Source organism: Phaseolus vulgaris, chromosome 5 (assembly GCF_000499845.2).
Source record: "Phaseolus vulgaris cultivar G19833 chromosome 5, P. vulgaris v2.0, whole genome shotgun sequence".
Lineage (NCBI taxonomy): Eukaryota > Viridiplantae > Streptophyta > Magnoliopsida > Fabales > Fabaceae > Phaseolus > Phaseolus vulgaris.
In genome coordinates this window covers 39,016,863-39,239,352 of record NC_023755.2, presented here as the reverse complement: position 1 = coordinate 39,239,352, position 222,490 = coordinate 39,016,863, and the positions used below count along the sequence as shown (strand labels likewise).

The 222,490-nt window shown below is 33.6% G+C and overlaps 18 protein-coding genes, 3 long non-coding RNA genes and 5 pseudogenes across 29 annotated transcripts; 18 read left to right on the top strand and 8 right to left on the bottom strand.

The window, feature by feature from the left end:
• Positions 1-1,922: 1,922 nt before the first annotated feature.
• LOC137835903 (probable trehalose-phosphate phosphatase 1) lies at positions 1,923-4,132 on the bottom strand. 4 transcript variants are annotated; one of them, XR_011085169.1, is made up of 6 exons: positions 4,043-4,128; positions 3,859-3,948; positions 3,607-3,792; positions 2,805-2,897; positions 2,656-2,694; positions 1,923-2,130 (listed from the first exon to the last, which is right to left on the bottom strand). XR_011085169.1 is itself a non-coding variant. In XM_068644645.1 (5 exons), exons 2-5 carry the CDS (start codon positions 3,808-3,810, stop codon positions 2,056-2,058), a joined length of 411 nt encoding a protein of 136 aa, XP_068500746.1. In that variant the 5' UTR covers positions 3,811-3,948; positions 4,043-4,132; the 3' UTR covers positions 1,923-2,055. The 4 variants fall into 4 exon arrangements, 2 of the variants coding, with proteins under 2 accessions (XP_068500746.1, XP_068500744.1); XR_011085168.1 differs by lacking the exon at positions 4,043-4,128 and having other exon boundaries at positions 3,859-3,990; XM_068644645.1 differs by having other exon boundaries at positions 3,607-3,948; positions 4,043-4,132.
• A 3,005-nt stretch (positions 4,133-7,137) lies between these two features.
• LOC137835900 (LRR receptor-like serine/threonine-protein kinase IOS1) lies at positions 7,138-12,852 on the top strand. The gene is made up of 14 exons (XM_068644639.1): positions 7,138-7,208; positions 7,813-7,974; positions 8,272-8,809; positions 8,892-9,358; positions 9,440-9,578; positions 9,667-9,738; positions 9,926-9,997; positions 10,083-10,163; positions 10,925-11,091; positions 11,193-11,440; positions 11,524-11,650; positions 11,800-11,868; positions 11,939-12,128; positions 12,240-12,852. The coding sequence occupies exons 2-14, from the start codon at positions 7,905-7,907 to the stop codon at positions 12,640-12,642; spliced, it is 2,643 nt and encodes an 880-aa protein (XP_068500740.1). The 5' UTR covers positions 7,138-7,208; positions 7,813-7,904; the 3' UTR covers positions 12,643-12,852.
• Positions 12,853-23,157: 10,305 nt separating this feature from the next.
• Positions 23,158-29,277, top strand: LOC137835902 (LRR receptor-like serine/threonine-protein kinase IOS1). Its single transcript, XM_068644642.1, has 14 exons — positions 23,158-23,241; positions 23,837-23,991; positions 24,297-24,813; positions 24,896-25,368; positions 25,461-25,599; positions 25,688-25,759; positions 26,495-26,566; positions 26,651-26,731; positions 27,228-27,391; positions 27,492-27,739; positions 27,824-27,950; positions 28,100-28,168; positions 28,239-28,428; positions 28,540-29,277. Exons 2-14 carry the CDS (start codon positions 23,928-23,930, stop codon positions 28,940-28,942), a joined length of 2,619 nt encoding a protein of 872 aa, XP_068500743.1. The 5' UTR covers positions 23,158-23,241; positions 23,837-23,927; the 3' UTR covers positions 28,943-29,277.
• Positions 29,278-37,111: 7,834 nt separating this feature from the next.
• LOC137835901 (LRR receptor-like serine/threonine-protein kinase IOS1) lies at positions 37,112-42,723 on the top strand. Its single transcript, XM_068644641.1, has 14 exons — positions 37,112-37,217; positions 37,797-37,952; positions 38,296-38,830; positions 38,917-39,395; positions 39,487-39,625; positions 39,713-39,784; positions 39,981-40,052; positions 40,133-40,213; positions 40,728-40,882; positions 40,984-41,231; positions 41,312-41,438; positions 41,589-41,657; positions 41,728-41,917; positions 42,030-42,723. Exons 2-14 carry the CDS (start codon positions 37,889-37,891, stop codon positions 42,430-42,432), a joined length of 2,634 nt encoding a protein of 877 aa, XP_068500742.1. The 5' UTR covers positions 37,112-37,217; positions 37,797-37,888; the 3' UTR covers positions 42,433-42,723.
• Positions 42,724-48,721: 5,998 nt separating this feature from the next.
• LOC137835897 (putative leucine-rich repeat receptor-like protein kinase At2g19210) lies at positions 48,722-57,658 on the top strand (annotated as a pseudogene).
• A 9,524-nt stretch (positions 57,659-67,182) lies between these two features.
• On the top strand, positions 67,183-73,134 carry LOC137834541 (LRR receptor-like serine/threonine-protein kinase IOS1). Its single transcript, XM_068642565.1, has 14 exons — positions 67,183-67,249; positions 68,774-68,883; positions 68,977-69,505; positions 69,571-70,031; positions 70,174-70,312; positions 70,400-70,471; positions 70,655-70,726; positions 70,800-70,880; positions 71,103-71,260; positions 71,365-71,612; positions 71,698-71,824; positions 72,007-72,075; positions 72,164-72,353; positions 72,463-73,134. Exons 2-14 carry the CDS (start codon positions 68,790-68,792, stop codon positions 72,863-72,865), a joined length of 2,643 nt encoding a protein of 880 aa, XP_068498666.1. The 5' UTR covers positions 67,183-67,249; positions 68,774-68,789; the 3' UTR covers positions 72,866-73,134.
• Positions 73,135-79,287: 6,153 nt separating this feature from the next.
• Positions 79,288-81,014, top strand: LOC137834432 (putative leucine-rich repeat receptor-like protein kinase At2g19210). The gene is made up of 4 exons (XM_068642487.1): positions 79,288-79,351; positions 79,642-80,170; positions 80,253-80,734; positions 80,827-81,014. Exons 1-4 carry the CDS (start codon positions 79,288-79,290, stop codon positions 81,012-81,014), a joined length of 1,263 nt encoding a protein of 420 aa, XP_068498588.1.
• Positions 81,015-81,050: 36 nt separating this feature from the next.
• On the top strand, positions 81,051-81,655 carry LOC137835899 (uncharacterized). Its single transcript, XR_011085167.1, has 3 exons — positions 81,051-81,123; positions 81,299-81,370; positions 81,564-81,655. It is a non-coding gene; the product is annotated as an uncharacterized lncRNA (long non-coding RNA).
• A 2,674-nt stretch (positions 81,656-84,329) lies between these two features.
• LOC137835894 (LRR receptor-like serine/threonine-protein kinase IOS1) lies at positions 84,330-88,597 on the top strand (annotated as a pseudogene).
• A 5,704-nt stretch (positions 88,598-94,301) lies between these two features.
• LOC137835895 (putative leucine-rich repeat receptor-like protein kinase At2g19210) lies at positions 94,302-98,824 on the top strand (annotated as a pseudogene).
• A 4,244-nt stretch (positions 98,825-103,068) lies between these two features.
• On the top strand, positions 103,069-109,378 carry LOC137835893 (LRR receptor-like serine/threonine-protein kinase IOS1). 4 transcript variants are annotated; one of them, XM_068644636.1, is made up of 15 exons: positions 103,069-103,392; positions 103,571-104,145; positions 104,652-104,786; positions 105,400-105,916; positions 105,999-106,480; positions 106,561-106,699; positions 106,779-106,850; positions 107,031-107,102; positions 107,176-107,256; positions 107,421-107,575; positions 107,682-107,929; positions 108,015-108,141; positions 108,323-108,391; positions 108,480-108,669; positions 108,807-109,378. In XM_068644636.1, the coding sequence occupies exons 3-15, from the start codon at positions 104,723-104,725 to the stop codon at positions 109,216-109,218; spliced, it is 2,628 nt and encodes an 875-aa protein (XP_068500737.1). In that variant the 5' UTR covers positions 103,069-103,392; positions 103,571-104,145; positions 104,652-104,722; the 3' UTR covers positions 109,219-109,378. The 4 variants fall into 4 exon arrangements, with proteins under 4 accessions (XP_068500737.1, XP_068500736.1, XP_068500735.1 ...); XM_068644635.1 differs by having other exon boundaries at positions 103,077-103,392; positions 103,571-104,193; XM_068644634.1 differs by having other exon boundaries at positions 103,077-103,392; positions 103,562-104,193.
• On the top strand, positions 109,149-111,676 carry LOC137835898 (LRR receptor-like serine/threonine-protein kinase IOS1). Its single transcript, XM_068644638.1, has 4 exons — positions 109,149-109,214; positions 109,907-110,180; positions 110,287-110,827; positions 110,910-111,676. Exons 2-4 carry the CDS (start codon positions 110,111-110,113, stop codon positions 111,397-111,399), a joined length of 1,101 nt encoding a protein of 366 aa, XP_068500739.1. The 5' UTR covers positions 109,149-109,214; positions 109,907-110,110; the 3' UTR covers positions 111,400-111,676.
• A 7,797-nt stretch (positions 111,677-119,473) lies between these two features.
• LOC137835890 (LRR receptor-like serine/threonine-protein kinase IOS1) lies at positions 119,474-121,033 on the top strand. Its single transcript, XM_068644633.1, has 3 exons — positions 119,474-119,607; positions 119,714-120,248; positions 120,331-121,033. The coding sequence occupies exons 1-3, from the start codon at positions 119,538-119,540 to the stop codon at positions 120,818-120,820; spliced, it is 1,095 nt and encodes a 364-aa protein (XP_068500734.1). The 5' UTR covers positions 119,474-119,537; the 3' UTR covers positions 120,821-121,033.
• Positions 121,034-123,397: 2,364 nt separating this feature from the next.
• LOC137835891 (uncharacterized) lies at positions 123,398-125,297 on the bottom strand. Of its 3 annotated transcripts, XR_011085165.1 has the most exons (4): positions 124,511-125,297; positions 124,337-124,401; positions 124,100-124,171; positions 123,398-124,020 (listed from the first exon to the last, which is right to left on the bottom strand). It is a non-coding gene; the product is annotated as an uncharacterized lncRNA (long non-coding RNA). The 3 variants fall into 3 exon arrangements; XR_011085164.1 differs by having other exon boundaries at positions 124,100-124,401; XR_011085163.1 differs by having other exon boundaries at positions 123,398-124,401.
• A 4,286-nt stretch (positions 125,298-129,583) lies between these two features.
• Positions 129,584-134,037, bottom strand: LOC137835889 (LRR receptor-like serine/threonine-protein kinase IOS1). Its single transcript, XM_068644632.1, has 13 exons — positions 133,909-134,037; positions 133,271-133,802; positions 132,716-133,188; positions 132,497-132,635; positions 132,248-132,319; positions 132,057-132,128; positions 131,909-131,977; positions 131,452-131,618; positions 131,106-131,353; positions 130,891-131,017; positions 130,645-130,713; positions 130,384-130,573; positions 129,584-130,290 (listed from the first exon to the last, which is right to left on the bottom strand). The coding sequence occupies exons 1-13, from the start codon at positions 133,976-133,978 to the stop codon at positions 129,876-129,878; spliced, it is 2,643 nt and encodes an 880-aa protein (XP_068500733.1). The 5' UTR covers positions 133,979-134,037; the 3' UTR covers positions 129,584-129,875.
• Positions 134,038-137,727: 3,690 nt separating this feature from the next.
• Positions 137,728-149,126, bottom strand: LOC137834431 (LRR receptor-like serine/threonine-protein kinase IOS1; annotated as a pseudogene).
• A 752-nt stretch (positions 149,127-149,878) lies between these two features.
• On the bottom strand, positions 149,879-155,260 carry LOC137835885 (LRR receptor-like serine/threonine-protein kinase IOS1). Its single transcript, XM_068644628.1, has 13 exons — positions 154,983-155,260; positions 154,344-154,875; positions 153,787-154,268; positions 153,524-153,662; positions 153,367-153,438; positions 153,010-153,081; positions 152,817-152,897; positions 152,447-152,613; positions 152,116-152,363; positions 151,903-152,029; positions 151,692-151,760; positions 151,412-151,601; positions 149,879-150,548 (listed from the first exon to the last, which is right to left on the bottom strand). The coding sequence occupies exons 1-13, from the start codon at positions 155,062-155,064 to the stop codon at positions 150,146-150,148; spliced, it is 2,664 nt and encodes an 887-aa protein (XP_068500729.1). The 5' UTR covers positions 155,065-155,260; the 3' UTR covers positions 149,879-150,145.
• Positions 155,261-161,073: 5,813 nt separating this feature from the next.
• Positions 161,074-166,792, bottom strand: LOC137835887 (LRR receptor-like serine/threonine-protein kinase IOS1). Its single transcript, XM_068644630.1, has 14 exons — positions 166,618-166,792; positions 165,899-166,033; positions 164,539-165,079; positions 163,985-164,460; positions 163,754-163,892; positions 163,594-163,665; positions 163,359-163,430; positions 163,204-163,284; positions 162,851-163,005; positions 162,498-162,745; positions 162,284-162,410; positions 162,033-162,101; positions 161,771-161,960; positions 161,074-161,685 (listed from the first exon to the last, which is right to left on the bottom strand). Exons 2-14 carry the CDS (start codon positions 165,960-165,962, stop codon positions 161,274-161,276), a joined length of 2,646 nt encoding a protein of 881 aa, XP_068500731.1. The 5' UTR covers positions 165,963-166,033; positions 166,618-166,792; the 3' UTR covers positions 161,074-161,273.
• Positions 166,793-173,801: 7,009 nt separating this feature from the next.
• On the top strand, positions 173,802-178,191 carry LOC137835892 (uncharacterized). Its single transcript, XR_011085166.1, has 2 exons — positions 173,802-174,016; positions 178,049-178,191. It is a non-coding gene; the product is annotated as an uncharacterized lncRNA (long non-coding RNA).
• Positions 178,192-178,489: 298 nt separating this feature from the next.
• LOC137835888 (LRR receptor-like serine/threonine-protein kinase IOS1) lies at positions 178,490-184,326 on the bottom strand. Its single transcript, XM_068644631.1, has 14 exons — positions 184,147-184,326; positions 183,001-183,156; positions 181,961-182,492; positions 181,396-181,877; positions 181,179-181,317; positions 181,019-181,090; positions 180,805-180,876; positions 180,652-180,732; positions 180,297-180,451; positions 179,943-180,190; positions 179,731-179,857; positions 179,481-179,549; positions 179,203-179,392; positions 178,490-179,071 (listed from the first exon to the last, which is right to left on the bottom strand). The coding sequence occupies exons 2-14, from the start codon at positions 183,062-183,064 to the stop codon at positions 178,660-178,662; spliced, it is 2,643 nt and encodes an 880-aa protein (XP_068500732.1). The 5' UTR covers positions 183,065-183,156; positions 184,147-184,326; the 3' UTR covers positions 178,490-178,659.
• Positions 184,327-188,479: 4,153 nt separating this feature from the next.
• LOC137835886 (LRR receptor-like serine/threonine-protein kinase IOS1) lies at positions 188,480-192,959 on the top strand. The gene is made up of 13 exons (XM_068644629.1): positions 188,480-188,571; positions 188,677-189,217; positions 189,300-189,775; positions 189,856-189,994; positions 190,149-190,220; positions 190,377-190,448; positions 190,529-190,597; positions 190,906-191,072; positions 191,159-191,406; positions 191,494-191,620; positions 191,788-191,856; positions 191,928-192,117; positions 192,246-192,959. Exons 1-13 carry the CDS (start codon positions 188,502-188,504, stop codon positions 192,652-192,654), a joined length of 2,649 nt encoding a protein of 882 aa, XP_068500730.1. The 5' UTR covers positions 188,480-188,501; the 3' UTR covers positions 192,655-192,959.
• A 3,899-nt stretch (positions 192,960-196,858) lies between these two features.
• On the top strand, positions 196,859-201,415 carry LOC137835884 (putative leucine-rich repeat receptor-like protein kinase At2g19210). Its single transcript, XM_068644627.1, has 13 exons — positions 196,859-196,993; positions 197,098-197,632; positions 197,715-198,193; positions 198,274-198,412; positions 198,577-198,648; positions 198,790-198,861; positions 198,941-199,009; positions 199,311-199,477; positions 199,583-199,830; positions 199,914-200,040; positions 200,220-200,288; positions 200,360-200,549; positions 200,677-201,415. The coding sequence occupies exons 1-13, from the start codon at positions 196,924-196,926 to the stop codon at positions 201,089-201,091; spliced, it is 2,652 nt and encodes an 883-aa protein (XP_068500728.1). The 5' UTR covers positions 196,859-196,923; the 3' UTR covers positions 201,092-201,415.
• A 4,512-nt stretch (positions 201,416-205,927) lies between these two features.
• Positions 205,928-207,205, top strand: LOC137834430 (probable LRR receptor-like serine/threonine-protein kinase At5g59680; annotated as a pseudogene).
• Positions 207,206-209,773: 2,568 nt separating this feature from the next.
• Positions 209,774-214,167, top strand: LOC137834540 (LRR receptor-like serine/threonine-protein kinase IOS1). Its single transcript, XM_068642564.1, has 13 exons — positions 209,774-209,889; positions 209,995-210,529; positions 210,612-211,090; positions 211,171-211,309; positions 211,471-211,542; positions 211,629-211,700; positions 211,777-211,845; positions 212,128-212,294; positions 212,400-212,647; positions 212,735-212,861; positions 213,041-213,109; positions 213,181-213,370; positions 213,464-214,167. Exons 1-13 carry the CDS (start codon positions 209,820-209,822, stop codon positions 213,870-213,872), a joined length of 2,646 nt encoding a protein of 881 aa, XP_068498665.1. The 5' UTR covers positions 209,774-209,819; the 3' UTR covers positions 213,873-214,167.
• Positions 214,168-217,745: 3,578 nt separating this feature from the next.
• On the top strand, positions 217,746-220,393 carry LOC137834429 (LRR receptor-like serine/threonine-protein kinase IOS1). The gene is made up of 9 exons (XM_068642486.1): positions 217,746-217,870; positions 218,026-218,097; positions 218,177-218,245; positions 218,615-218,805; positions 218,889-219,136; positions 219,220-219,346; positions 219,521-219,589; positions 219,661-219,850; positions 219,979-220,393. Exons 1-9 carry the CDS (start codon positions 217,746-217,748, stop codon positions 220,391-220,393), a joined length of 1,506 nt encoding a protein of 501 aa, XP_068498587.1.
• A 725-nt stretch (positions 220,394-221,118) lies between these two features.
• Positions 221,119-221,746, bottom strand: LOC137834428 (protein NUCLEAR FUSION DEFECTIVE 4-like). The gene is made up of 2 exons (XM_068642485.1): positions 221,404-221,746; positions 221,119-221,354 (listed from the first exon to the last, which is right to left on the bottom strand). Exons 1-2 carry the CDS (start codon positions 221,744-221,746, stop codon positions 221,119-221,121), a joined length of 579 nt encoding a protein of 192 aa, XP_068498586.1.
• Between the last annotated feature and the right edge of the window lie 744 nt (positions 221,747-222,490).

Genomic DNA, 222,490 nt, shown 5'->3' with positions numbered 1-222,490 from the left:
GTCAGTATTGTAAGAATAGTACTCTGATTAAATTGGTAGAAAAAGTAATAAATGAACAAACAAGAATCTGTGTAAGAAAAGGAAACGAAGCCTGAAATTGTGGATATATATGTGTAAAGGGAAATAAATTAGAAGGATAAAGTTAAGTTGGTTTGGTTCTGAGCCAAATTTCTTATTCATTCATGCCTTGGTACTATATATGTGTTTTCATGAAGGTAACTCAGAACTTATCCATCATAATATGCAGTTCAGTATTGTTTGGTTTTCAAACAAGTTTATCCTAAAAAATGCAGATTACAGAGACTGCAATTCTGAGATGTCATTGCCAAGTAGGACCAATGACTTAATACAAGATGTGGACAACTATAAATAAATATCAAATTTGCATTCACACTAAGCTGATCATAATTATATATATATAATTTATTTTAGAGAAAGTTTTAGATGAAATTGTATGCATATTTTATAAAAAATGTTCAATTAAGTTTAGAATTTTACTTCACTAATTCTTGGGAAAATAATGACATTAAAATTATAATTAATAATTTTTTATAGAAATTACAAACATATTTTAAAAAAATAAAATAATTTTCTGAGTTAAATGTATATCTCATAGGTATTTCACATTAAATTATTAAAATGAAATTTTAATTTTAATAAGAGAATACAATCAAAATATTTATGATATTTACACAATGAAATATTCTAAATAAGTAAAGGGAACTCACTAAAAAAAAAATATTTTTAACGGGGGTTATATTTGGCGTTACCGGCGGTTTTAACCCCCGTTAAGTGCGTTACCCGCGGTTTGTTTTTCCCCTGGAAGATCCAGCGTCGCTAACTGATTACTGACGTTACCGGCGGTTTGAAAACCTCCGCTATTCCCGACGGTTTAAAAAACCCCCACTATTCCCGACGGTTTTGGAAACCCCCGCTATTCCCGACGGTTTTGGAAACCCCCGCTATTTCCGACGGTTTGGAAACCTCCGCTATTTCCGACGGTTTTGAAAATCCCCGCTATTTTCGGCGGTTTTCAAACCTCCATTACTTCTAGGAGGTGCATATATAAAAAAGTAGGTGACAAATAATAAAAATGTTAAACGATTATTTTCTCATACCCTATGTTCTTCTACCATTTAAGAGTAATACATTACTACTCTTCAACTTTTTTTTATTTACTTTCCAAGGTTTCATAATATTATATAGGTATAATTTTTTCATAATAAAAATATAGATACTAATTATTAATGTTGGAAATGTGTGTACAAGGCTAAAATACATAACAATATTCTATTATAATTTATTATTACTTTATATAATGTTTACTAATTTTGCATTGTAAAATAAAAACGAATAAAATATGGAAATTCAAGAGAAATAAGAGGTTTTGCACTTTACCCAGTAAATTTTATCTCATCCTTCATTTATATTTTATCTTTTTCTACCCAAAGTAAATTTTATCTCATCCTTCATTTATATTTTATCTTTTTCTACCCAAAGTTGTGGGGTCTGAATGTTAAGAACTTGGAAATGTCATTCCATTAGACATTGGCCTTAATTACAGACAAATACACTATTCTTACATCCTGGATTGATATTAACTAAATTTGAACATTGAGTTCCTGTGAGTTGGCATTTATTAGCAAACCTTTGAATATTTTTAATCCTCATAATTTATGTTGGTTCTAAACTCTATTAATAATATTCCAGCCATATTTGTTAATTTTTTTTCCAAACTATTTTTTAACTAGTATTTTTGTATTGTCAATGCAATGTAGTTTTTTTTCTACTGCATCCACAAAATTGAAAAAACCATGTATCAAAAGGTAGTTGGGTTGCGAATGACTCCAATGGAGAGCAAAGTGCAACATTCAAACAAAACAAGGCCCATGAATAACTAAAACCGATGAAAACTTGGAAAATGAATAAAAAAAAAGTATCACTTCTTCTTAGTCATAAAAATAATAAAAAACTAATAATATTTTTCAAATATACATATGATATAGCAGGTATTGTGATACAGGTACATTTACATATTGATTTGGTGGCTGAGAATTAAAATGATGCAGGAGCAAAGTTGGTCTGAACCGCAGAAAGAGGTCTAGCATGGAAAACCTTGACATGTATCCACTGGACAAGAAAACATAAAGGTTAGATATAGTGGCATTTTAATTAAATAACATTTTAGTGGCTGAGGTGGAATTTGGCAGCATTTGACAATTTCCAAATTGATGACCTTATAAAGCAAAGACATTTGAATCAACTCAAACTATCGAGTGAAGTCAGATCACCAGTTTCTCTCCTTTATATGTTGCCCAGCTTATGTTTAACTAAAAATACAACTCAAATAAAATTCCAATCAACATAAAAGCATTAACACTTCCACCCCACACCTCCTACCCAATCTCAATATAACTCCAAAATTCTCCATTAAAAATGATGCCCGTATCTTTTTATTAGGCCAAAAGTGAACTTGGCAAACTAAAAAATAAACTGATAATGTTTAGAAGATTGGTTTAGAAAGGATGGATCGAAAAAGATAATCTTATTTGGTTGTACCTAAAGCTTGAGTTTGGGTCTAAGCAGTCAATCAAATTTGCTAATGCATTATTTTATTGGTAATTAACTTAATATGACATGCCTAGAAACACATACTTGTTTCCACTCCACCAATCGTTGAAGGAAATCCATCACCTGCATGAAACAAATATATGAATAAATATATAAACAATCACATCTTTTGTGTATATGATACCATGGTGCAAAAATAGATCAAATAAGGAAATTAATCATATTATACTTGCCTTGTTAGGTTCTTGTAAAGAGTAGGATGCAGTAGTGTACTTTGGGAATTTCGAGACAAGAATTCCAAAACCTTGTCCTCTGTCTCTTAGTTTCTGATTATCAAAAGAAATTAACAACCACTAGTTAGTTAACATAGTTCAGATTATCCCAAAAATATACAAACCAATGTAATATATTAAATAACAAATGAAAGTAAATAGATTAAGATCATTGGATGCCATGAATGCATCTTCATCGGTTTTATCATCTCCAATGCTGTCATTTATAATGCTGTCATTTGTGTCAGATGAGATAATTTAGAATATGGGTTGAGGGAAAATGACTATGAACCCATAAGAATTATGAACAAGAAAAATAGAATCCAAAAGAAAAAGCAAGGAATAAACAAGAACGCTTATGAATGAGAAACTATATAAATCAACTACGATCATCTGGCCTATCCCCAGTTCACCATCATTCTTTATTCTCAGCTAGTTACTTTCAACTCCTCATGCACCTCTTTTTACCTACTTTGCTTTCCAAAAGAGATTTACATAACTACACTCCTCATTAAAACTCTGAAACTTGATCGGAATAATGGAAGAGAAGATTGTCGTGGGTGAGGGGCTTCCTGGAAACTACACAAAACAAGTGGACCAGGGCCTCAGCTTGGTGGTCGACGTGGTGGCGAACCACTTCACAACCATTTGATCTAAGAGTTAGCAAAATAAGTGATCTAGGGCGTGAGAAATGGGAAAATTGAAAATCAATTTTGAAAAACCAATTAGGTCATAAAGAAAACGAATAACAAATAGGACTCACGCTAAAACGTTGAATCTCACAGGCGTAGTCGCTGTCGAACACACTCAACTCCTTACTCTGAAAATCCTTTAAAAAAATCGATTCACCCTTCGCAGAAGCTTCATTTCTTCGAATGATCCGCTCCCACCGCAACTCTTCCCTGGCCGCGTACTCTCTCGTTCTCCGATCCCTCTCCGGCGCTGGCTTCTTCTTCGGCATCAACATTAAAATGAGAATCAAAATCAAAATCGAAAGGATTAGAAAATGATTTACCTCTGAAATTATTTGTAGTCTCGTGCCAGCAACAAAGAGTAATTTCTCTCTGAAACGAAATACTCCTCTCACACTAGAGTTTGTTCACAGCTGAAGAGAAAATAAACTTTTCAAAGTGTAGATTCTTAAAAACAAAATAAATAAAATATTTAGCGCGGTTTAATAAAAAACCCCTGATACTTACCAGAGGTTTGGGAAACCTCCATAAGCTGAGTGATTTACCGGAGGTTATTATAACCTCTACCAATAAACCTCTCCTAAAATCAATTATTTTTGTAGGGTCCTATATTGTGTTCATAATGAGATATAAAAAGAAATACAAAATAAAATATTTTGATCAGAATCAAACTTGCAGAAAGTCTTCTAATACGTACAGATATACACTTATAATTAATTTAAGATTTAGTAGCGAATTTTTTTATTATAAATTACAACTATATTTTAAAAAATAATTTTATTCAAGTCGGTAAAGTCATTATGAACTATAAATATCTTTCTATGAGGATTTATTAATAGGATATATTTTATGTTTACTTTATATTATACTCTAATAGAATTAATAGAGTTCAGTAAAAAAAAAAGTCAAAACTCTTTAAGCTCTGACATAGAAGTTGCGTTTGGTCCTTAATTATTACTTTAATTTGAGGGTATTTAGTCATGATTAATTGAATTACGATTTATTAGTTTGTTCACATGCTTATTTCTAGATTATTATCTAATATATATTAATTATTATTTTCTTATGAAAGAATATTTATAGATTTGTATAAGGTAAATACAATAATTTCTGATTGGACATATGAATAGAAATAACTTTAAATGATCAATTTTCAACCGTTTATTGCGCGTCCACTTCAAATCACGGTCTTAAATTTCCATTAGTGTATGAGACAAATGAAAGAAAAAAAATATGTTAAAATTGATATTTTCTGAAAAAAAAAATATAAATCAAGTAAATAAAATTCTTTAAATTATATATAAATTTATAATATGGTTATAATAGTAAAGAAATCCTTTTCATATAATATAATATATTACATATCAACGATCAAATATGTCAATTGTAGACTGCAATTGAGAGACTGCCATAATCAAACAAATTAAAGTAAATTTCTTTCTCCACCTCCTTATTTTCTTCACTTTCATAAATTTTTCAATTCCAAAATTGTTCTTAGACAAAAGTTACAAGGTTATTTTTTTTTTATTTTAAAATTATATAATATTATAGACCTTTTCAACGATTATATTCTAAATTTTAGAATTCAAAAAAGAAAAAAATACAATAATATACTTTTGTTTTTCAAATTTTAGAGTTTAAAAGATATTTTCAAACTAAAAAAATATATTTCAAATTTTAAAATTTAAAATATACACTACAAAAATTAATTAAATAATAATTAAATTTAGAGACTAAAAATAATTAGTCACTATATTAATTAAATTAAATACTAATTTTGAGACAAAAAATTATCGATATCTAATATTGTTTCTATTATTAATAAAATATTATTAATTAATTTTTAAATTGGTATTAAATTCCATATGAAATGTAAAATGTCTGTTTTATCTTTTTTAATTTTTTTAATATCCTAATTCTCTCCTAACCTTACACCACACATTCCCTTATTCTTTCTATTTTTAAAGGAGGCCTTTTTCGTCATTTTTCTTCTATTTAATGCATTTGTAATATAGAAATAATTTAGAAAGTTTGTAAAATTTGAATTAATTAGTTTGTGACCAGCTATATACGTGTACATCGTTAAATTTACGGCATATCTACGCGTAAACGTGTAGAAGATTTATATTACTGCACATTTAATTAGCGAGTATTAATGTTCATTCTTCAAGCATTTACATTTTATAATTTGAAGCAATATTCTTAATATAATATACTTTTAATATAAACCTTACCAAATTATGTGTATCGTGAAAATAAAAAAATAAAACAAATACTATGATTAATTATCATTATTATGAGTTTCTAAGTAAAACTATGATTAATAATTATCATTATTATTGTACTGTCTAGGTCGAAAGATCAACCGAAAGGTTGTACGAAAGTCTCAACCAAAGGTTAAATATAAAAAGTAAATAAGTAAAATTAAATTAGTGATTATAGCAAAGCCCATAAAATGAACCCAAATATACAGGTGTGTGTTTTCAAAATGTTAGGTGCAAAAAGAAAATGTTAGAGATCCCACATCGACTAGAGATTAGAGCCTTTCATTGTATATAAGTGGGTGCAAACCTCAATTCTATGAGCCAGTTTTATGGGGTTGAGTTAGGCTTAAAGTCCAATTCGTAATATGGTATCAGAGCCATTTCGAGCCTATCCTAGCGAGTATTTGTTGGCCTTATCAGGCCACCAACTCGAGAAGAAGACCAGGAATAAAATTCCCTACATGATTCTGGATCCAGATGCTTTGCGAGAGAAGAATGAAAAAGAATGGGGATATGAAATATTCAAATTTGTTAGCATCTTCTTTCTTATAAAAATCACAATCAATTTATTTTAATGTTTCAGTAACCAATTAACAACTATGTAAAGTGCAAGGTTTTTGTTGGTAATACATATCAATTGAAGCACTATGTGTGGTAAGATATAATACAAGGTAGCTGTATAAGTAAAACTGTTTTTATGTATATTACGGAATTTGGGTTTTTTCTTTTACAAGAGTTTAGTTTTTTTTATGAGCAAAGAATAAATAGAATAAAAAGAGATACTGTCCCAATCCTAATACAAAACTCTAAAATCAAGTTTCCTAGTACCTGTCAACTGTAAATCCGACTACAAGAGTTTAGTTCCTAACTTTGTGAAAGTAGTAAGATTAACGTAGATAGTACTTTTTCTGGAATATTTTATCAGATTTTTGTGGTGTTTGGAATGTTGGCAAATTTAATTTACTTTTTCTTATAAAAAAAAATCCTCCATGAAACAACATCATCTTCTTCTAGAAACAACAAGTAATATATTAGAATCTCTTTCTCAATTTTCTCATTTGTGAGTTACAGTATTTTTTTTCCAATAATAATTATAAGTGGTGGTAAGATGTGTGGTTGTGGAAGTTGGAAGGAAAGAAAGAAAGAAAGGTTAGTTTTTGTTTTGTATTTGAGAGTAAGTCAATGGTCATTGGCTTAGGGTTCTACCACTGCAACTATTCCACATTGGCTTCTACCACTGCAACTATTCCACATTGTCTTCTACTGTAAAGGACAAACCTTGCCATGTCAAAAAGTTTTCATCATAACAACATTATAAACTACTATCCATCTCCATTCATCCACCAAAAACCTACCTTGAAGAGATATCACAGTAGCAGCAGAGAAACATCTTCCCAAGCAATTACACGGTGTCTTTCTATTATGCCTTATTTTCATTCACTAACTTCAGATATATATATATATGTTTCTGCAGTGGTAGCTAGGGTATTGTTTTCTTTTTCTTAAATGCATGCATGCATGTTGTTCGTCTTCTCCCTTTTATGTTTCTTTTCTGATATCTTTTTATATGCTATAGTCATAATCTTCAGATTCCTGTTATTAAATGAAAGTACGTGTGAGTTTGACCAAGGTAGCGTGATTTATCACCTAAGCTTCACATATCCAATCTTAACTACTTCTGTCAGTAACATATGAGACCAAAAAAGTTACAAGTTGAGAGTAAGATTCACTACTTCTTCTGGTTTACAGTGATCAGTATGTTAATATATTTGAATATATATACTAATTTTTATACATGGTAATTAACCAATTAAAAAGATTATTCCTCAGTGATGCTGCTATTTTTTGTATGCTTATTTTTCTCTTTTTTTTGTAGCATATAGCAATCATTGCAGTTTTTGTGATAATATTCAGTCTTTTATGCTAACTGTTTTTTTTAAAATTAATTACAGATTTTATTTGAATTTAGGTTGATTGATGGGTGAATTAAGTAGTATTATTTGTATGATGCAGATTGCAGAATTAAACACGGAAAGAGAAATTAAAGCTAAAAAGTGTTTGTAATTACCTCAAAAGCTCAAACGTTGACTAGGTTGTCTAAGTCAATGTGGATCCCTTTCTACGTTGCTCTTTTAGCTGTTCTACTTTTTCATGCTCATGCTCATGCTCAACCAGGTTCGTTACACCAAAACACCAACCATTTATCATTATTTTCTGTGCTAAAATAATAGAAAAGAAGACAGACAAAAAGAGAAAAAGAATAAAAATAAAATTTGTTTAATTAAAAAAAATAAAAAATAATAAATTTTGTAAATCTCCATATTTACCAGTCGGATTAGTCCAAAGTATCATGAGGTGCACATTACTTAAGTAAACTCATGTTGGTTTAGTGACCTTTTATCCCTTCAAGCAAAGAAAGACTTCACTCACTTTCTCTTTGTAGCAAGTAATATATGCAATTTTATGTTTTAGGATTCATCAGCTTAGATTGCGGAGCTGAAGCAGGTGTCAACTACACTGAGCAATCACTAAGCATAAATTACGTTTCCGATGAAAATTTCATAAATACTGGTGTGAGAGGCAAAATATCATCTGAGATCAGCAGGCAGACTCAACAACAACTGAGGAGTCTGAGAAGCTTCCCGGAAGGAAAAAAGAACTGCTACAAAATAAACATTACAAGAGGCTCTAAGTATCTCATCCGCACCACTTTTCTGTATGGAAATTATGATGGCCGAAATATGCTACCACATTTTGATCTTCTTCTGGGAACTAATAATTGGGATACAATTGATATAAACAATGAATCCATTGCCCAATACAAGGAGATCATACATGTACCTTCACTGGATTATGTACAAATCTGTCTGGTTGACACAGGCCATGGCACACCATTCATAACAACCATAGAATTCAGGACTTTGAAAAATAATACATACGTCACTCCATATGGATCACTGAAACTTCACACTTACCCGCGTTACGATTTCGGTTCAGACATAAGATACAGGTGAAATCATAGTTATGGATCAAATTTGTTGCCTTATAAGATTGATTGATTCATTATTGGATTTATTCTGATTTTCTCACAGGTACCCGACTGATGTTTATGATCGTTTGTGGGACATCCTTGAACCCTTAGAAGATTGGACAAACCTAAGTGGTTCAATTTCTGATGATTCTTTAAATAAGGGCGATTACCAACTCGGAGCTACTATCATGAGGACCGCAATTACACCAAGAAATGCTAGTCATCCGTTGGTAATAAGGTGGGAGCCAGAAGATGAAACTGATGAATTCTATGTTTACATGCACTTCACAGAGATTCAAGAGTTAACAACCAATCAGACAAGACAATTCAACATCATGAGGAACGGTGAATTATGGATTCCAAATTTTTCTCCGCGATACCTGGCTGTCGACTCTTTAAATGTCAGTGGAAAAGAAATTAAATATTCCCTCGTGAGGACCGGAAATTCAACCCTGCCTCCCATCATCAGTGCCCTTGAAATTTACAGAGTAATAGACTTACAGAAACCTCAAACAGTCCAAGGAGATGGTATTTTTCATTTTTTAAATCCATTTATTTGGTTTTCACTATTGTACATGACCTTAACCCATCTTTTGCATTGAAAAAAAGTTGATGCCATTACAAGCATCAAGTTAGTTTATGGAGTGAAAAGAGATTGGCAAGGTGATCCATGCGCCCCTGCAGACTACTTGTGGGATGGATTGAACTGTACTTATGGCGACGATGAGGTCCCAAGAATCACAACTTTGTAAGTCTTTCTGCCCAAATTTCTATTATTGCTTTATAAAACTGAGATGATATTGTATATAAATATAACTATTGATTGAGCAAAACAGGAATTTATCTTCAAGTGGATTGTCAGGAAAGATAGACCCTTCAATCTCAAAGCTCACCATGTTGGAGAAGCTGTGAGTTTTTTGTTTTTTCTTTTATTTCACCCCATCCAGAAATACATGAGACCAGAAAAATCTCTTGTTTTAATTCTTTTTGTTCTTTCGTATGTACTTATTATGTATGAAGAATCGACATATCTTTTGCCACATGAGTCAAGATTTAAACATACTTAAAAAGCTAAATTGTTTGTGAAATTTGTAGGGATTTATCGAATAATAGCTTAAACGATGAGATTCCTGATTTTCTGTCTCAATTACAACACTTGAAGATCTTGTAAGTTACTTGCTCAATTACTTGAAACTATGTTATCCACTGCACCAGAAAAGAAAAAAGGAGTATTTATTCGTATTTTTGGCAGAAACTTAGAGAAGAATAACCTCTTCGGTTCAATTCCCTCGGCACTTGTTGAAAAATCTAAGGAAGGTTCTCTCACCCTAAGGTATATGAATCTTACTCAAACTACTGAAATTCATAACATGGTTGCTTAAAGTAACCACCATACACTACAAAAAAAAATCATGAAATAGAAACCAATTTTTAAAGACTAAAATAATTAGTTACAATATAAACTAAAATAGAGACCATTTTAGAAACTAACAAAAAAATTGGTTTCTAAATTAGTTTCTATTATTTTCTATTATTGTTAAATAGTTTCTAAATTGGTATCTAATTAGCAATTAAGATTTTAGATACCAATTATTTAGTTTCTAAATTTAGTCTCTAAAACCTTGGTTACTAATTAGATACCAATTTAGAAACTATTTAACAATAATAGAAAATAATAGAAACTAATTTAGAAACCAAATTTGTTTTTAGTTTCTAAAATGGTCTCTAATTTAGTTACTATTGCAACTAATTATTTTGGTCTCTAAAACTTGGTTTTTATTTCATGATTTTCTTGTAGTAATACGTGTTTGAAAGAGACATTATTCATTTGTATTTAACTTAATAAACTCAATAATCTTTTGGAAGTCTCAAATGAAATAAATTTTTAAACGCGCTCATTGATCAAACCAAACTTTTATATGAATCAGACCTTTAAAAAAAACTTGGTGAAGTCATAGATTAAAATTAGATATTATATTTTTAAGGGTGATCAAACTCAGATTTATCAGAGCCAGTCTTGACATGATTAATTTTCACTCTACTTGCAAGGTTGCTTAAACTTTTGAACATAAATCTTCCGTGATTTCCTTGCAGTTTGGGTCAAAATCCACATATATGTGAACATGGTGAATGCATAGACCACAGAAAGCACAGAAATAGCATTGTTATACCCTTGGTAGCATCAATCTGTGGGGGTTTGATCCTTCTGGTGACCGTGACAGCTATATTGTGGATCCTTAGGAGGAGGAGAAAATCAAAAGGTGATGCTACAATGATGAAATCATTCATAATTTTTTTATAATTTGCCAAACAAATTCAATCTTAACTGACAGTTTACAAACTATTGTACAATATCTAACAGCTTCGATGGTAGAAAAGGATCAAAGTGAGATATCCGAGCAGCACACAAAACAAGAGGGTTCATTACAGCAGTCTAAAAAACAAATATGTTCACACTCCGACATCTGTAAAATTACCAACAATTTCAATACAATTGTTGGTAAAGGAGGATTTGGAACAGTTTATCTGGGCTATATTTATGACATTCCAGTTGCTGTCAAAATTCTTTCCCCTTCATCATTCCGTGGTTATGAACAATTTCAAGCAGAGGTAAGTTTTAATGGCTTTGCACTTGGTTTTTGAGCTGACTAATTAGTATATATGGCTAAACATGGTAGTGGTTTGATTTTCAGGTTACACTTCTACTGAGAGTTCATCATAAAAATCTGACTTCCCTTATTGGTTATTGTGACGAAGGAAGCAATAAGAGTCTCATATATGAGTACATGGCCAATGGAAACTTACTGGAACATCTCTCTGGTTAGTTCCCAAATAAAATTAAGTTCTTGTTAAAAGTTTGTGCAAATCAATTTCCTAGTTAGTTTTGTATTCCAAAGTTCTGGATATGGAAATTTTCATATTGCTCAACTGTACAAATCGTATGAAAGTTACCGAGCTTGTTCTTGCAGGTAAACACAGTAAATCAAAATTCTTGAGCTGGGAAGACAGACTACGTATAGCAGTGGACGCAGCCTTGGGTAAGAAAGCAAACTTCAGATTATGCGTTTTGACAGTTTTGTTAATGTATTTTCCATAAATCTAATATAGGATTGGAGTATCTGCAAAATGGTTGCAAGCCACCTATAATACACCGAGACGTAAAATCTTCGAACATCTTGTTGAATGAACACTTCCAAGCGAAGTTATCTGATTTTGGTCTATCCAAAATTATCCCAGATGATGGGGGATCACATTTGTCAACTGTTGTTGCTGGAACTCCTGGTTACCTGGACCCTGAGTAAGAACTTGAATTACTGTCCATCCATTAATTTCTGAGATTTTGAGATATCACCACATACACTGGCAGAAAATATATTGAGTTTCATGATATGTCTTGCATTCATTGCAGCTATTACACAAACAATAGATTAACAGAGAAAAGTGATGTTTATAGCTTTGGAGTGGTTCTTCTGGAAATAATCACAGGCCAGCAAGTAATAGCAAGGAACGAAGAAAGGTGTCACATAATTGAATGGGTTAGATCCCTGGTTGCAATAGGGGATATCAAGGCCATTGTTGACTCAAGGTTAGAAGGAGATTTTGACATTAACTCAGCCTGGAAAGCCGTGGAAATAGCAATGGCTTGTGTTTCTCTACGTCCCAACCAAAGACCAATTATGAGTGTGATAGTGTTTGAACTAAAGGAGACCTTAGCAACTGAATTAGCTCGAACAAAACCTAACAGTAGTGCAGAGTCAATTGAACCGGTCAATCTGGATTTCAGCGCCCAACTCATACCTCTCGCTAGGTAAAATAACTTGATAAAGTGTGTTCGATGATGAAAAAAAAGAGTGAATGAAATGAATAAGCAACGCACACAACAACTTTTACTCTCTTCCTACCTTTGTGCAGAGATATTTGTATAAATGCCTCATTCACTCACTTGTTTGAATCTATGTTGTTGAGGGCCACATGGATGATTTGAGAAAAACCAGTGTTATTATTATATTTCTTTTTCCTTAAATGCTTTGATATTGTGAAGAATACTTTTTTTTTTATCAGTAAAGAATGAAATTAAATTAAGAGGGATACAAAAGGGGTATCCCAACCCTTTTACATAAACCAAATCACATTAAGAATCTCCAAGAATAAAGAGATGAACAAACACCCCAGAAGCAATAGATAGATAATGTTTGCTGCATAAGCTAGACATCCTATTCCAGCTAGCACCGTGCTCGTATAAGAACTGCACTGCAGCTACAAAACAATCAAAATACACCAAAATATTGGTTATCTCCACCACCTCATTGACATTCCTTCTTCCCAGCTTGCAGTGGCACGATTGTAGCACTTGTCACAGAATTAATCACTTCAATGCAGCAACTTCCATTCGTTCCTTTTTGGACTTTGGCTTCCCCCTGTTTGCTCCTTTTAAGCTCACTTTTTTCAGAAACCAACTTCCTACTTGCCAGGGTCCATCTCGCACTTAGATTGGTTGGGGTTTACAACTTCGACTTACATCCCCCAACATGTCTAAATCCCCACCACAACCTCTACTGCTACCACCCACATGTGAGACCACTAGTTGATCAGCAAACACACTTAGGGATTTCCACAACAACCAAAACACCACATAAAAATACAGTTTTTGTTTCCTGCAAAAAGAACCCTGAACCAGCATACACCCTACCTCTATTGGTCTGTTATAAGACACATCAAAACAGAATCCTCCATCATGTCCTTAACATTCCTTTTGACTCCCTTGCATACAAGCACATATGACCTTTTCATCTTGCACCAGCTGCAAGCCGTGACAGACCCACCAACCCTTCCAACCAACTATAAATTCAGTATAGGCCGTAGTCTTAAAACTCTTGGCATTTGGGAGTCCTAATTATAACTTCTAATGCAAAGCATTGGATTAAGAATCCAGTCTACGAAAGAATAAGTAAAGGAATGCACCTTGTGCTTCATCCAAAGCCAGGATTTGAGTTGAGCCTTCTGAAACAGCTCCTCCGCAACTACTAGCCCTTTTTTGAATACAATCAAGTTCCTTTGGTTCCAGATACACCTAATAACATATGCCCAAACACCTTTCCATACTAGGTTTTGCTTCCATAAAAACTCATAAAGTGCAGATTTAAATCATTCTGTTGAACAGAAGAGATACCTATCCATTTGAAGCACAAAGACCATACCCATTGTGCGTATTTACACTCCAAGAAGATATGTTGACAAGACTCCTCCTTAAGCTGACACATTGCACATAACGTAGATTCCATCATCACCCCTCTCCTACTCAAACTCACCCTTGTTGGGATTCTATCCAGCAGCACTCTCCAAGCTGTCACGATCACATTTGGGAATGCCTTAGTCTTCCAAAGAAAATTAAACACATCGGATTGGGTTCCACGAGACTGCTTGGCAAGGCACTCATAAGAAGAATTCACAGAAAAAAAGGCTTGGTTCTTCTTTCCCCCACACCTGCACATCCACATCATTCCTTCTCATTTGTGCCCCTGATAGCAGTGTAAAGAGGTCTGCTTCCAGTGATGATTCCCACTCAAATCTGGCACGCCTCCATGTCAGCCTCCATCTCCAATCCGAATTAATACACACGCCAACTTCACCCACTGTTTGCCCCTAGTTTAAGGATAGGGAGAACAGTCTAGGAAACAAGGATTTGAGATCAGAGCTCCCAACCCACACCTCCTCCCAGAACTTTACTTTGTCTCCACACCCTAGTTTCCAGCTTAGTTCTTCTTGAAACCATCCTTTTCCTCCTCCCTCCTTGCACACTTTATAGAGATCTTTCCACCACCAAGATTGGAGTTTGGCTAGTGAATGGACGCTTCCAGGCTCCAACCCATACTTTGAGTCCAATAACTCCTTCCACCTTCCCTCCTCTTGAGAGATACAGCGTTTAACTTTCGTATTTCTCTTAAACCCAATCCTCCATCCTCTTTAGGTTTGCACACATCTTCCCAACTAACCCAACAAATTGGCTTGCTTTCTTTCCCCCAACCCCACAAGAATCTCCTTTGGATAGAGGTAATCCTCTTACAGACTGAGTCAGGGGCTTTGAAAAGGGAGAGATAATACAGAGGTATAGCAGATATGACAGAGTTGATAAGACAAATTCTCTCTGCCATGGATAAAAATCTCTCTTTCTACACACTGAGCTTCACTTTTAACTTGTTAACGACCGGATCCCAGAACTGCTTCTTCCTGGGGTTACCTCCTACTTCAAGGCCCAGATATTTAAACAATACTCCCATTTGTTTGCAGTTCAACGTCTTTGTATAACATGCTACATCACTACTTTGAACATTGATGCCTGCAAGCTTTGACTTATGGAAGTTGATCTTCAACCCTGAGGCTAATTCAAACCCCCTTAGAATGGCCTTCAAGGTTACCACGTTGTTGAAGGAGTCTTCACATAGAAAAATAGTGTCATCCGCAAACTGGAGGATGCACACCTCAATCTCCTTCCTTCCAAACTTGAGGCCCGTCAGTAAAGTGGTTTTGTTAGCACTTCTAACTATCCCAGCAAGGCCTTCAGCTACAACTAGGAAAAGGAAGGGTGCAAGTGGGTCTCCTTGCCTTAACCCTCTAGTCGGCTTGAATTCCTCCGTAGGGCTCCCATTGACTAACACAGACACAGTGGCGGATTCCAGACATCCTTTAATCCATGCGATCCAGAGGTTGTGAAACCCCATCCTGGATAGCATATCATATAAGAACGCCCATCTAACCGAGTCATATGCTTTTTCGAAGTCCACTTTTAAGCACAACCCTCTTCTCCCACTTCTCATTAAATCCTCAACAACTTCATTGGCCATAAGAACACTGTCTAAGATCCCTCTTCCTTTCACAAAGGCTGATTGTCATTCATCTATCAAAGAGGGCAACACCTTCTTCATTCTACTAGCTAAAACCTTCGAAATAATCTTGTACATAGCTCCAACTAATGAGATGGGTCTATATTGCTCGAGCTTGGACGGGTCCCTAACTTTAGGAACCAAAGCTATGAAAGAGGCGTTACAGCCCTTAGGGATACATCCCGTCTCATGAAACAGGGACAACGCTGCCACAAAATCTTCTTTTAGCAACTCCCAATTCTTTTTGATGAAGTTGAAGTTATAACCATCTGGGCCCGAACTTTTTGTACCTTCACACTGCCACACTGCATCCCTAATCTCTTTCTCAGAGAAAGATGATAGGAGACCCTCGTTATCAGTCGGAGATAGCGACTTGAATTCAACTTCATCCAGTCTTACCCCTAAATCTTTCGTTGCTTTGAATCTAGCTTTGAAAAGCTTCTTTGCTTAGTGCTTGGCTCCTCACACCAATGGTCCCCACCTAGATGCCCTTCACTTCGTTTATATATATTGTATAAAATTGGTATGATTGTATAACGTGGTTGTTTACAAATATGATATGATCATGAAGGATTAATGTCTCAGTGCATTAAAGAAGAGAAAAATTCACAACATCCACGATCAAGTTGATTAAGCCTGGATCATAGTACCTCATTCAGTAACAACAAATATTTCAAATAGAGAAGAAATGGAAACCATAGGGAGAGAGAGGAACAGAGGAGAAAATAGAAGAATCACACCACACAATAATCCCTCTTAGAGCACATAGTCCTTTAAAAATCCATTCTCTCTGTTACCTCTCATGCTTTTCTGTTGTCTCTTGTTGATTGCGTGGCATGTGATCTTTTTGGGGCAACTACTTTTCCCAGTTACCTCTAGCTTTGCATTTTTTATGCTCTCATTTTTCTTACACGTTACAAGGAACCTTGTCCTCAAGTTGAATTATGGAAAAAACTCTTGTATCTCATTTTCTTTTATCAGCAAAGAATAAATTAGAATGAAAGAAGTATTTAAGAGATACTCCAATCCATATGCACAAAAGAGGAGAGGCTAAATGACTCTGACCCAAAAAAGTTGCTGCCATGTCCAAACATACACTGTATTACATTCCAAAAAGCTTTTCAAAAGCATCTACTGCCAAACTGGTTCTTGATACTAGCTTGTACATAAGCGCTTTACTATGTATCCAAAAAAGTACTTACATGAAGGTCAGCTACTGCAGAATTCAAGTCCAAAAGGTAACCGACTGCAGAATACAGTTCCACAAAGAAGTCCAGGAATGGTTAACAAAGGTTCAGCGTCAAGGAAGTCTCTTCCACCTCCAAGACCCACGATGTATGGTTCCTAGACTTACGTAAACCTGTTATACGTGCACTTTTCCTGCAACATCAAAACCAACCACCCTTTAGTATTTTGAAAAACAAAGCAGTGAAGATACAGTTCTAAGGTTTTATTCAAAATATCTGTTTGGCCATTCAATTGTGGATGGTAAGAAGAACTCATAGCAAGTGTAGTACCCTGAGCTTTGAAAAGATGCTTCCGAAATGAGCTAATAAAGATTCGATCCATATCAGAGACAATAGAACAAGGTACACCATATAATGTTGTTGACAAAAACTTCAGAAACTATTTACTGGTATATTCGAAACATCCAAAGAATCCCATTGAATTAGAACTTGCGGAACAGGCTGAGAATGTGAATGCAAGTATATTTTAAAACCGATTTCAGTAGTAGTAAGTGGCAAGACACGTAGAATACAAGTATATTTTAAAAAATTAATTTTATTCAAGTTGATAAAGTCATTATGAACTATAAATCTCTTTCTATGAGGATTTAATAATAGGATATATTTTATGTTTACTTTATATTATACTCTATTAGAATTCTCCTATACAACTCCAAAACAAATTAATAGAGTTCGGTAAAAAAAATGTCAAAACTCTTTAAGCTAGAGGACATAGAAGTTGTGATTTGTCCTTAATTTATTACCTTAAAATTGAGTGTATTTAGTCATGATTAATTGAATTATACGATTTATTAGTTTGTTCACATGCTTATTCCTAGATTATTATCTAATATATATTAATTATTATTTTCTTATGAAAGAATATTTATGGATTTGTACAAGGTACATGCATATAATATCTGATTTATTTAACTTACATACTCATAATTTGCTATTTTCTAGTTGGTTTTGCTAAGAATGAAACCTTTTAAATAAGCCATATCTTTATGTTCTGATTTGGTAATAAACTTATCTATTATTATAATAAATAAATAAATAGAAATAGTAAATAAGAATATGTATAAAAATCAGAATACATTGGTGAGACGTCCAGTGTCTAATTAATTGTAGACATATGTATAGAAAGAAATAACTTTAAATGATCAATTAACAGTTTGTTGTGCGTCCACTTCAAATCACAGTATTAAATTTCCATGAGTGAGTATGAGACAAATGAAAGAAAAAAAATCTGCTTAAATTGATATTTCTTTTGAAAAAAAAACATATATAAATCATGTAAATAAAATTCTTTTAATTATATATAAATTTATAATATGGTTATAATAGTAAAGAATTCCTTTTCATATCACCTTTTTCATATAATATAATATATTACATATCAACGATCAAACACACTACAAGAAAATCATGAAATAGAAATCAATTTTTAGAGTCCAAAATAATTAGTTACAATAGGAACTAAAATAGAGACCGTTTTAGAAACTAACAAAAAAATTGGTTTCTAAATTAGTTTCTATTATTTTCGATTATTGTTAAATAGTTTCTAAATTGGTATCTAATTAGCAACTAAGGTTTTAGATACCAATTATTTAGTTTCTAAATTTAGTCTCTAAAACCTTAGTTGCTAATTAGATACCAATTTAGAAACTATTTAACAATAATAGAAAATAATAGAAGTTAATTTAGAAACTAAATTTCTTTTTAGTTTCTAAAATGGTCTCTAATTTAGTTACTATTGCAACTAATTATTTTGGTTTCTAAAAATTGGTTTCTATTTCATGATTTTCTTGTAGTGACATGTCAATTTAAAGAATGCCATAATCAAACAAATTAAAGTAAATTTCTTTCTTCACCTCCTATTTTCTTCAATCATCTTCATACCATTTTTCAATTCCAAAATAATCTTTAAATAAAAGGTAGAAATTATTTTTTTCTCATTTTCAAATTATATAATCTGTAGATCTTTCGAATTTCTAGAATTTGAAATACAAAATTATATTCTAAAATTAAAATATCTTATGAATTTTAGAATTTGAAATGCAGAAGATACATTAATACAGTTCGGAAGGTATTTTCAAATTAAAAAAATATATTTCAACTTTTAAAATTTGGAATATAATTTTGTATTTCAAATTCTAGAATTTGAAATTTCAAAATCCAAAAAAGGAAAGATATTAATGAAAAAATGAAGAAAAGAATAAAGTTGTTATTTAGCGTTTTTTATGGGGGTACATGAAGAAATTGTCCAAATTAAAATGTTAACCCATCCCATTTAATCAGTGATGAGATTATATGCAGTGAAAGAAAAAAAAAAAGAGCTCATTCTCCCTGCACTTCCATGGTTCTCCCTCCACCTGCATATAAAATGTCAAATGTCTGTTTTGTTCTTTTTAATTTTTTTTAATATCCTATTTCTCTCATGACCTCACACCACACATTTCCTTATTCTTTCTATTTTTAAAGGAGGCCCCTTTTCGTCATTTTCCTTCTATTTAATGAATTTGTAATATAGAAATAATTTATAAAGTTTGTAAAATTTGAATTAATTAGTTTATTGTGATCAGTTATATACGTGTACGTCGTTAAATATAGGGCATATATTTACGCGCGTTAACCTGCAGAAGACTTATATTACTGCACATTTAATTAGCGAGTATTAATGTTCATTCTTCAAGCATTTACATTTAATAATTTGAAGCAATATTCTTAATATAATATACTTTTAATATACACCTTAGCGTACCAAATTATGTGTATCGTGAAAATAAAAAATAAAACAAATACTATCATTAATTATCATTATTATGATACATAAATTAGTGTGAAATTGGAACTATAAAATGAGGGAATTTTCAGACTCCATTTTTTTAAATAGAATCGATCAACAAAGATTAATGAAATATTCAAATTTGTCAGCAACTTCTTTCTTATAAAAATAACAATTAATATATTTTATTGTTTCAGTAACCAATTAACAAAATCCTTTAAAACAATTCTTCAGCATTCATTGCCAAATTATTGTAAGTCAGGGGTCTATCGGGTCTATCTGGCTTTGCAGCTGATGTAATTGCTGTAAATGGTTAGAATTAGCATTTTTGTATAGAAGAAATGTTTAAAAAAATTAATTCTATAGAGATGAGAGTCTCTTTGCTACTTGTATATATATGACTTCTTGGGATACCTGAAATATCCCTTTTATTTATTTATTATATTTTTTGCCAATAAAGAAAAAAATCCTTTCAAAACGATTGTAACTTACCCTTCTATTTTTATTTGTTTCTAATTCTAAGATCTAGGCTAATCCTCTTTTTGTAAAATTTAAGCACAACCATCTTATCTTATATTTTAATATGCTTAGGCACTGTATTTTTTGTTATCTTACTCCTATTCTTTTTGTTTTACATAAGGCGAATGTTGTTGTCTCACTAAAAAAAATCATTAAATAAAAACTAATTTTAGAGATAAAAAATAATTAATTGTTATAGGGACTAAATTAGATACTATTTTAAAGACAAAAAAATTTATTAGTCTCTAAATTTATTTCTATTATTGATAAATAGTTTTTAAATTAGTATCTAGTTAGTTACTAATTTTTTGCTACTAAATTTAGAATCTAAATAATAAGTAATTAAAATCTTGGTAACTAATTAGATACTAAATTAAAAACTATTTATCAATTAGAAACTAATTTAGAAATTAATAATTTTTTTAATTTTTAAAATAATATTAATTTAGTCACTATAATAACTAATTATTTTTTGTCTCTAAAATTAATTTTTATTTAATATTTTTCTTTTGTAGTGTCTTTTTAGTAAAATCTGAATCTATTGGTCCTGGCATGGTCATACTATATCAAAAAAAATCTTGGAGTATAGAGGAGCTGGCAGGAAGAGATTTTTTTTTATCAGCAAATAATAAAATGAAATTAAGAGAGACACTTCAGGATTGTTTCAACCCTTATACAGAAAATGACCACTATACAAACATTCTAGTTATTGTGGCCAAGTGCACAGAGGAGGTCTAAACAGTAGTTAAACCCCTTTTTTTTTCACCATGGAAGTGGCGAAATTACACAGTTTTGTACCAGAGTGTGATCTCTACTACTGCCACGTAAAGACATTGGCCTGTTATACCCATGACAGCATTGCTACACGTTCCTTCCACTACCCAGTGACTAACATGCTTTTCATTATGGCTCTCTGAATTAGATCCCACTGCCCCATTCCAACAAGAATCACACCCATGCCACACCTTATTGACCCCGCAGGTGAAACAGAAGCGTATATAACCATCCCGTGAAAACACTAACCCCTATTCCACTATGACCTATTTCCTTAGCAGCAAAAACAATAAGGCTGCAGTTGTGTCCTAGCTTTTCGTGGCACCAAACATGCTTCACGAACCTTCAGTTATCCAGACCAGCCACGGGGGTATCCAGTCCTCCTGTAATGCCTCACTGTACCCAAAACCTGAAAAAGAAACCCAATAAAACTGCTCCACCAGGGCCTCGGAACCAACTGATCAGACCACCTAATCCCCAACTATGAAGTTCTGGACATTGCCAATCTCGCTCATATCGCCCAAAAGCAAGATTTCGTTGTCCAACAGCTACTACATCCAACCGCCATTCCTCCTACCTCCATTGCCTACAGACCGGAGTCCTATTAGGCCAACTGACAGACCAGTATGTTCCACCTCCAACCGTACTCCCCCCTTAGCACCCGAGAGGGCTCCCAGCATCCCTTCCTTTCAATCCACGCTTCGTATGCACTGGTTAGGATTTAGGATCCAATCAGACAGGGCAAAAGTAAAGAGTTTTATCTTATGCTTCAACCACAGCCAGGAGACTAGTTGCGCTGAGTGAAAAATTTCTTCTGCATCTGGAACTCCCTGCTTAAAAATGATATTATTTCTTTGATCCAATATACACCTAACTATTGCCACCCACATGCTTTTCCAGAGTTGATTCTGCTTAGAGGTGAATTGCATGAGGTGAAAAGTCTCAAAGTGACACTTCAGCTCATTATGTTGTGCCAGCACTACACCTATCCATTTATAACAGAGAGACCAAACTCGCTGAGTATGTGCGCACTCGCAGAACAAGTCTTGGGTTGACTCGTCCGTGGCTTGGCAGAACACGCATAATGGCGAGCTAATAATAACACCTCTCCGAATGAGATTGTTTTTTGTGGGGAGTCTATCTAACAGGATCCTCCACGCAGTTGTTTGGGCTCTTGGCGTTGCTATTGTTTGCCATAACATTTTAAAGATACCTACCCTAGTGCCAGAATCTTGGTTAGACAACCATGCATAGGCAGACTTCACTGAAAAAGCCCCTGAAGAGGGAATGAAGAGATGCAGAGATTGCAGAATCTGCAGCAAATGTTATGTAAATGGATTACTTGGAAACCGTAGAGTAGACAATTGGATGTAAGGAAGAGGGAATGAAGATGGTTTTGTATTTGGAAAGGGTTCTTACTGTGACCATGCCAACGGTCACAGGAGACAATTGACTAGTCAGGTATAGGTGTGGAAACTAGCCATAGAAACAACTATCTAAAATGCAGGCTTTTTGTTTGGTAATGCATATCAATTCAAGCACTATGTGGTAAGATAGAATACAAGGTAGGTAGGATCATCAATGACTGTATGGGTAAAGCTGTTTTTATGTGTATTATGAAATTTGGACTTTTGTTTTTTACAGAGTTTAGTTCCTAACTATGTGAAAGTAGGATTAATGTAGGTAGTGTTTTTTGTGTGTGAATATTTTGTAGGGTTTTTTTTGGTGTTTGGGGTGTTGGCAAATTGAAAAAGTGTGAAATATCCCCATTTAATTTATCTTTTCTTATAAAAAAAATCCTCCATTAAACAACTTCATCTTCTAGAAACAACAAGTAATATATTAGAATCTCTTTCTCAATTTTCTCATTTGTGAGTTGCAGTATTTTTTTTTCCAATAATAATTATAAGTGGTAAGATGTGTGGTTGTGGAAGTTGGAAGGAAAGAAAGAAAGAAAGGTTAGTTTTTGTTTTGTATTTGAAAGTAAGTCAAGGTCATTGGCTTAGGGTTCTACCACTGCAACTATTCCACATTGGCTTCTACCACTGCAATTATTCCACATTGGCTTGTACTGTAAGGACAAACCTTGGCATGTCAAATACTTTTCATCATATATAACCATATTATAAACTACTTTCCATCTCCATTATTCATCCACCAAAAACCTACCTTGGAGAGATATCACAGTAGCAGCAGAGAAACACCTTCCCAAGCAATTACACGGTGTCTTTCTATTTGTGCCTTATGTTGATTCATAACTTCCGATATATACATATATATATATATATATATATGTTTCTGCAGTGGTAACTAGGATATTGTTTTCTTTTTCTTAAATGCATGCATTTGTTGGTCTCCTCTCTTTTATGTTTCTTTTCTAATATATTTTTATATGGTATACTCATAATCTTCAAATTACTGTTATTAAACTGAAAGTACGTGTGAGTTTGACAAAGGTAACATGATTTATCACCTAAGTTTCACATATGCAATAGTAACATGAGACCAAAAAATTACAAGTAGAGAATAAGATTCACTACTTCTTCTGGTTTACAGTGATCAGTATGTTAATATAGTTGGATATATATACTAATTTTTATACATGGTCATTAACCAATTAAAAAGATTATTCCTCAGTGATGCTGCTATTTTTTGTATGCATATTTTTCTCTTTTTTGTAGCATATAGCAATCTTGCAGTTTTTGTGATAATATTCAGTCTTTTATGCTAACTGTTTTTAAAAAAATTAAATTACAGATTTTATTTGAATTTAGGTTGATTGATGGGTGAATTAAGTAGTATTATTTGTATGATGCAGATTGCAGAATTAAACACGTATAGAGAAATTAAAGCTAAAAAGTGTTTGTAATTCCTCAAAAGCTCACAGGTTGACTAGGTCGTCTAAGTCAATGTGGATCCCTTTCTACGTTGCTCTTTTAGCTGTTCTACTTTTTCATGCTCATGCTCAACCAGGTTCGTTACACCAAAACACCAACCATTTATCATTATTTTCTGTGCTAAAATAATAGAAAAGAAGACAGACAAAAAGAGAAAAAGAATAAAAATAAAATTTGTTTAATTAAAAAAAATAAAAAAAAATAAATTTTGTAAATCTCCATATTTACTAGTCGGACTAGTCCAAAGTATCATGAGGTGCACATTACTTAAGTAAACTCATGTTGGTTTAGTGACCTTTTATCCCTTCAAGCAAAGAAAGACTTCACTCACTTTCTCTTTGTAGCAACTTTAACAGTAATATATTCAATTTTATGTTTTAGGATTCATCAGCATAGATTGCGGAGGTGTGAACTATACCGACACATCAACACACATAAATTATGTTTCGGATGCAAATATCATAAATAGTGGTGTGAGAGAGACAATATCATCTGAGATCAGCACTATACAACTACTGAGGAGGCTGAGAAGCTTCCCGGAAGGAAAAAGGAACTGCTACAAAATAAACGTCACAAGAGGCTCTAAGTATCTCATCCGCACTACTTTTCTGTATGGAAATTATGATGGCCGAAATATGCTACCACATTTTGATCTTCTTCTGGGAGCTAACAAGTGGGCTACAGTTAATATAAACAATGCATCCAATCCCCAATTAGAGGAGATCATACACGTACCTTCACTGGATTATGTACAAATCTGTCTGGTTGACACAGGCCATGGCACACCATTTATAACAACCATAGAATTCAGGACTTTGAAAAATCATACATACGTCACTCAATATGGATCACTGAAACTTTACCTGCGTAACGATTTTGGTTCAGACATAATCTACAGGTGAAATCATACTTATGGATCAAATCTGTTGCCTTATAAGATTGATTGATTGATTATTGGATTTATTCTGATTTTCTCACAGGTATCCGACTGATGTTTATGATCGTTTGTGGTACATCCTTGAACCCTTCGAAGATTGGACAAACCTAAGTGGTTCAATTTCTGATGATTCTTTAGATAAGGGCGATTACCAACTCCGAGCTACTATCATGAGGACCGCAGTTACACCAACAAATGCTAGTGATCCGTTGTCTATAAGCTGGGGGCAAAATCATGAAACTGATGAATTCTATGTTTACATGCACTTCACAGAGATTCAAGTGTTAACCACCAATCAGACAAGACAATTCAACATCATGAGGAACGGTGAACTATGGATTCCAAATTTTTCTCCGCGATACCTGGCTGTTGACACTTTATATACCTCTTCAGCCATCAGTGAGAAAGAAATTGAATTCGTGAGGACCGGAAATTCAACCCTGCCTCCCATCATCAGTGCCCTTGAAGTTTACACAGTAATCGACTTACAGAAACCAGAAACATTCCAAGGAGATGGTATCTTATATTTATTAAATCCATTTACTGGGTTTTCACTATTGTACACGAACTTAACTACCTTCTTTTCCTCTTTTGCATTTGAAAAAAAGTTGATGCCATTACAAGCATCAAGTCCGTTTATGGAGTGAAAAGAGATTGGCAAGGTGATCCATGCGCCCCTGCAGCCTACTTGTGGGATGGTTTGAACTGTACTTATGGCGACGATGAGGTCCCAAGAATCACAACTTTGTAAGTTTTGTAGCCCAAATTTCTATTATTGCTTTATAAAACTGAGATGATATCGGACATAACTATAACTATTGATTGAGCAAAACAGGAATTTATCTTCGAGTGGATTGTCAGGAAAGATAGACCCTTCAATCTCAAAGCTCACCATGTTGGAGAAGCTGTGAGTTTTTTTGTTTTTTCTTTTATTTCATCCCATCCAGAAATACATGAGACCAGACAAATCTCTTGTTTTAATTCTTTTTGTTCTTTCGTATGTTTTTTTTTATCAGCAAATAGCAATGAAATTAAAAGGAATCACTTCAGGGGTGATCCAACCCTTATACAGTAAAATGATGTTCACAAATTACCTTTCTAACTACAAATCAGCCAACAAAACCTCCTACAGTCAAACCCATCTCTATCAAAATAACAAAGAATAACAAAGATCAATCCTCATATCAAAACTAAATTGAATGCATACAAACCAAAGGTTCAAGACACCAATCAGAGAATGAGAAATTAGCTGACGGTACCTTTGAAGGGATCCAGGACCAAACCTTAATTTGTGCCAAAGAGAACACCTCAATGTGGTCAACCACTCTACCTTTAAATAAACAGTTGTTCCTATGCCTCCAAATTTCACTAATCAATGCTATCCACACATTACCCATAATAAGATTAACTGAAGTGGGTGCATCCAAAATCTTGAAATGTTCAAAATGAGACCTAGGATCCATAAAATCGACAGATCTTACTCCTAACCAATCATAACAAAGATTCCAAATTAACCAAGCAACTCTGCATTCGCAAAACAAATGAGTGAAATTTGTTCTTTCGTATGTACTTAATATCTTTCGCCACATGAGTCAAGATTTAAACATACTTAAAAAGGCTAAATTGTTTGTTAAATTTGTAGGGATTTATCGAATAATAGCTTAAACGATGAGGTTCCCGATTTTCTGTCTCAATTACAACACTTGAAGATCTTGTAAGTCACTTGCTCAATTACTTGAAACTATGTTATCCACTGCACCAGAAAAGACTAAAGGATTATTTCTTCGTTTTTTGGCAGAAACTTGGAGAAGAATAACCTCTCCGGTTCAATTCCCTCGGCACTTGTTGAAAAATCTAAGGAAGGTTCTCTCACCCTAAGGTATATGAATCTTACTCAAACTACTCAAATTCATAACAAGGTTGCTTAAAGTAACGACGATACGTGTTTGAAAGAGAGATTATTCATTTGTATTTAACTTAATCTTTTGGAAGTCTTAAATGAAATAAACTTTTCTAGGAGATATTTATCATCAGTAAAAGGTGTTTGCATTTAGGTTATTCAATTGTTGTAAGGTGCATAGAGGATATCAGCATCAGGTAGGTCTTTTGTATAAGGATTGATGTATCCTTGAAATATCTCTTATTTATTCATTCATTTTTTGTTGATAAAATAAAATAAAATAAACTTTTAAATGTACTTATTGACCAAACCAAACTTTTTTATGAAAACAAGTCATAGATTAAAATTAGATATTATGTTTTTAAGGGTGATCAAACTCAGATTTATCAGAGCCAGTGTTGACATGATTAATTTTCACTCTACTTGCAAGGTTGCTTAAACTTTTGAACATAAATCTTCTGTGATTTCCATGCAGTTTGGGTCAAAATCCACATATCTGTGAACATGGTCAATGCATCGAGCACAGAAAGCACAGAAATAACATTGTTATACCCTTGGTAGCATCAATCTGCGGGGGTTTGATCCTTCTGGGGACCGTGACAGCTATATTGTGGATCCTTAGGAGGAGAAAATCAAAAGGTGAAGCTACAATGATGAAATCATTCATAATTTTTTTATAATTTGCCAAACAAATTCAATCTTAACTGACATTTCCAAACTATTGTACAATATCTAACAGCTTCCATGGTAGAAAAGGATCAAAGTGAGATATCCGAGCAGCACACAAAACAAGAGGATTCATTAAAGCAGTCTAAAAAACAAATATGTTCACACTCCGACATCTGTAAAATTACCAACAATTTCAATACAATTGTTGGTAGGGGAGGATTTGGAACAGTTTATCTGGGCTATATTTATGACACTCCAGTTGCTGTCAAAATTCTTTCCCCTTCATCATTCCGTGGTTATGAACAATTTCAAGCAGAGGTAAGTTTTAATCGCTTTGCACTTGGTTTTTGAGCTGAGTAATGAGTATATATGGCTAAACATGGTAGTGGTTTGATTTTTCAGGTTACACTTCTACTGAGAGTTCATCATAAAAATCTGACTTCCCTTATCGGTTATTGTGATGAAGGAAGCAATAAGAGTCTCATATATGAGTACATGGCCAATGGAAACTTACTGGAACATCTCTCTGGTTAGTTCCCAAATAAAATGAAGGTCTTGTTAAAAGTTTGTGCAAATCAATTTCCTAGTTAGTTTTGTATTCCAAAATTCTGGATATGGAAATTTTCATATTGCTCAACTGTACAAATTGTATGAAAGTTACTGAGTTTGTTCTTGCAGGTACACACAGTAAATCAAAATTCTTGAGCTGGGAAGACAGACTGCGTATAGCAGTGGACGCAGCCTTGGGTAAGAAAGCAAACTTCAGATTATGCGTTTTGACAGTTTTGTTAATGTATTTTCCATAAATCTAATATAGGATTGGAGTATCTGCAAAATGGTTGCAAGCCACCTATAATACACCGAGACGTAAAATCTTCAAACATCTTGTTGAATGAACACTTCCAAGCGAAGTTATCTGATTTTGGTCTATCCAAAATTATCCCAGATGATGGGGCATCACATTTGTCAACGGTTGTCGCTGGAACTCCTGGTTACCTGGACCCTGAGTAAGAACTTGAATTACTGTCCATCCATTAATTTCTGAGATTTTGAGATATCACCACATACACTGGCAGAAAATATATTGAGTTTCATGATATGTCTTGCATTCATTGCAGCTATTACACAAACAATAGATTAACAGAAAAAAGTGATGTTTATAGCTTTGGAGTGGTTCTTCTGGAAATAATCACAGGCCAGCAAGTAATAGCAAGGAACGAAGAAAGGAGTAACATAATTGAATGGGTTAGATCCCTGGTTGCAATAGGGGATATCAAGGCCATTGTTGACTCAAGGTTAGAAGGAGATTTTGACATTAACTCAGCCTGGAAAGCCGTGGAAATAGCAATGGCTTGTGTTTCTCTACGTCCCAACCAAAGACCAATTATGAGTGTGGTAGTGTTTGAACTAAAGGAGACCTTAGCAACTGAATTAGCTCGAACAAAACCTAACAGTAGTGCAGAGTCAATTGAACCGGTCAATCTGGATTTCAGCGCCCAACTCATACCTCTCGCTAGGTAAAATAACTTGATAAAGTGTTTTAGATGATGGAAAAAAAGAGTGAATGAAATGAATAAGCAACGCACACAAGAGCTTTTACTCTCTTCCTACCTTTGCACAGAGATATTTGTATAATGCTTCATTCACTCACTTGTTTGAATCTATGTTGTTGGATTTGAGAAAAACCAGTGTTATTATTATTTTTCTTTTTCTTTAAATGCTGTGATAATGTGAAGAATACACTATATATGGTATAGAATTTGTATGGTTGTATAACGTGGTTGTTTACAAATATGATATGATCATAAAGGATCAATGTCTCAGTGCATTAAAGAAGAGAAAATTTCATAGCAACATCCACGATCAAGTTGATTAAGCTTGCATCATAGTACCTCATTCAGTAACAACAAATATTTCAAATATAGTCCTTTAAAAATCCATTCTCTCTCTTATCTCTCGTGCTTTTCTGTTGTCCCTTTCCTTGTTGATCGCGTGTCATGTGATGTTTTGGGGCATCTACTTTTCCCGTTACCTCTATCTTAGCATTTCTTATGCTCCCATTTTTCTTACACGTTACAATATTTCCTCTCATACAAAGAACCTTGTCCTAAGGTTGAATTATGGAAGAAACTATTGTATCTCCTTTTTTATTAGCAAAGAATAAATGAGTTAAATGAAGCCTTTGAGAATACACAAAAGTGGAGATGCTAGATGAGTCTGACCGATAAAAAGTTGTTGCCATGTCTAAACATACACTATATTACATTCCAAAAATGCTTTTCATGATATCAGCTTGTACATAAGCGCAGTACTATGTATCCAAAAAGCGCTTACTTGAAGGTCAGCTACTGCAGAATTCAACTCCAAAAGGTCACCCAATTTCTTACTCATTCATGCCTTGCTACTATGTTTGGTTTTCAAACAAGTTTATCCTAAAAAATGCAGATTACAGTGATTGCAATTCTGAGATGTCATTGCCGACCAATGACTTATTACAAAGATGTGGACAACTATAAATAAATATCAAATTTGCATTCAAACTAAGCTGATCATAATTATATATATAATTTATTTTAGAGAAAGTTTTAGATGAAATTGTATGCATATTTTATATATATATATTATTTTTATTTTATTTTTTTTTTCAATTAAATTTAGAATTTTACTTCACTAATTCTTGAGAAAATAATGACATTAAAATATCTCCGGCGACTGCTATGGCGGCAGTGGGTGGCGGCTGATGGTGAAGAGTGGGTTAAAATTTTTTTGAATCTTAATCCTTGTTAAAAATAAAGAAACTAAATATGAGATTAATATCGTTTGTATAAAATACACATATAGTATTTATTAATAGGTAAAAATAACAACAGAATCAATAATGTAATAATAGAATAATAAACTATGGAGTAAGCCCTGTTACATTCAAAATTAATAATTTTTTTATAGAGATTACAAACATATTTTAAAAAAATAAAATTTATTTTTTTGAGTTAAATGAAATCTATTGTAAATAATTAAAGTCATCTTAAGTAATTTAACAAAATGTATATCTTATAGGTATTTCACATTAAATTATTAAAATGAAATCTTAATTCTCACTAGAGAATACAATCAAAATATTTATGATATTTACACTATTGAATATTCTAATAAGTAAAGGGAATTCCTATATTGTGTTCATAATGTGATATAATCAGAAATACAAAGTAAAATATTTGGATCAGGATCAAATTCACAGAAAGTCTTCTAAAACGACAGATATACACTTATAACTAATTTAAGATTTAGTAGGGAATTTTCTTTTAGTATAAATTACAAGTAATGAAATTAAACAATTCTTACACAAACCTGACAAGACTTATGAATTCAACAATTCCAACTATGTGACCCACCATATAGCTTAGAATCTTGAACCCTCAAACCCCATAACCCTTGCTTTATCCAAACAAACTGAAACAACACCATAAACAAGGTTGATTACATATGAGAGGTGAAGGACCACAAATACCATAAAACTATTATTGGCTCCTACCTCTATCAATCTTGGTGGTGGAGAGACCTCGCTAAAGTGTGCAAGGTTGGTGGAGGAAGAGGGTGGTTTCAGGGAGAGCTAGGTTGGAAAGTAGGTTGTGGTGATAAAGCAAAGTTCTGGGAGGATGTATGGATTGGTAGTGTCGATCTTAAGTTCTTGTTCCCGCGCTTATACTCTTTATCTTTAAACCAAGGTAAAGTAGTGGGGGAGATGGGTGTATGGGATGATACGGTGTGGAGGTGGGACTTGATGAGGTGGAGGCGCGACAGATTTGTATGGGAATCTTCTCTGGAGAGGGACCTTATTCTGATTCTATCAAGGGTCATTATGAGAAAGAATGTCCAGGATAACCAGGTTTGGGGAAAGGAGATACCGGGGCTGTTTTCGGTGAGCTCAGCGTAGTGTCTATCTAAGCATGGTAGAGGGAACAATGACGAAGTGTTTAAGCTCCTGTGGAAGGTGAAGGCTTTTCCAAATGTTTTGGTAACAGCCTGGAGGGTGTTTAAGGGGAGAATCCCCACTAGAGTGAGCTTGAGTCGGAGAGGGATGATGTTGAACTCGACAGTGTGTCCCTTGTGTCTGCTACAGGAAGAGACCTGTCAACATCTTTTCATGGATTGTAAATATGCTCAACAGGTATGGTCCCAATGCCTCCAGTGGGTAGGCATTTCTTTTGTTGAGCATCATGATCTTAAGCGACATTTCCTAAGTTCCCACTTGTTTCAAGTTAGTAACAAGCAGAATAAGATTTGGAAAGGGGTCTGGGTAAATGTTATTAGAAGTATATGGGACCAGAGGAATCTGATTACCTTTCAGCAAGGGGTAGTAGATGCAAAGGAGGTTTTCCAGAGGGCCCAACTTAAGTCTTGGTTGTGGCTGAAGCATAAAGCCCGTTAGTTTTCTTACTCTTTTACAGATTGGGTTTTTAACCCAATTATCTGTATTAAAAGCTGCTAATGTTTCCTGGTTTTGTGTCTTCTGAAGAAGCTGGTATTTCTGGTTGGTATCATGTGAAGGTTGTGGTTCGGATGGAACCTGTGATGGTGAAGGAGTGAATCCCTTAGGGGTTAGCTGTTGTTACCTGTATTGGGGTTGGTCTTCAATAATTTTTTGCAGGAACATGAAGCATCTACATAAAGGAGTCATAACACGGGAACAACTGTTTTGTTGTGGCAGGGTGGTCTTCTGCAGTTCTGGAGTCACGGGGCGTGCTTAGATCAAGGTTGGATGCTTTGGAGGGGAGCTGAGGTTGGGTTTGAGCCATGCTTTTCAAGGGTAGAGTTAGCTTGGTTGAGGAATGTGAAGTCGTGGTAATGAATAACCAAAGTGTTAAGCCGGGTTACGTGTAAGGTGGACTGGTGGCTGGTTGGACTGCTATTATACGTATGTGTAGGGGAGGGTCGGTGAAGGATCGAAGGTTTCAAGTGGAGAGGTGTGATTCAAAGGGTGCCGGTTGGGGAACAGCTTGGAAATTGGTGAAGAGTGCTAGTTTTTTTTGTAGGTGTTGCTGTGGAGTCTGCTAAGTGCTGCTCTTGGGAGTGCAGTTGGGTTTTGGGTGCTGTTTTTATTGTTACTGCCATTTTGGTTCTCTCGTAAGTGCTGGTTTGGGTTTGGCATTCCCTTTTGTAGGCTTAGGCTTTTTGGGTTATACTTTCGTTTGTGGAAGTGTAACTTTGTGGATGTAGTATACGGGTTGGGATACCCCTTAGTATTCCCTTAATTTTATTCATTTATTGTTGATAAAAAAATAAAATTGGCTCCTACCTCTCACAGAAGACTCTCTTCCATCATAAGGCCTTACCGTCCAACAAGATAATCACAAGACTTGTGATTAGGGATAACTCCCTTACCCTAAAAAAAACCTTTGACAACTTTAATCTCATTTCTGCTAACCTGTTGTAACTAAACCACACATACACTCTTTTCTACTTGACCCGTTATAAACCGCTTAAACACCATAATGTGATCCCAAATCAACACTTAGCATTCAACAAAATCACCAGAGGACTTCACCTTACTATTATTACAACAATAGATCATTGGTCATAATACTTACACCCATTCCATCCCAAGACCCCAAATAAGGACCTGCACCATATTCAATATCTTACCTTTAGCAAAACATACACCACACTAGCAACTTGAGTAGTTATGCTTCTAGACCCCTGTTCAGCCCCTGTTGCATCCTCATAAACCTCCCCCACCCTTGTTATACTGAACCTTGTAATCTTCATAACATAGGCTATATATACGTACTGCATGCAAAACAATTGGTGACACATACTTCCATCAAACTCACACCCTCCAACAATTTACTCATATGAACTTGTTGTGGGCTAGATAATTATACAACATGTTTTGCTCACCTCCTCATCTCGTCACCATCCACCAACCAATTCTTTCTACATAGTCCCGCCCCTTCCACTCTACAACAACTGCTTACCTACACTAGTACTAAGGTAGGACATTACTGCCCCCATCTTAAATACATCAGCAACACCACACCAAGTTTTAACCTGCGGAGTCCCTGTCTTTCTACCGTCCAGATTTTAACAGCAACTTTTAATGCATATGACAGGATTCAAATGCCAATCATAGTAAGCATAATTGAAGGAGCGTACCTGTGTTTCATCTATAACCATGATCTCAATTGAGCCGAAAGGAAAATTTCTTTTGAGTCCGCAACCCTTTTCTTAAAGATAGAATTTCTTTGCTCCCAAATACACCTTACAATTGTCGCCCATATAGCTTTCCACACCTGATTCTGCTTGAAACTCATAAAACTTATGTGAAAACTCTCGAAGTGGCGCTTCATGTCCTTATGTTGGACAAAGGTACATTCTAAAAATAAGTGTTGAACAGACTCTTATGAAGCTTGAAAAAGCACACACACTATAAGAAAATCATGAAATATAAACCAATTTTAGAGACAAAAAATAATTAGTTGCTATAGTGACTAAATTAGAGATCATTTTAGAAACTAAAAAAAAATTGGTTTCTAAATTAGTTTATATTATTGTTAAATAGTTTCTAAATTGGTATTTAATTAGCTATCAAGGTTTTAACTACCAATTATTTATATTCTAAATTTGGTAGCAAAAACCTTGGTAGCTAAGCAGATGCCAATTTAGAAACCATTTAACAATAATAGAAACTAATTTAGAAACCAAAATTTTTTTTAGTCTCTAAAATGGTCTCTAATTTAGTCACTATAACAACTAATTATTTTTTGTTTCTAAAATTGGTTTCTATTTCATGATTTTATTGTAGTGACAGTTCAAAGAACTCACTTCCACTCCTCTTCTAATAAGATTAGTTCTTGTTGGCAATCTATCCCAAAGAATCCTCCAGGAGGTAGTCAACACATTAGTAGTGCTTTACTCTGTCACCTCCTCCAGCTTAACCTCCAATGCCACATAGACTCTTCCCACCCACCTACCTCTGCCACTGTCAACCCCTGATCCAATGACAAAAAGTATAGCCTAGGGTACATGTTGACAAGGTTATCGGTACCAGCCCAAGCATCCTCTCAAAATCTTGCTTTATCCCCAGAACAAACTTTCCATCGAATTGCTTTTTGGAACCAACCCTCTTCTTCTCCATCTCCACAAACACTACAAAGATCTCTCCACCATCGTGATTGAAATTTCATGGAGGTTTGACTCCAATCTAATTCCAACCCGTATTTGGAAAGAAAAATGTCTGTCCACCTGCCTTGTTCATTGCTCACCATCCGCCACCTCCATTTTTCCAACAAAGCACTATTAAAAGCTCTGGTATCTCTAATCCTCAACCCTCATTCCTCCATGGGTTTGCATACATTTTCCCAACTAACCCATGATATTGGTGTGTGATCTCTTCCCCATGCCCATAAAAACTTCCTCTGGATATTAATAATTCTATTACACATTGACACCAGAGCTTTATAGAAAGAGAAGTAAAATAAAGGTAAGGCAGAAAACACATACTTGATAAGAGAAATTCTTCCCGCAAAGGACAAAAAATGCCCCTTCCAAGTACTTAGTCTAGCACTTATCTTATTCAAGATTGGCTCCTAGAATTGCTTCTTCCTTGTGTTACCTCATACTTCTTAACCCAAATAAATGAAAGGTATCCTCATTAGTGTACAATTTAGCGTTTTTGCAAAGCATTCAAGGGTATTCCTCTTGACATTTATTCCTGCCAGATTAGATTTGTAGAAGTTGATCTTTATCCCAGAAACAATCTCAAAACACCTTAGAATAACTTTAATAGCAATAACATTCGAAAAGGTATCTTCACACATGATGAGGGTGTCGTCCGCGAATTTTAACAAACAAGATTCAACCTTAGTCTTTCCCACCTTCAAACCTTTAAGCATATTCTCCTTTTAGCCCTTGCCTAACTAGCCCAGCCAAGCCTTAAGCTACTATGAGGAAGAGGAACGAGGCTAAGGGAACGCCTTGCCTTAACCCTTTAAATGGTTTAAATTCTGCTGTAGGGCTGACACCGATGCAGACTCCAAGTAGCCTCTAACCCAGTTAATCCATTTACAATGGAAGCCCAACATGTGTAGCATGTCATATAAGAAATTCCACTTTACCGAGTAGTACGCCTTTTCATAATCCACTTTTAGACTTAACCCACTCCTCTCGTGCCTCCTTATCTCCTCAACAACTTCATTAGCAACAAGGACACTTTCTAGCAATCCTCTATCCTTCAAGAAAGCTGAATCGCTATCGTCAATAACCATTGGGAGCACTTTCTTGATCTGACAAGATAACACCTTGGTAATAATTTTATATATAGTGCCCACCAAGGAAATGGGTAGGGTTTGCCATTAACCATTTTTGCACACACAGTTTCTTACCTTTGTTTTTATTCTCTGCACCTTCAATAGAGGAAATTTTCGGACTCCATTTTTTTTAATAGAATAGAATCAACAAAGATTAATGAAATATTCAAATTTGTCAGCAACTTCTTTCTTATAAAAATAACAATCAATTTATTTTAATGTTTAATTAACAAAATCCTTTCAAAACGATTGTAATACTTACCCTTTAATTTTGATTTGTTTCTAATTCGTAACCTTGACATATAAATCCAGGCTAATCCTCTTTCAGTAAAATTTAAGCACAACCATCTTATCTTATTTTTGAATATGCTTAGGCTCTATATTTTTGGTTATCTTCACTTTATGTTACTGGTACTCTTTTTGTTTTGCAGGATGAATGTTGCTGTCCAATTCTCTTTTTGGTAGAATCTTTGTTGGTACTGGTACTGGCATTATCAGAGAAAATCTTGGAGTATGGAGGAGCTGGCAGGCGGAGATGCAGAGATAGTAGAGTCTACAGCAGATGCAAAATATAGGGGTAGGGAAAAGTTATGCAAATGATTGCTTGGAAACCGTGGAGTACACATAGGATGCAAGGAAGAGGGAATGAAGATGGCTTTGTAGATTTGGAAAGGGTTCTTACCTGTAACTATGGCAACGGTCACAGGAGGCAATTCACTAGTCAGGTATAGATGTAGAAACTAGTTATAGAAACAACTATCTAAAATGCAGGGTTTTTGTTCGGTAATACATATCAATTGAAGCACTATGTGGTAAGGTAGAATGTAAGTAAGATCATCAATGGCTGTATGAGTAAAGTTGTTTTTATGTGTATTATGGAATCTGGGTTTTTTTTTTTTAGTTTAGTTCCCAGTTCTGTGAAAGTATTAGGATTAATGTAGGTAGTGTTTTTTCTGGAATATTTTGTAGGATTTTTGTGGTGTTTGGAGTGTTGGCAAATTGAAAGGGGTGCTCTGTATAACAGTTGAGATATTCCTAAAATACCTTCATTTAATTTATTTTTTTTATAAAAAAAAAATCCTCCATGAAGCAACATCATCTTCTAGAAACAACAAGTAAAAATCTCTTTCTCAATTTTCTCATTTGTCAGTAGTATGTTTTTTTCCAATAATAATTATAAGTGGTAAGATGTGTGGTTGTGGAGGTTGGAAGGAAAGAAAGAAAGAAAGGTTAGTTTTTGTTTTGTATTTGAGAGGAAGTCAATGGTCATTGGCTTAGGGTTCTACCACTGCAACTATTCCACATTGGCTTCTACCACTGCAACTATTCCACATTGTCTTGTACTGTAAAGGACAAACCTTGCCATGTCAAATACTTTTCATCATAACCATATTAAACTACTTTCCATCTCCATTATTCATCCACCAAAAACCTACCTTGGAGAGATATCACAGTAGCAGCAGAGAAACACCTTCCCAAGCAATTACACGGTGTCTTTCTATTTGTACCTTATGTTGATTCATAACTTCCGATATATATATATATATATATATATATATATATATATGTTTCTGCAGTGGTAGGATATTGCTTTCTTTTTCTTAAATGCATGCATGTTGTTCGTCTCCTCTCTTTTATGTTTCTTTTCTAATATATTTTTATATGGTATACTCATAATCTTCAAATTACTGTTATTAAATTGAAAGTACGTGTGAGTTTGACAAAGGTAACATGATTTATCACCTAAGCTTCACATATGCAATCTTAACTACTTCTGTCAATAAGATTCACTACTTCTTCTGGTTTATCAGTATGTTAATATAGTTGGATATATATACTAATTTTTATACATGGTCATTAACCAATTAAAAAGATTATTCCTCAGTGATGCTGCTATTTTTTGTATGCATATTTTTTCTCTTTTTTTTAGCATATAGCAATCATTGTAGTTTTTGTGATAATATTCAGCCTTTTATGCTAGCTGTTTTTAAAAAAATTAAAATACAGATTTTATTTGAAGTCAGGTTTGATTGATGGGTGAATTAAGTAGTATTATTTGTATGATGCAGATTGCAGAGTTAAACACGGAAACAGAAATTAAAGCTAAAAAGTGTTTGTAATTACCTCAAAAGCTCACACGTTGACTAGCTCCTCTGAGTCAATGTGGATCAGTTTCTACGTTGCTATTTTAGCTGTTCTACTTCTTCAAGCTCATGCTCAACCAGGTTCGTTACACCAAACACCAACCATTTCTTTTCTCAAACAACTTCATTATATCATTATTTACTGGTTGCACTAGTCGAAAGTATCTTCCTAGCCTTACTTAGTTTCTCTCTTGCCACCTGCATCACTAGTTGTTTCCTGTAAGAAGTACAATTATAACAATTTAAGAACACAAATGCAAATAGTGACTTACTCATATCTCACATGTTTTTGAACTAAACTTGCAGCAGTATGATCTGGATAAAAAAAAATATCTTTTCTAGGAATATTCTATCTTTAATAATGTGTAATTTTATTCAAAATTTGTAACAACTTTAAAGTAATATATACAATTTTATGTTTTAGGATTCATCAGCATAGATTGCGGAGCTGAAGCAGATGTCAACTATAATGACCTACGAGGCATAAATTACGTTTCGGATGCAAATTTCATAAATACTGGTGTGAGATTGACAATAACACCTGAGATCAGAGGACAGAATCAACAACAACGAGAACTGTGGATGCTGAGAAGCTTCCCAGAAGGAAAAAGGAACTGCTTCAAAATAAGCGCCGAAAGAGGCTCTAAGTATCTCATCCGCACTCTTTTTCTGTATGGAAATTATGATGACCAAAATTTTTTACCACAGTTTGGTCTTCTTCTGGGAACTAACAAGTGGGCTACAGTTGATATAAAAGATGAATCCAGTCCCCAATTCGAGGAGATCATACATGTACCTTCACTGGATTATGTACAAATCTGTCTGGTTGACACAGGCGATGGCACACCATTTATAACAACCATAGAATTCAGGACTTTGAAAAATCATACATACGTCACTCAATATGGATCACTGAAACTAATTAAGCGTTACGATTTGGGTTCAGACATAGCCTACAGGTGAAATCATACTTATGGATCAAATCTGTTGCCTTATAAGATTAATTGATTCATTCATTATTGGATTTATTCTGATTTTCTCACAGGTACCCGAATGATGACTATGATCGTTTCTGGTATCCCTGGGACTTCAAGGAAGATTGGACAAACCTAAGTGCTTCGATTCCAGACGATTCTTTCAATCAGGGCGATTACCATCTGAGAGCTATTATCATGAGCACCGCAGTTAGACCGCCAAATGATAGTGCTCCGTTGCTAATAAGGTGGAATCCAGAGCATGAAACTGATGAATTATATTTTTACATGCACTTCACAGAGATTCAAGAGTTAACCACCAATCAGACAAGACAATTCAACATCATGAGGAACGGTGAATTATGGATTCCAAATTTTTCTCCACGATACCTGGTCGTCGACACTTTAAATACCTCTTCAGCAGTCAGTGGAAAAGAAATTAAATATTCCCTCGTGAGGACCGGAAATTCAACCCTGCCTCCCATCATCAGTGCCCTTGAAATTTACAGAGTAATAGACTTACAGAAACCTCAAACACTCCAAGGAGATGGTATTTTTCATTTTTTAAATCCAATTATTTGGTTTTCACTATTGTACATGACCTTAACTACCTTCAACCCATCTTTTGCATTGAAAAAAAGTTGATGCGATTACAAGCATCAAGTCAGTTTATGGAGTGAAAAGAGATTGGCAAGGTGATCCATGCGCCCCTACAGACTACTTGTGGGATGGTCTCAACTGTACTTATGGCGACGATGAGTTCCCAAGAATCACAACTCTGTAAGTTTTGTTGGCCAAATTTCTATTATTGCTTCATAAACTGAGATAATATTGTATATAAATATAACTATTCATTGAGCAAGACAGGAATTTATCTTCAAGTGGATTGTCAGGAAAGATAGACCCTTCAATCTCAAAGCTCACCATGTTGGAGAAGCTGTGAGTTTTTTTGTTTTTTTTTTATTTCATCCCATCCAGAAATACATGAGACCAGAAAAATTTCCTGTTTTAATTCTTTTTGTTCTTTCGCATGTACTTATTATGTGCGAAGAATCGACATATCGACATATCTTTTGTCACATGAGTCAAGATTTAAACATACTTAAAAAGGCTAAATTGTTTGTTAAATTTGTAGGGATTTATCGAATAATAGCTTAAACGATGAGATTCCTGATTTTCTGTCTCAATTACAACACTTGAGGATCTTGTAAGTTCTCAATTACTTAAAACTATGTTATCCACTGTACCAGAAAAGACTAAAAGATTATTTATTCGTATTTTTGGCAGAAACTTGGAGAAGAATAACCTCTTCGGTTCAATTCCCTCGGCACTTGTTGAAAAATCTAAGGAAGGTTCTCTCACCCTAAGGTATATGAATCTTACTTAAACTACTCAAATTCATAACATGTTGCTTAAAGTAACCACGATACGTGTTTGAAAGAGAGATTATTCGTTTGTATTTAATTTAATAAACTCAATAATCTTTTGGAAGTCCTAAATGAAATAAACTTTTCTAAAAGATATTTATGATGAGTAAAAAGTGTTTGCATTTAGGTTATTCAATTGTTGTAAGGAGGATAGAGGGTATCAACTAAGGATTGAGGTATTCTGAAATTTTTCTTGTTTATTCATTCGTTTTTTTCTGATAAAAAAAATGAAATAAACTTTTAAATGTGCTCATTGATCAAACCAAACTTTTATATGAATCTAATCCGACCTTTAAAAAAACACTTGGTGAAGTCATAGATTAAAATTAGATATTATGTTTTTAAGGGTGACCAAACTCAGATTTATCAGAGCCAGTCTTGACATGATTAATTTTCCCTCTACTTACAAGGTTGCTTAAACTTTTGAACATAAATCTTCTGTGATTTCCATGCAGTTTGGGTCAAAATCCATTTATCTGTGAACATGGCAAATGCATAGAGCACAGAGATAACATTGTTATACCCTTGGTAGCATCAATCTGCGGGGTTTTGATCCTTCTGGTGGCCGTGGCAGCTATATTGTGGATCCTTAGGAGGAGAAAATCAAAAGGTGATGCTACAATGATAAAATCATTCATAACTTTTTCAAAATTTGCCAAACAAATTCAATCTTAACTGTCAGTTTCCAAACTATTGTACAATATCAAACAGCTTCGATGGTAGAAAAGGATCAAAGTGAGATATCCGAGCAGCACACAAAACAAGAGGGTTCATTACAGCAGTCTAAAAAACAAATATGTTCACACTCCGACATCTGTAAAATTACCAACAATTTCAATACAATTGTTGGTAGGGGAGGATTTGGAACAGTTTATCTGGGCTATATTTATGACACTCCAGTTGCTGTCAAAATTCTTTCCCCTTCATCATTCCGTGGTTATGAACAATTTCAAGCAGAGGTAAGTTTTAATCGCTTTGCACTTTTTTGAGCTGATTAATAAGTGTATATGGCTAAACATGGTAGTGGTTTGATTTTCAGGTTACACTTCTACTGAGAGTTCATCATAAAAATCTGACTTCCCTTATTGGTTATTGTGATGAAGGAAACAATAAGAGTCTCATATATGAGTACATGGCCAATGGAAACTTACTGGAACATCTCTCTGGTCAGTTCCCAAATAAAATGAAGTTCTTGTTAAAAGTTTGTGCAAATCAATTTCCTAGTTAGTTTTGTATTCCAAAATGCTGGATATGGAAATTTTCATATTGCTCAACTGTACAAATTGTATGAAAGTTACTGAGTTTGTTCTTTGCAGGTACACACAGTAAATCAAAATTCTTGAGCTGGGAAGACAGACTGCGTATAGCATTGGACGCAGCCTTGGGTAAGAAAGCAAACTTCAGATTATGCATTTTGACAGTTTTGTTAATGTATTTTCCATAAATCTAATATAGGATTGGAGTATCTGCAAAATGGTTGCAAGCCACCTATAATACACCGAGACGTAAAATCTTCAAACATCTTGTTGAATGAACACTTCCAAGCGAAATTATCTGATTTTGGTCTATCCAAAATTATCCCAGATGATGGGGGATCACATTTGTCAACTGTTGTCGCTGGAACTCCTGGTTACCTGGACCCTGAGTAAGAACTTGAATTACTGTTCATCCATTAATTTCTGAGATTTTGAGATATCACCATACACTGGCAGAAAATATATTGAGTTTCATGATATGTCTTGCATTTTTCATTGCAGCTATTACACAAACAATAGATTAACAGAGAAAAGTGATGTTTATAGCTTTGGAGTGGTTCTTCTGGAAATAATCACAGGCCAGCAAGTAATAGCAAGGAACGAAGAAAGGAGTCACATAATTGAATGGGTTAGATCCCTGGTTGCAATAGGGGATATCAAGGCCATTGTTGACTCAAGGTTAGAAGGAGATTTTGACATTAACTCAGCCTGGAAAGCCGTGGAAATAGCAATGGCTTGTGTTTCTCTACGTCCCAACCAAAGACCAATTATGAGTGTGATAGTGTTTGAACTAAAGGAGACCTTAGCAACCGAAGCAGCTCGAACAAAACCTAACAGTAGTGCAGAGTCAGTTGAACAGGTCAATCTGAATTTCAGCACCGAACTCATACCTCTCGCTAGGTAAAATAACTTGATAAAGTGTGTTCGATGATGGAAAAAAAGAGTGAATGAAATGAATAAGCTACGCACACAAGAACTTTTACTCTCTTCCTACCTTTATGCAGAGATATTTGTATAAATGTCTCATTCACTCACTTGTTTGAATCTATGCTTTTGAGGGCCACATGATGGATTTGAGAAAAACCAGTGTTATTATTATTTTTCTTTTTCCTTAAATGCTTTGATAATGTGAAGAATACACTATATATTGTATAACGTGGTTGTTTACAAATATGATATGATCATAAAGGATTAATGTCTCAGTGCATTAAAGAAGAGAAAATTTCATAGCAACATCCACGATCAAGTTGATTAAGCTTATATCATAGTACCTCGTTCAGTAACAACAAATATTTCAAATAGAAAAGAAATGGAAACCATAGAGAGAGAGGAAAAGATGAGAAAGTAGAAGAATCATACCACACAATAATCCCTCTTAGAGCACATAGTCCTTGAAAAGTCCATTCTCTCTCTTACCTCTCACGCTTTTCTTTTCTGTTGCCCCTTTCCTTGTTGATCGCGTTTCATGTGATCTTTTGGGGCAACTACTTTTCCGTTACATCTAGCCTCACCAACATCAAATTTAAGATCTCACAATGTCTTTTATCAGCTTGATGTTTCATGTACTCTTGAGCCTTATACAAATTCAATGTTGAAGTATATGCAACTGAAAACAAGACTTAAAATTCACTTCTTATTGAACTCTAACTCTCTAGATGTTCCTTAAGGCAACAAAATGTTGTCTATAAGGCTTCACCAACATCAAACTTAAGATCTCATTGTAGTAAGTGGCAAGACACATGGAACAGTGGATGAATTCTGTCAGTGGTAGGAAGCTTCAACTTAGAAGCAACCACTCCAATTCTAGCTAACACTTCAAAGGGACCAAAATAACGGATACTGAGCTCTGGATGCTCCTTAAGGCAACAAAATGTTGTCTGTAAGGCTCTAATTTTACTAGGAACAAATCGCCAACATCAAACTCAAGATCTCAATGTCTTTTATCTGCTTGATGTTTCATGTACAAATTCAACTTTATTTGTTGAAGTATATGCAACCGAAAACAAGGATATTTTACCATCCAAATAGGGATTGATATTGGAGGGAGCTTAATACTCAACTTGGTTTCATAGACTATAATAATAATGAATTAAAACAAGACATGATATCGGAGATGAGCATTTGAAACAACAATAATGGAGAATTGTTGAGAAAATCAAAACTAATTCTTTCTTTTTAGTGTAGATACAAGATGGACACTTGTGGAAAGATATAAGATAAAAGATAAATGAAAATAGATAATGACACCGAGAATTTTTATTTTTAACGTGGTAAAACCTTCTCAACTTGAGAAATAAAACCCACGAAACCTAATATAGAAAATGACTCCACTATTAAAGTATGATTACAATATTTGTAATATTTGTTTTTCTCACTCTGTGAGGATAATACTTAATCTCATTCAAGAAGGATGGAATACAAAGAGTCTCTCTAACATCTTATTAGGATTTCTAATCTCAGACTATGGCGAATATCTATTCTCTCAATCATTCTTTATGTTGCTCTTCTCCATTTGCTTGTCTTTTTCTTCTTCAAAAGTTCCTTTTATATATTCTTTATATACGCTTCTTCATATAGAGATAATAAATAATTAATGCTTATCATATTTTTAAAATACCTTGAAGATATTATCTCCAACTTTTAAGGTTAGACTTCATATTCTTCAAAAGAGATATAATTCGAAGACTTTGAAATAGTCACAAACTCTACTAAGGTGACTACTGTGGTTGGAGTAAATGAAAGTCTTTAAAAAAAACTAAAATTAGTTAATTATATTCAAATTAAATTTTTGAAAAGTGATATGATTTTTTTAACAAAATTAGCTTATCAATTAATAAACTTTAGTTTAAGAACAAAATAATTTTATTTTATCCTCTACAATATTTACAAAAAAAAAATATATATATATATATAGAAGTAGTATGATTTTCCACCTCGGCTTCTGCTGAAATGTCCAATCACGTGGTTCTGCTTCTACTGAACGGCAGAGACCCTGGATGGAATGAGAGTGTTAAATGGTTTTGGTGCATTATAAGGTTAGGTCAAAGCATGCTACCATTGACTGGAGTCAGTGGTGGAACATTCCATTTAGTCACACACCCAATTTTTCCTCTTTCTGACCTAGTCACTCCATACTGCTCAACATCTTCTAAATGTTGGAGCAGCAGAAATTCAGATCATATCACTGCACTACTACCTTCTTCTTTCTTCTTCATTTCCTGCTTATGATTTACACATGCAGAATCCTCATTAACTAATTGCTGTAACATAAAAGTGTACCTATATAGGTAAAGTAGACTTAAATAGTAACTGAGATTTGTTGTATAATTGCTCACGTATCGGTTGTCTCTTTGTTTCTTTTTCAATTGCTAGTGTTCACTGATCTGAAAAAGATACTCTAACAATCCAATAAGTACTCTGTATAAAGAGTGTACATTTGTAAACTGATGAAAACAATTGATAATGTTCAATCATAGACCCTTGTTGTGATGGACAGTTGTTCACTGATATGTGACGTGATTCCTGATTTACGGAGATATATATTAGTAAATGAGTATGTTGGTATATTTAAAAATATATTTAATATCTTTCAGTTAATCAGTATGTGACTGATTTCTCGATAATATCATCCCATAATTCAGAACATCAATATGACTCTTAAAGAATTTTCGTAAACTTTAACAATGGGCTTCCCGGTCATATTTATGATCGTTTCTGGTTCCCTGGGACAGCAATAATTGATTCCAGATGATTCTTTAAATCAGGGCGATTACCAACCGGGAGCTATTACCATGAGCACCGCAGTTACACCAGCAAATGGTAGTGCTCCGTTGTAATAAGCTGGGAGCCAGAAGATGAAACAGAGGAATTATATGTTTACATGCACTTAACGGAGATTGTCAGTGGAAAAGAAATTAAATAAATTCCATCATCAGTGCCCTTGAAATTTACAGAGTAATAGACTTACAGAACCTGAAACACTCCAAGGAGATGGTATTTTTCATTTTTTAAATCCATTTATTTGGTTTTCACTATTGTAGATGAACTTAATAACTAACTTCTTCCCCTCTTTTGCATTCGAAAAAAAGTTGATAAGATTACAAATATCAAGTCAGTTAAGCATAACTCCGCACCATATCAACGGCGGATATCAGAACCATAGTTTAGAGAAAGTTTTAGATGAAATTGTATGCATATTTTATACTTTTTTTTCAATTAAATTTAGAATTTTACTTCACTAATTCATAATGAGATATAATAAGAAATACAAAGTATAATATTTTGATGAGAACCAAACTTACATAAAGTTTTGTAACAAGTAGAGATATACACTTATAATATTTAGTAGGGAAGTTTATTTTAGTATAAAATACGAGTAATAAATTTTTTTTTACTGTTAGGCTAAAACCAAAATGTTTGACCGAAAAGTCAAATCGAAAGATCGAGTCGAAAAGTTAAATGTAGAAAATATATATTAATAAATAAAGTCATAATGATAAGTTATTGCAGGGAAGTCCATAATGATAAGCTTTAAATTAATAGATGTGTATTTAAAAAGATATTAGGTACAAAAAGAAAAGTCTAAATAGATTTTGGACCCAGTAAGAAAACACTATAAATAGGACATCAATTTAAGAGGTATGTATAGTCGAACTGATTCTGACTCTAGCATCGAAGCGTCTTGCAAGTGTACACACTTCCAACCGTGAGAGGAGATCGAGAGGAGAAGCCGAAAAGATCCAGTTGATCCAGCTCAACTTAGGAAGCTTGCCAACCTTAGGTCCAACTTGAAGTCGGAGTTATCCGAGAGTCCAACTCAAAAAGTTAAGAAGATCCGAGAAGTTAACGCATTTTGCTTAAAAGAGAAATATTTTCTAGACTCTTTGTAAAAACACTTCTAATTATATATATAAATTTATAATATGGTTATTATAGTAAAGAAATCCTTTTTATATTACATTTTTCACATAATATATTACATATGGACGAGGAAATTAAACATGTCAATTTTTTTTGTCTAAAAAATAGACCGAAAGAGTGCCTTAGTCAAACAAATTAAAATGTTAATCCATCCCATTCAATCAGTGATGGGCTTATATGGACAGGAAAATTGTCTTTTTCTCCACTTTTTGACAATGAACTTTCGTATTAATTTATTAAGTCAATTTTTTAGGATTTTTCTAGGGAGCAGGGCACCATTCAGTAGTTTTATTAATGAGTGAATATTAATGTGTATTCTTCAAGCATTTCCACTTAATAATTTGAAGAAATATTCTTAATATAATATTGACTTGTCCATGGTCCACGAGGGAGTAAAATTCCCAGTTATTTTATTTGTATTTGAGACATACTAGAAAATGGTCATAGTCAAATAGTTTTCATGATAACCATATTAAATACTCTCCAACTCCATTATTCATCCACCAAAAACATACCTTGCAGGGATATCACAGTAGCTGCAGAGAAACACCTTCCCAAGCAATTACACGGTGTCTTTCTATTATGCCTTATTTTCATTCACAACTTCTTTTTCTTAAATGCATACATGTTGTTCGTCTCCTCTCTTTTATGCATACATGTCTTAAATGCAGTAGTCATAATCTTCAAATTACTTACTAAACTCAAAAGTACGTGTGATTTTGACCAAGCTAACTTAATTTATCACCTAAGCTTCACATATATTAACTACTTCTGTCAGTAACTTGAGACAAAAAAAAAGTTACATGTTGAGAATAAATATTAAAAAAATTTATGAGTTGGAGTAGCCATGCTAGTCTTCATTACTTTATTTATTTTCTTTATTTAATATATTGTTTATTACTCATTAAAAAAAAAACATGAGAATAAGATTCACTAATCTACTTCTTCTAGTTTACACTTACTATGTTATTTGGACATATTTTTATTTATTTGTTGTTCTTCACAAAAAAATATTACTTAGATATATATTTTTAACGAGTAGCATAGTAAGTGTAAACTTAGATATATATTACTAATTTTTAAACATGGTCATTTACCAATTAGAAAGATTATAACTTTTATAAGTAGTTGTTGCAACTAAACATTTACCACGATGGTAGTTCATAAAATTTTGAATACAGGTTAAATTATTTTATTAGATAAAATAATAAATATTATAAAAATAAATTTAAGCTACTTAGAGTCTTAAGAGTTGATTATTTATCGTTTAAAAAAGAGAGTAATTAATTAAACTTGTATTTGCTTTAAGATGTGATATATTAGGGTTGAGATATTCTAAAATACTCCATATTATTATTTTATTTTTTTACTGATAAAAAAATTAAACTTGGTTAGATAGCGTGAGCCTGTTGAGTGTATTAACTTAATTAAATTTTAACCATCTTATAATTTAGGTGTTTTTAACTGAGTCTATATTAAAAAAATTATTCTTAGAATAAATTTTATTTTTACAAATGCAGATACTTAAAAAAATAAAAAAATTGTTAATAAAAACTCAACAAAAATATATTTAAATTTATAAAGTATTTAAAACTTAATTAAACAATCATTAAAAAAATACCTTGAGTTGGGTCCCAACTTAGTTATTTTTGAATTTCAACCAATTGAAAGTACTCTTTGTTTGAGTTAGATTTGTTAAATGAATGCAGATACTTAGATTTGAGTTATATTAAAAAATGTTCTTAAAATAATTTTTATTTTTACAAATGCAGATACTTAAAAAAAATTGTTAATAAAAACTGAACAAAAATATATTTGAATTTATAAAATATTTAAAACTTAATTAAAAAACATTAAAAAAACCCAGGTTGAGTTGGGTCCCAACTTAGTTATTTTGAACTTCAACCCAATTAAAATACTCTTTGTTTGAGTTAGATTTGTTAATGAAAAATGTTATTTTCAAAATTGTAAATTAAAATATAATTTTTAAATTTTTTATTTTAATAAAAAATTATTTCTCACTACCATTTATAATGTGGTGTATTGTTGTGAATATATCACCAATACTTTTTTATAAGGTTTAGAGACATCCTTAAGTGTCTACATAATGATTAATTTATTTTTTTCTGATAAAAAAAAAATACGTGGTTCATTACAATCTCTTTAGTTACCATGCTTCTTTCCTGCACTTTGGTATGCAAGAGAAGTTCAAATTGTTCATAACTTGTATATATTTTAAATGGTAGTATGAAAATTTATTTTGAAATATGCAATTGAGAATTAAACATTCATTTCTGTAAAAAAAATATAAAAAAATAAAACGCCTTCTTTGTGAGCTAACCCCAATTCTTTGTCAGGTAAAAGTTTAAAAATATGGTGCTCGTATATCTGTCATCCTACAGAGTGTTGGTGACTTTCTTCATTGCTTTTCTATGTGCTTTACTTATTCAAGCTCAGAACCAAACAGGTTTGATGAAGGAAAACATGAACTTCATTATATCATAATTTTAGCTGAAGTCTCAATTCCCATTGTTGATAAGCATATTTTTATGTTTTAGATTTCATCAGCATAGACTGCAGAGCTAGTGCCGATGAGAAATATACTGAAGAGTCCACAGGCATAGATTACATTTCAGATGCAAATTTCATAACTGGTGGTGTGTGTAAGTCAATAGCATCTGATCTCAAAGGAATGTCTCCTCGACCAATGTGGACTGTGAGAAGCTTCCCTGAAGGAAGAAGAAACTGCTACAAAATAAACATCACAAGAAACTCTACGTATCTTATCCGGACTCTTTATTTGTCTGGAAATTATGATGGGCTGAATAAGACACCACAATTTGATCTTCTTCTGGGAGCTCACTTCTGGAATACAGTGACGACTATATACAGTGCATCCAAGGTCCAATACAATGAGATCATACATGTACCTCACAAGATTATGTACAAATCTGTCTGGTTGACACAGGCCATGGAACACCATTTATATCAGCCATAGAATTGAGAACTTTGACAGATAATCTTTATGTCATTCAATCTGGATCGTTGGAAACTCACTGGCGGTGGGATTTAGGTTCAAACTTCGGGTACAGGTAAACTCTACTTTTGGATTAAACTTTTTCTCTCAGGTACAAGGACTAATTTTGTTTTCTGATCGTTACTGGGAAGATAGCGACATCAATGATTCGACACAATTAAGTCTTTCGATTTCTGATAAGCTTATATTACCCGAGTCCGAATACCATCCGCGAGCTATTGTGATGAGCACTGCAGTTACACCTGTAAATGCTAGTGCTCCGTTGGTAATATTAAGCTGGAAGCCAGAACATGAAACTGATAAATTCTATGTTTACATGCACTTCATGGAGATTCAAGTGTTAACCACCAATCAGACAAGACAATTCAACGTCATGATGAACGGTCAATCATGGTATGCAAATTGTTCTCCGCAGTACATGGGTGTCAACACTATAGGTGGCCCGTGTTAGTCTTAAAACAAAACAAATATTTGATTGATGAACTGAGATGATATATTAAAGCTGGAAAGCTATGTATTTGTACAAGAATGAACAAAGTTGTACGAGAAACCAATCAGCTCCATTTCTTTTTGCTTCAGAAACTTCACACCAAAATTCCAAGTTCCTTTGATGTATCTGATAACTCTTCTTGCAGCTATCATATGTGTTTCGTTTGGACAATGCATGAACCTTGAAAGAATACTCACAACATTTAGAATGTCAGGTCTGGTTGCTGTTAAGTAGATCAGACAACCTATCAAACTTCTAAACTCAGATTCATTAACCTTGTCAGAACCATCATCTTTGATTAGCTTCTCCTTTTGATTCATGGGAGTGTTCACAGTTTTGCAATTTTCCATAAGAAATTTCTTGAGTATCTCCTTTGCATATTTTCTTTGACTTAAGAAAACTTCATCTTGATTCTGTTTGATCTCAATGCCAAGAAAGTATGACATAAGACCAAGATCTGTCATTTCGAAGACCTTTTTCATTTCCAGTTTGAACCAGTTGATTTCTTCAACATTGCTTCCTGTAACTAACATGTCATCCACATAAAGAGAAATGACCAAAATATTTGTACCTTGATGTTTGACATACAATGTGAGTTCAGATTGGCTTTTATGAAAGCCAAGGTGCACCAGATGATCATCAACCTTGTTGTACCAGGCTCGTGGAGCCTGCTTTAATCCATATAAAGCCTTTTTCAGAAAGTATACTTTATTTTCATTGCCCTCATTCACAAAGCCTTCAGGTTGTTCAACAAAAATTTCTTCTTGTAAATCTCCATTTAAGAATGCAGATTTAACATCCAAATGGTATACTTTCCAGCTCCTTTGAGCAGCAAGAGCAAGCAACAATCTTATAGTGTCAAGCCGGGCAACAGGTGCAAATGTCTCTGAATAATCAACACCACAAACTTGTGCATATCCTTTCACAACAAGTCTTGCTTTGAATTTGTTGATAGAACCATCAGGACTTAGCTTGGTTCTGAAAACCCATCTTACTCCAATTATTTTTCTGTTTGGAGGTCGATCAACCAACTCCCAGGTTTTATTTTTCTCAATCATAGAAAGCTCCTCCTGCATTGCAGCCATCCAGTGTTGACTGATTTTTGCATCATGAAATCCTGCAGGCTCACAAACAGCTACATTGCACCTTTGATAGATATCAGACAACAGTTTGAACTGCATCATCAACTGCAGCATCATCTTCAGATTCTTCAGTCATGCTCCCAAGGGTTGAACTGTTTGGAGCATTTGGACTTTGATTCACCTTAGTTGAACTTTCCCAATCCCATTGCTCATTTTCAACAAAATGAACATCTTTGCTTACAATCACACGACCAGTTTGTGGCTGAAAAATTTTGTAAGCTTTGGATACAGTGCTATATCCAACAAAGATGCCTGCTTCTGCTTTTTTATCAAGCTTATCACACTTGACCTGTGGAATATATGTGAAGCAAAGACAACCAAATATTTTAAGAAATTTCAAAGAAGGTTTGTAGCCATACCAAGCTTCATATGGTGTCAGATCTTTCAAGGCTTTTGTAGAAATTCGATTTTGTAGGAATACAACAGTGTTTGCTGCCTCCCCCCAAAATTCTTTTAGAAGATTCTTTTCATGGAGCATACACCTTGTCATCTCCATAATGAATATGTTCTTCCTTTCTCTAACACCATTCTGTTGAGGAGTATATGGTGTTGTTAATTGATGTTGAATTCCAGCTTCTTCACAAAATTTGTTGAAAGCATCAGAGGTGTATTCCTTGCCATTGTCAGACCTTATAATCTGAATTGAGCATCCACTTTCATTTTCAACTATGGTTTTGAATTTCCAGAATATATTGGGAACCTCTGACTTTTGTTTCAACATGAAAATCCAGCACATTCTTGTTAGATCATCAATAAAAATAATGTAGTAGAGGTTACCATTTAATGAAGGTGTTCTCTGAGGACCACACAAATCAGTGTGCACCAACTGCAGCTTTTTTGAGGCTCTCCAAGCTTGTTTAGGGAAAGGTTGCCTGTGTTGCTTCCCAAAATTGCAGGCATGACAAGGAGGAATATTATCATCAATGTCTGCAAGTCCTTCAACCAGCTTCTTTGATTGCATCTGAAACAATCCTTGATGATGAAAGTGCCCAAGTCTTTTGTGCCAAATCTCAGTGGCACTAGCTCTGGACTTGAAGGCCATTTGTTCTTTCTCCATTGGATTTAAAGCAAAGCTTTTTCCTTTCATTTTGACATTGAACAAGTCTTTGCCACTAGCATCTCTAATCAAGCACTGTTTATTCTCAAACAACACTTTATAGCCTTTATCAAGTAGCTGGCCAACACTTAAGAGATTTTGATCAATTTTAGGTACAAATAAAACATCTGAAACAAATTTTGTACCTTCATAGCTTGCTATAGCTACTGTGCCTTTTCCCTTGACTTCCAAGAGTTCACCATTTCCAATTCCCACTCTCTTAACTTTAGTGTTTTTTAATTCTTCGAAAAGCTCCTTGTCATATGTCATATGATTTGTGCACCCACTGTCAATCAACCAGCTTGATTCTGTACTTGAGAAACAAGTGACCACGAACAATTGATCTTCTTCTTGACCAGCAACCTGTGCATCTACTTCTTGCACTTGACCTTTGACTTTGCAGATCACAGCTTCATGTCCAAGTTGATTGCATTTGGAGCATTTGGCATCGAGTCTTCTCCAACACTTGTATGGTGGATGACCTTTCTTCTCACAGTGGCGGCAAGGTGGGTAGGATTTTTTGGAACCTCCTTCCTTTTTGAAGTTTTTCTTCTTTTTGTACCTGTTGTTGTCTTAATGCTTGACAGGTAAAGCTCCTTCAATCACCCCTTCTTGCCTCATAGACCTTCTTTGCTCTTGTGCTTGTAAAGCATTCAAGAGTTCTGTAAGAGAGATTTTTGACAGGTCTTTGGTGTTCTCCAGAGTAGTAATGGTGGCTTCAAACTTCTCGGGAACAGTGACCAGCAGCTTTTCAACAATCCTAGAGTCAATAAACACATAACCAAGTACTCCTTCACTGACTCGGACTCCTTCATCTTTTGCAACTCGAAATCCCGAATTATATTCAGGACTTTCATTCCACGAATCCTCTCATCTCCTGCAAATTCACCCTTGAGGTAATCCCAAATTTCCTTTGCTGTTTTGAGGGACATTATTCGTGTGAAGATCATTTGAGATACAACTGCAAATAGGCAAGCTTTTGCCTTTGATTTTCTGGTTTTTTTTCTCCTTCTGTGCTTTGATTTGTGCAACAGTAGGATTTGCTGGAAGTGGAGGAACTTCGTAATCCTCTTCTACTGCTTCCCAAAGATCCAAAGCCTCCAGATAAGTCTCCATACGAATTGTCCACATTTGATAATTTTCTCCATCGAAGACTGGTGGTGCAACAGCTGAAAAACTTGATTCTCCTTCCATTTTGACCTCACAGATCCCTTAAGAAGAGTGCTCTAATACCAATTTGTTAGTCTTAAAACAAAACAAATATTTGATTGATCAACTGAGATGATATATTAAAGCTGGAAAGCTATGTATTTGTACAAGAATGAACAAAGTTGTACGAGAATGAACAAAGTTGTTCTAAAAAACATGAAATAAATCTGGTAACAAACCAACCAGTGGTTAAAACAGAATAATTAAATCCCTAAAAATATAGAGACTTATTCAATAACAGAAAAAGCTAACTGATGTTAAACACATTATTCTAACAGCCCGTCAACCATCATCATCAGCGGGAAAGAAATTAAAATTTCCCTGGAGAGGACCGAAAATTCAAACCTACCTCCCATCATCAATGCCATTGAAATTTACAGATTAATAGAATTCCAGCAATCAGATACGTACCAAGGAGATGGTACCTGATTAATAAAATTTATCATATATCTCAAATCCATTTCTCTAACTAGTTCACACACAACTGCAAGTGCTCTAAACTATTTTTTTTCTTTTTTAAATTTGCATTTGAAAAAAAGTTGATGCGATTACAAGCATGAAGTCAGTTTATGGAGTGAAAAGAGATTGGGAAGGTGATCCATGCGCCCCTGCAGCCTACTTGTGGGATGGTCTCAATTGTTCTTATCACGGAATTGAGTCTCCAAGAATCACAACTCTGTAAGTCTTGCTGCCCAAATTTCAATTATTGCTTTATAAAACTCAGATGATATTGTATATAAATATCACTATTGATTGAGCAAAACAGGAATTTATCTTCAAGTGGATTGTCAGGAAACGTAGACCCTACAATCTCAAATCTCAGCATGTTGGAGAAGTTGTGAGTTTTTTGTTTTTCTTTTATTTCACCCACTCCAAAAATAGACGACACCAGATAAAACTCTTGTGTTAAATTTTTTTATAATTATACCATGCAATTATCTGTAAGATATTCTTTTGACTTTCGACACATGTGTCAAGATTTAAACATACTTAGTATAGCCAAGCTATTTGTTTTCCAGGGATTTATCTAACAATAACTTAAATGGTGAAGTTCCTGATTTTCTGATTCATTTGCAACACTTGAAGATCTTGTAAGTTACTTCATTTACTGGAACACTATATATGTTATCCTCTGTATCAGATAATAGAAAACGATATTTTTTTTTAGAAACTTGGAGAAGAATGACCTCTCCGGTTCAATTCCCTATGCACTTGTTGAGAAATCTAAGGAAGGTTCTCTCACCCTAAGGTATGAATCTAACAAAAAAGTTTCAAATTCATAATATGGTTATTTATGCGGATGGTGATTAATTAATTAATTATACTTAAGGCAGTGTTAGAGATTCATTTATATATGATGAGCAAATTTCTCAGCACAAGCAAAAGAAATTGAAGCATGTATTTAAATTATGGATTATTTGTAAGATTTACTGAGACTTGAAACATATTTTTTCTGTGATTTCCATGCTAGTGTGGGTCAAAATCCATATCTATGTGAATCTGGTCAATGCAACGAGACGAAAAAGAAAAACACTGTTACACCCATAGTAGCATCAATTAGTGGGGTTTTAATTCTTCTAATAGCCGTTGCAATACTGTGGATCTTCTTTAAAAGGAAAAAATCAAAAGGTAATGCTGAAGTAATTACGGCAAGTTCGTATTTTCTATTAACATTTTACCATAAAGTTATTTTTAAGCTATTCATTTTCAAAATATTTTTGAAAAATTTACAGATTCGGTGACAGTAAATCATCAGAATAAGATTTCACAGCAATCCACAGAAAAGGATGATTCGCTCCTGCAATGCAAAAGTCAAATGTATTCATACAATGATGTCCTTCAAATCACTAACAATTTCAATAGAATTATTGGTAAAGGAGGATTTGGAACAGTTTACCTGGGCTTTATCGATGACACTCCAGTTGCAGTGAAAATGCTTTCCCCATTAGCAGTTCATGGTTATCAGCAATTTCAGGCAGAGGTAAGTTATTAATAAATTTACTCTAGGTTTCTCAGCTTGGTACCAAATCTATATGGTTTAACATGGTTGTGATTTTGATTTCCAGGTTAAAGTTCTAATCAGAGTTCATCACAAAAATTTGACATCCCTTATTGGTTACTGTAACGGAGGAACCAACAAGGGTCTCATATATGAGAGTACATGGCTAAGGGGAACTTACGAGAACATCTCTCAGGTTGGTTTCAAATAAAATTATTTTCTTGTTAAAAATGTCTGAAATCAATTTCCAAGTTTGATTTCATTTCTGAAACTCTTTATATGGAATTTGTAATGTTGGAGAACTGTATCAGTCGTATGACTAACTTGTATTGAACAAAAACAAACATATATAGAAAGTTACAGAACTTGTTCCTGTAGGTAAATACAATGAATCACCATTCTTGAGCTGGAAGGAAAGACTTCGTGTAGCAGTGGATGCAGCCCAAGGTTAGAAAGTAAAATTAAAATTATGAATTTTTGCTAACTCCCTTTTACAGTTTTTTTTATCACGATGGAGTTATTTTTTTTTATTTTTACCAAAATGGAGTCTGTTTAAAAAAAATTATAAATTTAGGCAAGTCGTGTCAATTCGGCACGACTTCATATACAGAAGTCGTCCCAATTAGGCACGATTTCTGCCATGTCATATTCTGCCGTGTCATACTGAAGTCGTGCCAACTTGGCACGACTTCTGCCCTGTCATATTGAAGTCGTACCAACTTGGCACGACTTCTGCCACGTCATAATTTTTTTTATTTTTTGTAATGTTATTGTTTATATATTGGGTAGTAAGTTATGTAATGTTAAAAATTAATTTGATACATAATTTTCTAAGAGTGTTAGTTTTAAGGAACAAAAAATTGGATAATTGTGTATGGATCATGTTTGAATTGAATGAATAAATAAATAATTTACTTCTAGTTCAACTTTATAGTTTTATTTTATATCTTATAATGAATCTTACTAATTTTTTTAGTTCTAATTAATCTCTTCTCATCATTACATGTTATGTAAAATCATTACTTCTCAAGCTATTTATTTTGCAAATTCACAACAATAATTTTCTATTTATTTTCCAAATACAATCAAATAATCAAGTTATTGTATTACATTACCGTCAAACATGATCCATACACAATTATCCAATTTTTTGTTCCTTAAAACTAACACTCTTAGAAAATTATGTATCAAATTAATTTTTAACATTACATAACTTACTAAAAAAATTATGACGTGGCAGAAGTCGTGCCAAGTTGGCACGACTTCAGTATTACAGGGTAGAAGTCGTGCCAAGTTGGCACGACTTTAGTGTGACATGGCAGAAGTCGTGCCTAATTGGGACGACTTCTGCATATGAAGTCGTGCCGAATTGGCACGACTTGTCTAAATTTGTAATTTTTTTTAAACGGATCCCATTTTGGTAAAAAAATAAAAATAATTCCATGATAGTAAAAAAAAAACCCCTTTTACATACTTAACACTTTTGCCGAAATTGTAAATCTAATATCAGGGTTGGAATATCTGCAAAATGGTTGCAAGCCTCCTATATTCCACAGAGATGTAAAATCTTCAAACATCTTGTTGGATGAACACTTCCAAGCAAAATTATCTGATTTCGGTCTATCCAAAGTTGTCCCAGATGATGGGAGATCTCATGTGTCAACTATTGTTGCTGGTAATTTTGGTTATCTGGACCCTCAGTAAGTACTTTAATTATTGCCCTTTCCTTCATTTTTCTAGGAAAATATAGTGAGAATTTCCACGTGAATATTTGAGTTATCATCACAAAATCCGCAGAGAGTAAATAATTTGGGTTTCATGACTTCTCCTGCAGCTACCACTCTTCCAATCGATTGACACAGAAAAGTGATGTTTGTAGTTTTGGAGTTGTTCTTTTGGAAATAATCACAAATCAATCGGTAACAGGAAGGAATGAAGAAAATGGTCACATAAGTGAACGAGTTAGTTCCATGATACCAACGGGGGATATCAGGGCCATAGTTGACTCAAGGTTAGAAGGAAATTTTGACATTAACTCCGCATGGAAAGCCCTAGAAATAGCAATGACTTGTGTTTCTCCAAATCCCAATGAAAGGCCAATGATGAGTGTGGTGGTGATTGAACTACAGGAGACTTTAGCGACTGAATTAGCTAGAACAGAGCATAATAATGGTGCTGATCCTTGGTATTCAGTTGCAGCGTGGAGTGAATCCGAATTAATGCCCTTGGCTAGGTAAAAGCTTACTCGTGATGAGAATAATAGAACAACCTTGTAACAAGGGAAAGTGATGATTGTACAAGAATAAGGTTATTAGGTGCTTTACTTTTATCAGTTTTCTTTTCTGAGTCTGTGTTGTTGGATTGGTGATAGCAGTAATAAAAGTTAAAATATTATTATGGATTTGTAAACTAGAGTTGCCAACAATAATCACTCTAGCTAATTTGTTCAGTACAAAATCTGCATTTATCAAGATTAGCACACAACTTTTATTTTCTAAGAACATTCAAAACAACACACAAATGTTCCTCATGTAATTCCAAACTAGTGCTATAGATCAAAATGTCATCAAAATACACCACAACAAATTTGCCCAAAAATTCTCTCAAAACATGGTTCATTAATCTCATAAAAGTGCTTGGGGCATTTGTTAGCCCAAATGGCATCACACGCCACTCATACAATCCATATTTTGTTTTGAAGGCAGTTTTTCATTCATCCCCCTCCCTAATCCTAATTTGATGGTAACCACTTCTTAAGTCAATTTTTGAGAATATACAAACACCGTATAGTTCATCCAATAAATCATCTAACCTGGGAATAGGGTGTTTATACTTGATGGTAATGTTATTTAGTGCTCTATAATCTGTGCACATCCTCCAAGAACCATCCTTTTTAGGCACCAAAATAACTGGAACAGCACAGGGGCTCATGTTGTACCCATCCTTTGTTCATCAATTCTTCCACTTGAGTTTGGATCTCCTTTATCTCTTGAGGTTTGCTTCTATAAGTTGGCCTATTAGGCAAAGATGCTCCTAGAAGAAGGTCAATGTGATGTTCAATTGTCAGAAGTAATAATTGTCCCTAAGGACAGATATCGATCCCACAAGGAACAGTAAATTATCAAGTACAATATTCGCTAAATATAACAACATAACAATAAAATGAGTTTAGAAGTGATTGTGTTGGCACTGATCAATAAGAAAACAAACAAAGAATTAGTTGCTTCAATTGGAAAAATAGGGATTAAGTTTCATCTCTCCCACTCTCATGTATTTTTATTAGCATGTTAATATTTAGTTCTTTGATTGAAATTGATGCCCGATCTCTCGCATATAAAATCCTTAAGAATGTTTCCTAAATATCGATCCCTCGCATATTTATAAAAACAACTTAGAATCACACTCAGACGTTAAATAACAATTAACATTTCAAGTCTATTCCTAACACTCAAATATGTTAAGTATTGTTGTTTAGGCCCAAACCCTAAAAATACCTCCCGGTTAGATTTAAGATTCTCAATTTGTCACGAAAAATTAAAAATAAAACAACAATACCAATAATCAATCAAGAACTGAATATTAATATATAAGATATCACCTCTATACATAAGAGTTTGAGCAGATTACTCCCAATCCCAAAGGGTAGAATTAGCCACACATACTTCTAACACCTTCCATTCTCCCAATTGGGTTACAATTCACTCTATGGTGTTTTCCTCTCAATCTGGCACACTAGGGTTGAGCCTCTAGCCCTCTATTTATCCTAGTTTTCTAGGGTTAGGTTGCTTCCTGTGTCGCGCTAATGGGCTAAATGATAAAACATAAAAAATGCCCAATCTTTTTTTGCCTCTTTTTCCATTCTGGGACCTTCCGACTTTATCTTTTTAGCTCAAATTATTCTCCTTTATTTCAAATCTTCAATCTTCCCTAATTAACACCAAATTTGGGAATAAAATATTCTTATTCAAATAAAGCTCATAAAAATGTAAAAAGGTATAAATTCATAAATTAGTGATTATTTTATATATAAATTAGCAATAAATCCTCATAAGTTCCTATATTTTAATATGAAATATTACTGAAATTAGACACTTATCAGGAGTCCTCTAGGAACATCACTTGGAAACACATCATTGAACTCCTGCAACAGAGAATCAACACTAGGAAGAAAATTAATTTGATTAGAATGGTCAGCAACCAAAGTGTTGTTTTTGCAATAAAGTAAGTAAAGGGGTTTGCTAGAAAGTAGCAACTTCTTCACTTCCTTCACTTTCAGTAATCCACTCATTTTTCTCTCATGTGTTTCTGTTTCTCTCTTTTTAAGTGTTTCACTCTTGCTCTATTTAGGTGTTTCACTCGTCTCTCTTTTCTCTTGGAATCTCTTTTCTCTCAATTTGATTTGATCGTCACACACCTCTCTAGGAGATAAGTGTTTGAGAATTATCTTCTTATTATTCTGCATGAAAGAGATTTTATTGGTGAAACCATCATGAATAGCCTTGGTGTCAAACTGTCACGACCTCCCTAACAAAATGTGAGTTGCATCCATTGGAACCACATCACACAAGACATTGTCATTATATTGTCCTATGGATAGGTGCACCTCCACTTGCTTACTCACTGTCATCTCTCCATCTTCACTAAGCCATTGAAGCTTGTATGGCCTTGGGTGCGGTTTTGTCTCCAAATTCAATTTGGTAACTAGTCTTGAGCTAGCTACATTGGTGCAACTTCCTCCATCAACTATGAGTGAACATATTTTCCCTTGAATGGAACATCTAGTATGAAAAATATTTTCCCTTTGGGTTTGATCCAAAGCTTGCATTTTGCTTCCCATAAGCCTTCGAATCATCAACAAATCACCCTCCAATGCATCCAACTCCACCTCTACATCTTCCTTATCTTCTTCACTTGAAGGTTCACTGCCTATTTTTCCATTTGATAACATGTACATAGTTTTTTTTGTTGGACATTCTGCAACATAGTGTCCCCTTCCTAAGCATTTGAAACATTTTACATCACTTGTCTTCCTTTTAGGTGGTGAGTTATTATATGTATTAGATGACTTCCCACTTGAAGATATGGCTGAACTTGAGGAAACTCCTTTATCCTTCATCACCTTATCCTTCTAGTTGGAATTATTATTATTGTTAGAACTCTTCCTTATGATTCCTTTCCTCCTGAGTTGTTGTTCTACTTGGTTAGCCTTGTGTAACAAGTCCTCAATGTCAACATACTCTTGCAGCTCCACAACATCCCTAATATCGTAGTTTAGTCCATTCAAAAACCTAGCCATGATTTCTTCGTTTTCTTCATTCATTCCAGCTCTAATCATGGTTACCTCCATCTCTTTAAAATACTCTTCCACACTTTTATTTCCTTGAGTCATTCTTTGGAGCTTGAGTTGCAAATCCCAATTGTAGCTTGCTGGAATATATCTCTTCCTCATAATCCTTTTCATTTCTATCCAAAATTCTACCATGGGTTCTTCATATCTAGTTTTTTCCCTTTGGTATTTATTCCACCAAATTAAAGCATAATCTGAAAATTCAGTTGCTGCCAACTTCATCTTTTGCTCCTCATTATACTCATTGCAAGCAAACACAAGCTCTACTTTAATTTCCCACTCCAAGTAAGCATCAGGATCACTCTTCCCTTTGAATAATATTTAATTTTATCCCATCAAATCTCAGTTGTCTTTGTTCTCCCTCATTTTCTCTTCTCCTCCTCCTATCTCCCCCTCTTTTTTCTGAATTTACTTGTTGTGCTTGCTCCATTTGATCCAACCTCTCATGGAGTCCATCACTTTGTTGTTTCATTATCCTTTCAAAGTGTTGTGTTAAGGCTTGCATCTGTATTTGAGAAAGTCCACTATCTGACGATTCCCCTGCCATGCTTAAGTAAACAAATTACAAATAACAATAAGTTTGGGCCTCACACCACTTTCTCACGTGTTTACACTCAACACTCATGTTTCACACAATAATGTTTTTTTTTTCTAATGATCACACTGCCTTTTACCACTCTTTCTCTACTTAAGGTTCTTACAAGAATCAAGCAATCAATAATCCAGAATCACTTTCAAAGGTAGTAATCAAAATCAATTAAAAAAAATAGTAAAGAACAAAATAGTGAAGAACAATTTCACTATCAACAAACAATCAAGACAATTAAAAACAGCAAGCAAAATAATATATAGGGAAAATAAAATATGTAGACAGGACACTTTTAAAACTTTTAACAAACAACAAGTATGCACTGTATAAGTGTTATGTTTTTTTTTTCCTCTTGTTCTTTTTTTTTTCTATTTCTATTTTCCTCTTCTTCTTCTTATTTTTTCTTTTCTTTTTTCGTTTCTTCTTATTTTTTTTTAAAAAAAAAAGATGAACAGTACCGCTGTGAATAGTACCGTCATGAACAGTACAACGTGAACAATACAACGTGAATAGTACAACGTGAACAGTACCGTCGTGAACAGTAATAAGGAAAAAAAAACAGGATGCACAATTATATTATGACTCAAACCTTTGCTCTGAATACCAACTGATGTGAATCCAAATAGAAATGACAGTAAAATTGGGAATTTAGGGTTACGGAACGGAATAAATTCAAAACAGTAACAATAGAAACCTGGATAAAGGAAGGCGCCACAAACAAAGTTTGATAAGCTTAAGGATGATCGCCACAAGAATTGGTGGATTCTTGATAAGATCGCAAGATGCAGGGAAAAACCCTAGCAGAGAAACACTCTCTCTAAAATTGTCAAAATATTTGTTCCTCTCATTCTGAGCTTCAACCGTGTGTAAATACAAATTCATCTATAGGTCTTTTCTTGTTTATAAGAAAATAAGACGAAATTACAATATATTCCAAGAAGGATCATTTGCCCTAGTGGTTAAGTTGATAATTTCCATCTGGGCCTTTTTAAGCCTTCCTCTTGTCATGGGTCCGCCTAAGTCTGGAATGGCTTGGTCAAGTTCCTGCTCACTACGCCCTTTGGTTTGAATGTCCTCATCATAGTGAGAGAAAGAGAAGAAAACCCCTATTCTTAGGAGAAGAATTTGCTCAAATTAGCCCTTCTTATGCAATCCAGATCAAGAGTGAAGATTGAATGAGCAGTCATGAGTGGCTAAGTGCTTTCTAACTTGGGATTGAATGTAAATTACTTTGATCAAATGTATTCTTGGTGATATATATATATATATATATATTGTTGAACCAAGTGGTGTTCAAGCTTTGAACAATCCAAACCCTTTGAAGGATGTTGAAGCCTTGGCTGTGCTTGCTGTTGCTGTGCTGCTTTAGTTAGGATCTGGGGTAGATTGTGTATGTAATCCACCTCTTGATTGAATCCAAAGCATAGGCATTCTCAATCTTTTTGAAAGAAAAATGTTTTTCAAACTAAGTTAAAAACAACTGATTGTTTTGTCGAAACAACCGATTGTTTATACTTAGATGTTTTTAGAAAAGATTGAAAACTGTTTTTCAAATGGTTGAGTTGTTAAAACCAAAACAACCGATTGATTCGAAGAAACAACTGATTGTTTGTTTTGGTACCATAACATAAAAACTGTTTTATCTTTAACTGAGCTTTAAATGATTTAACTGCTTACGCTCCAGTCTTTAAATGCTTTGACCAATCTTTAAATGCAATTAAAGAGTTTGTTAAGATTTGATAACAAACAACATCTTTGAATAAATTCAGAAAAACAGATTTGAGTAAAAAAAAAGAATTTTGAATAGAGTTTTTCAAAGAGCTGAGATTGCTTAGAGTTTGTGATTGATCAAAGTGTGTGGAATAGGATTATGCTTGTATTGATTTCAGATTATCTTCTGTAACAAGTGTAATCCTTATACTCTGTTGAACAAGTTTCGTTTGTGTGTTTGCTGAGATTTGCTGTGTGTTCTTGAGGGGATCAAGATCAACAATCTTAGTGTTGGTGTGTTGGCCAAGAGAAGTGTGTGTCTTGAGGGGATCAAGGTCACTTGCTTGGTTGTGGTGTAAGTGATCAAGGTGTGGTTGCTTAGTGGATTTCCTCAGTGGTTTCTGAGAAGACTGGATGTAGCTCTGGGTTTAGAGTGAACCAGTATAAACATCTGTGTGCAATCTCTCTATCCTTAATCTCTTTAAATTCAGTTTTGATATTTGTTTGCTGGTATAAACAACCGATTGTTTCTGCCAAACAACCGATTGTTTCTGCGAAACAACCGATTGTTTTTCTGGTACTGCTGTTTTTGCTTGCTGTTTTGGCAAATTGGATTCCTTATCAATTGTTTCTTGAGAGAATTTCATTCTTGACTTAAAAGTTTGCGAAAACCCTCTTTAAACAATTCACCCCCCCCCTCTAGTTTAAAGCCATCCATTCTAACATATATAATATTCTCTTTTCTACTTGTTCTTGGTATTTTCGTTTCATGTTTATTGCTTGATTCTATCTGATCAATTGAGTCTTAATTTGGATTCTTAAATTTAACTGGAAAGTACCTTTAAGGATCTGAAATAGACGAAAATACTTGATAACTTGTAATGCTAGGAATAGATTTTAGGTTATTAATAGCATCATAATTCTGTTCATAAAGCTGGATGATTTGTTAGATATCTGAGGAATCAGTATTGAAGAAATTATCTTATGAATTTCACCTGTGAGGAATCAAGGTGAATGACTTTAAATTAAGCATCAAGAATAAGTAGTTTTGAGTATTATGTATTGTATTATTCCAAAATACAGATGACTAAAATAGACTTAATTCAATCCCAAGTATCTTTCTCTGTATTTGATAAGTTAGTTTTGTTTTTGGTTGAATCAAAGCCTAAACCTTTGAGTTACTTCTTGTGAAATCTTTAATTTGGTTATGAACAAGTTTTTAACATTATTTTCTATACTTATTGAGTTTTATAACATAACATCTTAATTAGAATTGTTCCTTATGGGTTCGACATTCGAACTTTAAAGAGTACTATATTACAGTTGATTCGGTACACTTGCAAAAAAAAATCAATAGAAATACAAAGAACCTCTTTAACATCTCACTAAGATTTCTAATCTCAGACTAAGGTGGATATATCTATTCTCTCACTCACTCTCTATGTTGCTCTTTTCCATTTGTTTGTCTTTTTCTTCTTCACAAGTTTCCTTTATATAGGTTTCTTCATAAAGAGATAATGAATAATTAATGCTTATCATATTTTCAAGATACATTGAAAATACTATCTTAAAGCTGAACTTCATATTTTTTAAGAAAAATGTAATTTCAAGACTTTAGAATGATCAGAGTCTCCTGTGACTACAGTAGTTGGAGTACATGGAAGTCTTTTAAAAAAAACTGAAATTAGTTAATTATATTCAAATTAATTTTTTGAGAAGTGATATGATTCTTTTTAACAAAATTAGCTTATCAATTAATAAATTTTAGTTTAAGAACAAAATAATTTTATTTTATCCTTTACATTATTTTAAAAAAAAAATATAGAAACTAGTATCATTTTCCACCTCGACTTCTGCTGGATGGAATTAGAGTGTTAAATGATTTTGGTGCATTATAAGGTTAGGTCAATGCATTCTACCATTGACTGGAGGCAGTGGTGGAACCGCAGCTGATGTGAAACAACAATTATACAGAGTCACAGTCATCGTTGTTTTCTGTCTTGTCCCGGTGCAATTTTTCCTCTTTCTGACCTAGTCACTCCATAATTGTCAACATCTTGATGGATGGAGCAGGGAAAGGTAATAAGGTGAAGTTGGAGCAGCAGAAATTCAGATCATATAACTGCACTGCTACCTTCTTCCTTCTTCTTCATTTCCTGTTTATGAGTTACACATGCAGAATCCTCACTCACTAACTGCTGTAACATAAAAACTCTACCTATATAGTTAAAGTAGGCTTAGATAATACTGAAATTTGTTTTACAATTACTGAGATGTCGGTTGTCTCTTCGTTCCTTTCTTAATTAGTACTTGTTTGGGATTGATTTGAAAAAGATAATCCGACAATTCAATAAGTACTTTGTGCAAAGAGTATACATTTGTAAACTAATAAAAATTTCTAGAAAGAGTTTATTTATAATGTTCAATCATGGATCCTTGTTATGATGAACTGAATATCAGTTGTTTACTGATTTGTAGTGTGATCCCTGATTTACGGAGAAGTATATTGATATATGAGTATGTTGGTATATTTGAAGAATATGTTTAATATCTTTCGGTTAATCAATATTTAACTGATTTCTCAGAGATATCATCTCATAATTCGAAACATAAATATGACTCATAAATTATTCTCGTAACTGTCTATCATTTATGATGTGTTTTGACACCATCGGTCACTAGATCGAGACGGACTCCACTAGCAGAAAAACATGAAACTTTAACAATGGGCTTTCCTGTCATATTTATGATCGTTTCTGGTTCCCTGGGACAAAAACAATTGATTCTAGATGATTCTTTAAATCAAGGCGATTACCAACCGGGAGCTATTACCATGAGCACCGCAGTTACACCAGCAAATGGTAGTGCACCGTTGTAATAAGCTGAAACTGCAGAATTCTATGTATACATGCACTTAACGGAGATTGTCAGTGGAAAAGAAATTAAATATATTCCATCATCACTGCCCTTGAAATTTACAGAGTAATAGACTTACAGAAACCTGAAACACTCCAAGGAGATGATATTTTTCATTTTTTAAATCCATTTATTTGGTTTTCACTATTGTACATGAACTTAATAACTAACTTCTTCCCCTCTTTTGCATTTGAAAAAAAATTGATAAGATTACAAGCATCAAGTCAGTTAAGCATAACTCCGCATGATATCAACGGCGGATATCATAACCATAGTTTAGAGAAAGTTTTAGACGAAATTGTATGCATATTTTATACTCTTTTTTTCAATTAAATTAGAATTTTACTTCACTGATTCATAAAAGATATAATAAGAAATTTTTACTGTTAGGTCAAAAGCTTTGACCGAAAAATCCAACCGAAAGATCGAGTCGAAAGTTGATTAGAAAGGTTAAATGTAGAAAATATATATAAATAAATAAAACTCATAATGATAAGTTATTGTAGCAAAACCAATAATGATAAGGTCCAAATTAATAGGTTTGTATTTAAAAAGATACTAGTTAAAAAAGAAAAGTTCAAATAGGTTTTAGGTCCAGTAAGAAAACATTATAAATAGAATATCAGGTATGTATATCAAACTGATTCTGACTCTGACATTGAAGCGCCTTGTAGGTACACACTCTCAATCGTGAGAGGAGATCGAGAGGAGAAGCCGAAAAGATCCAGTTGATCCAGCTCACTTAGGAAGCTTGCCAGCCTTAGATCCAACGTGAAGCAGGAGTTATCCGAGAGCCCAATCCGAGAGTCCAACTCGAAAAGTTAAGAAGATTCGAGAAGTCAACCCACTCTGATTAAAGAGAAATAGTTTCTAGAACTTTGTAAAAACAATTTTAGTTATATATAAATTTATAATATGGTTATTAAGTAAAGAAATCCTTTTTATATTACATTTTTCACATAATATATTATGTATGGACGAGGAAATTAAACATGTCAATTTTTTTTTCTAAAAATAGACCGAAAGAGTGCCATAGTCAAACAAATTAAAATGTTAATTCATCCCATTTAATCAGTGATGGGCTTAATTCTATCACTGCAATTATTCCACATTGTCTTTACTGTAAACGACAAAGCTTGCGATGTCAAATAGTTTTCATCATAACCATATTAAATACTCTCCAACTCCATTATTCATCCACCAAAAACCTACCTTGGAGGGATATCACAGTAGCTGCAGAGAAACACCTTCCCAAGCAATTACACGGTGTCTTTCTATTATGGCCTATTTTGATTCACAACTTCAGATATATATGTTTCTGCAGTGCTTTCTTTTTCTATGCTTTTTTTCTTTCTTAAATGCATGCATGTTGTTCGTCTCCTCTCTTTTATGTTTCTTTTCTAATATCTTTTATATGGTATAGTCATAATCTCCAAATTACTCTTATTAAACAGAAAGTACGTGTGAGTTTAACCAAGGTAACATAATTTATTAAGCTTCACATATTATACTACTTCGGTCAGTAACTCGAGACAAAAAAATAGTTACATGTTAAGAATAAATGTTAAAAATTTTTATGAGTTGGAGTAGCCATCCTAGTCTTTATTTAATATATTTTTTGTTATTAATAAAAAAATAAGATTCATTAATTTTTTTTTCTTTATTTAATATATTTTTTATTACTGATTAAAAGAAACATGAGAATAAGATTCAATAATCTACTTCTTCTAGTTTACACTTACTATGTTATTTGGATATATTTTTATTTATTTGTTGTTCTTGACAAAAAAATATTACTTAGATATATATTTTTAACGAGTAGCATAGTAAGTGTAAATTTAGATATATATTAGTTAGATATATCATATATATTACTAATTTTTAAACATGGTCATTTACCAATTAGAAAGATTATAACTTTTATAGGTAGTTGTTGCAACTAAACATTTACCACGATGGTAGTTCATAAAATTTTGAATACAGGTTAAATTATTTTATTAGATAAAATAATAAATATTAAAAAAAAAAGAAGCTACTTAGAGTCTTAAGAGTTAATTATTTATCGTTTAAAAAAGAGAGTAATTAATTAAACTTGTATATTTGCTTTAAGATGTGATATATTAGGGTTGAGATATTCTTTATTATTATTTTACTTCTTTTACTGATAAAAAAAATTAAAGTTGGTTTAGATAGCGTGAGCCTGTTGGGTGTATTTTGACTAAATAAACTTAATTAAATTTTAACCCTCTTATAATTTAGGTGTTTTTAACTGAGTCTATATTAAAAAAAATTATTCTTAGAATAATTTTTATTTTTACAAATGCAGATACTTAAAAAATAAAAAAAATTGTTAATAAAAACTCAACAAAAATATATTTAAATTTATAAAGTATTTAAAACTTAATTAAACAAACAAATAAAAAAAAACCTTGAGTTGGGTCCCGACTTAGTTATTTTGAATTTCAGCCAATTGAAAGTACTCTTTGTTTGAGTTAGATTTGTTAAATGAGAAAATTGTAAATTGAGATTCACAATCAATTTATCAATATAATTTTAAAATTCTTTATTTTAATAAAAAATTATTTTTCTCTGCAATTATATAATCTGGTTAATAATTGTCAGTATATATATCATCACTCTTTTTAAATCTGGTTAGATGTAAATATTTTAAATGTTAGTATGAAAATTTATTTTGAAATATGCAATTGAGAATTAAACATTCATTTCTGTAAAAAAAATTAAAAAAAAAGAAAACGTCTTCTCTGTAAGCTAACCACAATTCTTTGTCAGGTAAAAGTTTAAAAATATGGTGCTCGTATATCTGTCACCCTACAGAGTGTTGGTGACTTTCTTCATTGCTTCTCTATGTGGTTTACTTATTCAAGCTCAGAACCAAGCAGGTTTGATGATGGAAAACATGAACTTCATTTTATCATAATTTTAGCTGAAGTCTCAATTCCCATTGTTCATAAGCATATTTTTTTATGTTTTAGGTTTCATCAGCATAGACTGCGGAGCTAGTGCCGATGAGAAATATACTGAAGAGTCCACAGGCATAGATTACATTTCAGATGCAAATTTCATAACTACTGGTGTGAGCAAGTCAATAGCATCTGATCTCAAAGGGATGTCTCAGCAACAGATGTGGAATGTGAGAAGCTTCCCTGAAGGAAGAAGGAACTGCTACAAAATAAACATCACAATAAACTCTAAGTATCTTATCCGGACTGTTTATTTGTACGGAAATTATGATGGGCTGAATAAGACACCAAAATTTGGTCTTCTTCTGGGACCTAACTTCTGGCATACAGTGACTATACACAATGCATCCATTTTCCAATACAATGAGATCATACATGTACCTACACAAGACTATGTACAAATCTGTCTGGTTGACACAGGCCTTGGAACACCATTTATATCAGCCATAGAACTGAGAACTTTGACAGATAATCTTTATGTTCAATCTGGATCGTGGGAAACTCAAAGGCGGTGGGATTTAGGTTCAAACAAAAGCTACAGGTGAACTCTACTTTTGGATTGAACTTTTTCTCTCAGGTACAAGGACTAATTTTGGTTTCTCTCAGGTACAAGGACGATCGTTATGATCGTTACTGGGAAGCTAGCGACATCAATGATTCGACAAAATTAAGTGTTTCGATCTCTGATAAGATTATAATCACCGAGTCCGAATACCACCCGCCAGCTATTGTGATGAGCACTGCAGTTACAGCTGTAAATGCTAATGCTCCGTTGGTAATAAGCTGGGAGCCAGAAAACGAAACTGATCAATTCTATGTTTACATGCACTTCATGGATGTTCAAGTGTTAACCACCAATCAGACAAGAAGATTCAACGTCATGTTGAACGGAAAATTATGGTATGCAAATTGTTCTCCGCTGTACATGGGCGGCAACAGTATAGGTGGCCCGACAGGCCTCAGCGGGAAAGAAATTAAATTTTCCCTGGAGAGGACCGAAAATTCAACCCTACCTCCAATCATCAATGCCATCGAATCTTACAGATTAATAGAATCCCATCAATCAGGTACGTACCAAGGAGATGGTATGCGGAGAAAGAGATTAAAATTTCTCATATATCTCAAATCCATTTCTCTAATTAGTTCACGCACAACTGCAAGTGGTCTGAACTATTTTTTTTTCTTTTTTAAATTTTTATTTGAAAAAAGTTGATGCGATTACAAGAATCAAGTCAGTTTATGGAGTGAAAAGAGATTGGCAAGGTGATCCATGCGCCCCTGCAACCTACTTGTGGGATGGTTTGAACTGTACTTATGGCGACAATGAGGTCCCAAGAATCACAACTTTGTAAGTCTTCCTGCCCAAATTTCTATTTTTGCTTTATAAAACTCATATGACATTGTATATAAATATAACTATTCTTTGACAAAACAGGAATTTATCTTCAAGTGGATTGTCAGGAAACATAGACACTTCAATCTCAAATCTCATCATGTTGGAGAAGTTGTGAGTTTTTTTTGTTTTTCTTTTATTTCACACACTCCAAAAATAGACGAGACCAGACAAAACTGGTGTGTTATATCTTTTTATAATTATGCCATGCACTTATCTGTAAGATATTCTTTTGACTTTCGGCACATGTATCAAGATTTAAACATACTTACTATAGCTAAGCTATTTGTTTTCCAGGGATTTATCTAACAATAACTTAACTGGTGAAGTTCCTGATTTTCTGATTCAGTTGCAACACTTGAAGATCTTGTAAGTTACTTCATTTACTGGAACACTATATATTTTCCTCTGTATCAGATAATAGAAACGATATTTTTTTTAGAAACTTGGAGAAGAATGACCTCTCCGGTTCAATTCCCTCTTCACTTATTGAAAAATCACACGAAGGTTCTCTCTCACTAAGGTATGAATCTAACAAAAAGGTCTCAAATTCATAATATGGTTACTTATGATGCTGATGATTATTAATTACTTATATTTAAGGCATTTGAGATTCATTTATAAATGATCCACAAATTTCTGAGCTCAAGCAAAATAAATTGAAGTATGTATTTAAATTATGGATTATTTGTAACGTTTACTGAGACTTGAAACATATTTTTTCTATGATTTCTTTCCATGGTAGTGTGGGTCAAAATCCAAATCTATGTGAATCTGGTGAATGCAACGAGACGAAAAAGAAAAACATAGTTACACCCATACTACTAGTATCAATTAGTGGGGTTTTAATTCTTCTAATAGCAGTTGCAATATTGTGGATCTGTAAAAGGAAAAAATCAAAAGGTAATGCTGAAGTAATTACGGAAAGTTCGTATTTTCTATTAACATTTTACCATAAAGTTAATTTTAAGCTATTCATTTTCAAAATATTTTTGAAAAATTTACAGATTCGGTGGCAGTAAATCATCAGAATAAGATTTCACAACAATCCACAGAAAAGGATGATTCGCTCCAGTCACGCAAAAGTCAAATGTATTCATACAATGATGTCCTTCAAATCACTAACAATTTCAATAGAATTATTGGTAAAGGAGGCTTTGGAACAGTTTACCTGGGCTTTATCAATAACACTCCAGTTGCAGTGAAAATGCTTTCCCCATCAGCAGTTCATGGTTATAAACAATTTCAGGCAGAGGTAAGTTATTAATCAGTTTACTCTAGGTTTCTGATTTTGGTACCAAACCTATATGGTTTAACATGGTTGTGATTTTGATTTTCAGGTTAAACTTTTAATCAGAGTTCATCACAAAAATTTGACATCCCTTATTGGTTACTGTAACGAAGAAACCAACAAGGCTCTCATATATGAGTACATGGCTAAAGGGAACTTACGAGAACATCTCTCAGGTTGGTTCCAAATAAAATTATTTTCTTGTTAAAAATTACTGAAATCAATTTCCAAATTTGATTTCATTTCTGAAACTGTTGATATAGAATTTGTAATATTGGAGAACTGTATGAGTCGTATGACTAACTTGTACTGAACAAAAACAAACATGTATAGAAAGTTACAGAACTTGTTCCTGTAGGTAAATACAATGAATCACCATTCTTGAGCTGGAAGGAAAGACTTCGTGTAGCAGTGGATACAGCCCAAGGTTAGAAAGTAAAATTCAAATTATGAATTTTTGTAAACTCGCTTTTACCTACTTAACACGTTTGCCGTAATTATAAATTTAATATCAGGGTTGGAATATCTGCAAAATGGTTGCAAGCCTCCTATAATCCACAGAGATGTAAAATCTACAAACATCTTGTTGGATGAACACTTCCAAGCAAAATTATCTGATTTCGGTCTATCCAAAGTTGTCCCAGATGATGGGGGATCTCACGTGTCAACTATTGTTGCTGGTACTGTTGGTTATCTTGACCCTCAGTAAGTATTTCAATTATTGCCCTTTCTGTCATTTCCACGTGAATATTTGAGTTATCATCACAAAATCCGCAGAGAGTAACTAATTTGGGTTTCATGACTTCTCCTGCAGCTACCACTCTTCCAATCGATTGACACAGAAAAGTGATGTTTATAGTTTTGGAGTTGTTCTTTTGGAAATAATCACAAATCAATCAGTAACGGGAAGGAATGAAGAAAATGGTCACATAAGTGAACGAGTTAGCTCCATGATACCAACGGGGGATATCAGGGCCATAGTTGACTCAAGGTTAGAAGGAAATTTTGACATTAACTCCGCATGGAAAGCCCTAGAAATAGCAATGGCTTGTGTTTCTCGAAATCCAAATGAAAGGCCAATGATGAGTGTGGTGGTGATTGAACTACAGGAGACTTTAGCGACTGAATTAGCTAGAACAGAGCATAATAATGGTGCTGATCCTAAGTATTCAGTTGCAGCGTGGAGTGAATCCGAATTAATGCCCTTGGCTAGGTAAAAGCTTACTCATGATGAGAATAATAGAACAACCTTGTAACAAGGGAAAGTGATGATTGTACAAGAATAAGGTTATTAGGTGCTTTACTATTATCAGTTTTCTTTTCTGAGTCTGTGTTGTTTAGGATTGGTGATAGCAGTAATAAAAGTTAAAAATATTATTAAGGTTATTAGGTGCTTTACTTTAATCAGTTTTCTTTTCCGAGTCTGTGTTGTTTTGGATTGGTTATAGCAGTAATAAAAGTTAAAATATTATTATGGATTTGTAAACTAGAGTTGCCAACAATAATCACTCTAGCTATTTTTATTATGTCATTGCTTTGTTAATTTTTCTATTAAAGTTTATCTTTAGAAATTTTTATTAACAAATACTTACTGTTTAAACTCGAGAAAAGTAATGAGAAAATATTAAGACATAGAGGATTGTTACAGCTTTTGATATATGCGGAAATATGCTATATAAGTTAGTAAAGTTAAAATTAATAATATGTTATATAAGTTAGTAATAATAAGTTAGCTTCTTCCCTTTGCATTTGGATGTTTCCTCCTTACTTTTTCCACAACCTCCTTCCAAAACTCTATTTTTCTAGGATTTCCCTCAACTTTTAAGCCAATGTTTGAATGGGATTGACATTTGAGCACAGTTAAGTATATTGGCATAGACTGCTAGCTGATGACTTTGGACGCCTACAACTCCAATCCTCGTCGTATGAAAATTCACTTTTAAACCAATCGCTAATTCAAAACATCTGAAGATTGTCTTAATTATGATAACATTTTGGTTTGTAGCTTGGCAAAACCATCAAAGTGTCATCTGGGAAGTAGAGCATTGAAAGTTCTACCTGGCTATCCCCAACTTTCACCCCTTTCAGCTTATTTTCGTTCACTATTTTCCTTACTAGGCCTACCAAAAGAGAAAATGAGCGATTTGGGTCCCTTGTCTTAGACCCCTTGTAAGAATGAATTATTGGGTAGGACTACCGTTAACCAAAACAAACACAAAAGATGATTCCAAGCATCAGTCATTTCTCACATAAGCCTGGTCTACTAAGCATATAGTAGAAGAATTCTCATAACACAGAGTCATAAGCTTTTTAATGGACTTTTATTATTAGTCTTGACCTCTTTTCCTTCGTAAGATCTTCCACCACTTCATTAGCTACAACGTGCTTCCAACAAGCCCTTATCTCTTGGAAAAGCTAATTAAGATTGGTCTTATATTAATAACTCTAGCGAGAGCACATTTCATTCTATTAGAGACGATCTTATATATTGCACCAACAAGTGATATTGGTCTATACTCATCCAAATTCGTGGGGTCCTTTATCTTAGGTTCAAGAGCAATAACGGACCACTTACAACTTTTTGGGATTATTCATGTACTCTCAAAGCTTTGAACCGCTTGTAGAATATCATCCTTGATGGTTTCCCAAGATCCTTGGATGAAATTGAAGTTAAATTCAGGAATTTTTGAGCCATCACCCTCTTACACTGCATCCCTTACCTCTTCCTTTGATGTCTTTGCAACCAGCTTAATATTTTTCTCCTTGTGGATATATATGTGTAAAGGGAAATAAATTAGAAGGATAAAGTTAAGTTGGTTTGTTCCGAACTCAATTTCTTACTCATTCATGCCTTGGTACTATGTGTTTTCATGAAGCTAACTCAGAACTTATCCATCAGTATATTTTCAAACAAGTTTATCCTAAAAACTGCAGATTATAGAGACTGCAATTCTGAGATGTCATTGCCAAGTAGGACCAATATATATATATATATATATATATATATATATATATATATATATATATACACTTTTTTTTCAATTAAATTTAGAATTTTACTTCACTAATTCATAATGAGATACAATAAAGTATAATATTTTGATGAGAATCAAACTTAGAGAAAGTCTTGTAACACGTAGAGATATACACTTATAACTAATTTAAGATTTAGTAGGGTTTAGGGTTTAACTAGAAAGATCAAGTTCTATTGATGTCAACTCAGGGTGCCTAAGACAATGTTGTGGTATGATGTACTCTGAAAACGGGAATTCGGCTTTATGCAGTACAAGAGTGTTCGCCAATTCTATGCATAGCATAGGCTTAACTCTTGCCATCTTTGCCTTGTGTAGTAGCAGCTTTTGCATGATGTAGTTGGGGCTGATTTATGGTTAGTTCTCCAGCATCTTTTGCACAAATATATAAGGGTCGCCTAAAGGAAAATGGGGATTTGTTAAAGTGCAAAGGCCTTTTGTTCTTGAGACAGTTACAATTGATTTATTCATTATCAGGAATTTTGGTTTGGCTCTTCGAAAGTTTCCTGAAATCCAATGATGTGGTTGGGTTGGTTGATGAGTGGGCTGCGGGTGAGTCAATGCCATGAGAAAAGCATTTGATTATCATACCAACCGGGGCAGCGCTGGTTCTCTATTCTCTACATTTCAGTCTGCCAGCCATATGTTATCATGGAATTTTACAGTTCTTGCTGCATAATTTTGTAATATATTAGGGAATATTGAGTAAGTAAATTAAAATATTTAAAGAGGTAAGAATATTGTACAATAAAATCACGTTAATTGTGTATTAATAAGATTAATTTCTATAATATGTTTATCTAAATTAATATTATTACACTGATATAATTATGTGAGAATTTATAATAATAATTTCCAAAAATTATGACTTTGACGTTGGATTATCCGTCAAATCGAACTAATAGGTATATGACCGATCAAGAAAGAGTAAAATTACCCTTTTCATATAATATATATTACATATGGACCACGAAACATGGCAATTGTTTTCTGTTAAAGAAAAAAAGACCGAAAGACTGGCCCTAGTCGAACAAATTAAAATCAATATCTTTCTTCACCTCAACCATCCACTACAAGAAAATATTAAATAGAAACCAATTTTTAGAAACCAAAATAATTAGTTGTAATAGTAACTAAATTAGACACCATTTTAGAAACTAAAACAAAAATTGGTTTCTAAATTAGTTTATATTATTTTCTATTATTGTTAAATAGTTTATAAATTGGTATCTAATTAGCAACCAAAGTTTTATCTATCAATTATTTAGTTTCTAAATTTAGCAATACAAATTATTTAGTTAAAATTTTAGCCCATCCCATTTAATAACTGATGGGATTATATGCACTGAAAAAGAGGCTCATTCTCCCTACACCTCCATATGAAATGTCAAATGTCTGTTTTGCTCTTTCTAAATTTTTTTAATACCCTAAACTCTCTCTTAACCTCTCACCAAACCCCTCCATTCCCTTATTCTTTCTATTTTTAAAGGACGACCCTTTAGTCATTTTTCTTCTATTTAATGCATTTATAATATAGAAATAATTTATAAAGTTTGTAAAATTTGAATTAATTAGTTTATTGTGACCAGCTATATACGTGTACGTCGTTAAATTTACGGCATGTTTACGCGTTAACGTGTAGAAGATTTATATTACTGCACATTTAATTAGGGAGTTTTAATGTTGATTCTTCAAGCATTTACATTTAATTCATAGTCAAACAAATTAAAAAGTTAATCCATCCCATTTAATCAGTGATGGGCTTGTATGGACCGGAAAAATGTGTTTTACTTTACTTGTTGACCTGGAACTTTCTTATGTAAGTCAATTTTTTTGGATTTTTCCAGAAACAGGAGAGCTCAGGCATCATTCAGTTCTTTTTTATCGATAAAAAAATAATAATAAAAAATGATATTTTAGATATACCTTAACCCTTCTAAAAAAACAACGACATATTGTGAGGTTTAAAATAGATAACACGAAACATGCAAACATCTATTCTTATCCATCTTAAAAAACATCATTCCTAACTTGAAATAATCTTGCTCAACCCAACCTCTCACTTTTAACCTTTCATTTTTTAATTGACTTCATGTAAATCAATGGTTTTAAACATCAATCTGAGTATGAAAAACATATTAATCATACCTTTGAGATAATCCATGATTAAACCTGTAATTTTTCCATTGTGAAAATTTTCATATGGTCTATGTGTCAATTCTTAAAAACCTTATTTCCATATTTCGCTTACAACTGCTATCTACACGCAATATCAGATTCGGTTAACATCTTCGCTCTCCTCGTTCATTCTGAAGTATGTGAATTTTAGATCTGATGAACTACCCCTGTCCTTCCCAACCACTCGTAATACTTGGACTAGACTAACCCACGCTACCCTACAAGTACTAAATAGATGGGGCATTTTATTTGTCAATTTTTTTTTGTCTAAAAAATAGACCGAAAGAGTGCCATAGTCAAACAAATTAAAATGCTAATCCATCCCATTTAATCTGTGATGGGCTTATATGGACAGGAAAATTGTCTTTTTCTCCACTTGTTGACAATGAACTTTCGTATTTAAGTCAAATTTTTTGGATTTTTCTAGGGAGCAGGTCATCATTCAGTAGTTTTATTAGTTAGCTATTAATGTTTATTCTTCCACATTTCCACTTAATAATTTGAAGCAATATTTTCAATATAATATTGACTTGTCCCGGCCCAACGTGTCATTGACAGACGAATGGCCGAGACCTTCGGAGACTTAACTGAGACGGTCGAAGACCACATTTATTTGGCCGATGGCCTACCCTCACCATGAGAATTTGGCCGATGGCCGAACCTCATTACAATTAACGCTCAAACCGAGATCAGTAAAGCTAATCCATCATCAAGAATTAGGTAATGCAACCCTAAGCGGTATCCACCTCGATAAACGGGCCCAACAAGGTAGGCCCATTAGAATAATATAAATAGCACGCATTCCAAGGAATAAGGTATGTCATTATTACTGTTCACCTACCTGAGAGCTAACCACCCGCTTTACTGACTTGAGCGTCAGAGTGCCTTCGCAGGTACCCCCACCATCCGGTGTTCACCCGACGACCGAGTCCCGAGTGCCGAAGGATAAGCAGGAGGACGAGAAGAACCCCAGCTCATCACCCAGTCACCTGCCCGACCGAAAGAAGACGAAGAAGACTTCAATAGTTCTCTAGGTCCCATCTCCCTAGTAGGAACAAGAACAAAACAAGAGAAAAACTGATTACAGCATTAACAACCCCCGTCTAACTACTGCATAATTCTACCCCACTTGGGGAGACCCCATGCACCACTTCTGCATCAGTTATTAGTTCCTGTGCTAAAATAAAATTACCCTGCACATGCTGCATCCGCACCTGGCAGCTCATTACCAAGCACCACAGTCAGCCTTTTTAATAGAGCACTCCAGAGAAGTCAAAAAACATTCCCTGCTTCTGTGTGATATCGCACCGCTGCACTAAGATCCATCTCATCATCCCCTCACAAGCAATCCAAACAAAGGGAGTTTTCACACCCAAGCGTCCATAACCCAACCAGCTTTGCTTTACCTACCCTTTCACATCTATTTCTTAATACACAGGATCGGACTCAAACCATTCAGAAAAAGAAAGATTAAAGGCCCGAATTCTATGTTTCAGCCAAAGCCAGCATTTCAGTTGTCATATGAAAAATTTCTTCCTCATCCACAACCCTTGCGTGAAAATAATAAGATTACGTTGTTTTCAAATACTCCAAATCACAGCTACCCACATACCTTTCGACACCATATTCTTATTATAGGTGTCTTGTGATAAGCAAACTTGTTCGAAATGACACTTCAAATCCACGTGCTGAACATACAAAAACATCAATCCATCTAGCGATCCCACACATAATGGGCAACATCACATTGTACGAAAAGATGTTGTGAGGATTCATTCACAACTTGGCACATCAAACACAATAGTGCGGGCAACTCCACCCCTCTCTTAGAGAAATTAACTCTTGTTGGAATACTATTCACCATGGCCCTCCACAAGGTTGTCAAAACATTGGAAAAAAGCTTTAACCTATCATAACTTCCTGAAAATATCTTGATGAGGCCCTCTTACATGATTTGCTGGACCATTATAAGCAGATTTCACCGAAAACTTTCCAGAATCGTTGCCTTCCCATACCTGCCTATCCTTCATCTCCTTTAACAGCTCTAGAAGTCTTAGAAGCCTTAGAAGTTCTTCTTCTTGTGTTGATTCCCATTGGAACCTATCCCTCCTCCACTTTAGCCCCCCATTGCCAAACGAAATCTATGCAGCTATAAAAGCCAGTGTCAGTATAACTCATATATTCCTCGAAGCCATGCTGCTCAATCATTGTAGTTGTTGGGATAATATTCAGCCTTTTATGCTAGCTGTTTTTTTAAAAATTAAATTAAACTTTAGTAATAAAAATATATTTTATCGATTTTATATGAATTTAGGTTGATTGATGGGTGAATTAAATAGTATTATTTGTATGATGCAGATTGCAGAGTTAAACACGGAAAAAGAAATTAAAGCTAAAAAGTGTTTGTAATTACCTCCAAACCTAAGTCAATGTGGATGACTTTCTACGTTGCTGTTTTAGCTCTTCTACGTATTCCAGCTTATGCTCAACCAGGTTCTATTTGTTTTCCTTGTCTTGTTTTAAATTCTGTTAGTGAGTGTGGGTTGTGACTCTTCTATCTTTGTACCCTTTTTCTGAAAATGAATAGTACACACACAACAAATCCATCTAGCTTTCGTTTTGCAGTCTTAATTGTTTCCTCTGGCCATTAGGGTTATCATGTGCACATTACTTAAGTAAACTCATGTTGGTTTAGTGACCTTTTATCCCTTCCAGCAAAGAAAGACTTCACTCTCTCTTTTTGTAGCAACTTTAACAGTAATATATGCAATTTTATGTTTTAGGATTCATCAGCATAGATTGCGGAGCTGAAGCAGGTGTCAACACTGAGTCATCAATACACATAAATTATGTTTCGGATGCAAATTTCACAAATACTGGTGTGAGAGGGACAATATCATCTGAGATCAGCAGGCAGACTCAACAACAACTGAGCAGGCTGAGAAGGTTCCCGGAAGGAAACAAGAACTGCTACAAAATAAGCGTCACAAGAGGCTCTAAGTATCTCATCCGCACTCTTTTTCTTTATGGAAATTATGATGGCCAAAATATTCCACCACAGTTTGATCTTCTTCTGGAAGCTAACAAATGGGCTACAGTTAATATAAGCAATGCATCCAATCCCGAATTCGAGGAGATCATACACGTACCTTCACTGGATTATGTACAAATCTGTCTGGTTGACACAGGCCATGGCACACCATTTATAACAACCATAGAATTCATTACTTTGAAAAATAATACATACGTCACTCAATATGGATCGCTGAAACTTTACCTGCGTAACGATTTTGGTTCAAACATAATCTACAGGTGAAATCATACTTATGGCTCAAATCTGTTGCCTTATAAGATTGATTGATTCATTATTGAATTTATTCTGATTTTCTCACAGGTATCCGACTGATGTTTATGATCGTTTGTGGTACATCCTTGAACCATTCGAAGATTGGACAAACCTAAGTGGTTCAATTCCAGATGATTCTTTAGATAAGGGCGATTACCAACTGAGAGCTATTATCATGAGCACCGCAGTTAGACCGGCAAATGATAGTGCTCCGTTGGTAATAAGCTGGGAGCCACAAGATGAAACTGATGAATTCTATGTTTACATGCACTTCACAGAGATTCAAGAGTTAACCACCAATCAGACAAGACAATTCAACATCATGAGGAACGGTGAATTATGGATTTCAAATTTTTCTCCGCGATACCTGGCTGTCGACTCTTTATATACCTCTTCATCTTCAGCCGTCAGTGGAAAAGAAATTAAATATTCCCTCGTGAGGACCGGAAATTCAATCCTGCCTCCCATCATCAGTGCCCTTGAAGTTTACACAGTCGACTTACAGAAACCAGAAACATTCCAAGGAGATGGTATCTTATATTTTTTAAATCCATTTATTGGGTTTTCACTATTGTACATGAACTTAACTACCTTATTTTCCTCTTTTGCATTTGAAAAAAAGTTGATGCCATTACAAGCATCAAGTCCGTTTATGGAGTGAAAAGAGATTGGCAAGGTGATCCATGCGCTCCTGCAGCCTACTTGTGGGATGGTTTGAACTGTACTTATGGCGACGATGAGGTCCCAAGAATCACAACTTGTAAGTCTTGTTACCCAAATTTCTATTATTGCTTTATAAAACTGAGATGATATTGTATATAAATATAACTATTGATTGACAAAACAGGAATTTATCTTCAAGTGGATTGTCAGGAAAGATAGACCCTTCAATCTCAAAGCTCACCATGTTGGAGAAGCTGTGAGTTTTTTTTTTATTTCACCCCATTCAGAAATACATGAGACTAGAAGAATATCTTGTGTTAAATCTTTTTATTAATTATGCTATGCACTTATCTGTAAGATATTCTTTTGACTTTCGGTACATGTGTCAAGATTTAAACATACTTACTATAGCCAAGTTATTTGTTTTCCAGGGATTTATCTAACAATAACTTAAATAGTGAAGTTCTTGATTTTCTGATTCAGTTGCAACACTTGAAGATCTTGTAAGTTACTTCATTTACTGGAACACTATATATTATCCTCTGAATCAGATAATAGAAACGATATTTGTTTTAGAAACTTGGAGAAGAATGACCTCTCCGGTTCAATTCCCTCTGCACTTGTTGAAAAATCTTAGGGAGGTTCTCTCACCCTAAGGTATGAATCTAACTAAAAAGTCTCAAATTCATAATGCAGGGTAGATTCAAATCAAGTGCAGTGGTTGGTCTGCTTACGTCTGGAGCTTCGAAAGGTGCACCTGAAAGTGATTATGTGCTGCCAAAGCTGGTTTTTTTTTTAAAGATGTTGTGTTGTACGGTTGTTTTAGTCTTGTGTATAATAAATTGTATCATCCTTAAGTAATTTATTTGTATATATTATTTCTTGTTAATAAAAAAAACTTATAATTAATTTAAGATTTAGTAGGGAATTCTTTTAGTATAAATTACAAGTAATAAAATTCTTTTAATTATATATAAATTTATAATATGGTTATTATAGTAAATAAATCCTTTTCATATTACCTTTTTCATATAATATATTACATATGGACGACCAAACATGTCAATTTATAAAAAATAGTTCGAAAGACTGCCTTAATCAAACAAATGAAAATGTTAATCAAACATCCCATTTATTCAGTGATGGGTTTATATGGACCGGAAAAAATGTCTTTTTCTCTACTTGTTTTGGAACTTTCTTATGTAAGTAAGTCAATGGTTTTCTTAGACTTCTACCACTGCAACTATTCCACATTGTCTTCTACTGATAGGTCAAATACTTTTTATTATAAGTATATTAAATTCAAATTATTTCACTTTCCTCACACTTTATTTTAAATTTAATTTCTAATCCAAACAAAATATCTATATTCTGATTTAATAATAAACTTATTTATTATTCATTTATGGATTTCAGATCGAAAGTGAAAAAGTTCCATATAATATTAAATAATAATTTATTGAGTTATTAAAAAGTTAAATTTATTTACTTTTCTAGTCATTAAAATCTATTCCAATAAGATTAAAGAATATTGTTATTATTTTAAATCTTCTATATTAATTACATGCCAAAAATAAGCATTCTCCAGGAAGCAACATCATCTTCTAGCTAAACAACTTATTGGAATCTATTTCTTAGACTTTTACCGCTGCAACTATTCCACTTTGTCTTCTACTGTAAGGACAAAGCTTGGCATGTATTTGAGACGTACTAGAAAATGGTCATAGTCAAATACTTTTCACCATAACCATATTAAATACTCTCCATCTCCATTATTCATCCACCAAAAACATACCTTGCAGGGATATCACAGTAGCTGCAGAGAAACACCTTCCCAAGCAATTATACGGTGTCTTTCTATTATGTCTTATTTTGATTCACAACTTCAGATATACATATGTTTCTGCAGTGTTACCTAGGATATTGCTTTCTTTTTCTTAAATGCATGCATGTTCTTCGTCTCCTCTCTTTTATGTTTCTTTTCTAATATCTTTTTTATGGGCTAGTCGCAGACGTATACAATGTGGATGACTTTTTACGTTGCTCTTTTAGCTGTTCTACTTATTCAAGCTCATGCTCAACCAGGTTCGTTACACCAAAACACCAACCATTTCTTTTCTCAAACAACTTCATTATATCATTATTTTCTGTGCTAAAATAATACAAAAGAAGACAGACAAAAGAGAAAAAGAATAAAAAGAATCATTATTTATTTCAGATAACATTAAAATCATTATTTGATATTATAAGAATCATTAAGTATATCTCAATCATTCGTATGCTACACTGAAAACTAACACTTATCCATAATAAGTATATTGTAAAATTCATCCTATTTTTCATGTTATATTTGTTGCAGTAATATAATGTTTTATTATTTATTTATTTTTTTTATCAGCAATAATGATTGAATAACAGGAACCACTTAGGTGGTTCAACCCTTATACATACCTAAAAAATGAGACAATTTCTCTGGTCTCCCAAACCAGCAGGTAGAGGGAGACAAACAGATCTACCACTAAAAAATCTGTACAGCCCGTACAATTTCAAAAACTAACCCTATATTCTTTAAAATGTTTTATTATTTAATGTTTAAATCTTTTTTCTTTTTTTTATTATTTAATGTTTTAATCATATAATTTAAATCATCATCGAATTGAATTCAATATATCTCCTTTCACCATTAAGTTTCTATATTTAATGTTTGATTCTTATGATCTCAATACCATCCTATATTCACATACAATATACAAAAATATATATCATATAAGTACATATACCATGCATTTTATCATCATCACCGTCACCATCATGCACACGCATACACATATGTCTGTATGTGTGTATCAAACCAATGGATGTCACCAAGTAACCATACCACCATTTGTAAGGGACTCAATTATAAAAAAGAAAAGTTATTGAAGAAGCAAGGAACAAAGAAAAGGAATTTCAGTCGTTTGGAGGCATGAAACACATGGTCCACAATCAGAAAAGAAGGCACACATGTAAAAGTGAGAAAGAGGAAGTGCCTAACAGAAAGTGGAATGAGTGGAATGATTACCCGATTTAAGGATCATGGAAGGGAAAAAAGGATTATCAGATCAACATTTTTTTCCTAAATTCTCTCCCTATTTGTCCTTCTTGTCTTCCTCTAAATTCTGCTAATGAGTAAGGGTTGTGACTCTCAGAATTGTGACTCTTTTCAATCTTTGTACCTAAAGAGTAATGATATGTTCACAACTCTAATTTTTTATATAATTTTCAATACTATTATTTTAATATTTTTTCATATTATTTAATTAAAGATTTATCTTTTATTATATATATTTATTTCTAAACACATTACATAAAAAATTGTATACAACTTTAAAAATTTTCAAACTATCATTTTTCTGTCTGAAATTAAATAATACACACATAGCATATCCATCTAGTTTTCGTTTTGCAGTCTTAACTGTTTCCCCTGGCCATTACACCATCATCATGTGCACATTTCTTAAGTAAACTCATGTTGATCTAGTGACCTTATCCCTTCAAGCAAAGAAAGACTTCTCTCTCTTTTTGTAGCAACTTTAACAGAGTATATGCAATTTTATGTTTTAGGATTCATCAGCATAGATTGCGGAGCTGAAGCAGGTGTCAACTATACTGAGCCATCAATAAACATAAATTATGTTTCGGATGCAGATTTCATAAATACTGGTGTGAGAGGGATAATAGCTTCTGAAGAGATCAACACACACACACTCAACGACAAATGTGGAGGCTAAGAAGCTTTCCAGAAGGAAAGAGGAACTGCTACAAAATAAGCATCACAAAAGGCTCTAAGTATCTCATCCGCACTATTTTTCTGTATGGAAATTATGATGGCCGAAATATATTACCAATGTTTGATCTTCATCTGGGGACTAACCTGTGGGATACAGTCACTATATACAATGCATCCATTGACGAATCCATGGAGATCGTACATGTACCTTCACTGGATTTCGTACAAATCTGTCTGGTTAACACAGGAAATGGTACACCATTTATAACAGCCATTGAATTCAGGACTTTGAAAAATGATACATACGTCACTGAATCAGGATCACTGAAACTTCACGATTACCTGCGATGCGATTTGGATGATGACAACAGGTGAAATCATAGTTATGGATTAAATCTTTTTCTGCATTAAAAAATTGATTGACTCTATTCTACTTTTCTGATTTTCTCACAGGAACTGGACTGATCGTGATGATTATGATCGTTTCTGGTATACCTGTGACTTCAAGCAAGATTGGACACAGCTAAGTGCTTCGATTTCAGATGATTCTTTGAATCAGAACGATTACGACCCGCCAGCTACCATCATGAGCACCGCAGTTACACCAGCAAATGGTAGTGCTCCGTTGGTAATAAGCTGGGAGCCAGAAGATGAAACCGAGGAATTCTATATGTACATGCACTTCACGGAGATCCAGGTGTTAACCACGAATCAGACAAGACAATTCAACATCAGGAGGAACGGTGAATCAGGGTGGTGGTTTCAAAATTTCTCTCCACTGTACCACAATGTCACTACTCTATATACCCCGTCAGCCATCAGCGGCAAAGTAATTACATATTCACTGGAGAGGACCAAAAATTCTACCCTGCCTCCCATCATCAATGCCATTGAAATTTACAAAGTAATAGACTTACAGAAACCTCAAACACTCCAAGGAGATGGTATTTTTCATTTTTTAAATCCATTTATTTGGTTTTCACGATTGTACATGACCTTAACTACCTTCAACCCATCTTTTTCATTGAAAAAAAGTTGATGCGATTACAAGTATCAAGTCAGTTTATGGAGTGAGAAGAGATTGGGAAGGTGATCCATGCGCCCCTGCAGCCTACTTGTGGGATGGTTTGAACTGTACTTATGGTGACAATGAGGTCCCAAGAATCACAACTTTGTAAGTCTTCTTGCCCAAATTTCTATTATTGCTTCATAAAAACTCAGATGATATTGTATATAACTATTGATTTAGCAAAACAGGAATTTATCTTCGAGTGGATTGTCAGGAAAGATAGACACTTCAATCTCAAATCTCAGCATGTTGGAGAAGTTGTGAGTTTTTATGTTTTTCTTTTATTTCACCCAATCCAAAAATAGAAGAGGCCAGAAAAAACTCTTGTGTTAAATATTTATATTAATTATGCTATGCACTTATCTGTAAGATATTCTTTTCACTTTCGGCACATGTGTCAAGATTTAAACATACTTACTATAGGCGACCTATTTGTTTTCCAGGGATTTATCTAACAATAACTTAACTGGTGAAGTTCCTGATTTTCTGATTCATTTGCAACGCTTGAAGATCTTGTAAGTTACTTCATTTACTGGAACACTATATATGTTATCCTCTGTATCAGATAATAGAAAGCGATATTATTTTTAGAAACTTGGAGAAGAATGACCTCTCCGGTTCAATTCCCTCTGCACTTGTTGAAAGATCTGAGGAAGGTTCTCTCTCGCTAAGGTATGAATCTAACTAAAATGTCTCAAATTCATAATATGGTTATTTATGCGGATTATTATATGATTATTAATTACTTATACTTAAGGCAGTGTTTGAGATTCATTTATACATGATCACCAAATTTCTAAGCACAAGCAAAAGAAATTGAAGTATGTATTTAAATTATGGACTACTTGTAAGGTTTAGTGAAACTTAAAATAATTTTTCTGTGATTTCCATGCTAGTGTGGGTCAAAATCCAAATCTATGTGAATCTGGTCAATGCAACGAGACGAAAAAGAAAAACACTGCTACACCCATACTAGTAGCATCAATTAGTGGGGTTTTAATTCTTCTAATGGCCGTTGCAATACTGTGGATTCTTAAAAGGAAAAAATCAAAAGGTAATGCTGAAATAATTACGAAAAGTTCGTATTTTTTATATCAAGAATTTGCCAACAAGTTATTTTTAACCTATTAATTTTCTAAATATTGTTGAAAAATTTAAAGATTCGGTGGCAGTAAATCATCAGATTGAGATTTCACAGCAATCCACAGAAAAGGATGATTCGCTCCTGCAACGCAAAAGTCAAACGTATTCATACAATGATGTCCTTCAAATCACTAACAATTTCAATAGAATTATTGGTAAAGGAGGATTTGGAACAGTTTACCTGGGCTTTATCGATGAGACTCCAGTTGCAGTGAAAATGCTTTCCCCATCAGCAGTTCGTGGTTATCAACAATTTCAGGCAGAGGTAAGTTATTAATCAATTTATCTCTGGGCTTTATTAACCAACCAAACATATATGGTTTAACATGGTTGTGATTTTGATTTCCAGGTTAAACTTCTAATCAGAGTTCATCACAAAAATTTGACATCCCTTATTGGTTACTGTAACGAAGGAACCAACAAGGCTCTCATATATGAGTATATGGCTAAAGGGAACTTACGAGAACATCTCTCAGGTTGGTTCTAAATAAAATTATTTTCTTGTTAAAAATGTCTGAAATCAATTTCCAAGTTTGATTTCATTTCTGAAATTCTTTATATGAAATTTGTAATGGTAGAGAACTGTATGAATCGTATGACTAACTTCTACGGAACAAAAACAAACATGTAAAGAAAGTTACAGAACTCTTGTTACTGTAGGTAAATACAACAAATCACCATTCTTGAGCTGGAAGGACAGACTTCGTGTAGCAGTTGATGCAGCCCAAGGTTAGAAAGTAAAATTCAAATTATGAATTTTTGTAAACTCCCTTTTACCTTCTTGACACAATCTAATATCAGGGTTGGAATATCTGCAAAATGGTTGCAAGCCTCCTATAATACACAGAGATGTAAAATCTACAAACATCTTGTTGGATGAACACTACCAAGCAAAATTATCTGATTTCGGTCTATCCAAAGTTGTCCCAAATGATGGGAGATCTCATGTGTCAACTATTGTTGCTGGTACTTTTGGTTATCTGGACCCTCAGTAAGTACTTTAATTATTGCCTTTTACATGATTTTTCTAGGGAAATTTACTGAGCATTTCCAGGTGAATATTTAAGTTATCATCACAAAATCCGCAGAGAGTAAATAATTTCGGTTACATGATTTCTCCTGCAGCTACCACTCTTCCAATAGATTAACACAGAAAAGTGATGTTTATAGCTTTGGAGTTGTTCTTTTGGAAATAATCACAAATCAATCAGTAATGGCAGGGAAAGAAGAAAAAGGTCACATAAGTGAACGAGTTAGCTCCATGATATCAAGAGGGGATATCAGGGCCATAGTTGACTCAAGGTTAGAAGGAAATTTTGACATTAACTCCGCATGGAAAGCCCTAGAAATAGCAATGTCTTGTGTTTCTCCAAATCCCAACGAAAGGCCAATGATGAATGTGGTGGTGATTGAACTACAGGCGACTTTAGCGACGGAATTAACTAGAACAGAGCATAATAATGGTGGTGATCCTATGTATTCTGTTTCAGCGGGGAGCGAGGATTTATACCCCGATTTCATGCCCTTTGCTAGGTAAAAAGCTTACTCAAGATGAGAATAATAGAACACCGTTGGAAGAAGGGAAAGTGATGTTTGTACAAGAATATGGTTATTAGGTGCTTTACTTTTATCAGTTTTCTGAATCTGTGTTGTTTATGAGTGGTGGTGATAGCAGTAATAAAAAGTTAAAAATATTATTATGGATTTGTAAACTTGAGTTTTCAAAAATAATCACTCTAGTTTATCTTTAGAAATTTTGATTAACAAATACTTACTGTTTAAGCTCGACAAAAGTAATGAGAAAATATTAAGACAGCTTTTGATATATGCGGAAATATGTTATATACGTTGGTAAAGTTAAAATTAATAATATGTTATATAATTTAGTAATAATAAGTTAGCTTCTTCCCTTTTGCATATAGATAGTTTCCTTCTTTCTTTGTACCTCCTTTCAAAACTCTATTTTTTTCGGATTTCCCTCAACTTTTAAGGCAATGTAATTTGAATGGAATTGACATTTGAGCATATATTGGCATAGAGTTCTAGCAGATGACTTTGGACGCCTACAACTTCAATTCTCGTCTTATGAAAATTCATTCTTAAACCAATCGCCAATTCAAAACATATGATCTGAAGATTGTCTTTATTGTGAAAACATTTTGGTTTGTAGCTTGACAAACCATGAGAGTGTCATCTGGGAACTAGAGCATTGAAACTTCTATTATCCCCAACTTCCATTCCTTTCAACTTACTTTGGCTCACTGCTTTCCTTACTAGGTCTGCCAAAACTCCCACAACCACCAAAAAGAGAAAATACTTTTATTTTGTTATTAGTTTTGATCACTTTTCCTTCATAAGATCTTCCACCATTTCATTGGCTACAATGATGCTTCCAACAAGCCCTTATCTCTTGGAAAAGCTTATTGAGATTGGTCTTGTAGCAGTTACAACCTTTTTGGATTTTTCATGTATTCTCAAAGCTTTGAACCGCTTGTAGAATGTCTTCCTTAAGTCCAAATTTACTGAAATGTAATCCTTGTTAGATCGTCCATTTTGTACTAACGGTGTCTTTTGAGTATAGCTATCCTTCTTCTAACAGAGCAATGGAATTTCACAATCAGTGTCAAAATCTAATACTAGATTTTTTTCTTCTTTCTTCATTGATTGTCTCGATGTAGTAAAAAATCCAATAGACAATTTTGCAAAGTTTGGGCATATAAAAATTTTTGAATAGTAAATTTTTTGAGTAATAATAAAAAATGAAGTTTCTTAACATTTCAGATTGTTAGTTTTGGATTAGAAACTCAAGATTCATGAAAATCGAAATATGAGAAAAATGTTTCTAATAATTCATAAAGGATGGTTTAGCCAGATGCTTTGATGAAATTGAAGTTAAAACCATTTGGTCTAATATTTTTTGAGCCATCACACTGTCACAGTGCATCCCTTACCTCTTTCTCTCACACTGCATCTTACTTTTTTCTATGATATCTTTGCAATCAGCTTAATATTTTCCTCATGTAAGATTCAAAAAATCCACACTCCCTAGCCTAACCTTATAATTAGGTAGCTTTGAGAATAGTTTTGCAAACAATCTTCTAGTCTCAGTTCACGATCCTCATACCACACTCCATCCACATCCACACCTTTAATTTGGTTCGACATCCTCCTCCATGAAATAGTCCACACTTGTTTTTTTTTTTTTTTATCAGCAATAAAAAATAAATAAATGGGAACCACTTCAGGGGTGGTCCAACCCTTATACATAAATAGCTAGCGCCTTACCAACCTCCAACCAAGGGACACCTTCCAACTTAAATAAGGAACAACCAAAGCTACTCAAAAAAGCATTAAACAACCAGCCTCATACAATCTACTGGGTTCAAAACCCAGTTGGGGTACGTAAAGAAATTACAACAGGACTTTGCAAAAATCCAAGACCAAACATTTACCTGTACCAGTGCAAATACCTCGAGCGCATCTACCACTCCCCTGTCGAAGGTCACCGAGTTCCTATGTCTCCAAATTCCACTCACAACACCAACCCAAATCGCCCCCCAAACGTCATTAACCACATTAGAAGCCGAACACAACCTGAATTGTTGGAAGTTTACCAAAGGGTCCTTGTGAATAACAAACGACACTCCAAGCCACTCAAAACAAAGACACCACACCCGCCAGGTAAACTCGCAGACGGAAAACAGATGACAGGACAACTCTTCCACCTTCCCACACAAACCACTCACCAGATTCTCTACCACCACCCCTCGCCTTTCCAAATTTACCCTAATAGCAATCTTATTCTCCATCACCCTCCAAGCAGTGACCAAAGCGGAAGGCAAAGCATTGCACCTCCACAACTTACTGTAAACTGGAGAAACCTCCCCAACTTTATCTTTCCTAACCTGAAAATAGGCTGAGTTAACCGTAAAAGTATGAAACCCCCCTGCCTTTCAAATCCAGCAATCTGCCTTCCCTGATTCCAACTTCGCCCCTTGTAGTAACTGCAAGAACTGCTCCACCAGAGGATTCTCCCATTCAAAAAAGGGTCTACGCCATTCAAAGTGCCACACCCAAACACCATCAATCCAATTCCCTAGTTCAGCCACCTTTGCACCTTTTGTCACACTAAGAGAGAAAATTCTCGGGAAAACACTCTTCAACGCTCCACAACTCAACCAATTGTCCTCCCAAAAAAGGATAGCCCTCCCCTCACCAACTTCCCACTCAAACCCATCTTCAAAACTTCTTCCCCAACCCTCTGAAGCCCACACCTCCTTCAAATCTTTCCACCAAAGAGAGCCCCTACCAACTTTACCTTCCTCTCTCAAGCTTCTCCACCCACCGTACTTAGAAACGAGGATCTCTTTCCACATACCACCCTTATTCGTACCCAACCTCCAGATCCACTTACCTAGTAGAGCCAAATTGAACAACCTTAGGTCAATAATACCTAGACCCCATAGTCACGAGGCTCACAAACCTTTTTCCAAGAGGCTCGAGCGATCTTCCTACCATCTGAACCCCATCCCCAAAGGAAATTCCTTTGTATTCGAACTAACTTCTCTGCCACCACAGATGGTAGATGTTTAAACTTGGAAGTGCATTAAGTCTGTGAACCCGATACAATTTAGGATCTATGATTAACTATAGTTTGGCGGGGAAAAAGTGTTTGCAAAATTTTGTTTAGTCACCAAAGTAATGTTTCACGAGATGCCTTATGCAGTGGTGAGTATGAGATGCAGACATACTAGAAACATTGAAGAAAGCTGAGGCAGTTCTCAATTTATAAGGCAATTAAAACAATGCATATACATGACATAATTTTATAGAAAAAGGATGTCAAAAAACAAAATAAAAAGGATAACATAGATGTAAAAGGTAAGAAAAAAAGAGTAAAAACCAGCTAATAGTTGAACCCTTTATGTAAAAAATGTGTAAAAAGAAGTTTAATTTTCATCCCTTTGTGACTATCACGGTCTTCAAATGAGGCACTCTCAAGCTATGATGTGATTCAAATCATGTTCAATTTTGTTTTGGTTGGTTTGAGTAAAATGAATGGGATTAAAGTTAAGGCACTTGGAGCTGCCGTGCACTGTTTGGTTGTAGCCAAGTTCTTTCTCCATCATAACAATTTGAATCTGTATCCTATTATTTTTCAAATTTCTTAAACTTATTCTTTATTTTTTATTTGAAAATCCAGAACTTCACAAAAAATACTTCCAAAATTAAAATTTTATTCCAAAAAAGTAAATATGGAATGTAAAAAGTACATTTTGAAGAAAAAAATTAGAACACAAAATCTAAAAATACATTTCGAAGAAGGATTTTTGAAATTCAATATTATATTTTAAAAATCTAAATCTAGAAATATATTTAAAAAAAAAGTTCCAAATATAATTTTTTATTTATATTCACATTTTATTTAAGGTCATGAGATATTTTCGTATTGGTAAGTTCAAATTGATATCACCATAAAATTGGGTGTTGATTCGAATTGATGAGTAAGAATTTGCCTCCTAACAAAGTCCTGTGCAATTTGAAGTGCATTGAATTCCTGTTGTACTGTGGAGAGGGATGAATGAGATTTTTTTTTTCTTTTTATTAGCAAGAAAAAATAAATAAATATGAACCATTTAAGGGGTGATCTAACCCTTATACAAACAATAACACAATAAATCCCCACACCTCTTTCAAACAACCTAATCCTCACTAACTTAGAATTACAAACAACCCAACTAAAAGAGCATACCTTACAAAAGCTCACTTAATTGAAAACATACAAGTTATAGGATCTATGCACCAGAGTAAGAAAAACTAGCATAAACATATTTTGAAGTTATCCAAGATCAAGCCCTTAATTGTGCCAAGGTGAACACTTCCGAAAGGTCGATCACTCCACCTTGGAAAATATGTTTATTCCTGTGCTTCCAAATTTCACTAACTATAGCAATCTAAACACTACTCCAAAACAACATTAACCTGGACAAGATCATTAATCAGATTAAAATATAAGAAGTGAGGGATGAATGAGATAATATCCTCCTTAATGGGAAAAATAAATTATCGGTAAAAAATTATATGGATAATTCATATTTAGGTGATACTTAGATTCGTGAAAATAGAATATTTCTGATTAATTATGTACAACATGTAATCATTGATGGTGTTCATGTTTTAACTTTGATTCATGGGGAAGAGACTAAACCTAGTAGGACTCCTGCTGGGGACAACATTAACTTCTGTCATAAATTTCTACTTCACATACCAACTGTCACACAGTATTAACAGAGTCACCTTTTTAAATGAGGAATAGATAAGGTCCCTAACTCCTTCTGGATCACAAACATTAGACACCCTTTCTTTTTTTAAGCTTCATATGAACAAACAACGACAAACACATAAAAAGCTCAACCCCAATCCATCACAGTAGCTGCACAGATTAAAATAATGAATATTATAAAAATAAATTAAGCTAGTTAGAGTGTTAAGAGTTGATTATTTTATCGCTTAAAAAGAAAAAGAGAGTAGTTAATTAAATTTGTTTTAGATAAACTGTGTGTAGTTACAAGAAAATCATGAAATAAAAACCAATTTTATTGATAAAAAATAATTAGTTGTTATAGTGACTAAATTAGAGACTAAAAAAATTTTAGTTTCTAAATTAGTTTCTATTATTGTTAAGTGGTTTATAAATTGGTATCTAATTAGCAACCAAAATTTTTTTTAGTCTTTAATTTAGTCACTATAGCAACTAATTACTTTTTGGTTTCTAAAATTAGTTTTTATTTCATGATTTTCTTGTAGTGTGTTGAATATATTTTGACTAAATAAACTTACTTAAATTGTAACCATCTTATAAAATATTTAGGTATTTTTAATTGTCTATACTTAAATTTTTTGTTCATAATTAGTGTCTATACTTAAAGGTTCCATCTCCTGAAGTGTCTCTTTTTTAAATTTATTAATTCTTTATTGATAAAAAAAAATTATTCATAAAATAATTTTATTTTTACAAATGCATAAATACTTAAAAAATAAATAAAATTTGTTAATAAAAACTTCATAAAAATGTATAAAGTTGTGGTGTTGTCCTTAAAAGGGACCTCCAGTTTCATCCCCCATAGACGAGTTCAATGTTTCGACTACAACGTTTGCTCTGAAGTCCATAACTCTGTCACAATTTTATTCGTAAAATAACGCTTGAATGGATTAAAGAGAAAATGTATTTAAACTACTTTAATTGATGTGAGAATATTGCCATAACTAAAGCTTAATTAAGCAAACCTTGAAAAAAAGGTAACCAAGTTGAGTTGGTCCGCATTTATGAAATATGTATATACGAGTCTGATTTGTCCAACTTAATTATTTGAAACTTCAACCGATTGAAAATACTCATGCTTGAGTTAGTTTTGTTAAATTTATATACGTGGTTGATCACAATTTTTTTAGTACCCATACTTCTTTCCTGCACTTTGGTATGTGCAACAGAAGTTCAAATTGTTCATTGTAAATATTTTAAATGGTAGTATGGAAATTTATTTTGAAATATGAAATTGAGAATTAAACATTCATTTCTGTAAGCTAACCACAATTCTTTGTCAGGTAAAAGTTTAAAAATATGGTGCTCGTATATCTGTCATCCTACAGAGTGTTGGTGACTTTCTTCATTGCTTTTCTATGTGCTTTACTTATTCAAGCTCAGAACCAAGCAGGTTTGATGATGGAAAACATGAACTTCATTATATCATAATTTTAGCTGAAGTCTCAATTCCCATTGTTCATAGCATATTTTTGTGTATTAGGTTTCATCAGCATAGACTGCGGTGCTCGTGCCGATGAGAAATATACTGAAGAGTCCACAGGCATAGATTACATATCAGATGCAAGTTTGATAACTGGTGGTGTGAGTAAGTCAATAGCATCTGATCTCAAAGGAATGTATCAGCAACAGATGTGGACTGTGAGAAGCTTCCCTGAAGGAAGAAGGAACTGCTACAAAATAAAAATCACAAGACACTCTAAGTATCTTATCCGGACTCTTTATTTGTACGGAAATTATGATGGGCTGAATAAGACACCACAATTTGATCTTCTTCTGGGACCTAACTTCTGGCACACAGTGACTATACACAATGCATCCATTGTCCAATACAAAGAGATCATACATGTACCTTCACAAGATTATGTACAAATCTGTATGGTTGACACCGGCCATGGAACACCATTTATATCAGCTATAGAATTGAGAAATTTGACTGATAATCTTTATGTCACTCAATCTGGATCGTTGGAAACTCAGGAGCGGTGGGATTTAGGTTCAAACATCGTCTACAGGTGAACTCTACTTTTGGATTAAACTTTTTCTCTCAGGTACAAGGACTAATTTTGTTTTCTCTCAGGTACAAGGACGATGTTTATGATCGTTACTGGTTTTTAGGCAACACCAATGATTCGACACAATTAAGTGTTTCGATTTCTGATAAGAATTTACTCTACCAGTCCGAATACTACCCGCCAGCTATTGTGATGAGCACTGCAGTTACACTTGTAAATGCTAGTGCTCCGATGGTAATAAGCTGGGAGCCAAAACATGAAACTGATGAATTCTATGTTTACATGCACTTCATGGAGGTTCAAGTGTTAACCACCAATCAGACAAGACAATTCAACATCACGCTGAACGGTCAATCATGGTATCCAAATTGTTCTCCGCAGTACATGAGCGTCCAAACTATATATAGCAAGTCAGGCATCAGCGGGAAAGAAATTAAAATTTCTCTGGAGAGGACCGAAAATTCAACCCTACCTCCCATCATCAATGCCATTGAAATTTACAAAGTAAAACAATTCCAGAAATCTGATACATTCCAAGGAGACGGTATGCCGAGAAAGAGACTAAAATTTCTCATATATCTCAAATCCTTTTCTCTAACTAGTTCACACACAACTGCAAGTGCTCTGAACTATTTTTTTTTTCTTTTTTAAACTTGCATTTAAAAAAAGTTGATGCGATTACAAGCATCAAGTCAGTTTATGGAGTGAAAAGAGATTGGGAAGATGATCCATGCGCCCTGCAGTCTACTTGTGGGATGGTTTGAACTGTACTTATGGTGTAAATGAGGTCCCAAGAATCACAACTTTGCAAGTCTTGCTGCCCAAATTTCTATTTTTGCTTTATAAAACTCAAATTATATTGTATATAAATATAACTATTCATTGTCAAAACAGGAATTTATCTTCAAGTGGATTGTCAGGAAACATAGACACTTCAATCTCAAATCTCATCATGTTGGAGAAGTTGTGAGTTTTTTTTGTCTTTCTTTTATTTCACCCACTCCAAAAATAGACGAGACCAAAAAAACTGTGTTATATCTTTTTATAATTATTCCATGCACTTATCTGTAAGATATTCTTTTGACTTTCGGCACATGTGTCAAGATTTAAACATACTTACTATAGCCAAACTATTTGTTTTCTAGGGATTTATCTAACAATAACTTAAGTGGTGAAGTTCCTGATTTTCTGATTCATTTGCAACACTTGAAGATCTTGTAAGTTACTTCATTTACTGGAACAGTATATACTATCCTCTGAATCAGATAATAAAAACCATATTTTTTTTAGAAACTTGGAGAAGAATGACCTCTCCGGTTCAATTCCCTCTTCACTTATTGAAAAATCACACAAAGGTTCTCTCTCACTAAGGTATGAATCTAACTAAAAGGTCTCAAATTCATAATATGGTTACTTATGATGCTGATTGATTATTAATTATATTTATGGCATTTGAGATTCATTTCTAAATGATCCACAAATTTCTGAGCTCAAGAAAATAAATTGAAGTATGTATTTAAATTATGGATTATTTGTAACGTTTACTGAGACTTGAAACATATTTTTCTGTGATTTCCATGGTAGTGTGGGTCAAAATCCAAATCTATGTGAATCTGGTCAATGCAACGAGACGAAAAAGAAAAACATTGTTACACCCATAGTAGTATCCATTTGTGGGGTTTTAATTCTTCTAATAGCCGTTGCAATACTGTGGATCTGTAAAAGGAAAAAATCAAAAGGTAATGCTGAAGTAATTACGGCAAGTTCGTATTTTCTATTAACATTTTACCATAAAGTTATTTTTAACCTATTCATTTTCAAAATATTTTTTTGAAAAATTTACAGATTCGGTGGCAGTAAATCATCAGAATAAGATTTCACAGCAATCCACAGAAAAGGATGATTCGTTCCTGCAAGGCAAAAGTCAAATGTATTCATACAATGATGTCCTTCAAATCACTAACAATTTCAATAAAATTATCGGTAAAGGAGGATTTGGAACAGTTTACCTGGGCTTTATCGATGAGATTCCAGTTGCAGTGAAAATGCTTTCCCCATCAGCAGTTCATGGTTATCAACAATTTCAGGGAGAGGTAAGTTATTAATCAATTTACTCTAGGTTTATAAGCTTGTTACCAAACTTATATGGTTTAACATGGTTGTGATTTTGATTTCCAGGTTAAAGTTCTAATCAGAGTTCATCACAAAAATTTGACATCCCTTATTGGTTACTGTAACGAAGGAACCAACAAGGCTCTCATATATGAGTACATGGCTAAAGGGAACTTACGAGAACATCTCTCAGGTTGGTTCCAAATAACATTATTTTTTTGTTAAAAATTTGTGAAATCAATTTCCAAGTTTGATTCATTTCTGAAACTCTTTATATGGAATTTGTAATATTGGAGAACTGTATGAGTCGTATGACTAACTTGTACTGAACAAAAACAAACATGTATAGAAAGTTACAGAAGTTGTTCCTGTAGGTAAATACAACGAATCACCATTCTTGAGCTGGAAGGAAAGACTTCGTGTAGCAGTGGATGCAGCCCTAGGTCAGAAAGTAAAATTCAAATTATGAATTTTTGTTAACTCTCTTTTACCTTTCTTAACACGTTTGCCGTATTTATAAATCTAATATCAGGGTTGGAATATCTGCAAAATGGTTGCAAGCCTCCTATAATCCACAGAGATGTGTCAACTATTGTTGCTGGTACTTTTGGTTATCTGGACCCTCAGTAAGTACTTTAATTATTGCCTTTTCCTTCATTTTATAGGAAAATATAGAGAGAATTTCCACGTGAATTTTTTCGTTATCATCACAAAATCCGCAGAGGAAATAATTTGGGTTTCATGACTTCTCCTGCAGCTACCACTCTTCCAATAGATTAACACAGAAAGGTGATGTTTATAGCTTTGGAGTTGTTCTCTTGGAAATAATCACAAATCAATCAGTAATGGCAGGGAATGAAGAAAATGGTCACATAAGTGAACGAGTTAGCTCCATGATATCAACAGGGGATATGAGGGGCATAGTTGACTCAAGGTTAGAAGGAAATTTTGACATTAACTCCGCATGGAAAGCCCTAGAAATAGCAATGGCTTGTGTTTCTCCAAATCCCAACGAAAGGCCAATGATGAGTGTGGTGGTGATTGAACTACAAGAGAGTTTGGCCACGGAATTAGCTAGAACAGAGCATAACAATGGTGGTGATCCTAGGTACTCAGTTGCGGAGGGGAGCGAGGATTTAGACACCGAATTCATGCCCTTTGCTAGGTAAAAGCTTACTCAAGATGAGAATAATAATAGAACAACGTTGTAACAAGGGAAAGTGATGTTTGTACCAGAAGTTGGTTATGAGTGGTTTACTTTTATCAGTTTTCTGAATCTGTGTTGTTTAGGAGTGGTGATACCAGTTATAAAAGTTAAAAATATTATTTTGGATTTGTAAACTAGAGTTGCCAAAAACAATCACTCTAGCAAGTTTTATTATTTTAATCTTTAGAAATTGTTATTAACAAATACTTAGTTGAAACTCAAGAAAAGTAATGAGAAAATATTAAGACATAGAGGATTGCTACAGCTTTTGATATATGCGGAAATATGTTATAAGTTAGTAAAGTTAAAATTAATAATGTTATATAAGTTAGTAATAATAATTTAGCTTCTTCCCTTTTTTATATTGATAGTTTCCTCCTTACTTTTGTCTACAATCCCCATACAGAACTCTCTTTTCTTCGAGTTTTCCTGAACTTTTAAGTCAAGGTATTTGAACGGGATTGACATTTGGGCACAGTTAAGCATATTGGCATAAACCGCTTGCTGCTGATTTTTGTAGCTTCGCAAACCACCAAAGTGTGATCTACGAACTGAGCATTGAAACTTCTACTTGGCCTATTTTCACTCACTGCTTTTCTTACTAGGCCTGTCCAACCTCTCACAATGACCAAAAAGAGAAAATGAGCGATTGAGACCCTTGGTCTTAGACCCTTTGTGGGAATGAATTCTTGGGAAGAACTACCATTAATTAAAACAGATACAAATGATAGCATCCTTTAATCCAACTAATATATTTCTCACAGAAGCCTAATCTACTAAACATACAGTAGAGGAATTCCTATAGAACAGAGTCATAAGTTTTTTCATGATCAACTTTTATTATTAGTCTTAACCTCTTTTCCTTCATAAGATCTTCCACCACTTCATTGGCTACAATGATGCTTTTCAACAAGCCCCTATCTCTTATAGTTAGGTGGTTTTGAGAATCGTTTTGCGAACAATCTTCTAGTCTCAAATCTAACTACTTCAGGATCCTCATACTGCACTCCATCCACATCCACATCCACACTTTTAATTTGGTTTGACATTCTCCTCCGTAAAATAGTCCACACATGTAAAATAGTCCACACATGTTGATGTTTAAACTTGGAACTGCATTAAGTTCGTGGACCCTATACAATTTAGGATCCATGATTGGCGGAGAAAAAGTGTTTGCAAAATTTTGTTTAGTCACCAAAGTAATGTTTCACGAGATGCCTTATGCAGTGGAGAGTATGAGATGCAGTTATACTAGAAAACAGTGAAGAAAGGTGAGACAGTTCTCAATTTATAAGGCAATTAAAACAATGCATTTACATGACATCATTTTGTAGAAAAAGGATGTCAAAAAACAAAATAAAAAAAATAAACCCTAAACCCTAAATCTAAACCCCAAACCCTAAAAAGATAACAGAGGTAAAAGGTATGAAAAAAAATATTAAATTTGAATTCATCACTACAAGAAAATCATGAAATAGAAACCAATTTTTAGAGACCAAAATAATTAGTTGCAATAGTAACTAAATTAGAGATCATTTTGGAAACTAAAACAAAAATTGGTTTCTAAATTAGTTTATATTATTTTCTTGTTAAATAGTTTCTAAATTGGTCTCTACTTAGCAACTAAGGTTTTAGAGACTAAATTTAGAAACTAAATAATTGGTAGATAAAACTTTGGTTGCTAATTAGATACCAATTTAGAAACTATTTAACAATAATAGAAAATAATAAAAACTAATTTAGAAACCAATTTTTGTTTTAGTTTCTAAAATGGTCTCTAATTTAGTTACTATTGCAACTAATTATTTTGGTTTCTAAAAATTGGTTTTTATTTGATGATTTTCTTGTAGTGCATACTAATTAAGCTGATGATAATTATATATACATAAGATGATATTGTGTGCATATTTTATATTTTTTTTTTCAATTAAATTTAGAATTTTACTTCACTAATTCATATTGAGATATAATAAGAAATACAAAGTATAGTATTTTGATGAGAATCAAACTTACAGAAAGTCTTTTAACATGTAGAGATATACACTCAAAATAAGATTATTTTTTAAAGTGGAGTGTTAGATTACTTTGAAATATTTTCTTTGATTCAATTGAAGATTTGGTATTGAATTACTTCTAAATTCTTATATGCTTGTTTCTCTTATTCTAATTGTTGTCTTGATCTTTTGACTTGCATTTTCTCATTTTAGTTTGATTGTTGTTGGCATAATATATAAGTGATTGCAAACCTCACCTCATTGAGCCAGTTTTATGAGGTTGAGTTAGGATTAAAGCTCACTTCTTAATAATTGCAGTTGTGGTCTTTTTGGCAAGGTTAGGTGTGTAGTTGTTTGAAAGATGTTGTGTTGTATGGTTGTTTTAGTCTTTTGTTTATGAGTTGTATCACCCCTAAAATGATTCATTTGTATATATTGTTTTTTACTGATAAAAAAATTTATAATTAATTTAAGATTTAGTATGGAATTTTTTTGGTAGTATAAATTACAAGTAATAAAATTCTTTTAATTATATATAAATTTATAATATGGTTATTATAGTAAAGAAATCCTTTTCATATAATATATTACATATGGACGACCAAACATGTCAATTTATTATTGGTCTAAAAAATAGATCGAAAGACTGGCTTAATCAAACAAATGAAAATGTTAATCCATCCCATTTATTCAAGCATTTCCACTTAATAATTTGAAGCTATATTCTTAATATAATATTAACTTGTCCGATGGTCCATTAGGGAATAAAATTCCCAGTTTTTTTATTTGTATTTGAGAGTAAGTCAATATTGGTGATTAACAATTTAAAATGAAACACACACTGCACATTTTTATTTCAGATAACATTTAAATCATTATTTGATATTATAAGAATCATTAAGTATATCTCAATCACTTTAAAGTAATTTGTTATTCTCCAAAATTTCTGAATTATTCGTATGTTACACTGAAAACTAACAGTCATCCATAATAAGTATATTGTAATATTCATCCTTTTTTTCATGTTATATTTGTTGCACTTACTTTGTAATAGTCTAATACCTAAATCTCTTTTTTTTTTATTTAATTTAATTGAATTCAATATATCTTCTTTGTTGGAAAAAATGGATAATTTTCTCACTAAAACAGAACTCTAACAGAGTTACAGACAAATAATATTGAATAAACAGAGCAAAAAATAAAAGAAAAATGAGAAAAAAACACACTAGAAAATTGTTAACTAAGTTCAGCCAATTTAGCCTAATATTCGGACACAGCTGAAACAACCCACTTTTATTATTATGGGAGAAGATATTACAACTTGGGATCTCTAACACTGAAGGAGAAGATGTTAATTTATAACCCTCAAACTTCTTTCCCAAACAATGAACCCACATGTGAAACTTGGAATTAAGCCAAAATCAACACTTTTACCGTTAAGTTTCTATATTTAATGTTTGATTCTTATAATCTCAATACCATCCTATATTCACATACAATATACAAAAATGTATATAATATAAGTACATACATACCATGTGATCATCACCATCATACACACGCATACACATATGTCTCTATGTATCAAACCAATGGATGTCACCAAGTAACCATACCACCATTTGTAAGGGACTCATAAAAAAAAATGTTATTGAAGAAGCAAGGAACAAAGGAAAGGAATTTCAGTCGTTTGGGGCATGAAACACATGGTCCACAATCAGAAAAACATGCATTATTATTCTCATATTAGTCCTTTGGAGGAATTTCAGTCGTTTGGAGCATCATTAGGCATGAAACACATGGTCCACAATGAAGTCCATTTCCCATACCCCATCATTGCTTTCCAAAGGATAATTAATGTTTCTGGTGCCTGCATTAAATTTTCTTGAATTCATTAATTTTTTACTGATAAAAAAAAATGCTGGATTATGAAATTTAAACCTCCTATAATATCTACTTAGGTTGTGAAATTCCTATGCTCAGCTTATTTATACATATTTTAAAACAGATGATAGAAAAAATTTAAACAGAATCAAACTAATTTAAAAGAAATACTGAAAAATTTGATTAAAAAAACATCAAAACTAATACTTTAAAACTTTAAGACATCAACTATTAACCTGCCGTATTAGTATCAGGTGTTCAATTAAATAAATAATTAAAACGTTGTCATTTTGTTTACAAATTAACCTGTGTAATCTAATTTTATTATGAATTTGTTTTAGAAGAACTCAAACATTGTATTCTTAATTTATCACATTTATGGAGAATGACTGGCTTTAACAACTTTTTTATAAGGATTATTTTTAAGGAAAAAAAACGAAGAAAAGAGTGAAATAATGTCTTTGAATAAAACTAAAATTAGTTAATTATATTGAAATTAATTTTTTGAGAAGTAATATGTTTTTTTTAACAAAATTAGCTTATCAATTAATAAATTTTAGTATCATTTTCCACTTCAGCTTCTGCTGAAATGTCCAATCACGTGGTTCTGCTACTGCTAAACGGCACAAACCCTGGATGGAATCAGGTGTTAAATGGCTTTGGTACATTATAAGATTAATTAGGTCAATGCATGCTACCATTGACTGGAGCAGTGACAATTCCACAGAGTGACAGGCAATTTTTTCTCTTTCTGAGCTAATGAGTCCATAATAGTCAACATCTTGTATATGGGGCAAGCTGTTACAATATATTATGGTAAATAGCTTTGATGGACTTCTTCATAAGGTGAAGTTGGAGCAGCAGAAATTCAGATCATATCACTGCACTGCTACTTTCTTCCTTCTTCTTCATTTCCTGTTTATGAGTTACACACACATAAAAACATATGAAGCTTTAACAGTTATGGGGTTTCCTGTCACATATTTTCTTGAACACTTTCATGGATCCAGGTGATTTACTACTTAAGATGGTGTCTGAGGATGGTTTATATTTGATATGATCCATATTTTGTTTTCTGCTTTGTTTAAAGCATGCATGTATTAATTAGTCATCCCTCTTTCTTTCATCAATTTTCGTTTATAATATTTTATTTTTTCATGGTCTATTCATAATATTCAGATTATGCAGCGTTGCTGCAGTACAAATTGTGCAGCGTAGCTGCATAATGCAGCTATAAAAACAGTGTACATTCAATTCTGATTGCCAGCTACAAAGGAGCCTGTGATGTGTCGTCAGAAGTAGAACTTGATTTATAGTGAAGACAAGGATGAGGGTGTTGGTCTTTATATAGTTGCCGTAGGTTTTTTTGAGGAAGCCAAAGCAGAACTTTTTGATGCTAAGTAGAAGGGGTGCATGTCTTGGTTCTGGTTTGATGCAGGTTTTTGCTGGTCTTTTGCAGAAACTCTCATAGAACTTCTGTTGAGGGTTTCCATGTTCTTGAGGGGTGGTTTGTGAAGCTTGTATCTGCTGAATACTCTGCTCTAATCTGCTGCATAATTATGCAGAAAAATAAGCACTCATAAGCATTGATCCCTGGTTGTTATGTTCTTGATTGGGGTCGTTGATGAATCAAGGGTGCATGGGGGCAAGTTTATCCTTGAAAGAGGAATGCTCGGGTAGGGAGCCTCTCATTGCTGTTGAAGGCACCACACATTTTCAGCCTATGTGATGCAGAATCGTTACAAAGGTTTTTTAGCGGCTAGGTGAACTGGTTTTTTGGATGCTGCTGTTCTGCATTCTCTTATCTTCTGGTGCAGTTTTTCTGCATAATGATGCTGTATCCCTTTGTATCAGTTTCTGTTTTATGCTGCTCTGACATCCTTTGTTTTGTTAGGTGTTTTTTTATAAGGGATGAGACACCTCTAAATATTTCTCTTAATTTATTTTTATATTTTATTGGAAAAAAGATATTTAATTTAAATGATTTAACTCAGATGTGTCAGAAAAAATCATTTATGAAGTATGAATATTTTTAAAATTTTAGGTGTTTATTTAAATGATAATAAAAGTTAAGATGAATTATAAGAAAATGTTTGTTATTGGTCTCTTTTGTATATATTCCTCGAAGTGATGCTGCTCAATCATTGCAGTTTTTGTGATAATATTCAGCCTTTTATGCTAGCTGTTTTTAAAAAAATTAAATTACAGATTTAATTTGAATTTAGGTTGATTGATGGGTGAATTAAGTAGTATTATTTGTATGATGCAGATTGCAGAGTTAAACACGGAAACAGAAATTAAACCTAAAATGTGTTTGTAATTACCTCCAAACCTAAGTCAATGTGGATGACTTTCTACGTTGCCTTTTTAGCTGTTCTACTTATTCCAGCTCATGCTCAACCAGGTTCGTCGAAACACCAACTATTTATTTTCTCGAACAACTTCATTATATAAATTATATTTGCTGTGCTAAAATAATTATTACTTGATATGATAAGAATCATTACGTATATCTCAATCACTTTAAAGTAACCATACCACATAAGGGACTCAAATATAAAGAAAAATGTTATTGAAAGACCAGTAAAGAGAAAGAATTTGAGTCAGTACGCGTAGAGAGAAAGTGTCAGAAAGTGGAGTGACTACCAAATTTAAGGATCATGAAAGAGAAAAAGGAGTATTGGATGAACATTTTGTATTGAATTCTCTCCCTATTTGTTTTTCTTGTCTTCTTCTAAATTCGGTTAGTAAGTGTGGGTTGACTCTCACGGAGTTGTGACCTCTTTTCTATCTTTGTACCCTTTTTCTGAAATTGAATAATACACACAGCAAATCGATCTAGTTTTCGTTTTGCAGTTTTAAATTGTTTCCTCTGGCCATTAGGGTTATCATGTGCACATTACTTAAGTAAGCTCATGTTGGTTTAGTGACCTTTTATCCCTTCAAGCAAAGAAAGATTTCACTCTCTCTCTTTTTCTAGAAACTTTAACAGTAATATATGCAATTTTATGTTTTAGGATTCATCAGCATAGATTGCGGAGCTGAAGCAGGTTTCAACTATACTGAACCATACATAAATTATGTCTCGGATGAAAATTTCATAAATACTGGTGTGAGAGAGACAATAGCAACATACACTCAACAACAATATATGTGGAGGCTGAGAAGCTTCCCGGAAGGAAAGAGGAACTGCTACAAAATAAGCATCACAAGAGGCTCTAAGTATCTCATCCGCACTACTTTTCTGTACGGAAATTATGATGGCCGAAATATGTTACCAATGTTTGATCTTCTTCTGGGAACTAACCTGTGGGATACAGTCACTATAAAAAATGCATTCATGGACCAATCCAATGAGATTATACATGTACCTTCACTGGATTTCATACAAATCTGTCTGGTTAACACAGGAAATGGTACACCATTTATAACAGCCATTGAATTGAGGACTTTGAAGAATGATACATACGTCACTGAATCGATATCACTGGAACTTTATAATCGATTCGATTTGGGTTCTAACAGGGGTTACAGGTGAAATCATAGTTATGGATTAAATCTGTTGCCTTATAAGATTGATTGATTCATTATTGGATTTATTCTGATTTTCTCACAGGTACCGGCCTGATGTTTATGATCGTTTCTGGTATGTCTGGGACAAAAAAGATTGGACTAAGTTAAGTGCTTCCATTCCAGATGATTCTTTGAAAGAGAATGATTACAAACCGGGAGCAACCATCATGAGCACCGCAGTTACACCAGCAAATGACAGTGCTCCGTTAGTAATAAGCTGGGAGGCAGAAGATGAAACTGAGGAATTCTATATGTACATGCACTTCACGGAGATCCAGGTGTTAACCACGAATCAGACAAGACAATTCAACATCAGGAGGAACGGTGAATCAGGGTGGTGGTTTCAAAATTTCTCTCCACTGTACCACAATGTCACTACTCTATATACCCCGTCAGCCATCAGCGGCAAAGTAATTACATATTCACTGGAGAGGACCAAAAATTCTACCCTGCCTCCCATCATCAATGCCATTGAAATTTACAAAGTAAAACAATTCCATCAATCTAATACATTCCAAGGAGATGGTAAGCCACAAAACTATCGTACTTTATATCCATTTCTTCTGCATTTTACAATTGTTTTCTATGATTTGAAACATATATAGTCGATGCGATTACAAGCATCAAGTCAGTTTATGGGCTGACAAGAGATTGGGAAGGTGATCCATGCGCCCCTGCAGCCTACTTGTGGGATGGTTTGAACTGTACCTATGGCGACAATGAGGTCCCAAGAATCACATCTTTGTAAGTCTTCTTGCCCATATTGCTTTATAAAACTCAGATGATATTGTATATAAATATAACTATTCATTGAGTAAAACAGGAATTTAGGATCAAGTGGATTGTCAGGAAAGATAAACCCTTCAATCTCAAAACTCACCATGTTGGAGAATCTGTGAGTTTTTTTTGTTTTTCTTTTATTTCACCCGCTCCAAAAATAGACGAGACCAGAAAAAACTGTGTTATATCTTTTTATAATTATGCCATGCACTTATCTGTAAGATATTCTTTTGACTTTCGGCACATGTGTCAAGATTTAAACATACTTACTATAGCCAAACTATTTGTTTTCTAGGGATTTATCTAACAATAACTTAAGTGGTGAAATTCCTGATTTTCTGATTCAGTTGCAACACTTGAAGATCTTGTAAGTTACTTCATTTACTGGAACACCATATATTATCCTCTGAATCAGATAATAGAAACGATATTTTTTTTAGAAACTTGGAGAAGAATGACCTCTCCGGTTCAATTCCCTCTTCACTTATTGCAAAATCACACAAAGGTTCTCTCTCACTAAGGTATGAATATAACTAAAAGGTCTCAAATTCATAATATGGTTACTTATGATGCTGATGATTATTAATTACTTATATTTAAGGCATTTGAGATTCATTTAAATTATGTATTATTTGTAAGTTTTACTGAGAATTGAAACATATTTTTCCTGTGATTTCCATGCTAGTGTGGGTCAAAATCCAAATCTATGTGAATCTAGTCAATGCAACGAGACGAAAAAGAAAAACATTGTTACACCCATAGTAGTATCAATTAGTGGGGTTTTAATTCTTCTAATAGCCGTTGGAATACTGTGGATCTGTAAAAGAAAAAAATCAAAAGGTAATGCTGAAGTAATTACGGCAAGTTCTTATTTTCTATTAACATTTTACCATAAAGTTATTTTTAACCTATGCATTTTCAAAATATTTTTTTGAAAAATTTACAGATTCGGTGGCGGTAAATCATCAGAATAAGATTTCACAGCTATCCACAGAAAAGGATGATTCGTTCCTGCAACACAAAAGTCAAATGTATTCATACATTGATGTCCTTCAAATCACTAACAATTTCAATAGAATTATTGGTAAAGGAGGATTTGGAACAGTTTATCTGGGCTTTATCGATGAGACTCCAGTTGCAGTGAAAATGCTTTCCCCATCAGCAGTTCATGGTTATCAACAATTTCAGGCAGAGGTAAGTTATTAATCAATTTACTCTAGGTTTCTGAGCTTAGTACCAAACCTATATGGTTTAACATGGTTGTGATTTTGATTTTCAGGTTAAACTTCTAATCAGAGTTCATCACAAAAATTTGACATCCCTTATTGGTTACTGTAACGAAGGAACCAACAAGGGTCTCATATATGAGTACATGGCTAAAGGGAACTTACGAGAACATCTCTCAGGTTGGTTCCAAATAACACTATTTTTTTGTTAAAAATTTGTGAAATCAATTTCCAAGTTTGATTCATTTCTGAAACTCTTTATATGGAATTTGTAATATTGGAGAACTGTATGAGTCGTATGACTAATTTGTACTGAACAAAAACAAACATGTACAGAAAGTTACAGAAGTTGTTCCTGTAGGTAAATACAACGAATCACCATTCTTGAGCTGGAAGGAAAGACTTCGTGTAGCAGTGGATGCAGCCCTAGGTCAGAAAGTAAAATTCAAATTATGAATTTTTGTTAACTCTCTTTTACCTTCTTAACACGTTTGCCGTATTTATAAATCTAATATCAGGGTTGGAATATCTGCAAAATGGTTGCAAGCCTCCTATAATCCACAGAGATGTAAAATCTGCAAACATCTTGTTGGATGAACACTTCCAAGCAAAATTATCTGATTTCGGTCTATCCAAAGTTGTCGCAGATGATGGGGCATCTCATGTGTCAACTATTGTCGCTGGTACTTTTGGTTATCTGGACCCTTAGTAAGTACTTTAATTATTGCCCTTTTTTTCATTTTCTAGAAAAATATAGTGAGAATTTCCACGTGAAGATTTGAGTTATCGATCATTACAAAATCCGCAGAGAGTACATAATTAGGGTTTCATGACTTCTCCTGCAGCTACCACTCTTCCAATCGATTGACACAGAAAAGTGATGTTTATAGCTTTGGAGTTGTTCTTTTAGAAATAATCACAAATGAATCAGTAACGGGAAGGAATGAAGAAAGTGTTCACATAAGTGAACGAGTTAGCTCCAAAATACCAACAGGGGATATCAGGGCCATAGTTGACTCAAGGTTAGAAGGAAATTTTGACATTAACTCCGCATGGAAAGCCCTAGAAATAGCAATGGCTTGTGTTTCTCCAAATCCAAAGGAAAGGCCAATGATGAGTGTGGTGGTGATTGAACTACAAGAGAGTCTGGCCACGGAATTAGCAAGAACAGAGCATAATAATGGTGGTGATCCTATGTATTCAGTTGCCGCAATGAGCGAGGATTTAGAATCCGAATTCATGTCCTTGGCTAGGTAAAAGCTTACTCAAGATGAGAATAATTGAACAACCTTGTAACAAGGAAAAGTGATTTTTGGTCAAGAATATGGTCTAGGTGCTTTACTTTTATCAGTTTTCTGAATATGTGTTGTTTAGGAGTGGTGATACCAGTAATAAAAGTTAAGAAATCTTACAACTTCTTCGCCTTCTCTTATAATATTTGCTTTTCCTTAAACACTATAAAAGAAACACCTTTTTATATATATGATTACTTCAATATATTATTTTTTAAGTCAATTTGATGATTCACTTTCCAACAGAATTATCTCTATAAAAAATATAAAAAAATTCTTCAAAATATAAAAAAGTCAAAATAAAATATTATAAAATTTAAAAAGAGACTGACAGACTTGCTTGCTAGTTACTCACCTGATTTAGACAAGCCAACGGTGAAATAAATAGGTACAGAATGTCAAGACTGACTTGCTTGTATAGTATTCTTACTCCATCATAACAATTTGAATCCGTATCCTATTATTCTAAAAACAAAAACTAATTTTTTTAAAATTAATTTTTATTTAAAAATCCAGATACACTTAAAAAATTAAAATTTCATTATGAAAATATAAATCTAAATATAAAAGTACATTTTGAAAACATGATCATGATGGTGTTCAACATAGAATCATTGATGATGTTCATGTTTTGACTTTGATTCATGGAGAAGAGACTAAACCCAGTTGACTCGGTAGATGCAGTTGAACTCCTGCTGGGGACAACATTAACTTCTGTCATAACTACTTCACATACCAACTGTCACACAGTATTGACGGAGTCACCTTTCGTAATACAAGTCAAAACAGCAACAAGCCAAGCTCATATATATGTATCATAGTCTACTTCAAAGCCAGAAAACAGAAGCTGATAAAAAATGAGAATGTCATCGACTTTCGTAGGAGCTCTACTTCTTGTCATTCTGATTCAAGCTAAGGGCCAACCAGGTTTGTTATCAAATTAAAACATGAATTTTCATTAGACCATTATCCTTTTATAAAAGTTTAGCTCAAGTCTCAAGTGCCATGCATATTTTGCATGTTTATGTTATAGGATTCATCAGCATAGATTGCGGAGGTGAAGCAGGTGCGAACTATACTGAGCCGTCATTACACATCAATTATGTTTCTGATGAAAATTTCATAAAGACTGGTGTGAGAGGGACAATAGCATCTGAAGAGATCAGCACACACACTCAACAACAACTGTGGAGGCTGAGAAGCTTCCCAAAAGGAAAAACGAACTGCTACAAAATAAACATCACAAGAGGCTCTAATTATCTCATCCGCACTGTTTTTCTGTATGGAAATTATGATGGCCGCAATATGTCACCACAGTTTGATCTTCATCTGGGAGCTAACCTGTGGGATACAGTCACTATAAGAAATGCATCCATTACCCAATCCAATGAGATCATACATGTACCTTTACTTGATTTTATACAAATCTGTCTGGTTAACACAGGAAATGGTACACCGTTTATAACAGCCATAGAATTGAGGACTTTGACAAATGATACATACGTCGCTAAATCAGGATCACTGGAACTTTATAATTACCTGCGATGCGATTTGGGTTCTAACAGGGGTTACAGGTGAAATCATAGTTATGGATTAAATCTTTTTGTGCATTAAAAGATTGATTGATTGTGTTGTAATTTTCTGATTTTCTTACAGGTACCGGGCAGATGATTATGATCGTTTCTGGTTTACCTGTGACTTCAAAGAAGTTTGGACACAGCTAAGTGCTTCGATTTCAAATGATTCTTTTTTTGATAACGATTACTATCCGGGAGCTACCATCATGAGCACCGCAGTTACACCAGCAAATGATAATGCTCCGTTGGTAATAAGGTGGGAGCCAGAAGATGAAACTGATGAATTCTATGTGTACATGCACTTCATGGAGCTTCAATGGTTAACCGAGAATCAGACAAGACAATTCAACATCACCAGGAACGGTGAATTATGGCTTCCAAATTATTCTCCACAGTACAGGGCCGTCAACACTGTATATGACTTGTCAGGCATCAGCGGTAAAGAAATTAAATTCACCCTGGAGAGGACCGAAAATTCAACCTTACCTCCCATCATCAATGCAATTGAAATTTACAAAGTAAAACAATTCAATCAATCTGATACCTTCCAAGGAGATGGGTTGCCATGAATCTGAATACAGAATCTCTTCCCCAGGCCAGATAAACGGTTGTTTGAAGATGAAGATTGTTAGGATTGATTGGTGAGCGAAATGGAGTGTGCAAACAGAAGAAAAATAAATAAATAATCAGGAGTGAATTTCAATGTATAATTATTTACCTTGTTTTTACTGGTGTTCTTATTTGAATGAATGCAGTTTCATATTCTAAAAGATATATCGTTTGTAACTTGGTCTTTGTAAGAGTTATTTCGTATAAAAAAAAAGTTACAAAATATTCGAGGCAATATTTTGTTTTGTATATAAATTTCCTACTGAATCAAAAATGGATCCACAGGTATATTTAGATTCACTAACTTCAGACCAACCAATTGGAAATCTACAAGTTTTCTGCTAAATTATAGTTTTTTCATGGTAGTCGATTGTACCCAATGAAAAGAATTATTGGGATTAAGTCTAGTCATCTCACAAAATCAGAGTGAGTTAGATAAATTCTACACAACTCTAGGGTTATCAAAGCTTAATTTTTCTATTTGAAAATGTTCCTCCTGGGTTGGTAGTTTTCTTCCGCTGCTGTTTTTCTCCTTTGAGGTTCAAAGTTTGAAGTTGGGTAGTCTTGCATACATGGAAAAGGCATGAATGGAAAAATGGTATTTGGTTTTGTTTTAATGGTTGCACAAGCATCTTCCGCATCATGAAAAACTTTTTGAAGAATGCATTCCCAAAGGTAGTTTATAAAAATAAAATTATTTTCCAGATTAGTGTATCCGAAAGTTTATTCTTTTTAATTTTAGAAAGCACATTCGAAAACAGTTATATCACTGTTGTGGATTATGTTTTGGTCAGACAATTGGATTGTCTCAGAAGAATTGAAGAGCACTTCTCCAAGGCTATATTCTTTATCTGTTAATAAGGAGGCAGTTTTATGTGATTGTGGATTGTGGGAAAACGGGACGTGGAAGTGGAACTTAAGGTGGAGAAGGGGTCTGTTCGTTTGGGAAGAGGAGCAAGAAAGTCAACTTTTAGAGTTGATCTCTAATAAGACACTAGAGACAGAAACAGTGGATAGTTGGGTTTGGAAGGATAGCGATTCAACTGTGTTTTCAGTTAAGTCCGCTTATGGGTTTTTAAGGGGAGAAGGTAGTGAGGAAGACTTAAGAAGGTATAAATTTTTTTGGAAAATTAAGGCGCTCCCCTCAGCTCAAGTCACAGCTTGGAGAGTGATTGAAAACAAGGTTGCTTGTAGGGTTAATCTAGAGAGAAGAGGAATCGAGATCGAGAGTAATTTGTGTTGCTTGTGTAGGAGGTCAGAGGAGACAACAAATCATTTGTTTTGCGAATGCAGAGTTGCTTGGCTAATTTGGAATCTCTGTTATAACTGGTTAGGAATAAGATCAGTGGATTGTATGGATCCGGGTCTCATTTTGAACATTTTAAGATTCTGGATGCACCTATTTCAGTTAATCTTATTATGGGAAACCTGTGGATTGCGTTGGTTAGTGAGATATGGAGGCACAGGAATAATTGTTTATTTAAAGGTGGAGTGGTTGATCACACTGAAATTTTCTCTCTAACACAGATTAAGGTTTGGTCATGGATCTCATCAAAGATACCGTCAGCTAATTTCTCATTCTCTGATTGGTGTCTTGAACCCTTGGTATGTATGTATTCTGTTTAGTTTTTATGTAAAAGGTTGTTTCTTGGGTTTCTTTTATTATTGATTGAGATAGGAAAGAGAGTAGGAGGTCTTTTGGTTGATATGTAGATGGAAAGGTAACATTTTCTGAAGCCATTTTTCTAATGTTATTCCAGAAAGTGTATTTTTGGAACCATTATTTTAGGTTATGTATAGATATATCTGGAGTCCTTGTGACCAAGGCCAAGCAGCTAAACTATAGTTGTCATGGATCCTACCAAACTCAAATGCCCTTCTAGAACTCCAACTGCATGAAACATCACAATAATAAAGTTCATTTTCAAATGCTAGAAATCCAAGATGACATAATAGCCAGAGAGGTTCCTTATAAATGCAGAATACAGGAAGATGGAATAGAAATGTTGAATCTAAGAACACAACTCATTGAGGATCTGCTTTATTCCATTCGATAACACTGTCATGATATCTATTACAGAACATATCTTTCGAGAATGAACATTCTAGAACACTAATCATGCACCCTTAGTTCTGGAAATCAAAATTCCACAGCCTTCCAGAACAACCAATCCGGGGAAACCTTTGAAAACGCATTCCAAATAAAATTATAGTTCAAGAGTATTTTAATCTTTTTGATTATGAGGTGCAGGAAGTAAAAGCCTAAAATTTTGTATTAACGTTTGGGCTTGCACTTGCCGTTCGAGTGGCCCTGCAGTAGAGAAGATCAGAAAAAGTAAAATACTCATTGAGAAGTAACTACTTAATTAATTAATGACTTTCAACTAACCTCACCTTTGAAAAAATCCAACTAGTTAAAGCATGTTTGTATTTAGATAATAGTTTTCTCTCATTTTTTTTTTATTTTCTTCTCATACTTTCATATAATTTCATAAAGAAATAAACATGGGGTGTGAAAGAAGCTGGAAAAAGGCGAGGTAATCGTGAGGGTGCAGAACAAAAACAGGGGTGCTCTTTATGCAGCATTGGCATGGCAGCAGCATTGGTTTCTTATCTGCAGAAGGAGGTCACAGGCAACTTAATAATATGAGAGTTTTTTATTATGTTTTGGTTGGTTGCTGGAGGATTATGGCAAGTAAATGTGGGAGAATATTAGAAAGCTGAGGGTTGAGATAGGAGGTGTGTAAGAAGCTGGAAGAAAGTGAGGTTCCTGTGAGAGTGCAGAACAAAAACAGGGGTGCACATTATGCAGCAGTGTCAGGTTTCTACGGAGTTTTGGAGAATGAATGATGAAGGAAGTTGCTTAATTATGCATTGGTGTGGCTGCAGTCAAGTTCTGCATAATTATGCAGTGTGGCAGTAGTTTAGGCCCATCCATGACAGCAGGGTAGAGGTTTGGGTTTGCTTTGTAAGGTTGTGTAAGGGGTTCGGTTAAGTTGTGGTGCATAGATGCTGCTACTTATACTCTAATGTTGGTTAGGAAGCCTAAGCTTACGCAATTTGTCATGCTATAGGTGTTAGTTTAAACTTTTTTGGACCCATAAGCTAGTTGGTAGGGTTTTGGAATTTGTAAAAGGATTGAGACATCCCTGAAGTGGCTGATGAATGTCTAATTTCCGTAATATTTCATATTAAAATATAAACATTTATGAGTATTAATTGCTAATTTACATATAAAATAATTTCTCAATTTATGAATTTATACATTTTTACATTTTTTTATGATCTTTAATTGAATAAGAGCATTTTATTGTCAAATTTAGTGTTAATTGCAAGTTTATAGGGAGAATAGAGATTTGGACTAAAGAAGAATGATATATACTAAAAGGAGAAAGCTGGAAGGCATAGAACGCACAAAAGAGAGAAAAAAAGTCCAACTCAGCAACAAGAATGCGTCAGATTAATTGGGCTAATTTTATGTTTTTATGAACAAGCCCAAAGCGCAACATAGGAAGTCACTTAACCCTAGCAAAATAGGAGGCTATAGGCAAAATCCTAGTGTGCCAGATTGAGAGGAAAACACCATTTAGTGAATTGTAACCAATTGAGAGAATGGAAGGTGTGAGAAGTATGCATGGCTAAGTCTACCCTTTGGGATTGAGAGTAATCTGTTTAAAATCTTATGTATTGAGGTAATATTTAATTATGATATAATATTCTATTCTTGATTGATTATTGGTATTGTTGTTTTGCTTCTAAATATTTGTGACAAAGATTGAAGAGACGCTCTTATCCAACCTACCCACCTCTCACAAAAGCCAAGCTTTTGAAGCATATAGTAAATAAATTTCCAGCTAACTGAGTCATAGACCTTCTCATAATCAACCTTGAAAAATATGCAGCTCCTATTTTTCCTCTTCACTTCTTCCAAGACTTCGTTAGCCACCAAAACACTATCCATTAAACTCCTTCCTACCAAAAAAGCTGATTGCCTGACATCTATGACTTTGTGTAGCACCTTCTTCAACCTCAAGGACATGATTTTAGCAACTATTTTGTACAAGCAACCCACCAAGGAAATCTGTCTAAAGTCATTCAAAACCTAGGGGTTTTCCACTTTAGGGACAAAAGATATAAAAGATGCGTCCATCCCCCTAGGCCAACTCCCACTCTCCTCAAAGTCGTACACCTCTGTTATGATATCTGACTGGATTTCTTCCCAACAAAATTTTATAAACCCAAAATTGAATCCATCGAAGCCCAAGACTCTTCGAACTCTCACAACTCCACACTACACTCTTTATTTCCTCCTCTGTAATTTTTCCTATCAACCCCTGATTATCTTCATCTGTGATGCAGGTGAACTCAGCGTTATCGAGCCTGACCTGTTGCCTAGCCCCTCCACTAAACCACTATTTAAAGAACTCTTTAATCTTTTCCTTTACCACCTCTTGCATTTCCTGCCTTTGAGTATTCCTTCTTTGTTCTGTCAAAAACAATCTCCTTTCCTCCCTCTCATCCTCCTCATGGCCGCTCTCATCATCCCTCACATCCAATTCTTGGATCCTCCTCTGAATATCTTCCCCCTCCTTATTTATATCCCGAAAATCCTGTTCCACACCTTTAGATCCGCTTTCAGCATCTTCAGCTTCTCTTTGAAAACAAAGATCCCCCTACCTTGTATTACTTAATTAAGATAAAAAGAGATATCATTATCAATTTCTTCAAGTATAATACTGAATTAATAAATATTATAAATAATATGACAGTTAAAATCAATATGAGAAGATACAAATTTATAAAAAAATAAAGAAAGAAAAGAAATCAAATAAAAATATAAAAACTCGCTAATAAAAATCTTGCCAAATGTAACCTTTTTTCTCAATGAAGAATAAATAAAATTGAATGAGATATTTTATAGTTGTCTTAACCCTTATACAATAACCAAACCCAACAAAAACCAATTCATAGAGACCCTTGGTTCCTTCATTACTGTAACCAACAAGGGATGTCAAATTTTTGTGATGAACTCTCATAAGAAGTTTAACCTGTAAATCAAAGTCTCAACAATTTTTTAACCTTGTATATCTATTGCTGAGCTCAGGAACTTAGTGTAATGTGATTAAAAATCCAACCTCTGCTTGAAATTGTTGATAACCATGAACAGAAGATGAGGAAAGCATTTTGACTGCAACTGGAGTGTCTTGGATATAACCCAGATAAACTGTTCCAAATCCTCCTTTACCAACAATTGTAGTGAAATTGTTGGTGATTTTAACGATATCAGAGTATGAATAAATTTGTTTTTGGAATTGCAGTGATGAATCATTTGGTTCAGTGTATTGAGGTGATATGGCACTTTGATCCTTTTTTAACATCAAAGCTGTTGAATGTCATATACAAGTTTTTTAAAAACTAACAGGATACGTTTTGAATTCGATTGGAAAATTATCAACAAAAATTACGAATCTTAATAACTGCAGCATCACCTTTAGCTTTTCTTCTTTTAGCGGTTCACAATATAGTTACCACTACTACCAGAAGGATCAAAACCCCGCCAACTGATGCTACTATGGGTGTAACAGTGCTATTGTTTTTCTTGTTGTTGCATTGATAAATTCACATCACTATGTTTTTCTATAGTTGTTAAACTAACATTTTTCTACTCTAATTGTACTCTCATTGCTGACAATTTCTAAAACTGAATCACCTTTTTTTTAACATATTTTTAAAAGCAAAAATCACTAATAAGAGTTTGTATGAGGCCTGATGAGATGACATTCATATTTATATATACTGAATTTGTTGTGAATGTGATAGCTCTAGTTTAATTATCATATGTTTCATTCTTAGACAAAGAATATGATCTTAATGTTTTTTTTTTCTTTCATATATGACAACGTATATTCATATTAAATAAAAACTAGTTGTTATAATCCCATGACCTTTTCCACTGCACGGTAGTCCTAAGATTAGGACATTAATTATTTTCCACTTATTAATGTTGTTTATTTATAGACATGCTCCATTATTATTCTGAGATTGCTTTATACTTATTCCAACATTCTTAATATATTTCAAAATCCGTTTTCTTGCTGATTTTTTGATATATTTAGATAATTCCTTTACCGTCATAGATATTAATTGTTTTTATTCGGTTGTTAAGTATATCATTCTTTAAGCTATCCCTAAAGCTGATGAAAAATCGAAATTAACAAGTCGACTGTGTTACTGGTATGCACTAATATTTAATGTAAATCTTAGCACAATTAAACATTTGAAATTTTTGACTTTGCATAAAACAAATTGAAATGTTATTTTCAACAACAAATTGTGGTGTTTATTTCTTTTATACTCATCATTTGTTACACGTTACGATAATAGAAGATAAAAAAAGATTATGCAAATTTTTGTATGAAATGTTGTATTTTTATCATTTCCAGATACAATGACATTGCTGCACATATGTAGTTTCATTATATCTATGTAACCAGACGGAACGGGAACAAAGGTTAATTAAGATGTGTGCAAATTATAGTTACTTAACATGAATACTTTTTACCTCTTTTTTTTAATCTGAAAATAATAGAATGAAATAAAAAAATACCCTAAAATACAGATAGTATGAAAGAATATTAGTTAAAAATTTATTGGTAGCAATTTGACTAATCATTCTACGTTTTTATCACTATTTTCATAATTTGACTAAATCCTAAACCTTAAACACAAAATCTTACATTTTTCTTAGTTTTTTTTAGGATGCATATTCTTACTTTGCAGCATAAAAGATTATTATGTTTCTTGTTTTATAATTAAGATAATTTAGAATTTATATAAGAGTTAGTACAACCTCTCTCAAGTGTCTTCTTTAATTAAGATAAAAAAAAATAAGCTTTCAAAACTTACCGAAATCTTACACCAGTTCCAGTCAGTTGAGCCAACCAATCATCTAGACCCTCTATAATTACCTAATCCTCACTACACAAAACAAAACAAATGATTGTTGTAGGTAATTCAGCTCACTAATTCCATACCAAAAAACTGTCCAAATGTTAATGTGGACTAGAAATTTCTATACTGAAACTTATCAGCAAAATTTGCTGCATAACGGCACATATTCCAGCAAAGTTGCAGTGCATGCAACGTCAATTTGAGAGAACAATTAGCATCTTAAAATCATCAACAATATGACTGTATATATACTGGATGAATTTGTACAAATGATACAATGTTTAAGTTTCTTTATTTGCTCTCCTTCAACTCAGAATGGCATGATACTAAACTTATCCATTAGCCATTAGCCATCATGCACGGTTGAATAAGAGAAGTAACACTACAAGAAAATCATTAAATAATAACTAAATTAGATACTAATTTAAAGACTAAAAAATTATTGATATCTAATGTGATTTCTACTATTAATAAAATATTATAAAATGATTTGTAAATTGTTATCTAAATTAACTACCAAAATTTTAGCTACTAAAATTTTAGATTTTAAATTAATCTCTAAGATACTGATAGAGACTAATTTAGAATATAAATAGTTAGTAGTTAAAACCTTGGAAGCTAATAGTTAGATACCAATTTAAAAATGACTTTATAAATTTTTATTAATAATATAAACTATTTTAAATACCAATAATTTTTTAGTTTATAAAATGGTCTCTAATTTAGTTAATATAGTGATTAATTATTTTAGTTAAAAATTAGTTTTTATTTAATGATTATTATATTGTAGTTAGAGGGAATTCATCATGAAACAACTGCTGGATTCAAAAGCCTTCCATCTTTCTAACATGCACATCATATTACATACATAAGCATTTTATTGTTAATTTAATATTTCTTAATTAAGAAGCATTATGGTTATGTGATTGAAAGTGAATGCAGTATTATTTTATGAGACAAGTACATGAGTGACAAGTGATGAATATGACAGGAAATTCTAAGTATACAAGTGGATGTGCCATTGACCACGTCGCCCGAATAGAAAAACAAAGTTCCTTTTGTAATACAAGTCACAACAGCAACAAGCCAAGCTCATATATATGTATCATAGTCTACTTCAAAGCCAGAAAGCAGAAGCTGATCAAAAATGGGAATGTCATCGACTTTCATAGGAGCTCTAGTTCTTGTCATTCTGATTCAAGCCAAGGGCCAACCAGGTTTCTTAACAAATTAAAACATGAACTTTCATTAGATCATTATTCTTTTATAAAAGTTTAGCTCAAGTCTCAAGTGCCATGCATATTTTGCATGTTTATGTTTTAGGATTCATCAGCATAGATTGCGGAGCTGAAGCAGGTGCGAACTATACTGAGCCGTCATTACAGATAAATTATGTTTCTGATGAAAATTTCATAAATACTGGTGTGAGAGGGACAATAGCATCTGAAGAGATCAATACACACGCTCAACAACAACTGTGGAGGCTGAGAAGCTTCCCAGAAGGAAAAACGAACTGCTACAAAATAAACATCACAAGAGGCTCTAATTATCTCATCCGCACTCTTTTTCTGTATGGAAATTATGATGGCCGCAATATGTCACCACAGTTTGATCTTCTTCTGGGAGCTAACCTGTGGGATACAGTCACTATACAAAATGCATCCATTACCCAATTCAATGAGATCATACATGTACCTTTACTTGATTTTATACAAATCTGTCTGGTTAACACAGGAAATGGTACACCATTTATAACAGCCATAGAATTGAGGACTTTGAAAAATGATACATACGTCACTGAATCGGGATCACTGGAACGTTACCTGCGGTGCGATTTGGGTTCTAACAGGAGTTACAGGTGAAATCATAGTTATGGATTAAATCTTTTTGTGCATTAAAAGATTGATTGATTGTGTTGTAATTTTCTGATCTTCTTACAGGTACTGGGCTGATGATTATGATCGTTTCTGGTTTACCTGTGACATCAAAGAAGTTTGGACACAGCTAAGTGCTTCGATTTCAGATGATTCTTTTTTTGAGAACGATTACAAACCGGGAGCTACCATCATGAGCACCGCAGTTACACCAGCAAATGGTAATGCTCCGTTGGTAATAGGGTGGGAGCCAGAACATGAAACTGATGAATTCTATGTTTACATGCACTTCACGGAGCTTCAAGTGTTAACCACCAATCAGACAAGACAATTCAACATCACCATGAACGGTGAATTATGGTTTTCAAATTTTTCTCCTCAGTACATGAGCGTCAACACTATATATAGCCCGTCAGGCATCAGCGGGAAAGAAATTAAATTTTCCCTGGAGAGGACCGAAAATTCAACCCTACCTCCCATCATCAATGCCATTGAAATTTACAAAGTAAAACAATTCAATCAATCTGATACATTCCAAGGACATGGGTCGCCATGAATCTGAATACAGAATCTCTTTCCCAGGCCAGATAAATGGTTGTTTGAAGATGAAGATTGTTAGGATTGATTGGTGAGTGAAATGGAGTGTGCAAATAGAAGAAAAATAAATAAATAATCAGGAGTGAATTTCAATGTATAATTATTAACCGTTGCTGTTGTTTTTACTGGTCTTCTTATTTGAATGAATGCAGTTTCATCTTCTAAAAGGATATATCGTTTGTAACTTGGTCTTTGTAAGAGTTATATTTCTTATAAAAAAAAGCAAGAAACGATTGTAATTACAAAATACTCAAGGCAATATTTTTGTGTGTATATGAATTAGCCTACTGAATCAAATATGGATCCACAGGTGTATTTAGATTCACTAACTTCAAACCAACCAATTGGACATCTACAATTTGTCTTCTAAACTATCATTTTTTCATGGTAGTCGATTGTACCCAATGAAAAGAATTATTGGGATTAAGTCTAGTCATCTCACAAAATCAGAGTGAGTTAGATAAATTCTACACAACTCTAGGTTGTCAAAGCTTAATTTTTCTATTTGAAAATGTTTCTCCTGGGCTGGTAGGTTTCTTCCGCTGCTGTTTTTCTCCTTTGAGGTTCAAAGTAGAACTATTCCCATGAGTTTTGGTGATGATTTGAAGTTGAGGTGCACTTTATGCAGCATTGACATGGCAGTAGCATTGGTTTCTTATCTGCAGATGGAGGTCACAGGCAACTTAATAATATGAGAGTTTTTTATTATGTTTTGGTTTGGGTGCTGGAGGCATATGGCAAGTTAATGTGGGAGAAAATTATAAGGCTGAGGGTTGAGATAGGAGGTGTGAAAGAAGCTGGAAGGAAGTGAGGTTCTTGTGAGGGTGCAGAACAAAAACAGGGGCGCACATTATGCAGCAGTGGCAGGTTTCTACAGAGTTTTGGAGAATGAATGATGAAGGAAGTTGCTTAATTATGCATTGGTGTGGGTTGCACTCATGTTCTGCATAATTATGCAGTGTGGCAGCAGATTAGGTCCATCCATGACAGCAGGGTAGAGGTTTGGGTTTGCTTTGTAAGGTTGTGTAAGGGGTTCGGTTAAGTTGTGGTGCATAGTTGCTGCTACTTATACTCTAATGTTGGTTAGGAAGCCTAAGCTTGCGCAATTTGTCATGCTATAGGTGTTAGTTTAAACTTTTTTGGACCTGTAAGCTAGTTGGTAGGGTTTTGAAACTTGTAAACGGGTTGGTACACCCCTAAAATGTCTGATATGTGTCTAACTTCCCTAAAATATAATCTCATAAGAAAATAAACATTTATTAATTTTATTTGTAAAACACCTAGATAGTACCTACTACTGGCTTGAACAATTGTTTCTCGTCTCTCGGTTGCTCCTTCGCTCCTCCTCCTTCCTTCCGTACTCGCTTTCTTGTACTCGGTCGGGGAGTAACTCTCAAATCTTTGAACCGCTTCTAGAATGTCATCGTTGATGGTTTTGTAGAATGTAAGTGGAAATAAACTAATTAAAAACTTACCAATCGATGGATCTCAACGAGTATTAAATCAAGAAGAAAATGTCCATGTTTTTTGTGGTAGAAAGATTTACATTATTAGAATGATGGAAGGCTTTTGAGACCCGGTTTGTGTTTGAGATTAACCCTTGACAGGCCTGATACAATTAGCATTGCATGCAGCCAATTGCCTTATAATAATCCTATTTGCTCAGAGAACACTGCTTAGAATAATTCAAAGATAGGGTTTTATGATCCTCATGCAATTTATATATGTCTCACTTGCCTTGCAAAATTCAAGCATAGACGTATACAACATATGAAAGATTCGTAGCTGACATTTCTAAGCGTTGACACTCCCTGCCATAATGCTCAATGAACTGATAAAAAAAGTGCTAATGCAATTTAAGTTTCTATTAGAAGACATATTTGATGAATAAAAATGAGTTTAGTCAATTAGAAGACATACTAAGTCAATATTGATTTATCTTTAAGCCTAAGTCAATTCTTTTAGGTTGAGACCAATTCATTATTTATTTTTATAACTATTAACTTTTGTACTTTTTGGCAAGTGAACCAAATCCTAGAAGTAATAAAATTGGAAAGTTCAAGTATAGTTTTCCAAGAGATTTGCATGTATTTAGTTAAATGTGAGTTCTTGTTAATTTGTACTAAAGATTTAAAGGCATAAGCTCATAGGAATTTAAAGAGCAGAGATAATTTTAAACTCAAGGTATTCAAAGCTACCAAAATTAAAATTGTATTACTTAATTAGGATAAAAATAGATCTCATTATCAAACCTCTAGCTAAGACCAAGTTATTCTGTTTTGGTTAAACTACTCCAAAACATATTTAATAAAAAAGCACATAGAAAAGCGTAAGGTATAATCCAACACAATCCCTATTCAATTTTGCACCAGCATTGGTGAAACTGTTTTGTACCTAAAACTCAATTTTTTTTAAGAAAACAAAACTTAAATGGAATTATCAATTTTCTTTAATTATATTTAAAATATTATATTGAAAGTTGCTGTGGTAAAACGTTGAAAATGATTGAAGATCAACACATACAACACACTTGGGATGCTTGAACGAACTTCACCATAGGTCCTTTTAGATACATGTTTAATCATTTCTTTAAATAGCAGTAGAAAGTTCTTCTCAATTTCATATTTATCTGCACAAATATACCTGTGTATGTGTATCCCTATTTGATTCAGTAGGCTAATTTATATACAAAACAAAATATTGCCTTGAGTATATTTTGTAATTACAATCGTTTCTTGCTTTTTTTTAATAAGAAATAACTCTTACAAAGACCAAACGATATATCTTTTTTACAAGATGAAACTGCATTCATTCAAATAAGAACACCAGTAAAAACAACAGCAAATCGAAGATACACATGCCGTTGTTATCTCCACTGCTTTCCATACCGAGTTACTATCAAATTCTCCTTCTAACCTTGAGTCAACAATAGCATTGATATCACCTTTCCCAATCAAGGACCTAACCCATTCACATGTGATTTTTTTCCTCATTCTTCGCTATCACTGGTTGACCTGTGATTATCTCTAAAAGCACAACGCCAAAGCTATAAAGACATTTTAAATTTGAGAATTCTGAATAAGATGCATACGTAGTAAGAGGAAATCTTTATTTAGTGCTGGTAGAATTAAACCAGAGAGGTTATTCTTCTCCAAGATTCTGCAAAGAATAGGAAATATAATATAATTTCTATATTTTGATACAGATGATATCAGGAACAACCACGGAAGGAACTTACAAGATCTTTAAGTGTTGCAGTTGTGACAGAAAATAAGGAATTTCACCGTTCAAGCTATTATTTGATAAATCCCTGGAAACCAAATTACTTCCTCTTTTAAATATGTTCAAATCTTGACACATATGCTGTAAGACTTCTTAGGATATAAGTACATCTTTGAATGAATAAAGGATATAAATTATGTTTTGTTTTTCTGGTCTCATGATTCATTAGACCAGGTGAAACAGAGAAACTCACAACATCTCAAGCATGGTGAAATTGAAGGGTCAATCTTTCCATGCAATCCGCTTGAAGATAAATTCCTGTTTTGCACAACTAAATAATTACAATTATGTGCAATAGCTTTCAATTAAGTTGAAAAATGATTGAAGAATATAAGATGTAGTGATAATTATGAGAATGAGGACTTACAAAGTTGTGATTCTTGGAGACTCAATTCCGTAATAAGAACAATTGAGACCATCCCACAAGTAGGCTGCAGGGGCGCATGGATCACCTTCCCAATCTCTTTTCACTCCATAGACTGACTTGATGCTTGTAAGTTGTAATCGCATCAACTATAAGATGTATAAGATCTTACCATTCAAGATCCAATTAGGTACTGAATCGTCTTCTTAATTTGTCTCATGTCAACTCGTCCACATAAGTAAAGATACTTGTTAAGAAGATCACCATGTCGATTTTCTTCAGCAGTTTGTCCAGACTACCACAATACCCACGACTTTTGATCTATTTGTGTCTCGTGATATGATTCTGTTGTTGTGGTTGTTCCAGATTCCAGATGATTACTTTGTTGTTCTGGTTGGAGACATGATCACAGAGGAAGCCCCTCCTACTTACCAAACAATGTTACATTGGATGGAGTTCGTGATGAAACAGGCGCTAGTCTGGACAAGGGCATGAACTGCTGAAGAAAATCGGCATGGTGATCTTCTTAACAAGTATCTTTATTCATGTGGACGAGTTGACATGAGACAAATTGAGAAGACGATTCAGTACCTGATTGAATCTGGAATGGTAAGATCTTATACATTTTCCGTAGTCTATCATGGCCTTCAGCGATTGTATTTCTCATAATGAAACATACTCATACCTGCTTGAATCAGAATGACAAGAACTATAGCTCCTAGGAAAGTCGATGACATTCCCATTTTCCATCACCTTCTGTTTTCTGGCTTTGAAGCTTTGTGGCTTTGAAGTAGACTATGACGCATATATATTCAGTTGGTGTTGTGAGTTGTACTACAAAAGGAACTATGTTTGTGTTCGGGCGACGTGGTCAATGTCAACGTCGAGGAAAGTCTAAACAGGGATATCCACTTGCTTACCGCCGTGAAGATTTGGTTTAGATAAAATTTAAGTTTAATTTTCTTAGATCGTCTAGAAGTGTTAGATTGTCTAATTTTTTAAATCGTCTATCAATTTGCACTACAACAAAATGATTAAAGAAACTATTTTTTAGAGATTAAAATAATTAGTTACAATAGTAACTAAATTAGAGACCATTTTAAAAACTAAAAAAAATATTGTGGTTTCTAAATTAGTTTCTATTACTGTTACATAGTTCATCTACCGGTCTCATTGAATCACTGTCTTTTAACAAAGAATAAATAAAATAAAATAAGGCACTTTAGGGTGTCTCAACCTTTATTTCATTCTATTTTTTTTAATAAAACAGATAAAAAATTATCATGTTACGTAATTATAATTTACACACATCTTAATTATAATTATTTCCCTTGAGCCACGACAAAACCGAAATAAGATCTTTCCTTACTTCTCCTTCCACACTTTACCAAAAAAATTCATTTAAAAAAAATTAAAATATCTTGAATTGTAAATTCTTTTCAACAATTCTACTTAGAAGAGTTTCGACATATCGAACATCGCCACGCAAGAGAAAGAAACAGAAGAAAAAAAGGAAAAAGGCAGAGAGAAGGAGTCTTTGTAATTCAACAAATTTCACATAGAAAAACGCATTTTTTTTCAAAACAAGAAGAGGGTATGACAAATAAAAAAAGAATTAAAATGTTTTATTTTATTTTATTTTTTATCAACAAAAAGATTAAATAACAGGAATCATTTAGGGTGGTTCAACCCTTATACATACCTAAAAACTATGAGACAATTTCTCTGGTCTCTCAAACCAACAAATAGAGAGACAAACAAATCTACCACTTAAAACCCGTACAGTCCGTTCACTTTCAAGACTAACCCGTACCAATTCAAGACTAACCCGTACAAATTCAAATCTAACCCGTACAAACTCAAAACCAAACCCAATACAATCTCTTTGCAACCATAACAAGGGGCAAAAAGAACAACAAATAACCCAACCGAAGGAGTAACTCTTATAAAAGCTCACTTTATTGAAAACATATCAGCTTTAGGATCAATGCACCAGTAAAACTAGCAGAAACAGTTTTAGAAGTTACCTAAGACCAAGCCTTTATCACCCCTCCTTGGAAAATATGTTTATTCCTGTGCTTCCATAATTCACTAACTACAGCTATCCAAACACAATTCCAAACTACCTGGACAGGAGAATTTAGCAAACTAAAATGCAAGAAGTGAGCTGTTGGGACAACATGGTCAACCGACGCAATCCCTAACCATGTATAGCACTGATTCCAGACTAACCAAGCTATCCTGCAGTCAAAAAAACATGTGTTTTGTCGACTCCACAGCCATCCTGCAAAAACTACATAGATTGGTATCCACCAAAACCCCACGTCTCTCCAAGTTAGCTTTTGTGGCAATCGAATTAATCAACACCCTCCAAGCGATAATTTGTGCTGAGGGCAAAGCAGTAGTCTTCCAAAGGAAGACAAACACATTTTTTCCCTCAACAGGGCCTCTTAAAAGATCATAGGCAGATTTTACCGAGAAACCACTATCCTTACCAGCCTTCCAAACTCGACTATCTGCAGAATTCAAGATAGGGGTCTTTCCATGCACTTCTTGTAACAGCCGGACTTCCTGGCATATTTCCCAATCAAACAGACCTCTCCTCCAAATTAACTTCCACTCCCATCTATCATTAACCCACTCTCCACAAGACTGTAAACTACCTTCTTTATTACCACACAAAGAGAACAATCTTGGGAATTTACTTCTCAAATCTTCGTTGCCCACCCAAACATCTTTCCAAAACAAAATATCCTTCCCGTCTCCCACTCTCCACTCGCAACAATTCTCAAAGGATTTACTCCAATCCTCCATCCCCCAACCCCCTTCAAGTCTCTCCACCAGCTGGAATCCTTAGCATTACTTCTTTGTTCTTGCAAATTTCTCCAACCTCCGTATTTAGATTCAAGAATTTCTTTCCACAGACCATCCTTCTCAGTCTCCAGACGCCAAATCCACTTACCCAGCAGTGCTGCAGTGAAAAACCTTAAATTCAAAATTCCAAGACCATCCTTTATTTTATTTTTGCCATGCTGAATTTTGACATGGTTGTTTTTGTCGATTTTGTTGAAAGTATTGATATTGCAGCATCCACTTGATTTACTTTGAAATTCCTGTCATGTTCATCACTTATCCCTCATGCACCTGCGTCTGAATCAATAAAATTGTTCAACATTCACTGGTCGGTCAATCAATATATATTGTAAATGGAAATAAAGTAATAAAAAACATAGCAATCGATGGATGTAAACGAATATTAAATCAAGAAGAAAATGTCCATGTTTTTTTGTGGTAGAAAGATTTACATTTATTAGAATGATGGAAGGCTTTTGAAACCCTGAAATGCTCTATTATATTAATTTATCTTTGCTGATAAAAAAATAGAGAAGTATAACATAAGAAAAAATTCGTAGCTTACATTTCTAAGCGTTGACACTCCCTGTCATAATGCTCAATCACTGATAAAAAAAGTGCAAATGCAATTTAAGTATCTATTACAAGACATCTTTGATGAAAAAAAAATGAGTTTAGTCAATTAGAACACATACTAAGTTTTATTTTTTAGGCCTAAGTCAATTCTTTTAGGGTGAGACTAATTCATTATATTCATTTTTATAACTCTTAACTCTTTGTCAACTGAACCAAATTCTAGAAGTAGTAAAATTGAAAAGTTTAAATATAGTTTTCCAAAAAATTTGCATGCATTTAGTCAATATGAGTTGTTATTAATTTGTACTAAAGATTTAAAGGCATAAGCTCATAGGAATTTAAAGAGCAATATAGTTCTAAACTCAAAGTATTCAAAGCTACCAAACTTAAAATTATATTACTTAATTAGGATAAAAATAGGTATCATTATCAATTCCTTAAATTAATAAATATTAATAGAAATACTAGAGTTATCATGTCTGTCTATCCAATTTTTTATTTTTATCATTTACATATAGTTATGATTAATATTAAAAATTGAATAAAAAATGTTATTATTCACACACTTATATTGTCAGTATCAATTTATAATTCATTTTAATAAATATCAATATACATTAGAAAATAATATATTATGATTGAAATATAATTAACATAATAATTATATATAGTAATAACTTAGTGATGATTAAATATATTTAAAATCTTGTATTATTTATTACTTAAAAAAATATATATTTAAAATCTTAATTTATAATATTGATTGATATACCAATATTTATTAGAATTATTTGTTGTATGAACTTATAAAATTCACAATTTATGATTTTTAGTTGGAGAAGAGAAACTCATTTGTTATAATTTTTTAATAGAATAATTTATTTTTAATAAATAATTACTTTGAAAAGTTTAAAATTTTAAAATAATCATTAAATTTTGAGTGGAACTGCATAAACCATCAAAGCCGTAAAAAAGAGGGCCTTCCCTTCTTCTTAGCTTAACCTTCATATTGCCTTCAAACTTCCATCAACCTAATGCAGCAGAAAACAACCCATAGAACACCAACCTACAGGTCCTCTGCCAATTCTGGTTGATACTGCTGGTTAGAAGTGCCACAGCGGTTGTGAAGCTCGGATACAGCAAAAAATAAGCCGTCGGTGTTTCCGATACACTGCGGACACACGGCGGAAGCGTGCCCGACACGGTGTCAGACGCTTTTTATTGGGCCGGAAACGGCCCTCTTTCTGAATACGTCGGAGGAGGCACGTTTCCCTCCTTGGACACGTTAGAAAAGCTAAAAAAAAATGCAGTTCAGTGTTTTAAAGACCTCTTCTCTTCCACACTAAATCTCAGATAAAATCTGATAAAATCTAAACAAAATATTAAAATCTTCAAAAAGTAAAAGTTAAACATTATGTTTTTCTTGATTGTTTTTCATATAACAAAATATATTACTACATTTTAATTTATATATAGCCGTGTCCCATATCCTATAATTTTCAGTTTAGCCGTATCTTCATGTCCGTGTCCGTATCGTATCCGTGCCCGTATCCGTGTTTGGGCTTAACACAATCTGCATCACTAACAGCTGAAGCATGCCAACTCAACTCAGTAGGCTAATTTATATACAAAACAAAATATAGCCTTGAGTATTTTGTAATTACAGTCGTTTCTTGCTTTTTTTTATAAGAAATAATTTTTACAAAGACCAAGTTACAAACGATATATCTTTTTAGAAGATGAAACTACATTCTTTCAAATAAGAACACCAGTAAAAACAACAGCAATGGTAAATAATTATACATTGAAATTCACTCCTGATTATTTATTTATCTTTCTCCTATTTGCACACTCCATTTCACTCACCAATGTTCATCTTCAAGCAATCTTAAGTCGTACGTTACTATATGACTATAGGCATCTTTCTTTGGGCAACCGGTTACCTGGCACGGGGAAGAGATTCTATATTCAGATTCATGGTGACCCGTTTAACTGGATCACTTGTATCAGTGCTTCTATATTTAGTTTGAGCTAATTCCGTTGCTAAAGATAAAGACTCATTCAGTTCACTCACTACCACACTTATGATTGGCCTTCTGTTGGGATTTGGAGATACACATGCCGTTGCTATTTCTACTGCTTTCCAAACTGAGTTACTATCAAACTCTCCTTCTAACCTTGAGTCAACAATAGCATTGATATCACCTTTCCCAATCAAGGACCTAACCCATTCACTTATGTGACTTTTTTCTTCATTCTTCGCTATCACTGGTTGCCCCGTGATTATCTCTAGAAGCACAACGCCAAAGCTATAAACGTCGCTCTTCTCTGTTAATCTACTGGTTAGGTAGTATCTGTAACACAGAATGTAACTCAATTTATTTTCTGTCAGAAGTTTGTGAACATAAACATTCATATAGAATTGCTATATTGTCCAAGACACTCACTCAGGGTCTAGATAACCAGGAGTACCAGCAATGACAGTTGACACATGAGTTCCCCCATCTGTTAGGACAGCTTTGGACAGACCAAAATCAGATAATTTTGCATGGAGGTGTTCATTCAACAAGATGTTTGTAGATTTTACATCTCTGTGGAATATTGGTGGCTTACAACCATTTTGCAGATACTCCAATCCTGAGGCCAAAAGTATATTAAGAGAGGAAATGAAGAATTAAGAAAAGAATATTATCGCTGTACTTTTTTACCTAAGGCTGCATCCACTGCGATTCGAAGTCTCTTTTCCCAGTTCAAGAAATTTCTTTGGCTTCGTTTACCTGCATAATCAAGTTCTATAACTTTCTGTACATATTTTTGTTTCACTAAAGGTTAGTCATATGACTTGCACAATTGTCCAATAAGGAAATATCCATATCCAGTGTTTTAGAAAAAAAATTAGTTTGGAAATTTATTGCACAGATTTTAAAAAGGAAATTAATTTTTTTGGAGCTAACCAGAGAGATGTTCTTGTAAGTTTCCGTTGGCCATGTACTCGTATACGAGACCCTTATTGGTTCCTTCATTACAGTAACCAACAAGGGAGGTCAAACTTTTGTGATGAACTCTCATAAGAAGTTTAACCTGTAAATCAAAATGTCAACAATTTTTTTAACCTTGTATAGTTATTGCTGAGCTTAGGAACTTGGTGTAATGTGATTAAAAAGCCTACCTCTGCTTGAAATTGTTGATAACCATGAACAGAGGATGGGGAAAGCATTTTCACTGCAACTGGAGTGTCTTCTATATAGCCCAGATAAACTGTTCCAAATCCTCCTTTACCAACAATTGTAGTGAAATTGTTGGTGATTTTAACGATATCAGAGTATGAATATATTTGCTTTTGAAATCGAAGTGATGAATCATTTTGTTCAGTGTATTGCGGTGATATGGCACTTTGATCCTTTTCTAACATCAAAGCTGTTGAATGTCATGCACAAGTTTCTTAAAAACTAACGTTTGAATTCGATTGGAAAATTATCAACAAAAATTACGAATCTTAATAACTGCATCATCACCTTTGGCTTTTCTTCTTTTAGCGGTCCACAACATGGCTGCCACTACTACCAAAAGGATCAAAACCCCGCCAACTGATGCTACTATGGGTGTAGCAATGCTATTGTGTTTCTTTTTTTTCTTCTTGTTGCTTTGATCAGCTTCACATAAATATGGATTTTGGTCGACACTGCGACAAATTCACAGTAAGTCTTACAAGTCATACAAATTTTCTATAGATACTTCAATTCGTGTTCCTTATGCCGAGATATTCAGTGGATGAAGTGGTACCACACCCTTATTTAACATGTATACTAAAAAGAGTTCCAAATTCAATTTTATAGGCCATGGGTGTGAAAGTCGTACACAGAGGAAGATATATATATAAACAGCAGTTGTGATAGATGACTACAAATGCGGGGTAAAGATGATTTATTTAAAAGCCATTTTAAATTTGAGAATTCTGAATAAGATGTATACCGTAGTAAGAGGGAATCTTTATTAAGTGCTGGTGGAATTAAACCAGAGAGGTTATTCTTCTCCAAGTTTCTGCAAAGAATAGGAAATATAATATAATTTCTATATTTTGATACAGATGATATCAGCAACAACCACTGAAGGAACTTACAAGATCTTTAAGTGTTGCAGTTGTGACAGAAAATCAGGAATTTCACCGTTTAAGCTATTGTTTGATAAATCCCTGGAAACCAAATTACTTCCGCTTTTAAGTATGTTGAAATCTTGACACATGTATGAAAAAATAAAAGAGTTCCGACAGATTTGACACATGTATGGACCAGGTGAAACAGAGAAACTCACAATATCTCCAGCATGGTGAGATTTGAAATTGAAGGGGCAATCTTTCCATGCAATCCACTTGAAGATAAATTCCTGTTTTGCACAACCAAATGATTACAAAGAGTTGTGTGCAATAGCATTACAAGGCTTAATTAAGTTTTAATTATCTGGTAGAAATGAATATTTTCAATTAAGTCTGAAAAACTATAATTAAATAAAAAAATAATTGAAGAATATAACATGTTGATAATTAAGAGAATGAGGACTTACAAAGTTGTGATTCTTGGAGACTCAATTCCTTGATAAGAACAATTGAGACCATCCCACAAGTAGGCTGCAGGGGCGCATGGATCACCTTCCCAATCTCTTTTCACTCCATAAACTGACTTTATGCTTGTAATCGCATCAACTATATATGTTTCAAATCATAACAAAACAATTGTAAAAACAGAAGAAATGGATATAAAATATGATAGTTTGGTGGCTTACCATCTCCTTGGAATGTATCAGATTGATGAAATTGTTTTACTTTGTAAATTTCAATGGCATTCATGATGGGAGGTAGGGTTGAATTTTCGGTCCTCTCCAGGGAAAATTTAATTTCTTTTCCGCTGAGGGCTGACACGCTATATATCGTGAAGACGCGCATGTACGGCGGAGAATAATTTTGCAAAAATAATGCACCGCTCATGTTGAATTGTCTTGTCTGATTGGTGGTTAACACTTGAAGCTCCGTGAAGTGCATGTACACAGAGAATTCATCAGTTTCATGTTCTGGCTCCCACCTTATTACCAACGGCGCATTATCATTTGCTGGTGTAACTGCGGTGCTCATGATGGTTGCTTCCGGTTTGTACTCGTTCTCAACAAAAGAATCATCTGAAATCGAAACACTTAGCTGTGTCCAATTTTCCTTGAAGTCACAGGTAGACCAGATACGATCATAATCATCATACCCGTACCTGTGAGAAAATCAGAAAATTACAACACAATCAATCCATCTTTTAATGCAGAAAAATATTTAATCCATAACTATGATTTCACCTGTAAACTGTGTTAGAACCCAAATCGCACCGCATGTAACGTTCCAGCGATCCTGGAGTGACGTATGTATCATTATTCAAAGTCCTCAATTCTATGGCTGTTATAAATGGTGTACCATTGCCTGTGTAAACCAGACAGATTTGTATGAAATCCAGTGAAGATACATGTATGATTTCCATGGATTGGTCAATGGATGCATTTTTTATAGTGACTGTATCCCACAGGTTAGCTCCCAGAAGTAGATCAAACTGTGGTAGCATATTTCGGCCATCATAATTTCCATACAGAAAAACAGTGCGGACGAGATACTTAGAGCCTCTTGTGACGCTTATTTTGTAGCAGTTCCTTTTTCCTTCGGGGAAGCTTCTCAGCCTCCACAGCTGTCGTTGAGTGTGTGTGCTGGTCTCTTCAGATGTTATTATCCCTCTCACACCAGTATTTATGAAATTTGCATCCGAAACATAATTTATGTCCAATGATGGCTCGGTATAGTTCACACCTGCTTCGGCTCCGCAATCTATGCTGATGAATCCTAAAACATAAACATGCAAAATATGCATGGCACTTGAGACTTGAGCTAAACTTTTATGAAAGGATAATGGTCTAATGAAAATTCATGTTTTAATTTGATAACAAACCTGGTTGGCCCTTAGCTTGAATCAGAATGACAAGAACTAGAGCTCCTACGAAAATCGATGACATTCCCATTTTTAATCACCTTCTGCTTTCTGGTTTTGAAGTAGACTATGATACATATATATGAGCTTGGCTTGTTACTTTTGTGACTTGTATTACAAAAGGAACTTTGTTTGTGTTCGGGCGACGTGGTCAATGGGACATCCACTTTCTTACTTAGAATTTCCTGTCATATTCATCACTTGTCACTCATGTACTTGTCTTAAAAATAATACTGCATTCACTGTCAATCATATAACCATGATGCTTCTTAATTAACAGATATTAAATTAACAATAAAATGCTTATGTATGTAATATGATGTGTATGTTACAAAGATGGAAGGCTTTTGAATCCAGCCTTTGTTTCATGATGAATTCCTCTACTTCTCTGATTTAACTATTTCTTTTTTATCAGCAAGAAACAATATATACATATGAACCACTTCAGCAATGATCCAATCCATATAAAAAAAAATTAAGATAACCATACAACACTCTCTGATCCAACCGGGCATGGCCAATGGCTGAGTTTAGTATCATGTCATTCTGAGATGAAGGAAAGAGACTTAACCTTTGTGGTGGCCAATGGCTGAGTTTAGTATCATGTCATTCTGAGATGAAGGAACGAGACTTAACCTTTGTGGTTTAGAATATCATTTGTACAAACTCACCCAGTAGAATCATTCTGATGATTTTAAGATGTTAATCGTTCTCTCAATTTGACTTTGCATGCACTACAACTTACCAACTTTAAAAAAAAATCTAGCTATTTACTAATTGTGTTATGCACGTCCTTATATACTAAAGATAACATATTATTAAGGTAAAAGATATAATCTTAGAAGAAAGGAATAACTGCTGAAGAGAAAAAAATGTTAAAAATAGAAGAAGAAATCTTGTTCATTGTCATTATGATTCGAGACATGTTACAGAGTGTTTGTGTTAAAAATGTGTATTATTATCTTGTATAATATGTCTTACAACTCTTATTTACTGATATTCACATATAACATGTTCCTCGTACATATTTCTTAATTTCTTTTGTCCCTTTCAACTTTAGTCAAATTATTCTTTCTAACTTCTTTATAATATCCACTTGCTTACTTAGAATTTCCTGTCATTTTCATCAGTTGTCACTCATCATAAAATTAATACTACATCTGGTCAAACAATGTAAATTGCAATTAATACCAATGGATGCATCTTAAAAAATAATCTCTACCTATCAGAATAAATGTGCTCCTAACCAAAAATACTAATAAAGTTATCTTTATTATAAATCTTCTTTGACGGAAAATACGTATCATAACATAAACATTTTAAGAAAATGATTAGAAATATATGCTTAAAAATAATAATTAATATTACATTGAAAAATTAAATCCACATTAATTATATTAAAAAAGGGGTATTTAATCAACAAGAATTTTTTCCATTTGTGTGTTCTGAACCTTTTATATACGTTACGCCTTTAGAAATTTTATCCTTGCCAATAGCTTTTTTAGAAATTCTTACTTTGGTTTGTTGAAGGTAATAAGAAAAATCAAACTCGTCTTTTCATTATCAACTTATAATGCGCACTGATATAAATTAAAAAAGAAACTGATTGCTGAGTTCTTAAGAATCTCGTTCACTTTTATAATATTTCTGACTACAATATAATTTAGCATGATATTAAATAGTTTTTAAATTGGTATCTAATTAGTTATCAAAGTTTTAACTACCAATTATTTAGATTCTAAATTTGGTAGCAAAAATTTTGGTAACTAATTAGATACCAATTTAAAAACCATTTAATAATGATAGAAACTAATTTAGAAAGCAAAAGTATTTTTTAGTTTCTAAAATGGTCTTTAATCTAGTCATTGTAGTAACTAATTATTTTGTGTCTCTAAAATTGATTTTTATTTCATGATTTTCTTGTAATGTAGAAATAGACCGACTGATAAAAAAAAGTTAATCATTCTTTTAATCTCAATCCATTTGAGAACAACACACATCTTAATTAACCTGTGTTCCGGTTCCGTCTGGTTATTTAGATATAATGGAACTACATATGTGCAGCAATGTCATTGTATCTGGAAATGATAAAAATACAACATTTCATACAAAAATTTGTATAATCTTTTTTTATCTTCTATTATCGTAACGTGTAAATGATGAGTATAAAAAAAATAAACACCACAATTTGTTGTTGAAAATAACATTTCAATTTATTTTATACAAAGTCAAAAATTTCAAATGTATAATTGTGCTAAGATTTACATTAAATATTAGTGCATACCAGTAACATAAGTCGACTTGTTAAGTTCGATCTTTCATAAGCTTTATAGATAGATTAAAGAATGATATAATTAAGAATCTAATAAAAATAATTAATATCTATGAGGTTAAGGGGGAATTATCTAAATATTTCCAAAAATCAGCAAGAAAACGGATTTTAAAATATATCAAGAATGTTGGAATAAGTATAAAGCAATCTCATAGAATAATAATGGAGCATGTCTATAAATAAACAACATTAATAAGTGGAAAATAATTAATTTCCTAATCTTAGGACTACGGTGCAGTGGAAAAGGTCATGGGATTATAACAACTAGCTTTTATTTAATATGAATATACGTTGTCATATATGAAAGAAAAAAAAAACAATAAGATCATATTCTTTGTCTAAGAATGAAACATATAATAATTAAACTAGAGGTATCACATTCACAACAAATTCAGAATATATACATATGAATGTATACTATGTTTTTGAGAAGGGCTGCAGTAAGGTATCCAGGGTGAAAACTTGTTTTGTGAAGTACAAAGATGAAGCTTTTATCACGGGCAGAGGTTTGTCAAAATCCTAATTCTGTTTGTGATCACAATTCTAAACTGCTGATAGAGAAGTAGGGGCTAGGGAGGTATCACAATCTTTGAGCACTAAGTATCAAAGCTAGCCGACAGGTGGTCTCACCAACATAGCAACTCCAATGGAAGATAATGTGAGGAAAGGGATGTTATGCAGATATGTGCTGCATAATCATGTGTGATCTTGTTTTTAGGAAAATGCAAAACCATCTTTTGGTGCAGGGTCAGGTATAAGATGCTACAGTGGCAGCTAGGCTGCTTCTTTGATTTACACAGTTTAGTACTGGTACACTAAAGAGTAATAACTAGCACATGTTGATTGTGAATTTGTTGAGTGAGCTGCAACAAGGATTAAGAAAGTGCATTGGTCATGAAGCTGCTGGCCTTCCTTATGGAATGATGCAGACCCAACCAATGTAGAAAAAGGGATGCAGTTTTGGAGTTATATAAAGGGAGCAGCAGTTGTGCTGTTATGCAGAACAGCAAGCTCCAGTTTTGGGATTGTATAACAGCAATGGCCTACTCAAATACATGTTCTGTTCATGATTGTGACAGTTATTTTGGTTGCCTTTGATTTTCGTACAGATGTTGGTTCTTGTATAAGGGTTGTAAAGTATCCCTCTTAATTTAATTTTATTCTTTGCCGATAAAAAAAAAGTAAAAAAGTATTTCACTAAAAAATTATTTCTTCATATAGGTTCACATTTCACTAAAAAATTATTTATTCTTCTACTTTTAGTCGTTGTAGTCTGGAGCAATTCACAGGTTGATTAGAGAAACATTAAAGAAAGGAACACATTTTACATTAAAAATCTCAATTGAAATTCATTTAGTCCAATAAACATTGAAGAATAAAAAAGGATGCAATTATCTTAAGTAATAAGATCACTTCCTTTTATTACATTATATTATTTGGTTTGTATTTTACCTCCCCAGAGGAGTGAATTCAGTGTCCAGATTCACGGTGAGCGGTTCAATTGAATCTGTTGATAGATGAGCAGGAATGAGTTTAGTTCGTGCTATTTGGGTTGCTAAAGTCTCCTTTAGTTCAGTCACTATCATCGTCATCATTGGCCTTTCACTGGGATTTAATGAAACACATGCCATTGCTATCTGTACAGCTTTCCAAGCTGAATTAATGTCAAAATCTCCCTCTAACCTTGAGTCAACAATGGCCTTGATATCCCCTTTTTCAATCAGTGATCTAACCCGTTCAATGATGTGACTCCTTTTTTCATTCCCCTCTATTACAGGTTGATAAGTGATGATTTCCAAAAGAACAACTCCAAAGCTATAAACATCACTTTTCTGTGTCAATCTATTGGATATGTAGTACCTGCAAGACAATCATGTAACCCAATTTATCATAGTTCAAATATCCACGTATAATATAAACTATCACTACAATTGAAGTGCTTACTCGGGGTCTAGATAACCAGGAGTACCAGCAACAACAGTTGACACATGAGTTACCTCATCAATTGGGATAACTTTGGATAGACCAAAATCAGATAACTTTGCTTGGAACTTTTCATCCAACAAGATGTTTGTAGATTTTATGTCTCTATGGATTATAGGAGGGTTGCATCCAGTTTGAAGATACTCCAATCCTGATATTAGATTTATTGCAAATATTTTGAGAGGGAAAAAGAGAGTTCACAAAAAACATAATTTCAACTTTTCTTCCTCACCTAGGGCTGCATCCATTGCTATACGAAGTCTCTCTTCCCAGCTAAAGAACTTTGATTTGCTGTGTTTACCTGCATAAAACAACTTCTGTAACTTTCTATATACTTATGATGCAAATCAAGATGAAAAGGAAGCCAACATTCAAGAACAAGAAGACCAAACTCATGGAGAAGCCCTTTCTTTCCATCTTCCGTTTTCTTCCATTCTTGTGTTTCTTGCTTGTGTTTCCTATTCCATTCGGTGCAATCTGTTCTTTGCTGTTTTCCCTTTCTTTTTCTGCACTTTATTTCTTCTTTAATCAGTGCAATTTGATTGTTTCCTTTCTGTTCTTGGTTCGTCCATTTTAGGTATCCAATTACATGTGATAATCTTGTTGTTTTCAAAGTCCTTTCCATGGGTTTTGTTGTTTAGCTCATTTCATTCGGTAGATCCTTTGTATGCTGCATTAACTTGCTGTTCTTAGCACTGTTCTTGTGGTTCCTGAACTGTCCTTGAGTAGTTCTTGGGGTTTACTTGCTGTTTTAGAGTTACCCTTTCATTCTATATCCATATCATGTTATTGGAATCATATCATGTGGTATCATGAGTCTTAGGTGTGTTCTTGTGAATGTTTGAGTTGTTTTGGCACTTTTAATTAAAGAACTTTACATTCTTGTCTTTATCTTTCTGTTTTAGGTTTATTTTTTAGTATTTCTTGTTGTTTTCTTGTTCTTATTACATTGTGTTTGTGTCATTTTGATTTTTCATATCCTTCTTAGTTTTGTCAAAGTCATGTTTCTCCAAAAATGTTATCAATTCTATGTAGTCATTTTTTTGATAATTTTGGTTTCTTGATTTTGTGTTGAGTACAGATTTATGTGTTTGTTTTCTTGATCCTTTGGTGCTTTTTCTTTTTAGTTTTGAGTTCATACTTGTGTAATAGACCTATACAAGTTCTTAAACATCACTTCTATTATGTCTTTTAAAGTTCTTAATTATGTTTTTCATTCCAGTTAAGTTTTCTCTGTTTTCTTAAAAACGTGCTGACTGTTTCGATTTATTGCAATTTCTTTGCTTACTGGAAATTTCTGAAATTCTGGATTTGAGTTCTTCAAAGTTTTATAAAAAAGAAGTACATCAAAATTCCAAGTACAAAAAAAATGATAAATGAAATACGTCCAGTGTGTAATTCTGGCGAAAAAAATACAGTAATCTGACAGTGATTTTGCAAAATTTATCACAATTAATTGGCTTACTGTTTTTGTGTAATTCCAGTGCCAATTTTTAGATAACATCTAGAATTTCCAGTGGTTAAAGTTTCACATTCCAGTTCGCTTTCTACAGTTACAGGTAAATATTTTAATTCACGCACAGTTTTAAAAAAAAAAAATTCCAGTAGCATTGTTTTTGTTTTCTTCATCTGCTCTAGTGCTTTTCTTTAGGTTTCTTTTGTGTGCCATCCTTTAATTGAGTACCTTATTTTTCTTGCTTGTCTTTTCTTCACTATTCTTTAAGTTTGTCATATATCTTGTATTCCTTTTGATATAGCCTTTCTTGTTTACACATTTTCTTGCTTGTCTTTTATTGTTCTTTAAGTTTTCTGGTGGATGCTCTTGGATAAAGTGGGTGAGTGCTTTGACATATTTCACTTGAAAATCACCAAACCACAAGATTAGCTTGGAAGAGAATTGAATTCTTTTTGGAGTGATTTGAGTGCAAATTTTGTCACAAAACCGCAAGCATCTTTGTCATTTTCCCCTTGTTTTACTAACTTTGTTTTCCTTAATTGTTTGTTCATTTGTGTACTGTTTTGTTATTAAAATGGAGCATTATTCAAGTAGTGGTTCATCCGAGTCTAACTTTCCACCAAAAGCATACATTAAAGGTGAATTGAAGGATGCCAAAAAGACCATTGCACAAAAAGATGAAGCCATAAGAAAATTAGAAACAAGGTCGCAAAGGCTTGAAAAAAATCATGCAACATCCAACAATTCTGCACATGGAAGGCGCCATTTGTTGAATAAACTTTAAATGTTAGTTTGTGGGTTTTAAAATTAGAAGTTACTAGAATATTATAGAATGAGGGTTTGGATAGGTGAAAGGTCAAAAGTTGTAAGTGGGATTTTAATTATGTTGTTAGTGGGATTTTAAGGTCATAATGTAGATCTTTCTAGAAGAGCTTCCTAAAAGCCTATAAAAAGGATGTTCTCTCATTTGTAAGATGCACCACAGAAAGAAATACAACAAAGAAAAATTACAAAGAAGAGTATTTCTTTTAGAGAAATTCAAGTGTGAGTGAGTGTCTGTTTTTTTACAATTTGGTATCAAGAGCCAATGGCGAATGTGACGGGTCAAATACCGCTACCACGGTTAACAAAGGCGACCAGATATGACAACTGGAGCATTCAAATGAAAGCTCTTCTCGGTTCTCAGGATTCATGGGAGGTGGTCGAAGAAGGTTTTGAAGAACCTACCAATACCACGGGTTATACGGCAGCTCAAACCAAGGCATTGAAAGAGATGTGATCGAAAGATAAGGTAGCTTTGCACATGTTGTATAGAGCTGTTGATGAGGCAATTTTTGAGAAGATTGCTGGTGCGTCCACTTCAAAGGAAGCATGGGACATATTGGAGAAGGTGTTCAAAGGAGTTGACCGAGTTAAGCAAGTGCGTCTACAAACTCTGCGTGGCGAGTTGGAGAACATGAAGATGATGGAGTCAGAAAGCGTATCTGACTACATCACGCGTGTACAGACTGTGGTGAATCAACTCAACCGAAACGGTGAAACTCTGACCGATGCACGAGTTGTGGAGAAGATTTTGAGAACATTAACAGACTATTTTGAGAGTATTGTGTGCGCGATAGAAGAGTCAAAGAACCTTGCGATGGTCACAGTCGACGAGCTTGCCGGTTCTCTCGAGGCACACGAGCAACGAAAGAAGAAGAAGAAGGAGGAAACACTCGAGCAAGCACTTCAAACCAAGGCCTCAATCAAAGACGAAAAGGTACTTTATCATCAAAATTCTCAATATAGAGGGCGTGGTCGTGGAAGTCGTGGAAACGGTCGTGGTGGAAAAGGCAGCAACCATGAAGGGTACTATAAGGAGAAGGAATAGTCGAGCCAACCAAATTGGCGTGGAAGAGGACGTGGTAGAGGAAGAGGCGGCCGATCGAATTATTCCAACATCGAGTGCTACAAATGTCACAAATATGGTCACTATGCGAAGGATTGTAACTCTGACAAATGTTAGAATTGTGGTAAAGTGGGGCATTTTGCAAAAGATTGTCGTGCTGATATAAAGATAGAAGAAACAACCAACCTAGCCTTGGAAGTCGAAACGAATGAAGGTGTTCTCTTGATGGCTCAAGATGAAGTCAACATTAACAATGACACTCTGTGGTACCTCGACTCTGGAGCAAGCAACCATATGTGCGGTCACGAGTACCTATTCAAAGATATGCAAAAGATTGAAGATGGTCATGTTTCATTTGGAGATGCATCAAAGGTGGAGGTCAAAGGGCGAGGTACGGTTTGCTACTTACAAAAGGATGGCTTAATTGGGTCACTCCAAGATGTTTATTACGTACCAGACCTCAAGACCAACATTTTGAGTATGGGGCAACTCACGGAGAAAGGTTACTCGATATTTTTGAAAGATCGACTCCTACACTTGAAGAACAAGCAAGGGCGTTTGGTTGCTCGAATTGAGATGGAAAGAAGTCGGATGTACAAGCTGAAGTTGAGAAGCATACGAGAAAAATGTTTGCAAGTCAACATAGAAGATAAGGCATCGTTGTGGCATCTCCGTTTTGGTCACCTACATCATGGTGGACTAAAAGAGTTAGCGAAGAAGAATATGGTGCACGGGCTACCCAACATGGACTACGAGGGAAAATTTTGTGAAGAATGTGTGCTCAGCAAGCATGTGAGAACCTCGTTTCCAAAGAAGGCTCAATATTGGGCTAAGCAACCTCTCGAATTGATTCATACCGACATATGTGGACCAATTACTCCAGATTCCTTCAGCGGTAAAAGGTATTTCATTACCTTCATTGATGATTTCTCACGGAAAACTTGGGTTTACTTTCTGAAAGAAAAATCCGAGGCATTTGAGGTGTTCAAAAAGTTCAAGGTGATGGTGGAGAGGACAACTGATAAACAGATCAAAGCTGTACGATCTGATAGAGGTGGCGAGTATACTTCAACGACTTTCATGGAGTATTGCGAGGAGTAAGGCATAAGGCGATTTCTAACTGCACCATACACTCCTCAACAAAATGGTGTGGCCAAGAGGAAGAATCGGACCATTCTCGACATGGTTCGATCAATGCTTAAGAGCAAAAAGATGCCAAAGGAATTTTGGGCGGAAGCTGTGCAATGCGCCATCTATGTGCAAAATCGATGTCCACATGTGAAGTTAGATGATCAAACACCACAAGAGGCATGGAGCGGACAAAAGCCAACAGTTTCTCATCTCAAAGTGTTTGGTAGTGTGGCTTATGCACACGTACCAGATCAACGAAGAACGAAGCTCGAAGACAAAAGCAAAAGGTATGTTTTTATTGGGTATGATGAGAAGACAAAAGGATACAAGCTCCTTGACCCGATACGCAAGAAGGTGATGGTGAGTCGTGATGTGCAAATAAATGAAGCAAGCGAGTGGGATTGGAACAATTCTTCAGAAGTTATGATTGAAGTTGGAGAATCATCACCGACAAGTATAAATTTCGAAACAACCGATGATGAAGATGAACCACGACAACCTAAAATTCGAAGTTTGCATGATTTGTATGATTCGACAAATGAGGTACATCTAGTATGTCTTTTGGCAGATGCTGAAAATATCAGCTTTGAAGAGGCGGTGCAAGACAAGAAGTGGCAAACTGCCATGGATGAGGAGATTAAAGCAATTGACCGCAACAACACATGGGAGCTAACAGAATTGTCAGAGGGAAGTCAGTCCATTGGTGTGAAGTGGATATTCAAGAAAAAGATGAATGCTCAAGGCGAGATAGAGAGGTACAAGGCGCGACTCGTTGTGAAGGGATACAAACAAAAGGAGGGAATTGACTACGATGAGGTGTTTGCTCCCGATGTAAGAATGGAGACAATTCGATTGCTCATTTTCCAAGCGGCTCAATTTAAATGGCCGATATTTCAAATGGATGTCAAGTCAGCATTCTTGAATGGTGTGCTTGAAGAAGAAGTCTACATCGAACAACCACCTGGGTACATGAAAATCGGAGAGGAGAAGAAGGTGCTAAAATTGAAGAAGGCACTTTACGGGTTGAAGCAAGCACCGCGGGCATGGAATACTCGTATCGATACATACTTCAAGGAGAACGAGTTCAAGCAATGTCCTTACGAGCATGCTCTTTTCGCAAAGAACAGTGGAGGTAACATGATATTTTTTGCTCTTTATGTTGATGATCTCATTTTTATGGGTAACAATAATGAGATGATAGAAGAGTTTAAGGATACAATGAGACGAGAATTCGAGATGATAGATTTGGGATTGATGAAGTTTTTCCTTGGCTTGGAAGTTAGACAAAAAGAGACAGGTATTTTTGTATCACAGGAGAAATATGCAAAGGAGATTTTGAAGAAGTACAAGATGGAAAATTGCAACCCAGTATCAATACCAATGGAACCAGGTGCAAAACTCTCAAAGTTCGATGGAGGAGAACGTGTCGATGCAAGTAGATACCGGAGTTTGGTAGGAAGCCTTCGTTATCTCACATGCACAAGGCCAAATCTTTCATTAAGTGTCGGCATCATAAGTCGATTCATGGAGGAACCGGTTTACTCACATTGGAAGGCGTTGAAGCGAGTCCTACGGTACATCCAAGGTACTGTATCACTCAGATTGTTCTACTCAAAAGCAGAAGATTACAAGTTGGTGGGTTACTCTGACAGCGATTGGTGCGGAGACATAGATGATCGGAAAAGTACATCAGGATATGTATTCTTTATGGGCAACACAACATTTTCTTGGCTTTCAAAGAAGCAACCGATCGTGACGCTATCGACGTGTGAAGCTGAATATGTGGCAGCATCTTGGTGTGTATGTCATGCGATATGGCTGAGAAACTTGTTGAGTAAGATGGAGCTAAAGCAACTAGATGCAACTGTGATTCAAGTTGACAACAAATCAGCAATTGAGTTGGCAAAGAACCCAGTGAACCATGAAAGAAGCAAACACATTGACGTTCGTTTTCACTTTATCCGTGATCATGTGAAGAAAGGAAGTGTGGAATTGGTGCATGTGGCAAGTCAGGATCAAGTTGCGGATATCTTCACAAAACCGCTACCGAAAGTACTTTTCGACAAATACAAGAAGATGATTGGCATGATGGATGGTATAAACATTTAAGTTTATGGGGGAGTTTTGTTGAATAAACTTTAAATGTTAGTTTGTGGGTTTTAAAATTAGAAGTTACTAGAATATTATAGAATGAGGGTTTGGATAGGTGAAAGGTCAAAAGTTGTAAGTGAGATTTTAATTATGTTGTTAGTGGGATTTTAAGGTCATAATGTAGATCTTTCTAGAAGAGCTTCCTAAAGCCTATAAAAAGGATGTTCTCTCATTTGTAAGATGCACCACAGAAAGAAATACAACAAAGAAAAATTACAAAGAAGAGTATTTCTTTTAGAGAAATTCAAGTGTGAGTGAGTGTCTGTTTTTTTACACCATTCACATAGAAGTCCTTCAAGAAGTGCTTCTAATCATCTTGGCCGTGAAGAAGAATCGGATGGAGGACGGTACCACCAAACCCATCAACACCACCGTCATCATCATAGAGAAAGAAGGCACCATGAAGAAAAGCTTTACTTACCCTATGTAAAATTACCTCCCTTTAGTGGGGAAGGAGATCCTAATGTGTACTTGGGGTGGGAAGCAAAATATGAGCAAATTTTTTATGTGTATAAGGTCAAAGAAGACCAAAGGGTACATCTAGCCACTATAGAATTTCTAGACTATGTTTTACAATGGTGGCATAAGACACTCATGGACATTGGACTTAGAATGAGGCCTCACGTGGACTCCTGGGATGCTTATGCGCGATAGGTTCGTTCCACCACACTTTAGGAAAGACCTAATGTTGAAGCTCCAACGGCTTCACCAAGGCATGCTAAGTGTGGATAGTTATTTCAAAGAATTAGAGACGCTTATGCTTAAAATAAATTTAGATGAAAGTGAGAAAGCAAAGATTGCTAGATTTATAAGTGGTCTTCGAAGGGATATACAAGATGTTGTAGAACTTCAAGAGTATTCATCTTTACAAACCTTAGTTCACCTTGCCATCAAGGTTGAAAATCAAATTGCAAGGAAAATGGCTTTCAAAAATTCTACTCATGATGGTTACTACAACAACTCTTGGAAAAATAAAAACAAATCTTTTTCAAAGTTCCCTTCTAAAGATTCATCTTCTAAAGCTAAGGATTCTAAGCCTTCCACTTATCATAAATCACCAACCAAATCTTCAAGTAAAAAGTGTTTTAAATGTTTAGGATATGGTCACATAGCGGCTACTTGTCCTTCTAAAAGAAATATGATGATAAATGTTAATGGGGAAGTGGTGAGTGAACATGAATCTGCAAACTCTATATCATCCACACCTCCTAGGTCTCCAAGTGAGTATGAGAGCGAAAGTCCACATGAAGGTGACTTGTTAGTAGTGAGACGTATGCTTGGTCAACTTTCAAAACCTTTTGATGAAACACAAAAATATATTTTTCATACAAGGTGTCTCATTAATGACAAGTTATGTTCTTTAATAGTGGATGGGGGTAGTTGCACTAATGTAGCTAGTACAAGAGTTGTGAAGAAGTTAGCCTTACCCACTATCTCTCACACCAAGCCTTATAAATTGCAATGTTCATTTTAATTGACTAATTTTCATGTCCAGCGTTTCAGAATATAAAACTACTTTTGAATTGATCTACACAAATTGTTAACAAGAAATTAATTTCATTGAGGAACTAACCAGACAGATGTTCTTGTAAGTCTCCGTTAGCCATGTACTCATATATGAGACCCTTATAATCTCCTTCATTACAATAACCAAAAAGGGAGGTGAGATTTGCATGGTGAACCCTCATTAGAGTTTTAACCTGGAAATCAAAACCAGCCAAGTTTAAACATATATTGTTACTTTTCACCTCATAAACATGTTGAATAATTATAAATAACTCACTTCTGCTTGAAATTGTCGATAACCATGAAGTGATGAAGGAGAAAACATTTTCACTGCCACGGGAGTGTCATCAATATAACCCAGATAAACTGTTCCAAACCCACCTTTACCAACAATTGTATTGAATTTGTTGGTGATTCTAACTATATCAGAGTATGAATATATTTGTTTTTGAGTTGATGTAAAGAATCGTCTTGTTCTGTGGATTCCGGTGCCATCCCACGTTGATATAAGGTCAAAGCTGTTTAACAGTTTTGAACTTTAATGGGTCAAGATTGAATATCTTTTGGCAACTTTTAAATTAAAATTATGAGTCTAATTATAGTAGTCTAACCTTTGCGTTTTCTCCTTTTAAGAGTCCACAATAATATTGCAACGGCTATTAGAAGAATTAATAATACCCCACAAATTGATGCTACTATGGGTATAACAGTGTTTTTCTTTTTCGTCTCCTTGCATTGACCAGATTCACATAGATATGGATTTTGACCCACACTGGCATGGAAATCACAGAAAAATTATTTCAAGTTTCACTAAACCTTACAAGTAATCCATAATTTAATTACATACTTCAATTTCTTTTGCTTGTGCATAGAAATTTGGTGATCATGTATAAATGAATCTCAAACAATGCCTTAAGTATAAGTAATTAACAGTCATCCTCATAAATAACCATATTATGAATTTGAGACTTTTTAGTTTGATTCATACCTTAGGGTGAGAGAACCTTCCTCAGATTTCTCAACAAGTGCAGAGGGAATTGAACCGGAGAGGTTATTCTTCTCCAAGTTTCTAAAAACAATATCCTTTTCTATTATATGACACAGAGGATAACATATATAGTGTTTTCTATTATCTGATACAGAGAATAACATATAGTGTTCCAGTAAATGAAGTAACTTACAAGATCTTCAAGTGTTGCAACTGAATCAGAAAATCAGGAACTTCACCATTTAAGTTATTGTTAGATAAATCTCTGGAAAACAAATAGCTTGGCTATACTAAGTATGTTTAAATCTTGACACATGTGCCTAAAGTCAAAAGAATATCTTACAGATAAGTGGTTAGGATAATTAATAAGAAGATTTAAAACAAGATATTCTTCTGGTCTCATGTACTTCATGGTGAAATAAAAGAAAAAACAAAACAAAAAAAAACTCACAGCTTCTCCAACATGGTGAGCATTGAGACTGAAGGGTCTATCTTTCCTGACAATCCACTCGAAGATAAATTCCTGTTTTGCTCAATCAATAGTTGTATTTATATACAATATCATCTCAGTTTTATCAAGCAATAGTAGAAATTTGGGCAGCAAGACTTACAAAGTTGTGATTCTTGGGAACTCATTGTCGCCATAAGTACAGTTCAAACCATCCCACAAGTGGGCTGCAGGGGCGCATGGATCACCTTGCCAATCGCTTTTCACTCCATAAACTGACTTGATGCTTGTAATCGCATCAACTTTTTTTCAATGCAAAAGATGGGTTGAAGGTAGTTAAGGTCATGTACAATAGTGAAAACCAAATAAATGGATTTAAAAAATGAAAAATACCATCTCCTTGGAGTGTTTGAGGTTTCTGTAAGTCTATTACTGTGTAAATTTCAAGGGCACTGATGATGGGAGGCAGGGTTGAATTTCCGGTCCTCACGAGGGAATATTTAATTTCTTTTCCACTGACATATAAAGTGTCGACGAACAGGTATCGTGGAGAAAAATTTGGAATCCATAATTCACCGTTCCTCATGATGTTGAATTGTCTTGTCTGATTGGTGGTTAACTCTTGAATCTCTGTGAAGTGCATGTAAACATAGAATTCATCAGTTTCATCTTGTGGCTCCCAGCTTATTACCAACGGAGCACTATCATTTGCCGGTCTAACTGCGGTGCTCATGATAATAGCTCTCAGTTGGTAATCGCCCTGATTGAAAGAATCATCTGGAATCGAAGCACTTAGGTTTGTCCAATCTTCCTGGAAGTCACGGGTAAACCAGAAACGATCATAAATATCAACCGGGTACCTGTGAGAAAATCAGAAAAGTACAATAGAGTCCATCAATCTTTTAATGCAGAAAAAGATTTAATCCATAACTATGATTTCACCTGTAGATTGTGTTAGAACCCAAATCGCGCCGCAGGTAACGTTCCAGTGATCCCGATTCAGTGACGTATATATCATTTTTCAAAGTTCTCAATTCAATGGCTGTTATAAATGGTGTACCATTTCCTGTGTTAACCAGACAGATTTGTACGAAATCCTGTAAAGGTACATGTATGATCTCCTTGTTTCGGGTAATGGATGCCTTTTCTATAATCACTGTATCCCACAGGTTAGCTCCCAGAAGAAGATCAAACTGAGGTGGAATATTTTGGCCATCATAATTGTGACCGACCATAAAAACGCATTAAATAAATAGTCGTTATGTTTTACACTTTGTAACAATGATTGATGCCCATATAAAATTCATTTATATCGATTCATCGCATACTCAAAAAGACTTGGGGAGGTTAGCACCTTGTAACATGCATCTGACTTTCTCTTCAATAGTACAATTCATCATTTCAACTACTCCATTCAGTTGAGGAGTCTTTGGTGGTGTCTTTATCATTCTAATGTCATACATATTGCAATAGGCTTCAAAAGGACTATAGTACTCTCCACCATTGTCGGCTTTCAAACATTTAAGTTTTTTCCCAGTTTCACGCTCCACTAGAGCATGAAATTCTTTAAATGTTGACAGTACCTGATCTTTGGTTTTCAGCAAGTACACCTATACTCTTCTTGAGTGATCATCAATAAATGTGACAAAGTAGTAGGCTCCACCAAGAGATTTTTCAGATGGTGCACAGACATCTGTATGTACAAGTTCAAGTACTTCTTGTCTCCTTGAGAGATCACCTGATCTCTGAAAACTGACTTTGCATTGTTTACCATAAGTGCTATTAGTACAAGATTCCAAGAGTTGACCCTTTATATTTTACAAGTGATTTTTAGCGAGCATCTGGAGTGCTTTCTCACTCATATGCCCCAATCGTATGTGTCAAACATCTTTGGAGTCTGTAGCAACATTTGCTTCTCCAGAACAAATTCTTCCTTCAATAATGTAAATGGATCCTTCCTTTGAACCTTTGACAATGACAAGGTTCCCTTTTACTAGTTTCCACTTTCCCGTACCAAAGTGACTTATAAAATCAACATCATCTAACTTATAAAACCAACATCATGTGTCCTTATTATTTATTTTGTTCAATGACGAATCCGTAATACATTTAAAAAAGTATATCACTCGGAAAAAAACACACATGCAAATTAAAGGACTATTTACAAATTGTGCAACATTACTTTGAATTTACGATATTTTGTAGATTATACATTAAAATTAAAGCACGTATTCAGAACTTGTGTAATGTGATATGAGTTTCAGTTGTGTGGCTTGATCTTCTTCTGGCATTGAAAGAGGAATTTGGGGAAGCGTTTATCTGGCATGAGGAATAAACTCGGTATTCAGATTCATGGACACCCCTGAATGTGTTAAATGGTTACCTCTGTATTTTGTTCGAGCTACTTCCATTGATAAAGACTCCTTCAGTTCAATCACTATCACGCTTGTGACAGGCCTTCTGTTCATATTTGGAGACACACATTCTGTTGCTATTTCTACTGCTTTCCAAACTGAATTGGTATCATAATCTCCTTCTAGCCTTGGGTCAACAATGGCTTTGATATCCCCTTTCAAAACCAAGGATCTAACCCATTCACTTATGTGAATAGTTTCTTCACCTCTCATTATCACTGGTTGATTTGTGATTATCTCCAAAAGAACAACTCCAAAACTGAAAACATCACTCTTCTCTGTCAATCTATTTGTTATGAAGTACCTGTAAAGAATAAAATCTATTTGTCAGAATTTTTTACACAAACACTTCAATAAAATCATGAAATAGAAACCAATTTTTAGAGACTAAAATAATTAGTTGCAATAGTAACTAAATTAGAGATCATTTTAGAAACTAAAAACAAATTGGTTTCTAAATTAGTTTCTATTATTCTTAAATAGTTTCTAAATTGGTATTTAATTAGCAACCAAGGTTTTAACTACCAATTATTTAGTTTCTAAATTTGGTAGCAAAAACATTGGTTGCTAATTAGATACCAATTTAGAGACTATTTAACAATAATAGAAAATAATTTAAAAACCAATTTTTTTTTTTAGTTTCTAAGATGGTCTCTAATTTAGTTACTATTGCAACTAATTATTTTGGTATCTAAAAATTGGTTTCTATTTTATGATTTTCTTGCAGTGAAACATCTACATGGGTAACTATATTTTTCCCAAAAACTGATGAATAGGATCGGGAACTACTAAAAAATTATTAATTAGATATCAGTTTTAGAGACTAAAAATAATTAGTTACTGTATTGATTAAATTAGATACTATTTTAGAAACTAAAAAGTTATTAGTTTTTAAATTAGTTTCTATTATTGATAAATAGTTTTTAAATTGGTATCTAATTAGCTACCAAATCTAAAAACCTGGTAAATAATCAGATACCATTTTAAAAATTATTTATCAATAATAGAAACTAATTTAAAAACTAATATTTTTTAATTTGTAAAAATAATTTTTTAAATTTTACAAATTAGTATATAATTTAGTTAATATAACAATTAATTATTTTTTGTCTCAATTGATTTTTATTTAATGATTATTTTTAGGGAATGTAATTGAATAGTACTCACTCTGGGTCTAGATAACCAGGAGTACCGGCAACAACAGTTGACACGTGAGTTTCACCTTCAGTTGGGATAATTTTGGATAGACCAAAATCAGCTAACTTTGCTTGGAACTGTTCATTCAACAAGATGTTTGTAGATTTTATGTCTCTGTGGATTATAGGCGGCTTGCAACCATTTTGCAGATACTCCAAACCTGAGATTAGATTTAAGGCAGACATATTGGGAGGGAAAAAGGGAGTTAACAAAACTGTTAAAATACATAATTTGAAGTTTACTTTCTCACCTAAGGCTGCATCCACTGCTATACGAAGTCTTTCTTCCCACGTGAAGAATTTTGTTTTGCTGTGTTTACCTGCAAAAACAAGTTACATTACTTTTTCTCTGCGTTGTTTTCTGTTAACTTATGACTCAATACACTTGTCTCCTAAGGAAATATTCATATTCATGGTTTCAGAAAACAAAATTTATTTGCACAATTTCATATGGGAACTAACCAGAGAGATGTTCGTGTAAGTCTCCATTAGCCATGTACTCATATATGAGACCCTTATTGGTTTCTTCATTACAATAACCAACGAGGGAGGTTAAATTTTTGTGATGAACTCTCATTAGAAGTTTAACCTGTATATCAAAATCTCAACCATGTTTAACCATATATTTTTATTTCTGAGATAAAAATCCAAGTGTAAAGTGATAGAGAAACTTGCCTCTGCCTGAAATTGTTGAAACCCCTGGACAGACGATGAGGAAAGCATTTTCACTGCAACTGGAGTGTCATCGATATGGCCCAGATAAACAGTTCCAAATCCTCCTTTACCGAGAGGTGTATTGAAATTATTGGTGATTTTAAGGACATCGAAGTAGGAATAAATTTGTTTTCTCAATGATAGCACTAAATCATCTTGTTTTGTGTATTGTGGTGAGATCTGACTTTGATCCCTTTCTACTATCAAAGCTGTTAAATATCATTCCGAAAACTAACAGGTTAGGATTGAATCTGTTTGACAAATTAGCAATAAAATTTCGTTGTAGCATCACCTTTCAATTTTCTCCTTTTAAGCGTCCATACAGCTACCACGACAATGAGAAGGATCACAACCCCACTAACTGATGCTATGGGTGCAACAATGTTGTTTTTCTCTTTCTTTTCCTCATCCTGCACGTTGCATTGACCAGATTCACAGAGAATTGGATTTTGGTCCACACTAGCATGAAAAACACAGAAGGTTTATGTTTTAACTCAGTAAACCTTACAAGTCATTAATACTTTCAATTGATACTTCAATTCATTTTGCTTGTGCCAATATATTGAAAAACAAAGAAGATTTATGTACAAAAGTAAAATAAAACCAATTGATACAATAAATAATGATATTATGAATTTGAGAATTTTCAATAACATCCTTACCTTAGTAACAGAGAACCTTTCTTGGATTTTTCAACAAGTGCCGAGGGAATTAAACCAGAGAGGTTATTCTTCTCCAAGTTTCTGCCAAAACGGAGAAACTATATATTATCCTTTTCTATTTTCTGATACAGGGGAATCAAAAAATTGTTCCAGTAACAGACGAAGTGAAAAAGTAACTGATGAAGCAACTTACAATATCTTTAAGTGTTGAAATTGAGACAGAAAATCAGGAATTTCACCGCTTAAGCTATTGTTTGATAAATCCCTGAAAACATGCCTCATTTTAAACAAGTCTTTTATCACACGGAACAAACGACATCTTGACATGTACGTACACAGCAGAATCTAAAGAGTTTAGTTTATACGATCAACCAGTCAAAAATCATACTGAGATATAGCTCACGAAAAAGTTACCGTAAAAATTAATAAATTTAACTTATGATTTATGATTTTTTTTACTCTTATCGTTTATATAGTATATACTTACAGAGGTTTCTTCTAGTGCCATCATTTATTGGATCAGGTGAAACAAAAAAGAAAAAAAACTCACAACTTCTCCAACATGCTGAGGTTTGAAATTGAAGGGTCTATCTTTCCTGACAACCCACTTGAAGATAAATCCCTGTTTTGCATATCCAACAGTTATATCCGATATCATCTCAGATATATAAAACTACTATAGTATTAATTTGAGAAGCATAACTTACAAAGTTGTGATTCTTGGAGACTCTTTTTTGTTATAACTACAATTCAAACCCTCCCACAAGTAATCTATAGGGGCACATGGATCACCTTGCCAATCTCTTGTGACCCCATAAATTGATTTGATGGCTGTAATGGCATCATCTTTGTTTTTTTAATGCAAAAAAGAGTAAAGGGTAGTGTTAAGATCATGTAGACAATAGGGTAATCCAAATAACTGGTAAAGGGTAGTTAAGAAGAATATTAAGATCATATTTTTGTGGCATACCATCTCCTTTGAATGTTTCTGATTGCGGGAAATCTATTGCTTTGTAAATTTCAAGGGCATTGATGATGGGAGGCAGGGTTGAGTTTTTGGTCTTTACAAGAGAATATATAATTTCATCCCCACTGGAGGCTGACAAGCTAAATAAAGTGGTAGCGAGCAGATTCTTCGGTGAAAACTTTGAATACACCTGTTTACCATTTTCCACGATGTTGAATTCTCTTGTCTGATTCGTCGCTAACTCTTGAATCTCCATGAAGTACATGTAAACATAGAATTTATCAGTTGGATCATCTGGCATCCAGTTTATTACTTCCAATGGAGCACTAACATTTGATGGTGTAACTGCAGTGCTCATCACAATTGCTGGCGGTTTGTATACGTTCTGCTCTAAAGCATCAGCAGAAATCGAAACACTTAATTGTTTCCAGTCATTGATGTTGTCATCATAGCTCCAGTAACGATCATAAACATCATCCTTGTACCTGAGAGAAAACAAAATTAGTCCAATAATCAATCAATCTCGTAATGAAAAAGTTTAATCCGAAAGTAGAGTTCACCTGTAGGTGGTGTTTGAACCCATATCCCACCGGGTGTGAGTTTCCAATGATCCAGATTCAGTGACATAAATATCATCTGTCAAAGTTCTCAGTTGTATGGCTGATATAAATGGTGTTCCATGGCCAGTGTCAACCAGACAGATCTGTACATAATCCAGTGAAGGCACATGTATGATCTCATTGCTCCTCTCAGTTGATTCCTTGTTTATGCTCACTGTACTCCACCGATTAGCCCCGAGATGAACATCAAACTTTGGTAGCTTATTCAGCCCATCATAATTTCCGTACAAAAAAATAGTCTTGATCAGATACTTAGAGCCTCTTGTGATGTTTATTTTGTAGCAGTTCCTTTTTCCTTCCGGGAAGCTTCTGAGAGTCCACATATATCGATAATAGTCATTTTTCAGATTAGATTCTATTGACATACTCACACCAGTATTTATTAAATTTGCATCTGAAGTATAATTTACGCCCGTATTCGACTCAGTATAGCTAACACCTGGAGTAACTCCACAGTCTATGCTGATGAATCCTGAAACATAAAAATGTACATATATTTGCATGGAACATGAGGCTTCAGCTAATTTTTTTTATCAAAGAATGGTGAAATGAAGTTCAAGTTTTAATTTCCTATCAAACCTGATTGGTCCTGAGCTTGAATCAGTGTGGCAAGAACTAGAAAACCAACAAAACCAACAAGGAAACACCTCAACATTCCCATTTCTTATCACCTTCTGCTTTCTGCCTTTGAATCAGAATAGGGGATGCCCTTTTCTGACTTATACCACAAAAGAATTTACCAAGTTACCAGTTTTGAATTTCCTTAAATTTTTATCCCTTTCCATTCTTACTTTCATCTAGTGCTGTAGGATCATCCACTTGATTACTTTGAAATTGCTGTCATGTTCATCACCTGTCTCTCATGCATGCACTTGCGTGTGCATCATTAGAATTTTACAACATTCACTGGTCAATCAATCAATATATATTGTAAATTGAAATAAGCTAATTAAAAACTTACCAATCGATGGATCTAAAAATGAAGAAGAAAATGTCCATGTTTTTTTGTGGAACACTGCTTAGAATAATGCCAAGATAGGGTTTTATGATCCTCATGCAATTTATGTATGTCTCACTTGCCTTAGAAAATTCAAGCATAGAGACGTATACAACATTTTTCTTTATTGGCAAAAAAAAAAAGAAAAAATAGAGGTATTTCAGAAATCTCTCAATCCTTATACAAAAACAGTGACATCCTTCAGCCTACCACTCGCATGATAGCTATAAAGCGGACAACGCGAGGGAAAGCTCATCATCTAACCATACCCAAATACAAAAAACACAGTAGTGCAAAATGTAGAAACAACTATTATTTATTAAGTGCGGCTTTACGAACATACGTAGTCTTTAAAAACGCGGTGACATTTTTGAAATTAAGTTTATTTACAAATGCGGGTATTTGTAATAGCTGCACCCGTAAATCATTTTTACACTAACTTCAGAAGCGCGCCACTTACTCTTTCTTACTTTCTTTCTCCTCTTTGCATTTCGTGTTTGCACTTCTGCTCGCATTTGCGCTTCGCGTTCCTCTTTTCTTGCAACTTTATTGATACTGCGTTTGTGCCTGTGTAAGTTTTTGAGCTCTCTTTCTTCTTCACCAATGTATATAAATTTTTTCGTGGGTTCATTGATACAGCTTCATTGATACCGTTGCATTGCCTTCGTGTGTCCTTCTTTAGTTTCTTGTGTGCTCCGTCGCGCTGGTTCCGCGTCCACCGTCACGTCCGCTGTCGCCGCCGTGCCACTCTTGGCAAGGTTGCCTTCACATATAAGACTGGTGATGTTTTCTATTTTTTGAATTTTTTCTAATGTTATGATTTTTTTATGTATTATAATTTTTATTTTTTAAAATATATATTATTTAATGTTTATTTTAATTTATATTATGTTAGTTGTTGTATTGAGTCCGAGGTGTTCTACTACAAACCAGACAAAGTTTTTAGTATTATTATAATTTATATTATACTTATTATTATTAATAATATGAATAGTATTAATAATATTAATAATATGAATATAATATTAATAATAGAAATAATATGAATATAATATTAATAATAGGAATAATATGAATATAATTTATATTATTATTATTAATATATAATATTTATAATTATTATTATTAATATAATATTTATAATTATTATTATTATTAATATAATATTTATAGGATTTTTCACTATATAATATTACTATATAATTTTGTAGGATTTTTTTTTATGAATAAAGAATAAAATAGATTATTTAGAAATACTGTAATCTTTATAAAAAAAAGTTCAAAACATATCATATTCTTTGTGTATGAATGAAATATATAATAATTAAACTAGAGGTATCACATTAACCGCCAGAAAGACACAGTGTAATTGCTTGGGAAGGTGTGTCTCTGCTGCTACTGTGATATCTCTCCAAGGTAGTTTTAAAGTATTTGACATGGCAAGGTTTGTCCTTACAGTAGAAGACAATGTGGAATAGTTGCAGTGCTAAAAGTCAAAAACACAGACAATGACTTGAGAAACAGACTATGACCATTGACTTGCTCTCAAATACAAAACAAAAACTAACCTTTCTTTCTTTCTTTCCTTCCAAACTCCACAACCACATCTTACGCTAAGGTTTATAATAAAATTATATTATTGCTTCAAATTATTAAATGTAAATGCTTGAAGAATGAACATTAATACTCGCTAATTAAATGTGCAGTAATATAAATCTTCTGCGTAAATATGCCGTAAATTTAACGACGTACACGTATATACTTTATAAATTATTTCTATATTATAAATTATAAATGCATTAAATAGAAGAAAAATGATGAAAAGGGCGTCCTTTAAAAATAGAAAGAATAAGGGAATGTGTGGTGTATTTCAATTTAGAGTTTGAAATGTATTTTCTGGATTTAAAAATAACATTTAAACTCTAAATTTTAAAAACAAAATTGTATTAATGTATTTATTGTATTCTGAATTTTAAAATTTAAAATATATTTTTAAATTAAAAAACACGTTCTAAATTCTAGAATTTGGAATAATTGCAGTGATAGAAGCCTAAGAAACAGACTATGACCATTGACTTACTCTCCAATACAAATCAATTAACTGGGAATTTTATTCCCTCATAGACCATGGACAACTCAATATTATATTTAGAATATTGCTTCAAATTATTGAGTGGAAATGCTTGAAGAATAAACATTAATATTCACTAATTAATAAAACTACTGAATGGTGCCGTGCTCTCCCGTTATTAGAAAAATCCAAAAAAATTGACTTTTACATACGAAAGTTCCATGTCAACAAGTACAGAAAAATACATTTTTCCAGTCCATATAAGCCAATATATTATATTGAAAAGGTAATATGAAAAGGATTTCTTTGCTATAATAACCATATTATAAATTTATATATAATTAAAAGAATTTTACTACTTGTATTTTATACTAAAAAAAATTCTCTACTAAATCTTAAATTAATTATAAGTGTATATCTTTACGTGTTAGAAGACTTTCTGTAAGTTTGATATTATACTTTGTGTTTCTTATTATATCTCATTATGAATTAGTGAAGTAAAATTCTAAATTTAATTGAAAAAAAGAGAGAATAAAATATGATACAATTTCATCTTTTATAAATATATATATATATAATTATGATCAACTTAGTGTGAATGCAAATTTGATATTTATTTATAGTTGTCCACATCTTGTATTAAGTCATTGATCCTGCTTGGCAGAATTATAGTCTCTTTATTCTGCATTCTTTTTATCACTAAAAAAAAAATAATTAAAAGATGACATTTCGAAACTATTTCAACCTACATACATTCTATAATTAAAAGATGACATTTCAGAACTGTTTCAACCCATACACATTCTATAATTAAAAGATGACATTTCAGAACTGTTTCAACCCATACACATTCTATAATTAAAAGATGACATTTCAGAACTGTTTCAACCCATACACATTCTATAATTAAAAGATGACATTTCAGAACTGTTTCAACCCATATACATTCTATAGACTGAATAAACAACCAAAACCTGTATAGGTAGCATTGTTGCCATGACAGCACCAATATACCAAAACAAAAACAGCACTAAAGCTAACCAAAGATTGGTACATCCCTGGCCTAGCTACCTTATATAATAACACTGCATATCCATACTAGGCCCACACATTTGAACCAAAAACTGCGTACAACACAAAAAAGTGGACGCAGATGGGTCTTTATCAGCTGCATGAGTTCACCCTCTGCCTTTGATCAACATGCCAGCACCCCTACCCTATACCCAACTCTTTCTTCACCCTTTTTATGTGCATGGTCAGCACCTTTTCCAGAGTTTCCATACATAAAACAGCATTATACCCTGCCCCTCCAAGAGAATTTACTTACTCAATGTATACATGTAGCACCAGCATCCATAAATGAGGTAGTTGGTTGACAATTATGCAGCAAAACACCTCCTCTGTGCTGCATAATCTGCATTTTTTAGGATAAACTTTTGTTTGAAAACCAAACAATATTGATGGATAAGTTCTGAGTTACCTTCATGAAAACACATAGTACCAAGGCATGAATGAGTAAGAAATTGAGCTCACAATAAAACCAACTTAACTTTATCCTTCTAATTTATTTCCCTTTACACACATATATATCCACAATTTCAGGCTTCGTTTCCTTTTCTCACACAAATTCTTGTTTGTTCATTTACTACTTTTCTACCAATTTAATCAAAATACTCTTCTTACAATACTGGCAACAAAGTTTCAACTACCTTATAAAAACTGCCTCCATCTGCAAAAATCATTACATTCACAAAGGGATCAAAATTAAACTTCTTTTTACACATTTTTTACATAATGGGTTCAACTATTCACTGGTTGTTACTTTTTTTTCATACCTTTTACATCTATCTATGTTATCCTTTTTATTTTGTTTATTGACATCCTTTTTTTCTATAAAATGATGTCATGTAAATGTATTGTTTTAATTGTCTTAATTGAGTATTGAGTATTAAAGGGGACATACCGAATATCTCCTTTAAATAATTCATTTATTTTTGTTGATAAAATAAAATCTAACTGCCTCACTTTTCTTCACTGTTTTCTAGTATGTTTGCATCACATACTCACCACCACTGCTTAAGGTATCTCGTGAAACATTATTTTGGTGACGAAACAAAATTTTGCGAACACTTTTCCCCCGCCAAACTAGTTAATCATGGATCTTAAATTGTATCGGGTTCACATGCACTTCCAAGTTTAAACTTCAACATGTGTCGACTATTTCATGGAGGAGAATATCGAACCAAATTAAAGGTGTGGATGTGGATGTGGATGTGGATGGAGTGTGGTATGAGGATCTTGAAGTTGTTAGATCTAGAAGATTGTTTGCCAAACAATTCTCAAAGCCACCTAACTATAAGGTTAGACTGAGGAATGTGGATTTTTTGAATCTTACACAGGAGGTAAATATTAAGCTAATTGCAAAGACAGAGGAAGAGGTAAGTGATATAGGGTGACAGTGTGATGGTTCATAAAGTCCTAACTTTTAACTTCAATTTCATCAAAGGATCTTGGGAAACCCTAAAAAATGACATTCTACAAGCAGTTCAAAGTTTTGAGAGTACAAGAAGAATTGCAACTACTCATTTATTGTTCATGTACTTAAGCTAAAGGATCCCACGAATTTGGATGAGTATAGACCAATGTCACTTGTTGGTGCAATATATAAGATCATCTCTAAAGTTCTAGCTAATAGAATGAAATGTGCTCTCTCTAGAATTATTGATAAATCTCAATAAGTTTTTCCAAGAGATAGAGGCTTGTTAGAAAGCATTATTGTAGTTAATGAAGTGGTGAAGGATCTTATAAAGGAAAAAAGGTCAAGACTAATAATAAAAGTCGATTATGAAAAAGTTTATGACTTTGTGAAAAAGGATGTTTTTGGAGTCATCTTCTTTGTTAGTTTTGATTAATGGTAGTCCTACTTGAGAATTCATTCTCACAAGGGTCTAAGACAAGGGGACTCAATCGCTAATTTTCTCTTTTTGGTCATTGTGGGAGGTTTGGCAGGCCTAGTAAGAAAAGCAGTGAACAAAAATAAGTTAAAAGGGGTGGAAGTTGGGGATGGCCAGGTAGAAGTTTCAATGCTTCAGTTCGCAGATGACACTTTGGTGATTTGCCAAGCTACAAACCAAGATGTTATCACAATTAAGACAATCCTTATATGTTTTGAATTAGCGACTGATTTAAAAGTGAAATTTCATAAGATGAGGATTGGAGTTGTAGGCGTCCAAAGTCAGCAGCTAGAGGTCTATGCCAATATGTTTAACTGTGCTCAAATGTCAATGCCGTTCAAATACCTTGGTTTAAAAGTTCAGGAAAACCAGAAGAAAAATTAGTTTTGAAAGGAGGTTGTAGACAAAGTAAGGAGGAAACTATCATGATGGAAAATGAAGAAGCTAACTTATTGTTACTAACTTATATAACATATTATTAATTTTAACTTATTATTACTAACTTATATAACATATTTCCGCATATATCAAAACTGTAAGAATCCTCTATGTCTTAATATTTTCTCATTACTTTTCTTGAGTTTAAGCTAAGTATTTGTTAATAAAAAATTCTAAAGATAAACTTCAATAGAAAAATTAACAAAGCAATAAAATAATAAAAAATGCTAGAATGATTATTTTTGGCAACTTTAATTTACAAATCCATAATAATATTTTTAACTTTTATTACTGCTAAACAACACAGATTCAGAAAACTGATAAAAGTAAAGCACTAATAACCAACTTCTTGTACAACATCACTTTCCCTTGTTACAACGTTATTCTATTATTCTCATATTGAGTAGCTTTTACCTAGCCAAGGGCATAAATTCGGTATCTAAATCCACGCTGACCGCTGCAACTGAATACCTAGAATCACCACCATTATTATGCTCTGTTCTAGCTAATTCCGTCGCTAAAGTCGCCTGTAGTTCAATCACCACCACACTCATCATTGGCCTTTCGTTTGGATTTGGAGAAACACAAGCCATTGCTATTTCTAGGGCTTTCCATGCGGAGTTAATGTCAAAATTTCCTTCTAACCTTGAGTCAACTATGGCCCTGATATCCCCTGTAGATATCATGGAGCTAACTCGTTCACTTATGTGACCATTTTCTTCATTCCCTGCCATTACTGATTGATTTGTGATTATTTCCAAAAGAACAACTCCAAAGCTATAAACATCACTTTTCTGTGTTAATCTATTGGAAGAGTGGTAGCTGCAGCAGAAATCATGTAACCCAAATTATTTCTCACTAAATTTTCCTAGATAATGATGGAAAGGGCAATAATTAAAGTACTTACTGAGGGTCCAGATAACCAAGAGTACCAGCGACAATAGTTGACACATGAGATGCCCCATCATCTGGGACAACTTTGGATAGACCGAAATCAGATAATTTTGCTTGGAAGTGTTCATCCAACAAGATGTTTGCAGATTTTACATCTCTGTGGATTATAGGAGGCTTGCAACCATTTTGCAGATATTCCAACCCTGATATTAGATTGTGTTAAGAAGGTAAAAGGGAGTTAACAAGAATTCATAATTTGAATTTTACTTTCTAACCTTGGGCTGCATCCACTGCTACACGAAGTCTTTCCTTCCAGCTCAAGAATGGTGATTCGTTGTATTTACCTACACGAACCAACTTCTGTAACTTTCTATACATGTTTGTTTTTCTTCAGTACAAGTTAGTCATACGACTCATACAGTTCTCCAATATTACAAATTCCATATAAAGAGTTTCAGAAATGAATCAAACTTGGAAATTGATTTCACAAATTTTTAACAAAAAAATAGTGTTATTTGGAACCAACCTGAGAGATGTTCTCGTAAGTTCCCTTTAGCCATGTACTCATATATGAGACCCTGGTTGCTTCCTTCGTTACAATAACCAATAAGGGATGTCAAATTTTTGTGATGAACTCTGATTAGAAGTTTAACCTGGAAATCAAAATCACAATCATGTTAAACTATACAGGTTTGGTACCAAGCTCAAAAACCTAGAGAGTAAATTGATTAATAACTTACCTCTGCCTGAAATTGTTGATAACCATGAACTGCTGATGGGGAAAGCATTTTCACTGCAACTGGAGTCTCATCGATAAAGCCCAGGTAAACTGTTCCAAATCCTCCTTTACCGATAATTCTATTGAAATTGTTAGTGATTTGAAGGACATCATAGTATGAATACATTTGACTTTTGCGTTGCAGGAAAGAATCATCCTTTTCTGTGGATTGCTGTGAAATCTCATTCTGATGATTTACTGCCACCGAATCTGTAAATTTTTCAAAAATATTTTGAAAATGAATAGGTTAAAAATAATATTTTTGGTAAAATGTTTATAGAAAATACGAACTTACCGTAATTACTTCAGCATTACCTTTTGATTTTTTCCTTTTAATAATCCACAGTATTGGAACGGCTATTAGAAGAATTAAAACTCCACAAATTGATACTACTATGGGTGTAACAATGTTTTTCTTTTTCGTCACGTTGCATTGACCAGATTCACATAGATATGGATTTTGATCCACACTAGCATGGAAATCACAGAAAAATTATGTTTCAGGTCTCAGTAAACCTTACAAATAATCCATAATTTAAATAATACTTCAATTTATTTTGCTTGAGCTCAGAAATTTGTGGATCATTTATAAATGAATCTCAAATGCCTTAAATCAGCATCATAAGTCACCATATTATGAATTTGAGACTTTTTAGTTAGATTCATACCTTAGAGAGAGAGAACCTTCGTGTGATTTTTCAATAAGTGCAGAGGGAATTGAACCGGAGAGGTCATTCTTCTCCAAGTTTCTAAAACAAATATCGTATTCTATTATCTGATACAGAGAATAATATATAGTGTTCCAGTAAATGAAATAACTTACAAGATCTTCAAGTGTTGCAAATGAATCAGAAAATCAGGAACTTCACCATTTAAGTTATTGTTAGATAAATCCCTGAAAAACAAATAGATTGGCTATACTAAGTATGTTTAAATCTTGACACATGTGCCTAAAGTCAAAAGAATATCTTACAGATAAGTGGGTAGGATAATTAATAAAAAGATTTAAAACCAGATAAACAAGATTTAAAACTGAGAAGAAAAACAAAAAAACTCACAGCTTCTCCAACATGGTGAGCTTTGAGATTGAAGGGTCTATCTTTCCTGACAATCCACTTGAAGATAAATTCCTGTTTTGCTCAATCAATAGTTATATTTATATACAATATCATCTCAGTTTTATAAAGCAATAATAGAAATTTGGTAAGCATGACTTACAAAGCTGTGATTCTTGGTGACTCAATTCCATTATAAGAACAATTGAGACCATCCCACAAGTAGGCTGCAGGGGCGCATGGATCACCTTCCCAATCTCTTTTCACTCCATAAACTGACTTTATGCTTGTAATCGCATCAACTTTTTTTCAAATGCAAAAGAGGAGAAGAATGTAGTTAAGTTCATGTACAATAGTGAAAACCAAATAAATGGATTCAAAAAATGAAAAATACCATCTCCTTGGAGTGTTTCAGGTTTCTGTAAGTCTATTACTCTGTAGATTTCAAAGGCACTGATGATGGGAGGCAGGGTTGAATTTTCGGTTCTCTCGAGGGAAAATTTAATTTCTTTCCCGCTGGTGCCTGACTTGCTATATAAAGTGTTGACTTTCATGTACTCCGGAGAACAATTTGGAAACCATAATTTACCGTTGCTCATGATGTTGAATTCTCTTGTCTGATTCCCGGTTAACGCTTGAAGCTCCGTGAAGTGCAGGTAAACATAGAATTCCTCAGTTTCATCTTTTGGCTCCCATCTTATTACCAACGGAGCACTATCATTTGCCGGTGTAACTGCGGTGCTCATGATGGTTGCTCCCGGTCGGTAATCGTTCTGTTTCAAAGAATCATCTGGAATCGAAGCACTTAGCTTTGTCCAATCATCTGGAATCCAGACATACCAGAAACGATCATAAACATCAACCCAGTACCTGTGAGAAAATCAGAATAAATCCAATAATCAATCAATCTTATACGGCAGCAGACTTAATCGATAACTATGATTTCACCTGTAGCTTCTGTTAGAACCCAAATCGAAACGCCAGTTTTTGTAAAGTTCCAGTGATCCAAATTGAGTGACATATGTATCATTTTTCAAAGTCCTCAATTCAATGGCTGTTATAAATGGTGTACCATTTCCTGTGTTAACCAGACAGATTTGTATGAAATCCAGTGAAGGCACATGTATGATCTCCTTGGATTGGTCAAGGGATGCATTTTCTATAGTAACTGTATCCCACACGTTAGCTCCCAGAAGAAGATCAAACATTGGTAACATATTTCGGCCATCATAATTTCCATACAGAAAAGTAGTGCGGATGAGATAATTAGAGCCTCTTGTGACGTTTATTTTGTAGCAGTTCCTTTTTCCTTCCGGGAAGCTTCTCAGATTCCACAGTTGTTGTTGATTGTTCCTGTTGATCTCTTCAGATGCTATTGTGCCTCTCACACCAGTATTTATGAAATTTTCATCGGAAACGTAATTTATGGTTAGTGATTGCTCAGTGTAGCTGACACCTGCTTCAGCTCCGCAATCTATGCTGATGAATCCTAAAACATAAAATTGCATATATTACTGTTAAAGTTGCTACAAAAAGAGAGAGTGAAGTCTTCTTCGCTTGAAGGATAAAAGGTCACTAAACCAACATGAGCTTACTTAAGTAATGTGCACATGATAACCCTAATGGTGTGATCTATTTGGTGGATTTCTTTTTGGCGTACTTGTTCCTTTTGTAGGATCGGTGTGTCGAGTTTGGCACTTGGTTTGGCACCTCCGTCTGTTGGCAAAGATCCTATTTTGTTGTGGGATACTTGTCCTATAATGAGAGTGTGATCTCTTGGTGGGTTGATGTAATTGTATTTGTTGGGTTCCTACATCTTGAACTAGTTTTTATTGTTAGTTTGTAGTGTATTGTTTGTTGGATCTTGTGTTGGTAGGGTGTTAGGAAACTTGGTTTGAGTGTTTTGTATAAGAGTTAGGATAACCCTGAAGTGTCTTATTTTATTTTATTTATTCTTTGTTGATAAAAAAAAATATAATCCCAATGGCCAGAGAAAACAATTAAGACTGCAAAACGAAAACTAGATGGATGTTGTGTGTGTACTATTCATTTTCAGAAAAAGGGTACAAAGATAGAAGAGTCACAACCCACACGCACTAACAGAATTTAAAAAAAGACAAGGAAAACAAATAGAGAGAGAATTCAATACAAAATGTTCATCCAATACCCCTTTTTCTCCCCCATGATACTTAAATTTATTTTTGTTCTTTTTCTCTTTTGTCTCTCTTCTTTATATTATTTTAGCACAGCAAATATAATGATATAATGAAGTTGTTCGAGAAAAGAAATAGTTGGTGTTTTGACGAACCTGGTTGAGCATGAGCTGGAATAAGTAGAAGAGCTAAAAAGGCAACGTAGAAAGTGATCCACATTGACTTAGGTTTGGAGGTAATTACAGACACTTTTTAGCTTTAATTTCTGTTTCCGTGTTTAACTCTGCAATCTGCATCATACAAATAATACTACTTAATTCACCCACCAATCAACCTAAATTCAAATACGTTTGAGTCAGACAATGAATCCACTAAAAAGAAAAAAGACCCCGTAAAAAGAACCTCAATGTATCAAACTCAACATAATATTCTTATTCGTAAGTTTCTCAACATAATATCATACGCAATTTATTTATTATAAGTTTACTAGTCATGTGCTAATCATCATATACAACAGATTTGTAATTTAAGTTTTCCAGTTGAAAATGCATCAGTAAAAATAAATAAATCAAGGGATATTTCAAGTGTATTTCAACCCTTATATAAGTATCAAAACTCTCTACTAAGTAACAATCTAAAAGCTGGCAATCAGAATTGAATGTACACTGGTTTTTATAGCTGAATTATGCAGCAACGCTGCATAATCTGAATATTATGGGTAGAGCATGAAAAAATAAAATATTATAAAAGAAAATTAATGAAAGAAAGAGGGATGACTAATTAATACATGCATGCTTTAAACAAAGCAGAAAACAAAATGTGGATCATATCAAATATAAATCATCCTCAGACATCATCTTAAATAGGAAATCACCTGGATCCATGAGAGTGTTCAAGAAAATGTGTGACAGGAAACCCCATAACTGTTAAATCTTCATATAGCAGTTACTGAGTGAGGATTCTGCATGTGTAGCTCATAAGCAAGAAGAAGGAAGAAGGTAGCAGTGCAGTGATATGATCTGAATTTCTGCTGCTCCAACTTCACCTTATTACCTTTCCATCAAGGCTATTTACCATAATATATTGTAACAGTTTGCCCCATATACAAGATGTTGACTATTATGGAGTGACTATGTCAGAAAGAAGAAAAATTGGCTGTGACTCTGTGGAATGTTCCACCACTGACTCCAGTCAATGGAAGGATGCATTGACTTAACCGTATAATGCACGAAAACCATTTAACACTGTGATTCCATCCAGGGTCTGTGCCGTTCAGCAGAAGCAGAACCACGTGATTCGACATTTCAGCAGAAGCCGAGGTGGAAAATGATACTAGTTTCTACATTTTTTTTTTGTAAATATTGTAAAGGATAAAATAAAATTATTTTGTTCTTAAACTAAAATTTATTAATTGATAAGCTAATTTTGTTAAAAAAATCATATTACTTCTCAAAAAATTAATTTCAATATAATTAACTAAATTTAGTTTTTTTCAAAGACATTACTTCACTCTTAAAGTTAATACTTATAAAAAAGTTGGTAAAACAACTCATACTCCATAAATGTGATAAATTAAGAATACAATGTTTGAGTTCTTCAAAAAAAATTCATAATAAAATTAGATTACACAGGTTAATTTGTAAAAAAAAAGAGACAACGTTTTAATTATTTATTTAATTGAACACCTGATACTAATAGGGCAGGTTAGGTTATATAGTTGATGTTTTAATATTTTAGTTTTGAATTTTTTTTATCAAATTTAGTTTCTAATAAATTGATTTTTATTACTGTTAAATGGTTTCTAAATTAGTATCTAATGAGCCATCAAGGTTTTTTAACCAAATTTAGAATCTAAATAATTGGTAATTAAAACCTTGGTAGAATCTATTTAACAATATTTAAAACTAATTTAAAAACCAATTTTTTTTAATTCCTACAATAATCTCTAATTTAATTACTATAACAACTAATTATTTTTTGTTTTTATTTCTATTTTATGATTTTCTTGTAATGGTTTGGAACAATTTGGGGGATAATTAACCCAGGTAATTCTTCAATATTTATTCAACTGGGGATAAATGAATTTTAATTAAGATTTTTAATGTGAAATTTGTTTTCTATCTTTTATACTTCTCTAATTGTACTCTCATTGCTTACAATTTACAAAACTGATAACCTTTTGTTAACAATTTTTTGTTCTTTTTTTACAGAAAAAATCACTAATAAAGAAATTGTAAACAGCCTAATGAGATGACATTCATATGTATATATATTTCGCATTTGTTGTGAATGTGACAGCTCTAGTTTAATTATTATATATGTTTCATTCTTAGACAAAGAATATGATCTTAATGTTTTTTTTTTCTTTCATATATGAGAACGTATATTCATATTAAATAAAAGCTAGTTGTTATAATCCCATGACCTTTTCCACTGCACCGTAGTCCTAAGATTAGGAAATTAATTATTTTCCACTTATTAATGTTGTTTATTTATAGACCTGCTCCATTATTATTCTATGAGAATTGCTTTATACTTATTCCAACCAAGAATACATTGATATATTTCAAAATCCGTTTTCTCTTGCTGATTTTTGGATATATTTAGATAATTCCCTTAACGTCATAGATATTAATTATTTTTATTAGATTATTAATTATATCCTTCTTTAATCTATCCCTTAAGCTGATGAAGAATCAAACTCCAATATTACTCTAATATTATTCCATTATAATATAAGTAAAGTCATCTAACAATGATTCAACTATTCAAAGTGTTTGCAATATAACTAAATTAGAGACCATTTTAGAAACTAAAAAGAAATTTGGTTTCTAAATTAGTTTATATTATTTTCTATTATTGTTAAATAGTTTCTAAATTGGTATTTAATTAGCAACCAAAGTTTTTCTACCAAATTTAGAAACTAAATAATTGGTAGTTAAAACATTAGTTGCTAATTAGATACCAATTTAGAAACTATTTAACAATAATAGAAAATAATAGAAACTAATTTAGAAACCAATTATTTTTTAGTTTCTAAAATGATCTCTATTTTAGTTTCTATTGTAACTAATTATTTTAGTCAAAAATTAGTTTCTATTTCATGATTTTCTTGTAGTGGTATGTGAATATAGGATGGTATTGAGATTATAAGAATCAAACATTAAATATAGAAACTTAATGGTGAAAGGAGATATATTGAATTCTATTCGATGATGATTTAAATTATATAGATTAAAACATTAAATAAATAAAAAAAGAGATTTAGGTATTAGACTATTACAAAGTAAGTGCAACAAATATAACATGAAAAATAGGATGAATATTACAATATACTTATTATGGATGACTGTTAGTTTTCAGTGTAACATACGAATAATTCAGAATTTTTGGAGAATAACAAATTACTTTAAAGTGATTGAGATGTACTTAATGATTCTTATAATATCAAATAATGATTTAAATGTTATCTGAAATAAAAATGTGCAGTGTGTGTTTCATTTTAAATTGTTAATCACCATTGACTTACTCTCAAATACAAATAAAAAAAACTGGGAATTTTATTCCCTAATGGACCATCGGACAAGTTAATATTATATTAAGAATATTGCTTCAAATTATTAAGTGGAAATGCTTGAATAAATGGGATGGATTAAAATTTTCATTTGTTTGATTAAGGCAGTCTTTCGATCTATTTTTTAGACCAATAATAAATTGACATGTTTGGTCGTCCATATGTAATATATTATATGAAAAGGATTGGTCATGGATTAAGGTTGACATTGTTTATTTAAAGGTGGAGTGGTTGATCACACTGAAATTTTCTCTCTAACACAGATTAAGGTTTGGTCATGGATCTCATCAAAGATACCGTCAGCTAATTTCTCATTCTCTGATTGGTGTCTTGAACCCTTGGTATGTATGTATTCTGTTTAGTTTTTATGTAAAAGGTTGTTTCTTGGGTTTCTTTTATTATTGATTGAGATGGGAAAGAGAGTAGGAGGTCTTTTGGTTGATATGTAGATGGAAAGGCTCTTTGAGAAAATCTGTTTTGTTGTATAAGGGTTGGACCACCCCTGAAGTGGTCTTATTTAATTTCATTGCTATTTGCTGATAAAAAAAATTATATGAAAATGATTTCTTTACTATAATAACCATATTATAAATTTATATATAATTAAAAGAATTTTATTACTTGTAATTTATACTACAAAAAAAATTCCCTACTAAATCTTAAATTAATTATAATTTTTTTTATCAGCAAGAAACAATATATACAAATGAATTATTTTAGGGGTGATACAACTCATAAACAAAAGACTAAAACAACCATACAACACAACATCTTTCAAACAACTACACACCTAACCTTGCCAAAAAGACCACAACTGCAATTATTAAGAAGTGAGCTTTAATCCTAACTTAATCTCATAAAACCGGTTCAATGAAGTAAGGTGTGCAATCACTTATATATTATGCCAACAACAATCAAACTAAAATGAGAAAATGCAAGTCAAAAGACCAAGACAACAATTAGAATAAGAGAAACAAGCATATTAGAATTTAGAAGTAATTCAATACCAAATCTTCAATTGAATCAAAGAAAATATTTTAAAGTAATCTAACACTCCACTTTAAAAAATAATCTTATTTTGAATGTATATCTCTACATGTTAGAAGACTTTCTGTAAGTTTGATTCTCATCAAAATACTATACTTTGTATTTCTTATTATATCTCATTATAAATTAGTGAAGTAAAATTCTAAATTTAATTGAAAAAATATAAAAATATGCATACAATTTCATCTTATGTATATAATTATCATCAGTTAATTAGTATGAATTCAAATTTAATATTTTTTTTTCATACCTTTTACCTTTGTTATCCTTTTTAGGGTTTGGGGTTTAGATTTAGGGTTTATTTTTTTTATTTTGTTTTTTGACATCCTTTTTCTACAAAATGATGTCATGTAAATGCATTGTTTTAATTGCCTTATAAATTGAGAACTGTCTCACCTTTCTTCACTGTTTTCTAGTATAACTGCATCTCATACTCAAAACCACCTAACTATAAGAAATAGGGGCTTGTTGTTGAAAAGCATCATTGTAGCCAATGAAGTGGTGGAAGATCTTATGAAGGAAAAGAGGTTAAGACTAATAATAAAAGTTGATCATGAAAAAACTTATGACTCTGTTCTATAGGAATTCCTCTACTGTATGTTTAGTAGATTAGGCTTCTGTGAGAAATATATTAGTTGGATTAAAGGATGCTATCATTTGTATCTGTTTTGATGAATGGTAGTTCTTATAAGGATCTAGAAAATAACCTTAGAGTAGAAGGGATATATTTTAAATGATACCGAAATATTTTATTATTTAAATGAAAATGACATATAAATAGAAAATTCAGTTATTGTTTCATTTTAAAATAACCACATCTCTCTAAAAGTTTCCCTTTTCCTTTCTCTCCCTTCTCTCTAAAATTCTGACCTCCTCGTTCATCTGTTTGACGATCAGAGTACGCCATTAGACTCTGGCAGCGAAGACTACAAGACTGCCCGATCAAAATCAAAATCTCTGATAGAGTAAGTTTATTTTCGTACCCTTTTCCTTTCCTCTCCTTCTCTCTATGATTCTGACATCCTCAGTTATCAGTTTGACGATCGGAGTCTGCTATTGGACTCCTGGAAATGAACTCTACAAGATTGCCTGATCAAAATCCTAAATAGAGTAAGTTCATTTTTGGCCCTTTTCTTTGAGTCAAATTTTGAACTTGGTTGTCTACATGAGTTTTACATGTGACTCTTTTATCTTTAGGGTTAATATCTGTTAACTCAAAGTCTTAGTTATATAGTTAGATTTTGATTAGGATTCTGTGGTGCAGCTTTAGATTTGGAGCTCGTGAGCATCAGCTAAAGTTCAGCTAAGGGAAGCTAGTCTTATTATTTTCAATAAAACCCTAGGTTAGAAGATTCTGGATGTGGAGGTGACGTAGTCACCAATTCCAATTATTTTTGCTTGCAGGATTGTCTCTCTTGAAGAGTAAAGTAATATATTGACTGGAATGGTTGATTTTGAATCTTTTATATTGATTTTAAGGTGAATAATTTGTTGAAACTGTTTGTGATTGAGAATTGAAAGTGTTTGAATGATAATATAAATGAGTTGAGCTATTCTTTTTGAATATTTTGATTGAATTACTTAAGTGAGATGTTTGATGAGAAGTGGTTGTGTGATTTCAGATGATGATTGATTTAAAGAGCATATATTTGGAATTAATTATGTGTTTTAAGTAAAGTTTGAGATATATTTGGATTATTTAGAAAGTTTATATATGAAGTGATTGAGTGGTGCATTGATATGTTAAATGATGTATGTAATGAGGTTAAAGTGTGATCAAGACACTTTATTAGGGTGTATTGATTTGTGAGTGTCCTGTGAATGAGACGATCCTAACTCTACTGATATAATGGAATCAAATAGATGAAGTTATTCAGTTGGTGAGAGTCGAAGGAGGTCCATTTGGCTGATTCTGAGGTTTGAAAGAACTGATCAGAGCATATCAAATGGATTTACCCTGTCATATGAAGATGATGAGATGATGAGATATTGAGATAATTATGTGCATGGTTGTGTGGGTTTCACAGCAGTAGTATGACAGATGCAGCGAGTCTTCCGGAAGTAGAGTCAAGTGTTGTGAGTCAGTAAAAGTCTGACATATGAAAAATGAATTTTATGAATGTAATAGACACTTGATGGTTTGAGAAATCATATGAGAATTGATGAATTATGCTTATTAATTTGAAATTTAAATTATATCAAAACATTTTATATAGATAGCTTACCCTGTTATTTGTTTGTGTTTGTTTCTTTATCTGTGATGATCGTGTTTTACATGGGAGCAGTTCAGTGAACAGCTGAAAAAATGAGATAGTTTTATTTGAATGTTTTGTTTGGTTGTTAAAACTTTTGATGTATATATTAAATCCCTATGAAGAGGGATATTTCTTTTGAGATACACATATGAGAAAGTAGTATATGTTATTTGTAATTAAATATTGCTTGTTTTACTTTTATTACATTATATATGGGTAAAATTAAGGATGTTACAGTTCTTCCCAAGAATTCATTCCCACAAAGGGTCTAAGACAAAGGGTCTCAATCGCTCATTTTCTCTTTTTGGTCATGGTGAGAGGTTGGACAGGCCTAGTAAGAAAAGCAGTGAGTGAAAATAGGCCAAGTAGAAGTTTCAATGCTCAGTTCGTAGATGACACTTTGGTGGTTTGCGAAGCTACAAAAGCCAGCAGCTAGCGGTTTATGCCAATATGCTTAACTGTGCCCAAATGTCAATCCCGTTCAAATACCTTGACTTAAAAGTTCAGGAAAACTCGAAGAAAAGAGAGTTCTGTATAGGGATTGTAGACAAAAGTAAGGAGGAAACTATCAATATAAAAAGGGAAGAAGCTAAATTATTATTACTAACTTATATAACATTATTAATTTTAACTTTACTAACTTATAACACAGTGGTACCAGATTCAGCTTCCCAAGACAACGGCTAAAAAACTCCAACGGACATGATTCAAGTCAACCCTAGAATTGACCAAACAAATGGGCCAAACGAGTCACAAGCCCAAAGACGGGAACGTGCGGAATTTGAAGATGAAATGATCTTGCAGGATGGGCTGGGCTCGTGGCCCATATGCGCTCCACATAATGATAATATCCAAGTCAGCCCTAACAATCAAGGGTCACCCATGTGTGCGGCTCACAACAAACCATCCAACGTCAGCCATATTTCAGATACTCTTTGTGGGCCGAATGAGGCGGTAGTGGACCTATGGCAGGGGAGGGGGAGTGGAGATGGAAATATATCGTTGGAACCTGGATGCACTAGCCAGCCCAATCAGAAACTTGAAGCCCATCTAATGGACATTGATCTCAACCCTCACGTCTTTCAGTGCTTGCACGAGAATGACTCTAGCGGCTGTAAGAGTCATCAATGGGAGGATGAAACGATCAAAATTTGTGGGACAACGAAAGGCATAACAACAAGGGATGTAAAGAATGATCGTGTGTTAAAAGGAAAGGAGGTTATGCAACCCACTTCTATTTCCGTCTCTGCGCAGAACCATATGTCCCTTATCAACCAAACTAAAATCAATCCCAGCTCCTTGCTCTAGCGGTCCAACATGCTCATTGGTGAATCCAGTAGAAAAAGGAGAAAGTCGACTCATGCACCGAATGGAGGGGTGAAAAGAACATCCAAAAGGTTAGCAAATAAAAAACCATCTATATCTGTCTCTGATTCTGGAATTAGAAATTGTAATAGGATGTTTTGGTTGAAAAATAGCCCTATGGATGCGGTGAAATTATGGGATCTTGCGAAAAAATTGGGGTTTACATATTCTGGGGATGAGGACGATGTTATAAAACAAATAAATTTTCTGGAAAATAGGGACCAACAGTGTAATCTGTCTAGAAAAGGGGGGAATGTGACTGTTGATTAATGAGAATATTATGTTTTAATTGTAGAGGGTTAGGCTCACAACACAAACGCACATACATAAAAAATATTATATCAAAGGAAGCTATACAGTTTGCATGCTTACAAGAAACTAAAATGGAAAATATAAATTTTGAGATATGCCAAAATATGTGGGGGAAATCGAACATAAACTGGATACATAAGAATGCTGACAAAGGTGCAAGGGGAATCCTTACCATCTGGGATAATAATGCTTTTAAATTAGAATATCATTACATAGGAAATGGCTTTGTTATTGCTCAAGGGATAATGCTTGATAAAAATCAATTAATTGTTGTGGTAAATGTGTATTCTGCTTGTAGTTTAAGTGAAAAAAGAATAATGTGGGAGGAAATTTTAATTTTTAAAGAACAGAATCAAAATAAGTTGTGGTGCATACTTGGTGATTTTAATGCCGTGAGAAAACAAGATGAGAGAATAGGTTGTCAACCTTTGGGTTCATACAAAAAGGAAATGAATGATTTTAATGAGTTCATTGAAAAAATGGAACTATTTGACATACCTATGGTAGGAAGGAGATACACTTGGTATAGAACTAATGGGGAGGCAAAATCAAGATTGGATAGGACACTATTGTCCCTGGAATGGATGGATGTTTGGCCACAATGTAAACAATATGCTTTAAATAGAACGGTATCTGATCATTGTGCTTTAATTATAAAACAATCTCATCAAGATTAGGGACCAAAACCGTTTAGATATCTAAATGTGTGGCAAACAGACAAAAGCTTTAAAGATTGTGTTAAGAATGATTGGGAAAATCAAAATTTTGAAGGAAATGAAATATGGAAAATGAAGGAAAAATTGAAATCTTTAAAAAAGAGGATTAATACTTGGAATAAAGAGGTGTTTGGCTCATTGCAGACAAAATTAATTAACCTAGAACAGATGATTAGCAATCTAGACACAAAAGATGAGCAAGGTGGATTGAATGAGGATGAGAAAAAAAGAAGGAAATCTTTGTTTGCTGATTTGAAAAATCTGTGCCTAAAAATTGAAATGCTTAATAGACAAAAATCAAGAATTAAATGGCTGCAGGAAGGAGATCTAAATACACAATTCTTTCATAAGATTATAAAATGGAGGTCAAATAAAAACAGATTGAACGGGGTGTATGTAGGGAATGAATGGTGTGAGGAACCATCAAGGGTAAAGGGGGAAGTTCTAAGGTTCTATAAAGAAAGATTCACGGGCTCACGAGAAATTCAATTGCTGTTAGACAATGTTCCCTTCCCAAATATTAGCAGTGAGGATAATAGGGCTTTGATAAAGGTAATCTCTATGGAAGAAGTGAAACAGGCAGTGTGGGACTGTGATAGTAATAAATCCCCTGGACCAGATGGTTTTAATTTTAGCTTTTTTAAAGAATTCTGGGAGATTATAAATATAGAATTATATAAAGCTGTATGTTGCTTTCAAAGATGGGGGAGATGGCCAAAAGGATGTAATGCCTCTTTTATCACAATCATCCCTAAAATTGCTAACCCTGTTAGATTAGAGGACTTTAGACCAATATCCTTAGTTGGCAGTTTTTACAAAATCATAGCAAAAATTTTAGCTAGAAGACTGCAGAAAATCATGCATATAATCATTGATCATAAACAATCAGCTTTCATTCAAGGAAGGGGTATTCTTGATAGCATAATTGTGGCAAATGAAGTTATAGAGGAGGTAAGAAAGAAGAAGAGTAAGTGTATCATTGTTAAGGCTGATTTTGAGAAAGCCTACGACTCTGTGGATTGGAATTTTCTATTTTATATGTTACAAAGGATGGGGTTTGGAAATACATGGATTAGATGGATTAGGAGTTGCTTAGAATCATCATCTATATCCATACTTGTCAATGGAAGTCCTACAGAACAATTCCAACCGACAAAGGGCCTAAGGCAGGGCGACCCTTTAGCACCATCTCTATTTCTTATAGTGGCTGAAGGTTTGGCTGGAGTCATGAGAGTGGCCCAACAAAAAGGATTCTATGATGGGATTAAAGTAGGCTTGGATCAGGTTGAGGTTAGTATGTTACAGTTTGCTGATGATACTATATTTTTCTGTGAGGATAATGTGAAAAACATTACAACAATTAAATGTACTCTAAGATGTTTTGAACTTGTGTCTGGGTTGAAGGTGAATTTTCGAAAAAGTAAAATCGCAGGTATAGGGGCACAACATACTGAAATTCTAAGATACTCTGCGATTTTAAATTGTAATCAAATGGAAGTTCCTTTTAAATATTTAGGGGTTCCTGTGGGAGATAATCATAGGAAAAAAGTGTTTTGGAATGATATGATAGCAAAAATTAAAAGCAAGCTTTCTAGTTGGAAAGGAAAATTTTTATCTTTTGCTGGAAGAGTTACTTTGATAAAATCTGTCATTTCAGCTGTCCCTTTATATTACTTATCTCTGTTCAAAATGCCTACAACAGTTGGGAATTTAATCACAAGATTACAAAGAGATTTTCTATGGGGATGGGGAAGTGATAAAAGGAAGATAGCCTGGATTAAGTGGGACCTTCTATGTCAATCTAAATCGGAAGGAGGACTGGGAATTAAGGATGTAAAGTTGTTTAATATGGCTCTTCTTGGGAAATGGAAATGGAGACTTGGTTGTGAAAAATCAGGACTTTGGAAACAGGTATTGGAATCTAAATATGGGTCTTGGAGAGAGTTAGATGATAGTGTTGTGTCAAATACTGAATCTTGGTGGTGGAGAGATATCAAGAAGGTGTGCGGAGGAAACTCAAACTCTTGGTTTGATAATCATAGAAGGTGGAAGATCGGTGCAGGGAGTAATATTAAGTTTTGGACAGACCATTGGATAGGGAATGATACTTTGAAAAACAGATATCCCAGAATTTTTTCAAACTCAGTGCTTAAAGAGGGCTCTGTAGATAAATATGGGGTATGGCAAGAAAATCAGTGGGTATGGCAAATAGAATGGAGAAGAGAGTGGTTTTTATGGGAAAATGAAATTATAAATGAATTTATGGATGAATTGAAGACTATTAAAATAGATGCTTGTAGAAATGATGAGTGGGTGTGGGTAGGTGATATCTCAAATTGTTTTACTGTTAATTCTGCTTATAAAATCCTTTGCCAACAAAATAATTTGCAGTCACATTCATGCTCTGATTTCAATTTTGATTCTTTTTGGAGCATAAAAGCACTACCATCAGCACATTACTTTGCCTGGCGTGTTTTATTTGGTAAAATTGCAACATATGATAATTTAGTACATAGAGGAATTCAGGTTGGAAGGGGAATGTGTGTCATGTGTGGGTCTGAGCTTGAAACAGTAAATCATCTTTTCTTCACATGTAAAGTGACTTCTAAAGTATGGTGTATGTCTGATGCTTGGGCTGGTAGAGTTTTTGTACATTGTGATAATGCTATTCAACATTTCGAACAAATAGGTTTTATGGGTCTAAACTACTTGGGAAATTGTGTTTGGAAATGTATGTGGATTTCTATTATTTGGGGAATTTGGAATCATAGGAATAGGATAATTTTCAATAATGCAGTGGTGGATCCTGTTGAAATTTTTGCTTTGGCCCAAGTAAAGGCGTGGGCATGGGTAAGTTATAAATTTCCAAAGTCAAATTTCTCTTATTCTGATTGGTGTATTAATGTATATGAATGTTTAAAATCAATACATTGATGATTAACACCCTTTCTTTGCTTTTTGTTGGATTCTTGGTTTGCATGAGAGTAATGTCCTTGGGGTACAACTTTAATCATAATGGATGCTTGGAAAATGCAGTAGATAGCAAGGAGGCAAAGTCTTTCTTTTGAGTTGATACGCCTATAGTCTGGAATTTGATTAAGTTACAGGATTCCTTGATATCTATTTTGGTTTATGTATTGACATCTTGTTGTTTTTAAAGAGGTTAAGATTAGCAGATATATGTGTAGAATATGTCTATGTTTAGGCATGTTATTTGGAAACCTCATTTCTCTAGTATAAGGAATTGTGTAAATGGGTTGGAGTACCCCTAGTACTTCTATTTATTAAATCTTTATTGCTGATTAAAAAAAAAAAAACTTATAACATATTTCCGCATATATCAAAAGCTGTAACAATCCTCTATGTCTTAATATTTTCTCATTACTTTTCTTGAGTTTAAACTAAGTATTTGTTAATAACAATTTCTAAAGATTAAAATAATAAAACTTGCTAGAGTGATTGTTTTTGGCAACTCTAGTTTACAAATCCAAAATAATATTTTTAATTTTTATTACTGCTATCACCACTCCTAAACAACACAGATTCAGAAAACTGATAAAAGTAAACCACTCATAACCAACTTCTGGTACAAACATCACTTTCCCTTGTTACAACGTTGTTCTATTATTCTCATCTTGAGTAAGCTTTTACCTAGCAAAGGGCATGAATTCGGTGTCTAAATCCTCGCTCCCCTCCGCAACTGAGTACCTAGGATCACCACCATTGTTATGCTCTGTTCTAGCTAATTCCGTGGCCAAACTCTCTTGTAGTTCAATCACCACCACACTCATCATTGGCCTTTCGTTGGGATTTGGAGAAACACAAGCCATTGCTATTTCTAGGGCTTTCCATGCGGAGTTAATGTCAAAATTTCCTTCTAACCTTGAGTCAACTATGGCCCTGATATCCCCCGTTGGTATCATGGATCTAACTCGTTCACTTATGTGACCATTTTCTTCATTCCCTGCCATTACTGATTGATTTGTGATTATTTCCAAGAGAACAACTCCAAAGCTATAAACATCACTTTTCTGTGTTAATCTATTGGAAGAGTGGTAGCTGCAGGAGAAGTCATGAAACCCAAATTATTTCCTCTGCGAATTTTGTGATGATAACTCAAATATTCACGTGGAAATTCTCTCTATATTTTCCTATAAAATGAAGGAAAAGGCAATAATCAAAGTACTTACTGAGGGTCCAGATAACCAAAAGTACCAGCAACAATAGTTGACACATGAGATGCCCCATCAACTGGTACAACTTTGGATAGACCGAAATCAGATAATTTTGCTTGGAAGTGTCCATCCAACAAGATGTTTGCAGATTTTACATCTCTGTGGATTATAGGAGGCTTGCAACCATTTTGCAGATATTCCAACCCTGATATTAGATTTATAAATACGGCAAACGTGTTAAGAAGGTAAAAGAGAGTTAACAAAAATTCATAATTTGAATTTTACTTTCTGACCTAGGGCTGCATCCACTGCTACACGAAGTCTTTCCTTCCAGCTCAAGAATGGTGATTCGTTGTATTTACCTACAGGAACAACTTCTGTAACTTTCTATACATGTTTGTTTTTGTTCAGTACAAGTTAGTCATACGACTCATACAGTTCTCCAATATTACAAATTCCATATAAAGAGTTTCAGAAATGAATCAAACTTGGAAATTGATTTCACAAATTTTTAACAAAAAAATAATGTTATTTGGAACCAACCTGAGAGATGTTCTCGTAAGTTCCCTTTAGCCATGTACTCATATATGAGAGCCTTGTTGGTTCCTTCGTTACAGTAACCAATAAGGGATGTCAAATTTTTGTGATGAACTCTGATTAGAACTTTAACCTGCAAATCAAAATTACAACCATGTTAAACCATATAAGTTTGGTACCAAGCTTAGAAACCTAGAGTAAATTGATTAATAACTTACCTCTGCCTGAAATTGTTGATAACCATGAACTGCTGATGGGGAAAGCATTTTCACTGCAACTGGAGTCTCATCGATAAAGCCCAGGTAAACTGTTCCAAATCCTCCTTTACCAATAATTCTATTGAAATTGTTAGTGATTTGAAGGACATCAATGTATGAATACATTTGACTTTTGTGTTGCAGGAACGAATCATCCTTTTCTGTGGATTGCTGTGAAATCTTATTCTGATGATTTACTGCCACCGAATCTGTAAATTTTTCAAAAAAATATTTTGAAAATGAATAGGTTAAAAATAACTTTATGGTAAAATGTTAATAGAAAATACGAACTTGCCGTAATTACTTCAGCATTACCTTTTGATTTTTTCCTTTTACAGATCCACAGTATTGCAACGGCTATTAGAAGAATTAAAACCCCACAAATGGATACTACTATGGGCGTAACTATGTTTTTCTTTTTCGTCTCGTTGCATTGACCAGATTCACATAGATTTGGATTTTGACCCACACTACCATGGAAATCACAGAAAAAATATGTTTCAAGTCTCAGTAAACGTTACAAATAATCCATAATTTAAATACATACTTCAATTTATTTGTGGATCATTTATAAATGAATCTCAAATGCCTTAAATATAAGTAATTAATAATCAATCAGCATCATAAGTAACCATATTATGAATTTGAGACCTTTTAGTTAGATTCATACCTTAGTGAGAGAGAACCTTCGTGTGATTTTGCAATAAGTGAAGAGGGAATTGAACCGGAGAGGTTATTCTTCTCCAAGTTTCTAAAAAAAATATCATTCTATTATCTGATTCAGAGGATAATATATAGTGTTGCAGTAAATGAAGTAACTTACAAGATCTTCAAGTGTTGCAACTGAATCAGAAAATCAGGAACTTCACCACTTAAGTTGTTGTTAGATAAATCCCTAGAAAACAAATAGTTTGGCTATAGTAAGTATGTTTAAATCTTGACACATGTGCCGAAAGTCAAAAGAATATCTTACAGTTTTTTCTGGTCTCGTCTATTTTTGGAGTGGGTGAAATAAAAGAAAAACAAAAAAAACTCACAGATTCTCCAACATGGTGAGCTTTGAGATTGAAGGGTTTATCTTTCCTGACAATCCACTTGATCCTAAATTCCTGTTTTACTCAATGAATAGTTATATTTATATACAATATCATCTGAGTTTTATAAAGCAAAAATAGAAATATGAGCAAGAAGACTTACAAAGTTGTGATTCTTGGGACCTCGTTGTCGCCATAGGTACAGTTCAAACCATCCCACAAGTAGGCTGCAGGGGCGCATGGATCACCTTCCCAATCTCTTGTCAGCCCATAAACTGACTTGATGCTTGTAATCGCATCGACTATATATGTTTCAAATCATAAAAAAAATTGAAAAAACAGAAGAAATGGATATAAAGTACGATAGTTTTGTGGCTTACCATCTTCTTGGAATGTTTCAGATTGATGGAATTGTTTTAGTTTGTAAATTTCAATGGCATTGATGATGGGAGGCAGGGTAGAATTTTTGGTCATCTCCAGTGAATATGTAATTACTTTCCCGCTGATGGCTGACGGGGTATATAGAGTAGTGACATTGTGGTACAGTGGGGAGAAATTTTGAAACCACCACCCTGATTCACCGTTCCTCCTGATGTTGAATTGTCTTGTCTGATTCGTGGTTAACACCTGGATCTCCGTGAAGTGCATGTACATATAGAATTCCTCAGTTTCATTTTCTGCCTCCCAGCTTATTACCAACGGAGCACTACCATTTGCTGGTGTAACTGCGGTGCTCATGATGGTTGCTCCCAGTCGGTAATCATTCTCTATCAAAGAATTATCTGGAATCGAAGCACTTAACTTAGTCCAATTTTTTTTGTCCCAGACATACCAGAAACGATCATAAACATCAACCGAGTACCTGTGAGAAAATCAGAATAAATCCAATAATGAATCAATCAAATCTTATAAGGCAACAGATTTAATCCATAAGTATGATTTCACCTGTAGCTTCTGTTAGAACCCAAATCATATCGCCGGTAACGTTTCAGTGATCCTGATTCAGTAACGTATGTATTATTTTTCAAAATTCTCAATTCTATGGCTGTTATAAATGGTGTACCATTTCCTGTGTTAACCAGACAGATTTGTACGAAATCCTGTAAAGGTACATGTATGATCTCATTGGATTGGTAAGAGGATGCATTGTGTATAGTGACTGTATCCCACAGGTTAGGTCCCAGATGAAGATCAAACTGTGGTGACATATTTCGGACATCATAATTTCCATAAAGAAAAAGAGTGCGGATGAGATACTTAGAGCCTCTTGTGACGCTTATTTTGTAGCAGTTCCTTTTTCCTTCTGGGAAACTTCTCAGCCTCAACAGTTGTCGTTGACTGTGCCTGCTGATCTCCTCAGATGATATTGTCGATCTCACACCAGTATTTGTGAAATTTGCATCCGAAACGTAATTTATACCAAGTGTGTCAGTATAGTTGACACCTGCTTCAGCTCCGCAATCTATGCTGATAAATCCTAAAACATAAAATTGCATATATTACTGTTAAAGTTGCTACGAAGAGAGAAAGAGTGAAATTAATAATGAAAGAAGATATATATTGAATTCAGTAATAATTTAAATTACATAGATAAGATAGATAAGACATTAAGTAGTGAAAAGATGAAGAAAATTTGAATATCAGACTAATAAAGTAGCTACGACAAATCGTTCTGCCGTGAAAGATAAAATGAATATTTCAGTATGATTATGATGAATCTAGTATTAATCTTTAGTGAAACATGTTTATTATTCTTTAGTGAAACATGTTTATTATAGATACTTCAGAATATAGTTTGGACTAGTGCGACTGGTAAATATGGAGCTTTACAAAATTGATTATTTTTTATTTTTTAATTAAATAAAATTTATTTTTATTCTTTTTCTCTTTTGTCTGTCTTCTTTTTCTATTGTTTTAGCACAGAAAATAATGATATAATGAAGTTGTTTGAGAAAATAAATGGTTGTTGTTTTGGTGTAACGAACCTGGTTGAGCATGAACTTGAAGAAGTAGAACAGCTAAAAGAGCAACGTAGAAAGTCATCCACATTGACTTAGACGACCTAGTCAACGTGTGAGCTTTTGAGGTAATTACAAACACTTTTTAGCTTTAATTTCTGTTTCCGTGTTTAACTCTGCAATCTGCATCATACAAATAATACTACTTAATTCACCCATCAATCAACCCTAACTTCAAATAAAATCTGTAATTTAATTTTTAAAAAAACAGCTAGAATAAAAGGCTGAATATTATCACAAAAACTGCAATGATTGAGCAGGATCACTTCCAGGAATATATACAAAAGAGACCAATAACAAACACTTTGTTGTAATTCATCTTAACTTTTATAAATAAACACCTAAAATTTTAATACTTTCCTAATTAATCTTTAAAAATATTCATACTTCATAAAAGACTTTTACAATCATCCTTATATATTAAATAATAGAAAAACAATAAAGTTTAAGATCAATTCACGATTGAATTAAAGTTTAAGAGCTTTATTTATAAAGAAGATACAAATTTGAAAATTAATTAAAACAAAATTACAGTTTAAAATACGTTTGAGTCAGACAATGAATCCACTAAAAAGAAAAAAGATCCCGTAAAAAGAACCTCAAAGTATAAAACTCAACATAATATTCTTATTCGTAAGTTTTTCTCTTAATTAGTTGAGAGTGTAAAGTTATTTTTATAATTGCAATTTATAATAAAGTTACTAGTCATGTGCTAATCATCATATACAACAGATTTGTAATTTAAGTTTTCCAGTTAAAAATATACTCTCTTTTTTTATCAAAAAAATAAATGAACTAAAAGAATACTTTTTATGAGTGTTTCAACCTGTACCAAAACTCTTTGCTAAGTAACAATCTAAAAGCGGTAATCAGAATTGAATGTACACTGGTTTTTATAGCTGCATAATTTGCACCTGCATAATCTGAATATTATGGGTAGAGCATGAAAAAATAAAATATTATAAAAGAAAATTGATGAAAGAAAGAGGGATGAGTAATTAATACATGCATGCAGGTATATATATAGAGTCCTTAACCCACTGTTTAAACAAAATATGGATCATATCAAATATAAAGAATCATCCTCAGACATCATCTTAAATAGGAAATCACCTGAATCCATGAGAGTGTTCAAGAAAATGTGTGACAGGAAACCCCATAACTGTTAAATCTTCATATAGCAGTTACTGAGTGAGGATTCTGCATGTGTAACTCATAAGCAGGAAATGAAGAAGAAGGAAGAAGCTACCAGTGCAGTGATGTGATCTGAATTTCTGCTGCTCCAACTTCACCTTATTACCTTTCCATCAAGGCTATTTACCATAATATATTGTAACAGTTTGCCCCATATACAAGATGTTGACTATTATGGAGTGACTAGGTCAGAAAGAAGAAAAATTGGCTGTGACTCTGTGGAATGTTCCACCATTGACTCCAGTCAATGGTAGGATGCATTGACCTAACCTTATAATGCACGAAAACCTTTTAACACTGTCATTCCATCCAGGGTCTGTGCCGTTCAGCAGAAGCACAACCACGTGATTCAACATTTCAGCAGAAGCAGAGGTGGAAAATGATACTAGTTTCTACATTTTTTTTTTAAATATTGTAAAGGATAAAATAAAATTATTTTGTTTTTAAACTAAAATTTATTAATTGATAAGCTAATTTTGTTAAAAAAATCATATTACTTCTCAAAAAATTAATTTCAATACAATTAACTAAATTTAGTTTTTTTCAAAGACATTATTTCACTCTTAAAAATAATACTTATAAAAAAGTTGGTAAAACAACTCATACTCCATAAATGTGATAAATTAAGAATACAATGTTTGAGTTCTTCTAAAACAAATTCATAATAAAATTAGATTACACAGGTTAATTTGTAAACAAAAAGACAACGTTTTAATTATTTATTTAATTGAACACCGATATTATATACGGCAGGTTAGGTTAATAGTTGATGTTTTAAAGTTTTAGTTTTGAATTTTTTTTATCAAATTTGATTTTTAAATTAGTTTTTTTATTACTATTAAATGACTTCTAAATTGGTATTTAATTAGCAACCAAAGTTTTTGTTATCAAATTTAGAATCTAAATCATTGGTAGTTAAAACCTTGGTAGAAACTATTTAACAATAATAAAAACTAATTTAGAAACCAAATTTTGTTTAGTTTCTAATTTAATCACTATAATAACTAATTATTTTTTGTTTCTAAAAATTGATTTCTATTTCTTGTAATGGTTTGGAACAACTTGAGATAATTAACCCATATAATTCTTCAATGTTTATTCAACTTGGGGATAAATGAATTTTAATTAAGATTTTTAATGTGAAATTTGTTTTCTCTCTTTTACACTTCTCTAATTGTACTCTCATTTTACAATTTACAAAACTGATCACCTTTTGTTAACAATTCTTTGTTCTTTTTTTACAGAAAAAATCACTAATAAAGAAATTGTAAGCAGCCTAATGACATTCATATGTATATATATTTCGCATTTGTTGTGAATGTGACAGCTCTAGTTTAATTATTATATATGTTTCATTCTTAGACAAAGAATATGATCTTAATGTTTTTTTTTTCTTTCATATATGAGAACGTATATTCATATTAAATAAAAGCTAGTTGTTATAATCCCATGACCTTTTCCACTGCACCGTAGTCCTAAGATTAGGAAATTTATTATTTTCCACTTATTAATGTTGTTTATTTATAGACATGCTCCATTATTATTCTATGAGAATTGCTTTATACTTATTCCAACATTCTTAATATATTTCAAAATCCGTTTTCTTGCTGATTTTTTGATATATTTAGATAATTCCCTTAACGTCATAGATATTAATTATTTTTATTAGATTATTAATGACATCCTTCTTTAATCTATCCCTTAAGCTGATGAAGAATCGAACTCCAATATTACTCTAATATTATTCCATTATAATATAAGTAAAGTCTTCTAACAATGATTCAACTATTCATAGTTAGCACATTATGTAATTGGATCCTACTTTTTAGTTAAGAAGTGTCTAATTTGAGTTTGATACGAAAATGAAAAGACGAGAGTTTCATTTTCCTTATAATTTGAGTTTAGGCTGAATTTAGCTTCACCAAAGCAAAGTAAGAATTTGTAAAAAGCTATTGTGCAGCATAAATTTCTAAAGGCTTCCATCTTCCTACCATATAAAAAAATGGAAATATTTCTTGTTGATTTAATATCCCTTTTTTAATACAAGTGTGGATTTAATGTAATATTAATTATTATTTTTAAGCATATTTCTAATCATATTCGTAAAATGTTCCTGTTATGATATCAAGATAACTTTATTATTATTTTTGGTTCGTGTGTGACATATTTAGGACCACATTTACTGTGATAGGTAGAGATTATTTTTTAAGATGCATCCATTGGTTTTAATTGCAATTTATATTGTTTGACCAGTGAATGTGGTATTATTTTTATGATGAGTGACAACTTATGAATATGACAGGAAATTCTAGGTAAGCAAGTGGGTGTTCCTACTATTGTAGCTAGAAGGAAGAAAGAATAATTAGACTAAAATTGAAAGGGACAAGAAAAAATATGAAATGTGAAATATTGTAAGAAATTGACTTAAAGTATAACTCAATCTTACCAAATCAAACTTATAAAAGGTGGTTTACACTTTTTATATTCGATGTTAGATCTTTTAACACTTTTTTCATGTTGAAACTCTTCAACTTGTACATGAGACTATATATTTATGGGTAGTTCGAAAGCGGCTGACCTGATAAGATGAACAAATCTCGCTAGGATAGACTCTATTAATAACTAGGATGAGGTTTGAACTCACTTATATACTATAAAATATCTTAATCTCTAGTCGACGTGAGATCTCCAAGAGGCTCTAGATGACTTTGATATCATCTTAGAAGAAGTAGATTTTAAATCTAATTCAACTTTACAAAGTGACTCATAAATTGAGATTTGCACTCACTTATACTATAAAATGTTCTTATCTCTAGTTGTCGGAGTGTGATTTTCAACAAGTAACATCTTATTTTTTTAATAGCATTAAATAAGATTTGATTGATACATTAGAAGATAATACACTTTTTTAACCCACACTCTCATTAACATGTCTAGAAAACATAATGACAAGGACCAAGATTTCTTGTTCCTAGTGTTTGTATTTTCAACTTTCTTTTCTCTTCAGAAATTGCTTTCCTTACTTTAGATTATAAATTTTACCTTAGTAATTTATGTTGCATTTAGTTGGTAATGATGAAAAAGTGTTATTTCATAAAACTAATATTGTTGTTTAAAAATGGTGATATGAATTGCATTTGTTTTTGTGTTTGGAAGATCAATGATTACTTGTGTGTTTTAAAATAATGATTAAACGTATTGACTTATAAACTAGATATCGTATGTTAAAAGTAACAGATAATAATTAATACTGAGTTGAAAACTTTATATTGTTAAAGAACCCATAACTAAGACATAACTGTTTGACCTAAAATATATAACACAATTAGTAAATAGCTGGATTTCTTTAAGAGATATACTGATAGAATTGATTATTTGACTATGTACGAGGAAGAATTTGTAAGAGGAAGGAAGAATTTGTGGTTCAACCTTCCTTTATAGCGATGAAGTTATGATTCCTATATAAGCTTCCAAGACTTACCCAGAATCTTACATCATACACGCATTAACCTTCCAAAACTTACCAAGAATCTTACATCAGTTCCCACTCAGTTGAGCCAACCAATCATCTAGACCCTATATAATTTACCTATTCCTCACCACACAAAACAAATGATTGTTCTAGGTAATTCAGCTCACTAATTCCATACAAAAAAACTGTCCAAATGTTAATGTGGACTAGAAATTTCTATATTGAAACTCATCAGCAAAATTTCCTGCATAACGGCACATATTCCAGCAAAGTTGTAGTGCATGCAACGTCAAATTGAGAGAACGATTAGCATCTTAAAATCATCAATATAACTCTACTGGGTGAATTTGTACAAATGATATACTAAACCACAAAGGTTAAGTCTCTTTATTTGCTCAACTTCAACTCAGAATGGCACGATACTAAACCCTGCCATTGGCCATGCACTGTTGGATCAAACAAGTAGAGGGAATTCATCATGAAACAAAGGCTGGATTCAAAAGCCTTCCATCTTTCTAACATACACATCATGTTACATACATAAGGATTTTATTGTTAATTAAGAAGCATCATATGGTTGTGTGATTGACAGTGAAAGTAGTATTATTTTTAAGAGACAACTACATGAGTGAAAGTGATGAATATGACAAGAAATTCTAAGCAAGTGGATGTCCCATTGACCACGTCGCCTGAACACAAAAACAAAGTTCCTTTTGTAATACAAGTCAAAACAGCAACAAGCCAAGCTCATATATATGTCTCATAGTCTACTTCAAAGCCAGAAAGCAGAAGGTGATCAAACATGGGAATGTCATCGACTTTCGTAGGAGTTCTAGTTCTTGTCATTCTGATTCAGGCTAAGGGCCAACCAGGTTTGTTAACAAATCAAACATGATTTTTCATTCGATCATTATTCTCTTATAAAAGTTTAGCTCAAGTCTCAAGTGCCATGCATACTTTGCATGTTTATGTTTTAGGATTCATCAGCATAGATTGCGGAGCCGAACCAGGTGTGAACTATACCGAGCCATCATTAGACATAAATTATGTCTCGGATGCAAATTTCATAAATACGGGTGTGAGAGGGATAATAACATCTGAAGAGATCAGCACACACACTCAACGACAACTGTGGAAGCTGAGAAGCTTCCCTGAAGGAAAAAGAAACTGCTACAAAATAAGCATCACAAGAGGCTCTAATTATCTCATCCGCACCACTTTTCTGTATGGAAATTATGATGGCCGAAATATGCTACCACAGTTTGATCTTCTTCTGGGAGCTAACAAGTGGGATACAGTCACTATAAACAATGCATCCATTGATGAAGTCTATGAGATCATACATATACCTTCACTGGATTTCGTACAAATCTGTCTGGTTAACACAGGAAATGGTACACCATTTATAACAGCCATTGAATTCAGGACTTTGAAAAATGATACATACGTCACTGAATCGGTATCACTGGAACTTTATAATTACCTGCGATGCGATTTGGGTTCTAACAGAGGCTACAGGTGAAATCATAGTTATGGATTAAATCCTTCTCTGCATTAAAAGATTGATTGACTCTATTGTACTTTTCTGATTTTCTCACAGGGCGTCTGATGATTATGATCGTTTCTGGTATACCTGTGACTTCGAGGAAGATTGGACACGGCTAAATGCCTCGATTCCTGATGATTCTTTTGTTGATAACGATTTCAAACCGGGAGCAACCATCATGAGCACCGCAGTTACACCAGCAAATGGTAGTGCTCCGCTGGTAATAAGCTGGGAGCCAGATGATGAAACTGCAGAATTCTATGTATACATGCATTTCACGGAGCTTCAGGTGTTAACCACCAATCAGACAAGACAATTCAACATCACCATGAACGGTGAATTATGGTATGACAATTTATCTCCGCAGTACATGAGCGTCAGCACTATATATAGCCCGCCAGGCGGCAGCGGGAAAGAAATTAAATTTTCCCTGGAGAGGACCGAAAATTCAACCCTACCTCCCTTCATCAATGCCATTGAAATTTTCAAAGTAAAACATTTTCATCAATCTGATACATTCCAAGGAGATGGTAAGCCACCAAACTGTCATATTTTATATCCATTTCTTCTGTTTTTACAATTGTTCTGTTATGATTTGAAACATATATAGTTGATGCGATTACAAAAATCAAGTCAGCTTATGGAGTGAACAGAGATTGGGAAGGTGATCCATGCGCCCCTGCAGCCTACTTGTGGGATGGTCTCAATTGTTCTTATCACGGAATTGAGTCCCCAAGAATCACAACTTTGTAAGTCCTCATTCTCATTTCAATCATTTTTTATTTAATTATAATTTTCAGACTTAATTGAAAATATTCATATCTACAAGATAATTAAAACTTAATTAAGCCTTGAAATGCTATTGTACATAACTCTTTGTAATTATTTTTCTGTGCAAAACAGGAATTTGTCTTCAAGTGGATTGCATGGAAAGATTGCCCCTTCAATTTCAAATCTCACCATGCTGGAGATGTTGTGAGTTTCTCTGTTTCACCTGGTCCAATGAATCATGAGACCAGAAAAAGAAAACATAATTTATATCCTTTTATTCTTTCATACATGTACTTTTATGCTAAGAAGTATATATGTGTCAAGATTTCAACATAAAAGAGAAAGTAATTTGGTTTTCAGGGATTTATCAAACAATAGCTTAAACGGTGAAATTCCTGATTTTCTGTCCCAACTGCAACACTTGAAGATCTTGTAAGTTCCTTTAGTGGTTGTTCCTCATATCATCAGTATCAAAATATAGATATTATATTATAATTTCCTATTATTTGCAGAAACTTGGAGAAGAATAACCTCTCTGGTTTAATTCCACCAGCACTAAATAAAGATTCCCTCTTACTACGGTATACATCTTATTCAGAATTCTCAAATTTAAAATGTCTTTTAAATAAATCATCTTTATCCGTACATTTGTAGCCATCTATCACAACTGCTATTTTTATCTTCCTCTGTGTACAGACTTTCACACCCATGGCCTATAGAATTGTATTTGGAACTCTTTTTATTATACCTGTTAAATAAGGGTGTGGTACACTTGATCCACTGAATATCTCGGCACAAGAAACACGAATTCAAGTATCTATAAAAAAAATTTATGACTTGTACGACTTACTGGGAGTTGAAATCTTGACCAACTGTGAATTTGTGGCAGTATCGACCAAAATCCATATCTATGTGAAGCTGATCAATGCAACAAGAAGAAAAACAAGAAACACAATAGCATTGCTACACCCATTGTAGCATCAGTTGGCGGGGTTTTGATCCTTCTGGTAGTAGTGGCAGCTATATTGTGGACAACTAAAAGAAGAAAAGCGAAAGGTGAAGCTGCAGTTATTAAGATTCGTAATTTTTGTTGATAATTTTCCAAGTTAGTTTTTAAAAAAATTGTGTATGACATTCAACAGCTTTGAAGTTAAAAAAGGATCAAAGTGCCATATCACCGCAATACACTGAACAAAATGATTCATCACTTCAATACCAAAAACAAATATATTCATACTCTGATATCATTACAATCACCAACAATTTCAATACAATTGTTGGTAAAGGAGGATTTGGAACAGTTTATCTGGGCTATATCGAAGACACTCCAGTTGCAGTGAAAATGCTTTCCCCATCATCTGTTCATGGTTATCAACAATTTCAAGCAGAGGTAGGCTTTTTAATCCCATTACACTAAGTTCCTAAGCTCAGCAATAAGTATACAAGGTTAAAAAATTGTTGAGATTTTGAATTACAGGTTAAACTTCTTATGAGAGTTCATCACAAAAATTTGACTTCCCTTGTCGGCTATTGTAATGAAGGAACCCATAAGGGTCTTGTATACGAGTACATGGCTAATGGAAACTTACAGGAACATCTCTCTGGTTAGCTCCAATATAAATTAATTTCTTGTTTAAAATCTGTGCAATACATTTCCAAACTAGTTTTGTTTTCTAAAACGGTGGATATGGATATTTCCTTATTGGACAGTTGTACAAGTCATATGACTAACCTTTAGTGAAACAAAAATATGTAAAACTTGATTATGCAGGTAACCGAAGCAAAAGAAATTTCTTGAGCTGGGAAAAGAGACTTCGAATAGCAGTGGATGCAGCCTCAGGTAAGAAAGTTCAGCAATAATATTCTTTTCTTAATTCTTCATTTTCTCTCTTAATATACTTTTGGCATCAGGATTGGAGTATCTGCAAAATGGTTGTAAGCCACCAATATTCCACAGAGATGTAAAATCTACAAACATCTTGTTGAATGAACACCTCCATGCAAAATTATCTGATTTTGGTCTATCCAAAGTCATCCTAACAGATGGGGGAACTGATGTGTCAACTGTTATTGCTGGTACTCCTGGTTATCTAGACCCTGAGTGAGTCCATCAACTATACTGTCCTATTCCCAGCCATTATTTTCTTGGACAATATAGCAATTCTATATGGATGTTTATGTTCACAAATTTCTGACAGAAAATAAATTGAGTTACATTCTGTGTTACAGATACTACCTAACCAGTAGATTAACAGAGAAGAGCGACGTTTATAGCTTTGGCGTTGTGCTTTTAGAGATAATCACAGGTGAACCAGTGATAGTGAAGAATGAAGAAAAAAGTCACATAAGTGAATGGGTAAGGTCCAAGATGGCTAAAGGTGATATCTATGACATTGTTGACTCAAGGTTAAAAGGAGAGTTTGATAGTAACTCAGTTTGGAAAGCAGTAGAAATAGCAACAGCATGTGTATCTCCAAATCCCAACAGAAGGCCAATCATAAGTGTGGTAGTGAGTGAACTGAAGGAGTCTTTATCTTTGGAATTAGCTCAAACTAAAGATAGAAGCACTGATACAAGTGATTCAGTTAAACAGGTCGCCATGAATCTGATTATAGAATCTCTTCCCCATGCTAGGTAACCTGTTGCCCAAAGTAAGATGACTACCTCATATTGTAACCTACGACTTAAGATTGCTTGAAAATGCACATTGGTGTGCAAATAGAAGAAAGATGAATACATAATCAGGAGTGAATTTCAATGTATAATTATTTACCATTGCTGTTGTTTTTACTGGTGTTCTTATTTCAATGAATGCAGTTTCATCTTCTAAAAAGATATATGGTTTGTTACTTGGTCTTTGTCAGAGTTATTTCTTATAAAACAAAGCAAGAAACGATTGTAATTACAAAATACTCAAGGAAATATTTTGCTTTGTATATAAATTAGCCTACTGAATCAAATATGGATCCACAGGTATATTTAGATTCACTAACTTCAGACCAACCAATTGGAAATCTACAATTTTTCTGCTAAACTATAATTTTTTTCATGGTAGTCGATTGTACCCAATGAAAAGAATTATTGGGATCAACTTTACTCATCTCACAAAATCAGAGTGAGTTAGATAAGTTCTACACAACTCAAGGGTTGTGCATAATTTTTCTATTTGAAAATGCTCCTCTTTTTTTTTTTTATCAGCAATAAATAAATAAAATTAAGAGGGATACTTCAGGGGTATCCCAACCCGTATACATCAACCACATAGTTACTCTCCCTTTTTAGGGGAGACAACCATTGTGTGGCATAACCTGCTTTAAAAACTGTAAGCATAGAACAACAAACCAATTTGCACCCTCATGACAGAGGACCTACACGGTTATGACAGCTGCCTAAAAAATGCTACACAGACGCAGCAGAACATTATACACCTTTGCATCCAAACACCGCTTCACCACCTTGGCCTCACCTGCACCCTTACCTACATCCACAACCTATACTTCCTACCAAAAGATGAATGTAATGTAGTAAAGTATTCTTGTTCTTCTCGTTCAGAGCAGAAACCCACAATGGTGGCCATTTATGGTTGGTAGTTTTCTTCCGCTGCTGTTTTTCTCCTTTGAGGTTCCCATGAGTTTTGGTGATGATTTGAAGTTGGGTAGTCTTGCCTACATGGAAAAGGCATGAATGGAAAAAATGGAGTTTGGTTTTGTTTTAATGATTGCACAAGCATCTTGCACATAACAATTCTGGAAGAGAGACTTTTCGAAGAATGCATTCCCAAAGGTAGTTTATAAAAATAAAATTATTTTCCAGAGATTAGTGTATCTGAAAGTTTATTCTTTTTAATTCTAGAAAGGACATTCGAAAACAGTTATATCACTGTTTGTGGAATAAGCAGAAACTCTCCAAAACAACATTTTCTGAAGCCATTTAATGTTATTCCAGAAAGTGTATTTTTGGAACCATTATATTAGGTTATGTGTAGGCAGGGGTTGAGTGCTAATGTTAGTAAAAGGAAAGCAGATTCGGTAAGAGGTGGAGGGAGCTGAAGGAGTCCCTATGCAGAAGATGCATGTTCAGTATAGCTTAGGGTACAAAATTCGTAGTCAAGATGGTGTGTGGAGGTGGAGAACAGGTGCAGAGTAAGTGCAAAAATCACAAACAATTGATAGGAAAAGAAGGGTCTGTGGTGGTGAAACGAAACTGCATCGTAAAGCAGATAAGGCTAGCAATTCTGCAGATTCTGCTCCATAATTAGCTTTGAAGTTGGGTCTAAGTCTATAGGTAGTGAGCACTACTGGTGGTTCTTGTATACTGGTTGAGATATTCTGAAGTATTTTTTTATTCATTTTTTTCTTTGCTGATAAAAAGTATATTAGGTTATGTATAGATGTATCTGGAGCCCTTGTCACCAAGGCCATGCAGCTAAACTATAGTTGCCATGGATCCTACCAAACTCAAATGCCCTTCTAGAACTCCAACTACATGAAACATCACAATAATAAAGTTCATTTTCAAATGCTAGAAATCCAAGAAGATATAGTAGTCAGAAAGGTTCATGAGTACATATAAATGCAGAATACAGGAAGACGGAATAGAAATGTGGAATCACAGAACACAACTCATTGAGGAGCTGCTTCAGTCCATTAGAAAACACTTTTCCAAAATGTCCATTCTCAAACACTCTCCTGAAATATCTATTACAGAACATATCTTTCGAGAATGAACATTCTAAAACACTAATCATGCACCCTTAATTCTGGAAATCAAAATTCCACAGCCTTCCAGAACAACCAATCAGGGGAAACTCTTGGAAAACGCATTCCAAATAAAATTATAGTTCAAGAGTATTTTGATCTTTTTGATTATGAGGTGCAGGAAGTAAAAGCCTGAAAGTTTGTATTAACGTTTGGGCTTGCACAGGCCGTTCGAGTGGCCCTGCAGTAGAGAAGATCAGAAAAAGTAAAATACTCATAGGCAATTGCTTCCTGCACCATATCACTACACCCAATCATAGGGGAAAAAATGACAATACCCTTAAAAAAAGGGGTACATATAAAATTACATTCTGGATCCCCTTTCTTGGAACACAGTAATCTTTTTCGGATAAATTTTTCTAGAATGTATTATTTTCTATTCTGGATTTTTTATTCATAATGGAATTTTGATTTTTTTTTTCGGATTTTTATTTCCAGAACACTCTCTTCCAGATCTATTTTTCCGGAATGCATTATTTCCAATTCTGAATTTTTATTTTCGGAATAAAAAATATTTTCGAAATTTTTGAAATTATGTTGGGTGCAGGTTCAAAAGTGTTGGATGCAGAGAACATTTGCCATACTCATATTGAGAAGTAACTACTTAATTAATTAATTAATGACTTTTCAACTAACCGCACCTTTGAGAAAGTCCAACTAGTTAAAGCATGTTTGTATTTAGATAATAGTTTTTTCTCATTTTTTATTTATTTTGTTTTCATACTTTCATATAATCACTTAAGAAATAAAAATTTATTAATTTTCTTTGTATAATTGTACAATGTCTAGATAGTACCTACTACCAGCTTTAACAATTGTTGTTCAAGTTTCTTTGTCCTTCCTTAAGTGACTCTGCAAAAAGTTATTTTTAATGATCAAGTGAGTGTTCTTGTATTAGAGTAAATGATATATTAATAAAAACATCTTTGTTTATATTAATGTATCTTTGTTTTCCTCCAAATTTTGTGGAGTTTTAGGTTCTATTTGGCAAGATTTTTATTTGCCAGTTTTTAATATTTTTTTTACTTATTTGCTAGTTTTTAATATTTTTTTTACTAGTTGAAAAACTTGTTTATTGTAAGTAATTTTTTTTCTAATAGCTTTTAGTGTTTATTGAAAAACTATATTAAGTAGTGTTTTTCTTTAAATATTAAACGATAGCTTCTAAGTTCTATTATTTTATAGTTATTCTATTTTTATATTTTAATTATTTATTAAATTTTCGTATTACTCTTTTTAAATAAAGAAAATTAATTGTTTTTTATTTGATTTCTTTCTCTTTTATAAATTCGTATATTCTCATATTGATTTTAACTGTCATATTATTTATAATATTTATTAATTCAATAATATATACTTGAAGAAATTGATAATGATATCTATTTTTATCCTAATTAAGTAATATAATTTTAACTTTGGTAGCTTTGAATACTTTGAGTTTAGAATTATCTCTGTTCTTTAAATTCCTATGAGCTTATGCCTAATCTTTACTACAAATTAATAACAACTCACATGGACTAAATACATGCAAATTTCTTTGAAAACTATACTTAAACTTTTCAATTTTACTACTTCTAGGATTTGGTTCACTTGACAAAGAGTTAAGTGTTATAAAAATATATATAATGAATTGGTCTCACCCTAAAAGAATTGACTTAGGCCTAAAAGTAAAACTTAGTATGTGTTCTAATTGACTAAACTCATTTTTTTTATCGAAGATGTCTTGTTGTAATAGATACTTAAATTGCATTTGCACTTTTTTTATCAGTGATTGAGCATTATGGCAGGGAGTGTCAACGCTTAGAAATGTAAGCTACCAATATTTTCATATTATACAAGGCAAATGTGACATATATAAATTGCATGAGGATCATAAATCCCTGTCATGGCATTACTGTATTATATTATAAACCCTAAACCTTGTGATAGGCGTCATTGTTCTTATTTATAATTACGAGTGTATTTTATAAGCTAGTTGTTTATTATAATCTAAATCTTAACTAATAATATCTAAACTAATAATATCTAATTCTTATCACAAGCAGATATTCCCTTACAATTAAAGAAGTTCGAACACTGGTTAGACTTAACAAGCGCATATATATGCATCATAATCTACTTCAAAGCCAGAAAGCAGAAGCTGATCAAAAATGGGAATGTCATTGACTTTCGTAGGAGCTCTAGTTCTTGTCATTCTGATTCAAGCTAAGGGCCAACCAGGTTTTTAACAAATTCAAACATGAATTTTCATTAGACCATTATTCTTTTATAAAACTTAGCTCAAGTCTCAAGTGCAATGTATATTTTGCATGTTTATGTTTTAGGATTCATCAGCATAGATTGCGGAGCCGAACCAGGTGTCAACTATACTGAGCCATCATTACACATAAATTATGTTTCTGATGCAAATTTCATAAATACTGGTGTGAGAGGGACAATAACATCTGAAGAGACCAGCACACACACTCAACGACAACTGTGGAGGCTGAGAAGCTTCCCCGAAGGAAAAAGGAACTGCTACAAAATAAGCGTCACAAGAGGCTCTAAGTATCTCATCCGCACCAGTTTTCTGTATGGAAATTATGATGGCCGAAATATTTCACCACAGTTTGATATTCTTCTGGGAGCTAACCTGTGGGCAACAGTGACTATAAAAAATGCATCCATTACCCAATTCAATGAGATCATACATGTACCTTCACTGGATTTCGTACAAATCTGTCTGGTTAACACAGGAAATGGTACACCATTCATAACAGTCATAGAATTGAGGACTTTGAAAAATGATATATACGTCACTGAATCGGGATCACTGGAATATTACCTGCGGTGCGATTTGGGTTCTAACACAGCCCACAGGTGAAATCATAGTAATGGATTAAATCTTTTTCTGCATTAAAAAATTGATTGATTCTATTGTACTTTTCTGATTTTCTCACAGGTACTCGGATGATGCTTATGATCGTTTCTGGCGTACCTGTGACTTGGAAGATTGGACACAGCTAAGTGCTTCGATTTCAGATGATTCTTTTTCTGAGAACGATTACAAACCGGGAGCAACCATCATGAACACCGCAGTTACACCAACAAATAGTAGTGCTCCGTTGGTATTAAGATGGGAGCCAGAAGATCCAACTGAGCAATTCTATGTTTACATGCACTTCGCGGAGATCCAGTTGTTAACGACGAATCAGACAAGACAATTCAACATCAGTCAGAACGCTGAATCGGGGTGGTTGCAAAATTATTCTCCACAGTACCAGAGTGTCCTTACTATATATACCTCGTCGCCCATCAGCGGGAAAGAAATTAAATATTCAGTGGTGAGGACCGAAACTTCTAGCCTGCCTCCCATCATCAATGCCATTGAAATTTACACAGTGAAAGAATTCCAGCAATCTGATACATTCCAAACAGATGGTAAGCCACGAAACTATCGTACTTTATATCCATTTCTTCTGTTTTTACAATTGTTTTGTGATAATTTGAAACATATATAGTCAATGCGATTACAAGCATCAAGTCAGTTTATGCGGTGACAAGAGATTGGGAAGGTGATCCATGCGCCCCTTTAGCCTACTTGTGGAATGGTCTCAGTTGTTCTTATCACGGAATTGAGTCTCCAAGAATCACAACTTTGTAAGTCCTCATTCTCATAATTATCACTACATCTTATATTCTTCAATCATTTTTCAGACTTAATTGAAAATATTGATATCTACAACATAATTAAAACTTAATTAATTAAGCCTTGAAATGCTATCACACATAACTCTTTGTAATTATTTGGTTGTGCAAAACAGGAATTTATCTTCAAGTGGATTGCAGGGAAAGATTGACCCTTCAATTTCAAATCTCACCATGCTGGAGATATTGTGAGTTTCTCTGTTTCACCTGGTCCAATATTGAATCATGAGACCAGAAGAAGAAAAACATAATTAATTATATCCTTTTATTCTTTCATACATGTGTCAAGATTTCAACATACTTAAAAGAGCAAGTTATTTGGTTTCCAGGGATTTATCAAACAATAGCTTAAACGGTGAAATTCCTGACTTTCTGTCACAACTGCAACACTTAAAGATCTTGTAAGTTCATTCGGTGGTTGTTCCTGATATCATCTATATCAAAATATAGAAATTTTATTATATTTCCTATTCTTTGCAGAAACATGGAAAAGAATAACCTCTCTGGTTTAATTCCACCAGCACTAAATAAATCTTCCCTCTTACTACGGTATACATCTTATTCAGAATTTTCAAATTTAAAATGTCTTCATCTTTACCCCTACATTTGTAGCCATCTATCACAACTGCTATTTATATCTTCCTCTTTGTACAGACTTTCACACCAATGGCCTATAAAATTGAATTTGGAACTCTTTTTAGTATACATGTTAAATAAGGGTGTGGTACCACTTGATCCACACTGAATATCTCGGCACAAGGAACACGAATTGAAGTATTTATAGAAAAAATTTATGACTTGTAAGACTTACTGGGAGTTGAAATATTTACCTACTTTGAATTTATCGCAGTGTTGACCAAAATCCATATCTATGTGAAGCTGATCAATGCAACATGAAGAAAAACAAGAAAAGCAATAGCATTGTTGCACCCATAGTAGCATCAGTTGGTGGGGTTTTGATCCTTCTGGTAGTAGTGGCAGCTATACTGTGGACCGCTAAAAGAAGAAAAGCGAAAGGTGATGCTGCAGTTATTAAGATTCGTAAATTTTGTTGATAATTTTCAAATCGTATTCAAATGTATCCTTTTAGATTTTAAAAAACTTGTGTATGACATTCAACAGCTTTGATGTTAAGAAAGGATCAAAGTGCCATATCACCGCAACACACTGACCAAAATGATTCATCACTGCAATTCCAAAAAAAAATATACTCATACTCTGATATCATTAAAATCACCAACAATTTCACTAGAATTGTTGGTAAAGGAGGATTTGGAACAGTTTATTTGGGCTATATCCAAGACACTCCAGTTGCAGTGAAAATGCTTTCCCCATCATCTGTTCGTGGTTATCAACAATTTCAAGCTGAGGTGGGTTTTTTAATCACCTTGCACTTCCCGAGCTCAGCAATAAATATACAAGGTTAAAAAATTGTTGAGATTTTGATTTACAGGTTAAACTTCTTATGACAGTTCATCACAAAAATTTGACCTCCCTTGTTGGTTACTGTAATGAAGGAACCAATAAGGGTCTCGTATACGAGTACATGGAAAACGGAAACTTACAAGAACATCTCTCTGGTTAGCTCCAAAAAAAATTAATTTCTTGTTTAAAATCTGTGTAATAAATTTCCAAACTAGTTTTGTTTTCTAAAACACTGGATATGGATATTTTTTTATTTGACAATTGTACAAGTCATATGACTAACCTTTAGTGAAACAAAAATATGTACAGAAAGTTATAGAACTTGATTATGCAGGTAAACAAAGCAAAACAAGTTTCTTGAGCTGGGAAAAGAGACTTCGAATCGCAGTGGATGCTGCCTCAGGTAAGAAAGTACAGCAATAATATTCTTTTCTTAATTCTTCAGTTCCTCTCTTAATATACTTTTGGCCTCAGGATTGGAGTATCTGCAAAATGGTTGTAAGCCACCAATATTCCACAGAGATGTAAAATCTACAAACATCTTGTTGAATGAACACCTCCATGCAAAATTATCTGATTTTGGTCTGTCCAAATTTATCCTAACAGAAGGGGGAACTGATGTGTCAACAGTTATTGCTGGTACTCTTGGTTATCTAGACCCTGAGTGAGTCCATCAACTATACTGTCCTATTGCTATCCATTGTTTTCTTGGAAAATATAGCAATTCTATATGAATGTTTATTTCACAAATTTCTGACAAAAAATAAATTGAGTTACATTCTGAGTTACAGATACTACCTAACCGGTAGATTAACAGAGAAGAGCGACGTTTATAGCTTTGGCGTTGTGCTTTTAGAGATAATCACAGGGCAACCAGTGATAGCGAAGAATGAAGAAAAAGGTCACATAAGTGAATGGGTTAGGTCCGTGATTGGGAAAGGTGATATCAATGCTATTGTTGACTCCAGGTTAGATGGAGAATTTGATAGTAACTCAGTATGGAAAGCAGTAGAGATAGCAACAGCTTGTGTATCTCCAATCAGCAACAGAAGGCCAAGCATAAGTGTGGTAGTGAGTGAACTGAAGGAGTCTTTATCTTTAGCAACGGAAGTAGTTGGAACTAAAGATAGAAGTAATGGTACAAGTAATTCAGCAAAACGGGTCGCCATGAATCTGAATACAGAATCTCTTCCCCAGGCCAGATAAACGGTTGTTTGAATACAAGATGAAGATTGTTAGGATTGATTGGTGAGTGAAATGGAGTGTGCATATAGAAGAAAAATAAATAAATAATCAGGAGTGAATTTCAATGTATAATTATTTACCATTGCTGTTGTTTTTACTGGTGTTGTTATTTGAATGAATGCAGTTTCATCTTCTAAAAAGTTATATCGTTTGTAACTTGATCTTTTTAAGAGTTGGTTCTTAAAAAAAGCAAGAAACAATTGTAATTACAAAATACTCAAGGCAATATTTTGTTTTGTATATAAATTAGCCTACTGAATCAAATATGGATCCACAGTTATATTTAGATTCACTAACTTCAAACCAACCAATTGGAAATCTACAATTTTCTGCTAAACTATAATTTTTCATGGTAGGCGATTGTACCCAATGAAAAGAATTATTGGGATTAAGTCTACTCATCTCACAAAATCAGAGTGAGTTAGATAAAGTCTACACAACTCTAGGGTTGTGCATAATTTTTCTATGAAAATGCTCCTCCTTGGTTGGTAATTTTCTTCAGCTGCTGGTTTTCTCCTTTGAGGTTTCCATGAGTTTTGGTGATGATTTGAAGTTGGGTAGTCTTGCAAACATGGAAAAGGCATGAATGGAAAAATGGAGTTTGGTTTTGTTTTAATGGTTGCACAAGCATCTTCCGCATCACAATTATGGAGAGACTTTTCGAAGAATGCATTCCCAAATAAAAATAAAATTATTTTCCAGATTAGTGTATCCGAAAGTTTATTCTTTTTAATTCTAGAAAGCACATTCGAAAACAGTTATGTCGAAAACAACGTGCATGCATGTGTGTTGCAGAAATGTATTAGGATAACTATAATAGTCCAACCTGCCCCCAATTCACATATAAAGGCCTACATAAAAAACAAATATGGCACACAAAGAAATTCACTGCAAACGAATCTGTCTCATCAGAGAGCCACAGCCATAATTCAACTAGATGAGCTCCCTCTTTGTATAAATGCAGCACCAGCAATGCAGTTCCAAAACATTGAGAAACAGATTCGAGAGACAACATAACAGAACTGAGATGCTGCAATTAGTCTAGCCCTCCTCAACCTTGGCACATATGGCATATGTAGGTGCTGGAAAATTCCGCAGCAGATACATGCTGCAGTGAATCTGTCGCACCACACCTAGCAGAGCCAAAGAACAGTTCTTAGATGAGTTGTTAACTGCTAAACAGCAGTACAAATTGAGCATATGAGCTTAATCTCCTCCCCTACCAGCTCTGGTTTCTGTTTCCCTGCACCACTCCCAGCATTTTCCATTTCTGTTTTCTGCACGGTTACAGAACTTTCCAAGTGATGTATAATATATTAACTAAAAGGAGCTATGAAGAAGCTCATTCAAGCATTCCAAGTGCTTTCCAAATATTGCATACTAGCATGTGGTTCAGGATAAGATGTAGAATAGCTACTGAAAATTTTCCAAAGTATGCTCATACTTTCATATAATCTCTTAATGAAATAAAAATTCATTAATTTTATTTGTACTTTTTGTTAAATCAAAAGAACAAAATTTAGATATAACATTATATATATATATATATATATATATAAAATACTATTTTCATTGATCTTCAATCATTTTCATCGTTTAACCACAGCAACTGCCAATATAAAATCTCAAATATAGTAAAATAAAATGATAATTCCATTTACGTTTTGTTTTCTTCAAAATTTTGTGGAGTTTTAGGTTATATTTGGCAAGATTTTTATGAGCGAGTTTTTTATATTTGTTTTATTACACAACAAAAAATCATAAAATAGAAACCAATTTTAGAGACAAAAAAATAATTAGTTGTTATAATGACTAAATTAGAGATTATTTTATAAACTAAAAAAATTCGTTTCTAAATTAGTTTCTATTACTGATAAACAGTTTCTAAATTGTTATCTAATTAGTTACCAAGATTTTAACTACCAATTATTTATATTATATATTTAAACTTTTCAATTTTACTACTTCTATAATTTTGTTCACTTGATGAAGAGTTAAGAGTTTTTTTTTTATCAGCAATAAATAAATAAAATTAAAAGGATACTTCAGGGGTATCCTAACCCATATACAGTAACCACAAGTGGACTTCCTATATCATCCACAAAAGAAACTCTCCTTTATGGTTGGAGCAAAACAACCATAAAGTGAGAAAACCATACCCAAAAATATAACCAACAAGTTACCTCAAAGCAACATTCAACTTTACCAAAAACACCCAGAACCGAGGCCACCTACATTCACCTCGCCACACGGGAAATCCCCTCGTCAACGGGCGAGCAGTTCCCTTCATCTCATTGCTCATGATGAGGTTTAACATACCTCTTTATCAACCAACACATCTGGACTTACTCACCTAAAACTCCAACAGCTTCAAATAAAAAGAGTTATAAAAATAACTATAATGAATTGGTCTCACCCTAAAAGAATTGACTTAGGCCTAAAAAGTAAAACTTAGTATGTGTTCTAATTGACTAAACTCATTTTTTTTCATCAAAGATATCTTGTAATAGATACTTAAATTGCATTTGCACTTTTTTTTATCAGTGATTGAGCATTATGGCAGGGAGTGTCAACGCTTTCATAAATCCCTGTCATGGCATTACTGTAATTATAAGGCAATTGAATTCATGCAATAATCTCAAACACAAATCGGGTTTCAAAAGCCTTCCATCATTCTAATAAACATGAACATTTTCTTGTTAATTTAACACTCGATGAGATCTCGATTGATAAGTTTTTAATTACTTTATTTCCATTTACAGTATATATTGATTGATTGACCAGTGAATGTTGAACAATTCTATTGATGCAGACGCAGGTGCATAAGAGACAAGTGATGAACATGACAGGAATTTCAAAGTATCAAGTGGATGATCCTACAGAGCTAGATGCTGTAATACCAATACTTTCAACAAAAATCGACAAAAACAACTATGTCAAAATTCAACATGGTAAAAAGTAAAACATTTTAATTCTTTTCATTTTTTTTTATCTTACCTTCTTTTTGTTTAGAAATAAAAACTAGTTTAAGTGAAATTTGCTGAATTAGAAAGATTCTTTCTCTCTGCTTTTTCTCTTTTTCTTCTGCTTCTTTTTTCTTCTGCTTTTTTTTCTTCTGATTGCAGTGGTAGCATCCGATAGGTTGAGACTCTTCGGAACAGAATCGTTGGAGAGAAATTTAGAAAAGAGTTTAGAGTTTAAAATTTACATATTTACATATTTTAACCCTTTTTCAGATGATTTTTTTTGACAAAGTGTGGAAAGAAACAAATGAGTGTTGTCTTGTAGACAGAAAAAGTTTTACCAAACCCTATAGTGGGCGTCATTGTTAGAGTTCAAAATTTATATAAAAGATAAATTACATTTTTCTTATAGAAAATTAGAGTAGATACCAATAAAATACTGATCATTTATTACACATTATGATAGAAGATAAAAAAAACTATACAATGAAATGTTGTATTTTTATCATTTCAAAAAACAAGACTAAATACCAATAAAATACTCATCATTTATAATATATATAATGAAATGTTGAATTTTTATCATTTCCAAAAACAATGACATTGCTGCACATATGTAGTTTTATTATATGTAATAACTAGAGGGAACAGGAACACATGATAATTAAGATGTGTGTAAATTATAATTAACATGATAATTTTTACCTCTTTTATCTAAAAATAATTTTTTTTATAAACAAAGAATTAATAGATTAAAGGGGACACTACTTCAAGAGTGTCTCGACCCTTAAAAAAAAAATCAACCCAACATATACTGCTAGAACCAACAACTTTACACACCTGAGCACAAGACAATACCTTAACTCATGAAGGTCTAATTATCTAAAGATACAATGAAATAAAAATAATACCCTGCAAAATTATATTGTAGTCAGAAATATTATAGAAGTAGACGACGTTCTTAAGAACATAGCGATCAGATTTTATTTTATTCATATTAGTGCAAGCACACTTTTAGATTATAAGTTGATACGAAAATGAAAAGACCAGTTTCAATTATCTTATAATTTGAGTTTAGGCTGAATTTAGCTTAATCAAAGCAAAGTTTACTATAAAGCTATTGACCAGCATAAAATTCCTAAACACTTCCATCTTCCTACCATATATAAAGGTTCACAACATATAAATGGAAATATTTCTTGTTGATTTAACACCCTCTTTTAATATATATGTGGGTTTAATTTTTCAATGTACTATTAACTATCTAAGATTTAATATTCAGGTTTTTCATAAATGAAGACTAACTTATCAAATGATTTTTTTTTTATCAGCAATAAAGAATAAATAAATGGGAACCACTTTAGGGATGGTTCAACTCTTATACATAAAGAGCTAGTGTCTTACTAATCTCCAACCAAGAAACACCTTCCAACTTATCAAATAATTCTAATATACACATCAAACTATGATGAACCACACAACGATATGAAACCAGTAGATGATGACAAATTGATATATGATTTACTACAACTGGACAATCTAACACCTCTCAACGATGTAAGAAAATTAAACTTAGATTTTATCTAAACCAAAATTTTCACGGTAAACAAGTGGATGTACCTACCAGGGTTTCTGGAAAGGAAGAATGAATAGTTAGACTGAAATGGAAAGGGAAAAAGAATTAAACAAGTACAAAAACTGGTTAGAATTACCTCCACGTTCCCATTGACCACGTCGCCCCAACACATACAAACTTCCTTACAGCAACAAGGCAAGCTCATATATATGTGTCATAGTCTTCTTCAAAGCCAGATAGCAGAAGAGGTGATCAAAAATGGGAATGTCATCATCTACTTTCGTAGGAACTCTAGTTCTTGTCCTTCTGATTCAAGCTAAGGGCCAACCAGGTTTGTTACCAAATTAAAACATGAATTTTCATTAGACCATTATGCTTTTATAAAAGTTTAGCTCAAGTCTAAAGTGCCATGCATATATTGCATGTTTATGTTTTAGGATTCATCAGCATAGATTGCGGAGCTGAAGCAGGTGCGAACTATACTGAGCCGTCATTACACATAAATTTGTTTCTGATGAAAATTTCATAAATACTGGTGTGAGAGGGACAATAGCATCTGAAGAGATCAGCACACACACTCAACAACAACTGCGGAGTCTGAGAAGCTTCCCAGAAGGAAAAAGGAACTGCTACAAAATAAACATCACAAGAGGCTCTAAGTATCTCATCCGCACTCTTTTTCTGTATGGAAATTATGATGGCCGCAATATGTCACCGCAGTTTGATCTTCATCTGGGAGCTAACCTGTGGAATACAGTGACTATAAGAAATGCATCCATTACCCAATCCAATGAGATCATACATGTACCTTTACTTGATTTTATACAAATCTGTCTGGTTAACACGGGAAATGGTACACCATTTATAACAGCCATAGAATTGAGGACTTTGAAAAATGATACATACGTCACTAAATCGGGATCACTGGAACGTTACCTGCGGTGCAATTTGGGTTCTAACACAGCCTACAGGTGAAATCATAGTAATGAATTAAATCTTTTTGTGCATTAAAAGATTGATTGATTCTATTATACTTTTCTGATTTTCTCACAGGTACCCGGCTGATGTTTATGATCGTTTCTGGTTTACCTGTGACATCAAAGAAGTTTGGACACTGCTTCGATTTCAAATGATTCTTTTTTTGAGAACGATTACAAACCGGGAGCTACCATCATGAGCACCGCAGCTACACCAGCAAATAGTAGTGCTCCGTTGGTAATAAGGTGGGAGCCAGAAGATGAAACTGATGAATTCTATGTGTACATGGACTTCATGGAGCTTCAAGTGTTAACAACCAATCAGACAAGACAATTCAACACCACCATGAACGGTGAATTATGGTTTGGAAATTATTCTCCACAGTACATGAGCGTCCACACTGTATATGGCTTGTCAGGCTTCAGCGGGAAAGAAATTAAATTTTCCCTTGAGAGGACCGAAAATTCAACCCTACCTCCCATCATCAATGCCATTGAAATTTACAAAGTAAAACAATTCAATCAATCTGATACATTCCAAGGAGATGGGTCGCCATGAATCTGAATACAGAATCTCTTTCCCAGACCAGATAAATGGTTGTTTGAAGATGAAGATTGTTAGGATTGATTGGTGAGTGAAATGGAGTGTGCAAATAGAAAAAAAATAAATAAATAATGAGGAGTGAATTTCAATGTATAATTATTTATCATTGTTGTTGTTTTTACTGGTGTTCTTATTTGAATGAATGCAGTTTCATATTCTAAAAGATATATCGTTTGTAACTTGGTCGTTGTAAGAGTTATTTCTTATAAAAAAAAAGAAGCAAGAAACGATTGTAATTACAAAATACAAACTTAGTCTTTGTAAGAGTTATTTCTTATAAAAAGAAAAGCAAGAAACGATTGTAATTACAAAATACTCAAGGCAGTATTTAGTTAGACTGAGGTATCTTATTTTTCTTTTTATTTTTTATAAGAGTTGAAAGTTGGTCATCCGTTAAAAGTAATCCATTTTATTTATTGTTTCTTGTTGATAAAAAAAATTCTAATTCTTTAAATTCCTATGAGCTTATGCCCTTAATCTTTAGTACAAATTAATAACAAATCACATTGACTAAATACATGCAAATCTCTTGGAAAACTATATTTAAACTTTTCAATTTTACTACTTCTAGAATTTGTTTCACTTGACAAAGAGTTAAGAGTTATAAAAATAAATATAATGAATTGGTCTCACCCTAAAAGAATTGACTTAGGCCTAAAAAGTAAAACTTAGGCAATTGAATTCATGCAATAGTCTCAAACACAAATCGGGTTTCAAAAGCCTTCCATCATTCTAATAAACATGAACATTTTCTTGTTAATTTAACATTCGTTGAGATCTCGATTGGTAAGTTTTTAATTAGTTTATTTCCATTTACAATATATATTGATTGATATGACCAGTGAATGTTGAACAATTCTATTGATACACACGCAGGTGCATAAGAGACAAGTGATGTTGTTTTTGAGTAGGTAGTTGGTGGTAAAATTGTTTGGTTTTGTTTTGCTTTGGAGAGAGGCGTGTAAGTCTTTCTTGTTCTTTATTTATTTTTTCTAGTTGGTAGTTAAAACCTTGGTAGCTAATTAGATACAAATTTAGAAACTATTTAACAATAATATAAATTAATTTAGAAACCAAATTTTTTTTTTAGTTTTTAAAATGGTCTTTAATTTAGTCACTATAGCAACTGATTATTTTTTGTCTCTAAAATTAATTTCTATTTCATGGTTTTCTTGTAGTTTATGTATCTGATTTAGTGTTGCTTTAGAGTGTTGGTTTTTTCCTTTTTTTTATCAACAAATAATAAAATTAAATTAAGAGGGATACAAAAGGGTATTCCAACCCTTTTACATAAACCAAACCACAATAAGAATCTTCAAGAATAAAGAGATGAACAAACATCCCAGAAGCAATAGAAAGATAATGTTTGCTACATAAGCTAGACATCCTATTTCAGCTACCACCGTGCTCGTATTGGAATGGTAGTTGTTTGGTTGGATGTTGGTTGTTAGTTGTTGTGTTCCTCGCCGTTGTTAGGTGTTTTTGGTTTTTGTTTTGTTTTCAGGGGATGAGTTATTGTTATGTATAAGAGTTAAATTATCCTGAAGTGGTTCATATTTATTTCATCTTTCTTGCTAATAAAAAAAATCTTTCTCTTTTTCTGGATTTTATCCTGTTCTTGCTCTGAAATAAAAATGGATTTTTCAGGTAGAATAGGGTTAGGGTTTGGAGTTTAAGAAATTTTCTAATCCTTTTCTAGATAATATTTTTTCCAAAGTGTCGAATGAGAAATTGTTAGCTATTGTGAAAGAACCCATAATTAAAACATAACTGTTTGACCTAAAATATGAGTATAACACAATTAGTAAATAGCAGGATTTTTTTAAAAGATATAGTGATAGATGTTTATATTTTTTACAAGAAAAGTTTTCATGGGAAGAAGGTTTGAAAGGCAATGTAAGTTCACTCCAGTGATGAAATTTTGGTAAGTTGTAGGGCATGCAACGTCAAATTGAGATCATCTTAAAATCATCAACAATATGACTCTATACTGGGTGAATTTGTAAAAATGATACTAAACTCAGCCATTAGCCATCATGAACTGTTGGATCAGAGAAATTCATCATGAAACGAATGCTGGATTCAAAAGCCTTCCATCTTTCTATACAGATCATATTACATAAGCCTTTTTTTCTTTACATCCTGAAGTGTCCCTCTTAATTCAATCTTATTCTTTGCAGATAAAAAAAAACATAAGCCTTGTTTTTGTTAATTTAATATTTGTTAATTTAGAAGCATCATGGTTGTTATTGACAGTGAATGAAGTGTTATTTTTGAGACAAATACATGAGTGACAAGTGATAAATATGAGAGGATATTCTAAGTAAGCAAGTGGATGTTCCTGCTGAGGTAGCTGCAAAGGAAGAATAAATAGGTAGACTGAAATTGAAATGAACAAACAATTAAACAAGTACAACAACTGGTTAGACTTACCTCCAGTTCCCATTGACCACGTCGCCCCAACACAAACAAAGCTCCTCTTGTAGTACAAGTCACAACAGCAACAAGGCAAGCTCATATATATGTATCATAGTCTACTTCAAAGCCAGAAAGCAGAAGCTGATCAAAAATGGGAATGTCATCGACTTTCGTAGGAGCTCTACTTCTTGTCATTCTGATTCAAGCTAAGGGCCAACCAGGTTTTTAACAAATTCAAAACATGAATTTTCGTTAGATAATTATTCTTTTATAAAACTTAGCTGAAGTCTCAATTGCCATGTATATTTTGCATGCATATGTTTTAGGATTCATCAGCATAGATTGCGGAGCTGAAGCAGGTGTCAACTATACTGACCCATCACTAGGCATAAATTACGTTTCGGATGCAAATTTCATAAATACTGGTGTGAGAGGGATAATAACATCTGAAGAGATCAGCAGACACACTCAACGATATATGTGGAGGCTGAGAAGCTTCCCAGAAGGAAAGAGGAACTGCTACAAAATAAGCATCACAAGAGGCTCTACGTATCTCATCCGCACTACTTTTCTGTATGGAAATTATGATGGCCGAAATATGTTACTAATGTTTGATCTTCTTCTGGGAGCTAACAAATGGGCTACAGTTAATATAAAAAATGCATCCATTGACAAAGTCAATGAGATCATACATGTACCTTCACTGGATTTCATACAAATCTGTCTGGTTAACACAGGAAACGGTACACCATTTATAACAGCCATAGAATTGAGGACTTTGAAGAATGATACATACGTCACTGAATCGCTATCACTGGAACTTTATAATTACCTGCGATGCGATTTGGGTTATGACAACAGGTGAAATCATAGTAATGGATTAAATCTTTTTCTGCATTAAAAGATTGATTGGCTCTATTGTACTTTTCTGATTTTGTCACAGGTACTCGGCTGATGTTTATGATCGTTTATGGTATACCTGTGACTTCGAGGAAGATTGGACACCGCTAAATGCCTCGATTCCTGATGATTCTTTTGTTGATAACGATTTCAAACCGGGAGCAACCATCATGAGCACCGCAGTTACACCAGCAAATGGTAGTGCTCCGTTGGTAATAAGCTGGGAGCCACAAGATGAAACTGATGAATTCTATGTTTACATGCACTTCACGGAGCTTCAAGTGTTAACCGGGAATCAGACAAGACAATTCAACATCACCATGAACGGTAAATTATGGTATGAAAATTGTTCTCCGCAGTACATGAGCGTCAGCACTATATATAGCCCGCCAGGCGGCAGCGGAAAAGAAATTAAATTTTCCCTGGAGAGGACTGAAAATTCAACCCTACCTCCCATCATCAATGCCATTGAAATTTACAAAGTAAAACAATTTCATCAATCTGATACATTCCAAGGAGATGGTAAACCACCAAACTATCATATTTTATATCCATTTCTTCTGTTTTTGCAATTGATTTGTTATGATTTGAAACATATATAGTTGATGCCATTACAAGCATCAAGTCAGTTTATGCGGTGACAAGAGATTGGGAAGGTGATCCATGCGCCCCTGCAGCCTACTTGTGGGATGGTCTCAATTGTTCTTATCAAGGAATTGAGTCTCCAAGAATCACAACTTTGTAAGTCCTCATTCTCATAATTATCACTACATCTTATATTCTTCAATTATTTTGTAAGTCTTAATTGAAAATATTCATATCTACAATATAATCAAAACTTAATTAAGCCTTGAAATGCTATTGCACATAACTCTTTGTAATTATTTGGTTGTGCAAAACAGGAATTTATCTTCAAGTAGATTGCATGGAAAGATTTTCCCTTCAATTTCAAATCTCACCATGCTGGAGATATTGTGAGTTTCTCTGTTTCTCCTGGTCCAATGAATCATTAGACCAGAAGAAAAAAACATAATTAATTATCCTTTTGTTTGGTTTCCAGGGATTTATCAAACAATAGCTTAAACGGTGAAATTCCTGATTTTCTGTCACAACTACAACACTTAAAGATCTTGTAAGTTCCTTCAGTGGTTGTTGCTCATATCATCTGTATCAAAATATAAACTATATTATATTCCTATTCTTTGCAGAAACTTGGAGAAGAATAACCTCTCTGGTTTAATTCCAACAGCACTACATAAAGATTCCCTCTTACTTCGGTATACATCTTATTGAGAATTCTCAAATTTAAAATGTCTTTTAAATAAATCATCTTTACCCTACATTTGCAGCCATCTATCACAACTGCTATTTATATCTTCCTCTGTGTACGACTTTCACACCCATGGCCTATAGAATTGAATTTGGAACTATTTTTAGTAGAATGTTAAATAAGGGTGTGGTAACACTTGATCCGCTGAATATCTCGGCACAAAGAACACGAATTGAAGTATTTATAAATTTTTTTTTTACTTGTACGACTTACTGTGAATTTGTCGCAGTGTCGACCAAAATCCATATCTATGTGAAGCTGATCAATGCAACAAGAAGAAAAACAAGAAACACAAAAGCATTGCTACACCCATAATAGCATCAGTTGGCGGGGTTTTGATCCTTCTGGTAGTTGTGGCAGCTATATTGTGGACCGCTAAAAGAAGAAATGCTAAAGGTGATGCTGCAGTTATTAAGATTCGTAATTTTTGTTGATAATTTTCCAATCGAATTCAAACTTATCCTGTTAATTTTTAAAAAACTTGTGTATGACATTCAACAGCTTTGATGTTAAAAAAGGATCAAAGTGCCATATCACCGCAATACACTGAACAAAATGATTCATCACTTCGATTCCAAAAACAAATATATTCATACTCTGATATCGTTAAAATCACCAACAATTTCACTACAATTGTTGGTAAAGGAGGATTTGGAACAGTTTATCTGGGCTATATCGAAGACACTCCAGTTGCAGTGAAAATGCTTTCCCCATCATCTGTTCATGGTTATCAACAATTTCAAGCAGAGGTAGGCTTTTTAATCACGTTACACTAAGTTCCTGAGCTCAGCAATAAATATACAAGGTTAAAAAATTGTTGAGATTTTGATTTACAGGTTAAACTTCTTATGAGAGTTCATCACAAAAATTTGACATCCCTTGTTGGTTACTGTGATGAAGGGACCAATAAGGGTCTCGTATACGAGTACATGGCCAATGGAAACTTACAGGAACATCTATCTGGTTAGCTCAAAAAAATATTAATTTCTTGTTTAAAATCTGTGCAATAAATTTTCAAACTAGTTTTGTTTTCTGAAACCGTGGATATGGATATTTCCTTATTGGACAATTGTACAAGTCATATGACTAACCTTTAGTGAAACAAAAATATGTACAGAAAGTTATAGAACTTGATTATGCAGGTAACCGAAGCAAAAGAAATTTCTTCAGCTGGGAAAAGAGACTTCGAATCGCAGTGGATGCAGCCTCAGGTAAGAAAGTACACAAATAATATTCTTTTCTTAATTCTTCACTTCCTCTCTTAATAAACTTTTGGCCTCAGGATTGGAGTATCTGCAAAATGGTTGTAAGCCACCAATATTCCACAGAGATGTAAAATCTACAAACATCTTGTTGAATGAACACCTCCATGCAAAATTATCTGATTTTGGTCTGTCCAAAGCTGTCCTAACAGATGGGGGAACTCATGTGTCAACTGTCATTGCTGGTACTCCTGGTTATCTAGACCCTGAGTGAGTGTCTTGGACAATATAGCAATTCTATATGAATGTTTATGTTCACAAACTTCTGACAGAAAATAAATTGAGTTACATTCTGTGTTACAGATACTACCTAACCAGTAGATTAACAGAGAAGAGCGACGTTTATAGCTTTGGCGTTGTGCTTCTAGAGATAATCACGGGGCAACCAGTGATAGCGAAGAATGAAGAAAAAAGTCACATAAGTGAATGGGTTAGGTCCTTGATTGGGAAAGGTGATATCAATGCTATTGTTGACTCAAGGTTAGAAGGAGAGTTTGATAGTAACTCAGTTTGGAAAGCAGTAGAAATAGCAACGGCATGTGTATCTCCAAATCCCAACAGAAGGCCAATCATAAGTGTGGTAGTGAGTGAACTGAAGGAGTCTTTCGCTACAGAATTAGCTCGAACTAAGCATAGAAGGACTGATACAAGTGATTCAGTTAAACAGGTCGCCATGAATCTGAATACAGAATATCTTCCCCAGGCCAGGTAAACGGTTGCCCAAAGTAAGATAACTACAGTCGTATTGTAACGTACGACTTAAGATTGTTTGAAGATGATCATTGTTAGGATTTCTTGGTGAGTGAAATAGAGTGTGCAAATAGAGGAAAAAATAAATAAATAAGCAATCAGGAATGAATTTCAATGTATAATTACTTAGCAGTGCTGTTGTTTTTACTGGTGTTGTTATTTGAATGATTGCAGTTTCATCTTCTAAGAAGATATATCGTTTGTAACTTGGTCTTTGGAAGAATTATTTCTTATAAAAAAAAGCAAGAAACAATTGTAATTACAAAATACTCAAGGCAATATTTTGTTTTGTATATAAATTAGCCTACTGAATCAAATATGGATCCACAGCTATATTTGTGCAGATAAATATGAAATTGAAATCTACTGCTATTTTTTTTATCAACAAAGAATAATTGAATTTAAGGAGACATTTTAAAGGTGTTTCAACCTTTTACAAGAACCAGCTAGCATACAAACCGACAAACTAACAGTTATAACATAACAAATTGCAAAAGTCTAGGCTTCCTAACTATAATTAGAGCATAACTAGTGACAAGCTCTGCAAAAAATTGACATAAGCCCTTGCCACCATATTCATAGCAGACCCAATCACCCCAAAAACTATGCAGCCCTGCTGTAAACAGATGGGCCATAGCTGCATTACAAAGTAGAACTGCTATGCCACACAGCAAAATAAAACAGAACCTGTACAGCAACACAAAACTATGCTTTAATAACTTATTCTTCCTTCATCTTCCATCCTCTAATACGTTCTCTCATTTGGATTCCAGTGTGTGCTGCATAATTATGCAGCACCTTATGCTTACCAATCTCAAACCTCTCCATTTCACCATCTTACTAACACATAAAAAACCACTACAAGCAACCAAACCAGAAACAGATAACCTTTTTCTCCCTGCACAAGTCCAGCGCTGTCTGAAGGCTAAAATCTGCATAATTATGCAGTATACAGGGGAGAAAAATCAGCATGAATGTGGCTCACTCTTTACTGCTGCCAAATTTTGCATCACATAAAAAGAGGGCCACCCACTTTTCAATCGTACATCCGATACCCTTTCTCCCCGCGAGCAGCCATTGCTTGAAACATTCTGATATGAGGGTCAACTAGTAGGCCAAGAGTCTCATAAGCAGGGTCATAGAGAGAATTACTGATACATTCCCGATTATTTCCAGAGCTATTAATCAGATCCAGAAGCCTTGGATTTTCAGGTGCATTGTTTGGTCCCTGGAGTGCAGGCCCTCCTGCATTAGGTCCTTGGTTTGGTGGAATGAATTTGTCTGCCTTCTCCCTGCACAAGCACAGCGCTGTCTGAAGACTAAGATCTGGATCAGCACCACCAACTTGGTTAGATATTTTCCTGACAAAGATAGCTTCTGTACCAGATGCTGGCCAAATGCTGTTAAAGAACAGATGATACACTATTATTTGTCCAAGTGTTCATAAAACCCTGCCCCTCATCATATCACTGTTGCTAAATAATACAAAAACCAAGACAAGTCCTCACGGTATGCCAAACAAGACACCATGGTTTGTTAACCACTTGCCAAGCTCTTGTAAACCCTTAGCTAACACTGCAGCACCTACTATAGCAGAGAGGTCAGCATAGAGGTACTCCAACACGCTTCCTAGTAGACCCAGCAGCAACAATTATGGCAGAAAAACACCATGTATGGTACCTAAAAACCCAGCAGAATACCAGTAACAGCACTATAAACAGAGGAATTGAGATCTAGTCTGCACCTTCACATACCCAATTCTGCATCTGTAGTCAAAGAACCTCTACCCTCTACCTTTCCACCCTTCAGAAACAAGAAAGAACATCAAGGATGCTCCCCTTTAGGACTACCCTCCCTTTCAACAATAACTTTTAATGCATTGGCCAGGATTCAAGTCCCAATCCGAAAATGAATAATTGAAAGAACGAACTCCATGTTTCATCCATAATCATGATCTAAGTTGTGTCGAATGGAAGATTTCTTCAGGATCCGGTATCCCTTGCTTAAAGATAAGAGAGTTTTTCTGCTCCCAAATATTTCTTACTATAGCTGCTCACATACCTTTCCAAACCTGATTCTGCTTGATACTCATATGTGCTAAGTGGAAGTTCTCAAGGTGACACTTCAAATTCTTATACTGCAGAAACAGGATACATATCCACCAAAAACATAGAGACCACACTCATTGTGAAATGGAGCATTATACTGCTATTTAAACAAATGATTAAATATGTATCTAAAAGGACCTATAGTGAAGTTAGTTCAAGCATCCAGTGTGTTGCATGTTTTGATCTTCAATCATTTTCAACGTTCTACCACAGCAATTTCCAAAATAAATTTTCAAATATAATTAAAGAAAAACGATAATTCCGTTTAAGTTTTGTTTTCTTATAAAAAAAAATTGTAGTTTTAGGTTGCATTTGGCAAGATTTTTATTAGCGAGTTTTTTATATTTCTTTTACTAGTTGAAAAACTTGTTTATTGTAATTAACCGTAAATAAAAAATTTCTAATAGCTTTTAGTGTTTTTTGAAACACTATTTTAAGTAGTGTTTTTTTTTTAAATATTAAACGATAGCTTCTAAGTTCTATTTTTCTATAGTTATTCTTTTTATCTTTTAAATATTTATTATATTTTCTTATTACTCTTTTTAAATAAATAAAATTATTATTTTTATTTGATTTCTTTTCTTTCTTTCTTTTTTAAATTCCTATCTTCTCATATTGATTTTAAATGTCATATTATTTATAATATTTATTAATTTCATATTATACTTGAAGAAATTGAAATGCTATCTATTTTTATCCTAATTAAGTAATATAATTTAAAATTGGTAGCTTTGAATTCTTTCAGTTTAGAATTATCTCTGCTCTTTAAATTCCTATGAGCTTATGCCTTTAAATCTTTAGTACAAATTAATAACAACTCACATTGACTAAATAGATGCAAATTTATTGGAAAACTATAGTTAAACTTTTCAATTTTATTACTTCTAGGATTTGGTTCACTTGACAAAGAGTTAAGAGTTATAAAAATAACTATAATGAATTGGTCTCACCCTAAAAGAATTGACTTAGGCCTAAAAAATAAAACTTAGTATGTCTTCTAATTGACTAAACTTACTTTATTTTTCATCAAAGATGTCTTGTAATAGATATATACTTAAATTGCACTTGCACTTTTTTTTATCAGTCATTGAGCATTAGTGCAGGGAGTGTCAACACTTAGAAATGCAAGCTACGAATATTTTCATATGTTATACGTCTCTATTCTTGAATTTTGCAAGGCAAGTGAGTCATATATTATAAATTGCATGAGGATCATAAAACCCCATCTTGGAATTATTCTAAGCAGTGTGTTCCACAAAAAACATGGACATTTTCTTCTTGATTTTGAGATCCATCGATTGGTAAGTTTTTAATTACTTTATTTCCATTTACAATATATATTTTTTATGATCCATCTATTTACAATCTGAGATCCATCGATTTACAATATATATATTGATTGACTGACCAGTAAATGTTGAACAATTTTATTGATGCACACGCAGGTGCATGAGAGACAACTGATGAACATGACAGGAATTTCAAAGTAATCAAGTGGATGATCCTACAGCACAAGATGCTGCAATACCAATACTTTCAACAAAATTGACAATTAAAGAAGTAGGAAAAATGGTTAGACTTACTTCGACGTTACATTGACCACGTCGCCCGAACACAAACATAGTTCCTTTTGTAGTACAACTCACAACACCAACTGAATATATATGCGTCATAGTCTACTTCAAAGCCACAAAGCTTCAAAGCCAGAAAACAGAAGGTGATGGAAAATGGGAATGCCATTGCACATAACTCTTTGTAATTATTTGGTTGTGCAAAACAGGAATTTATCTTCAAGTGGACTGCATGGAAAGATTGACCCTTCAATTTCAAATCTCACCATGCTGGAGATGTTGTGAGTTTCTTTGTTTCACCTGGTCCAATGAATCATGAGATAAGAAAAAAAAACATAATATATATCCTTTTGTTCTTTCATACATATCCTTATGCTAAGAAGTATATGTGTCAAGGTTTGAACATACTTAAAAGAGGAAGTAATTTGGTTTCCAGGGATTTATCAAATAATAGCTTGAACGGTGAAATTCCTGATTTTCTGTCACAACTGCAACACTTAAAGATCTTGTAAGTTCCTTCGGCGGTTGTTCCTAATATCATCTGTATCAAAATATAGAAATTATATTATATTTCCTATTCTTTGCAGAAACTTGGAGAAGAATAACCTCTCTGGTTTAATTCCACCAGCACTTAATAAAGATTCCCTCTTACTACGGTATACATCTTATTCAGAATTCTCAAATTTAAAATGTCTTTTAAATACATCATCATTACCCCTACATTTGTAGTCATCTATCACAAAACAACATTTATTTATTTCATCGGATCATGGATTACACCAAATTATACCCCACTTTCCTCTGTGTACAGACTTTCACACCCATGACCTATAGAATTGAATCTGGAACTCTTTTTATTATACATGTTAAATAAGGGTACGGTACCACCTATGCCTTTTCATAGGCAGTTGATCCACTGAATATCTCGGCACAAGCAACAAGAATTCAAGTATCTATAGAAAACTTTTATGACTTGTATGACATACTGGGAGTTGAAATATTGACCTACTGTGATTTTATCGCAGTGTTGACCAAAATCCATATCTATGTGAAGCTGATCAATGCAACAAGAAGAAAAACAAGAAACACAATAGCATTGCTACACCCATAGTAGCATCAGTTGGCGGGGTTTTGATCCTTCTGGTAGTAGTGGCAGCTATATTGTGGACCGCTAAAAGAAGAAAAGCTAAAGGTGACGCTGCAGTTATTAAGATTTGTAAATTTTGTAGTTAATTTTCCAATCGAATTCAAACAAACGTATTGTTAATTTTTAAAAAACTTGTGTATGACATTCAACAGCTTTGATGTTAAAAAAGGATCAAAGTGCCATATCACCGCAATACACTGAACCAAATGATTCATCACTGCAATTCCAACAAAAAATATATTCATACTCTGATATCATTAAAATCACCAACAATTTCACTACAATTGTTGGTAAAGGAGGATTTGGAACAGTTTATCTGGGCTATATCGAAGACACTTCAGTTGCAGTGAAAATGCTTTCCCCATCTTCTGTTCATGGTTATCAACAATTTCAAGCAGAGGTAGGCTAATCACATTACACTAAGTTCCTAAACTCAGCAATAAATATACAAGGTTAAAAAATTGTTGAGATTTTGGTTTACAGTTTAAACTTCTTATGAGAGTTCATCACAAAAATTTGACCTCCCTGGTTGGTTACTGTAATGAAGGAACCAATAAGGGTCTCGTATACGAGTACATGGCCAACGGAAACTTACAAGAACATCTCTCTGGTTAGCTCCAAAAAAAATTAATTTCTTGTTTAAAATCTGTGCAATAAATATCCAAACTAGTTTTGTTTTCTCAAAGATTTGGATATTTCCATATTGGACAATTGTACAAGTCATATGACTAACCTTTAGTGAAACAAAAATATGTACAGAAAGTTATAGAACTTGATTATGCAGGTAAACGAAACAAAACAAGTTTCTTCAGCTGGGAAAGGAGACTTCGAATCGCAGTGGATGCAGCCTCAGGTAAGAAGGTACACCAATAATATTCTTTTCTTAATTCTTCATTTCCTTTCTTAATATACTTTTGGCCTCAGGATTGGAATATCTGCAAAATGGTTGTAAGCCACCAATATTCCACAGAGATGTAAAATCTACAAACATCTTGTTGAATGAACACCTCCATGCAAAATTATCTGATTTTGGTCTATCCAAAGTTGTCCTAACAGATGAGGGAACTCATGTGTCAACTGTGATTGCTGGTTCTCCTGGTTATCTAGACCCTGAGTGAGTCCATCAACTATACTGTCCTATTGCAATCCATTGTTTTCTTGGAAAATATAGCAATTCTATATGAATGTTTATTTCACAAATTTCTGACAAAAAATAAATTGAGTTACATTTCTGAGTTACAGATACTACCTAACCGGTAGATTAACAGAGAAGAGCGACGTTTATAGCTTTGGCGTTGTGCTTTTAGAGATAATCACAGGGCAACCAGTGATAGCGAAGAATGAAGAAAAAAGTCACATAAGTGAATGGGTTAGGTCCTTGATTGGGAAGGGTGATATTAATGCTATTGTTGACTCAAGGTTAGAAGGAGAGTTTGATACTAACTCAGTTTGGAAAGTAGTAGAAATAGCAACGGCATGTGTATCTCCAAATCCCAACAGAAGGCCAATCATAAGCGTGGTAGTGAGTGAACTGAAGGAGTCTTTATCTTTAGCAATGGAATTAGCTCAAACTAAGGATAGAAGGACTGATACAAGTGATTCAGTTAAACAGGTCGCCATGAATCTGATTATAGAATCTCTTCCCCATGCCAGGTAACCTGTTGCCCAAAGTAAGATGACTAAATCATATAGTAACAAACCACTTAAGATTGCTTGAAGATGAACATTGGTGAGTGAAATGGAGTGTTCAAATAGAAGAAAGATAAATAAATAATCAGGAATGAATTTCAATGTATAATTATTTACCATTGCGGTTGTTTTTACTGGTGTTCTTATTTGAATGAATGCAGTTTCATCGTGTAAAAAGATATATCGTTTGTAACTTGGTCTTTGTTAGAGTTATTTCTTATAAAAAAAAAAAAAGCAAGAAACGATAGTAATTACAAAATACTCAAGGCAATATTTTGTTTTGTATACCTACTGAATCAAATATGGATCCACAGGTATATTTAGATTCACTAACTTCAATCAATTGGAAATCTACAATTTGTCTGCAAAACTATAATTTTTTCATGGTTTTTTTTATCAGCAAAGAATAGAACTGAATAAAAAATGATACTTCAGGAGCATGTCAACCCGTATACACCACCTATAGGCTTAGGACATAACAAAACAGTCCTAAAACCCATCAAAACCCTCTATTACAGCTACTGCATAACCATAAACAGAATAACCAACAAACAGAAAAAGCTTAGCCAAAACACCACATCACAGTGGCCTGCATCAAATCTGCACCTGCATAATTGGTCCAGCCTCCCCTGCATCACAAGGTCTGCACCGGATCTGCACCTACAAAACTGGCCAGCATCCCCTGCAAACTTGCTACCATTCCCCTGCATACTTAGTTTGATATTCCATGCCCATGCATTGCCCTTGGTCATCATGTCCGTGCCCTTCCTTACGGTAAACTAGTGCAGCTGAATAGCCAAATATGAAGGAGCTAATAGGAATGTTGGCCACCACCACATTATGGTTCACTGAGAAATGCTTTGTTCTAAATAGCTCAGTGGTTGTGGAAACAACAAATTGCTCCAGTACACACTCCAATGACTGCAGTGCTAACGTAAAGGGCAAGGTCAGTTTTGTTGAGAACTAGGAAAAATGCACCTGATGTTGAAACCATCACTGCCAACAGAGAAGCAGGTCTTGAGATTCTACACTTTCCCCAGTAGAAGAAGTACATAAGAGATGGCATGAGACGGCCGAAGAACCCAAATGATGATGACAAAGACACCAAAGATGAAGTATTGGAGCAATCACGAGATTCAGCTATTTGTCCCAAGTTATTAATATAAACTAAACCAACTGTTGCACCAAAAAAAAATACAAAGAAATTTATTCTTCTTAGCATCAACTTCACTCCAACTTCTTCTATAATATCAACCTCTTCTTGAACTTCACCCTCTTTCACCTCATTCTCCACCCTCTCTGCACTATTATTCTCCTCCATAGTAAAATAGTAGACTCACAATTTTTCTCTATTTTCCTGTATTTCCTTCATCTTCATTGAAAGTGGGACTAAATGAGGCAACAGAAGGGACACTAGGATACCAGTCATGATACCTAGTGTTTAGGGTTTTTTCATGGTAGTCGATTGTACCCAATGAAAAGAATTATTGGGATTAAGTCTACTCATCTCATAAAATCTGAGTGAGTTAGATAAATTCTACACAACTCTAGGGTTGTCAAAGCATAATTTGTCTATTTGAAAATGCTCCTCCTGGGTCGGTAGTTTTCTTCCACTGCTGTTTTTCTCCTTTGAGGTTCAAAGTAGAACTATTCCTATGAGTTTTGGTGATGATTTGAAGTTGGGTAGTCTTGCATACATGGAAAAGGCATGAATGGGGAAAATGGAGTTTGGTTTTGGTTTAATGGTTGCACAAGCATCTTCCGCATCACAATTCTGGAAGAAAGACTTTTCGAAGATGCGTGGGTTGGCAACATTAAACTTGCTATTTTATACCCGAGATTGTACTCTTTATCTCTGGATCAAGGGAAGAAGGTGGGTGAAGTAGGAGTTTGGGAAGATCTTGGATGGCATTGGAGGTTGAGATGGAGGAGAGTCAGGTTTGTATGGGAGTCAGCACAAGAAGAAGAGTTGCTTAAATTCATATCTAGGGGAGCTTTAATTAGGGAGGAAGAGGACACTCAACTTTGGGGAAGGGATTCTACAGGGGTTTTCTCAGTGAAATCA

Bases quoted from the DNA above. Each gene is read 5' to 3' on its own strand.
- LOC137835898 (XM_068644638.1), top strand. From the start codon at position 110,111: ATGAGAATGTCATCGACTTTCGTAGGAGCTCTACTTCTTGTCATTCTG. The intron at 110,181-110,286 runs GTTTGTTATCAA...TTTATGTTATAG, and splicing joins TCAAGCTAAGGGCCAACCAG to GATTCATCAGCATAGATTGC. The intron at 110,828-110,909 runs GTGAAATCATAG...ATTTTCTTACAG, and splicing joins GGTTCTAACAGGGGTTACAG to GTACCGGGCAGATGATTATG.
- LOC137835893 (XM_068644636.1), top strand. From the start codon at position 104,723: ATGTGGATGACTTTCTACGTTGCCTTTTTAGCTGTTCTACTTATTCCA. The intron at 108,392-108,479 runs GTCAGAAAGTAA...ATCTAATATCAG, and splicing joins AGCAGTGGATGCAGCCCTAG to GGTTGGAATATCTGCAAAAT. The intron at 108,670-108,806 runs GTAAGTACTTTA...CTTCTCCTGCAG, and splicing joins TTTGGTTATCTGGACCCTTA to CTACCACTCTTCCAATCGAT.
- LOC137835903 (XM_068644645.1), bottom strand. From the start codon at position 3,810: ATGTTGATGCCGAAGAAGAAGCCAGCGCCGGAGAGGGATCGGAGAACG. The intron at 2,898-3,606 runs GTGAGTCCTATT...TTTGATAATCAG, and splicing joins GTGAGATTCAACGTTTTAGC to AAACTAAGAGACAGAGGACA. The intron at 2,131-2,655 runs GTATGTGTTTCT...TTTCTTGTCCAG, and splicing joins GATTGGTGGAGTGGAAACAA to TGGATACATGTCAAGGTTTT.
- LOC137835888 (XM_068644631.1), bottom strand. From the start codon at position 183,064: ATGTGGATGACTTTCTACGTTGCTCTTTTAGCTGTTCTACTTCTTCAA. The intron at 182,493-183,000 runs GTTCGTTACACC...TTTATGTTTTAG, and splicing joins TCAAGTTCATGCTCAACCAG to GATTTATCAGCATAGATTGC. The intron at 179,393-179,480 runs GTCAGAAAGTAA...ATCTAATATCAG, and splicing joins AGCAGTGGATGCAGCCCTAG to GGTTGGAATATCTGCAAAAT.
- LOC137835886 (XM_068644629.1), top strand. From the start codon at position 188,502: ATGGGAATGTCATCGACTTTCGTAGGAGTTCTAGTTCTTGTCATTCTG. The intron at 188,572-188,676 runs GTTTGTTAACAA...TTTATGTTTTAG, and splicing joins TCAGGCTAAGGGCCAACCAG to GATTCATCAGCATAGATTGC. The intron at 189,776-189,855 runs GTAAGCCACCAA...AAACATATATAG, and splicing joins TGATACATTCCAAGGAGATG to TTGATGCGATTACAAAAATC.
- LOC137835884 (XM_068644627.1), top strand. From the start codon at position 196,924: ATGGGAATGTCATTGACTTTCGTAGGAGCTCTAGTTCTTGTCATTCTG. The intron at 196,994-197,097 runs GTTTTTAACAAA...TTTATGTTTTAG, and splicing joins TCAAGCTAAGGGCCAACCAG to GATTCATCAGCATAGATTGC. The intron at 198,194-198,273 runs GTAAGCCACGAA...AAACATATATAG, and splicing joins TGATACATTCCAAACAGATG to TCAATGCGATTACAAGCATC.
- LOC137835902 (XM_068644642.1), top strand. From the start codon at position 23,928: ATGTGGATCCCTTTCTACGTTGCTCTTTTAGCTGTTCTACTTTTTCAT. The intron at 24,814-24,895 runs GTGAAATCATAC...ATTTTCTCACAG, and splicing joins GGTTCAGACATAATCTACAG to GTATCCGACTGATGTTTATG. The intron at 26,567-26,650 runs GTAAGTCACTTG...GTTTTTTGGCAG, and splicing joins TTACAACACTTGAAGATCTT to AAACTTGGAGAAGAATAACC.
- LOC137835901 (XM_068644641.1), top strand. From the start codon at position 37,889: ATGTGGATCAGTTTCTACGTTGCTATTTTAGCTGTTCTACTTCTTCAA. The intron at 39,785-39,980 runs GTGAGTTTTTTT...TTAAATTTGTAG, and splicing joins CTCACCATGTTGGAGAAGCT to GGATTTATCGAATAATAGCT. The intron at 41,918-42,029 runs GTAAGAACTTGA...TTTTCATTGCAG, and splicing joins CCTGGTTACCTGGACCCTGA to CTATTACACAAACAATAGAT.
- LOC137835885 (XM_068644628.1), bottom strand. From the start codon at position 155,064: ATGGGAATGTTGAGGTGTTTCCTTGTTGGTTTTGTTGGTTTTCTAGTT. The intron at 152,898-153,009 runs GTAAGTTGCTTC...CCGTTTTGGCAG, and splicing joins TTTCAACACTTAAAGATATT to AAACTTGGAGAAGAATAACC. The intron at 150,549-151,411 runs GTGAGTACTATT...TATTCTTTACAG, and splicing joins CCTGGTTATCTAGACCCAGA to GTACTTCATAACAAATAGAT.
- LOC137834429 (XM_068642486.1), top strand. From the start codon at position 217,746: ATGGGAATGCCATTGCACATAACTCTTTGTAATTATTTGGTTGTGCAA. The intron at 217,871-218,025 runs GTGAGTTTCTTT...TTTGGTTTCCAG, and splicing joins CTCACCATGCTGGAGATGTT to GGATTTATCAAATAATAGCT. The intron at 218,098-218,176 runs GTAAGTTCCTTC...TATTCTTTGCAG, and splicing joins CTGCAACACTTAAAGATCTT to AAACTTGGAGAAGAATAACC.
- LOC137835890 (XM_068644633.1), top strand. From the start codon at position 119,538: ATGGGAATGTCATCGACTTTCATAGGAGCTCTAGTTCTTGTCATTCTG. The intron at 119,608-119,713 runs GTTTCTTAACAA...TTTATGTTTTAG, and splicing joins TCAAGCCAAGGGCCAACCAG to GATTCATCAGCATAGATTGC. The intron at 120,249-120,330 runs GTGAAATCATAG...ATCTTCTTACAG, and splicing joins GGTTCTAACAGGAGTTACAG to GTACTGGGCTGATGATTATG.
- LOC137834541 (XM_068642565.1), top strand. From the start codon at position 68,790: ATGGTGCTCGTATATCTGTCACCCTACAGAGTGTTGGTGACTTTCTTC. The intron at 71,261-71,364 runs GTAATGCTGAAG...AAAAATTTACAG, and splicing joins TAAAAGGAAAAAATCAAAAG to ATTCGGTGGCAGTAAATCAT. The intron at 72,076-72,163 runs GTTAGAAAGTAA...ATTTAATATCAG, and splicing joins AGCAGTGGATACAGCCCAAG to GGTTGGAATATCTGCAAAAT.
- LOC137835887 (XM_068644630.1), bottom strand. From the start codon at position 165,962: ATGTGGATCACTTTCTACGTTGCCTTTTTAGCTCTTCTACTTATTCCA. The intron at 162,746-162,850 runs GTAATGCTGAAG...AAAAATTTACAG, and splicing joins TAAAAGGAAAAAATCAAAAG to ATTCGGTGGCAGTAAATCAT. The intron at 161,686-161,770 runs GTAAGTACTTTA...TTTCTGCTGCAG, and splicing joins CTTGGTTATCTGGACCCTCA to CTACCACTCTTCCAATAGAT.
- LOC137835900 (XM_068644639.1), top strand. From the start codon at position 7,905: ATGTGGATCCCTTTCTACGTTGCTCTTTTAGCTGTTCTACTTTTTCAT. The intron at 10,164-10,924 runs GTATATGAATCT...ATTTCCTTGCAG, and splicing joins GAAGGTTCTCTCACCCTAAG to TTTGGGTCAAAATCCACATA. The intron at 11,441-11,523 runs GTAAGTTTTAAT...TTTGATTTTCAG, and splicing joins ATGAACAATTTCAAGCAGAG to GTTACACTTCTACTGAGAGT.
- LOC137834540 (XM_068642564.1), top strand. From the start codon at position 209,820: ATGGGAATGTCATCGACTTTCGTAGGAGCTCTACTTCTTGTCATTCTG. The intron at 211,701-211,776 runs GTAAGTTCCTTC...TATTCTTTGCAG, and splicing joins CTACAACACTTAAAGATCTT to AAACTTGGAGAAGAATAACC. The intron at 212,862-213,040 runs GTTAGCTCAAAA...TTGATTATGCAG, and splicing joins CTTACAGGAACATCTATCTG to GTAACCGAAGCAAAAGAAAT.
- LOC137834432 (XM_068642487.1), top strand. From the start codon at position 79,288: ATGTGGATGACTTTCTACGTTGCTGTTTTAGCTCTTCTACGTATTCCA. The intron at 80,171-80,252 runs GTGAAATCATAC...ATTTTCTCACAG, and splicing joins GGTTCAAACATAATCTACAG to GTATCCGACTGATGTTTATG. The intron at 80,735-80,826 runs GTATCTTATATT...TTTGAAAAAAAG, and splicing joins AGAAACATTCCAAGGAGATG to TTGATGCCATTACAAGCATC.
- LOC137835889 (XM_068644632.1), bottom strand. From the start codon at position 133,978: ATGGGAATGTCATCGATTTTCGTAGGAGCTCTAGTTCTTGTCATTCTG. The intron at 131,619-131,908 runs GTATACATCTTA...AATTTGTCGCAG, and splicing joins AAAGATTCCCTCTTACTACG to TGTCGACCAAAATCCATATT. The intron at 131,354-131,451 runs GTGATGATGCAG...GACATTCAACAG, and splicing joins TAAAAGAAGAAAAGCCAAAG to CTTTGATGTTAGAAAAGGAT.
- LOC137834428 (XM_068642485.1), bottom strand. From the start codon at position 221,746: ATGGAGGAGAATAATAGTGCAGAGAGGGTGGAGAATGAGGTGAAAGAG. The intron at 221,355-221,403 runs GTGCATTTTTCC...CCTTTACGTTAG, and splicing joins AGTGATGGTTTCAACATCAG to CACTGCAGTCATTGGAGTGT.